The 288358-nt window shown below is 46.0% G+C and overlaps 1 long non-coding RNA gene across 6 annotated transcripts; it reads right to left on the bottom strand.

Annotated features, from left to right (window-relative positions):
• Positions 1–46660: 46660 nt before the first annotated feature.
• LOC146854927 (uncharacterized) lies at positions 46661–231047 on the bottom strand. Of its 6 annotated transcripts, none has more exons than XR_014981249.1 (6): positions 230982–231036; positions 230702–230853; positions 230518–230605; positions 193263–193348; positions 118744–119536; positions 46661–46889 (listed from the first exon to the last, which is right to left on the bottom strand). It is a non-coding gene; the product is annotated as an uncharacterized LOC146854927 (long non-coding RNA). The 6 variants fall into 6 exon arrangements; XR_014981251.1 differs by lacking the exon at positions 46661–46889 and adding an exon at positions 131218–131302 and having other exon boundaries at positions 118274–119536; XR_014981247.1 differs by lacking the exon at positions 46661–46889 and having other exon boundaries at positions 118274–119536.
• Positions 231048–288358: the final 57311 nt, after the last annotated feature.

Below are 288358 nucleotides of genomic sequence, written 5' to 3'. Positions count from 1 at the left end.
ATAGAAGTCAACGGCGATTTGCGCCTATGTTCTAACACTGCACGCGTCCCACGTGGGTCCCCTACGTCACTACCTTGGGTGGTTCCTTGGGGCCTAAACGCTTCTAAAGTCTCTAGGCCTTGTGTCTAGTTCAGTGGTAGTTTTTATACCACTTTATTGGTATATGGTTTGGTACGCCCCTAGGGCCCAAACGTGTATTTGTGCTTTTACTGTTGAATACTGACTTGTAACTTAAGTACTTCGAACTCCAGCCTCATAAAGAGACTAGAGGGGTGTGTTTTATCTTAAATACATATATTTTGAATATATACCTGGTGTGGTTGTCCTTTCATTTGGTCATTCAAGAGATTATAGACTGGTAACACGAGCTGCTTTACATTCCTTCAAGACTTAGCCTGAAGGCTGCTCTCCATAGCTACCACTAGCATAGCTTTCAATAAAGGTTGTCTTTAGCCTATCACCATAAGGGGTTGTTTGGACTGGTACAAGGTGCCCACTTTAATTAGTGGACAGCATATACCAGGCCAACTTCTCACAATTGTGTTAACAAATGTTATAAAATACAGGTTGCTCAGTATGATTAAATAACACTGTTCATTAAGAATACTACTATTCTGTGTATAACTGTGTATGATTTTCTTGGTTCTTTAACCCCTTCGCCGCGGCAGGAATTCCGCCGCGGCGCTGGGGGGGGGTTTGGGGGCAGCGCGGTGGCGCGGTGCTCGTGACGGAACCGCTCCGTCACGAGCCACGGTTGAGCTGTGCTCATGACGGAGTGGTTCCGTCACGTCTCCGCCCACTGCGCTAATCGCCCGCACAGGCGGGGAATTAGCGCCGCATGGGCGGAGCGGCCGCCAACGGCCGTAGCATGACGGAACCACTCCGTCATGAGCACAGCGCAACCGTGGCTCATGACGGAGTGGTTCCGTCATGAGCGGGGAAGGGGTTAAAACACAGTAATTCGTACACTGGGACCATTCTCCGTATGTACTGCTCTATACCCAGGTCCCAGTGACATTATTTGGGTTTTCCCTTCTAGGTAACTAGACCTCCTACCGGCAAGATTTCTCAATGCGCGCAGTTGCGGCATGTCATGATCAGGAAGTTGCCGCTCGAGTAGAATATCTACTCAAATGCCTACTCGAGCGGCAGAAAGTAGTGATGTTACAGCATGGGACAGATGTCCGATGCTAAAAATCAGTGGGAGCAGCTCGACTTAGCAGACTCCGCTGCTGGCGGAACTCCACTGAGCACGGCAGAGAGTTTACAGCACTTCACGGAGTTCCGCTTAGTAAAATTCAGCTAACTCTACCCAGGCTTAGTTCATACTTCCTTACCACAGCACCAGTGAACTGCCATAGTTTACTAATGTCCAGATACCATCCTTAAGCGCTTGTCAACAAATACCAGCCCTGGCACAAGTGGCAGATGGTGTTTCCTTTTTCCATTGCAGCTTGAAAGAAAAGCCGGTTGTGGTCTAACATTGGTCGCTTCACAAAGCAAATGCACACCCTCCCCAAGAGCTGCTGACGTCTCTTTGATGAGGAACCAAGTTACCTGTTTAATGTGGACTGCATATGTTGAATGGGTGGAGCAGAAAGAAACACTGGAGACTCACACTCAGTACCATGCATAAAACCCCCAAACAATATTATTTCACTGCGGCATCAGCGGTGTGGCACTTTTCACAAGGCAAAAGAGCAATCATTATAGCATCAGTGGAAGAAAGAGTGAGCATATCATGATGGAATTACATTAACTGAATGCGCAGAAGACATACCATGTGTAAGTCAAGAATCAAACCCAGAACTCCAGAACAGGTGTCTATCCCAAGCATTGTCATAGGCTACATGATAAAGCCTCTTCCTTTATGTGCATTAATCTAGCAAAGAAACATAAAAACAAATTCAAACAGAACTAGGAGGCCAGATGTATAAAGATTTTTACTGGTCGCAAATCCTCTGATTCACTAAATCAGAGAGTTTGTGACAGGTAAAACGCTTTGATTGTATTAAACTCATTTAGCAATTCAAAAACGTTTTTCAAAATCACTAAATAGGTTTTTACATGATTACCAATCTTGAGCTTGGAATGGGTGTGTTTGAGGCGTCCCTTTCAAATTACAAATCCATAAACTATGTCTCGATGGTTTGTAACTGGAATTATGGTTGCAAACGATTGACCAGTTATCAACTCATAAGTTAGGCTGGTGAATGATTTGTAAAACGAAAGGTGTCACTTGGGAACGCTTGACATTTGGGACTCGCAGTCTGAGTTTAAGGGGGAGTAGGAAGCGGTCCAGGGGACTGAGGCTTTTCCAAATTGTACAATTTTGCAATTTGAAGAAGCCCCTTTTCCTCTAAGATACTCAAGCTCCTTAAACAATCCATTTTGAAACCCTTTCACATGGATGGTGGTCTGCCGACCTTTGCAGCTGTGACAACGTATATTTTGACAGTATAAGATTCATATACTCCTATGTAGTAGAATGTTAGTGATTGCATACATAATCCAGAATGCCTCAGCAACTTTAATCAATATGGAAATGTTATGGTCGCTACCTTTGGCCGTGCGCCTCATGGGGTAGGCGTGCAGCCAGGCCCTGCGCGAACCCCCAGCAGGCTGCCAGCTCCCTGCCGGGACTGGAGGTTGCACCCCCTTCCTCCCCAGGCCACCATTGGCTCCGGAGACCCTATCCCCTGGGGCCAGAAATATTTATATTTATATTAGGCACAGCTTCCCACCCTGTGCCCAAATGGGCCATAGGAACTGCCCAGATATTCAAATATTTTCGATATGCATTTAAAAAAAAAAACTACTGCACAGATTGACATGAAATTACAAAAAGCATGCTTTCTGGACCAAGATCTAGCTTCCTTCCAAATGGTGTAACTCTGTCCGGCAGTTTTTGCTGTAGCACTGCCTAAAGCGTCTATGGAAAATGTATGGGGAGTTTGTTTTTTGGGACCCCCTCTTTTACTCAGCCCCCGGATGATGGATCACCCCGAAACGCACCATGCACAAACTAGGAAAAAAGACAAACGTTTTGTAATGTTGCGTTGATTCCTCAAACGGCGCCAAAGGGATTATCAAAACAAAAAAGGTATTTCCTGTGGAATTGCTCGCTTAACTCTAACTATTAGTCTTCATTGATCTTTTGCTGTGGTGCTGCTATTTTACATTCAGACTGTAGGTTTCCCAGCGTGTTGTGTTTTATTTTTAACACAGGCCACCGACACTGTGTAGTTAGCCAAACAGAGAAAGTCATGATTTGCGACCAGCCTAATGAATAATAATTAGGCAGGTCATTCTGTGACCCCCTGTGATTCCTCATTTTGTGACTTGGCCGATTAGTACATAGGTAGGTCACAAAATAAATTACGGGTTGCAAAATGTTGGTGCACGATTTGTGACCTTTTTTTTTACCAGAAGAATAGTACATATGGCACTAAGGGGCATATTTACAAGCTGGCGATAAAAAAATTTAGACGCTTTTGCGGCCGTTTTCGGCCGAAAAGCGGTGATAATTTTATCGCCTAATTAGCAAGGCCACGCTAACGCGTGAAACCTTGCTTTAGCGTGGAGATTCCTAACGCCCAGATTTGCATCTCTAATGAGATGCAAAGTGGGCGTTCCTGACCTAACATGACAGGAGAAATGTCGCTAAGCGACATTTCTCCTATCATCAAGCCCCACGCTATGAAGCATAGCGGCAGGAACAAAGGTGTCCCCAGGGACCCAATGGACATTCAAACGGTATCTACTACCAGCTGGGCTTGGAACAGACTCTCGCGCTACTTAGCTCATCCTCTGCTGTATTCCTCTTCCCTCCCGATACCCAACCCTGGGTTATTACCAGGCACGGATGAGGCACTGGTGCAACGAACGTTAACGAAATTTAACCTCACCAGAATTGGGGACTTATACCCGGGTGGGCATATTTTCTCGGTATCGGAGGACGCGCGATTCAGTGATGCTACGTTCATGGACCGGTTCGTTCTTCGCCGGCTATATTGCGCTGCGCGAGCGGAAATTAAGGGATTTCCCCTGGAGCCGGCTTCCTTGGAACCCCTCACCACCCTGATTGACAACGATACGGGGGCACATATTGTTTCCAAGCTGTACAAGGCGTGTGCAGCTCGGGTCCCATGTGCGGACGATCGGGCGCGGGAGGAGTGGGGGACAGACCTGGGTAGGCCTATCACGGACGAACAATGGACGGCATGCTGCAAAGTCACCGACACGGTATCACTGAACAGTCGTCACAAACTCCTACACTATAAATTCCTGCGCCGCTGGTATATGACCCCTGATAGACTCCACTCCATTGATCCCGCGCGACCGCACACATGCTGGAAATGCGCTGCACCACATGCCGATTTTGCACACATGTCCTGGACGTGTCCGAGACTGCAGACATTCTGGACACAGGTTTACAAGATCCTAGAAGAGATGCTAGGGCTTACACTGGTTCCCACTCCTGAGGTCGCATTGTTGGGTTATACCGTTAATTTCCCTAAGAATGTCCGTAAACTGGCCTCTCTGGGGCTTCTACTTGCCAAGAGGGAGATTGCAAGACATTGGGGGGGTAAAACGGTTCCCACGTCCAAGACGTGGCTTACGGCCATGGCTTTCTGTAGCACGAATAGCGAGATCTACTCTAGTCTCCTCCCCACGGTGGCGCGTCCTAGGGACATCTGGGGCCCTTATAAAACATATATTGCAGGCTTACCTGGCTCAACCCCGCCATCCTCGAATCCCGGAATAGCTCCCACTGGAGTGGGGTAGGTCGTGCTGCACCAATGTTACGCAGATGGAGTGGTCATGTGATGGTGCGGACACAGGGATATTTGGCTCCTGGGGTCAGGTGATGTTTACTACACAACGTTTTCCCATGACCGAGATATGAGCAGGGGAGGGGGGTGGCCTTGGTACCCTAGGGATAGATCCTTGGTCAGAGATCCCCCTGTTTCAGGTCGGACAGATGTTGATGATGGATTGGTAGATGGGGTCTTGTTGTCTGATGCATTGATGATGTGGTATTGTTTATCTAAGAACCGGAAATGTCACAATGTTGCTCCTTACTTGCTTTCTGTTGTACGCACAGCCGCAACCTTTGTCTTATTTGATTTTTCTAATCTCAATAAAACTTTATTAAATAAAAAAAAAAAAATAAAAAAAAAAAGCATAGCGGCAGGAAAAGTAGCGATAACCCTGTTATCGCTACTTTCCTTACGCCTGCTTCAGGACTGACTTAGCCATGATATCCTATGGAAGGTGGATATCATGGCTAAGTTTGTGAGTCCCTATCAGCAAGCTAACGCCACACTACGTGAGATTATCGCTGGGTTCCCAGCGATAATCTCACGTTAGGCAGTTAGCGTGAGGATTTTTATCGCTGAGGAGATAAGCGTTGCTAATAGCACGCTATCTCAGCGATAAAAATCCACGTTACCCGGCGATAATTATCTTCACGTTAAGAGCGCTGAGCGATAATTATCGCCGGGTGTTGCTGATATATTCGTTCTCCAAAAATAATGTTAACTCCATGTAAATTTGGTGGGTTACAGAGCCAAAGCAGGAAAGAGGTCTAATTTGCTGTAGGGTGCCCTGAATAATTCACTATTGATTTCCTTATGTGTAGTCTCCTGTTTCTCCTGGTTTGCAGTTTTCTATTCCTGTGCACAAATATAGTATTTATGCAGTTCTTCATATAATGTAAATCCTCTGATTGTTGCGATTTTCTCTTTCTATTTAGGCTGTGAAGTAAATTCAGAACCACATAACCTAATGCTTGCCCTATTATGTATTCACTCATAATCTGATAGTTGGCTTTGTAAATATCAAGAATAAATAATCTTAGATAGGATCCTGTAAGAAAGCATTATTAAACAGTTTGGGGAAACTATTAAAAAGTTCTAAAAACATCATTCATGTACTTCTACAGTTCTGGAAGACGTGTGCATCATTCCTTCCCCCGAAGTCGTATTTCATTGTCCAGTTTCTGACTCATCTGAAAGCAGATGCTGTTTGGCATTTTAAAAGCTCGATTTCAAGCACATTTAGAAACAGAGAGCGGTGATACGCCAGGGCCATCCATGGTCGATCATTTTGAGGGTATATTGAAAATTGAGAGGGCACCCCTGTAAAGTATGTTGAGTCCCCCCCATACAAAACAGACATACCATCATCCAAAAAGAGGAACTGGAGCCAGATGGCTTTTAAACACTAATGCAGCTGGTACATGGTACAGATGACAGGTGGTTGAAAAAGCCCCCACATTACCAGGAGCCCAGCCCCTCCCATGCTCTGTGGTTGATGCGGGCCATGTGTTAAGACTATAGATCATGTCTACCATGAATGACCGTGATTTACCATGAAGATAAAACAGGGATCCTTTCAACGGGCAAAAAACAGCTACATATTACATGGAGCAAAATGGGAAATGCTTGGCAAATTTGTGGGTCATGCTTTATTAGGAAGATGACAGAATGCATTGATCTGTGGGTACTGAGCCAAGTAATGTTTCTTCATGACACCGGGTTACAGAGCTTTAACTCAGTCACTAACTCCTTCTTCTGGGGTTTGTTGCTGAGCCAGAAAAAAAAAAATGTTGATCCAGGCGCTTTATCAGGGCAGCACACTCGGGGCCTCATTCATGAAAAGTATTGCATCGCTGCATGAAAGCCCTCCTTGCGACACGATAGATGTGCCATATTTATTGTATGGGCACACCATGTTGCAAGGAATGACAGAAACATCAGGAATCCTGACGTATCTGTCGGCGCAAAACCCACACATTGCTAGAGTTGTGTCGTAAGCATGATGCAACTCCAGCAATGCATGGGGGAGGTCTATTTCCATGGCACTGTGTCACCCTTATGCCTGCTATGAGGCAGGCGTAAGGTTGTGACGCAGTAGAGTCCTAGAAGTGGCGCAGTGAAATCTGAAAGATTTCACTATGCCACTTCTACAAGGCTTTTTCACGTGGGAACGTCCACCCTGCATACATTATAACTGATGCAGGTATAATGTAGCGCAGGCATTTACAAAGTAACGCCTCTGCTTAGATACGTCACTTGGTAAATATGGCTCAACGTGACGCATTATTTACGCTGCCACTGTGTCACAAAAAGTGAAGCAACGGCGGCGTAAAAGTGTCGCAAGCCTTCATAACTAAGGCCCTAGTTATTCAGCCATGCCAAAAGTAAATTTGCTGCACCCGGGGAGAACGTGGAGCACAGATACCCCCACCAGGCAGGTAGTAATATCTAGATAGGGCAGTTTGTCCTTTGGCGGGGGTGTAGATGAGGGTCACTTCTGACCCAGTGGATGTGTGGGTCGTCCAACAACCTCTAAATTAGGTCAGTCTTCTAATACTCATTCTAATTATGCCATCCATGATGTTTCCAGGTCAACAACAAACTAGAATCATAATCCCTTTGGTAGCGCACATTTTTCTTTACATCCATAACAGAGAGAGGAAATACTTTCCTTAGCCCAAGGTAAAAATCTACACCCCCAAGAAAGTGTTCCATGACACAAATGGGAATTAAACCTAGCATCAACTACTAGCTACAAACAGCTGATAATATAACTTGATATATATGAACACACAGGCAACAAGGATCAAAGTATCACTGCCCACATAAACAACATACGTCCATTTAGCAAAGTGACTATTTACACACGTATAGAATAGCTTCAGCTTATTACACAATAGGCCAAATATTGTGATAATTTGGACAGAAACATTACTCATATTGATTGCAGTAATTATCATAACAGGTCCACCTGATTTCCTCATATGGCATAATTTGGCAACTAAAGGCGTTCAGAGTTTGATGGAGAGGATACTCTACCAAAACAAGGCAGATGTCTCATATGATAAATTTAGTGTACTATCAACTATAATACATTTGTAATACGGGACATACACTGTACCTTGTCCGGCAAGCTCTAAAAGAAGGTCCTTACTGATATAATAGGGTCATGTCCCACCACCACGTCAACTACTGCAATCGTATACCTAGCTACTGAGACCGACACACACACAGGTACTAACAACATGTGGCTGGTGTTGCTATAAAGGACCCAGGTGCTCACACTGCATGTAAGGGAGTTAATCAATCAACTCAGATTTATAAAGCACGGCTAATCACCCACAAGGGCATCCAGGCACTAGGCTCTCACTGGGATCAATTGAAAAGCCAGGCTTGAGTTCCTTTCTGAATTCCGAGAGAGAGGATGATGTTCAGAGGTGAAGGAGAAAGTAATTCCAGGACTTGGCAACGAGGTAGGTGAAGGAGCATCCTCCACTGTAGCTCTGGCAGATGCCGGAAGTGTGTGTGCGAGGGCAAGGGAGGTGAAGTGCAGGTGTCAGGAATGTTGATGGACGTTCAGTCGGTGGTTGATGTATGTTGGCCCGTTGTTGTAGAGGGCCATGTAGGTGTGTATCAGCATGCTGAATTGGCATCTTTTCTGGATAGGGGCGCCAGTGGAATATCCTGAGGTGGGAGGTGATGTGGGCCTATTTGGGGAGGTCGAGGATGAGTCTGGCAGCTGAGTTCTGAATCGCCTGAGGTCTCTTCAGGATTTTGGTGGCGATTCCTGCGTAGAGTGCATTGCCATAGTCCAGCCAGCTGGTGACTAGGGCGTGAGTGACGGTTTTCCTGGTGCTGATGAAGAGCCATCTGAAGATCTTTTGGAGCATGCAGCAGATGTGGAAGTAGGCAGAACAGGCAGTTCTATCAAATGCCCACATATTCCCCTCTAATAGCAGTTATTTCCCTATTATTATCATAGTATCACAGTATCGTTTAAACTGCCACGATCAGCCATGTATTGTTGTCATATGCCTTTATACTCATGATCTATGCCAGGTAATGCCTTCTTACATCCAAATACTCCCTCTAATACCAGATAGTGGATTTATATTGACCATAAGGGGCCATATTACAGATGGTGCCCTGGGAGCGCAACGTGTGTTTGCGCCTGCTTTGCGCGCCCTCGGGGTACTTTGGTATTGTAGATGGGACGCAGATGCGTGTGCGTCCCCTTCTATATTACCGATAGCTCTGGTGCACTTTATGTGCCAGCGCTATCAATAGTGGGTGTTAGATTTGGCATCTTTTGGCGTGTTTCCCCTGAGTTTTTGCTTTCTGACCTCCCTGTTTTTGCTGGCGTAGTGTTTCAGTGCACTTTTCTCACTTCTGATCAGTGGTAAAGTGCAAGTGCTCCTGTGGTAAATTGTGTTATGGATTGGTGTTTCCATGATTGGATATTTGATTTACTTGTTAGTCCCCAGTAAAGTGCAGAGATCAATGCCCTACTGAAAAAACCCAAGGCGGATCCGAGCGACCTCAAGAACTTTCGGCCCATCTCCCTGCTTCCGTACCCAGCAAAGGTCATCGAAAAGATAGTGAACACCCAGCTCACCCGTCACCTCGAAGACAACAACATCCTGGACCCCTCCCAATCAGGATTCCGCAGCAACCACAGCACCGAGACCGCCCTCATCGCCGCCACAGACGACCTCAGGATCCTTCTAGACAACGGCGAGACGGCGGCCCTCATCCTCCTGGATCTCTCCGCCGCCTTCGACACCGTCTGCCACCACACACTATGCACGTGACTCCAAGACGCAGGGATCCGGGAGAAGGCCTTGGACTGGACCACCTCCTTCCTCTCCGGCAAAACTCAGAGAGTCCGCCTCTCCCCCTTCCAGTCCGAGGCCTCCGAGATCATCTGCAGTGTCCCACAAGGGTCCTCCCTCAGCCCGACGCTGTTCAACGTCTACATGGCACCACTAGCACGCATCGCCCGACAGCACAACTTGAACATAATCTCCTACGCCGATGACACGAAGCTGATCCTCTCCTTCACCAAGAACCCTCTCAACCTCCACCTGGGAATGAAGGCAGTCGCCGACTGGATGAAGGAAAGCCGACTTAAGGTGAACTCAGACAAAATGGAGATTCTCATCCTCGGGTCCAACCCCTCAGCATGGGACGAATCATGGTGGCCTGCATCACTGGGGACCCCCCCGGCCCCCACCAACCACACACGCAACCTGGGAGTCATCCTCGACTCAAAACTCACCATGACCAAACAAGTCAACGCAGTCTCCTCCACCTACTTCAACACCCTCCGCATGCTCCGCAAGATCTACAGATGGATCCCAACAAACATGAGGAAAACAGTCACCCAGGCCCTAGTCAGCAGCAGACTCGACTACGGAAATGCCCTCGACGCCGGAGCCTCGTCCAAGCTCATCAACAGACTACAAAGAATCCAGAACGCTTCTGCACGCCTGATCCTCGATGTCCCGTGTCTCGACCACATCACTCCCCACCTGAGGAACCTGCACTGGCTCCCCGTCGACAGGAGAATCTCCTTCAAGCTCCTGATCCACGCACACAAGGCACTCCACAAAACCGGCCCAGCCTATCTCAACAGTTGGCTCTCCTTCTACGTACCCAACAGGAAACTCCGCTCCACTGACCACGTCCTGGCCACGGTCCCGCGCATCCGTAGAACCACTTCCGGAGGCAGGTCCTTCTCCCACCGCGCCGCCAAGACCTGGTATACCCTCCCCCTCTACCTATGACAAACCGAAGACCTGCTGACCTTCAGGAGACAACTCAAGACCTGGCTTTTCGACCAGTAGCAGCAGCAGCCCCCCACCCCCCCCCCCAAGCGCCTTGAAACCCTTACGGGTAAGTAGTGCGCTTTACAAATTAACTGATTGATTGATTGATTGATTGAGTGTGCCAGGGCCTGTGAATCAAATGTTGCTAGTGGGCCTGCAGCACTGATTGTGCCACCCACGTGAGTAGCCCTGAAAAGAGTCTGCGTGCAGTTTGTAACTGCCATGTCGACTTGACCAGTGCACACACTTGCCTGTCCCTCACCTTCCCTTTTCTTACATGTCAGCCACCCCTAAGGTAGGCCCAAGGGACCCCTGTGTGCCGGGTGCAGAGTATGTGAAAGGTAGGACATGCCCTGGTGTGTGTGGCATGTCCTGATAGTGAATTATGGCCAATTTCATTTTTCGCTATTGCAAGGCTACCTGTTCCCCATAGGACAGAATGGGGAGTTTGTTTATAACATCTTATAAACATAACTGGCCGGGGAATTAGGTAGGAAAATACATGTTAGTATGCCTGAACTCAGAATCTAAAGATGCATCTTTTAGTGAAGGTGATTTTTACATTCTGCATTTAAAAATATCACATTTAGAAAGTAGGTATTGCTCAGTCATCCCGTGTGCCTCTGCTGGAATGTGGATTGCCTGTCTGGGTTTTGAATGACAGAAGGCTGGGGAGCAGGAGTGGCTCAAGATAGTCTAGGTAGGTTAAGAAAGGGCTGAATAGACCTGGGCTGCAATTGGGGAAGGGGGGGAGATTTCCTTGCACCTCAAAGGGCGTGGTCTGCCTCTGACCATGCCGTCTCCACCTCCTGCCAGGAAGTCACACCAGAGAAGGCAGAACTGGTTCTGGCTGGGCACAGACACTCTCTGCCTAAGATCAAAGGATCTGGGGATATAAATATTGGGGCCAAGACCCCTGACTTTTAGAAATCTTTTGGACCAAGAAGGTTGCCAAGAAGAATAGCTGGAGACGCTGTGAGGAGGAACTACCACATTGCTGTGTGCTTTGGTGTGTGGGCCTGCAGTGGCTGCCCCTGTCTTGGGCAGTGAAAGGACTGGACTGAACTTTCTGCAATCTATTTTTGCGAGTTTCTCCAAGGGCTTGAGGTAGAACTTGCCCCCTGTTCAAGAAGTCTCAGGAACAGCAAAGAAGCCCTTCTGCCCTCAGCACTGGGGACTGTGTGTTTTGTGCTGCAACAGAAGAAGAAGCAACCCGACGACGTCTATGACACCCCTGCCGACTCCGTGTCCTGAAGGCAACACAGAGGGCACCGCCACAACGCTGCACCGTGACCCTGGTCTTACCGACTACGCCTGCTGGCACCGCCACCGAGCCGCTGCTTGCACCGCGACCTGTGGGCACCGCACTCCGCACCACTTCGCTTCACGACGATGCCGTGGTATCCTCGACGCAGCCGCTCCACGCCGAAATCTATGCAGCTGCTTGCACCGTGGTTCGAGGGCACTGCTCGTAAAGTTACATGACACACCACCCGCAGCGCAGCCTTGGCCTACCAACGCCAGCGCCATCGACTCCCGTTCGTCAGCCGACGACAGCGCTTCAGCAACGAGGATGACGCTGCTTGCACCGCAACCTGCCCGCACCGCCCGAGCACCGCATTCACTTCGCACCGCGACCATGGTCTCACCGATGACGTCATCTGCTTTAAACACTGCCTCTAAGATAAGCCTGACTGCTCATGCCAAGCTATCAAGCGGGTGAGCAGGGGTTATTTTAGGAGTGTAACCCCCTTATCCTGACTAGAGTGGTGATTTCTGCCTGGCTTTGGCAGATGCCCTAGCCTACCAAAAATCCCATTTCTAACAGAGGGTGTTCCCTCATTTGCATAGGGTTGTGCCCTAAGCAAATGAGGGAATTCCTTTGACATTGCACCCACACCATATCACAGACATGGGTGCGGAGTCAAAGAAGCCCTCAGGAGTCCCACTGACAGTGCACCATTTAAAAGGTGGCTCACTGTCAGTGCGCCTCCTGACAGCAGCTCTCTGCAGGGGGTAAGAGGGGTCCCATAGACCCCCCAGACATCCCCTTGCAGGTGGGTACAGTCACCGACTGCACCAGCCTGCAAGGGGATCCCTAAACCCCTTTGAAATTGCAGGCAGGTGCCGCCTGAACTGTGAAAACACGGAGCAGCTGCTCCGTGTTTTCACATGAACGCGCTGCCCTGGGGGCATACACCATAATGAGGCGCATTATCACTGTTTGCGCCTGATGTACCTTTTGAAAGGTGCGCTAGGCGCAAAGAGTGATAATGTGTTATCCGGCCCCAGCTAGGCTTTGCTAATATATGTCCATATGGTAGTATGCATTGTAAAACTCTGTTCCATATGACTTTCATGTGCTCAAGGACTGCCATACTATGCAAAGCGCCCACCAGCCAAAAATTTACATCATATACAGTGTCGCCCAGCATGAATTGGTGTAGCAGGGCTGTGTCTGTCCCCATACAAGGAGCTGCATACCCCCGGGTAGTGAGTCTAGAGCCATGGCAGTAAAGGCAGGGACCTTGTGATCTTCAAAGGCCTCTATGAAGTCTTCCCAACTTCAAAGGCACATTTGTTTATAGGTACTGGACCTCTGACACCATGAAATCAGAACTTTCCTGGAACCAAGGACATTCTGTTTGGAAGTGGAGCTAGCTGCTATGCTGCAGGAGGGACTACTACTTTGCTAACTGCTTTGCTGTGGTGGCCTGCTGCCTGCTGCTTCTTGCCTCGGAGTGAGAAGGACTGGCTGGACCTGCTCTTTACATCCTTGCACCCACATTTCTCCAAAGGCTTGCTGACTTCTCTCCTGTTCTTGAAGTCTCAGGGTCATCAAAAAGTTCCTTTAACTCTGCTTCAGCTGCTAGACTCTGGATTGCCTGAGGTGCCAATCCCGTCCAGGGCCTCAGAAGTGGGTTCTGCAGCTGTCTCAGCTTAAAAATCAATGAAGTAAAGACTTTGCGCCGATCAGAACCAACGATGTGCCCTTTGAAGCTGATGCATCCCAGCGTGGCTTCACAACGACGCAGGTCCCAACCATGAGGTTTGAAGCCGACAACCTCGCCTCAACAACGCGGCTCAATATTGACGCAGTGCCTGCATCATAAAAGGGTTTGACGCTGAAGCCTTCATTGACTGTACAAATCTGCGCCGATGCTTCCCTTCCTTCCACAGAATCGATGACAACGTCTCCTTGATTCCTCGCATCAAGTCTTCCATGCTTGCTCCAACCAACGTACATTGTCAGCTGGACCTGTCTGAGTCCTATAGCTGACCTGCCCTCCATCGTGGTTAGCCTGAACTTTGGATTTACCCCAGTCTACCACGACCTCAAGTAACCCTTTAGCCCTTTAGCGCTGTTGACTTCTAAGCACTGTTTTTAGGGTTTAAGCTTTAAAAATTCATATCTCGAGTTCTACTTATTGGATTTTTGTCGTTTTGGTCTTGTTCTACTCAGATAAATATTCACTATAGCTCTGTGGTGTGGAGTCTTTTTGTGGTGAGTTCACAGTGTTACAGTAATTAAAGTGTACACAAATACTTTAAGCCTAACTGTTCTGTGCCAAGCTACCAGAGGGTGAGCACAGATTAATTTAGGTTGTGTATATGACTTACCCTGACTAGGACTGTGGATCCTGCTTGGACAGTGTGACCAAAATTAGGTTGCAAAACATTATTATATTACCAACTACACAAATGTAGTTGTACCCCATTCAAAATGGGAAGGGGTTCCTAAGATACCCCTTCCCCTTTGAGAATGTTGAAAAAATAGTTTTTTAAGAGTAGGCGGTGGTTGCATGGACCACTGCCTACTCTTAAAAAATGTTAGTTACACTTTATATATTTTTAGGAAAAATGGTTGCATTAAAATGTTTTCTTTGTTTTGAAAGCAGTGACTCACAAAAGGTCACTTCAGGCAGTTTGATCAGCCAACAACCACAATCGTAGGTTTAATATTGTTCAGAAAATGATTTCTTCCCCACAATAACTGATACAATATGCCCCAAACCTTAATACTATAACGCTACCTGTAAGACTCACTCAAGAGTCCTTCCCCTTTACTATAACTCTCTAACATAGGAGCTGGCAGCCCGGCTTCTCCTTGTTCTCCCCTTTCTTCTTTAGCATACAATTTGTACACATGATAAGTAAATATATACATATTTCCATGTGACATATGCATGTGCATCATATATACACACAAACTATTTTAGTTGCACAAGAAGCATACAACGAAAAAGACTTTTTAGCCCTGAACAAATCATTCATTGGTCTTCATGTTATTTACCTAACTTGTGCTAAGTTGGTCAGATATAAATCTACAATTCATTTAACCAGTAGTAGAACTACACCTAGCAACAGCAGGATTTCCACCAACTTTACCCACTGAAATGCAGTGTGGTGCTTTATAAAGATCATAAACATCCTTTTTATTTTTAGCCATACACTATTTCTGAAACCATAAGATGAATCACCAGTTAAACGCCTCCTTACCTTCTTCAAATTTAACAAGCATTGGCATAGCCAATAGATCTCGCCTTTGGGACCTTATAAGTGTTTAGCCATGCAACAGTTGATGTTGTTGCACCAAGGATATTGTGCTGCATAACTAAATACTTATAAGGTCCCAAAAGCGAGACCTAATGGCTATGCCAATGCTTGTTTAAAGGAGGCCTCGAAACGGGTTTCTATTGGGCTGTATTTTGTGCCCTGACACAGGTGGTGCATTTTTTCCCGGACTCCAGTGGCGCGTGCTCACACTGCTCACTTCTCAGTAGTGGAGAAGTTATGGCAGGAGGTCATGCCAGGCGAGCATTGTAAGAAGGAGGAAATCCTTTAAAGAGAGTCATTTTCTCTATGGATTCCCCTTCTCTTTTTGAAACGCAGGAGCAGCAACATTGTCGTGGTGTCAGCAGGGCTTTAAGTTTTTTCAATATTATATACAAGCCATAGTTGCTGTTTATTTATCTTATGCAACTAACAACCATTGACAAACCCAATAGTCCTGACTTCTTGTAGGTATGATGTTACTTGTATCATATCCGGATGCAATGACAAACAGCAAAATACAAGTTGGGGGGCACACTGTGCTAAACACATATTTTTAGTTTACGTATATTTATACCATGCCCTTAATTACATTGGCCACGCCCCTTTGAGAACCCCCCCAGTTTTTTCATCCCACTTAAAGCCCTGCCTTAAGTACCCATGTGACCGCCACTACAAGAGTCGACATATCTCTTCGAGGCCGGCAGTGGCACGGTGACATTAGCTCCACTCACTGTAATATTCATTATAACATTCACTGTAACTGACATTCATTGAGTCCCCTCCTGCCCGAAGTCATGGCTGCCTCTAGCATGTACCCCCACACTCGTACACGCCTTGACCTTTACGCTCAGGAGCGCTCAGTCCGCACAGATCTAAACCGCGTCCAACAGTCTAAAGCCCAGTGTGTCCTCGGCATTGGTCTTAACCCCTGACACCCCCCTCCCCTAACACACTCACACGGCACTCTCCAAAGATGGTGCACTAACTCGGGGGACAACCCGTGGATAGTATGGCTTTAAATAGGAAAGGATTTTTTTTTTTTTAAATCAGTGCAGGTACTCTTTAAACTATGGGTGGAGTTAGAGCTGATGCTTAGGGGCGGGGCTAAGGGAGCACGTGTAATGGGATCGAAACATTTCATATTTTTCCATTATGCACAATAGCAAATAGTGTGGGTTCTTTAATGAGAAACTTTAAAATTAAACCGCATGATAGCTCTATTTAACAGAAAGCTTTGTCTGTTAAACATCAGTAAAATGGACACTGCTCAATCACTGCGCTGTGGCGTGCAAGCACACAGTAACATTCAAGCACTCAAGCACGCGCACACGGCATTCAATACATTTGTTTTTACAAATGCTTAATTCCTTAATGTCCTCTGATGCACCTGGATTGCCTCCCGATTGGCCTCACTGTCGCCCACTTCCACCTCATCCTGACTCGATTCGAGCGCTGGCTCGCTCTGCCACACCCTCACGTAGTCTTCATGTACATTTTATGCGAGTCAAGCGGTGTGGCACTCAGCAGGCCCTGTCACGCTACTCCGTGTGATTGACTGTACAGGCCGTACTGGACCCAGTGCCATCTCGCGAAGCTGGCCGTGTTGCCCCACGAGTACCGGTATTCTCTTTGGCCAAGGAGAAGTTCCGGGACCCGAGATCAAAACAGTCAGGAGTGCCACCGGCGAGTACCGCCCATTTAAAGTGCTGCAAATCCACCTCTCTTATAACAAGAGGCAGAGCAGGGGCCTCCTCGGTGACCGGGGGAGATGTGCCTGCAAGCTACCCTCCTCCAAATGCCTTGAACTCTCAAGTTTGGTGCACGCCTGCAGGCGGACGGCTCAAAGCGTGGGCGCGGGCATCTGGAGAAATGACTGAAGGCGGGGCTGGCAGGACAAAGCCCTCTTAAAGCGGCAAGGCCCATTCAGCACAGGTAGTGGGCCCCACAAACATAATGTTAAGCTGAAAGCGGCCACGGCAGCAGCAAGAAAGGGATAGTGCTGATTGAAGTGAGGAGCACCAGAACAGCTGTTCCTTCTGACACAGCAAGGCACAACAGTGGCGCCAACTTCACTAAGGACTGCCTGGTTGCAGCAGAGGGTGGCCAGGGATTGGTAAGCACACCAGCCAGCAGCAACATGCTTTAAACAAGCACAAGCCCGCGCGGCAGGAGGGGGAGGGGGCCTGCGCGATTCCCTTGCGGTAGCCAGCGGCAAGGCGCGATAATTGCTACCATATGGCCCAAGCTGCTCGCTCCCGCAAGTGAATCTCCAGACGTGCACGCATTGCCATTGAAAGCAATGCAACTCGTGCATGATTTTGCAGGGAAGGCTGTGCTGATTACTAAAGGTCTCTTTCCTATGCAGCGCATGCGCGCTGCGTAGGCGAGACCTAAAAAGGATGTTATTTTATTTTAGACAACTCATGCACTTTTCCAAAGGTGGCCTGTAGTGCCCAATATACTACTGAATCAACAAGAAACCTGGTCCAACATCTCAGAAAAAGGATAATATTGGGTTAGATTATCCTTTGAGGTGAGAAGGTATCAAATTAAAACATATTAATACTCAGCAGAACCCACTGCTCTAGATGCTGGAGTCCTCCATGGCTTTGCTTTGTCTCATCTCCTATTCAATATATGTACGTTTCCTCTATATCCCCTCATTGTGGAGGAGGCTTCGTTGCCAGAACACACAGTCCAGGTCAACCGAATAAGTAACTCCAGAGAGATGAATGTATAGCAACAGTTTGCAATCAACAACTGAATCATACTGAATGGCCTTTGCATAAACAATGACAAAAATGAGATCTTTGTTTTGGACAAACCCCCCCGAATCCACTGGACATAGGCCGGCACTCACAATTTGGCCAGCTGTCTAATTTAGAGGAAGGACAACAGAATCTGGGTGTTCTGTTCAACTTTAATTTATTTTTGAATCCATAGATAAAATTCACTAAGGGAGAGTCACAAATTTACAACTGCATGTGTTAAGAAGACTCTTCAAGGTAAGATTTTAAGCTTTTATTCAGCTTAGAAGGATAAGCCACCAACTCCTGCTGCCGGCCCACAGTTACTCCAGAAGCAAACTGTACAACAGAATGCTACCATGGAGATAGAATAAAACTAGCGCATGCAGCTCATTTCAAAAGATCACAACAGCATGCTTGTGAGGTTCCTGGTAGAATGATACAAAGACAATACTAGTAATTTTGCTCTTACCACAGGAAGTGTATGTAATCTGTTACTCTGGGTGGAAGAGCTTCTGACGCTCCACTCTCCATATTTCTTCAACAAATGTGGACTATTTAGAACTGGAAGTTCAAACTCCCTTTTTCTTTGATAATTCATCGGAAAAACAATATTAGCTTCAGCTGTTTTGGGTTCAGTCGTTTTATTTACAGTGTCTTAACAGGAGTACTGTACCCTCTCTGGAAGCAATTATCCTATCCAGGCCTCTCGGGGGCCTTCGAGTAATCCTCAGCTTTCCATTAGAGTTTTTGCTATACCCCATTTTCATTTCATTTGAAAACTTTATTCCGCAAAGGACTGCCATAAAAGCACGTAAAAGAATAAATACAATACAATATTGTAAAACTTCTCAACAATTAATACAATCATAATAAAGATCACATAAAAACAGCATCATTCAAGTGGAGCAGTCAAAAGACCCTGGCAAAGCTAGTGAAAAATTGAGTTATAGATAAGTCTAATAAATAGGCAGACAAAAGGTTCTAACATTATCATCATAGTTGGAAAATGAGGTGTGTCACAAATACATAAATGGGCGCACATGCAACAATGTAAAATCCAATACAAATGCACTGATTTCAATCATGTCCACCAACAGCCTAAATCTTTGATCAAATCATTCCCCCTTGTGCGACTCTCAGAACATATCAGGGAAGCAGCATAAAAGGTGTGGGAAACAAGCAAAGGTGCATGACCTGGGAAAATAGACTTGGATAGTTAAAACCATTGTATAGAGTCTGAATCAGGTCAGAGTTTCATAAGCTGCAGTTTGGTTCAGGCATCGGTAGCCTTATGTGGTTGGGATAACAGTAGCTAAGAAACTCATTCTAATTCTCCACATATAATGCAAGATCTGAGAAACAGCAAATACCATGGTTTGGTTAGTGTTGGTTCTAAAAATCCGGGCTGCTGTTCTAAAGTCCTTAGTTCCCATATTTCGACAAACCGGCAATACCACTTTTGTGAGGCACAGCATTCGCACAGGTAGGGATTTCTTTCTAACTAGTTTTTTTTAAGGGTTTGTGTATCTAAATGGAGTTGGTGTTATTTGCTCATCAGTGCACAAGATTAAATACAATAGCTAGAAGTAGACTGCTGCTGACTGGAGTCTGCTATAGTGTGTTTGATAAATGATGTGTAGGTACTGGTCTTATTTCTATGAATTTCTTTGGTCTAACCTGATGATTTTGTCCTGCTTACGTTGATCAGACAAGATTGTTTTTGCTTATTTTGTGTGTGTTCGGTGAGAAACAGCTGTGTATAATTTTTCCATTCACTGAAACATTTGTGTTGCGATTGGCTGATTGACCCGAGGAGCCAACTGGATTTGGTAAGACATTACCATGGAGTTGCGCTATGCTTGTTTGGTTGCTGTCGAAGTTGCACTGTGATGGTTGACATTTGGGATAGCATCGCTGGGATTTATTGTTGTTCGCTCATTTGTTTTGTGCCATTTTCTGGATTATTTTGAGTGAGAGTAATGGGTGCTGTGTTGAAAAAGCCTAAAGCTCCTAGCATACCTGCTATGGAGGGACAGAAGATTCCTTCAGAGGGATCTGCTGGATATAAAATGTTGATGGATGTTGGGCTTTATACGTGTACCTGGATTGGTGATTGGCATGAATACACTTCTGGTGACAAGGATTTGCGGTTTCCTTTAGAGGGTATATTTAGCATTAGAAGGTTAGATTTCCTGAGACAGACCATGAATTAAAAGAAGCCACCGCCCACACCTACACATTTTGAGGCATTAAATAAATGGGATCAGATGCCTACAGAGAAAAAGAGGAGGAGCATGAAAGAGCAGGTTAAGGGTTTGTTTAGACAGTTGCTAGAAAACAAGTGGGCTAAACAGGCGAGATGCTGGAGAGAGGATATGGTGGAAGGAATGAGAGTTTTTCCTGCAATAGTTAATGAAACAACATACTAAAAGAAAACTGATGAGAGAGAAACAGAATCCCGGTACACGATTTGGATGAGGATACCTTTTTAAATGATCTTTTAAATTCCAGACCTCCTCCATACACTGATGGTATAGAGAGACAGGTATAGGTCTCCGCAGTACCTGATATGAGTGCAGCAGAAGAAATATAAAGAAAAGCCAAACAAGGAATTTTCTACTGAAAAGAAAGGTGCAGAAATGGAAAAGGAGATAAAGGGGACTGTTAGTGATTCAATACCTGAGACACTGTCTGAATTTCCATTGAGAGAAGTGCATAGAGAGAATTATGTGAATGTGCCTTGACCTAGAGGTAATCTTTATGCCTTTATGACAAATTTTCCATAATTGAAAGAGGAACCCGACAAGAGGTACAAGGAGGTTCATAGATAGGTGATGATTTTGAAAATGCTTTGTATTATTTGAGTATGTTATGTGCAATTGTTGTTCTTAGGGATCTATGGAGCGAGTGTAAAGGTGCTCTTGCTTGGCCGACAGAGGAACCAGCTAAAGTGGCACCTAATAACTCTCCAGCTGAGATGGTTGCTGACAAATATAAAGCAGTGATAGATCATTTGAAAAAGAAGGTATCAGAAAAATAAGTGAACTGGGCAAATTTCATGAGAGCTACACAAGTCGAAGGAGTCAGTACATGCTAACTATTAGAGGCTTATGCAGATTTATAGTAAGTACAACAGAATTGAATTGCCCAAGAAAAAAGGTGTTAGCAGGCATTTCAGCTTTTGTTTTGGGTCTGCGTCCTGAGCTTAGTTCAGATATTCAACAGACTGTGATGTGTTGGCAAACAAAGGGGGAAGTTATGTGATCTTGAAATAAGCCAAGTATTTCAGTGATTGTTTTGATACAAAGAAGAAAAAGATTAAGGAAAAGTTGATGATGGCCCAGACAAAGCAGATTCAGAAAAGCAGCAGAAATTAAATGATGGGTTCTGATTTCGATTGTGTGCCCCATCACACTTTTGGAATGAATGGAGCGCATCTCACGAAAGGTGTTAGAATGGGGAATGAGGTGGTGTAGATGCAGAGTCATGGTAGAACGATTGTAAATAATTCTGGGGTGAAGGAATATAATATTTGCTGAAGAAGAGCACTGCTTGTCATTTCTGTGATGAAATCAGACACTAGAAGTGTGAGTGTAGGCAGAATTCGGATCGAATCCAGAATTATTTTGTTCCCCTGATACAGGAATTTGCAAATCAGATGAAGACACAGATTGCCCCAGCCCAATTGACATCTATACAGAATGTACACAATCAATGGCAGTTCAAAAGAATGTGCCTGTAGCTCTGATTTTGCATCAAAACATGAGAAATAAGATGCCTTACAATTCAGGTTACCAGCAGAATCCTTGATTCTGAATAATGAGTTTCCTTAGTTTTCATCGGAGACTAGTTCACAATGATGGTCCCTGAGAGGGGACGAGGATGGCATGCTTGTTGCAGTCCTAGCGTTAGATCAGAGTGGTCCATATGTACATGGTGAGATGAATGGCCATCCCCTATCATTCTTAAATGATACTGGAACTACCCACTCTGCCGTTTGTTCTGTGGGAGTTCCAAACCTGCCCCTCTTCTAATTCTAAGTTGTAGGCATTAGAAATAAACAGATTGTTAATCAGGTTACTGCAGGTGTCCTAGTGAACATAGGATCAATGCAGAACTATCATCAGGTGATTCGAGTCCTGTCACTTTACTTGGCAGAGACTTGCTTTGCAAGATGAACTGTGTCGTTTATTGTACATGGGATGGTGTTGCAATTGAAACTCAGGAATAAGTCTCAGTGTTTAAAATTAACTCACATGTTCAATTGTTCCCAGTTCTTACAGAAGATGACTTACCTCAAGATTTAAGACATACTGTCAAAAAGAGGTATGGAATTTTAAAGGCAGAGACATAAGATTAATAAAAAGTGCCAAACCAATCAGGATTCAGACCAAACCAAATGCAGTCTTTCATAGACTTAAACAATACAGAATTTCAAAAGAGGCAGTAGTAGGAATAAAGCCTGTCATCAAAAACAATTGTAGACTAGTGCAGGATCTTAAGAAGATAAACCAGATCATGATTCCATGTTGTCCAGTGGCCCCGTATCCTGCTGTAATATTGCTCCAGATTTCTGTAGATGCAGAATGGTATACAGCCATTGACGTATGCCAAGCATTATTCTCCATTGCTCAGCATGAGGAAAGTGAATATCTTTTCACAGTTTAGTTCCAATATAAAGACCTTATTTGGTATCGAATCTCACATGGGTATACTGAAAGTCCCTTGATTTTTGGTTAGATCCTAACAAAAGATTTGGAGAATTTACAGTTGCCCTGTGACTCAGTCTTGATCTAGTACATTGATGACCTGCTTGAGGCATCAAGGACAAAAGAAGATTGTAAGTTAGATGTGAACATCTTGCAGACAATGGTCACAAGGTTTCACATACAAAGATTCTGTACTGTAAAAAGAAAGTGATTTATTATGGTCTTCATATTGAATAAGGAGCACATAAAGACTCAAAAGAACACTTTTCTGCAGTTCTGAAGATGAATCCTCCAACCACCCAAACGGAGGTGAGAATGTTCCTGGAAATAGTTGTCACTGGATTCCGAAAGTTTCTATGACTGTGAAGACTTTAATAAGGCTAACAAACAGTGATATAATAGGTTCGTTGCCATTTGGTGAAAAATGTATGAAGGCATTCTGGGAATTAAGAGAACATTTGGGTAGTGCACCTGCCGCAGGAATGCCTGATTAGGATAAGAAATTCCCCATGTTTTTGTCATGAGAAGAGTGTCTATATTCACCCAGAAACATGGAGACCTGTCACATATTTTTCTGCTGTGTTAGATCCAGTAGTTGTAGCTATTTCTGGTTGCTTGAAAGTGGTTTCAGCTGTTTGCATTGCAATTGAACAACGTGAAGGGATTGAAATGGGGCATATGTTCATTTAGTTTATTTCACATTCATTTGATATTTTGTTGACCTGCACTAGAACTCAGCACATAATGAACAGCAGCCTCTTGAGGTATGAGCACCATCATACTGGCAGCAGAAAACATTCCAGTCAGAAGTTGTAAATCTTTGAATCCTGCAATTCTGCTACCAGTTTCAGACATTAATGAAGATAATAATGATGAATAGGAACATCACTGTGTGAATGTCACAGAATTATCTACCACGCCAAGACCAGACATCAAAGATGTTCTTCTTGAAATGGCTGATCTGATTTTGTTTGTTGATAGTTCTTGTCTGGAAAACCATTGTGGAATACTGAAAGCTGCTTATGCAGTCTGTTATGTATCTGAAATTATTGAAACATCATACCTGCCTAACATAACTTCGAAAAGAGTGGCAGAGTTTATTGTACTGACAAGAGCACTTTGCCTTGCAGATGATGTGAATCCGACAATTTACACAGACTGCCAGAATGGATTTGGTGTGGTACATGATTTTAGAAATTTATGGTTCACAAAAGGATTTTATGACATCTTATGGTACTCCCATCATGAATGGTTCCTATATTCTTCATTTGCTGGTAACAATACAACAACAAATGGAGACTGCGGTGGTCAAGTGTGCAGCCCATACGGCTGGAGAAGATATGGTCACATTAGGGAATAAATATTAAGCCTGGGCAAAGCACTACGCTACGCTTGCGTAGTTTGCGAAGTTTGCGCTACTTCGCACTATGCGAATTGCACGTAGCACAGTGCAAACACGTGTAGCGTAGTGCAGCGGTCGTTTTTTGCTTGCTCGCGGTCCTCAACGTCAAGTTGGCGACCGCAAGCCAGCAAAATGACATCCCGGCGAGACTTTTTCCTCGTTTGCGATCAGCAACATCAAGTTGCCAATCGCGAGCGTGGAAAATAAACCTCCCGGCGAGCTTCTCAACGTGGGGAGGTCAGGTATCTCATTGCGAGTGGTCGCGTATGCTCGCGATGAGAAACTACCAGACCGCGTTGAGAAAGCTGCGGCTTGAGTAGAAATCTACTAGGGTGGCAGAAAACGACTGCTTGCACAGTGCAAGATGCAATTTGCACTGATTGCACAGTGCGGACAAGCATCCGGCACTGTGCAATCAGTGCGAACAGCATCTTGCACAGTGAACTACGCAGTTTGCGAAGCTACGCGTAGCTCGCGTAGTGCAAAGTGCACTTTGCGTAGCTACGCGTAGCGCTACTTCGCAAACTACGCCCAGGGTTAATAAATATGCTGACCAAGTGGCGAGGTATTGCAACTTGAAAATGCAACTGTAAGATTAAATTAGAAAATTTCAGTGCAAGAATCAGAACAAAATTAATCAAGTGAAAGTTCTGTTGAAAGTACAAACAATATAATATGGCCGGGTCAATCCATACTTTTGTGTTTACAGCCATGACTGTACTAAGGCTCTGTCTGGCTACTATTTGGTTAGACCACGAACCTCCTTCTGTACGTTATTGGCTTCGTAAACTCCTCGCAGTATACCGCTGGGAGATGGCACTGTACAAACGGAAGGGGCATAGGGCTATATAAAAAGGAGCTGAAATTTGGGCCTCATTAAGCAGATGGATTAATAGGGATGAGGGATCTATGGAACCCAGTTCAGGGTTGTGGAGCAATGCAATGTATATATAATCATATTGCCCTTTTAGTTTGCTGACTTACTTTTAAAAATTTTTGGGGTGTTTTGTGGTTGTACCTAAATCCAAGTGGCCTATAAAGAATGGTTAAGTTTAAATGCCTTTTAGATCAGGGGGGTGGGGGAGAGATGCGGGAAGGAAACATTGGATGGATGTAACTAATGTATTCTTTTTTGTTGTTGTTGAATTTATGTCTAAAACATCTGAATAAAGATTATTTTTTTTTTTAATGTACAAATAATGTACATTGTTTCTTGTTGAACCCCATACTAACCTCATAAAGTGAATTGAGGGATCTCCAGGAGGAAGAAATAGAAGATTAGAGTTGGAAAAGGGAAATTATGGGTTGAAAAAAGGATTTATAATCACTTCTGGATTACTTCTAAATACAAATATATTCTTCATGACTTATATGGCTCGTTATTTACATGGTCAAGCACATGTAGGAAGGGATGCAATGACCAGCACTTTTAACAAGTACTGGTTTAATACCAAATTTATAAGTGTTGAAGAAGACTGTGTTAGAGATGTGTCGTTTGTCTGAAAAAAATCAGGGGTAGAAAACTATTGTTATTATGAACCATACTGGCAAATCATAGGGTCCATTTACCAGACTTCAAGCGGACTTCATTGAGATTCCAGTTTGAAATGTCCTTAAATTATTGTCTTCTTACCCTCTAAGTGGGTCACTTCTTGGGGCTTATCCTCTGTCAACTCATTTTAAAAATACAATCCTTAAATTGATTTTTACAGCTCTTTAGATTGACCAGAAGTTTCATTGTAGTTAGTGTCCTCAATTATCTGGCATTCTGGAGAAAATGAACATGCCCATCAAAAACAAGCTGGCTAATGTGTGTACATCCACCAATTTCTTATCCTCTTTCTTCTCATAAGGATTAGAAGTACCCCTGACAAAAAGCCTGGACTCTCACCTCGGCAAGTGTTAATGGACAAAGCCATGAGGATTGCCTACATACCTTCAGCAACACTCGTGGCAATAACTGATGACATTGCATTGGATTTCTGTAATGGTCTGGCTGATGTGGTGAAATATGTCTCTCATCCAGTGAATTTGGCAACAGCACAGCCAAAACAAATTCAATGCCATCCACTGAAACCAGTAGACTGAATTTTGTAGAAAAAGCATGTCTGGAAGAGCTGCCATGAAGAACGTTGGAAAGGACCATATCAGGTCATGCTTATGACTATTACTGCTGTGAAGTGCGTGAGCAAAAATTGAGTGTATCTACCCAATGGTAATTTCCTTGCAGTAGTTATCCAGATAATTCAGTTGAATAAAAAAGAAACAACTTTATCTTATTCTTGACATGGTTCTTTTTATTTTATTATTCTTTCATTTGTCCTCAATCGCCATACATTCTGGTGTATGTTTTACGTTGTTGGCATTTCAAAACAGCCTATTTCATTTGTATGTCTTACATTGTTGGCTTTTCAGCACGTGTTTTGCCCCCTGAGAGGCTGCACAGCCTGGGGCTTTTTCAAGGCTCGTAGGATCACTGGTTAAATCCTTCAGTAACAATTTTTGCTCACAGGCTGTATCCCTCCTTCTGTCATTCCAGTACTGCTGATCAACAGTTTTAAACTAAGTTGGTATGGCATTTTATTGTGTTGTGTTTTCATTTTATTACTGTTTGTGTGCTGCATAAATACTTTACACATTGCCTCTAAGTTACGCTTGTCTGCTTTTGTGCTAAGCTTCCAGTGGGTTTAGAACAGGTTAATTTAGTTTCTTTTGTTGTTCTACCTGAGAAGGATTGTGGCTGTTGCCCAATTCCCCACATTTTTCTGCTTCCCATGACTTTGCAACAGTTCTCCACTCTGATCCTTAAATTAAAACTGCCTACTGGTACCTTCTTCAGGAACTTCACTTTCATTTTCATCAGCATCTTTACTACTTCCAAAACTTTTTTCACCCCCTCCAGATCCATGCTGTGAGCTTGAGCTTGACTTTGTGAGTTTTTGTAGTTACTATCTCTTCATCTGCCATATTCACTCTTTTCGCGTGGGCGGCATGGATCCAGTGTGGGACTCTGGCACACTTCACAGCAGTGTTGGAAGGTGTATAAAGGTCCACCACTCCTATCCTGTTAAGAAATACCCTATTGTCTGGGGGCAGTACACTGGACGTATTGTTCCTCTATCCAGTCAAGTATGTGGGCAGAAATTGAGTGTATCTAACTAATGGTAATCTCCTTGCAGTATTATCCAGATTATTCCATTGAATCAAAAATAAATAAGTTTGTCTTATTCTAGATATGGATCTTTTTATTTTATTATTCTTTCACTTGTCCTTAATCATCATACATTCCCTTGACTGTTTTACATTGTTGTCATTTCAAAAACAGCCCATTCCGTTGTATATTTGATATTGTTTGCTTTTCGACAGGTGTTTCGCCCCATACGAGGCTGTACAGCCTGGGGCTTTTTTGAGGCTGAAAAGTTGAGGAAAGCGTTTCCTCAATCCTTTTTGATTCAATGAAATTATCTGGTCTAGAACCCCTAAAGGATATCAGCAGCAAGAGGGCCATTGCATAACTATTAGTAGCGATTGTAACCGCTGCATTTTGCATATTATCAACTGGTCATATAAGCACGATTTTAATTTTTTAATGTAATCACTGTATAAGTTTTGTCAAAACCACATATAGTTTTGCACAGTGTTATAATAAGTTTGTCTGAATGTGGTCTAATGGATGTTTAAGTGTTAATAAAAAATTGCATGGAAAACCAAATAATGGGGACAATTCATTTTCTTGTGCTAGAATCTAAAGTGTTTTTCAAATAATTTCAGCTAGGGTTAGTGGTCAGATATAATTTTCTAAATGTGGAATTTTTACAATTGTGACTCTAAATCTGACTTTACCATTAAGCAGGATTTTAAATTACTATTTCTTAAACATTAAACATGACCTTTCTCCCAAACAAAAGTTACCACTTTATAAATGTAAAAAGATAACCCAATGTTATCCTATGGCAGAGATAGGCCTCACAGTAGTGAAAAATTACTTTGGGAGTGTTTCACTTTCAGCACAAGTAAAAATTAAAAGTACATGTTCAAATTTTTTATTACAATGCAACCTGGTTTAGGCTTGGTAAAGGGGTTATTTTGTTAAGTTTCATTGAAAGTTTAAAACTTCTTCCAGGCTGCAATGGCAGACTTGAGATGTGTTTAAAAAGGCTACTTAAGTGGGTGGCACAATAGGTGCTGCAGGACCACTAGTAGCATTTAATTTACAGACCCTGGGGACATGAGGTACCACTTTACTGAGGCTCAATAAGTAAATTAGAGGTGCAAGCAAATTTTACCATGTTTTATGGAGTGAGCACAAGCACTTTAGCACTGGTTAGCAGTGATAAGGTGCACAGACCCCTAAGGTCAACAAAAACAAATTCAGCAACAAAGGAGGGCTGAAGGCAAAATGTTTGGGGCTGACCCTGCAGTTCAACAGAAGAGATAGTTTCTGATCCAACTAATGAAAAACTCTAATTGAAAAAACGAGTTTCAAGGAACCCCAGGGTAAGAACGCAGTTCACATTGATACGAGTTCCTGATGCTGAACAGAGTACAAGTTTGTTTCCTATTGAAGATTCAGCAGTAGCCACAACTAAGATGCAAGAGTCCTCTCATTAAGACCGTGAAGAGAACTTGTAAGAAAAGACATTGGGAAAATGAAAAGTTAGAATTGATCAGAGAAGAACCAGAAGTAGTACAAATTGATTTGGAGAATAATGAGAGTGAATCACTTGTTTTTAAAAGGCCAACAAGAAAGAGCATCCCAAACAGAAAGTATGCTTCACTTGAATGGGTATATATAGCATCCATATCTGAATATGAAGAGATAGATACAGAGATCTGCGCTCCAATAAACTGTTGCCAATTCATTTTTGAAATTGATCTAGAAGAGCCACCTTGAGCTTTTGAAAATCTTGATTGTGGTGGAATACTTTTTGAAATAACCATTTTGATATTTGCGAAGAATCTATATGAAGAAATAAAGTCTTAATAGTATGATCGGATTAAATGAACAGAAAAAAAGGCTGATTTTGAAGTTAGATTTTGATTATTTCTTTGATAATAACAAAAGGAAGATATATTACTTCTTTTTTTTTAAACAGGTTTATTTGATTTTTGGAGTTCCACATTCTTGTAAATTTTTGAGGATCTCAATAGAAATTGCATACAGCAGACAATACAAAACTGTTAGCATGATTTTACTAATAGTGATATTAATAGTTTTTGTTTGTCTATTGTTGTGCCTAATTTCTCTGAAAGAATTTATTTCCACAAATATTGACCATTTCTACTACATTACATAATGAAATTGAGCGTAATGCACTACATATACAGAAAGATTAGTTAGTGGGTTTAGTGATAATATTGATAAGAAAATGTTGGTTGAATATGATAATAATATGGAGGTTACGAACGGCATGATTTGTACTTTTCTTCCTTCGTCTGCAGGTGTAGGAGCTACATATATACAGCTACCTATTTTCTGTAGTTTATCCTGCAATGTTTTTGTTAGTATATTTAATAAGCAGGAGATTCTATTGCCATACTTGTCAAATTTCATTCTTTCATTAGAACTTCCTGCTTATGAAAATTCTGGGGAAAAGGGTAACCTAAACTATAAAGTTCAATACAGTTGCACAAATTAATCCTAATGCTAAACAGATTTAAAGAGAGTATGTATGTATCCTGAGTAAAGAAGAGTGTGAATTTATTATATAATATAATGAGAGGAGAGTGAAGATTTTGAGAGAATGGAAGGATAAAAAGAAAATAAGAGATCAGATTAAGGCTGAAGAGGAATTTAAATTTCCAAATTTGCATCCAAGGTTGAGAATGCAGCCAGACAGAAGGGGTAAACTGTGCATGGAAAGAGTGTGAAAGGAGTTGTGTTGTCAGTGGTGATTTGTTGATTGGCGAAGAACCTATACTTAGAGGTGTCTTTTATGTATGCAGTAAGACTGCTTATTTGAATCTGCCACGTAATTGGGTGGGTTCTTGCTATCTGGCTTTAGTCTTTCCTAGAGTCTATCATGTGAGTGATGCTGTTAGTTTGTAGAGACTAAAATATGGGTTTGGGCAGATAGTATTCAATCTATGATTTCATCTTTTGGATTTGCTATGAATGATTTGAAAATTAGAAGATTATCTACACTTGTTGATCAGCTCGCTTCTAACACACCAGGTGCATTAACATGGATTAATACATGACTAATTGCTATGCGTGCTATGATTATGTAAACCACCTAGCACTAAATATCCTTCTTATGAAGGAAGGCATTAGTATAGGGTATTGAAAGTGAGAGTGCTGCACCACCATCCAGAAATCGGTTTGTCTTAATCATATTTTTGTGAAGTCCAAGCTTTAGAAGAGTATGGCTTTTGAGAAACAGTAGGTTCCTTGGTTAGTGAACCTGGAAAGGGATTTAGTAAGGTTGGTGAGTGGATTGATAGCTTGGGAAGGGATATGCGTAGAACTATACTAATATTTCTAAATTGTGGGTGCAAAGAGAAAAAAATATCATCCTGGAAGAAGTGGGACAAGACTGAGATGGAAAATGCCAAAGATCTAATGTAAGGTCAGTTGAAGCAGTTGGAGGAATCAAATGGATAGAAACTGAAAGTGATGCAGATTGTCTTACAACTAATTGTTGGTTTTAGTGATTACAAAAAAATATTAGGGGGGAGTTTGTGAAAGTTTTTTTGTATATTCATACATTTTTGTAATATTAACATTGTGCAAAATGCAAATCTACTATTGAATGTATATGTTTACACATATTTAATGATATTGCATTTGAAACAAATTGACTATGTTTTGGTAAAGTGGCTTTTCCTGGCTTATGCTAACTAGGCCTCTGTTAGGTCTCGAGGTCAAAATGGATGTCTCACCCTGCACGTTCATTGTTTATTATTTATGCCGCAAACATTCAAGAAAAGTCATGTTTGTTTATTTCCATTGATGTTGTTCTTGCTGTTCGCAAAGAAAACATTCCAAAATGGGCTCAGTAATGTTGTGATCATTCAAGGTCCATTCTGCCAGATTACTGTACTGTATTTACTCACAAGAGTTCACCACTATTCGTTTGTAACTATTTTGTCCTGCCATCTCCCGATGACATTAGAAACAGAGGGGTTGAATCAATATTCATATAGTGTGATAGTGCTTAGATGGTAAGGCAATATGACATTTACTAAAACTGTGGTCTAATTTGTTGGAATTATAACTTCATTGCTCACACAATGATGAATTTGCAGTTTTAGTGATGTTCTATGAAAAGATTCTCTATAACATTCTTGATGATTTCCCAATGCTACTAGGGATGCTGTCCGACGTCTTACTGATTTTGCTGCTCATTTGGAACTTAGCATGTTTTTAATTTTGCTTTCAATTCGGTATTGTCTAATACAGACAGCCTTCATGGCAATGATTTATGCATCTGATCTTTACAATTTCTGTGTTGTACCCTTTTGAATTTTTGTACTAAATATTTCTAAATTTCCTAATTATGTTCTAGAACTCACTTATTGAGTCTGTTCTTACTCAATTGACTATATTTGCATGTAAAATGTGCTGCCTTGTGCTGGGACACATTGCTTCATGAAATTTAGGTTTAACATCGTCCCTCAACATCTGTGGATGTCTTTTTGAGTGGTAAGAATGTTGGGCTTCCCCACACCCACAAAGGTTTGCAAAAAATATCATCAGATCAACCCAGACTATATTTATCTGGGGAAATAACGCAGCACAGCAGCCCAAAATGACAGGGAGAGAGCAGGAGAGCAACACATCTACAGAGATATGACCGGGATGTGGCTATGAAAGCCGTGATGGCGGACGTGTCTGCATAGAGCTCCGGCAGACGGCCCGCAATATTGGTAATTACTGGTGCGGGTGGATCCCAATCGAGGTAACAAGAACATTCCTGCATACAGTGGAGACCCCAACACTCGATGCCTGGTGAGGTCCGTGGGTCTGAGCCTCAGCGGCCCGGGGAAAAGAACAAGCAAGTCGGAGGGCGGTGATAAAATGGCGGCACCCGACATCTGATCACCCACCACGGGAGTGACAAGACTTGCAGGGCAAGTCCGAGACTGCATTCCGGTGCCCAGAGAGGTAGCAGACCCAATGGGAAACGCTGAGGAAGGAGGCACAGAGGGTGACCCCCGAATGGAGCGCTAGCATCGGAGGCCTTCCCCCAAGATGGTGGCGTAGCAGCGGAGCCTCACATCGGTCAGTGACAACGAGATGGTCTCCAGCAAAGACAACGCGACCAATCTGTTTAAGGTGAGTGCCAGGGATTGAACTGACAGTGGGGAGCCGGTCCCCAGTCCATACGTCGGCACTTGGACGCTGACCCGGGGGACACCGCAGAAAGATTGGCCTGCATCCGGGGAGGGGGGAAATAAACAGCATGCACCGACATCCAACCCATCAGCCATCATGGGTGAGACGCTGACTGCATGGGGCCTGGGTGAGTCCGGATAGGCCCAGAGATCTCCCACTTCCTAGCTGGGATAACTTACCGATCCGGAGTAGACCGGGGGCCAAGGTGCGGCAGCGGAGCTCAGCACCAGTGGCTTGCGCCTTCATAGCTTGCGCCAGTCAACAGACTTCGGAGACGAGCGCTGAGGGGGAGCCCGATGACGAGGGGGTCTTCATCGTGGACTTGTACTGCGACAGGGGCATCAGGGAAGCACTGCAAGGCACTAAGACAGTGACAGATCATAGCGGGGTACCAGGAGACCCTGCGCTGCCACTTAAAACCCGAGACTACGGGACGGCGAGTGGCAAGACTGACCCACAGTGCATAGAAACTGCCATAAGCACGTATCATTACAGACAATAGCAGAGTAAGCAACCATCATTTCAGCAAGCAGCAGATAGCATAAAGGAGAGTATCAATCAGCCCCTGTCCCCCTCGGCCGGCCCCCCTCCTCGCTCATACACGAACATCCATAAAAAGGAGCAAACACGTGGAGATCACTGGGGATCCTTTCATCCTTCCTCCCACTCTCCCATGCTCAACAACCCGCCAAGCAAGGTAGACCTCGAGATCGGCGCCAGGACTCGAGGCACGGGAATATAGAGGAAAGGTGTAGAGCAACAGATAAAAGGAAAAGCTGGGAGAAGGATAGGCAGACAAAGAAAGGAAGGAGAATAATAAGCCCCAAAGACTGTGGGGACCCAGACAGGGCAGCACATCATCAAAACGAATACACCAAAACGGGGGGGCACACAGATAACAGAAGCGTCGCCCACAACAGCGCCCATATCTATTCCAAGTATGGAAAGACAACGCGCAACCCGGAATTCACAAACACCAGCCCACACAAGACAATCTTCCCCCACAACTAAAAGCTCCAGAAGAGTATACCACAACAACAGCATCAATGTCAGACAAACTGGACAAAGTACTGGCGGCTATTGAACATTCAAGAATAACGATGGATGATAGATTTGGCTCGTTGGCCACAGACCTTAATCTGCTCAGAGATGATCATAGAAAATTAGCATATAAGGTGGCACAAGGAGACAAAACCCTCAAGAACTTCTATCCACTTATTGTGGAGGACTTGCGTCCTCAGACATCCTCTTGTATTACCAGGCTTCACACCTACTTGTCCTCAATGAATGGTGGTACGGAGGCAGAATAGACCCAGCATATGCGCTAGAACGACGACTCATGGGGTCCAATACACTACATACCATTTTGTATTCGGCGCCGCTGCGGAGTGGAATGCCGTCGGCCACGCGGGTGGTATTCTTAGTATGGAAGCATGGATTGGTGGAATACCCTTTGGAATAATGGGCGCCTGCCTGAACTGGCGGCCCTACAGCGATCCCGGGGATGGGACGATATTGGTATTTCGACTCTGGGAGATGTTTTGAGGGGCACAACACTTAAGTTTTTCCGGGACCTACAGAGGGAATTTCGTATGCCTCAGTCACAATTCTATAGGTACCTCCAGTTTTGCCATGCGCTGACCCCTAGACTGGAGATTTGGAATCTCTCCCTGAATTCAGTCCACTGGAGGCGAAGGTCTTTATGGGGGATCTAGAGACCAAAAAGATTTCCCGGATCTACCAGTCCCTAGTCACACATTGCTCTACCACACTCCAGAAGTTGCGCGGGGACTGGGAGAAGGATGTGGGCACACTGGAGGAGGAGGACTGGAGGGAGACCCTGGCGGCTCCACGGGGGACGGCTATAGCGATGCGCCTTCGCCTCATCCAATTTAAATACCTGCACAGGGTCTATTTTACCCGGGCTCGACTGTACCGAGCGGGATTGGTTGCCTCCCCGGAGTGTCTTAGATGTGGTCGGGAGGAAGGTACATTCATGCATACTATCTGGCAGTGCCTCTCCCTGGATCGATTTTGGAGGGGGGTGTTCTCCTGCCTATCAGAGGTCCTGGGGTGGGAGCTCCCGCGGACGCCGCGGCTGGCTCTGCTCCATGTTATGGAAGGAATAGGGGGTAACATCTACAAAAGACACCTCATGCAACTAGGCTTCACATTGGCAAAGCGAGATATTGCCAGGGCGTGGAAAGCGCTGCGGGCCCCATCGGTGGCTGCTTGGAAGAACGGGTTAGACTTTTGCATGGGGCTGGAACAGCCTGTCTTTGTGGCCAGGGGATGTCCGCGTAAACATTATAGAATATGGAAAAGGTGGGCGGATTACCGGGGTCCGTGGCTGGATCCGCCAGTGGCTGTAGAAGCTCATTAATGGGAATGATTTCTAATGTACACAGAGATGTGGTGGTGCAGGGTAGGGGGAAGGACCGGGAGGGTGTGTGTTATCGTGCTACGACTCTATTGCTGTATTTAAAGGCTGTGGTTAGGACTATGCGGACTTGGTGTGGCTTAAGGGGAGAGGGCAAGGGAGGTGGTGTTGGGGGTGGTTTGGCCGTATTATTATGTTTATTTTCATTATTTATCTTGTTGCCACTTACAAAAGGCAGTTTCTCCTGTGCCACTGTATGGTTTGATTTGGCAGTTGTCTCTGATGTACAGAGCCCTGCGATGTTTATGCAATTGACTAATAAAATATGTTTAAAAAAAAAAAACCCTCAAGAACTTAGAACCCCAAATCAGTACCCAGCAGGAAACACTAAAAGACCTTCAACACAGAGTCAAAGTCCTGGAAGAAAAAACTGATGATTTGGAAGGCCGCTCACGACAGTGCAACATTCGAGTGATAAACCTGCCAGAAGTGGAGGACCCTTATCCCATTGAATATGTAGAATCGTGGCTCAAATCGTATACCCCGGATCCGGAACGGATCCCATATTTTTCGGTAGAAAGAGCACACAGAGTACCTGCACGGAAGCCACCGCCAGGAAACCCACCCAGAGGTCTACTACTAAAACTCTTACATTTTAGAGACAGAGATGCAGTACTCAGAGTTGCCAGACAATGAGGACCTATATGAGTGGAAGACAAGTCAGTAATGCTGTTTCCTGATTACTCCCAGGCGGTGCAACAACAGCTCCCATCGTTCCTGGAAGTCAAACGTATGCTCTGGAAAAAAGGAATCCAATACTCTCTTCTCTTCCCAGCGTGGCTTAAAATAATATATGAAGGCCGCACAACTTTTTTCACAACCCCAAAAGATGCTTATGACTGGGCAGAACAGCATCTCCAAAATGTGAGACCCCAAGGTACCATGCACGAAAATCGAGGACCGAACGACAAACACCGACAACCGAAAAGACCAAGTCAAGCACAGTCCGAACCTCGAAAAGAGACACCAATAAGAGGCCCCCCGAATCTCGAACAAATCATAGCAGAACGTCCGAGAGCCCTGCAGGCGGCAGCTGAATTGGGTTCTACGCTGGGCAGCTCGGATGGAAAGAGGGGTCCTCATATCTTCTCCTCAGAAGGTGAAGTAGACAACAACAATACCTACCAGGATGGCTCGGTTACCCCGCCGGAGGTGACCCCACAGACCGCGGACACTTTCATCTGATGGAACTGAGTTGATGTAATGTGGTCTGTAACACATGACACACACCCCGTCCTCACGCAACGAGGATTTAATGTAACACACTCTCCCAAACCCACCACCAAGTGTTAACCATGACTAGAACATAAACACATGCTAATGGGACTCCATTAAAAACAGGCGGAAGCAATCACCGGCACCATGATCATATCACTGGCCAACTTGGGTCGCATAGAAAGTACATTACAAGCACTAGAATCCACGACCCCCCGCCCCCTTGGTTAAAATGACCTAACGTAATTACAGTATGTCTAGTTTGGGCATACCGCTGCGCAAAGTAGGTCCTCAAAGTTGAGACAATATCCCCTTGTTATGGTTAACCCCTTCCTCTCAAAGAATCCCACAATACTGGTTAAAAACACCATACAGGTGGGTAGCAATAAGTTATATAAACGACCTCCAACAGGGCAGGGAACTGTCGGGCACCCCTATCCAGCCATGGCATGACACACCAGACCTCATGGACACTGCAAAATGGCTACCAGAACTATGACCACAGATATTAGTCTCTTCACACTGAATGTCAAATGCCTGCATACACCAAGTAAAAGATACGCCAGATACTCCTACACCAAACGCCAAAATGCACAGATTGCTCTATTACAGGAGACACACTTAACTACACGGGAACTAGACAAGCTACGTACTAGATGGCGTGGGACTATATGTGCCACATCATATTCCGCATACGCTCGGGGAGCACTAATCTGGGTAAGACCGGGAACATCTTTTCAAGAACTCAAGAGGATGGTGGACTACGAGGGGAGATATGCACTCTTGGAGGGACTTCTAGAGGGACAAACGATACTTTTGGGCAGCATATACACCCCAAACACTGAGCAAGACCAGTTCTGGGATCACCTTACGGGAGTCTTAGCTCAATACGCATCGATACCATGGATGTTGGGAGGTGACTATAACTGCATCCTGAACTTCGCCCTAGACAGATCCCATCCCCCACCCACACATTCCCCTGCCCATAAGCAAAAGGAACAATACCAAGCATGGGTCACACACTGGGCACTCACAGACGCATGGAGAGTTTGTCACCCACAAACCAGACTGTACTCATTCCATTACATCCCAAACAACCTATGGGTAAGGCTGGATAGATTTCTCTGCTCAGCAATACTAATCCCCAAAATCCAGCATTCCGATTATCTAAACCGGGTCCTCTCTGACCACGATGCCCATATACTAAGTCTTAAATGGAAACCCCCCATCCACCAGTACCCACCTGGAGATTGCCAAAAGGAATGCCTAACTGACCAGGTATTCAAACACGAACAGGGACAAAGCATGCAGGAATACTTCTCTAATAACGCAGGAACGGCATAATCCAAATTATTGGAATGGGATGCGTTCAAGGTAGTGGCCAAGGGAGAGTGCATAAAACAAATAGTGGGGGTCAAGGGGACACTGGAACGAGCACTAACACAGTCTGAAATGAAGCTACCTGCCTTAACAAAAGAAGAAGATGTGAACAGGGCGACCATAGGTCAGGTGGCAGAGGCCAAAACAGCATACGCAGCCACTATACTAGATCTGCGTAGATACAATTTTACAGTACACACAACCAGGGCACACAGGGAGAGGGATGAAACTGGGACACTTCTGGCATGGCTGGCTAGATAGGACACAGAGATTAAACCAATTACTGAAGTGTTGGGTCCAACTGGCAAATTAATGCGATCCCGAACAGAAATACTACAGCTATTTCTACATTACTCTACTAAGGTATATAGCACTCCAATACAGATTGAGCAGGGAGCAATAGAACAATTACTAGACCCTTTGACTACACTACAAATCTCAGCAGCAGAAAAAAACTCACTAGACACAGAGATGCAGCTAGCAGACATCACCCAAGCAGTCCAAGCTCTGTCGCGCAATAAAAAGCCAGGAATGGATGGTTTCCCCTTAGAATACTATGTTACATTCTCCTCATTGTTGGTTCCCCGCCTCGTGGAAATGTTCGCAGAGGCTTTGGAGAGGGGAGAACTCCCAGGATCCCTTAGGGAATCCCTCTTGGTAACCTTCCCAAAGCCAAACCGAGACCCGAAACGACTAGACTCATACCGACCCATCACGCTGCCATCGATTGATTGCAAGATATTAGGGAACATATTGGGGGATCGATATACGCAAATTCTACAGCCGCTAATCCACCCGGATCAATGTGGGTTTGTTCCAGGGAGAAACACATCTCAAAGTTTACGCCGGCTCTTCCACGTACAAGACCAAGCAAGTGCCACATTCCCCAGAGCAGCTGTCTCATCTTAGACCTAGAGAAGGCATTCAATACTCTCACATGGCCATACCTGTTTACGATTCTACAATGAATAGGGATAGGTCCTACTCTACTAACATACACACGACTCTTGTACACTAAACTCACCTTGCGAATATGCATGGGGAGATACATATCATCCTCCTTCAGAGCGGAAAGAGGCACAAGACAGGGGTGACCACTCTCGCCCTTACTATTTGCCTTAATGTAGCACCTCTGGCAATACATTTGTGTCAGGAGGGAGAGAATTCGGTCATCCCCATAGTGATTTATTAATATATGTACAGGACACCACAACAGATCTGTCTTCAATATAGGCAACGCTCGAAGAGTTCGCAGAGGCATCAGGACTTAGAGTGAACTGTGACAAATCTACAATATATCCGCTACTCCTGAGCCTTACCCCTCAGACCATTAGTATAGGAGAACAGGGGATAACCTAGAGCGAGTGCGCCCCGATACCTAGGAGTCCGCTTGTAGCATTCCCCATCTGATATGTTTGAGGGTAATCAAGCAAAGCACTGGCAGGGATGAGATCAGTGGTGGGCTTCTGGAAGAACCTCCCTTTAGCCCCGATAGGGCGTGTGGCTCTAGCCAAAATGATAATAGTGCTGCGACTATTATACCATTTTACCAATTTCCCTGTAGTCTCACCCGAGCCTTTTTTCAGGACCTGGACTCGTTACTGAGCTCGCTAATATGGGCAGCAGGTAGACATCGAGTCGCATTAGCCAAGCTATTTATTTATTTATTTATTTATTTATTTTAGTGTTTTATAGAGCGCGAACATGACCCATGAGGGTATCAGAGCGCTTTACATGGTTAACGGGAAAAAACATCATAGAGAAACAGTGCAAACAGTAAAGTATCAAAAGCAAAGAAATATAACATATAGGTGGGGGGGGATGAGGGAGCATGGGGGCAAAGGGAGCACACATGAGAGCTAAAATTCAAGCTAGGGTTGGCAGAGACCGTGGCCCCCTTGGGTCTCGATGGAGTCCGGTTATAGGGTTGCGGAAGACGCAATAGTCATGGAATCAAGCAGCAAGTCATATCTGCTGAGAGGAGGACTTAGTACAGGAATTTACCCATGAGGAAGGTTTTGGCTTCCTTCTTGAAGCGAGCAAGAGTGGGGATTCTTCTGATAACGGGCGGGAAGGAGTTCCAAATTCTTGGTGCTGCCCCGGTGAATGCCCTATTGTAGGTTCTTTTTTTACGAAAGTGGGCGGGTCGGAGCAGGAGACTGTTAGTGGAGCGAGATTTCCTGTTTCCTCCCGATAGCACAAGCTTCTGTGAGAGGTATGCCGGGGAGTTTGCGTATAAGGCCTTGTGTGTAATGCACGCCAGTTTCAACTGTATTCTGGCCTCTAGAGGGAGCCAGTTTAGGGCTTTCAGATGTGGAGAGATGTGGTCGAATTTCCTGGTGCCGGTGAGTAGTCTGGCAGCCGCGTTGAGACAGGCTTTTAGCGGTGCCAAGGAGCGCTTGGGTAGGCCTGTGAGGGTGGAGCATCCAAATTCCAGTCTGGATATGACTAGAGCTTGGACTGCCATTTTCAAATCAGGAGCATCGATGAAGGGTTTTAGTTTCCAGAGGTAGCTCAGGTGGATCTGGCTGCCTTGGCCATTGAATTAATGTGGTCACGCATGTTCAGGTTGCAGTCAAGAAATATGCCCAGTGATTTGGCGGAGTCCACGATGGTCGGGGGACAATTTAGGGCTGTGATGGCCTTGAACCACACCTGTAGCTCCGGGTTGGCTTTGGATGGGGAGATCAGGAGAAATTCAGTTTTCTTGGCGTTGAGTTTTAGTTGGTTAGTGGCAAGCCACTGAACGGTTAGTTTCAGGGTTTCGTTCAGGGCGAGGACCTCCTTGAGTGAGGAGATATTGATGTAGATTTGGGTGTCATCCGCGTACATGTGGTAGGAGATATTGGCGGAGCGTAGAATTTCAGTGAGAGGCTCCAAGTAAAGATTAAAGAGGGTAGGAGACAGGGTTGAGCCTTGAGGGACTCCAACCGTGACCGGGGTGGGAGCGGATAGTTTGCCGTCAATGAGGAATCTTTGAGATCGGTTATGGAGGAAGGACCTGAACCATTCAAGGACAGCGCCATCCAGACCCATCCTATGTTTAAGGCGTTCAAGTAGTTTATCATGATTGACCGTGTCGAAGGCGGAAGATAGATCTAAAAGGATTAGGAGGCATGTTTTGCCTTGGTCCAGGGCTTGGAGGGCGTCGTCCACAATGTGGAGCATGGTTGTTTCAGTGCTGTGCCCTGGTCTGAATCCCGATTGGAAGTCGTCCAGCAGGTGGAAGTTGTCGATGTGTTGACTAAGCTGGTATTGTACGCATTTCTCTAACACTTTGGCTAGTAGGGGTATATTAGAGATGGGTCTGAAATTGTCTGGTGCGGCGGGATCAAGCGTTGGTTTTTTTAGAATAGGAAGGACTTGGCCGGCTTTCAGGGGGTCCGGAATCGATCCCTGCTGGAGAGAGGCGTTGATCATCGCGGTCCAGCAAGGAACAATGGCACGGGAGGCCGCAGCGAGGCAGTTGGATGGTAGCGGGTCATTGAAGTGGTTGTTTGGTTTTAATGTAGAGAGGATTTTAGCAATGGAGTCTTCGTCGTAGATTTTGAAGTCAGTCCAGCAAGCTTCGTTTTTGGGTAAGGTCGAAGATGAGGGTGCATGGGGAGGCAGTTGGTCATGAGGGGGTTGAGCGCAAGAGGCGGTACTAAGTTCGATTCCTAGGGAGGCAGTTTTTTCGGCGAAGAAGGAGGAGAATTCATCCGAAGATATAAGAGATTTCGGGGATTCTTTAGGGGTTTTGGCCAGCTTGTTTGATTGAAGTTTAACCAGTTCAAAAAGCTTGCGGGGCCTATTCGTGGCATTCCCCAGTTCGGATCTGAAGTAATCTTTTTTTGAGTTGAGGATGTGTCTGTTGTAGGAGTTTCTTGCCTGCCGGAGAAGTTTGAGGTGCTCGGTAGATGGGTACTGCCTCCATGTTCTTTCGGCTTGACGTAGGGATCTCCTCTCTGAGTTGAGGGAGGCGGAGCTACAATTACACACCGATAAGGGAGGGCTGGGAGCACCTTCCTTTGAATCGTACTTCTTGGCAGCGCGACTCCAGTGGCTATCCTATTGGACAGTGGGTCGACACAGTTCCTATGTCCCAGATGGCAATCGTCAGACGCAGACTTCCATCACATGTTTTGGACATGTCCTACAATACAAATAGATTGGAATACTATCCATGAAACACTGAGGGAACTATCGGACATGAACACATGGGAGGCCTTCGCACTTGGAGTATTCCGAAGGCGGAAACAACACAAAGTGCAAGTATGCTTTGCGTCACTAGCAATATTACCAGCTAAAAGAGGAATAGCTATGCACTGGCGGACCCCAACGGGACCCCTGATGGCAAACTGGATGGGAGCAGTAGGCAAATGAGCAACAGCGGAAGAGGGGGCAATCAGGGATGAGGAGTTGAAAGGAATACACAAACGTCACATATCCATGGACTGAACTCTGGCTCTTACCCCAATTCAAACAACAGATAGCACAAGGTGACCCGAGGACACCATCTCAAGCCCCCTCAGCTACGCAAACTCAGACCCAGATCATAGACACAAGCATCACTCCCCAAACACCCACAAGTGTGTAATAGCAAATGACAAACCAACCCTACACTAAGCTGGTCAGCCAAAAATTCAGAAACGGCTGGACGGGTCCCAAATAGAAGAACTTAAATACAACCATGGGCGTAATGCAACACGTCCCACTTAACTGTTAAGAACCTATACCGGTAGTTAGTAAGCCGATAATCAAAAGGACGGAGCTGCATTTACATGTACAAAGGCATGCACTATAATGTGATAATGTATATTGAAACAGTCATAGTGTGTAAAACGCAGAGGCCATCCCAGACAAACAACTGTGATAACAAATGCTAAAAATGTACGAAAAAAATCTAATATACATGTACTGTCATATGACATGTTACCAAAACAAAAATGTTAATAAAAACATTTGACCAAAAAAGAAATATACAAAGTTATGACACTCTCCTCTCCTCTCCTCTCCCTAGTACCGGCGCACAATCAGGCTGCTATGTACCACGCACACACCTTTGCACCATAGTGCAAGGGTGTGTGTGTGTGAGTCTAGAATAGATTTTGTACTGAAATAGTACCCTTCCAGTCAAAATACCGTTCCTTGACAACTTTCAAAACTTTTCCTACTTTCTATGTATGCTATACAGTGCAGTACTCATGACAAGTCAAACAAGCATTGGCATAGCCAATAGGTCTCGCAATGGGGACCTTATAACTGTTTAGCCATGCAACGATTAATGTTGTTGCACGAAAGGATATTGTGCTGCATAACTAAATACTTATAAGGTCCAGAAAGCGAGACCTATTGGCTATGCCAATGCTTGTTTTAATTGCTGTTCCTGCAGCTTATATGTGACGGTTGCATCATTAGTGGGCAGAGCAGTCTCCGAAAGTTAATTGCATCTGTCTTCAACGTACATGTAGTTGTTTTCTTTGACTGTCCACTTTGCTGCACGTATTGCAGTGTACTTACATAGTGTTTTGCTATCCCCACGAGTTTAGAAAGCGCTTTGTTTTAGCCGATTCAAAGAAACAAGTCCCCAGATTTTCTAAAGCTCCAATGCGTTTACATTCTGGATGGACACTTGAGTTGGTGTGGGATGTCATTTCTCGTTGTATAGTTAGGCTTGTTTCATTGTGCCTCTGTGCACAGCAGCGTAGGCAGTTGACTTAATTTTCGGAAGGCACACCTTGTACATATAAGTGTTTTTTTATCGGAGATTTGTTTGTTATTTCTTCATATTATGCATAGGCTCATGTTGAGTGCTGGAGCATACCTTAACGCAGGTATGTAACAGGTGCTGTACAACGCATGGTAATCAATGTACATTGTATTAGTTTCTAGAACATGTGAGTGAGTAAAGAGTAGAATTTACATAGGTGTCATAGAGGGAATTGGGAGTCATGGATGTTTGCTTTGGCATAATGGTGAAAGATTCTAATGCTGTAGGAGTGTTCGGCCATTTTTGCTTCACTGCGCTGTAAAGATAGCGTGCTTACACAGGAATGAAAAATGTAATGCAAAATTGAACTCGCCAATGCAAAATGTATGTTCGCGGTGCAATTCTCTATGAATGATACATATGTTCTGTGTGCGCGGCAAAAATAAAATTAAAAACAAGCAGCAGTGCGACCGCGAAAGTGATCGCGATCAAACATCAAAGCGGCCGCTAAAGTGAAAGTAATCGTGGTAAAGCGCGGCGCGCGCGCCCGCACAGATGCACTGTAGCTCTAGGCTGGCCTCGTAGCACTTTTTGGAGCCCTCTCAAAAAGTCTCGCCAGTCCAGCGCATGCACTGGGTCAGGCGAGACCTAAAAAGAAAGGAGAAAGGACAACATTTCTCCTTTTAATGCCTGCTTTCAAGTAGCGTTAATTTTTGCCGCAAAACCATGTCTACCATTGTCAGTAGATAGGGGTTTGCGTCAAACATCGTAGGTGGTAGTATGGAAACGCCCATGTGCCACCCATGGAATGCCCCCTTGATCAAGAGTGGCGCAATGATTTGTGTCACTTTTCCTACAATCCAACACAAATAGCAATTTGGGTTAGTTTGTAAACGGGCAAAAAAGATTTTGTATTGGATGTGCATTAAAAAAAATAATGCAAGCCCGATGCAAAACCTTTTCTAATTCTGGCTAACAGTATTTATTGAAACATGCTAATTTGAGTGCAGTAAGCACCTACATCCATGGTATTCCCCAAAAAACTATAATCATCTGATATTGATTTCACTTGATAAATCTGACTCTGTTACCAATTACTGGCCCGCTCCTAGAGATGGCCAAAGTTTTGATGGCAAAAAAAGAGTCAGAATCCTTAATAAGTTCAAATAAGAGGTAAAAAAAATAGTGGAAATAGGACACAACTCTGCTATTAGTACACAAGCCGCCATATTTCAATCACAAACGCACTGATGTCTTCATGCCCAGTGTAATATATGAATTTAAAGAAGCATGATCAATACATATACCCAACTCTTTCCTCCACAAGATTCCCTTGGCAAATAAAAAAAAAGAAGCTCATACATTTTTAAAGCAGTCCAGTACATGCCCTTTGTGAGGAATTTATTATTGCAATTTTTAGAGCATTTAGAAAATGCAACCTTAACCCCACCGACAAGTTAAATCCTAGTGTGTGTGGGGTGCATAATCATGGATTTTTTTTACATAAGGGCATGGAGGAAGGCTACAGGTATAAAACCTACACACTCTTTCACACAGAGTGTGTAGGGGTAGGAAAGAAGACATGTGTTCAGACTTGGCTTGGGCGAGAGTCAGTGGAACTACCAGGAGAAGGACATCATTTTTATTTCTTTGTTGGCTGGTAAGAATGGGGTTTCAGCCTCAGTTAAATGGCCAATTTGTTCCTGATTGTGGGGTATGACAAACGAAGGCTAAAAAATATTGCTCTTATTAATGAGATATACCTCGAGGTAGAAGACCTGGGTTGAATTCAAGCGAGCACCGACATCAGCTCTGCTCCGGTTTCTGCGGTATTCCGCCATAATATCAACAAAAAATATTCTGATATAGAATATCGAAGGTAAGAATATTTCTTTAGGTATATAATATCGTTTTTTAAAGATTGTTCTGTATACTATTGTTTTATTTAACATAGTTGGATGAAACATTGTTTTTAATTAATTTAATATATGAGTTACTATATTATTATTAGAGATTAGTAATATGATTAAATGATTGTATAGTCTGTAAATTTTTTATGTTATAATAATTTTTTTAAATTTAATTAGTAATTTTCAATTTAGTAGTGGTTGTTGGGTTTGTAGGGGATTAATAAATATCCTCAAAAAACACAACAATACATATAGCAAACATTCTTCATATACAGAAGCGATAAAACAAATAATTACATTTAGCCAGTAGATATCTTAATAAGTTTTGAGAACCTCGCAATACAAACAGGTAAAATTGAGTACGAGCCTCTTAATAAACAATGTTTTTGGTGTTTAGGTATCTGCAGCACAAAAGGCCTTTCTTTTGATCCAAACAGCATTATGATATGTTCCCACGTAATAACTATGCTGTCATCAGAGCATGATCTTAAAATTCGAAATTCTTCAATATGCTGCCTGACTCCTAACGAACAACAGATTGGTAAGATCCATTTCCTCTGGTGACCAATATACACATGGCAAAAGAAAAGCAGGTGTGCCACAGTTTCAGACATTTTAACATAATGGGCAGCATCGTTTTGAGGATGGCATTTGTCCCATCTTAGGCAGAACCTCTTGAATGGCAAGACTTCATACCTACATTTTGCATACAGCTGCTCAGATCAATGGCATGAGATGTTCTCTAAAAATGGCTCAAAGAAAGGTGTGCTCTTGTGGTCTAAAAATCTATTTTTGATGGTCCCATTTTTATATTTATGCAGCTCATTTTCCCAGGAAAAGTGGTAAAATCTTTCTTTAAGAGCAGAATTTGTAATAGTTGGGTACTAGCAGCTCTATGGGATAGACCAGCTGGTCTACTCCACCGAGCGGCTAGTCCCAAACTATATAATGTCTTTTTTACATATGCTAGTCATGGAATGATGAGATCGTTTTTACAATGTAACATTTCTTCCAACACAGACCTATATGGGCCAAGTTCCTCTGTGAGTGGCAACCTCTGTGAATATAAAAGAGGTCTCAATTTTACAATGTGTTCAATAGGACTATGACCAAAATCAATGTACATCAGCAGGAGAGGAGCACTCTGCGGCAAGTTCACTAGAGTCCTTAAAAATGTGTTTTCTGCTGTGGCTAGCTTTATAGTTTTCTCAAGCCCCCCACAGCTCTACCCTATATGGTGCAGAGCGTAGAGCTTTGATTCTATAGATTTCCATGGCTGGGGAAAAAGTTTGAATGTTAGATTTTTTATTCAGTTTGAATGTTAGTTCTTTTATACATTTTCAAAATAGCGGATGACTGGTGTTGAAATTTTTGGGTGCTCTTCTCAATCTAGGATTACCACTATATGTTGCTAGTCAATCTTACACCCAGAAATTAACAATTTGTGACCCGCTCTAGCCTTTCATCCTCAGTCTTTAGGCTGACCTTGTAGGATTTGTAGGGTTAAGCAACATATAGTATGTTTTGGCAAAAGTTGAAAGAGCAAGGAATAGAAATTTGCCTAGCTACGTAACGGTAAGTTTCAATTCTATTAAGGACACGGAGGCGAGTTTTATGCTTATTCTCTCTTAGCTTTATTCCTTAACAAACTTCATAGCAGCCAAAAGAGAACATTTTGAGACAAAAAACAACAACTCTCATGAACCATAGGGAGATTCCATATGATAGTCCTTTCACAGTGTCCAGTAACACCACATAGTCCTTCCATTATGCCAACTCCTCCTCTTTCTTCGAACAAAGTACACCAAGATTATCATCACTGGTCCTGTTTCCAACCGTCATTTCCTAGCAAAAAATAAAACAGCGTAAGGCACCGAAAAGAACTCGCTGTACCAATATCAACAGTTTATCTCCAACAAACGACAATTGAAACCTCATGAACGATTTACTTACCACCATACGGAGAGGGTGTGCACTGACAGTGCATCAGGTGGGATAATCCTCGCCTCCGTGCCCTTAATAGAATTTCAACTTACCGTTACGTAGCTAGGCGAATTTCTATTTTATGTCAGGAACGGAGGCTTCGGATTATGCTAGTTTAAAGCTTACTTACCACCATCTGAGCGACCTCCACTATTGGTTTGAAATAAAACCTCTTGAAGGTCGAGTCTGAGGACCAATCCGCCGCCCGCATCAAGTCCTCCAGACGAGCCCCCAAAGAAAAAGCCTTCGAGGCCATGGCCCTGCATGCAGAGTGGGCTCCAAAATGCTTCGTGTCAATGCCTGCCTCCTGCATGACCCAACGCAGCCACCTGGCTATAGTGGGGGAAGAGACCGCCTTGTGAGGCTTCTTTATGGCAATAAGTAATTGACATTCACCCGTAGGACGGAACTCTTGAGTCGTCTTCATATGCCTTGAGGCAACGCACAACACACAACTTGGGGGCGTCTGGAGACGCCGGATAAGAGACCGTGCGGGAGAGTGACTCGGTGCGACGCCCTACCGTGAAGGTAACCCCATCCGGGGAAAAAACTCTTGCAGAAATGTCTAAAGCTCTGACATCCCAAACTCTCCTCCAGGAGTACAGACACAACAGCATAGCTAGCTTGGCTGAGAGTTCTTTAAATGAAAGATACTTATTCGGTTGCCAGGAAAGATACAAATTGAAGACCAGATTGAAATCCTATAAGGCAGAATAACGCGGCTCGGGGGCAAAGAGAGGCAAATACCTCACTGCAGTCTGCAGAGGAAAGGGAGTTCCCCCACGGGAGCCCCATCTACCGGGGCATGACCTGCTCAAATCGCTGATCTCATGGCTTTAATTGAACAGTACGCCAAACCTTCAGTAACCATATCTGCCAAGGAATTCAAAACCGGAGCGACATCTGCTGCCACGGGATCCTAGTGCCTCCAAAGACACCAACGAACCCATCTTGCCCAAGCGGACCAGTAGCGTTTAGTGGTACTGTCAGCCCACGCCTTGGCCAAAAGGTGCTCAGCTGGTCGCGATAGGCCTGGGAGCAACCAGCGTTGCCTCAAAGTCGCCAGGCCGTCAACTGCAGGAAACCCTGAGCCGTGAGGTGATGCGGCATCCGATCCGGGTTTAGAAGAAGATGAGGAAACCGGGGAAGTCGTATTGGAAAATCCCAAGAAAGTTCCAGTAGAACCGGAAACCAGACTTGAGATCTCCAAAACAGAGTCACCATCACCACCTCTGCCTCATGACGACGGATCTGTGCCACTGCATTCGTGATCATTGAGAACGGAGGGAAAGCATAACCGTTCTCCAGACTCCAATCCTGGAGGAAAGCGTCCGTGGCCACGGCCAGTGGATCCGGCCTCCAGCTGAAGAAGTGTGGTGGTTGAGACACGACGCAAAGAGGTCCGTCGCAAAAGGGGACCAGAGGCCCGCGAGCTATTGGAAGACTTGCGGATCTAACTTTCAGAGGCTGGAATCGTGCAGGTGTCTCGAGTGCCAATCCGCAACCTGGTTGGTCTGGCCCAGGATATACTCTGCTGTCACTGAAACCTGATTGGCCAGGCAAAAATCCCAGAAATCCTTTGCCAGATTCGCTAGAGCTCGGGATGGGGAACCTCCCAGGTGGTTGACATAATGGACCGCGGACATGTTGTCCATCTTGAGAAGCACACAAGACTGAACCTTGTCCTTGGTCCAAAAGCGGACAACGAATGACCCTGCTAGGAGTTCCAGGCAATTTATATGCAGGGCTTGCTCGTCTAATGACAAAACTCCGCCGGTGGAGAATTCCCCATACCGAGCGCCCCAGCCTGATCTGCTGGCATCCGACCCTATGATGAGGTCTGGGAAGTAGCCGAAAATCGCCCGCCCGTTCCAAGCCGCCATATGATTTAGCCACCATGCTATTTCCTCCCTCGCGTCCAAAGTAACAGACTGCCTGGGCATAAGACTGCCCTTGACGCAAATGATACGCCTTTAGGTGCTGCAGCGCCCGATAATGCAGGCAGCCCGGGAAGATTGCCTGGATGTAGGAGGAAAGGAGCCCCCCCAGCTGGGCAATCTGCCTGAGAAACGTGCGAGAAATGGCCATAGTCTGACTTAACTCATGGCGGATTTTGGCCACCTTCCGGGACGGAAGGCTCAACGATACCTGGACTGAATCCACCACGAAGCCCAGAAAAAACACTTTCTGAGAGGGAGTGAGGACTGACTTTGACTCGTTGATGACAAAACCCAGTCCCTGTAAAAGGTCACTGTCTGGTGGAGCTGGGAGCTCAAGATTCTGGGACACTGAGCCATGAGGAGAATGTCGTCTAAGTGAACGATCATTCGAATGCCCTGTCCCCGGAGGAATTCCACCGCCGGGTGGAGCACCTTCGTAAAGCACCATGGTGCTGAGGACAGACCAAACAGAAGGGAGGTGAATTCGTAGACCAAAGACCTCCAACGAAACTGCAGAAACTGCCAATGGGGAGGATGTATTGGGACCACCAGATAAGCGTCTTTCAAATCTAGGCGAACCATCCAGTCCGACGGTAGAAGAACGTTCCGAAGGAGATGAATCCTCTCCATTTTTAAGTGGCGGTAAACCACCCATCCATTAAAATCGCAAAGATTGATGACTGGACGCCACCCCCTTCTTATTTGTCCACAAGAAATATGTTGCTCAGGAACCCGTCGCGATGCAGAACTGACCGGCAGATGGCACCTTTGTGCAAAAGCGCAGCGACCTCCCCGTCGATCAGTTCTGCGTCACGAGCTGTGAAGCAAATAGGACGAGGGTAGACCTCTTGCCAAGGCTGGTTGCAAAACTCGATATGGAAACCTTGCAAGGTTTGAAGAACCCAGGCGTCCGAGGTTATGGCCCACCAAGCATCCAGGAAGTCTACCAATCGACCCCCAATGTGGACCGAAGAAGACAGTATAATGCTTACCGGCTGAATTTCCGCCTCCAGAGTTATTCTTGAAGCCTCCTCGGCCCCTGAAACGATGACCCCGAGTGGGGTTGAAGTTGTTGTAGTTGGCGCCGGTGGTATTGTACTGACCGCACCTGGAGCCTTGTCCTTTGGGAGGATTCTTCTGGAAAACCCACTAGTTAAACACTTGCTTAATATTTGATTGCGCCTTATCCAGTGAGGTAAAGGTCGCTACAAATTTGCTGAGCTCCTTAACAAAAGGATCTCCAAAAAGACCTCCTTGGGCCACTGCTCCCGCCTCCGAGGAGGCCAAGTCCCCAAGCTTCGGATCAAGCTTGATCAACAAAGAGCGGCGATGCTCCGTTGACAGCGCGCAATTAGCGTTGCCTATGAAAATTATGGCCCAGTTAGAAAGCACCTCGGGGGAAATAACGGATCCAAACACATTGGCCTCTTCAGCCGTATCTAAAATCTTCGTCATAGGCCCAGTGGCGTCAAGAAGATAATCTTGACAAGAACGTCATGATCTATCGATACCTTTGCGTGGGTCCTTTATATATTGAGCCAAAAACATGGCCATCTTAGAGTCCAGCCCTCTAAGGTGGGCCTCGGGTACTCCGCTATGAGGCAGTCCCTGGCCTCCTTCTCAAGAGGCTTGCGGAGTCGACCCGCAACAAACTTAGAGTTAAAGTCTGTGATGATTTGTGTGTACCCCTTCAGATCAGGTGCAACCAACTCTGTGCTTTCGAATCCAACGGCACGTGGCTGTGAGGCGTTAATGACCACTGCCTCTGGCCTACACTGCGGTCAGCAGGGCTCACAATTCAGATCGAGTGGTGATTGTTTAATTACAGAATCAAGTAGGCAACTAACTACAACGTCTATTGAAATATACACAATAGCCTTTTAGTATACTTGCTTGAAGAACTTTTTGTAGATGACTTATAGGTCTAGTACAATGACCAAATTCTTCTTAGTAGTGGTAAAGAACACTGAAGAACAGTCTACACAGTGGACAGTAGAGATCGCAATTTGAATTGTGTTGATTTATTTATTGCAGAGTTTTTTGTAATGTATGTTGTTGTATTTTGTGAAGAGGAAGTGAGAAAAAGTATTCATGGATGACTGTGCTCACTACTGCCTTCAATTTACACTGCAGACAGCAGTGTTCACAATTCAGATCGAGTCGCTATTGTAGATGACGCAGTCCTGCGGGCAAAAGACATTGCTCCAGTGTGCTCTGTCCGCACCACGCATACTCATCATCACAGGGTCCGCACACGGTTTTTGTTGCTTCGCGTATGGCAAACAGGACAGCTCAAGTCAACGCCACGTGGCTGTGGGCCCTTGCTGACCGCTCTCTGGCCTACAATGCAGACAGCAGTGTTTACAATTCAGATCGAGTCGCTATTGCAGATGAGGCCGTCCTGAATATATCACTGGCTTGGTTCCGCCAAAGAGCGACGCACCACCACAAGAGCGCCATCATTTCCCGACCCTGAACCAACTCTGTAGCCTGTGAAAACGTAAAGGGAAATGCGGTGCCGCCGAAGACCGTCTTCTGTATTGGACCTGAGTCAGGCTTGAAAATGGGGCTTGACACGGGGAAACTGATTGCTGAAAGAAATAAATAACTTAAAAATTGAGTATGTTACTCGCAACAGCATGAATAAGCACTGCCCACCAGAGGGAAGAAATTATACACTGCCATATGGACCACAGACTAGGCCTGGGCGGTAAATTCCGTTCCGCTCGCGGAATTTGCGGAATTTGCGTAATTTCGCGTTCCGCGGAGAACGCGAAATTGCTCAGAAGTCTGCTTTCCGCGATTTTGCGAAATTTTTGCTTGTTCGCGTTCTCAAAATGCGTGTTCGCGAGATATTTTTCCCCGAGCACGCAAACAGCAATTGTGAACAGGAAAAAAGCATCGCGAACAAGCAATTCTGCGTGTTCGCGAAATTTCTGCGTGTTCGCGGAGATTTTTTACCGTTTCGCGGAGATTTGCGTAACGCAATTACGCAAATTCCGCCCACCCCTACCACAGACCCCACAATGCAACTAGAAAAGCTTTCCACCAGAGGATGTGCATTTGAAATGAGGACATCAGCCTGTGGAGAAAATTGGCGTGTTGTGGTGCTGGCTTACCTTTGAAAAAGTTCCAGACAGGAACGAAACGCGTCAGGACTGCGCCTCCTGCTGTTTTACCATTGAATAAATATGCAAATAACAAGTTTTTAGTGCAGCTCAACTTCTTTCCCGTGTGGGAAGAAATTGTGAATATATCATCTGCTTGATTCCGCCGAAGAGCGATGCACCACAACAAGAGCGCCATCATTTCCCGACCCTGAACCAACTCTGTAGCCCGTGAAAATTTAAAGAGAAATGCGGTGCCGCCGAAGACCGTGTTCGGTATTGGACCCAAGTCAGGCTTGAAAAGGGGGCTTGACACAGGGAAACTGATACCTGAAATAAATAAATAATTAAAAATTGAGTATGTTACTCGCAACAGCATGAATAAGCACCGCCCACCAGAGGGAAGAAATTATGCACTGCCAATTGGACCACAGACCCCACAATGCAACTAGAAAAACTTTCCACCAGAGGATGTGCATTTGAAATTAGGACATTAGCCTGTGGAGAAAATTGGCGTGTTGGGTGCTGGCTTACCTTTGAACAAAACGCATCAGGACTGCGCCTCATGCTGTTTTACTATTGAATAAATATGCAAATCAAACGTTTCGAGTGCAGCTCAACTTCTTTCCCGTGTGGGAAGAAATTGTGAATATATCATCGGCTTGGTTCCACCGGAGAGCGACTCACCACCACAAGAGCGCCATCATTTCACGACCCTGAACCAACTCTGTAGCCCCTGAAAACGTAAAGGGAAATGCAGTGCCGCAAAAGACTGTCTTAGGTATTGGACCCGAGTCAGGCTTAAAAAGGGGGCTTGACACGGGCAAACTGATTGCTGAAATAATTAAATAATTTTAATTTGAGTATGTTACTCCCAACAGCATGAATATGCACTGTCCACCAGAGGGAAGAAATTATACACTGCCAATTGGACCACAGAGCCCACAATGCAACTAGAAAAGCTTTCCACCAGAGGATGTGCATTTGAAATGAGGACATCAGCCTGTGGAGAAAATTGGCGTGTTGTGGTACGGGCTTACTTTTGAAAAAGTTCCAGACAGGAACGAAACACATCAGGACTGCGCCTCATGCTGTTTTACCATTGAATAAATATGCAAATCAAAAGTTTTGAGTGCGGCTCAACTTCTTTCCCATGTGGGAAGAAATTGTGAATATATCATCGGCTTGATTCCGCCGAAGAGTGACGCACCACCACAAGAGCGCCATCATTTTCCGACCCTGAACTAACTCTGTAGCCCGTGAAAACGTAAAGGGAAATGCGATGCCGCCGAAGACCGTCTTCGGTATTGGACCCAAGTCAGGCTTGAAAAGGGGGCTTGACACAGGGAAACTGATTGCTGAAATAAATAAATAATTTAAAATTGAGTATGTTACTCGCAACAGCATGAATAAGTACCGCCCACCAGAGGGAAGAAATTATACACTGCCAATTGGACCACAGACCCCACAATGCAACTAGAAAAGCTTTCCACCAGAGGATGTGCATTTGAAATGAGGACATCAGCCTGTGGAGAAAACTGGCTTGTTGTGGGGCTGAAGCAGTACAAAAGGGGGTGGTGATGGACGGAGCATCAGAACCAATCAGACACTCACACCCAGTCAACAGATCTGGGTTTGATCCATCACCGTTCTTTAGCCCACTCTGCCACCCCAGTTCAGAAATGGCCATATGCAAATCAGTCTGACCCTGTGCCTCAAGCACAGGGTCAGCCTGATTTGCATATGGCCATGTCTGAACTGGGGTGGCAGAGTGGGCTAAAGAACGGTGATGGATCAAACCCAGATCTGTTGACTGGGTGTGAGTGTTTGATTGGTTCTGATGCTCCGTCCATCACCACCCCCTTTTGTACCGCTTTGTTCGCCATAAGTTGGCAGGGTATGCTCAGACGTGAGTCCCTTGCTCACTTTGCCACTGGATTCAAGCAAGCCTGGCTGAAGACGGCTGAAATGCCAGAAACCGGTCCTAGGAAGCTTGTTTCCGGTCCAGGGAAGGCATGGCTTGGCAGTTCGGGCTGGACTGTTCCCATGAGGCACAGGGTCAAACTGATTTGCATATGGCCATGTCTGAACTGGGGTGGCAGAGTGGGCTAAAGAACGGTGATGGATCAAACCCAGATCTGTTGACTGGGTGTGAGTGTTTGATTGTTCTGATGCTCCGTCCATCACCACCCCCTTTTGTACCGCTTTGTTCGCCATAAGTTGGCAGGGTATGCTCAGACGTGAGTCCCTTGCTCACTTTGCCACTGGATTCAAGCAAGCCTGGCTGAAGACGGCTGAAATGCCAGAAACTGGTCCTAGGAAGCTTGTTTCCGGTCCAGGGAAGGCATGGCTTGGCAGTTCGGGCTGGACTGTTTCCATGAGGCACAGGGTCAGACTGATTTGCATATGGCCATGTCTGAACTGGGGTGGCAGAGTGGGCTAAAGAACGGTGATGGATCAAACCCAGATCTGTTGACTGGGTGTGAGTGTTTGATTGGTTCTGATGCTCCGTCCATCACCACCCCCTTTTGTACCGCTTTGTTCGCCATAAGTTGGCAGGGTATGCTCAGACGTGGGTCCCTTGCTCACTTTGCCACTGGATTCAAGCAAGCCTGGCTGAAGACGGCTGAAATGCCAGAAACCGGTCCTAGGAAGCTTGTTTCCGGTCCAGGGAAGGCATGGCTTGGCAGTTCGGGCTGGACTGTTCCCATGAGGCACAGGGTCAGACTGATTTGCATATGGCCATGTCTGAACTGGGGTGGCAGAGTGGGCTAAAGAACGGTGATGGATCAAACCCAGATCTGTTGACTGGGTGTGAGTGTTTGATTGGTTCTGATGCTCCGTCCATCACCACCCCCTTTTGTACCGCTTTGTTCGCCATAAGTTGGCAGGGTATGCTCAGACGTGAGTCCCTTGCTCACTTTGCCACTGGATTCAAGCAAGCCTGGCTGAAGACGGCTGAAATGCCAGAAACCGGTCCTAGGAAGCTTGTTTCCGGTCCAGGGAAGGCATGGCTTGGCAGTTCGGGCTGGACTGTTCCCATGAGGCACAGGGTCAGACTGATTTGCATATGGCCATGTCTGAACTGGGGTGGCAGAGTGGGCTAAAGAACGGTGATGGATCAAACCCAGATCTGTTGACTGGGTGTGAGTGTTTGATTGGTTCTGATGCTCCGTCCATCACCACCCCCTTTTGTACCGCTTTGTTCGCCATAAGTTGGCAGGGTATGCTCAGACATGAGTCCCTTGCTCACTTTGCCACTGGATTCAAGCAAGCCTGGCTGAAGACGGCTGAAATGCCAGAAACCGGTCCTAGGAAGCTTGTTTCCGGTCCAGGGAAGGCATGGCTTGGCAGTTCGGGCTGGACTGTTTCCATGAGGCACAGGGTCAGACTGATTTGCATATGGCCATGTCTGAACTGAGGTGGCAGAGTGGGCTAAAGAACGGTGATGGATCAAACCCAGATCTGTTGACTGGGTGTGAGTGTTTGATTGGTTCTGATGCTCCGTCCATCACCACCCCCTTTTGTACCCCTTTGTTCGCCATAAGTTGGCAGGGTATGCTCAGACGTGAGTCCCTTGCTCACTTTGCCACTGGATTCAAGCAAGCCTGGCTGAAGACGGCTGAAATGCCAGAAACCAGTCCTAGGAAGCTTGTTTCCGGTCCAGGGAAGGCATGGCTTGGCAGTTTGGGCTGGACTGTTCCCATAAGGCACAGGGTCAGACTGATTTGCATATGGCCATGTCTGAACTGGGGTGGCAGAGTGGGCTAAAGAACGGTGATGGATCAAACCCAGATCTGTTGACTGGGTGTGAGTGTTTGATTGGTTCTGATGGTCCGTCCATCACCACCCCCTTTTGTACCGCTTTTTTCACCATAAGTTGGCAGGATATGCTCAGACGTGAGTCCCTTGCTCACTTTGCCACTGGATTCAAGCAAGCCTGGCTGAAGACGGCTGAAATGCCAGAAACCGGTCCTAGGAAGCTTGTTTCCGGTCCAGGGAAGGCATGGCTTGGCAGTTCGGGCTAGGCTGTTCCCAGGAGGCACAGGGTCAGACTGATTTGCATATGGCCATGTCTGAACTGGGGTGGCAGAGTGGGCTAAAGAACGGTGATGGATCAAACCCAGATCTGTTGACTGGGTGTGAGTGTTTGATTGTTCTGATGCTCCGTCCATCACCACCCCCTTTTGTACCGCTTTGTTCGCCATAAGTTGGCAGGGTATGCTCAGACGTGAGTCCCTTGCTCACTTTGCCACTGGATTCAAGCAAGCCTTGCTGAAGACGGCTGAAATGCCAGAAACCGGTCCTAGGAAGCTTGTTTCCGGTCCAGGGAAGGCATGGCTTGGCAGTTCGGGCTGGACTGTTCCCATGAGGCACAGGGTCAGACTGATTTGCATATGACCATGTCTGAACTGGGGTGGCAGAGTGGGCTAAAGAACGGTGATGGATCAAACCCAGATCTGTTGACTGGGTGTGAGTGTTTGATTGGTTCTGATGCTCCGTCCATCACCACCCCCTTTTGTACTGCTTTGTTCGCCATAAGTTGGCAGGGTATGCTCAGACGTGAGTCCCTTGCTCACTTTGCCACTGGATTCAAGCAAGCCTGGCTGAAGACGGCTGAAATGCCAGAAACCGGTCCTAGGAAGCTTGTTTCCGGTCCAGGGAAGGCATGGCTTGGCAGTTCGGGCTGGACTGTTCCCATGAGGCACAGGGTCAGACTGATTTGCATATGGCCATGTCTGAACTGGGGTGGCAGAGTGGGCTAAAGAACGGTGATGGATCAAACCCAGATCTGTTGACTGGGTGTGAGTGTTTGATTGGTTCTGATGCTCCGTCCATCACCACCCCCTTTTGTACCGCTTTGTTCGCCATAAGTTGGCAGGGTATGCTCAGACGTGAGTCCCTTGCTCACTTTGCTACTGGATTCAAGCAAGCCTGGCTGAAGACGGCTGGAATGCCAGAAACCAGTCCTAGGAAGCTTGTTTCCGGTCCAGGGAAGGCATGGCTTGGCAGTTTGGGCTGGACTGTTCCCATGAGGCACAGGGTCAGACTGATTTGCATATGGCCATGTCTGAACTGGGGTGGCAGAGTGGGCTAAAGAACGGTGATGGATCAAACCCAGATCTGTTGACTGGGTGTGAGTGTTTGATTGGTTCTGATGCTCCGTCCATCACCACCCCCTTTTGTACCGCTTTGTTGTGGGGCTGGCTTACCTTTGAAAAAGTTCCAGACAGGAACGAAACGCGTCAGGACTGCGCCTCATGCTGTTTTACCATTGAATAAATATGCAAATCAAAAGTTTTGAGTGCGGCTGAACTTCTTTCCCGTGTGGGAAGAAATTGTGAATATATATCTATATATATCTATATATATCTATCTATACATATATATTTATATATATATATATCTCACAGCAACTCGCGATATTCACCCGCTTGCGCGCGGAAATCACCAGCGTAGACCAACTTTTTGCAGCATTATTTTTATTTTGTTTCCTCTTGTGTCAGGACGCGTTTCGGCCGTCCAAGCGGCCTTGATCACCTGATCATACGTCACAGAATAGCCCATTTTAAAGTGCAAGTGCAACGTCATCATTAATAAACATAGAAGGCATACTGTGATAAGTACATAGTATAACATACTTAAAAACATTATTATTTAAAAAAAAAACCCTTGTGTTTCTCTCATATTAAATTCCCAAGTATTTAAGGAAATTTAAAGCATAGAATGAAGGCATAAATGCCATGTATACCTCATATATATATATATATATATATATATATATATATATATCTTGGTATTATGCAATTTAATAATAATTTCATCAGTACGTCTGAATTTCCCATAGATTAATTTGTTGCATGATGTACTAATAATATTCAGTGCTCACCAGATAAAGTGCTATAGTGTTGTCTTGTCAAATTATACATAATATTAAAAAGCTTAATAGACTAACATACATGTAAGGCTATTACATACATGCTGTTGCATAGATGCCAGGGACATAAATTTGAAGAGTACAATAGATTAGAAGATAAGAGGTAAAAAGTGTAATTCATCATTGTAGAGTTTGTATAATACTAAAACAATACAAATATTAATTTATTTTAAAGACAGTAGCCCAGTGACATGTTTAAAACAATCAATAAAAAGACACATAGATAAAAACTACCCATGAAAATCTTAAAACTAATTGTAAAAAAGCAATGCCCCCAGGACTACAGCCCCCGTAATGGACTAATCTCACTTTATTTTACAGTACCATGAACTTCCTGATAGTTTTTATAGAAGGGTGTGTAAATCTTCTGTTGTATTCAAGCCACCCGGCCACTTGCAGTTAAACTCTAGTATATAGTTAGTCTCAAGCCTGCGTAGGGTGGCTTCCCTATCCCCTCCTCTCTTTGTAATAGGGATGGACTCAATGGCGAAGTAGTGGAGAAATCGAGGATCGCTGTTATGTGTGGTTTCAAAATGCCTAGCGACAGGATAGTTCTGGTCTTTGTTGGTTATTGCCCTCAAGTGTTGTAGAATTCGCTTGTGGACTGCCAACTTGGTGCTGCCCACATATTTGAGATGGCAGTCGCACTCAAGGACATACACACAGTATTCAGTTTTGCATGTTAGGTGTTGTTTGATTTCTCTGTCAATATCAGAGAAAAATGTCCTATAAATTTTAGTGTTGGTACCAAATTGGCACGCCCTACAACTTAAGCATTTATAAAATCCTTTCCTAGCCAGTAGCCAGCTCTCCCTTTTGCAAAGCTCTTGGCTATTTTTAGCCAAGGCATTGCCCATACTTGTGGACTTACGGAAAGTTATGGCTGGATTGCAGGGCATTAGTCCACCTATCACAGCGTCATCTCTAACAAAGTGCCAGTTACGCCTAACAATATCTCTCAATTCCTTTTCCTGTCTTGAATAGGTAAGAATTAGGCGGACTGGCTCCACTTTATCAATTGCCATCCATCTTTTGTATTGGAGAAGTTCTTCCGTGGGCTTGAGCTGTGACTTAGTTATAGCTGCTTTAACTACTCTGGGGCTGTATCCTCTATCTAAAAACCGAACCTGGCTTTCAGTTTGTTTTGCTTTCATGTCAGCTGGATCGCTGCAGATGCGTTTAATTCGCAGCATCTCCCCATATGGAATACTATTTATTAAATGTTTGGGGTGTGCACTTGTGGCATGCAGCAGTGTGTTACCAGCGGTTGGTTTTCTAAAAAGGGTAGTTACCAGCGTATTATTGCACACTAAAACCTTAACATCTAAAAATGTCACCGAGCTGTTACTGATGTTGGAAGTAAAATTTAGATTAAGTTCATTGTGATTAATACTTTCTACAAAATGTAAAACACTCTCCTCAGTACCTCGCCAAACAATAAACAAGTCGTCAATAAAACGCATCCAGGAGACTATATTGTTGTTACAGGTTTGTTCATAGTCACGTTTGAGGACCAGCTCCTCCCACCAGCCCATAAATAGACAGGCATAGCTGGGGGAGAAGCTGGCCCCCATAGCCACACCTTGTACCTGTTGATAGAATTGGTCATTGAAGAGGAAGTAATTGTTTTCTAAACAGAAAGATAACATACTAAGCAGCATTCGTGTATGTTCCGTATGTTCCAAGGATATTCTGCTCAGAAAGTACTCCACTGCTCTTAGGCCATCCATATGCCTGATGCATGTACATAAGGAAGTCACATCCAATGTCACTAACAATAGTTCAGAATTCCATACTAGATCTTTAATTTTATTCAAGAAATCACAGGTGTCTTGTATGTAGGAATCTAGTTTTTTCATATGAGTCTGTAGAAAGTAATCTATGTATTGAGAAAGGTTTTCAAGGGGTCCATTGCACGCTGCAATGATGGGTCTCCCTGGAGGGACCGTTAGGCTTTTATGAACTTTTGGTATGAAATAGATATATGGTACAAGTGGATGTTCCTTTTTGATGAACTTGTACTCGTCCCAGCTCAACAGTCCCAAACCCTTCCATGCCAACAGGCTTTGAAATAGTTTATCCTGCATAGCTTTATATTTTGATAGATTACTTTTCTTGTAGCATTGGATGTCATTTAACTGTCTGTATGCTTCCTTTAAGTAATCCGTTACTGGCCATAGGACAATGTTGCCACCTTTGTCCGAATTCCTTATTATCAGGTCCCCTTTCTGTAATTTCTCCATCAATTGTTGGTACTTTCTTTCTTCATTGGAGTATTTTTTCTTTTGTTTATTGACGGTAAGGGTCAGTCTCTTAATCTGCGTAACCACATGTTCGTTGAATGCATCCAGCCCATCACTTGACGAGATCGGAGTGAATTTGGATTTAGGTTTGAAGGGGGTTTCCAATTTTTTCTGACCTATAAAAGCTGATGCTTCCTGTGTATTGTCGTTATCTCCTGAAGCGAGTTGGCAGTGGCACATGTCATGCAAGAGACCTAGATCTGAAATTCTCAAGCCAGGAGTTTCAATTTCATTCGTTATCTTTATTCCCTGGTCTGTATTGGCTCTTTGTAGATGGTATTTCTTGAGCTTGAGCTTACGAATGAATTGGTATACATCGGCTCTTGTTTTAGTATATTGAAAATTCGATTCTGGACAAAAGTTAAGCCCTAGGCATAGTAGTTGTTTTTCTGCTACCGACAGTTCGATTGTACTTAAGTTGATAATGGATTTGATTTTCTCTTCTTCTGAAGTCATGTCGGTGCTTGTTGCCTGCTTATCATTCGTCCCTAATATCTGCGACCTCTGCCTCGCCCCCGCTTCTTTTGTTCGACACTGTTTGCGGGCCTTGCGTCTCCCCCTTCTCCTCTCACTGCTTGTTTTGCCTGTGTTTCTTGCGGGCGAGGTCTCAGAGTGTCCCTTCTGCTTTGCTTCAGGACGTCCAATTCTTCCCCCAACGTCAGTTTCACTCCGGTTGTTCTGTTGGCGCATTCATTGTCAGATTCACTCTCTGGCGCTGAGCTAGAAACTGGAGACACTTCGTTCTGCTGTTGTTGATGGGGCCCCCCTTTGTTTGCTTGAGTGCGTTTTCTTGCTGTTGCTGCTCTGAGTGAATCATATCGGCGCGCAAAAGTAAAGATTTGACCATGTAAATAGTCGTCCCGATCTCTTTTAAATTTATACGTTTTTCGTATTTTGATTTTATCCTCTTCTTTGGTTAATCTGGTAGTCATGTCCTTCCTCAGTTTTGTGATCTGATCTAGGTGGGACTCGTCACTCTGTTGTTTAATTTTTGCTTCCAAGGCATCAATTTTGACCTGTAAATCTGCCCCATCTATCTCCGCATATTTGACCAAGATTTGGATGAGACGTTTGGATGACTCCAGATTGCATTGTCCCCACTCCGCCATCATCAGAGGATTAGGCGTCTCATAGCTGGGGGCCAGCATGATGCGTAGCCCTCTAGGGACTCGTCCCACATCTAAATACCTTTTAAGTGAGCGCGCTTCCCACCATTTTGCCTGCTCTTGCTTTTTATATTTTTCCAAGAGCCTGAAGGATTCCCTTAAACCATAAGGTTCTGTCCCGGCATTTGTGCAAGCATCATTGTTATCTTTTGTAGCCTCATTTTCTAGGGCGTCAGAAAATATATCATCCGCGGCAAGCTCACGGGCTCTTCGTGCGTCGTCAGACATTTCATGTTTTACGAGGAAAGTTTTCGAAAATATACTTGGCTTAAACAAAGGCTGCCTCTGTACGTTGTGGGTTGATACTACGCCTGTTTGACCAGCCGGTCCTTAAGGTATAGTCACCCACTCTCTTCCGGCCTCCTCTGTAAGCTATAACCACCCGACCCACATAGCCGCTATATTGGTGCGCGTTGTTACCTTAGCCAGGGAGTCTCAAGTATTGCCTCCGTCTTCTGTCTACTCGTCCGAGCGACTTTGATGACAGTTGCAGAAAGTCTTGGCTCCCTCCGCGCTGCTTCTTCGACAACACTGGCAATGTCGCAAAGGCATATGGGGGGCTTTCACCGTATCCGTAGTCGAAACTCCACTGAGTGCCCCCGGGGTCCACGCCAGATCAGCACCACGAGCCCGCAGTGTAGATCGCCGAGAGACGCCTTTAGGACAAGTAGACTGCCAATGGTGAAGCCTTCTTTCTTCGGGGGGGGTCTACGAACCGGCGGCAATCCAAGCCGGTAATACTTCACAGGGATCTCTGACATATTATCGACAGACACATTATCGAACTACACAAATATCGCATCAAATATATCGACATCAAAAATATCGACATTGTATACTTATTTAAAAAAAGACACTAATATTGACACTACAATATCGAAATACAATTATATCGATCACACAAAAATCGCACACATAAATATCGCAATACTAAATATCGACATGAGTAAATAAATATGACACATGTCACAAATATCGATAACCAAAATATAGACATCAATAATATCGTTTTTTTTAAATATATCGACAATTCTAACACTAATAAAACCAATATTTTAAACAACATAAAGACAATATTTTCCCAAAACATACATTTTTCTAATGAGATTCTACTTAAACATAAACATAACATTTATAGCGATCTCAATATTTAACAACATAATAAAAAAACACTGAAATTATTATCACATTGGCATTTCGAACACATTTAAAAAACATTCACTACACATTATAAACAATCTTTTTATATATAATGATTTAAAACTCTCCTCCTTTAAAACTAAATATACTCTTACTTAGCATTTTCCATAAAAGGAAACCAATTAACTAAAAACAATTCAAACCATCCAATAGAAAGGCCACATACAGAAAACAACCAATAACATTCAAGAAACAATTTAAAACCACTATATAAACCAATTAAATCAAGTCTTCTACTGTGCCTTAAACCAAAGCATTGAACGAAGAAGAAACTCTGCTAAACAGAAGAAACCTCCATCCTACTACTATTCTAAAAACGTAAGTAAATATTATTTTCTAACTAAACTGCCAAATGAAACTAAAACACTAATTTATCTTTACTCAAATAAATAACTAACGTATATATTCCATCTCTTTCTGTTTCCACTACAGATATTACTCCAAACACCTAAAGAAAATATTGTACCTAATGTATTTCGTGTTTCTATGGGTGATGTGGTTAAGCAAAACATACGTTCTGATAATTGGGATGTTCACACCATTGAAGCACTATTTTCAGATTTGAAATATTATGCCACTTTTGATGCTGAAGATTTATATGAAAAAGCGGCTAATTATGCGGGACAATATTGTTCTCAACATTATGGCAATCACTTTCTGCATAAAGCAAACACTTTTCGTAATTTTGTAAATTTTACCCAATGGGAACACTGTCCCACTCCCTCTTTCGGCAGTTCACCTACATTAGTTGATAAGTATACTTATTTTACTGATTTCAGTGTTTCCAACCCGGCTTCCTTTTATTTTAAGGTTATGCCTGAGTCTGCCACAAAGGTTAGACTCACACACACCAAGTTACTTTATTCTAAGTCCTTTATGGACGAGTTGTCAATCAAAGGTTATGATCTATGGAAGGCTACTATTGATCTTAAATCGGTTTGGGGTTCCAAACCATGGCAGGTTCAGGGAACTGAAGCTTTGCATCGTGCCTATCTTGTACCAAATCATATGTTGTTTTTAAATTCAACCATCTTCCGAACCACCTGTTTCGGATTGGACACTTCTAAACAACAAAAGTCACCTTCTGTGCCGGATCTGGGTGCTTACCCCAATTGGGATAACCACACAGATCTCTCCCTTCCTGCTTTGCAGTCATTGATTTCTAATACATCTTTCAATATTTCGAAATTTAGTAGTGATGGATGGTTAGTTTGGCTAAGCAGTTCAGATACATGTCAACGTCGTTTTCTAGGTCTGAAACCGGGGTATACTCAGCAACGAGTGGACCCTCGGTTTGATTCGTCACATACCGTAACTACATACTCTGTAGGAAAGTTATGTCAATCCTGGCTGCGACATTCCACCTTGGCATCTGTCAAAGTTCATTTATCAAGATTACATGACAAAATAGATTTGAATGATTTTGTTAAAGGTCCTGTGGGTGGCAGATCCAAAAGGTGGGCGTATGCTATTTACAACGAAGTATGGAAACTGTCACAAATAGAGGCAGCGTCACGATTGAGAGCTATTGATCAGGCTAATATGGAAAAGGTATTAGCAGTTATTGATAACAGCATTAGCACTCTTTCTTCCCGTATTTATACATTCGACAATATTGTTTCTTCAATTGTTGATATTGTGCATGATGATGTGTCTGTATTGTATCATGATCAAAACCAGTTGCGTTCTGTTATGCAGTTTGCATGGACATTACAAATGTTAAAGGCAGGGAATGTCCCCAGGGACTATTTGAAAACAACATCTTTATTTCTTCCCTTTAACCTTACTGAAAAACAGCAGTTCATGTCCATGAAAGATGCTACATATTCATTGTTACATATTGAAAAATTAGAACCTTTACCTTTCTCTGTAGCGGAATTGGATACAGGCATGTGGTTATTACATGGGTTGATCACTCTCCCGTTCGCGCTTTTCAAGTTTACGTCCTGTATGAAACACTATGCTCTGTGTAGATATGAACAGCTGGGCACCGCTTTCATACATGAGGTTTGGTCCCTCCCTTTTATGTATAGATGTACAAGGGACGGTACTGAGGTTTATCTGACGGGTGAGGAATGTACAACGACACCTGATCACTCTGTAGTATGTAGGCACATTCAGTTACACGGTGCATGCAATGTACAAGCTCCAAATTTGGCATGCGTCCTGAAAGGTACCCCAGTGCCAGTGATTACGCCATCTTTCACGCTGCTTGCAAACGGTAGTTATTTAATTTTGAACAATGAAGCTTGCTGCGGGATGTTAGTGGGAATCCCTTACATAGTGACTGTATCGCAGAGAGTTGTCTGCTGCAATAATGTTCTATTTCCACCCCCGCATGGGCGGCTGGATGTTTCCATCTGGCCTTTGATTCCGACCTTGAAGGCAGAGTTCAACAAGATGAGCAGAATAAGGGCGCTATTGTCCCAAAAGGAGGTGCCATTGACTTCCTCCCGTGAAACATTTGTCCTTCACGTTGCAAATACGCGTACTGAGGTACAGACACTTTTGAATACTGACCTCCCCCTACATTTCGGTGCTTTGATCCAAACAATTTTCAATGCCTCGTCCACGACCGGCCTGGCTAATTTTTTTAAGCTTGTGGGCTCGGGCCTCGTGACCTCTTTCCAAACTATTTTTGGTGTGATTCCGGCATTTTTTCATTCTATTTTCTCGAGCATCTTTGGAGGTGTCCCGCAGATTCTGGCGCTTGTGGCAGGAGTGCTGCTTTTACTTTTCATACTGCGAAATGGCTGCTCTTTCTGTGCCACACGACAACCTGTCCCGTCTGCATCTTCTCCGTGACAGGATGCTTGAATATTATGGTACGCTGCCATTGGCGACTTTGAGCCTGGCGTATGGATTATCCTTCCGGTATTCCTACTTCACCTGCGTACAGCCAGTCTTTCACTGCCTAGATTGTCCCTTTGAATGGCCTTTGGATTTGTGCTTAACCAACACGGTGTCTCCGGTGCCGGATTATGATCGACTGATGAGGCCCTTAGTGTCTCACGAGTTTGCCTGTTCTGGTGTTCGGATTATGGCCTGTGGTGCGGCGCATGGTATCCTGGGTAATTGGGACATCGGAAGAGCAGCCTATGATTTCTTGAATATGAGCTATCTGGAGGAACAATTCGGTTGCCCTCTGATTGTGCTAGAGGCTCCGCTCATTGAAGAACATGTATGTTCCTTTTCTTTGATTAATTGGATGGCTGAAACTTTTCGTGGCTCTGCAAACGATTTCTTGTTGGAAGCAGTGGCCACGTATGCTGCATATACGTTCATGGATTGAGTGAACTGTGGTCCTCTAGGTTTTTTCTCCAGTGCCTTTGGACTGCTGTCCACAGCAACATATTTTAATTTTTCCCATCACACGTTTGTGGTTTTTTGGTTTTTTCTCCCCTTTTCGGTTTTCATGTTTTCGGCTTTTGCCTGAACTATAAATTGTTTATTAATTGAATACGCCTTGTTCTGCTGTGTCGAAACTGAACTTTGCATTCTCTTTTTTCTTGCCTACTATATAGTGCTTCGATCAAGGGGGCATGTAGTGAGGACTCCCTTAATACGTACATACATTGTAAAGTTAGCATAACCGCGTTAGATGTTAGAAAGCCATCTTGCCGCTTTTGCGCACGACACTGCGTTTACATGTTATTGCTTAAACAAACAGCTGACTCGAGCTTTGCCTCACACGGAAGCAATCTGTTGTTACCATCCTGAGCTCTGCGCAGCGACCTTGGTCTGTACATGGCGTGACAAAACAGTCTGGTTTGTTAGACAATGCATGTTTTCTACTCTAGGTTGATCGACCCACTATTTAGACATAACACACAGGCAGCTGTAAATACCTGAAAGTTGGTGCTTTTAATAACACAGACATCATGTTTATTATTCAGACCGAAGACGAGCCTTCCTGCGAGAAGACTCCTGATGTTCCTGTGATGTGATTTCACTAAGCTGATCTTTGAGGTATGGGGTCCCCTATTCAAGCCTAAGAGACCTTCTATTAGCATAATAATAATATTAGATTCTTAGTAAAGGGAAGGTGGTATTATCCACTGTCATTATAATATGATCACCCCTTTTATATTCTATGGTATTGTAAAGATGCTGATGGTTTTGATTTTAATCATTTGTCTGCTTGTATTAGCCAAAGTACTGCATCTTAAGACACGTGGTCTATAAAAATAAACTATTTTTATTTTCACCGTGTCTCTGTTGATTCTTGTTGTGGACTGATGTGAGAATAATATACGAACAGGTATTTCCGATTCCCACCATTCCTGAGAGTATACTGAGTTGCTTGTTCTGGGTTGTCTTTTCATTGGGATCTCTGAGCCTAATCTCGGATAACGAATGGGACACTAATACTAGCCGGATACTGGGTTCTGGGTTCTGAGGTGAGTTTCTGGTACACCACAATTCACTGAGTTGGCAGTATGTGCTGGACACAGAACTTAATTAATTTACTATTCCCACTCCAACGTATATTTAATTAAGATAAATGCTGGACACAGAACTTAATTAATTTACTATTCCCACTCCAATCTATATTAAATGAAGATAAGTGCTGGACACTGAACTTAATAAATTTACTATTCTCACTCCAACCTATATTTAATTAGAGTATGTGCTGGACACTGAACTGAATTAATTTACTATTCCCACTCCAGTCTATATTTAATTAAGATAAGTGCTGGACACTCAACTTAATTAATTTACTATTCTCACTCCAACCTATATTACATTAGAGTAGGTGCTGGACACTGAACTTAATTAATTAACTATTCCCACTCCAGTCTATATTACATTAGAGTAGGTGCTGGACACAGAACTTAATTAATTAACTATTCCCACTCCAGTCTATATTTAATTAAGATGAGTGCTGGACACTGAACTTAATTAATTTACTATTCACACTCCAACCTATATGTTCTTAGAGTATGTGCTGGACACAGAACTTAATTAATTTACTATTCCCACTCCAATCTATATTTAATTAAGATAAGCACTGGACACTGAACTTAATTAATTTACTATTCTCACTCCAATCTATATTTAATTAGGGTAGATGCTGGACACTGAACTTAATTAATTTACTATTCCCACTCTAGTCTATATTTAATTAAGATAAGTACTGGACACTGAACATAATTAATTTACTATTCTCACTCCAACCTATATTAAATTAGAGTAGGTGCTGGACACTGAACTTAATTAATTTACTATTCCCACTCCAGTCTATATTAAATGAAGATAAGTGCTGGACACTGAACTTAATAAATTTACTATTCTCACTCCAACCTATATTTAATTACAGTATGTGCTGGACACTGAACTGAATTAATTTACTATTCCCACTCCAGTCTATATTTAATTAAGATAAGTGCTGGACACTGAACTTAATTAATTTACTATTCTCACTCCAACCTATATTACATTAGAGTAGGTGCTGGACACTGAACTTAATTAATTTACTATTCCCACTCCAGTCTATATTTAATTAAGATAAGTGCTGGACACTGAACTTAATTAATTTACTATTCTCACTCCAACCTATATTTAATTACAGTATGTGCTGGACACTGAACTGAATTAATTTACTATTCCCACTCCAGTCTATATTTAATTAAGATAAGTGCTGGACACTGAACTTAATTAATTTACTATTCTCACTCCAACCTATATTACATTAGAGTAGGTGCTGGACACTGAACTTAATTAATTAACTATTCCCACTCCAGTCTATATTTAATTAAGATAAGTGCTGGACACTGAACTTAATTAATTTACTATTCTCACTGCAACCTATATTTAATTACAGTATGTGCTGGACACTGAACTGAATTAATTTACTATTCCCACTCCAGTCTATATTTAATTAAGATAAGTGCTGGACACTGAACTTAATTAATTTACTATTCTCACTCCAACCTATATTACATTAGAGTAGGTGCTCGACACTGAACTTAATTAATTAACTATTCCCACTCCAGTCTATATTTAATTAAGATAAGTGCTGGACACTGAACTTAATTAATTTACTATTCTCACTGCAACCTATATTTTATTAGAGTATGTGCTGGACACAGAACTTAATTAATTTACTATTCCCACTCCAATCTATATTTAATTAAGATAATTGCTGGACACTGAACTTAATTAATTTACTATTCTCACTCCAATCTATATTTAATTAGGGTAGATGCTGGACACTGAAGTTAATTAATTTACTATTCTCACTCCAACCTATATTAAATTAGAGTAGGTGCTGGACACTGAACTTAATTAATTTACTATTCCCACTCCACTCTATATTTAATTAAGATAAGTGCTGGACACTGAACTTAATTAATTTACTATTCTGACTGAAATCTATATTTAATTATGGGATTAGTAAAATTCTAAATTATATTTAAATTTTCTAAATAATGGTTTTTTTAAATTTAAAAATATATAAACATTTTAAATAAACTTCCCAACCTTATCCCCTATAACCCAACCTTCCGCTCCTAAAATAATTTGTAAAATTCTAAATGTAATTTACAATTTCAAAATAATTTTTATTCTAAATTTACAAATATATAAAAAAAATTAAAACACTTCCCACCCTTATCCCCTATCAACCAACATCCAGCTCCTAAAATTATTTGTAAAATTAGAAATTTAATTTACAATTTCTAAATAATTTTTTTTTTAAATTAAACATTATATAAAACATTTTAAAACACTTCCCACTCTTATCCCCTATAAACCAACATCCCGCTCCTAATAATATTTGTAAAATTCGAAATTTAATTTACAATTTCTAAATAAATTAATAAAAAAATTAAACAATATATCAACATTTTTAAAACACTTCCCACCCTTATCCCCTATAAACCAACATCTCGCTCCTAAAAATATTTGTAAAATTCGAAATTTAATTTTCAATTTCTAAATAATTTTAATACAAAATTAACAAATATATAAACATTTTTAAAACACTTCCCACCCTTATCCCCTCTAAACCAACATACCGCTCCTAAAATTATTTGTAAAAATCGAAATTTAATTTACAATTTATAAATAAATTTATAAAAAAATTAAACAATATAAACATTTTTAAAACACTTCCCACCCTTATCCCCTATAAACCAACATCCTGCTCCTAAAAATATTTGTAAAATTCGAAATTTACTTTCCAATTTATAAAATTTTTTTTAAAATTTTTAAAAATATATAAACATTTTTAAAACACTTCCCACCCTTATCCCCTATGAACCAACATCCCGCTCCTAAATTTTTTTTTACAAATCTAAATTTAATTTACAATTTCTAAATATTTTTTTTTTTAAATTAACAAATATATAAAAAAATTTAAAACACTTCCCACCCTTATCCCCTATAAACCAACATCCCGCTCCTAAAATTAAATATACATTTCACATTTTAAATAAAATTTTCGAATAAAATTTTACAATATATTAAAAAAATTAATTAACTTTTTTAAAACACTCCCCACCCTTATCCCCTATAACCCAACATCCCGCCCCTAAAACAATATAAATATTTCTCATATTATATACATTTTAACTATTTATACAAACAACTTCAAAATATTTACTAAACATACAATGACGATATTTTCACATGTCGATATTATTACTAACGATATTACTTACATCGACATATATGTAAAAAAAAAAAAACGATATTTTTCACATCGATATTATCTATTTCGATATTTTGTACATTCGATATTTTTGACTCGATATTTCTGTCCCTCGATATTAAAAAGTCGATATATAGACTGCTCACCACTTCACAGCAACTCGCGATATTCACCCGCTTGCGCGTGGAAATCACCAGCGTAGACCAACTTTTTGCAGCATTATTTTTATTTTGTTTCCTCTTGTGTCAGGACGCGTTTCGGCCGTCCAAGCGGCCTTGATCACCTGATCATACGTCATATATATATATATATGTATATATATACACACACATTACCTACTGGCGGTCGCCAGTAGGTAGTTATAGTTAGGACCCTGTTTCCATAGGAAAACCGCAACATTCTATTTGGAATAACTTTGGCGCCGGTCGACGAATCCTCGCGAAATTTTCAAAACTAATGGGGCGCTACGCTCCGCTCCTACCCTGAAAGTTTCGGGGGGATTCGTCAAGCAGGGGCTGAGATAAAAGGGGGGTCCCAAAACGCGTTTTTCCCATGCATTTTTCCATAGGACCTTTAGTCCGAGCTACAGCCCGAACGGCTGAAAAGAATAACTTGAAATTTGGCAGAGAGGTAGTCCTCAGGTCAAGGAAGTGCCTTTTGTAGGTTTGGTGTAAATATGTTCAGTAGATTCTGAGAAAATAGCCTTTAAATCAATATATATATCTGAGCCAGCTTACGGTGCGCTTACGGTGCGCTTACCGTACGCGTACGGTGACGTGCGCGAGCGCGATTCTGATTGGCTGTTAGATCGTAGTAAACATTCGAATCGGTCGAAACCAGGAAGCGGCGGCCGCCATATTGTGTGTTTCACTCAGAAAAAAAAGGGTGATAACTTGAAAAGGGGGCAAGGAAGAGAGTTACAGACCCCCTAACATTTGAAAGGGGGTCAAAGAAGGACAGAAAAGTACAAAAAAAACATTTATTAATTTAAAAAAAAAACGCGGGGTACGCGTACGGTAAGCTCACCATACGCGTACGGTAAAAAAAAAAAAAAAATGAAATTAAATGCAGATTTAAGTGTTTAGATATTAGGGGGCTCTAAAAAGAGCCGTTGTGTTTATTGTGATTTTTTAGTGGTACCTACAAGTAAGTACCGATGCAGAGTCTAAGGTTCAAGAGGAAGACTCTGTTCCCTTCATCATTGAAGTGTACACCATCTCCTCTATAAATGTCTTGCATGTCGTAACGCAAGTTGTTGTGGTAAATGGAACCCATACCATAGTCACGGAGGAAAGCAGAAACAGATTTGTTGACGTGCTTTCTTGCTTTGTCAATTTGTGGACAAAAATGATTGGACCAGTTCCATTTTTGCCTTTGGCATATGTTAGAAAACACAAAGGCAGTTTTAGGGAAAAGAGAAAACAGTTGTGCAAAGGTCTCCTTCATAAGCATTTCCAGACCTACCCCAGTCAAAGTGCCTAGGTCATTGCCACCACAGTGCACTATTATGAGGTCAGGGTGTTGGATTTGCATGAAGGATTTCACCAATGGCATCAATTGGTGCCACTTTAACCCTCTCTGACCAATCTATTTAATGTCTACATTTGGCAAAGCAAGGTCTCTCACCATACCTGTTTTCTCTGCATACTTTTCACTCCAGAAGACATAGCTGTGACCTACAATCCACACTGTGAACATCTTCAAAGGAGATCTGGATGCACTCAGGAGGTATCTTTCAGAAGAATGGCAAAAAGAAATGAAAGACAGTTTGGAAATGGAGGCATACATATTTTTTTTAAAATAAAATGAACTCATTGGCTGTTTCATACCATTCTACACTAAAAACTAGGCTGTACGTGTAAATTTATAGAAGCATGATTTGTATTGGTACAGAAAAATGTGTTACCAAAGAACATTAGTATGGATTTGCTGTTAGGTTAGAAAAGTCAAGCACTCTTGCTCATTGAAAATGAAACATTGTGTGGCGAACTTCTGACCTGACTGTAGACAGCAGTGTTCCATGAGCTGTTGCTATGGTAGCAGGCAGAAGACAAGTTGGGGGAAGGGTACTAGGCTGAAGTCAAGTTGGGGGAAGGGTACTTTTTGAAAAGGGTTGGTTTTCAACCAATAGAAATGTGTGAATACATTTGAAAAAAAGGGGGAAGCACTGAGATTTGAACCTAACATGTATATGTGTGGAAAAAGAGAGGGAAACTTTGCCATTATCTGGTTCTGCTGAGAGGAGAGAGGTGTACAGAACAGAGATCCTGGCTCTGATAATCTGCTGTTTGAGTGCCACATTTCTATCACAACTAACTAATTTTAAAGGTGAGTTAAGAGTTTGAGAGGGGATGTATATGGTAAATTAAGAAATTAATAATAGCATTGGAATTCCTTTTGTTGAAGTTGTGTTTATCATTTTGTGTTTTGGGAGAAATTTAAATGTGAGGAACATGTAAAATAATATGGACTATGTTTTCACCATAAATTAAGGTGTACTGGTATAAATAAGGAATACTTTTAGGGTTTGAGGTTCCAGTCAGTAATGCAAATACATTCAGCATCACTAAGGCTGGTTGCCCTTGCTGGAGTGTAGTCAGTCACCTAGGTTACACATGTTGCTGGTCTCAGAAAGCTGTTTGGTATTGCTCTGGTGATTTTACATTTGCATTAGATGGAAAGGGGGAGCTATTTTACTGCAGAAGCAGACTCTTAGCACACAGCCAGCTGCTTATCCTGTGGAATCATGCACAGTATTCACAACCGAGTGGGGTTTGAGGTTGCAGTCAGTAATGCAAATACATTCAGCATCACTAAGGCTGGTTGCCCTTGCTGGAGTGTAGTCAGTCACCCAGGTTACACATGTTGCTGGTCTCAAAAAGCTGTTTGGACATGTGCTTTTTTGAGAATCTGAAAAGTGGATTAGAAATGTGTCACACTGTAAAAGTACTTATCACTTGCCAAAAAAAAGAGTAGTAAGTGTGCTTTCAAATTGGCAAAGAAATTTCGTTTTCTGTCTAATATGAAAACATGACTCTGTGTGCAAAGAGGAATTACAGGCAGAGATTTATTGCGTATTGCTCTGGTAATTTTACACTAGCATTAGTAGGAAAGGGGGAACTATTTTTTTGGTGCAGAAGCAGACTCTTAGCACACAGCCAGCTGCTTATCCTGTGGAAGCATGCACAGTATTCACAACCGAGTGGGGTTTGAGGTTGCAGTCAGTAATGCAAATACATTCAGCATCACTAAGGCTGGTTGCCCTTGCTGGAGTGTAGTCAGTCACCCAGGTTACACATGTTGCTGGTCTGAAAAAGCAGTTTTGACATGTGTTTTTTTCAGAATCTGAAAAGTGGATTTAAAATGTGTCAGACTGTAAAAGTATTTATCACTTGCCAAAAAAAGAGTAGTAAGTGTGCTTTCAAATTGGCAAAGAAATTTAGTTTTCTGTCTAATATGAAAACATGGCTCTGTGTGCAAAGAGGAATTAGAGGCAGAGATTTATTGCGTATTGCTCTAGTAATTTTACAGTTGCATTAGTAGGAAAGGGGGAACTATTTTTTTGGTGCAGAAGCAGACTCTTAGCACACAGCCAGCTGCTTATCCTGTGGAATCATGCACAGTATTCACAACCGAGTGGGGTTTGAGGTTGCAGTCAGTAATGCAAATACATTCAGCATCACTAAGGCTGGTTGCCCTTGCTGGAGTGTAGTCAGTCACCCAGGTTACACATGTTGCTGGTCTCAAAAAGCTGTTTGGACATGTGCTTTTTTGAGAATCTGAAAAGTGGATTAGAAATGTGTCACACTGTAAAAGTACTTATCACTTGCCAAAAAAAAGAGTAGTAAGTGTGCTTTCAAATTGGCAAAGAAATTTCGTTTTCTGTCTAATATGAAAACATGACTCTGTGTGCAAAGAGGAATTAGAGGCAGAGATTTATTGCGTATTGCTCTAGTAATTTTACAGTTGCATTAGTAGGAAAGGGGGAACTATTTTTTTGGTGCAGAAGCAGACTCTTAGCACACAGCCAGCTGCTTATCCTGTGGAATCATGCACAGTATTCACAACCGAGTGGGGTTTGAGGTTGCAGTCAGTAATGCAAATACATTCAGCATCACTAAGGCTGGTTGCCCTTGCTGGAGTGTAGTCAGTCACCCAGGTTACACATGTTGCTGGTCTCAAAAAGCTGTTTGGACATGTGCTTTTTTGAGAATCTGAAAAGTGGATTAGAAATGTGTCACACTGTAAAAGTACTTATCACTTGCCAAAAAAAAGAGTAGTAAGTGTGCTTTCAAATTGGCAAAGAAATTTCGTTTTCTGTCTAATATGAAAACATGACTCTGTGTGCAAAGAGGAATTACAGGCAGAGATTTATTGCGTATTGCTCTGGTAATTTTACACTAGCATTAGTAGGAAAGGGGGAACTAGTTTTTTGGTACAGAAGCAGACTCTTAGCACACAGCCAGCTGCTTATCCTGTGGAAGCATGCACAGTATTCACAACCGAGTGGGGTTTGAGGTTGCAGTCAGTAATGCAAATACATTCAGCATCACTAAGGCTGGTTGCCCTTGCTGGAGTGTAGTCAGTCACCCAGGTTACACATGTTGCTGGTCTGAAAAAGCAGTTTTGACATGTGTTTTTTTCAGAATCTGAAAAGTGGATTTAAAATGTGTCAGACTGTAAAAGTATTTATCACTTGCCAAAAAAAAGAGTAGTAAGTGTGCTTTCAAATTGGCAAAGAAATTTAGTTTTCTGTCTAATATGAAAACATGGCTCTGTGTGCAAAGAGGAATTAGAGGCAGAGATTTATTGCGTATTGCTCTAGTAATTTTACAGTTGCATTAGTAGGAAAGGGGGAACTATTTTTTTGGTGCAGAAGCAGACTCTTAGCACACAGCCAGCTGCTTATCCTGTGGAATCATGCACAGTATTCACAACCGAGTGGGGTTTGAGGTTGCAGTCAGTAATGCAAATACATTCAGCATCACTAAGGCTGGTTGCCCTTGCTGGAGTGTAGTCAGTCACCCAGGTTACACATGTTGCTGGTCTCAAAAAGCTGTTTGGACATGTGCTTTTTTGAGAATCTGAAAAGTGGATTAGAAATGTGTCACACTGTAAAAGTACTTATCACTTGCCAAAAAAAAGAGTAGTAAGTGTGCTTTCAAATTGGCAAAGAAATTTCGTTTTCTGTCTAATATGAAAACATGACTCTGTGTGCAAAGAGGAATTACAGGCAGAGATTTATTGCGTATTGCTCTGGTAATTTTACACTAGCATTAGTAGGAAAGGGGGAACTATTTTTTTGGTGCAGAAGCAAGTCAAGTCAAGTCAAGTCATAGAATTTATACAGCGCACTACATACCCAGAGGGTTTCAAGGCGCTTAGGAAGGGGAGGAGGATTACTTGTCAAATATCCACGTTTTAAGTTGCTTTCTGAATGCTAGGTGGTTCTGGGTAAGGCGAAGGTAAGCGGGGAGTGAGTTCCATGTTCTAGCAGCTAGGTAAGAAAAGGATCTGCCTCCCATGGTGGTCTTGTTGATGCGAGGTACAGTAGCGAGGGCTTGGCTGGAGGAACGTAGTTGGCGGGAGGGGGTGTAGAAGGACAGTCGTGAGTTGAAGCATTCTGGTCCGATTTCGTAGAGTGATTTGTGTGCGTGGGTAAGCAGTCGGAAAGTGATCCTCTTATTGACGGGTAGCCAGTGGAGGTCTTTAAGGTGACCAGAGATGTGTTCGTTGCGTGGGATGTCTAATATGAGCCTGGCTGAGGCGTTTTGGATTCGTTGGAGTTTCTTCTGGAGTTTTGCGGTAGCACCTGCGTAGAGGGTGTTTCCGTAGTCCAGTCGGCTCGTGACCAGAGCATGGGTGACTGTTTTCCTTGTTTCGGAGGGGATCCAGCGAAATGTTTTTCTGAGCATGCGAAGAATGTTGAAGCAGGAAGAGGATACGGCGCTGACTTGTCTGTTCATTGAGAGTGAAGAATCCAGGATGACGCCTAGGTTCCGTGCGTGGTCTGTCGGGATGGGTGCTTTTCCGAGGGCTTCCGGCCACCAGGAGTCGTCCCATGCAGAGGGGGATGTACCTAAGATGAGGACTTCTGTTTTGTCTGAGTTCAGTTTCAGACGGCTTTGTTTCATCCATTCGGCAACTTCTTTCATTCCTTCGTGTAGGTTGGTTTTGGCGGTGCTGGGGTCATTGGTGAGAGAAAGGATCAGTTGAGTGTCATCCGCGTAAGAGATGATGTTGAGGTTGTGTTGGCGTGCGATGGCCGCGAGGGGGCTCATGTATACGTTGAAGAGGGTGGGACTGAGTGAGGATCCTTGTGGTACGCCGCAGATGACTTCAGAGGCCTCGGACTTGAATGGTGGAAGGCGGACTCTCTGGGTTCTTCCGGTGAGGAACGAGGTGATCCATTCAAGTGCTTTTCCTTGGATTCCGATGTTATTGAGGCGTTGTAAAAGGGTGCTGTGGCAGACTGTGTCGAATGCTGCAGAGAGGTCAAGGAGGATGAGAGCGACTGTGTCCCCATTGTCCAGTAGAGTTCGAATGTCGTCTGTTGCTGCGATGAGGGCGGTCTCAGTGCTGTGTTTTGCTCGGAAGCCAGATTGTGAGGGGTCGAGGGATTTGTTGGCTTCGAGGAAGGCGGCGAGCTGGTTGTTGACAGCTTTCTCGATGACTTTGGCCGGGAATGGAAGAAGCGAGATGGGGCGGTAATTTTTGAGTTCGGTGGGGTCCGCTGTGGGTTTTTTCAGAAGGGCGGTGAGTTCAGCGTGTTTCCAGTCTTCCGGGAAGGTGGCGGAGTTGAAGGAGCAGTTGATGACGTCTCGGAGGTGCGGTGCTATGACGGAGTCTGCTTTGTTGAAGATGTGGTGAGGACATGGGTCTGTGGGGGATCCTGAGTGGATGGAGTTCATCAGGCGGATGGTGTCCTCAGTGGAGATTGGGTTCCAGTCGTTAAGGGTGTTCACGGGGGGAAGATGATCAGCAAATGGTAGGGTGGGTTGGTTACCGGGTTGGTTGTCAAAGCTGTTGTGGATGTCAGCAATCTTGTTGTGGAAAAATGAGGCTAGGGAGTCGCAGAGGGTTTGAGAGGGGGTGATGTCGTTGGAGTTGGCCGAGGGATTGGAAAATTCCTTGACGATGTTGAAAAGTTCCTTGCTGTTGTGGGCGTTGTTGTCAAGTCGATCCTTGAATGCTGTTTTCTTGGCTTTTCGGATTAGTTGGTGGTGAGTGCGGGTGGCGTTTTTGAAGGCGTCCTTGGTGCTAGTGGTTGGGTCTTTTTTCCAGGCCTTTTCAAGGGAGCGGCAGAGTTTCTTGGACTTCTTGAGATCATCGTTGAACCATGAGGCCTTCTTGCTGCCAGGTTTGTTTTGACGTTTTTTCAGTGGTGCTAAGGTGTCAGCGGTGTTGGATAACCATAGGGTGAGGTTGGCGGCGGCTTCGTTAGCGTTAGAAGAGAGGGCTGGGGTGTTTCGAAGGAGCGATGCGGAGATTTGGTCCGTGGTGATTTTGTTCTAGTCTAAGCAGACTCTTAGCACACAGCCAGCTGCTTATCCTGTGGAAGCATGCACAGTATTCACAACCGAGTGGGGTTTGAGGTTGCAGTCAGTAATGCAAATACATTCAGCATCACTAAGGCTGGTTGCCCTTGCTGGAGTGTAGTTAGTCACCCAGGTTACACATGTTGCTGGTGTGAAAAAGCTGTTTGGACATGTGCTTTGTTGAGAATCTGAAAAGTGGATTAGAAATGTGTCAGATTGTAAAAGTACTTATCACTTGCCAAAAAAAAGAGTAGTAAGTGTGCTTTCAAATTGGCAAAGAAATTTCGTTTTCTGTCTAATATGAAAACATGACTCTGTGTGCAAAGAGGAATTAGAGGCAGAGATTTATTGCATATTGCTCTAGTAATTTTACAGTTGCATTAGTAGGAAAGGGGGAACTATTTTTTTGGTGCAGAAGCAGACTCTTAGCACAGAGCCAGCTGCTTATCCTGTGGAATCATGCACAGTATTCACAACCGAGTGGGGTTTGAGGTTGCAGTCAGTAATGCAAATACATTCAGCATCACTAAGGCTGGTTGCCCTTGCTGGAGTGTAGTCAGTCACCCAGGTTACACATGTTGCTGGTCTCAAAAAGCTGTTTGGACATGTGCTTTTTTGAGAATCTAAAAAGTGGATTAGAAATGTGTCACACTGTAAAAGTACTTATCACTTGCCAAAAAAAAGAGTAGTAAGTGTGCTTTCAAATTGGCAAAGAAATTTCGTTTTCTGTCTAATATGAAAACATGACTCTGTGTGCAAAGAGGAATTACAGGCAGAGATTTATTGCGTATTGCTCTGGTAATTTTACACTAGCATTAGTAGGAAAGGGGGAACTATTTTTTTGGTGCAGAAGCAGACTCTTAGCACACAGCCAGCTGCTTATCCTGTGGAAGCATGCACAGTATTCACAACCGAGTGGGGTTTGAGGTTGCAGTCAGTAATGCAAATACATTCAGCATCACTAAGGCTGGTTGCCCTTGCTGGAGTGTAGTCAGTCACCCAGGTTACACATGTTGCTGGTCTGAAAAAGCAGTTTTGACATGTGTTTTTTTCAGAATCTGAAAAGTGGATTTAAAATGTGTCAGACTGTAAAAGTATTTATCACTTGCCAAAAAAAAGAGTAGTAAGTGTGGTTTCAAATTGGCAAAGAAATTACGTTTTCAGACTAATATGAAAACATGACTCTGTGTGCAAATAGGAATTACAGGCAGAGATTTATTGCGTATTGCTCTGGTGATTTTACAGTTGCATTAGTAGGAAAGGGGGAACTATTTTTTTGGTGCAGAAGCAGACTCTTAGCACACAGCCAGTTGCTTATCCTGTGGAATCATGCACAGTATTCACAACCGAGTGGAGTTTGAGGTTGCAGTCAGTAATGCAAATACATTCAGCATCACTAAGGCTGGTTGCCCTTGCTGGAGTGTAGTCAGTCACCCAGGTTACACATGTTGCTGGTCTCAAAAAGCTGTTTGGACATGTGCTTTTTTGAGAATCTGAAAAGTGGATTAGAAATGTGTCAGATTGTAAAAGTACTTATTACTTGCCAAAAAAAAGAGTAGTAAGTGTGCTTTCAAATTGGCAAAGAAATTTCGTTTTCTGCCTAATATCAAATCATGACTCTGGTGCCGATCACGATCCTGCAAAAACCGGGTACGAACCGTCGGACGGAGCACAATCTCCGCCCGACGCGTACCCGGTCGTCAATTTTCACAAACAAGGAATTACGATTCGCACGGGTACACCATTACCGTACGAATCGTAAAAAAGCCCGACCGAACAAAAAAACACCTACCAATGCGATCCGGGAAAGCGCCGACCTGACGTCGGGACGCTCGCAGCCAGCCATTCACGACCCAGGAATCACGATTCGCACCGACGTCACCCCGCACGGCGAATATTTTGCGGCAGCCAAAAACTGCCGGGAAATCAGGACGACGCGAACAAGGACCACCAGTACGCGACGGACAGACGACGACGCGAACAAGGAGGACCAGTACGTGACAGACACACAGGACGACGCCACCAAGGAGGACCCGTATGCGACAGGACGACGCGATCAAGGAGGACCCGTACGCGACAGGACGACGCGAGCAAGGAGTACCAGTACGCGACGGACAGACATGGACCCGAACCTACGAGTCATCCCTGCCCTCATAGCAGTACACCTCCTCTACAGGTTACGACGCAGACGCCGCAGAAGGTCAGAATAACTAAGGGAGGGGGGAAAGTGGGGTGGGGTGGGGGTGGCACGACCAGGGCAGGCCACAAAACAACCACATAAGTCACACACCACACATGGCCTGGACATACCTGACTCCCATGCCCTGGTCACCACGAGGGGGTGGGGGCGTGTCCTGATAAGCCAGCGACCGCCACAACGGAAGTCCGTCACCACGCGAACCGGCAACACAACCAGACAGGTACGTCCCGTACCCACGCCTGAAGAGCGTGGGTACGAGTCGGACCACGCCCACACACGTCACCCCAACAATGGCGGGACGGATCGCACCCATGTGGCAAAGGCCTGGGTACGGGCCGCACAAACATCACATAGCGTGGGGACGGATATGTACGGACCCTACCCCCACCCCATATGCAAGGAGCGTACCCCCCACCCCAACAGTGTTAGTACGACCCGTACCCCCACCCGCGGACGTACGGAGCGTACCCCCACCCCAACAGTGTAAGTTCGACCCGTACCCTCACCCGCGTATGCATGGAGCGTACCCCCCATGCCAACAGTGTAAGTACGACTCGAACCCCCACCCGCGGACTCACGGACCGTACCCCCACCCCAACAGTGTAAGTTCGACCCGTACCCTCACCCGCGAATGCAAGGAGCGTACCCCCCAGCCCAACAGTGTAAGTACGACCCGTACCCCCACCCGCGAATGCAAGGAGCGTACCCCCCAGCCCAACAGTGTAAGTACGACCCGTACCCCCACCCGCGAATGCAAGGAGCGTACCCCCCAGCCCAACAGCGTAAGTACGACCCGTACCCCCACCCGTGAATGCACGGACCGTACCCCCACCCCAACAGTGTAAGTACGACCCGTACCCCCACCCGCGAATGCACGGACCGTACCCCCACCCCAACAGTGTAAGTACGACCCGTACCCCCACCCGCAAATGCAAGGAGCGTACCCCCCAGCCCAACAGCGTAAGTTCGACCCGTACCCTCACCCGCGAATGCACGGACCGTACCCCCACCCCAACAGTGTAAGTACGACCCCCACCCGCGAATGCAAGGAGCGTACCCCCCAGCCCAACAGCGTAAGTACGACCCGTACCCCCACCCGCGAATGCACGGACCGTACCCCCACCCCAACAGTGTAAGTACGACCCGTACCCCCACCCGCGAATGCAAGGAGCGTACCCCCCAGCCCAACAGCGTAAGTTCGACCCGTACCCTCACCCGCGAATGCAAGGAGCGTACCCCCCAGCCCAACAGTGTAAGTACGACCCGTACCCCCACCCGCGAATGCAAGGAGCATACCCCCCATGCCAACAGTGTAAGTACGACCCGTACCCCCTCCCGCGGACGTACGGAGCGTACCCCCACCCCAACAGTGTAAGTTCGACCCGTACCCTCACCCGCGTATGCATGGAGTGTACCCCCACCACACCAGTGTAAGTAGACTCTCACCCTCACCTCGAATGCATTGAGCGTACCCCCACCGTGTATGTGCCAAGCGTACATATCCTGAAATCGGAGGTGTGTGTGCAGAGTCCACCCAGCAGTGCCCTGAGACAGGAGGGGTGGGTGTGGAGTCCTCCCAGCAGTGCCCTGAGACAGGAGGGGTGGGTGCCTATCACTCCCAGCAGTGCCCTGAGACAGGAGGGGTGGGTGTGGAGTCCTCCCAGCAGTGCCCTGAGACAGGAGGGGTGTGTGCAGAGTCCTCCCAGCAGTGCCCTGAGACAGGAGGGGTGGGTGCCTATCACTCCCAGCAGTGCCCCGAGACAGGAGGGGTGGGTGTGGAGTCCTCCCACCAGTGCCCTGAGACAGGAGGGGTGTAACACATGTGTGTGAGGCCAGAATTTTCCACATGCATACTGGCTACAAGGGAACATGTCCCCATGAACTCATGTCAACAGACTCCACACACAAGTACAGTGATCATCAAGGATGCCACGATTGTTGCAGGTGGAGACATGGCCCTGCATGCATGGCCAAAGTAGAAGGGCTCCGTCACACACACAGCTCATGTAGACACAGCTCTGCGCTAAACATTGGGAACACCCTGCAGGGAAGAAAGCTGGGTACACAGAGGAAGGAATACACCCTGGGACAAGTGCACCATGCAGTAACTGCTTACATGAACAAAGAAAGTTAGCCAACACCTTGTGATGGCACACAGATCCCAGGGTCCCACCAATGAGCAGTACACTACTACATATCCCACACACCCAAACCCTTACACACCACCAAAAACCATGTAGCAGCCCCACCAACACCAATACCAGCATAGCAGTAGTGTGATAATGAAAACAAAATTAAGCTTTATTCAGCATGAGCACAATGTCCGTGGATCGCAGGCAGTTCAATCTTCACAAAGCCCATAGGGCAGTCAATGATTCTCAGCTGGATGGGGGACACAGTGGGATGCGTGTCCCCTACCTTGCCTGCACAGTCAAATGGCATCGTCTTCCACACTGGTGAGGGCATCAGGGGGGGGGGGGAAGCAACAGGCACCGCAGGGACATCAGGGCAAAGGGGCGGCGTTGTGGGTGCAGGGATGGAGGACTCCACCACAGGGGGTGGGTCAGTGCCAAAGGCGGAGGCCAGGATGGCACTACACACCTTTGCAAGGTCCTCCAGGGAGTCCCCTGCACCCGAAGGGACCTCAGGCCCCAAGGAGGGGGGTGGGTCAGAGGGATGGGTCGCAGCGCCACCGGGGGAGGGTGGAGACAGGGGGGGGAGACTCAACCACCCTGACCGGGGACCTCCTTGACCGCTTGCGTGGTGGTGTAACTGTGGGGCTCAGGGACAGAGCGGCCATGAAGGAGTCCTTGGGGGAGATGTGGCCAGGAGAGCTGAGGGGAGGGGATTTGGAGGGAGTGGACTGGGTGGAATGCGGACTCCCACTATGGCTGCGTGTCACACGTTTGCCCCCCGACCCAGTGGGTGTGCCTACCTCACCCTGTGTGTGCGTGTCAGGAGGAGTGCGGTGGACCTTCCCTGCAGGTGTGGTGCCCGTGTCCGTTGATGTGGGTGCATGCCGACGTCTGGGTGTACGTGGGACAGGCATGGGAGTGGGAAGTGTGGATGGGGCAGGGGTAGGTGGGGGGAGGTCGCGCTGCAGGAGACCCACTGCTGCAGTCAGTGTGGAGTCGATGGACCTCAGCAAGTTGTGTTGGTCAGCCTGCGATGAATGAATGCCCTCCAAGAAAGCCTCGATGTTGGTGAGGGTTTTGCCGTGGGCATGGAGGACATTAAGGATCGCAGCCTGACCAACCTGCAGTTGCCGCTGGATGTCCACAGACTCTGCATTGGCGGCAGCAGTGGAGACAGGGGCAGGGGGTGCGGTGCCTGGCAGGAAGGAGACATGCTGTGACCGGGCACGCTGGGAAGGGACACGAGCAAGTGGGAGGTGGCTGGTGGGAACTGAGGGGGCGGTGCGAGGTGTTGTTCCGCTGTCAGCTGCTGGTGCAGCCACCGCCCACTCGGAGACATCCTCCTCGGACCTGTCAGCTTCGTATTCTGACGTGCCAGTCGACAGGTCCTCGGCCGCACTATCCTCCACCTCTGTCCCACTCGATGTGCCAGCCCCGATGTCACGGCTGGCACTGGTGCTCGGTCCCTCCGCCTTGCCTGTGTCCATGTCTCCGTCTGTGTCCCCCGACGATGCTGTGGGCAGGGTGGAGAGACAGAAATTAATCAGACAGCTGTACACATCAGTCACATGAGTACAATCGACATAGGTAACACTGCATAGCCTGAAAAGGAAGATCCCTAACATCTACTAAACAAGGTACCGATGTAGGGCATGAAACACACAGTTGGTTGAGCCACCATGCCACTGAAATACCATGGAGAGCATGAGACAATAGCAAATGACAGGAAACGGAGTCTGACATAGCACCCAGGCCCTGGGGACAATCCAGCACTGCATCTGCACCACACAGCGTTGGCGAAAATACCGATGACCAGGGACCATATCCATGAACTTGAGACACATGCTGCATAGGTAATGCTGAAAACATGGCCAACATGACTCGGTCACTGCACATTGCGTGTGTGTCCAGACACATCACACACTGCCCAGACCCAGCAAGTAGAAATCAGGATTTGACACATAGGCATTGCCCGCACCAACAAGACCCTACACGAGGCAAATTGTTGAGACACAGGTGGCACCAACATCTCATAGTCTGGCTGATACACACAGGGGCAGGCAAAAAGCAAGAGTGTACGCCAAACAGCCAAGGTGCGCCTGTACAAATAATGAGGTACCAGTGCCCATCCTCAGATGAGTATAACAAGACACACAGGCACTGGCAACTGTGAGTATGTAGAAGGACAATCAGGTCAGGCTGCACAGTGGACACCTGTACAAAATAGCACGTCTATATACATGGTGACAGGGGACAATGGCACAGAGCACAACCTACGCTGTAGACACTGAGATTGTCCACGTTTATGATGACACATACACCACTGAGGAAAAGGTGCCCCAGGGGACAGTAGTGGGCACGCAACTACATGCTACTGAATGGTAATGACTGCAACACACGTCACCATCCCTGCACTATGTGTATCGCACACTCATGCACATCATGTCACAGGCCACTACATAGGACATGCGCGCTGTAAGGCATGACACATGAGAGACCAACTCCCATGTCTGGAGTCAGCATCAGTGCCAACTGACATGGAACCCACATGCAGTGAACTTGACAGTGCACAGGCAAGGTCCCACAACCTGTTACACACCACCCCCACACATGATGCTACAGTCATTGTTCTCGTGGACAAAGCGCCAGCCTACATCACCTTGTGAAGGAGTGACTACACACAGACCAGGGAACACATTGCAAGGAGGGGAAGGGTGGCAGGGGCACAGCGCTATACTGGGGCAAACAGGATCTGCACAGCACCTTTAAACCCTGCCAGTTAATTCATGCTACTGTGCCCTTACAAATGCCGGTGACACACAACAAACACACATGTACCTACCCCCTTCCGGCTGCTGCATCGCCTGTAAGCGCCTCTCCAGGTCTGGAAAGACCACCGGCAGCACACGCCTGTGGAGGTGGCTCAGACGGCGGCGGCCGCGGTTCTTGTGGCTCTCAGGTGAGTCCCCCAGCAGGAGCCGTGCAATCCTCCGCGTCCAGCACCGGATATCCTGCCAGCGTTTTCTCACCTGGGGCAGGCTCCGCCTCCGACCATCCACACCCCTCACGGCACTGACGGCGGTCAGCCAGATCTGCTCCTTGGCAGTGGCGCCTACCTGTGAGGAGGAACAAGTGACACCACATCAATACACCAGCCACATGTCACAGAGAGACATATGGGTACAAATTAGCTGGTTACAACAAGGCATGTCATGCAGCCAACGCATTGCACCTTTGTCATAGGGACATCATCCCCTGGTGAGGGAAAAAGCAGTACGTGCCACAGTGGGTACACAGGTGGAATGATGGCAATGTCACAATCAATGATCAAGGCTCACACTGTGCATCACACCCACCCCTCCTGTCTCAGGGCACTGCTGTGAGTGATAGGCCCCCACCCCTCCTGTCTCAGGGCACTGCTGTGAGTGATAGGCCCCCACCCCTCCTGTCTCAGGGCACTGCTGTGAGTGATAGGCCCCCACCCCTCCTGTCTCAGGGCACTGCTGTGAGTGATAGGCCCCCACCCCTCCTGTCTCAGGGCACCGCTGGGAGACATCAGGCAGTACATGGCATGTGTGTTACACCTGGACGCAATGGCAGAAGTCACAGTCACAACATAGGGACAGTCTGTGGCAGTGGCCTATGCACTCACCTGATACCCTGGTCGCCCATACAGCATGGAGTACTGTGGGAGGATCACATCCAGCAGAGCCATGTTCTCCTCCAGGGTGAATGGCTGTGTCCTCTCCACAGCCCTTGACATGGTTCCAGGGAATCAGTAGCAGCAGCTGGGTCGACGAATGCAAAGATGTGCAGGCAAGTGCTCCCTCATGGGACCTGGCTGCCTTATATGTGCCCTTCTGCCCAGTCTCATGCACAGGAGTACAGAGTGATTGGTCACTCACATTTGCATCCTATGTTTCCACCAACCCCTTCAAACCTAGCAGTCTGTGGGTTCTCTATCGGTTTCATTCTCCTGCATGATGTCAGCCCCACAAACACATTGCAACAAAGTAGAAGAATTCCAACTGACTTCTGCTGTGCACCTTCCAGAACAATTTCGAATTTTGAACTTGGTCTCCATGACAACCAGCATGCATGTAGGCCTTAATACTTGTCCCCTATGTAATTTGGAGCATCACACACAGGTAGGTACGGTGCGTTTCGGGGCCCTAGGGCACCCCAAATGCATGGCAACGGCCCGTACATGCATGCCTACGCTCTCCATCACTATGGGTCTGCACGCGTATGCGTACCCGTAGTGTTACGGACCGTACACACGCATGTACGCTCTCTATCACTATGGGTCTGCACGCGTATGCGTACCCGTAGTGTTACGGACCGTACACACGCATGTACGCTCTATATCACTATGGGTCTGCACTCGTAGTGATAGTGAGCATACATGTGTGTGTACGTTCCGTAGCACTACGGGTACGCATACGCGTGCAGACCCATAGTGATAGTGAGCGTAGATGCGTGTGTACGTTCCGTACCACTACGGGTACGCATACGCGTGCAGACCCATAGTGATAGTGAGCGTAGATGCGTGTGTACGGTCCGTACCACTACGGGTACGCATACGCGTGCAGACCCATAGTGATAGTGAGCGTACATGCGTGTGTACGGTCCGTAGCACTACGGGTACGCATACGCGTGCAGACCCATAGTGATAGTGAGCGTAGATGCGTGTGTACGTTCCGTACCACTACAGGTACGCATACGCGTGCAGACCCATAGTGATAGTGAGCGTAGATGCGTGTGTACGGTCCGTACCACTACGGGTACGCATACGCGTGCAGACCCATAGTGATAGGGCCGTACACACGCATCTACGCTCACTATCACTATGGGTCTGCACGCGTATGCGTACCCGTAGTGGTACGGAACGTACACACGCATCTACGCTCACTATCACTATGGGTCTGCACGCGTATGCGTACCCGTAGTGCTACGGACCGTACAAATGCCAGTACGCTCGCCATCACGATGGGTACACATACGGCAGCACTCCCACAGTGATTTGGGAACATGCACAGGCCCTCTCAGCAGCAGTACGGCGGTTTTTACACATCACTGTGGTGATAGGCGACACACATGTAGGAATAGGGCGGACATACTTGTCCATGGATGGACATACTTGTCCAGGAATGGACATCAAGGCATCGTCTGTGCATTACTACATGTGTGGGGCACAGGTGTCACAGGCTGTGATGTGGAACATGCCTCCTGAGTGGAGAAGGCACCAGATGTATGATGAGATGTGTACATGTGTACTGTGTGAGGGTGCAATGTGTGCCAGGCATGCCCTTGACTCCTTTGACATGTGTGCATGTGGGACTGCGCACTTGGGGTGAGCGTCACTGGCATGGCACGGACACCAACACACGGAAGTGTCCCATGATGCCCGGTACAGGGGTCATGACACATGACTTGTCACTACCCACAGTGCACAATGTGACTATGTCATATATGTGTCCGGGATTTACATCAGGTTGATGTTGTAGCACCCTCAAAAGCTGCAGCCGTTGCAGCAACCAACATGTGGCTGTGTGTAGATTGTCATTGCACACTGTTCCCAACACCATGCCACATGTGTTATCGGATGTGAGGTGCACATGTATGCATGGGACACGGAGTAGCGTGACAAGGCCATGTCAGCAAACTCACAAGGAATGTGTGGTGAGTCATGACATGTGCACCTTCATGGCAAGGTGTGTGGGCTGGACTAGTGTAATGTCATGTGACCTGTGGCTCCAGTGTTCCGCTACCAGTCTCTGCAATCGGCATCACACTTCTGCTGATGTGTGGGTGTATGTCACTCCTGTCTTGCGTCGGGCAGTGCACTTGCACTGGGACACAGCTATTTCCATGGTGTGGCATGGGGAGGTTCTCAATCACCGTGTGTAGCTGGGTCTTGGGAGGAGTGTCACCTTGCATCCATACGTGTCCTGGCCATGTAGCACATGCCTGACTCCCTATGTGGCATGTGTGTATTGCCAGATTTACATGTGCTCAGTAGACATGAGTTGTTCTCGTAGTGCACTCACTCTTCCTTGTCACTTCCAAATTACTGCAGAGCGCCTCCTGTTGCCCGAAGAATTCCAGACTTGGCTACCATGCAGGAGAATGACAGGATCCGGCTCTACCGCTTCACCCAACCGTTGATTCGGTATCTGACGGCGAGACTGGCACCACACCTGCAACCGCAGCACAGGTATCCTACGGCACTGACACCCCAGCTGAAGGTAATGGCTGCCCTACATTTTCTTGCCACGGGTACCTTCCAAAATACCATAGCTCATGTTGGTGGCATGTCCCAGAGCATGTTCAGCGGTGTGCTGCATGATTTCTTGGAGGCCATGTTGATTCACCTGGATGACTTCATCAAGTTCCCAACCCCTGAACAGATGACTGAGGTCAAGCGTGGATTCTATGCCCTGGGAGGGATGCCCCATGTCATTGGGTCCATAGATGGGACACATGTAGGTTTGGTACCACCCCACGCACGGGAAGTGGCGTACCGCAATCGGAAGCACTACCACTCCATCAATGCCCTTGTGGTGTGTCTGTCCAATATGGTGATTTCACATGTCTGTGCTCGTTTCCCAGGATCAGCACACGATGCCTACATCATGAGGCGTAGCGGGATGCCTGATATGATGATGCAGCTGCGCAACGAACGGGCATGTGTTGTTGGTGGGTACAGTCTGTCTGTCCTGTATTCTGTATAGCCGACCAGCACGACCGCTACACCAGTTCTAACGATGTCCATGTGCTTCCCATGTAGGGGACGCTGGCTATCCCAACATGCCTTGGCTGCTGACACCTCTCCGCAACCCCATCACGCCGGCCCAGCTCCGCTATAACACCGCCCATGGCCGGACAAGGCGAGTGATAGAGAGGACGTTTGGCATGCTGAAGAGCCGATTCCGGTGCCTCCACAAGACCGGCGGTGCACTCCCTTATGCCCCGGCGAAGGTCTGCAAGATCTTCATGGTCTGCTGCATGCTGCACAACATGGCAGTTGAAAGAGCTGTGCCACTCATCCTGAATCAACATGACGAGGACCATCCACCCGTGGAGGACGAAGGGCTTGGCAATGGGGCTAGTGATGTGGAGGATGTGGAGCCGCAAGAGGACATCCGGACTCGGCTCATACGCGACTTCTTTGCTTAGTGGTGAGTACCAGGGTCTGAGTGTGCACGCATTGGTCCCCGTGTGACATGCGTTGTGATGTGTGTCTCCACCTGCATGTATGACACGTGGGTCAGAGGTGTGTGTGGGTGTGTCACAGGAGTGATGGTGGCAGTGATGGTAGTATTTCCCCAGTCATAATTGTGACCTAGCATGTTGTCATCCATACATGTGTCGAGTAACTGCACATGCAAGTGGCTGTGCTTTTTGTGGCTGACTTCTTGTGTGTCTCTCTTCCCAAGGTACCTGCGCATGCCGTTTGCTGGTTGCATTGTTGTGGCACTGCTATTCCTCATGGACATGACATCGTGGGCTGACTCAGCGTTACAGGCACGGACACGTTTGGAAGTCTCCATGGGGTAAGGGATGCATCTGGGGTGTATTGGGTGTGGCAGTTGTTCACGATGTCTGCACACTGCCCCGGTCGGGGTTTGGTTCCTCTGCAGACATGTGGCATCCCCATGGGACACGACATGCAGCTGGGTACACCTGAATAGATGGGCTGCCTGGTTGTCAGTCATCAGTGATGGGATAGTGGATTGTGATGATGGCATCAATGTGTGTGACACTGCCCTCGGACACATACGGTTAACATTGTCTTGACATGGCGTGGGACTTCCACATCAGCGGATCTATGGTGTATGGCAGGCTCTCCGTGAGCAGCTGTGGGTGTTTAGCTGTTAGCCGACGCTTGTGTGCCAGTTCCATGGCTATCACGCATTTGTGCTGCAGAAGGGGGGTGCCAGTGTTGGAGCCACATGTTACTCCACATGATGTGTTCATGTGTACTTCAAGTTGCCTCTGCAATCCCAAAAACATGACTAATAAAGGTGTCCCTATGCCTCCAAGGTGCCTCTTCTCAGTCAATGCTGGTGTGTTGGCACGGTGCATCCTGCATGTCTGGCATGGTATTCCCTGATTGTGGCTATGTGTCAATGTGTCGAGTGGCAAGATGCAAGCTGTGTGTGTGTGCTGAGACTGTGTATTGGGCATGATGTCCATGACTGTGTGGGTATTGTGACATGTGCCATCCCCATGCATCCAACGTTGTCCATGACCCCATTCTCTGCATCCACCGGACTCAAGCTTGCAGGACATGGTTCTGCCACCTGTCTACACATACCTGGGTGCCCCCCAGGACACGGGCCAGAATCCCTGACCTCTGCGCATGACTGTTGCTGTACTCAATGTGTCTGTCAGCACGGTTGTTCGGCCACCCCCTCAGCTGGTTCTGACCATCACGGGTGTGTATGGTGCTCCATGTCTGTCTTGCCTAATAAACTGTGACCCATGTGTCCTGTGCCAGACTCAGGCCCCAGGGTGTGGATGGTTGAAGTGAACAGATGACTCAGGCATGTTTAGACTGTACAAGACACATGTTAGGTAATAATGCTACCAGCAGGCATCTACTCTTAATAGTGTGATTTATTATTGGGGGGGGGGGACAAAGTGAGGGGCTTTCCGGGATTAGGGAATCCAAAGTTCAGTAGGGGAGTTGGTGTCCTTGCCATTGGAAATCCTCAGAGTCCATGCCACAGTCTTTGTCAACATTGGTCAGCCAGTGACCAGCAGGGCCATGTGGCAGAGAATGGCTCTTGATGCTGTGATGCTGTTGCTCCAGTGGGCCAGGTGCCAGGCCAGGTGTCCTGGGAGATGGTGATGTAGCAGCCACCCTCACGGTCCTTTCCGTGGACGACCCGGCTTCCTGCGGGGAACCTCAGCAGCAGGCCGTGACGACGTCTGGGATGCTCCGTCGGATGTTTCCTCCTCCTCCTCCTGATCCCTCCCTGTGGGTGGTGATGTTCTCCGCCTTCTGGCACAGGGAGGGTCGGCCATGGTGTCGGCCATCCGACGGAGTGCAGCGTGAATCCCCTGGGACGCCGTCACTTGCTCAGCCTGTCTGTCCTCCATCCTCCGTTGGTGTACCTGTAGACAGGCTATTAGCTCCGCATGTTGCTGGGCCTGCTGGACCTTGATCCCCTCGAGGACGGACACAACCTGGGCCATGCCCGTGGTGTCCTGCCGGTATGAGTCCAGGATGTTACGGACATGGGAAAATACCGGATCCCCAGCCAACTGGTCAGGCTCGCGCCTCCGCCGTCCTCCACTCCCACCACCCCTGCCCACTTGCGTCTGGCCTGCACTTGTGGGAACATCGGGTCTCCGGGACCCCTGAGGGGTGGCATTGGCGTTGTCGCCTGCCTCCTCCTGGGTGCCCGGGACACCGTGTCCCTCCTGGCGAGCCTGGCTGCATTGTGGTGTTGGGGCAGGGATCCTGGGTGTCTCCTGGGATGTGGCAGGAGTGGGGGTGGTGGTTGGCACGGTTGTACCTGACGCAGGTGCTGCAGGTGGTTGGACACCAGAGGGGCCAGGTCGGTCGGGGTCGTCCGCAGAGTGGTGAGAGTGGTCGCTGCCGGTGGGATCGGTCTCCTGCAGATCCGGGTCCTGTGAGTGTTCCCCCCAGTGTTGGGGGGTGCAGCACGACGTTGACCTGTGTGTGAGAGAGAAAATGTTAATTTTGATCCATGCAACATCCATGTTTCATCCGTTACAAAGTTGGCACATTTCCTCTTGGAATTAGGATCTGTCTTGCATTCCACTCACAGTGCACTTGTGCATGGGTGTGTCCCTTGGGTACCAATTTGGCCCCTTTAACTATGTGTGGCACAGTCTTACTTGCTGCGTCAAGTGTGACTGCAGTCAGCAGTGGAGTGTGCATGTGTGGCGAGCCATGCATTTGCGCCTTCCTTGTAGCACTGTACATGTGCACATGGAGTGGATCCACACACTTATATGATGCAGGTGGCTGTCCTTGTGCTCGTGTACAGGTTGTGACATGGCCCTGCGTTTTGCCATGATGAAGAGGGGGGGTTCTGGCACTGGCCACCCTTGTCTACATGCACGCAGTCCACCTGCTGACGAGCAGACATTCCCACACACCAAAGGACTGATTTGCTCTCCCTGTGTCTCCCTCCTTCTCTGTCCCCCTCTCCCTCCCTCTCTGTCCCCCTCTCCCTCCCTCTCTGTCCCCCTCTCCCTCCCTCTCTGTCCCCCTCTCCCTCCCTCTGTGTGTCAGCCTCCTCCCTCTGTCCATCTTCCTGTGTCTCCCTCCCTCTCTGTCCCCCTCTCCCTCCCTCTCTGTCCCCCTCTCCCTCCCTCTGTGTGTCAGCCTCCTCCCTCCCTCCGTGTGTCAGCCTCCTCCCTCTGTCCGTCTCCCTCCCTCTCAGTCCCCCTCTCCCTCCCTCTGTGTCCCCCTCTCCCTCCCTCCGTGTGTCACCCTCTGTCACCTTGGCCCAGCTTCCTGGGCACACACTGTTAGCAGATCTTTGAGTGGCCCTTGGCCTGTTGATGTGAGTTTGTTTCTGATCTCCAGGCACCCATTTTGTCTGCTGTGTGTCTGTGCGCTGCTGCTGTGGTGGTGTGTGCTGCCACTCTTTCACAATGTTGGCTGTTCATTAGCTGCTGTCATGTGCAAAACAGTGCCTTCACCCCCATGTGTTGATGCAAGGCGTCCGCCATTTGCTGGCAAGTCATTCCTGTGTTGGGACACAGTGTTTGTCTGGCTGTGACCTAGGCCATATGGGCAGAGGGCATTGTTGTCTGCTTTGGAGTCGCACTATGTGATTTTTGGTGCCCAGCCTCCCGCCATCCGGGTTACCGTGTCATGTGTTGTTGTCTTCTGTGGCCTGTGACTTGACATTGTCCAGCTGGGTGCATGGGGCATGGTGGCAGCAGTGGCATGTGCCTGCTCATGGAGTGTGGTTGAGTCATGCGATGGCTTGTGGTGGTTGCGTGCCTGTTATTAATTTTGGTTGTGGTTGCAGTTCCCCCCATGTGAGGTGCGTTGTTTGTGTACTCACCCGGGTCTCGGAGTCCTTCTACTCCTTCAACTGCCTCCACCGGCAGTATGGCCATCACCCTCTCCTCCCAGGGATGGTACTGTACGGCTCTGCAGGAGGGCCCTCCTCCGGTGGCGTTGGCCTGGTCGTGTTCCTCCTGCCTCTTGGCTCTGACCCTCCTCCGCAGATCGTACCACCTGTTCTGGCAATCCTGCTTGGTCCTCCTGGTGTCCGCAACAGCATTCACAGCATCGACGATGGTCTGCCACATGGCTGTTTTGGCTGCCTGGCTGGTGCTTCTGACCAATGTTCCAAAGATCTGTGGCTCGACTCTGAGGATTTGATCAACAAGGACCTCCAACTCTCGGTGACTGAACTTTGGATTCTTGGTAGTGGGCATGGTGAGGGGTGTGGGTGGGGATGGTGTGGGTGTGGGGGGTGTGTGGATGTTGGGGGGGGGGTGTGGATGGTTGTGTGTGTGTGTGAATGTGATGAGAGGGTGTTTGTGAGGGTGGTCGTGTGAAGGTGTGCAAGTGTAAGATGTGGTGTAGCTTGTAGTCTGGTTCTGTGGTGTCTGGCAGCAGTGAGTCTGTTGCAAAGGCTCATGGTTTGTGTGTGTGGGCCCTTTTCATTGGTCCATGGGTGGGTGTGGCAGTGTTTGAATTTTGGGTGGGTGTGTTATAAGGAGTGGTGGTGTATTGGGCCTCTGTTTGTTTTTGACAGTTGCAGGTCAGTGATTGTGTTATTTTAGTGGTTGTTGGCCATGTTTAGTGGCTGTGTGCCTTTCGAATGGTGTATTCTTGTGTTGTTTTGTTTTGTCCTTGTTGTGTACGTGCGTTTTGAGCGTGTGTACGGTGTGTACATGGGCCATTTGGTTGTACGATTATGTCCTTGTGTGTGGCTTTGTACGACTCGTACATGCGGTTGTGATGTTGGGGCATGGGGTGCGCTCCGTACTTAGGAGGTTGTGTTGGGGGTGCGGCAGGAACTACTGGGGTGTACATGGACGGTGGTACGACACGTACAGGGGTGGGGGGGTGTACATTGACGTTGGTACGACACGTACAGGGGTGGGGGGTTGTACATTGACGGTGGTACGACACGTACTGGGGTGGGGGTGGGGCTCGAACGTACTGGGGTGTAGGTTCACGGTGGTACGACACGTACTGGGGTGGGGGTACGACTGGAACGTACTGGGGTGTACATGGATGGTGGTACGACACGTACAGCAGTGGGGGGGTGTACATTGACGTTGGTACGACACGTACAGGGGTGGGGGGGTGTACATTGACGGTGGTACGACACGTACTGGGGTGGGGGTGGGGCTCGAACGTACTGGGGTGTAGGTTCACGGTGGTACGACACGTACTGGGGTGGGGGTACGACTGGAACGTACTGGGGTGTACATGGACGGTGGTACGACACATACAGCAGTGGGGGGGTGTACATTGACGTTGGTACGACACGTACAGGGGTGGGGGGGTGTACATTGACGGTGGTACGACACGTACTGGGGTGGGGGTGGGGCTCGAACGTACTGGGGTGTAGGTTCACGGTGGTACGACATGTACTGGGGTGGGGGTACGACTGGAACGTACTGGGGTGTACATGGACGGTGGTACGACACGTACAGGGGTGGGGGGGTGTACATTGACGGTGGTACGACAAGTACAGGGGTGGGGGGGTGTACATTGACGTTGGTACGACACGTACAGGGGTGGGGGGGTGTACATTGACGGTGGTCCGACACGTACTGGGGTGGGGTGGTGTACATTGACGGTGGTACGACACGTACTGGGGTGGGGGGGTGTACATTGACGGTGGTACGACACGTACTGGGGTGGGGGGGTGTACATTGACGGTGGTACGACACGTACTGGGGTAGGGGTACGACTGGAACGTACTGGGGTGTACATGGACGGTGGTACGACACGTACAGGGGTGGGGGGGTGTACATTGACGTTGGTACGACACGTACAGGGGTGGGGGGGTGTACATTGACGGTGGTACGACACGTACTGGGGTGGGGGTGGGGCTCGAACGTACTGGGGTGTAGGTTCACGGTGGTACGACACGTACTGGGGTGGGGGTACGACTGGAACGTACTGGGGTGTACATGGACTGTGGTACGACACGTACAGGGGTGGGGGGGTGTACATTGACGGTGGTACGACAAGTACAGGGGTGGGGGGGTGTACATTGACGGTGGTACGACACGTACTGGGGTGGGGGTGGGGCTCGAACGTACTGGGGTGTAGGTTCACGGTGGTACGACACGTACAGGGGTGGGGGGGTGTACATTGACGGTGGTACGACACGTACTGGGGTGGGGGTACGACTGGAACGTACTGGGGTGTACATGGACGGTGGTACGACACGTACAGGGGTGGGGGGGTGTACATTGACGGTGGTACGACACGTACAGGGGTGGGGGGGTGTACATTGACAGTGGTACGACACGTACTGGGGTGGGGGTACGACTGGAACGTACTGGGGTGTAGGTACACGGTGGTACGACACGTACTGGGGTGGGGGTACGACTGGAACGTACTGGGGTGTGGGTAGACGGGGCTATGACACGTACTGGGGTGGGGGTGTGGCTCGAACGTACTGGGGTGTAGGTACACGGGGGGTACGACACGTACTGGGGTGGGGGTAGAACTGGAACGTACTGGGGTGTACCTAGGCGGGTGGGGGTATACATATACGGGGGGTGCGTGTCGGACGTACGGGGGCTGGGGGGAGTGTTGGGCGCGTATGCGGGCACATGTCTCCATGGTTGCTGTAGGAGTTCGGTGCGGACGGTGTTTTTTCCATACGGTTGTAACCTCGGACGCACGGGATGGATCGTGATTCCTCGGTCGGACTTGGATTTTCACGTTTGTAAGGTAAATCGTCCGAGGACGTGTCGGACACATTTTCCGACCTGAGGACGTGTGGGGAATGATTCCCAGTGCGGGTCGTATGGACTTTTTACCATGCGAATCGTGATTGCCAGTTCGTACGGCACTTGTACGATTCGTACGGTAAAAAGACCCGATACGAGTCGCACGGGGGAATTTTTTACCGGATCGTGATCGGCACCTCTGTGTGTACACAGGAATTGTTAGATATTTAATTTGTGATGGTGTTATTGTGATTTTCACTTGTAGGAAAGGGGTACTTAGTATTTTAAGATTTGAAAAGATCATAAAAAATGTAGTAATATATTTAAATAAAATAAATGATTTTTTTTTTTAGTTTCTTTCAGGTATTGCTGAAGAGCAGTGAACAAAATTTAAGATGCCTACAAAATGCAGACTAAGGAAAAACCAGAAAAAAAATGTATATTTCAAGACAACTGGAGGACCTAAGTTAGTTGGAGATGCTCATGTTGGGAAAAAAAGAAAGTCTTCTGGTCAGCAGACAAAAGATTTTTTAAAGAACATCTTCAAAAAAAGGAAAAATGAACACAATGTCTGTACTGGAAAGAATGTTTTAAATAGGAAAGAACAGGAAAAAATTGAGCATTTAGTTAATGCAAATATACCTTCAGAAACAATAAAGATTAATTTAAACAGAAAAACAGCGTTTAAAGAGATACGTAGAAAAATGTTTCAGAGAAGAGTTATGTCCAATTTGATAAAGGATGTGAAGAAATATAAGCAAAAGGCTAAATTTTATAAGAGAAAAAAAGAAATTGAAGCCATTGCAGCTAAGGCATTAGAATTAAAAAGGAAACTATTCATTTTAATTTTGAATAGGATGCGTACATTAGATAAAATGGTCAATGTACTGAAATCACAAAGCAAAAGGAAAAGAGAAGTGAAAAGAACAAACTTTTGTAAAGTGTTTTTAGGAGAATGGATGCATAGTTCAAGTAGTGAACCTTTTTTTAATGAAGAGAGTTATTTTCAAAGTAATAGTTTGCTGCATGCAGTTGACACCAGAGGTCGTGCTTACGAAGTGAAAAATGGTTGTATAATGGAGAAGGAGAAAATGGTTCCAAGAGATGAGGTACAAGTGATGGCGGATGAGGCTATGGGGAGACGTCCTAAAGCCCCAGTGTACACTTGGAATTGTAGTAGTATTTGCACTGTGCATCAGGAATCTATTGATAAATTTCGTGAGTTTCTAAGAGAATATAGTAAAAAAAGTGTAAAACAGAAGATTAAGGTGCTTCAAAGTCTAGATCCATGCAGAGTGAGAGAGAATACTGGTTTGCAGGGTCATTCTCTGGCTTGTCTATCTAAAAAAGTGTGTAAAAGTGTTTTTCATCATTTTAGGATGCTGGCTGTTCATCATACTGAAATGAGAAAGTTTGTGAGACGGTTGTATTTTGCTAAAAGTCCAGCCATAAAGTTAGATGAATTGAATAGGGCTCTGTTCCGTGGGTCAGTATCAGATGTAGAGAAGGTTATTGATGAAATTCAGTTTTGTTACTTTGGTCCTGAACAAGACAGTGCAGAAAAGGACACAGTAAATGAGGAAGAAGTGGAAGAGAATGTAGAACCCTCTGTAAGTAAGACATTTAATGATCACATAACAAAATTTGAAATAATCTCTAATGAAAGACCAAATATTACTTGTATTTGTTGCCGCAGAACTCATTATAGAAAACAAACCAGGTATGTTGATCTCTACAGAAAAAGTGAAAATGAAGATAATTATAAGTGGAAGGATTTTGCCACATATATATTTCTTGAAAATTGTTTTGAATTGGGTGAAGTTCAGCGTATTTGTAAATACTGTTACAACAAATTAGAAGAAAATAGAATGCCGACCAGAGCTGTACATAATAATTTAGAATTGGATGCTATTCCTGCCGAACTTTCTGAATTAAATACATATGAGTCTATACTTATTCAATGTGTTCATCCGTTCCAGACCATAGTACGTATGGAGCCCAAAACTGGTAAATTACCTCCTTCAGATTTACTGAGAGGTTTAAAAGGAAGAGTGGTGTATTTGCCCTTGGATTTGAAAAAAAATATGGAAACTATTGATGCAGATACTTTGGAAAGTGAACCATTAGTTATTCTGGTTAATGGTGTACCTACAAAGAATAAGAAGATTTGGCAAGAGCTGGTGGATGTACGAAAAGTACAAAGAGCAAATTTGTATTTGAAAAAAAAAAAAAAATGGTATGAATCAATTTATATAGAAGAAGAAGAAGAAGAAGATTTACAAGAAGACACAGAAACACCAACTGGTCAAATTGAAAAAGTGGACAAGTCAAAGGAAGAAGAAATTTATGAACATTTTAGCATACATCCTCTTCATTCAAAAGAAGTTATGGGAGACACTATTGATCTGTTTCAGATGAAGAAAGCAAAAGGAACTCCCGTGAGTGTATGGGAGGAGAGCTTGGAAGCTCGATGTTTTCCCCAGCTGTTTCCTACAGGAAAAGGAGGACGATACGATGAACGTCCAGAACCGATTCCAGCTTCTGAGTATCGAACTACAAGACTATATGCAGAAGATCCCAGATTTCGACAAAGTATTCCTTATTTGTTCCATCTTTTATTTGAAAGCGACTTGTCTGCATTGTCTTATGCAGTAAATCACATTTTAAAAAGTGGAGTACATTTACAAAATGTGTCTGCTAAGGATTTTATGGAGAAAGTGCAGCACCGAGATGATCATTTGGAAACACAACTGATCAATATGATGGCTTGTCAGCGTGGGACAAATGAATATTGGTACCGACGCCATGGTGAATTAAAATGCATGTTACGGAATTTAGGAACACCAACATGGTTCCTTACCCTAAGCTGTGCTGAGTACGCTTGGGATGATTTACTGGATTTTCTACGAGAGGCAAATTCAAACATTAAAAACATCAAATACAAGACAGCTGGAGAACTGTGCTCATTGGATCCGGTTAATGTTTGCAGATATTTCAATCATAGATTTGAGGCTATGATGTCCTTCATCTGCAATAAAAAAAATCCACCTCTTGGAGAAGTAGAGGATTTCTTTTGGAGAAAAGAGTACCAGGCAAGAGGTGCTCCTCATATTCATAGGCTGTTGTGGATCAAGGATGCCCCAAAGTTTGGAACAGATACTGATGAAGCAGTGTTATCTTTCATTGAAGAATATGCAACATGTGCTATACCAAAAAGCACAGAAGAGAAAAAGTTAAAGGAGCAAGTTTTACGTTTCCAAAGTCATCGGTGTGGAAAATACTGTCGACGGAAATACAAGAGCAAAGATAAATACTACACTAAATGTCGATTTGGATTTCCTAGACCTGTTCTTTCAAATGGAAGAGTAAACAGTTTTATGTCATCTGTGAGACATACTATTACAAGAAAATCACCTAAGAATACCTACAACCTTAAAAGAAAAGAAGAATCAAAAAATATAAATGACTACAACCCAGTCATTTTATCCATGTGGAATGCTAACATGGATATACAGTATGTAGCTGACAATTCCATTGCTGTTGCTCGATATGTAACGTCTTACATTACTAAATCAGAAAAAACGGAATTGAAGGAAATGTGGGAAGAGATTTCTCACGAGAAGACTGTCAGTAAGAAGCTGTACAGTTTCAGTTTAAAGATGTTATCGCATCGAGAAATTGGATCCTACGAATGTTCAGATAGGTTATCTTCTGCAAGTCTCTACTCGAAATCAAGAAGAATAATTTGGGGAAGTTTAGGCCTTGCAGCAATGAGAAATCGGGTACTGAAATCTGTTGGAGAAATTGAATATTTGGCCGAGAATGACCCAGAAAGTACAGATATTTTGAAATCAAACATGTTGGACACATATTATCCCAAGAGAAGTCATCATCTGGAGAACATGTGTCTCTATGAAGTGCTGCAGAACTACATTTATTCACGGAAAGCCGCAGAAGACATCAACAATGGAAAATATAAAGTCATTGGTGAGGAAGGATGTTTGGTGAAGCAAACAAAAGGAAGTTTGATAAATCACAGGAGGCTCAGTTGTGACACTACTGAGAAAAAGGAATTTTACTACTTGGCTCTTTTACAGCTGTTTAAACCATGGCGTACAGAGGATGAACTACTGGGAGAATTTCAAAGCTATGAAGATTCCTTTAATGCTTGCAAAGACAGCATACAATGCAGTACATTCACAACTTATGTGCAAATGTTAAATGAAGAAATTGAACAGGAAACTACAATTGCAGCTGAAGTAGCTAGAGACAGTTCTCAAGACAGCCAAAGTTCAGGAACACTCAGTCAAGATCCCCTAGGACAACCAATCGTTGAAAATGAAGCTGCAATAGCCATGAATGAAGTGGAAACGGCTATGAATCAAGCTCAAGAAGAATTTATAGACTTACCAAATTTGGAAAGACAACTGAATGAAGAGCAGCAACAAATTTATGAAGAGATCAGAAACAAAATTGATCACGGATTACTACATGAAAAAAAAGAGTGCTCATGCACATCATTTCATCCAATCAGGATGTATGTAAGCGGACAAGCTGGAACTGGAAAAAGTTTCTTAATAAAAGTCATCAGAAGCTACCTACAGCAAAAAACGGATTCAACTTTGTCTTGTGTGGTTACTGCTCCAACTGGGTTAGCAGCATATAACATAAAAGGAATCACCTTACATCGTTTGCTAATGTTACCAGTGGAGCATGAGAACAAAATACAATACCACTGTCAAGAATTCCTGTCATGCGAGGGGAGGAAAACGGTAAACCAGCGAAAACGGACTACATCTCCCAGGATGCTTAGCGGTTGAGAGGTTATGTAAACAGGAGAGCTGTTACATAACTCAAGGAAAACACGCCCTTATGTAAACAGGAGAGCTGTTACATAACTCAAGGAAAACACGCCCTTATGTAAACAGGAGAGCTGTTACATAACTCAAGGAAAACACGCCCTATAAAGGGAGGAACCGGGAGGTACAACGCTGTCGGATATTGTGTTTACACCGACGTACCTGCTTAGTGAAGAGCAGTGTTCCGGAGTGGTGCTCCAGTAAGGCAAGAACGGAGGTAGGTCGAGTCGTTACTCCCTGGGCCGTGTCTTGCCCCATCGTCGCCTGTGAAGGACCCGGAAGCTCTACCGGATAACCATTGAGCTTCGCTCTTTGACTCGGCTGAGTCAAAGCGCAGTGGCGCTTTTGCTGGTTGGAGTCGTAACTCCCAGCCCGACCAGAGACACAGGGACTGCCAGCTGTAACGCACACCAGGAGGTGTTTGCCGCGTTACAGACTCGGAAGTCCACGGGATCGATCGAGCGGCTGCTCTCGGTTCAGTCTTCTTAGCTTGTGATTGGGGTATCGGTGACGCATCACCAGGAGGTGACTCCGCGTCCCGGTGCAGTCTGAGGAAGAGGTTGAGCGGCTGCTCCCTTCAGGTAGAGACCCCGGCTGGGTGTTTCCCTGACTCCTCGATTCTCCCCAACACTCTTCGTGCCCCTCACAGCCTACCGATTGGCATTGTCGGCCATTTCATTTCTGCCCTCTGTTGGCATACGCCGGGATCGGCGTATATGCAGAGGACGGTTAGGACCATCCGTGCTGTGGGCTGGTAACGTACTTAGCCTGGAGGATTCCAGTGACTATAACCTTTGTTTATTCCTTGTATTATTTTTGCCTTCATTAAAATAACTAAACCTTCACAAGTGGTTGCGTTCTCATTATCATGTCTGTTAAACGATCCTGAGACGTTCTGGGCGTTACAAAATATCCGACCTTAATAACACTAACTGTCTCCCGGTCGATAACAGACATGGCAACACTTGATGATGTGCTGGCTGCTTTAGCGACCGTGCAAATTGAATTGGCTGCCTCCAGGCAAGAAACAGCCGATGTAAAAGCCAGACTGGATGCTATCCAATTGGACCCGCTCACGCCCAGCACCTCTCTCACGAACCAGACCCCTGCGGTAGTAGTGGAAATGCCGGTAGCCGTCCCCTTGGCAACACCAGAGAGGTACAGTGGGGATCCTAACACAGTGCAGGTATTCCTCACACAAGTGGCGCTACATTTATCGTGCAAACCAAGGGCGTTCCCCACGAGTCAGGCTCGTGTGGCTTTCCTTATATCCTATTTGGCTGGAAACGCGGCACAATGGGCCGCACCTCTGGTGAGCAGGGACGACCCCATCTTATGTGATTGGGGTGCTTTTCGTGAGGAATTCCTGAAGGTCTTCGACAGAAGGGCTGACTCGTACACGGTGGACCGTGAAATGCTTGAGTTGAGACAGGGATCCAACGACCTGGTGCAGTATCTCAACGCGTTCCGAAGGCTGGTTGCGGAAACCAAGTGGCCTGTTGCTAAACAGACGGCGCTCTTCCATCACGGGCTGTGCGATGAGCTCAAGGACGCCGTGGCTCATATTGACCCACAACCCAAGACATGTGAGGGCCTTATCAACCTGGTATTACGGCTGGAACATAGGCTAAGTGAAAGAAAGGGGGATCATGGGAGAAAAGGAAAATCCCTTCCATCCTATGTGACGGTGGGAAGTCCTGAAACTTCCACCGCATCCAAGGGAGAACCCATGGACATCGGCGCAATACGAGCGAGCCTCACAGCCACGGAGAAAGAGTCACGCCGTAAACAAGGATTGTGCCTATATTGTGGCAAAAAAGGCCACTACGTACGTGAATGCCCTGCCAAACCGAAGACGTCACGTTATCGGGCCAACCGGTCGGTAACAGCCGTGGTGGACGTACCGGCGGAAAACTAGAGGACTCCCAGACCAAAGAAGGGGCATCTCGGAGTCACTCATCCATCCCTTCACTTTCCAACTCGGTCACTGAGGGACAACGACACCTGTTTCTCACGGTGCACGTGGGAGTGCATGACCAGTGGATACCCGTTGTGGCCATGGTGGATTCAGGGGCCACTGGCACGTTTATGGACCACAACGAGGCATGCAGGCTAGGGCTAGTGCTTCTTCCCAAAGCTGTACCCGAAGACGTCTATGCTGTAGACGGAAGGCGATTGGTGACGGGGCCCATCGGGCAGCACACGGGGGTCCTTCCGATGAGATGTGGGAGGAACCATTTGGAACAAATCGATTTTAACATCATCCGAGCGCCCCAATATGGCGTCATATTGGGATTGCCGTGGCTACAGAAACACAACCCCTCTGTGGATTGGCCAACACATCGCATCGAACTGACGTCACCGTATTGCATCCTGCATTGTGGAATAAGAACGGAATCCTTTGACGCAGATGAGAGCGGGAGTCAGACAGTGGCTACAGCGGCAGAAAAAGATGTGGCTCTCCCCAGGCTTATCACAGTTTTGAGGATGTATTTGATGAGGTGAAGGCGGAAGTGCTACCACCACATAGACAGTTTGACTGCCAGATCGACCTGGTGCCAGGGGCCAGCGTTCCCAGCGGCAGGCTGTATGCCCTGACGGAGCCTGAAAACGTGCATCTCCGGGGGTACCTGGATAAACTCCTCAAGCTAGGATTCATCCGCCCGTCCAAGTCTCCGGCCGCCTCGCCACTCTTCTTCATCCCGAAGGCTAATGGGGAGCTGAGAGCCTGTGTGGACTTTAGGGCATTCAATGCGATAACCGTAAAGAATCGGTACCCCTTGCCTCTCATCAGTGTACTTCTGGAACAGGTCAAGAAAGCTCGTATCTACACCAAGTTGGATTTGAAAGGGGCATACCATCTGGTGCGCATGAGGGACGGAGATGAGTGGAAGACCGCCTTTAAGACCAGGTTCGGCCTTTTTGAGTACCTCGTCATGCCGTTCGGTCTGTGCAACGCCCCGGCAGCCTTTCAGTACTTTTTGAATGAGGTATTCAGAGAGGAGTTGGATATCTACGTGGTCGTATATATCGACGACATCCTCATCTATTCGTCCAGTGTGGAGGAGCACGTACACCACGTCAAAGCTGTGCTCCAAAAGCTGAGGGAAAACATGCTGTTTTGTAAACTCAGCAAGTGTGACTTCCACGTCACATCCGTGGAATTCCTCGGAGTGATGCTGAGTCCAGAGGGACAGGAGATGGCAGAACGAAAGATCAAGGCGGTGAAAGAATGGCCGGTGCCCCAAAGCGTGAAGGACGTCCAAAGTTTCATTGGCTTCGCCAACTTTTACAGGCGGTTTATAGATGGATTTTCAGGATTGGTGGCCCCAATCACACAGCTACTGAGGAAGTCCAAGGAGTTTGTCTGGTCCCCTGAAGCGAACACAGCCTTTGAGGCCCTGAAAAGCGCCTTTGGTAAGGCGCCGGTGTTGGCTCACCCCGATCCGGATCTCCCCTACGTGGTGGAAGCGGACGCATTGGATGTGGCGCTGGGGGCTATCTTGTCCCAACGCAACCACGACACAGGGGTGCTTCATCCCGTTGCGTACATGTCCCGCAAACTCAACGACGCCGAACGCAACTACCATATTGCGGAGAAGGAGCTTCTCGCAATCAAGGACGCCTTCACCGAATGGAGGCATTGGTTGATGGGGGCAAGACATGTGGTATCGGTGTACACGGACCATCGGAACCTACAGTTCATGACGGCCACAAGACACCTTTCTCCCAGACAGCTGCGGTGGATGATCTTCTTTGCGGGGTTCAACTTCCGCATCACATATCGGCCGGGGACGGAAAACCGGAAGGCGGACACCCTGTCCCGTCAATCTGCAGTTAAGGAACCATTGCCTGCGACCGAGCATTCCATCATTTCCCCGAGGATGGTATTGGGGGTTATCCAACCGGATACTTTCCTGAGGGGAATAAAGAGAGGGATCAGGTCATTCGCATGGCGGAGGTGGCTCCTCAGTCACAGAGAATGGCAGCTGAAGGACGGGATACCCCTGAAGGGCAGGTGCCTATTGATACCCACGCCTAGGCTAAGGAAACAAGCATTCATCTGGTGCCATGACTCTCCATGCGCAGGTCATTTGGGCTTTGAAAAAACGGTGGCTAGCATGGGACGGCATTTCTGGTGGCCAACCATGAGAGTGGATGTCAGGAGGTGGGGACAGGAGTGTCCTACGTGTGCTACCATGAAGGCCGACCATGGCCGAACCCAAGGGCTCTTACATCCACTTCCGACCCCGGATAGACCATGGGATAGCATATCACTGGACTTCGTGGTGGGCCTACCGGTAGACCAGGGGATGACGGCAATACTGGTGGTGGTGGATTACTTGACGAAAATGGGGCACTTCATCCCCTGCAAGAGAGTCCCTACGGCCGGGGAATTGGCGTCACTACTCCTAAAGAATGTGGTACGACTGCATGGATTACCTGGGGTGATCGTGTCGGACCGGGGGTCGCAGTTTACTGCGCAATTCTGGAAGACTTGGTGCACTGCGCTGCATGTTAAGACCGCCCTGTCCACCAGCTACCACCCTCAAACGGACGGCCAAACCGAGCGCCTGAACCAAACGCTCAAACAGTATCTGCGATGTTTTGTGGACCAGGGCAGGGAAGAATGGGTCAACTTGCTATGGGTTGCAGAGATAGCCTATAACAACGCCACTCACAGCTCCACACAGTCATCTCCGTTCTATAGCAACTATGGCCAACATCCCAGGTTCTTGCCATTTCTACATCCGTTCAGAGAGGACAGGATTCCCGCCACAGCGGACAGGGTGGCACACATAAAAGACACGTTGATGCGCTCAAGGGCTGTCCTAATAGAGGCCAAGAGAAGATACAAGGCTGCGGCAGACAGGAAGAGAAGGCCCGGGCCACTGTACCGCACTGGAGACTACGTCTGGATATCCACAAGAAACATGAGGTTTCGAAAGAACAGTGTGTTCCATCCCAAGTACATGGGCCCCTATCGAATTACCAAGTGTATGGGTCCCGTGAACGTGAAGGTGTGCTTGCCCCAGTCATTGCGGATACAACCTGTCTTTCATGTATCATTGCTCAAGCCAGCACCCTCCAAGCCGTCTGGGACACCTAGGCCGGTATGCGTGGAGTCGGAGGTGGAGTATGAAGTGTCGGGCATACGGGCGTCCAAATGGCGCAGGGGGAAGCTGTGGTACCTGGTTGCGTGGAAAGGCTATGGCCCGGAGGAGGAGTCATGGGAACCGGCTGAAGGGGTTCATGCTCCGCGCTTGGTCTCCTTGTTCCATCGGCGTTTTCCTGCCAGCGCTGGACCCGTGGGGAGCCGCTGAGAGGGAGGATGTACTGTCAAGAATTCCTGTCATGCGAGGGGAGGAAAACGGTAAACCAGCGAAAACGGACTACATCTCCCAGGATGCTTAGCGGTTGAGAGGTTATGTAAACAGGAGAGCTGTTACATAACTCAAGGAAAACACGCCCTTATGTAAACAGGAGAGCTGTTACATAACTCAAGGAAAACACGCCCTTATGTAAACAGGAGAGCTGTTACATAACTCAAGGAAAACACGCCCTATAAAGGGAGGAACCGGGAGGTACAACGCTGTCGGATATTGTGTTTACACCGACGTACCTGCTTAGTGAAGAGCAGTGTTCCGGAGTGGTGCTCCAGTAAGGCAAGAACGGAGGTAGGTCGAGTCGTTACTCCCTGGGCCGTGTCTTGCCCCATCGTCGCCTGTGAAGGACCCGGAAGCTCTACCGGATAACCATTGAGCTTCGCTCTTTGACTCGGCTGAGTCAAAGCGCAGTGGAGCTTTTGCTGGTTGGAGTCGTAACTCCCAGCCCGACCAGAGATACAGGGACTGCCAGCTGTAACGCACACCAGGAGGTGTTTGCCGCGTTACAGACTCGGAAGTCCACGGGATCGATCGAGCGGCTGCTCTCGGTTCAGTCTTCTTAGCTTGTGATTGGGGTATCGGTGACGCATCACCAGGAGGTGACTCCGCGTCCCGGTGCAGTCTGAGGAAGAGGTTGAGCGGCTGCTCCCTTCAGGTAGAGACCCCAGCTGGGTGTTTCCCTGACTCCTCGATTCTCCCCAACACTCTTCGTGCCCCTCACAGCCTACCGATTGGCATTGTCGGCCATTTCATTTCTGCCCTCTGTTGGCATACGCCGGGATCGGCGTATATGCAGAGGACGGTTAGGACCATCCGTGCTGTGGGCTGGTAACGTACTTAGCCTGGAGGATTCCAGTGACTATAACCTTTGTTTATTCCTTGTATTATTTTTGCCTTCATTAAAATAACTAAACCTTCACAAGTGGTTGCGTTCTCATTATCATGTCTGTTAAACGATCCTGAGACGTTCAGGGCGTTACAACCACAAGCTAACTGGAGAAGCATGCTTGGAAGTTTCAAGAGTATTGAAGAAGATGCAAGTTCTCATTATTGATGAGGTGAGCATGGTATCAAACTTAATGCTTGCCTTTGTGCATTTAAGAATGCAGCAAACTCTAAGGACAGACTATGACGTGTTATTTGGTGGAAAACATGTCATAGTTTTTGGGGATCTTCTACAGCTTACTCCAGTTAAAGGACAACCAGTGTTTAATACTGTGACACATGAAGACACAAAGAAGTCATTGGGAAGCATCGGTAATGCAAATATTTGGTCCTTCTTTGAGTACAAGGAACTTACTACTAATATGAGACAAGCAAACGATGAAGAATATGGAAGTATTCTGAAAGATATCAGAATTGGACTACTCACTGAAGCTGGCACAAAAGCATTACAGAGTCGGTTGCTACATAATTTATTTCCAAAGGAAGAAATAGTTGCAGAGAAGATATACAAGAACATTGCAGAAAAGAAAAGTGTCATCTGCTTAATGCCAACTCTACGTGAATGCTCAATATTCAATGAGGAGCTTTTGAAATTGGAAAAGGAAGATATCAGGAAATTGGAAGCAGTGGACAAAATTCAGGATGGAAGAATTACTATCACATTAACAGGCAAACTGAAAAATAAATTGGATTCACTAGAGAAGAACATTTCCAAAACTGCTGGATTAGACCAAAAATCTATATGTTTGCATGAACTGTAGAGTATTTTTAAGGAGAAATTTGGATGTTGAAAAAGGTTTAGTTAATGGAGCTATGGGAAGAGTTGTGGGTTTTATTAATTATCAGAAAAAAGATGGAATTGAATGTTTAAAAATAAAATTTGATCAGATAGAAGAAGTTATAGACATTTGTCGTTGTACAGTTCGTTTTATGCTTGTGAAAGACTTATTTGTACAAAGGAAACAGTTTCCGTTTTCTCTAGCATATGCTGTAACTATTCACAAGTCTCAAGGATTGACTGTAGATTGTGCATTTGTAAACATTGGTTCAACTGTGTTCAAAGAAGGTATGGCTTATGTAGCTTTGTCACAAGTGAAAACATTATCTGGCTTATTCATGATAGACTTTGATGATTCAAAAGTTAGTGCAGATACAAACTGTGTAAAGGAGTATAATAGATTAAGAAGAACCTATGCTCCTCATTTAGGTCAGTATCCTGTGTTAGAGAAACGTGTAGTTTCTCGTAAAAGGAGAAATGAGAATATCTGTAATGAGGATGTAGAGAGGAGGAAAAAAAAGAGGAGTGATGTAATTGCAAGCAAAAAGAAAAAGGAAAATGAAGAAGAGGTTGTAGGATGTCATTTTGAAAATAGCTCTGGTGTCAACTGCTACGCTAATGTAGTGCTGAATGTTGCATTTTATCTGGAAAGTTTGCAAGAGCAGATAATAGTAAATCAGAGAAAAAGATTCTGTTCTGAGTTGAGTCTCCTTTTTCAAAAGCTGAGTAATGATAAAACTCAAATAGAAAGTGCTACTGAAATTAGAAAACTTTTAGATGTATGTTCAGGATGTACACAGTTTTCTCAAAATGTACAGCAAGACGCACAGGAATTCTTGTTGTATTTTCTTCAGGTACTGGAAGAAGAAGGGGTTCCCATTGAAAATATGTTTGGTCTGTCTTATAAATGGGAACATAGTTGTGAAAACTGTTTCAATACATGTGGCTCTAATGTTGATTCTGAAAGGTTTATTTATTTAACATTGCCAGAGAGTAAAACAGTCACTTTTGCTAAATTAGTTAAAGATGCTAATCATACCATGGAATGCAGTGAGTGTAAATCTGACATGTTTTCAACGTTAATTTTAAAGAAATACGGACAGTATGTAATTTTAATGATGCAACGATGTAGAGCTGATGGTTCAAAATTGGATACTTTAATAAAGAAGTTTACAGGACAGCAATTATCAATTTCAGGAAAAACTTTTGTAACAGTTGCAATAATTTTCCATGAAGGACCTACTGTTACTTCTGGACATTACACAGTTTATCTTAAATGTGAAAAAGGCTGGACAATGTGTAATGATTCCCAATTGATTTTCAAGCAATGTTTGCCTTTTGATTTAGCAAATTCCTATCTAATCTTCCTGAAACCTAAATTTTAGAGAGACTTGGCAAGATCTGTAAAAAATAATTTTACCATTTTATTGGATTACTATTGGAATTTTCAAATTTAAAGATTTTTAAAATTATCATTTGGCCTAAAGGAAAGGTAACCAATTGTATTGTGGACTTATATAATTCTTAATTAATGTTTCGGAAAACAACATTTTAGAGAGAATCGGTTACTTCTGTACAATTTAAATTTTTGTATTTTATTGGATTACCATTGGAAATTTAATCAAAAAAGATTTTTAAAATTACCATTTGGCCTAAAGGAAAGGTATCCAATTGTATTGTGGACTTAATTAAATCCTAAATAATCTTTCGGAAACCAAAATTTTAGAGAGAATCGGTAACATCTGTACAATTTAAATTTTGGAATTTTATTGGATTATCGTTGGAAATTTAATCAAAAATTAATTTCAAAAATTAACATTTGGCCTAAAAAAAAGGAAACTAGATGTATTGTGGATTTATTTGAGATATATTATTTTTGAGATTATGCTTCTGTAAGAAAATTGTCAGACGGTATTTTTTAGAAATAGTTTTTGTTATTAGATGATATTTTTAATGAATAATATTTTGCATTTCGATAATGTTATGTTTAACTGAGAAGAGATTCTGGGCTTTTTTTAAACAATCTTTGAGATTGTTATTTTTTTTTTGCCCGCTGTTAAGTGATGAATGCAATTGCTTTCACGATTTATAGTGAAATGCAATATATTCTGAAAACAGCAAAAAAAAGGCAAAAAATTGTTTTTGGAAAATATGTAAATATGTGTACAGTATTATAAAATGTTTTATTAAATATTAATACTTTTTTCTTTTTTTTCAGATTGAGATAGAAAATTTTCGAAAACTTGAACCATTTTTAAAGCAATTAAAATTAAATTTTATTTAATAAATAATTTTTTGAGTGGGTATGGTAAGTCAAAAATTTCATGGTCCCTTTTTTCCGCTTCTCCACAATCACATTTTCAGTTTTTCATTGTAGTCTCTCAAGGACCTTGTAATGTGATAATTGATTTTAAGTGTTTTTTTAAAAAAAATAAAAAAAATTACGCGTACGGTAAAAAAAAAAAAAAAAAAAGTTTAAAAAAAATATAAAAAAAAGTTAAAAGGTAAGGTTGGCTCTTAAAAGAGCCGTTGTGTTCATGCAGGGACAGAGGAAAGAAAGAATGGGAATATTAGTCGGTACGACAAATGTGCTGATCTATTTTAATGTTCACTAGGGCAACACTGGTCTCCCTATGACAAATTAGATCATGACAAGTGGCGCACCGAATTAAAACCCTCGCAAACCGATGGTTGGTTTCCAGAGGACCAGAAAAAGGAGATGCTCCCCCCACAGATGAAGGGCTCAGCTGACCTGCCGAAGATGGACTCGGCCCTGCAGATGATGGACCAGGCTGAGCTGCTGTGGATGTGCTTGGTTGACTTACTGAAGGGTTACCTTCAGTATGTCGAGCATATGTCCTATCGTGTACATCATGAAGGTGTCTCAACATGATGTGATTCCCGAAGGAATACTTCTTGTTGGGATTCCCTCTTGAAAGTACACGGTCACAAAGCTTACAAGTCACTAAGGGTGCATTTACCTTTTTCTTGCCCTCTGGAAAAGAAAAATACTCCCATATGAAAGAGCTCTTTTGTTTCCTCCTTCTCTGCCTCAAGGTAGTGCTGCTAGCCTCACTCTCAGAAGAGGTCTGCTGTTCTGCCATCGTATCACAAAGACAACTCAGCTCCTTCTCCTAAGGGATCACAAGCAGAAATGAGGGGAATGGGTGTGGTGTAGGAGAGTTCTAGAACTGAAAGTACTTTAAACCAATCAAAAGTTTTGTTTCTTGATCACATGACCTACCGTGCGCGTACGTTACGCTTACGGTGCGCTTACGGAGCGCTTACGGCAAAAGTACGCATGCGCGCAAAACAGGCACGCCCCTTCACTTCCGCGTAACATGCGCGTGCAGCGTACGCGTTACGCGCTACGCACGCGTGACGTACGTCTACGCAAATTGCGTAAATGAACGCAAACAGCGTAGAAATCTAACGTAATAAAAGCAAGACGTGCGCTTACCGTACGCGCACGTTAAAAAAATACTAAAAAAAAAAAAAAGGGGAAAAAAAACCCACTATGTTATACTAATAAATCTTACCTGTTTACTTTAAAAAAATGGTAAAAATAAAAAATATATTGTAGAATTTTTAAAATTTAACCATAGTCTTTAAAAAAGGATAGAAAATTAAAATAAAAATATGTAAAAAAAATTGAAAAAAAAAAAAAAAAAGGTAAATATAAGAATTAGCATTTAAAAAACCTTGCAAATTCACTGAAAAAACCATGGGTTTCACACACGTTATAGTTAGGAATTGGCATTTAAAAAACCTTAGAAATTCAATGAAAAAACCAAAGGTTTCACACACGTTATAGTTAGGAATTAGCATTTAAAAAACCTTAGAAATTAAATGAAAAAACCAAAGGTTTCACACATGTTATAGTTAGCTGGAAATTTCACTCGTAAAAAACCAATGAAATTCCCCCGTTATAGTTAGTTCAGCTAACTATAACTCGCGCGCCTGCAATGCACTACTGATGACGTCACATATTACATCACTCATGACATGGTCACTGACATCACTCATGACATCACTGATGACATCTCAAATGACATCACTGATGACATCACTGATGACATCATCCTTGTGATAGAGTGGCAGACCTCCTCTTCCCCTAATATAACCTTTGATACACACATTCAAAAATAGAGACTAAAATTTTCAAAACAATGGACATACCAATACCAGTTACAACAACCTCTTCAGTAATTCTAAGAACCACATACACATCCACTCATTCACCAACAGTCCTATACAGTCACTCATACATGTACTCACTCATCATATGTACTCATACACCTATACATCCTGTTACACAACGCCACTCATCCATAGAGTTACTCACACATACTCACTCATGCTAATAAAGAAACAAACATACATTTATTTGCATATACAGTTATACACACACCACCACACTTATTTATTTATTTTATGTAGTTTGTAGAGCGCACAGCTACCCCCGAAGGGGTGTCCCGGCGCTAGAACCTAAACCTCCAAAGGAGAGGAGAGGAGCAAGAAGGGGAAGTAGCGTAGTAAATCAGAGTCCAGAGAAGAGCCAAGTTTTGAGTCTGGCCCGAAAGATGGATTCGGAGGGACAGAATCTAAGATCGACTGGCAGCGCGTTCCATAGTTTTGCCGCAATGACACTGAACCCTCTACCACCCATTCTGGATAGTCTGAAACGGGGAGAAATCAGAAGGCGTAGGTCGTTGGATCTCAAAGATCTGATGGAACGGGATATTGAGACACGTTTTTTCAAGTAGTTTGGTCCGCGATCGTTGATGGCTCGGTGAGTCAGAGTGAGGATCTTGAACTGGATACGGCTGGCCACAGGTAGCCAGTGCAGTTCCTTACGATATGCGGTTACTGATTGATGGTAGGGAATATTGCCAATCAGTCTGGCCGCCGCATTCTGAACAATCTGCAACCGGTCAATCAGGTATTGGGGAGCACCAGCATAGAGGCTATTAGCATAGTCCAGGTGGGACGTGATGAGGGCATGGGTAACTGTACGGCGGGAGTCCAGAGGGAGATAGGGAAGTATTTTTCTAATCATGCGCAACTTCAGGAAGCAGGCAGAGGTCACTTTATTAATCTGAGTCTTGCATGAGAAGGAATCGTCAAACTGGAAACCCAGGTTGCGGGCCGAGTGGACGGGAGAGGGAGCGGGATCAAGTGCCGCGGGCCACCACCAGGAGGATGGGATGGAGTTTTTCTGGTTAAAAAACAGCACCTCTGTCTTGTCTGCATTGAGTCTTAGATGGTTTTCAGACATCCAACCACTGATGTTGTTGAGGCACAGGCGGAAGTTGGAGAACGCGGAGTCAGAGTGGTCTCTGAAGGAAAACACTAGCTGGGTATCATCAGCATAGGAGACCACCCTGACTCCGTAGGACTCCACCAGGCCGGCCAGTGGGGCAAGATAGATGTTAAAAAACAGAGGGCTGAGGGCAGAGCCCTGTGGCACACCGCAAGACAGGGGTTTTTCCTCCGATTTAAAAGGCCGCAACAATACCCTCTGACTTCTTCCTGAGAGGAAGGACTCGATCCAGCTAAAGGCAGTGCCGCCAATGCCAATCTGTTTTAGTCGGTCAAGGAGGATGGGGTGAGAGACCGTATCGAATGCAGCGGACAGGTCGAGGAGGACTAGCATGGCCTCCTCGCCCCTGTCCACGCACTCCCGGATTGTCTCCGATACTTCCAGCAGAGCCGTCTCTGTGCTGTATCCCGCCCGAAATCCAGATTGTGAGTCGTGCAGTAGTGAATTGCTTTCCAAGTACTCCGTGAGTTGCAACTGCACGGCTTTTTCCAAGACCTTTGCGGGTTTGGGGAGAAGGGAAATGGGGCGGTAGTTGGAGAAGACAGTGGGATCAGCATCTGCCTTTTTTAGAATGGGGATCACCAAGGCTTCCTTCCAAGTGGTAGGGAAAAAGCCATGGTGCAGGGAGGCGTTCCAGATGGTGAGGAAAGAATCGGCTAACGAGGGGGCCAGCACACCCATGAGTTTGGCAGGGACAGGGTCAGTGGGTGCACCAGACTTGCAATGAATGAGTAGTCTGATGGCATCCTCCTGGGTGAGTTTATTAAAAGCGAGAAAGGACGGTAAAGCAGGGGGACTTGTGGACGGAGGCCGGGATATTGGCCCTTTAGGGAAGGGGATGCATAGCTTGTTGATTTTTTCAAGGAAGAAGTCCGATAGTCCTTCGCACAGGGTCTGACTAGCTGAGTTCTGAGTGGCCCTGGCCGGAGGATTGATGAAATCTTTAACGATGGTGAAGAGGGTTTTTGAAGAGTTTTTGGCCTTGGCAATTTGAAGCGAGAAATAATCTTTCATGGTGATTTTTTTATGTTTGAGAAATTTTTTCAGGGCAGCTTTGTAGGCAAGCTTAGCTTCAGGGTCGTAATTTAGTCTCCACTTCCGTTCGAGTGCTTTGCATCTGCTTTTTTCCTCACGGAGAGAGGTGGAGAACCAAGGAGCAGAGGGGCGAGATCTAGTAGAGGCAATGATTTTCTGGGAAGCAATGTGGTCGATAGCATTGATGAGGGCGGTATTAAGCCTGGCGATATTTCCGTCGATATCAGAGGATAGATGATCCGTCTGGAAGTGGAATACCGGGTCCAGGGTGGCGCATGTTACTTTGTGCCACTTCCTTCCCAGCTCCTTCCTGGGTGCAGGAGGAACAGATTTCCGGTCTAAGGCCCAAGAAAAGGGGATGAGGTAGTGGTCGGACCACGTAAGGGGGAGGGGAGGGGAGACAGTGATAGTGGAGAAATTGGCGAAAATAAGATCTAAGGTGTGACCAGCCACATGAGTAGGACCGGTGACTAGTTGAGTGAGGTTAAGACTACCCATGATTTCCAGCAGATTATTCGCTTTCGCGCGGAGAGGGTTGTCAACGTGGAGGTTAAAATCACCTAAAACTAGAAAGCATTGATGTTTAAGGGATAGATCGGCCAGCTGGTGGGTGAGAGCGGTAAGAGAAAGGGAAGCAGCAGTGGGGGGGTTATAGATTAGTGAACCAGCCAGTATAACTGCCACAGAATCGGATACAGAGAAGTATAGGGCTTCAATTATACCAATGTTGGTAAGTTTGGTGGTGGTCAGCTGAAGATGAGATTTGAAAATGACTGCTAGTCCGCCTCCCGATTTACCCCCAGCCCGGTTAATACATTTTATGTCATAGCCTGGTGGGATGGCCAGATAGATGTCCGGAGAGGAGGAATCAGTTATCCAGGACTCAGTGAGAAATAAAATATCCCACTCGTCGGAGGAAATCGACAGCCAGATGTCGTTGGCATGACGGGGGAGAGACCGGCAGTTGACCAAGCCTGCTTTCAGCATCCGGTGGTTAGATGCGGGGAGCTGCGGCGTGGGATGAGAAGGAAAATGAAAAGGATAGGGCGGGAGAGTAAAGTTGCATTGAGGGCAATGAAAAGGAGCGGATTCTAAGTGGTTAGGGTTGCAGGGGGTAGTGGCCGCGCAGTGGGAGGGATTGAGTGAATGAAGTTGGGAATTGGTCCAGCACGTGCGAGCGGAATCAGCGGAACAGACAGGGGGACTGGCCCTGGGCCCGGTCCAGGCCCGGACGGGCCCAGACGGGCTTGCCTTTGGCGCGCCTTCGGCGCGCTGACGGCGCGCCCGCTGCGCCCGTCCGCTGCGCTTCCTAGCGAGGCACATAGTTTATGCCTGAGGGGGGGGGCGTCACGGGGGCGTGGCCAGCTGAGGTGGGCGTGTCTAAGGACGCGCCTCGCCCTCGGTAATGGCGATGATAGGAATCGTTGCAGCGCTGAAGACGCTGTTCGTGACCAGGAGGTGAGTAGGTATTTTTAAAAACAAAGTAATGCACAGACAATTTTAAAAGAATTAGGCTCACTCCCGGCTTCCGCCTCAGGAGACTCGTGGTTCTGTTGTGTCGCGCTATCAGCTGCGCGCACTTTTATAGCCGGTATCAGGGGGCGTGGCCAGCTGAGGTGGGCGTGTCTAAGGACGCGCCTCGCCCTCGGTAATGGCGATGATAGGAATTGTTGCAGCGCTGAAGACGCTGTTCGTGACCAGGAGGTGAGTAGGTATTTTTAAAAACAAAGTAATGCACAGACAATTTTAAAAGAATTAGGCTCACTCCCGGCTTCCGCCTCAGGAGACTCGTGGTTCTGTTGTGTCGCGCTATCAGCTGCGCGCACTTACAACAGAACCACGAGTCTCCTGAGGCGGAAGCCGGGAGTGAGCCTAATTCTTTTAAAATTGTCTGTGCATTGCTTTGTTTTTAAAAATACCTACTCACCTCCTGGTCACGAACAGCGTCTTCAGCGCTGCAACAATTCCTATCATCGCCATTACCGAGGGCGAGGCGCGTCCTTAGACACGCCCACCTCAGCTGGCCACGCCCCCTGATACCGGCTATAAAAGTGCGCGCAGCTGATAGCGCGACACAACAGAACCACGAGTCTCCTGAGGCGGAAGCCGGGAGTGAGCCTAATTCTTTTAAAATTGTCTGTGCATTACTTTGTTTTTAAAAATACCTACTCACCTCCTGGTCACGAACAGCGTCTTCAGCGCTGCAACGATTCCTATCATTGCCATTACCGAGGGCGAGGCGCGTCCTTAGACACGCCCACCTCAGCTGGCCACGCCCCCTGATACCGGCTATAAAAGTGCGCGCAGCTGATAGCGCGACACAACAGAACCACGAGTCTCCTGAGGCGGAAGCCGGGAGTGAGCCTAATTCTTTTAAAATTGTCTGTGCATTACTTTGTTTTTAAAAATACCTACTCATCTCCTGGTCACGAACAGCGTCTTCAGCGCTGCAACAATTCCTATCATCGCCATTACCGAGGGCGAGGCGCGTCCTTAGACACGCCCACCTCAGCTGGCCACGCCCCCTGATACCGGCTATAAAAGTGCGCGCAGCTGATAGCGCGACACAACAGAACCACGAGTCTCCTGAGGCGGAAGCCGGGAGTGAGCCTAATTCTTTTAAAATTGTCTGTGCATTACTTTGTTTTTAAAAATACCTACTCACCTCCTGGTCACGAACAGCGTCTTCAGCGCTGCAACAATTCCTATCATCGCCATTACCGAGGGCGAGGCGCGTCCTTAGACACGCCCACCTCAGCTGGCCACGCCCCCTGATACCGGCACTTACTTCTACGGAAACTTACACATACTTAGTCTTATAAACAGTCACTTATAGAAACACATACTTATTCATACAGGAACTCTTTCAATCTCTCACTCTCACATATACTCACTTATATACACCAATAGTCACATATACTAGTTTAATAGATATGTAGTTACTCATAAAGGCACTATTGAGACAGTCATTCACTCACTAACACACCCATACACACACTCATCCACCCATACAGTCCTGCACACATGCTGTCTTCAACACATACAAACAGTGAGTCACTCATTCATGCACCTATGCACTACGTAATACCCCCCACCAAACCATGCAGACATTCAGACTGATACTCAAAAAAACAACTAATAACCTATATAGACACCCATGAAGGTAATCACCAACCCATGCAGCCACTTATACACAAAGTGAGAGACTGATACAGATATTTTCATATTTAAACATTACTCAGTAAGCCATGTATTCACTATGATACACTTAATCAGTCAGTTACACAATAAATTTTTCAAAAACAAAGCATCCATTTAGACACTTATATACCCATTTATTCTTCCATTGACCTTGAGATATACATATATAAAACATATTTAATTTTCAGAAAAACACACATTCACTGGATGATGTCATCAGTGATGTCATCAGTGATGTCATTTGAGATGTCATCAGTGATGCCATGAGTGATGTCAGTGACCATGTCATGAGTGATGTAATATGTGACGTCATCAGTAGTGCATTGCGGGCGCGCGAGTTATAGTTAGCTGAACTAACTATAACGGGGGAATTTCATTGGTTTTTTACGAGTGAAATTTCCAGCTAACTATAACATGTGTGAAACCTTTGGTTTTTTCATTTAATTTCTAAGGTTTTTTAAATGCTAATTCCCAACTATAACGTGTGTGAAACCTTTGGTTTTTTCATTGAATATATATATATATATATATATATATATATATATATATATATGACATACAGATATATATAAGACAAACCAATGTCCCAAGGACGAGACAAAGCACTCGCGGGGTAATCCTTAATTCATTTATTCTCAAGTGAAGCGTTTCGGGATTCTGCCTTTTTCAAACTTGCTTAAAACCAAAGAACACAGTGATTGTGGCATTTTTAATCTCCATTTATTCTCCCATTGGACAATAGTCAATAGCGAAGCAGAGAGGACTGGTACTCTAATGCTCGTAGTGTGTTATCCGTGTCGGCCATAGCTGCATGATACACATTTTGCCTTAGTCCAAATGGTAACCTACACGCTGCACTGATTGTACTGATTGTAGTATGTGACGACAAATTCCATCATTGCACCTTGCATAGGTACACAGTGCTGTGATGTTAATACTTCCCCATCACGGATATGGCTTTCCCACAGTCTATCTCCCCTCAGCATGTGTTGTTTATATTGACCTTTCACTGTGCAGCTTAACTGATGACTAATCAGGGCATGCCCCTCACCACAGCCGTGTTATGGGTTTTTCAGGTACATACCCATAGGAGTCAGTCCTGTATGGCCGTACTTCCAACAGTGGCACTGGGATTTCTTGTCCACGACTGGTGGCCCTCTAGATGTAAGCCATTGATCCTTTGTCCCACCTGAACGTGTGTATTTCAGATGTCTCTTGTTCTGTGGGATGCAATAGGAGGGCCAGAGTGAATTATGAGGTTGGACTGAAATGAATACCAAGGAGAAAATAAATCACCATCTTAAATGGGTGAATTGGATAGTTTTGTTTGCCACACAGTGTGTTTACATGATAGGAAATGCATCACACTGTAGAAAAACTGGGAGTGGCCAGCCTGGGAATTTTAATGGGGATAGCTAGGGACCATTGCTATAGCTGCCTGGTTTATCCTATGAAATACCTTTTATTACCTGCTCCGAGTAAAGAATATGCATTGAGAGAAGACTTTCCTGTCTGCTGTTCCACTGAAACATTCCTGACTTGTATAGTATAGAGATGTGTCTATACCTCTCTTCAACCTATGCTTCAGTATTTCTCCTGGAGTTCGGCCCAGCTGGCCAACAGGTTCAAATGGTCACATCCTTGCTAGTGATGCTTGCTTGTCCCATCTGTGGCTCTAAGGTGCAGAAGGTCCTGTGAGAGAGGATGCCATCACCTGCCTTGAAGAAATCCAGAGGAATGTTGCTCCTGAAAGTCATCCTTCTTATCCCTGTGGAACTTCCCTTCTGTGGCTGGAGGGTAGAGAGGATTCACAAAAAGAGGAAGCGATGCTTGCCTGGAAGAATTCAAATGGATGAGTTGGACATTTTCATGTGGACCTGAAAGCAGAGATGTGTAAAGAGTAAGAGGCACATTGAGTCTGATGAGTCAGTCCTGCAGAAAAGGGCCTGTTCTTCAGGGTAGCAACACTACCAGAACATGCACTAAACGGTTAAACATAGAAATAGTTTAACTCCTGCAGTAGCGGAACTTCCTGCCAACACTTTCTGAATCAGACACGATCAAACTTCCTGAATTAGACACAATCTTAGCTGCTAAACATTTGTCACTATCTCTGCTCGGAGACATTTAGTGTGACATTCACGGCTATAGAGGAACTGCTTACCTGATGTATACTTGGAGTCTGCTCCAGCTGCCACTTCCAGACAAACCCACTCTTTACACATACAGAAAGGTTTCGAGGTCTGTAGACTAAACATTGAGGTGGATAAAGCATCAGCCTTTACCAATCCACCGTCAATCATGGGTCAGCCACAAATACAGCCTAGGTCCCAGTCAACCACACAGAAGACACTATGACGTTTTCTTGCCATGTTTTGCATTTCCCATATGAAAACATTCAACACCTTTTTTCAGCACTTTCATGTGGAACAGTGTTTGTTTTCTTTATAACTTCTGATTATTTTATCAATTTTCGATAATTTCTGGGATTTTTTTCTGATACATCTTGTCTTTTCAACTAACTCGTTAGCTCTTTTCTTTCTTCATATATTGTTTTTGGATACCTGTGGCAGATATAACGTGTTGATCTTGCTGCTTTGAGCCAAGCTAACAAAGGTAAGCCAGGAATTCTCCCAGAAACCATTTTACCCTGGTGAGTCAGATTGCGCGGGTCTTGTGAGAGCTACATCAAGACTGTCGTCTCTCTCTGCCATAGCCTAACACTCTGATGCCCTACAACCTACTTTTGCCAGGAGAAACAGTCATGCTTCTACACTGACAGGCACGCAGAGCATGTTTACAGGGGATAACAAAACTGCCCCATCATTGCTAAACAAATTGTCCCCGGTCTCCTTACTAGGTCAATATGTTAGTGAGAGTTTATGAGTGTAGTAAGCTGCGCCCCATCATCAGAATTCATAGGAATGCACGTCAGAGGTTATGAGAGCGCATTTCTGCCTGACATTTGGGATCACATATCCATTTTCCTACGGATTCCAGTTTCTCAGATGACGTTGCTTGAGCCTTTGATAATACCGGCGACAAGCATTCCCTCTCAATAAGGTGAAATTAGCCCCTCTTAGCAAGGGAAAAAAAGAGCCTGGCATGCGGGTCACATGTGCCAGCCTTGGATAAGACACATGCCAAAGTCTACAGGGCTCTGGCACACTGCTGCTGTTTCTTCCAGCTGAGGAGTCATAATTTGACACCTCTGAAGAGGCAGGACCTCAGGCCCCGACAACTGCAGCCTTGTTCTACATCCCTAAGCCATTCAAATACATTACAAAAAACACAGTCAGCAACATCCACTGAGGATTTTTTCCCACCTTAGCAGTTCTTTTACCTCTCTGATGTGGGCTCGAAGATATACTCTGTGGTATCGCTGTTAAGTTTTTCATTTATTTTTCCACGCTTACCTACACAAAAGCAAAACACTCCCTTTTAGACCCAGCTCCAAATTATTCGAGAATAATTTTGACAGCTGCCAAGTCATTTAGAACGATACCTTCTTAACACCTTCTGAAAACAGACTTGACAACTCGGAGGAGAAAGGCATCTTTTTTGTAACCCTTCTATAAACGCTGTATTCTACTGAGGATATTCAGTTCCAAGAAGGTTTTTGCCAGAGCTCACACAAGGACTTCATGTTGCTGTCGGATGCGAGCAGAGAGGCAATATTCACAAAGACTGTCAATCAAACTCTACCACAAAAACTGCTGATGACGAGATCTGCGGGGATTTTTTTGGGCCAGTTCTATTTCCTTGCATCGTTTACTTCCGTGTGGGACCCAAGCATAACGTGTGCCTTTCAGCGATACACTTCCGGTTGGATGTCATTGCCTAATGGCATTTCGCAACTGGCGTGGTAGTGTTTTTCTCTAATGCCGCATTATAATGTGTTGCACTTGCATTTAATTAGGAGGTTATTTACAAGTCATTTTTAATCACAGGCCCTGAGAAAAGCGAGCAATGTCTTTGTAATGCATCCTGGCTGTTAAAGGTACAACTTTGAATCGGACGCCACCATAGTTAATGTACTGCTTGGTCAGGTAGTGTACAAAAAACAGTAAACCTTCTGTCTCGTAAACATTATGTCAATCCACAGACTAACCTTTCACGTAAAGTAACCAAAGAGGAAGACATATACAGGTTGAAGCGCGGCGGGCCTGGAGACCATAGGAAAATAAAGGTACGCCACACGAGTTTACTGGCATTGGCCGGAAAATCCAGAGCGGCCTCCTGCCGTTTATTTATCCCCTCGGGTCAAGCCCGCCCGAAGGGGTGTATGCATGCATGTATGTAAGATACATTCTAGTAGAGAGTCCGGATGGCTCTCTACATCCCTCCTCACTTTTAGTGACAGACCATCAGGTTCTTAAGGTTCACGGGGAGGTGCACACAAAGTCTTTCAGTCTTTGGCTTCGTGCACAGTTCGGCCAGAGTCCATACTTCTGGCTCTGGGAGAAAGAACTGACCACTGCATCCGATTGTGTATCTGGGGTTGGCCTAGTCACCACTTCCTGATTGAGCCTGCCAGCAACGGGGACAGCCTCTTCATTCCCCGGTGGAGAGACCATCAGCCCTGGCGAGCCGGGTGGGGTGAGACTTGGGGTATCGTCCGGACTCTCCGACTGTTCTTGGCCAGAGTTCTGATCATAAATTCTCTTGAAGCTGGGCATATTCCTTGTGACAACCTACGACCCTCGCTGTGCGGTGACCATGGTTCCTTGTATCTTTACAACAGTCCACCCTTCTGGCTCAAAGGGTGTCCTGAACTTCCAGCCAGGGTGTCTGTCCTTGACCACAACGCTGTCCCCCACCGTCAGCTGTGGTTCTCTTGCCCTGCAGGCTTCACTCGCTTTCTGGTTAATGGATGTCCTTCTCGCTTGGACGGCTGCATTGTCCCAATCTGGTGGCTTCCACGTTGGATCTGTCGGGATGCTATCCCGCGGGGGCCTTCTGAAGAGTAAGTGTGAGGGTGCACACTTGGTCATGCTGTGTGGCGTCTGTCTGTAGGCATCAAGGAATTGATCTAGTGCATACTCCACATCTTCCAGTTGAGCCACAGCAATGCGCAGGGCCCGGTTGAGTGTTTGCATGAGACACTCCACCTCCCCAGTGGCTTTGGGCCACGGAGGGGTGATCTTCCTGTGGTGGATCGCTTTTCTCTCCAAGTACTCTTGGAATTCCTGGCCTTGGAACAGGGGCCCGTTGTCTAAATGAATTTCATCCGGAAAACCCATGAGTGCAAATGTGTTGTCAAAGACTCTCCTGACATGCGTGAATGCCGTCGACGCCACAACTTACACGATGGAAAATTTTGAGAAGGAGTCGACCATCACCAACATGGTGCGCCCATCTGGGAAGCTTTCAAAGTCGAGGCTGACTTTGGCCCATGGCGCTTCACTGGGATCTTCAGTGATGACCAGCGCTGGATCTCCCCCAGTGATGGTGCAAGCGTGACACTGTCTCACCATGTCTTCCACCATGGAGTCCATAGCTGGGAACCATACCTTGTTCCGTAGTTTGACTTTTGACTTTTGTCTTTGCCATCCCTTGGTGTCCACATGTGTCATCTGGACGATCCGGCATTACAGTCTCTTCGGGACTATAATGACATGTCCCCGTAGAACAACTCCTTGTTCTCCTACACTCAGTTCGTGGCGTATCTGCCAGATCTGTTGCGGAGCATGGCTGTCTTTGGCCGTTAGTTCCTGAGCCCCGTCCAGGAAGTGGGCCCAGCAGGGTGGATTTCACTCCTTCGAGATCATCTTCACAAACGCTTCGGAGTATGCGACTTCCGCCGGTGAACTTTGAGAGACCAGGGCCTCCGGGTGTCTGGAGAGGGAGTCCGCTGCGTTGTGTGCTCCGGGACGGAACACAACTTTGAAGTTGTATGCCTGTAGCTGTACGGCTCATCTCTCGATCCTCGGAGGTGCGAGTCTTGACGACCCTGCAAAGAGTGGGAGCAGTGGCTTGTGGTCAGTTACCACTTGACATTCTTGTCCGTAGAAGTACAGGTGGAAATGCTGGGATGCCCATTTTATTGCCAGCTCCTCCCTTTCGATTTGGGCGTACCTTGTCCCAGTGTCCGATAGTGCCCTGCTGGCGTACACCATTGGCCTCCAGATGTCTTGAGTATGTTCCTGGAGGAGGACCACTCCAAGGCCTACTGGGCTAGCATCGACGGCCAGCTCGGTGCGGTGCCCCGGGTGAAAGTAGGCCATCACCGTCTTTTCCATTAGCGCAGCCTTTATGTTGTTGAATGCATTGTTGGCGGCCACAGTCCATTACCAACAAGGAGGGTATTCCTGCTGTTCCTTAATATATGAAAGAAGAAGAAGAAGAAGAGTCAAGTGAGAGGCTGGATCCAACTACATCCAATACATGTTTAGAGTTGGTAATCCATTTGTTGGATAATAATGCCCTCACACACCCTTTCAGGTGTCATGCTTCATCATATGGGCTGCTCCTCGTCGGGCCGGCGGTGCAATGCCTAACGGACTCCCTTAATAAGGGGCACTTTATCAGAGATCTTCAATCCAACTGCCGTATGGTGAAGTGCGGGTGTGGGGGCCTGGGTGATGTCGAAGTAACTAAGTGATTTAAAACAGGGTTGAGAGTGCCAGCTAGGGATTAGTTTTATTCTGGGGGCCTCCTTCCCTGATTAAAAACGTGAAGGTGTAGCACTCAACAGAGCATAATGTCTCATGTGAGAGTAACCTATGTTATAATGGTCAACATGTTTCTCGCTTAGAGTTATTACACTCGCGATTCTTCAGGACCTAGGAAAAAAGCTATCTACAAAAACGGGAATGTAATACTAATAGTATTCTCAATTGGATGGTGTGAAGCGAGTAAGTATCGCCTAGTAAAATACCTGTTGATGTCTGGTATTACCTGTAGAAGGGAAAAGGTAGGTGATGCCAGTTAGAAGGAATACCATAAACAGGAAATTTAAAAAACAGCCATAGCCACAGTCCATTCCCATTTGTGGTCACTGCAGGTGAGGGTGCGAAGGGGTTCTGACAAAGAGGCCAGGTTTGGAATGAATCTGCTACAGTATGTAGCCATGCCAAGAAAATTGCGAACTTATGTGGAGGTCTTTGGAGTGCTGGCTGCTCGTATGGCCACGGCCTTCTTGGGGTCCACCTGTAGTCCTTCCCTGGTGAAGACGTACCCAAAGAAGTCAACCGACTCCTGGTAGAACAAATATTTTGCTTTGTGAAGGGTCAGCCTGCAGTCTTCGAGTCGCTTAAGGGTGGCCTGGTGGTGAGTGTGATGTTTCTCCAGGGTGTTCGAGAACACCAGGATGTCGTCGCTCAGGTTGATGACACCCTGCAGACCCGACAGTGCTTCCCTGATGGCATTCTGGAAGACTTTGGCTGCCGACGACACCCTAAAACTCAGTCTTTTATACCCCCTGGAGGCCAACGTGGGTTGAGAACGTGGTGATGTACCTGCTCTCGGGTTCTAGCTCCAACTGGTGGTATCCCGCTTTTAGGTCCAGTTTAGAAAACCACTTGGCTCCATTCAAATCGTCACGATGTCATCCACGGTTGCGTGAGGTGGCATTCCCTCTTGACCGCCAGGTTCGGGAGCCTCATGTCCACACAGAGCCGGATGGCTCCGGGCTGCTTTGGCTTGGGAGCCACGACCAACGGGGACACCCACGGGGTCAGGCCGGACACCTTCTCAATGACATTGAGATCTTCTAGCTTCTTCAACTCTTCTTCCACTTGCGGGCGAAGACTGAACGGCACTCTTCAGTGTCTCAGAGCGGTAGGCCTCACAGTGGGGTCTATGTGGAGCTTGAACCGTTTCCCCTTTAGCTTGCCGAGTCCAGTGAACAGTGCCGGGAACTTCCTTAGGATGTCTTCGGCGTGGGAGTTGTGGACCTGGTTCGCAAAGAAGACCAGGCTTCCGCCGTGTGGCAGCTGAGCAGCGTGCCTTTTCTCCCTTTCGTGACGTGGAACCGAGCTACTGTGACATGCTTCCCACTGGCAATCTTGGCCTCGATGACTCCTCGAAGAGGGAGTGGGTCTGTTCCTCCATAGGTGTAGATTCGAGCCTTGGTGGGTGCGAGCAGAGGCTGTGGCGACAAACGGTTCATACTGCTCCGAATCCATGACGTTGACCGATGCACCCGTGTCTATGAGCACCAGGACAGTGGACCCTTCTATTAGGACAGAGCACATCGGCAGCGGCATCCGGTGGTCGTCCGACCTGCTGACAAATGACACGACAAACACTTCGTCATCATCGTCTTCGAGGGTGAGGCAGCGCTCCAGTGGGGTCGCGGTCATGCGACTGTGCGTCTTGGAGCGAGACCTGGCACAGGCGTTGTGACATTCCTCGTGACCTTTGAGGGGCGTACCGGGACCGGCTACTTTGACACACCCTAGCGAAGTGGTTCATTTTTCCACAGTGTGAGCACGTCTTCCCCCTTGCTCCACACACTGCAGTCGCCGGGTAATCCTCTCTGCAGTTGCCACATGGCCCTCCGGTCGTCATCCTCAAAGCCTGGTGAGCCATGGTGGGGTGTCATTGGATTGCCTCCACCCTTTCCTCTTTGACAGGTGCATATCTTGATGCGGGCGGCACCGCGGCAGTCTTGTGCAGAGCAGACTCCATTTCGCCAGCCCGGACGTCCGACAGTTCATGAGACCGGGCCAGGATGAGAATCTCATCCAGAGAGATCCCTAGTAGTCAAAGGATCAGCTTCCACAACAGTGTTAAGCAGCACCCCTGGATGACTTGGCTGCGTATCACTTCCCTTTGGTCCAGGAAGGCGCACGTGCTGGCCAGCCGGCGCAGCCGTGCGTAGATCATGTCCACGGACTCTGCGTCCAACTGCAACGCCTGTCTAAACTTGAACCTCTCGAAGTCGGGGGTTAAGTTGAGGGTCAAAATGCCTGTTGAGCGCGGCGACTGCCACCTCATAGTCGTCGTCGTTGCCTGTGTTGGGTAGAGTTTCAAAAAGATCATTGATCTCTGCGCCTCCGTAATAGATAAGCACCAACCGTTTCACTGTACCATCAGTCTCTCTGGTGCCCTTGAAGTAGTGGTTCAGCCGTCTGATCCACGCTTTCCACCATGGGGCAGCCGTGGCTGGGTTTGCCGTTTCGCTGAAGGGTGGCAGTGGGGAGATAACCGTGTGGCTGTGACCTGGAGGTGGTGCGTTGGCACCCCTGGGTGGATTGTCCACTTTGGCCTGCTGACTGGCAGCGCCTGCTGGGGCCCGGTTGCTCATGGTGCCGGTGCGTACGCTCACGGGTGCGGTGGTGCGGTCTTGACGCTAGTGTCTTGTGTGCTACGAGCGCGCTGGCACGTGGCCACATGTGAAGGACCGGTCTGCTGGGCCTTGTCTCGTGGGTGAGGTGGCTCTGTCCCCCTGCGTGCTCTATGGTGGGTGGAGCATTTCCTGGCATCGTGGGAAGCGCACAGTAACTGTTCAGCGTCCGTGCTTGGTATTGGGCCTGGCTGACCTCCCTCTCAAATGTGCAGACAGAGATGCAGGGCTGCTCTGGCTGCCTGGGGCCTGCTGGCTTGGCAGTTATTACAGGCCTGATTAGTGTCTTTAGGCCTCTGTGGTGACCCTGGGCAAACACAGCATCTGGGAGCTGGCTGGCAAGAGGAAGAAAAACACAGGCCACATGGGGGACTCCCTCGCCCCTTAATGTCCAGGAGGCTTGCAATGCCACTGCGCGTCACAGCGGTGCTCCCTACCTGGCAGAGCACTCACTGGTGGCGTCTTAACAGCTCTGGGCTCACCACCGGCTTGAGCACGCTCCCGCTGCTCTGGGGAGGCGTGTGGACGGGTGCAGGGCACCTTGGCTGAGGTCAGCAGTGCTGAACGAGGCAAGGGGACATCAGCGGCAGCAGCGCAGGGCGTCAGAGGCAGGTCCGGGCTGCGGACTGCAGTGCACGTGCGCACAGGTGAAATCCCTTGCCGTTGAGATGACGGAGTGTCGCTGGTGGGCTCCGCGCGCTCCGAGCCTGGTGAAAGTTCTGGAGGTGGTGCACGGGGGGTTGCGATCGGCCTCGTCACCAATGTGGCGCGGCGGGGCCTGGAGACCATTGGCCGTAGCAGCGGTGGAAAATAAAGGTACGCCACACAAGTTTACTGGCATTGGCCAGAAGACCCCGAGCGGTCTCCTGCCCTTTATTTATCCCCTCAGGTCAAGCCCGCCCCGAGGGGTGTATACATTGTAGTGGAGAGCCCGGATGGCTCTCTACACAGGTGATTCACAAAAGTCTATACATTTATTTTACACACTATAGTGTGATGTGTGCGTGAGGCATGGAAAGCCTGAATAGATTATACACACATAACTTCCTCCCGGAACCCATGTGCAGATCCCGATTACTGGCCTATCCATCATTTGTGGAATTCCTGCATTATCTACTTTAATTCCCCGCACCCCAAAATCTACTCTGACACAATAAATTCCTTGTTTGAAAAAGTCTGCTTTAATGGAGTAGGTGTGCGTTACAATGAACGCTTAGCTGTGCGCACTACCTGAACGGCTCACCACTGTGCATTGGTGTAACCTGCAACCTCCAATGACCATTCCCCTAAAAGACTACCCAAAAAGATGCTTAACTGAAGTCCATCTGACCTTCCCAACCCCTGAATCCATAACTTTCTTCAACTCTTAATGATTTAATCTTCAAGCTTATGGTGACTTACTCAACCCCCTTCTTTTACACTCTCCCTTCCAAACTGCTTTGCTCACCCCAAAACACAATGAAACTTTTTAATGTTGTAAAACATCCTAGAAACCCATCCCAAACTTACACTTGCCCATCTACAACCTTAGATAAAATGTGCCTTTTTTGCGCACCTGCCCCGTGCCAGACTAAGCCCAATCACCATATCACCTCCCCACCCTCAGTCAATGAGGAGCACGGAAGAGACTCCACAAAACTGCCCTAAGGTCCAGCCACTGTGTCTCCCCGTCCCAAAGGTGAGCCCAGAGCACCAAACCAATCTATTTACCTCCTTACGCCTGCCCCCCTGTTTGCACTGGTGGAACTAAACTTGAAGGGCCCCCCCTGCAAAGTACGTTGAGGGGGGCCACCAGGCTTTGGACCCAGCCTGGTGCTCTCAGACACCCCCGTGCACAGTGCCGGAGGTGACCTTCTGAAGCTGGTGTCCCCCCGCACAACGGGGCGATTGTTACACACACAGCTCATTTGCCCTATCAATTGATGTCCTTGCAGTCCCTTAGACTGCATCCACTGCCCAACAAGTCTGTGGGCCACAGTCGGTTACTCCCGCATTCCTCCACTGGGTGGGACGGGCACCTCAAAAACTACTCTAACATAATAAATCTTTTGTGTGAAAAAGGCAACTTTAATGAAGCAGGTGCGCATTACAACATATCAACCCTGGGGAGGTAGTTGTACCTGAATGCCTAACTACACAACAATGAAACCTGCAACCTCCCTCACCTCCTCTACTAAAATTCCACCTAAAAACATGCCCAACTCAAGTTCATCTCAGTTTTCTAACCCCTGCATCCATGGCTTTATTCAACTCTTGACTATGTAACTTTCAAGCTCCTGGTGACTGAAACATCAATTATCCCATGCCTTCTTTCTTCTTTTAAACAGAAGAGGCTGCTACGAGGTAGTAGTGGTAGGGCAGGTAGGGAGGGGGGTTGAAAAAACAGTAATAAAGGGGAAAAAAGAAAATTCCCAGCGGCCGCCTCTCCTCCATACTTCTGTCCACAACGCAGGAAATAGGAAGCACTCAGGCTCCCAAACTCCCCTAGCCAATCATGACACTGCTGTCACCAGCATGACAGTAGTGTCAGGATTGGTCTGAGCGCCATGGTTTGGCACTCAGACAGGGTCGTGGGCCATGCATGTTCTTCACCTATGCAGTGCAATACAGAAGGTGGAGAACATGCTAAGTGCCCATGAGGGTCTGACTGGTCTGAGATGGTAGGACAAACTGGAATGCACGCTTAGAAAGAGCCCACCACTCTTTCCCCTGCTCTGTGGGCAGACCAGCCTCTCCCGCATCTACAGAGCCACTAGCGAAAAATAAAATGATAATAACATGGTGTTACCATTTTATTTTTCCTGTGGGATGACACTCCTCCACCTTAGCGGAGGAGCTGCTGCTGCTTTTAAAACATACTGGAAATCAAGCTTTAAAAGCTTTTGCTAACACTTTACATATCTGCAGTAAGCATAAATCCACATCTAACACTTCTCTAACAAAGTGCCTTTTTTCATACTTAAGATCCGGATGCGTTATTCTACCCATTCCACACTTCCCTATAAAATGTCGCCATCTCCCTATCAATCACCCAATGAATTTTTCACGTGGTGCAGTCTGTGGCCGCAGGTTTTTTTCGCCCTTCTCCATTCCTATGTAGAAATTAGTTCTGTGCATAACTCAAAAGTGCCTGACTTGCTTTTTACCTTTAAATCCATTTTCATTGTTTGAGCACCACCAAGCCTTTCATCTTCACCAGTTACGTTCAATTTACTCATATGCTGACATTTTGTAAGCATCTCAAGACTTGACTGTTTTGTCTTTACTTCTGCACTATTGTCTTTTTGCATTATATTGCGCACTGGGAGGCCCCTTGTGGGGCAGCAATGCTATTACAAATCCCAATAATAAAACATAATAGATCATTCTAACTAAGACGAATGAGCAAAATATCCAGACACCCATTCTGCATAGCATCCGTTCAAATGTGGGTGGCAACTCATGGCATGTTAGCCATCCTTTACCACACCACTTCACCCATATTTGTGTTTCATTGAAACTTAATTGCCTCCCATGTCCCCTTACTGTTGCCTGATTCTCCACCCACTTTACAATTTAATGTCTGTATAGCCATATAGTCATGTACCCATCCAAGGTGCCAGAAACTGAAACTATAAAAAACACCAAAACAACATTTTACAAAAATATATCTACACACCCATTATCTGTTGCACATGTATTGCCTATAGGAATCCGAAGACCATCTACCTAAATTCTGTATCCTTTCTTTAGACCACCCCTTCCACCCAGCCTCAGTGGCAACCTTAATCCTAAAAGAATGTGGCACATATTCCTCACCCGGTACTACGAGGCTCCTTATTCCTTCCCTCAAGTCCATGAGCAGCTGGAAAGCAATTACTTGGGACCTATCCCCCTGTGTAAAAATGTATCCACTCTGGGCTATGCCCTCCTTACCGTAACGTTAACATCAATATACCCGGCACAGACGCACCACTAGATAGGCCTTCAGCAACACCGATTTCCCCTTAGTTCTGTCTTAAATCTCTGCAAGATTATTACCCTCTTTTCTTCTGTCCATTAGAGATTCTCCCTAAAAACACTTCTCTGGCCCCTCAATCTCAGCAACTCAGACACTCTAAACACCTGACAGAAAATACTGTCATGTGCCTGAGTTAGGCCTGATAGGAAATGGTGCCAATTTACATGTACATAGTTATTTCTTTAAGTTGCCTTCCTTTGACATTTTGACTCTTGACACACACTTGCATTTACAATACTTGGGTTAAGTGTCTAGGAAACACCGACCTTGCTGACACAGAGGAACTTTGTGAGAACATACGGCCTTGGCATTATGTGCAAGGTCTTCATGTCCATATGGTGATGCAGCTATCTGTGGAATACAAACAATAGACAGCATGATCAAATCATGGCCCAAGGCAAGGATGCCCTTTTCTAAATATATCTTTTTGTTCACAAATACACTCCTGCTGACTTTGAAGGTTCCCTGCATGCTGAAGCTTTCGCCTTGCGGCTGACTGACATAGCTGTGAGGGGTGTCTAGTTTGTGACAAAGACTGGGTCCAACATTCTTACCCATCCAGAAGGTTTTTTTTTGGCAGACCATGCATTAACACCCTAGACACGTAGGTTAGGGCTTGCATTGTAGGAGTACACTAGAATGTTATAACTACTGAATATGTATGCATATATAAGCAGTTTTAGCAAGATAGTGGAACTCTTTGTTTTATTCACTGTTTTTACACTCGTTATAACTTTTGTCTGCTTTTAATCATTACAGCTCATATCTTCTATACAAGAATCACTATGGTTCAATAATTATTGAAAAACATCCCTTCATGTATTCTTTGTACATTTTTCTGAGCGAAAGAGAGCATGAGTGACTGAGTTCTAGGTCTGTCCTGAGGGAACGGGTTTGTCATGTTCAGTTGTTGCCAGAACTGTTCGCTCCATGCCTAAGGTTAGGGGGGGATAACTGTGGCAGTGTGGGCTAGCTGGTCCAAGGGACAATATGTTCTGCAGGGGTGCATGGAACAAGTTCGGGACTATCCTAAGTTTATGTCATCTGCAAATGTGCAGTTCCTACTGATTAGTGGAAACTACACGACAATACAGTACAGAAAAAAGGACCAGCTCACCAGTGTCAGCTCAAATTCTAGGCAGTAACACCATTATCGTCCACAACACCAGCCATAACAATGGTCGCCATAATTGATCCCCCACTCTCCACATGCCTAGCCCACCCCTTCAGGATCCTATGGCCCAACGCGCCTATGGATGGGGCATGTCCTCATAACATCTTACTGTAAAACGCTACACAAGCTAACTTACCCGCCATCGTCACTCTTGACAAAACTTTTTCAATCATTGACATAATTGGCATAATGAATTGCACCACTTCCACTATTCTCTTCCACCAGTTTAATTCTCCTCTGTGCGCCAGACTGCCTTCTATGTCCCTGTGTATGCCTTTTGGGTCGACCTTGTCAACAAACCCTGTATCAAATGCAGCATTCTCACGTGCCTTTGAGGCATTCGACTTTCCTCCTCATCTGCTGCCAGTGCTAGCCCAGGGAATCTCTTGCAATGTGAATGAGATAAAGTATCTGCATTTCATTGTCAATTCCTATGACGTGCCTGGCTTTAAAAAAATGTTATGCCTCAAACAACCCAAGACAAACACTCTCAGTAGCTGCAACACATTAACATCCAATGGAAACTGCCTCTTGGCAACGTTCATCACCAGATGTCCTCCATGTTTAAAAGGACTCTCTTTCTCCCACAGTGCTAACGTCACCACCAGCAAAAACAAAAAAAGCAATACTTCTACTTCCCAACCCTCTGGCTATTACTCTGAATACCACTTGCCTTGCCAGAAGATGCCATAACCTGCTCCTCCTGCTGCATCTGAGAAACCTGAATGTTCCACTCGGTTTTCTCACCCAACCCTTGCTGAGATATGCTTTTAAATTGTTCCAAAAAAGTTCTCCACATCCTCCATTAAGCCTGATCTGGGGATGTGCAAGCGACTCAAACTTCTACCAAATGTCCTCCATGCTCTTATCTCTCTACACCCAAAATTCAAGTAGCCTAGATGTACCTGAACATCTCTGACCTGCAACTTTTTCCTTGCCAGCATTGCATCCAATAAACACAGCATCACATGTCTTTTGTCTTCCGGTAGCGTGTCTTCCATCTTAACCAAGTCAAACTCAATACCCAATAAGGATAACACTGTTTTAGGCTCTATTATCTTTTCCCCCACTAGGGGAACCCCAAGTCAGCCATTAGATCTTTAAAATTTACCAGCATTTGCGGGCATTCCGTTAAGCAGACCGCTCCAACAAAGAAGAAATCATTCAAATAAATGGGTAACTGTCTTCACTCCTGTGGCAAATGTGAACACCCATTGCAGGAAGGAGCTAAATATTTCAAACAACACAAGATATTGAGCGTTTCATGGGCAGTGATTTATTCTCAAGCCACTGTCCTTCAGATTGCATTTCCAGCAGCTCTGAGTCAATCCGGGTGCACCGGGAAAAGTGAGAAAGCTGCCTTAATGTCCCTCTTGGCCATTTAAGCACCTGTACCAAACTCTTGCACTATTTCAATTGCCATATCCACTGATGAGTACTTCAGTGATGTCAACTATTCCCCATATGAAATCATTCACAGACTGACTCTCGGGCCATGACAAATGCTGTATTAAGCAGAACTCCCCCACACTCTCTCTTGGATACCACTCCGATTGGCCAACCTGTCCATAGACCAGTCCATTAAAAAGGACATGGCATCCTGCCCTCACCAACCTCCTTCGTTAGATTCGACTTTGACCTCACTAACTCCTGTTGCTCTTTAGTGGACCTCAAATTTACCAATCACCTTCTGTGCCTTGAGCCCAAAAGAAAGCCCCCTTGAAATCCTACTGCAACTGTACATCCCATCTGTTAAAATACGTTTGCAGCCATTGCGCCAGTACCCCAAACTGTCCAGTTTAAAGGATGTATGAGCTCTTTCCCAAAGACCCATATGCCCCCCTTCCTTCATCCCTTTGGCACTGCTGCAGCAACTGCCCCCACCGTGGTCCTTGGCCTTCCCCTGAGGTAACTCCATATTGTATAAGTGGATGCTTGGCCCCACATTTTGAGCATATGCGCCGAGATTTGCACCGAGATTTCCAATGCAGTAGCTCCTGCTGAAAGCCCAATACGCGCTGCCCTGTCCTTGCTGCCCCTTCTACCAACTGCACCCACCCACCACCCCTCCCTGGGTGGAATGCCCTTCAAAGACACAATATATCACTGGCAGACCACTGGCTGCAAAGACCGTGGTTGCTGGCCTAGTAGGTGCCATTTTATTTATCCAGAGATTGTCATGGTAGTGAAATCCTCCTAAAGTCGTTTTTCACTACTCCAAGGCCTACCTCTCCTATAGGATAACATTGGGGCTACCACTTTATATTTAATAAGCTGTAACTTCCAATTGGGAACAGGTAGACAAGTCAAGTTTGATGTACACAATATTGTAATTAAAACCTCTCTTTAATTGTAAAGTCGGATATTTATTCACAATTCTGAAAATGCTACTTTTAGAAAGTTGGCATTTTCTTGTCCTAACCATTTGGTGCCTGCAGCCTGTTTCTGGGTCATATAACTAGGTTCATCTGGCAGTTGTTTTTTGTGTATTGTTCCCAAATAGTGAGACAAAGGAAAGATATATGTTGTCAGGATGGGGCACAGTTAATGAGGAGGAGGAGGTGTCACCTTCCTTTTTAATACAATTAAGTCACCCCTATATTAGGCCATTGGCAGCCGAGAGGGCAAGGTGCAGTGTATTTAAAAAGTAGGACATGTACTTTTAAGTTTTACATGTCCTGATAGTGAACAACTCTTAAATTAATTTTTCACTACCTACCTACCTCTCCCTTAGGATAACATTGGAATTACCTGAATACATTTAATATGCTGTTACTTCCAAATGGGAACAGGTAAACAGTTTATGTATGGTATCTCTTATAATGAGATCAGACTTTTTATTACAATTTTGAAAATGGCACTTTTCTAAAGTTGCCATTTTCCTGCCTTTGGCATTTAGTGCCTACAGCCTATCACTGAGTCACATTACTTGAATGAATGAATGAAGAAAGTATTTGATTAAGCGCACTGTGGCCAAGCGGCTTCCTGGCGCTGGTATTGAGACCAACTGTCACTGAGGCAACCCGAAGGGATTAACAGGAGTACGCCTGGGAGAACAGAAAAGTTTTCAAGGCTTTACGAAAATGGGAGTAAATGGGGATGGATCGCATGGAAAGGGGAAGACTCTTCCAGAAACGGGGGGCCAGAACTGAAAAGCGTGTGCCTCCAGTTCTGGATTTACGGAAGCGGGGGACATTCAGAAGGGCCAAAGTAGAAGAGCGGAGAGTGCGGGCAGGAATATGAGAAGAAATGAGGGAACATATGAATGTAGGAGCTGAACGGGCAAGAGCCAAGAAAACAAGACAACCCATTTTAAAGAGAGAGCGCTGAAAAACAGGGAGCCAATGAAGAGACTTGAGCACAGGAGTGATGTGATGAGTTTTAGAAAGGTGAAAGATGAGACGAGCAGCCTGGTTCTGAATAGCTTGCAGACGTCGAGTTTCGTAGGCTGGAATGCCCACGTACAAGCTATTCCCGTAATCAAGACGGGAGGTAATCAGAGCCATAATGATGATTTTAAGTGCATCTGAGGAAAAGAAACGGGAAATCTTTCGAATAAGCCGGAGGGATAGAAAGCAGGAAGAAACTACAGAACTAATTTGTGCATGCATGGAAAGATCATGACTGACCTGAATGCCCAAAGTTCTGACAGAAGGAACCGGAGTAGGGAGGGAGCCAAAGGAAGGGGGCCAAAAAGCGGAAGACCAAGGACTGGATGGGCCGCCCGTCAAGACCAGCTCGGTCTTGTCCGGGTTGAGCTTAAGATGGTTAGAGCTCATCCAATCCGAGATAAAGACCAGAGTAGAGCGAAATTTAGAGAGAGACAGAGATGAGGAGGAAAGATCAAAGACAAGCTGGAGGTCATCGGCGTAATTGTACACGGAGACCCCCAGAGCAAGAAGAGCAGAAATAAGAGGATAGATGTAAAGATTAAAGAGCAGAGGGGAAAGAGAGGAACCTTGGGGAGCACCACAGGGAACCAAGCGGGAAGGGGCAGAGAAACCAGATAAATGAACTGCCTGAGAGCGGCCAGAAAGAAAGGAGGCAAGCCAGGAGAATGCAAGGCCCCGGATGCCCGCCGCGCTGACACGGTCCAGAAGGATGGAATGATCAACCGTGTCAAACGCAGCGGACAAATCAAGGAGAACCAAGGCTTGAGGGAGAGAAGAATCAGCTTTAGATTTCAGCTCATCGAGGACTGCCAGAACCACTGACTCAGTGGAGTGGCCTCGACGGAAGCCTGCCTGATGTGAGGCCAGGACGTGGTTCTCCTCAATATGAGCAGAGAGGCAAGAGGTAACATAACTTTCTAAAATCTTGCCAAGATAGGGAAGAAGAGAAATAGGCCTAAAATTAGAAGGGAGTGAAGGGTCAAGGCCAGGTTTTTTTAGAATAGGCAAAACAATAGCAGATTTAAAGAATGACGGGACTAAGCCCAGGGCAAGAGAGGCATTGAGAAAAGAAAGAGGGGGAGAAGGACAACTAGTAAATAAAGCTCTTAAAATCCGGGCCGGAGCACAGTCAGCTGGCGAGCCTGACTTGATCTTGGTAAGCAAAGTGAGAAATGTGTCTGCAGAAATAGGGGGGAAAGAGTCGAAAGAAGAAGAAAGAGCCGACAGAGAAGGAGTGGGGAGAGGGGGAGGAAGCAGGGGAATATTAGCTTTGATCTTGACGATCTTCTCAATGAAGAAATCATTGAGAGAAGAGCAGAGATCTTGAGAGGGAATGAGAGTAGGATTGGTACGAGCCGAAAATGCCAGATCATTGACCAGAGAGAAAATCTCCTTGGATTTGTTCTCAGAAAAATATTGTGTTTTGGCTAGAAGGACGGCTTGCTTATATTCATAGAGAAGATGTTTGTATTGGACCCGAAGAGCGGGGCAGTAATTTCGTCTCCAATGACGCTCAGAGCGTCTCAGGTCCAATTTCAGAGCTTTAAGCTCGGTATTAAACCACTTATGAGCGTCATAGGGACGAACAGCCTTAGTTTTCCTAAGCGGGGCAACCTGATCACAAGAGGAAGACAGCCAGGTGTTAAGCGCTTCAGCTTGAGAATCCAGAGGGAGTTCAGAAAGATCAGGAGTAGAAGAAGCAAGGGAGAGAGAAAGAGAGTTTAAGTCAACCCGATTCCAGTTTCGAGCGACAAGATTTTTAGGTAAGGAGGGTCTGTCAGGGACACCAAGAGAGATGGAAAAGGAGATCAGAAAATGATCAGACCAAGTGCAGGGAGAAATGCTAGGAGGAAAAAGCGTACAACTTAAAGACCAAATCTGGTCAAGTGTATGACCCTGGACATGGGTCGGGCCAGAGACATGAGCATGAAAATTGAGGCACTGAAGAGTAGCCGAGAAATCCTTGGAAGACAAATCCTCCTTAGGGTCACCTGGCCAAAAATTAAAATCACCCAGCAGGAGAACCGAAGAATTCAACTTGTTTAGTTGGCAGTTGGACCTTGTGTATTCCTCCTAGAAAGAAGCCACACATAATAGAGGGCTTAAGTGTGCATGAATGGGCCATGATTGGTAGGATGGGGGTGAAGAACAGCCCTTCTTACACTTGAATGGATTGTGTCCTGCCTCTACACAAAGGGCTGAATACCCTCTGTAGTTAGTCTAGAGCCAGGACAGGGGAGGCAGGAAACCTGTGTATTTGAAAGGGGAAGCTCTACAAGCTTCTCCCACTACAAAGGATCCACCTGGTACAAATATTAAACATCAGATACCAATCCTTCAGTATACTTCCGGACCTGAGAGGCTGTGCCAGGAAGGAGGACTGCTGTGCTGCTGAAAGAACTGCCACTCTTCTGGACTGCTGGCCTGCTGGTTAAATGTCTTGCTGGACAACTGCCTTGCTGGAGTGCTGCCCTGCTGCCCTCCTGCCTGAGTCAGTGGGATTGGACCTGCATCCAGGACTCCCAGAATGACTCCGAGGACTAGTCTGAGGACTCTTGTTAATAGCCACATGGACATAACAGGATCCCAGCCACCTGAATCAGCACTTATTTGCAGGTGGAATAAGCCTCTGACCCCCAAGTGGTGCCCTTCAGATCCTGGACTCATTGTGTGGCCTCTGTGGAGCTGAATTGAAGATTTTGGCTTCTTCGCAAACACGAACAGGCCCATTGGTGAAAAAAACCCTTGTCAGTTGCACAACCCGCCTAGCTGCAGTTCTGTCAACCCGACCCTTGGCATTACAGCGTGGAAGGCTTGCGGGAGGCAGCACCGCAAAGCTGCAGCCTGACCGTTCCTGACAACAACAGGATCTTTGCACAACATTGATGTCCACCTGATAAGCCAGGCCTTCCCTTTGCTCTACATCGACGACAGTCCGCAAGGCTGCTCTGCCCCTCGCCCGCCCCCTCCACCATGCACTGGACTTTTTGCCCTGGACTAAGAAGGCAACTTTTCAGCTGGGTTAGCCTGGTCCCTGTATCCAACCTACACTCCGTCGTGGTCAACCTGCACTTGAGATTTTCTCATGATCTTGCATGACCAGATAGCAGCAAGTGGCACTTTGGGGTTTTTGGCGCTATTGTTACTTAAATCTTCAAAATTGCACAGCTGCGTTTCTACTGATTGGATTATCATCATTTTGGTCTTTATTTATTAATTACATTTTGCATTATTTTTCTAAAGTCGTGCGGGATTCTTCTTGTTTTGTATTTTCGCTTTATTACTGTTTGAAGTGCAGCATAAATACTTTACACATTTCCTCTAAGTTAAGCCTGACTGCTCTGTGCAAAGTTACTAGTGGGTTGAGCACAAGTTAATTTGGGTTTGCTTGTGACTTCACCCAGACGAGAATTCTGGTTGCTGTTTGAGATGGGTTTCACTCCCTTCAACCAGTAGCCCAATTTCTTACACTCCAACATTGCCCTCTGTGTTTTATGCTTCTAGCAAAAGAGCCTGCTCTAAAACTTCCCTATCTAGTTTAACCAAGTTGGTTGCCTCCAACCGTGCCTTCCCTTTATCTTTCTGTAAATGCATGGACGGCTCTAGGGCGATGTGACCGGTGCCCCCGCACCGGGTGCTGACTTCGGGTGGGGGCGCCCTATTTGCAAGTATATTATTATTTTACAATCACCTGCTGCCGTGTTCCTGGCCTCCAGACATTTTCAGGCAACTATATAAATGTCAAGATAACTTCTGTGATTAATGTTCTTCCTGGAGCGAGATGGGTTTTGTCTAGTGGAAGTGTTGACTCATCCAAAGGTAGAGCAGAGGGTTATTCCTGCTGCAAAGTACGTATACCATTCAGATCACGTAATTTAAATAGGCCAGTGGGTTACTGCTTTTGTCTGGCTTTGAGAGATCCTTTTGTTACTTGCAGTTTATACATCATAATCCTAACATAGAACAGTGAGCTATTAACTGCCATCAAAGAGCTGCATGCAAACTGGAAGGTATAATTTAGAGCGTTATGACTTTTTCCCCAGTCTTTCATTAGCCTAATGTTGCAAAAAGGGTTCATTTGGATAGAAATCAATTCTGATGATTAAAGAGAACCCCCAATCATGGTGTTAAGTTTTAAATTCCGAGTCTGTACTTCTCCAGACCAAGCACTCAAACTATACTGCCTACCAGTATGGATGACATGGGACTCCTACACCTTGTAGTCCTCTGTTTTATGTAACGTTTCCCATACATTTATTTACACATGTATGATTGATTGTCTCTGTGTAGTGTGTGTGATGTAAAGTGCGCTGACACCCTACACTGGTATGAGTGGCAGCAGTGCTATAAAACTAATTAAACGTATCTGAGAGAGAGTGGTTATGGAGACTGAAGAGGCACTGGTAATGGGTGGTAGAGAGGGAGTCCATGGTGGAGGTGGTCATTGGGGCGCACCAACAACATTGTCGCACTGGGAGCCACCAGCGCTAAAGCCGGCCCTAGGTTAATGAACCACACCAAACTTACCTGAGTCATGCCACGTGACTGTTCTAGTTTCTTACTGTTCAACTTTACGAAGGCCTAGTTTGTTACATTTATTTTATATTTGTGATTTTATATAGCATGGACATTTGAGTGCTTTACAATAAAGCAGAACATATCCATGACAAATAGAAAATATACATGTAACATTAAAGGCAGAGAGAACACCGGGTTAGCCTCTTCGTGGGGTAGATCGCTTCACATGTATTCATGAGAAGATGAGAATAAATCTTTTCGCTGGGTTTAGTATGAGGTGGTCGCTAGCTATCTAAGTTTTAATTCTATTCGGGCAGTTGGATAAATAGGTGCAGTCTTCTGAGTATGAAACCTCCGGGTAGGTTTGGGGGTCATCAGCGTATAGGTGGAAGAGAACTCCTGAGTTCATGAGGATTATACAGAGGGGTTCTAGGTGGATGATGGAAAGGGTTGGTGAGATAAGTGAACCTTGTGGGGCCCTTTTTTGCAGGCTGTATGAGCTAAACTGCCTGTCCTATCTTGTGTTGTGTTTATCAGGGATCCACACACCTGTGCTCATGCCTCGTCCCATCAGCTCTGTATCATCCACCTTCCATGCAACAGCTGATTCAATCTTATTGTCCTTTCCCACAAACCCCCACGCTCTGGTGTTTGCTTTTGCTGTGGAGCCTTATTTTTTCCTTGTGTATACCTTTAATTGCTTGCACTTTTCACTGCCTTCAAAAGTGCCTCTCTCTTTCTCAGCTCCTGCTACCTCCTCCTCCTCCATCTTTCACCTGCCACTCCACGTGAACATTGCAGCTATTAAAGCTGATACTCTCTCAGATTCCAAAAAACATAAGAAGAGGAGACAGCAAAAATGTCATTCACACACAGGACATGCAGACACACCAAAAGCTGGCCAACACCTACACACTGAGGGGCATATTTACAGTGAAGTGACGGAGTGCGAAGTTAGCCTTCCTAGCTTAACACCATGCAGGAAGGGGGACCTTCCTGCACATAAACAATCATTGGCGTTTTGCTGTTTCTATTTGTGCTGCCCAAGGCAGCACACAAGGAAACAGCAAAAACGAGGAGAAATAAAGCGTTTCTCCTCATTTCACCTGTTTAAGACCAGATTTCCCTGGCCTTAATTTTGGCGCTAATTGTAAATAGGGAACAGCGTCAAAATCAATGGGTGTTGCGGTGGAACGCCCACCGCAACACCCATTGCCCTCCCCTTTAATGCTAAACACAGCGTGAAAGGGTGCCTTGTAAATGAGGCAAAGCACCTATCGCCATTGCAACGTCACTGAAAGTGACTATGTGGTGGCGATAAGGGCTTGTATATATGCCCCAGGGTGCCTAAACATAGCTATTGGTCTCTAACTCCATTTTTAAGAGATGCAAAAAGCTGAACTAACAAAGAAAAAAAAGAAGAGATGTCTAAAAGGGAATACAATTCTTGGTCAGGGAAAAAAAGAATGCCAATGCTATACTGGGAGCCAGTCACTAAAGAGATACATTAAAGCAACGCAACAGGATTTACTATAGAAGAATCTGTGCAGTTTACAGCTATAGTGAAAGGCAATGTTGCAATGTGGAATAGGCAGGTTGGGGGAGGTGTTGCTTGACTTTCAAAATAATGCTAGAGTAAGACCAGAGACTTAGGGCCCGATTCACAAAGGTAAAGTTAGACGAAAGTCTAACTTTACGACTTTCAGTATTCGCAAAAGGCATTTACTACTTGTAAATGCCTTTTGTGAATATCGAAAGTCGAACTTTACGACTTTCATTATTTACAAAGGGCATTTATGAGTAGTAAATGCCTTTTGTGAATACCAAAAGTCGTAAAGTGTGAATCGGGCCCTTACATTTAAAAATAAATTAAGTCACATGTCCTTAATATCTGAGAAGACACTTGCCAAATTGCAGAGGAACCAGATCCATGCCACTCAACTCATTTAGCTTAAGAAGAAATGACCAACTTGCACCCGCCCTCAGGTAAATCCATTGGATCTTGGTTAAGGAGATAATTGAATGCAAGACCGTTGCAAGGCCATTTCCATCATCCACAGTCACTCCAGTCATGCCCAGGTACCTAACCAAACACCTTTGGTCTTCCAACCTCCAATGCAGGATCTGCCTCCCTGAACCTACGAGCTACCTCCTCGCATAGGCACAGTGTTCGACAGATCACTCCATGTGCATTATTATACTGTATGGAATGCCCCCTCGCTTCTCAGCTGCCCTCCACCCCACAGCCCCATTTTCTGAACACTCCCTTCTTCTTCTGATTGTTGAGAGAATATATTTGGACTCAATATTTATAACTCACTAATATTAATAAGTTCTGGATCTTAAAAAATAAAAATCTTTGAAATGTGTGTAACTTTTGATTTTTGTTAATTGTGTCAAGTATCTGCTTTTTCTGTACCAGAAAGATAAGAATATAAAAAAAAACCTGTCAAACATAATGGAAAATAAGCTCATGAAATAAGAAAATTAGATAAATACTCAAACACATTAGATTAACGTGTATATTGTGTTTTTTCACGTTATGTTTATCAATGGCTGGGTGGGCTTTCATATAGATTTTGCATTGTGACATTGATCCTTCCCCATGCAGTAAGCCTTACTGGATAACACCCCTTGATGTATATTTAAGAAAAAGGTAGCAAAGAGCTGTCAAAAGATGTTTTGAGCCTGCTGAAGATTTCACACTCTCCAAAAGCTTTTTAAAATTTTTGCATAGATTCTGTCCCTCCTAACATTACTCTCTTTTGCTTGCCATTATATGTGGGCAAGCTACTGAAAACATGGGCCAGAGGCCTGGATCGGCTCAGTCCAAGATCCTCTTGGAACCTCGAGCCCAAAATGAGCCGAGCTTTCACAGCAGGTGGCTACAGCTGCCCACCATGCATCAGAGGGGAGCCAGGCTTCAATCCGGGTCGTGGCTTAGCATCCTGTGAATCCAGACAAATCTCTGTGCTGAAACAAAATGACTGTAGTGTGTGTCTGTTTTGAAGCGCTCTTATGTCCATGGCCAACATTTGTCCTATGTAAAACTGCCAAAGATACAATGTGGACCCTGCCTGTCACCAAGACTCTAGTCTCATGCTCGAAGAATTAAAGATGAAGAGTTAACCTTTAATGCCATTAAGAGATACCATGTAGTGGCCGAATTGCACAATGAGAAACTAGGAAATCTAGGATCAATCCTGGCTTTCCTGCTTGACCAAATGATGTGATCCTCGGCAAATGTCTTATTTCACCATCCTCCATTTTGTTCATTATCAGAGCACAATCAAATATGTGCAGTCTTGGTGTTTGTTGTCGTACAACACCTCTTGTGTTTGATGCAATAGACTATAATTTTGTTACATGTTTACTAAGACTGTAGCCCACATATAGGGTGCACATGAACGCTGAAATGCCTCTTAGCCAGGGCCACTGGAATTATTATATTCTACAGTTGCTGCATTTTCCACATAATTATGGATTTGCTGCATAAGCCATCTGCTGCATAATCTGCATCTTTTAGTAAAAAATAATGTTGTTTCTAGCTCTAACGGATAAAATGTTTGCTAAAAACGCAGCAACACTTGATGCTGCACAGTGGAAAGGCCTTTGTAAAGGTTAACTGGCATTTTATTTTATTTTTATTTTATTTTATTTAATGCGATTTTATATAGCGCGAACATTACCCGAAGATGTCAGAGCGCTTTACAAAAGAACCAGTTGCTTTACATACGGACTTTGAATTACATTACTTACATAAACGATATAAACAGGAAGAATTTTTTTAGTGCAAATGTACAAGTGGAGCGAAAGGAGGGAAAAATTGCAAATGTACAAGTTGTAAAGTCACTCAAGGAAGAGATACAAACAGATAAACTCTAGAATCACATAGGAATGGTAGTAGGTACAAAGGTCTAGTACATATTCTAGTGGTTAGAATATATATACAAATGGAGTGAAAGGAGGGAAAAAATTGCAAATGCACAAGTTGTAAAGTCACTCAAGGAAGATGTACAAACAGATAAACTCTAAAATCACATAGGAATGGTAGTAAGTACAAAGGTCTACTACATATACTAGTGGTTAGAGATAGAAATATATACAAACTGCAAATTCACTCAGGATTGCATTTTAACAGCGATTAGGCTAGGAGAATTATATATTACATATTTACAGAGCAGGAAATTCTTGCCATCGTTCAGCCAGGTGTTCAGGTGGTGTTGCATTCAAGGGTGGTGGTCTTGGGTCTGGAAGGATCCACCGAGTTGGAGATGTCCATAGGGGTAGAAGGCCGGATGGTGGTGAGGGAAGAAGCATGCGGGATACAGGTTTTGCTGGCCCACACCAAGTAGGCAGAGTCAGCAAAGGTGAACAAGGGGGCGGCCGATGCTCTCTCCCCTCCGATCCCTGCTGTTTTAGATAATATCCCCACCAATTGCTTCAGGGAGGGGAGGCTTCCAGTGCGCAGAATGAACGAGGGCATGCAGCCGCCAATTTAAGGCATTCTTTCTGTTGCTTATTGCTGTATTTGGTGAATAATATAAAGCGTGACTTATCACCCCTGAGTGTATCCAGGCGCTATGCTGCGTGCATTAGTCACTTAGTTAGGTCTTGAGTCCCTTACTCAATTCTGTCAACGGCGGTGACGTGCGAAGGTGAAGGCGAAGGGTGTTCCAGGACTTGGTGGTGAGGAAAGAGAAGGAATGTCCTCTGGTGCAGCAATGGCAGATTTGCCGTATCTGCATGAGGGTGAGGTGAGTGGAGCAGAGGTTCCTAGGCGGTAGGCAAAAGATTCAGGTCGTGGTTCATGTAGGCGGGTCCTTGGTAATTGGAGGGCTTTGTAGGCGTGGGACAGTTGCTTGAATTGGCATCTGTTATGGATGGGGAGCCAGTGGCTGTCTTTCAGGCGTGGGGTGATGTGGGTTCTCTTTGGTAGGTTGAGGACCAGGGTGGCTGCTGTGTTCTGGACCATCTTGAGCCTTTTTATGAGGTCAGTGGTGGTGCCTTCATAGTGTGTGTTGCTATAGCAAAGTCAGCTGATGATGAGGGCCTTTGTCACAGTTTTCCTGGTGTGGGTGGGCAGCCACTTGAAAATTTTGAGGAACATGCAGAGAGAGTGTGAAAGCAGACTGAAGAGACATCATTGACCTGACGTTTCATGGAGAGTTGGCTGACCAGGTTAATGCCGAGGTTGCGGGTGTGGTCTTTCAGATTGGGGGTGGGTTCAAGTTCCGATGGCCACCGGGAGTCATTCCAGAGGGAGGTTTGACTGCCGCAGATCAGTATTTTGGTTTTGTCCTTGTTGAGTTTCAGCATTTGCTCTTTATCCAATCTGAGATATTTTTCATACAGTTGTGGAAATTGGTCTTTGTTCTGGTGGGGTCCACTAAGAGCGAGAAGACCACCTGGGTGCCATTGGCGTAGGAGATGATGCTGATGTTGTGGATTCTGACAATGTCTTTGAGTGGGATCGTGTAGATGTTCAATGATGTACTATCACAAAATGTGATACATTATGCCACATACTTTGCCTTTTTTTGCTGTGTAAGTTAGTTAACCCTGCCACCTAATTTGGTCCTTTCTTGCTACATAATTACAGAGGCCCAGGTCTTAGTTCACTAATACATTGATCATTAGGGCATGGGCAGCAATATTTCTCAGTTCATGTTATAAAACTCTCACTATTACTAAATACATCTCAATCCAGTGATATATTCCCATGTACTAAGGTAAAACACTTCTGTGTGTTAAAGAAATGTGCTTTTTTTTTATTTTGATGACACCTGTTCCCTTACCTTCATCCTAGGTGATAGAGATTATTCTTTCTTTTGTTGTGAGCCCTGCAGGACACCCTGCTTTACATTCACGCTGGGGCAGGGCTTAATTCACACCTAACGGCACTTCAAGTACCCATCTATTCACTATTATACAGATGCAGCGATTAGATGTCTGAAGCCCTTTCAGCCCATGTCTTCAAGCCCTTGTGCCACTGCTGCTCCTCGGGCCTCGTAACACTAAAGATTCTGAAAGATCGTGTTTTGGTGTGGGGCCTCTTAGTTGTGAGCAGGGGCGGGGCTCTGGGCAGTTGCCCACACTGTCCATGCCTCGAGCTGGCCCTGTATGTAGGGACGGAGCACAGAAGCTCCTCCAGCGACTGCCTCATCCAGCACCTCCTCTCACCCAACCACCATCACCACAGACAGAGCCCCAGTTAATCATTCGTACCTCATCTTGGACTACCCGCATGGCCGAACCCTACCTTCCCTGGAGCACTGAACCTCACCAGCAGACAGCCTAGGTGAGTTTCCGTGCCCTTAACACACCCTACATCTACTACTTGCTAAAATACATGCAGCACCTATGAAGAGTGCCTGCTTTCCATCCTGGTTGTGTTGTCCCTGCACTCCCCAGTCCCACCTGCATATTTTTTCTGCACCTTTGGTGGTGGCTGTGAGAAAGCCAGCTCGGCCGCCGCCCCCCTGTTTACCAACCGGCATGACAGGCACACTTGGCCTGTTCCACCGCCTGGCAGCAGGTTCTCCCTGCCTGCCTCCCTGAAAATCCTCAGCGCCTCCACCAACCCTTCATCGCCATTCACGTTTAATATTAGTCTGGCCTACCTCAACAAAACTGCCCTAAGGTCCAGCCCCTCTGTCACCCTTTTCGCAAACCAAGCTACTTAACCTCTTAAGCCCCACCCTGCCCTATGGCATGCCAATTGGTTTCCTTGTAATCCCTAGGACTGCACCATCGGCCCAACGAGCCCAAGGAGTACAACTCCACAGTCGGCTGCCTCCGACACCCCCATTGCAAGAAGAACCGTTTGCTGATAGAAATGGATGTGCTATTTTCTTATCAGTTAACTTTCAAAACAATTTTCCATGCAAGCTTGGAACTGGTTGTTTCTTGCAATACTTTTTAAGCATTTTAAATGGGATCGAAAAGTCCTGAATTTAAAATGAAACCAATCATTCAGAAGACTTCGCAAACTATGAGTACCAATCGTATTCTCAAGAATTAAATGCAGTTGGTAGTGAACATAATCTTTTTCCCCAAAGGTAACTAACGCTACAAGACACACTTATGGATTGCATCAGAAAAGAAAGAGAAAATAAAAATAAACTTTAAAATTATCATCATAGTGATGAGCGTGAAAACCAAAATGCCAAATATTGGAGACAAGTGTGTTTGTAAAAACAGCAACATTTATGGGTCAGTAATTTGGCCATAACCAAACCTTAGGCAAAGAATTTACTTTCTGACGCTTTCTAGGAACCCTCCCCAACCCAACTCATTGTCCTTTGTGTTACCTGACTTCCAATTCAGAATGACTGTGCCAGTTCTTAAATCCAAAAATTAAATCAAATCCTTAAAAAAACTGTTGCAGATTTTATTTGAGAATTCAACTTTTTTATTGTGTGGTTGCGAAATCAATTGAACACAGCTTAGCTGCCTACATCAGACTGCCGGCAGAGCACAAAGCAAGGAGAATGACACAGCGTGAAGGTCTACATCCCGGAGGACGACCCCGCGTTTAATCAAGCAAAGGCAACATACGGAGGCCTCTAGCGAAGAGACCACTTTTAGAAACACAAAAACAACAACAACAAAAAAAACACCCCCTCTCCCCCAACCCACCCGCCCTCCGCATCAGTTTGAGCCCGGCCACCAATTACACATCAAGGCCCTCAAGGAATGGACCATCAACTAGCTATTCCAGCGCCGGCTGCTCCAGGAGGCTCCAAGGGAATGAGCTGTAAGATTTTCAAATATTTCGGGCAAGTTACCTCCCTAATGTCCCTAGTGAGAATCTGCAAAAACGGAGCCCAGAGTTTAGCAATTTCCCTGCCTTTCCCATCTGCACTAAGCGACAGACGCTACATGGCCAGCTGCTGCCAAAGTCTGAGGATCCAATCACGGGGATTCGGGGATATCAGGGACCCTCAGTGCGCTAAAAGCACCTGTCGGGCCGCCAACAAAGCCATGGCTATCTGTTTACCCCGCAAAGACTTCAGTGGGAAAAACTTAGGATGGGGAAGACCCAATAGTGTATATTCAGGAGCGCGGGGTAACTTGATCTGAAAGGCCGCGTCCACATCATCTAGGACTGCTGTCCAGTAACGCACCAGCTTCGGGCAGCACCATAGCAAATGAACTAGAGTGCCAGGCAGACCACACCCCCGCCAGCAGAGGTCCGATCTGGATCGATCCCAAGTCTTAATGCACACCGTGGTATGATACAAATAAGTAACCACTTTGTAAGCAGATTCCGCCCCTGCCACGTTGGAGGCAGTGTGGTGCGCCTGATAAAAAATGTGCTCCCACTCTTTGTGCGTCAAGGGCCTCCCCAGCTCCATTTCCCATCTGACTTGCGCTCTCGTGCGACGTGTCAGCGCGTGTGAGGCAATCATGGAATAAAGTTCAGATATGAGCTTACGATCCCCTTTTTTACACACCAGCCACTTTTCAAAGGCTGTGAGGGGCCGAGACAAAAGAGCCAAATTCTCTGCACGCGTAAACCAATGCACAACCTGCGACTAGTAGAAAGCATCCGAAGCCGGTAAATATTCGCGCAGCTGGGAAAAAGGAATCACGCCCTCTAGATCAAAAAGGGAGCCTACACGTTTACAACCCTCCTCCCTCCAACTCTGAAAAATCGGGGAAGCACAGCCCGGCTGGAAGTCAGGATTATTTACGATGGGGGACATAGGGGAAGGAAACGTGGTCCAACCTCTCAGACCCGCAAGTCGAGCCCACACTCTTAGGGTCGGGGAGGTAATCGGCGAGGAGTACAGCCCCCACGCTCTGTGTCTGAGCGGAAGCCACAGTTCTCGCCATATGTTTCGGCCGGCCACCGTTTGATCCATAAAATTCCAGTGTTTACTGGAGAGAGGTCGGTTCCATTCTACAATGTAGTGGAGGCACGCCATCTGGTAGTAAGCGCCCACCAAAGGAAAACCCAACCCTCCCTGCGCCTTTGGCGAGGATACAAGCGCCAGTGCGAGATGTGGCTTCTTATTATCCCACAAGAAACCTATTTAAAAGTCCCTGCAGTTTTCGAAGCACCCCCTGGAGGACTCAAGGGGAGCATTTGGAATATGTACAAAATGCGAGGAAGCACCGTCATCTAGACTGCCGCCATCCAACCGTACAACGACAACTTGAGCCGCGCCCAAGCCGCCAATGCTTTGGTCGTCTGCTCCATCAACGAGGCATAGTTAAGAGTGGCTGTTCTAGCCGTGGACGCCGCCAGACGAATGCCTAGGTACATGACGTCCGAGTGCGACCATTGGAAGGCAAAATCCTGCTGCAGAATCCAAACCTCAGCTGCCGGCACGGAGAGATTCAGAATTTGCGACTTTAAACCCCGCCACCGCCCCAAATGCAGATAACTCCTTGGTCAGATACCGGAGCATGGACCGGGGCTGTGTAAGCGAAAGAATGACATCGTTGGCGTACATGGTGATTTTATGCGTATCAGCTCCGAATTTAAGGCCCACGATGTCAGAATTTGACCGAATACGCTGGGCAAAAGATTCCATGTAGAGCGCAAATAGGAGTGGGGATAGGGGACAGCCCTGCCTTGTGCCCCGGGCAATGGGGAAAGGCGCCGACTTACACCCATTCACGCTCACCGCCACCATGGGGGAGGCATATAAGCAACTTACCCATCGAATAAAGTTATCCCCAAACCCGAAGCCGCTCAGCACCGCAAATAAGTACTCCCAATCAACGCGGTCAAATGCCTTCTCCGCATCAATCGAGAGTAGGAAGGCCTGCGTTCGCGATCGGTGGACAAGATCAAGGAGGTGCAAAATGCGCTTCGAGTTATCCCCGCCCTGTCACGTCAGAATGAAACCGGACAGATCCGGATCGATAATATCATCCATAAGGGGGCTAAGTCGAGCGGCCAGCACACCCGCGAAAAGTTTCGCGTCGATATTAAGGAGTGATATCGGCCTGTACGACCCACACTCCGTGGGATCCTTTCCAGGCTTAAGTATCACAGTACCGCAGCCTCAGACATCGAGGGCGTCACCGCCCAGGATGTGAGGAAGGAGTTAAAAAGCCTTGTTAAAAGGGGAGCCAGCTCCATACAAAACGTTTTATAAAACAAGGCCGTGAAGCCATCCGGACCCAGAGACTTAGCAATTTTTAGGCACGAAATCACCGAGACCACCTCGTCAACGCGAATAGCGGAGTCAAGGGTGGCTTCCGATGATGCAATTAAAGGGGTGATATCACACGCCCGCAAGTAGTTCTGCGCGTCCTGCATAGGAGCATCCTCCTTCGCATAAAGGCGCTGATAAAACCGGTGAAAGGTCTCGACGATAAGGGCATCCGTGGTATGCTCAACTGCGTGCAGGTCTCGAATGGAGTCAATTGCAGACATCTGCGTCTGCGCCTGCAGCTTATGAGCGAGCATCCTCACACACCATACCCGCTGAGGTGGAATTTGTGACGCAGACGCAAAAGAGCATGCTCAGCCCTATCTAAATCCAAATGCTTTAGCATGCGCCGCCGTTTCTCTAACTCTCTCCACACCCTTCGCGCACCGGTACGCTTATGGACTGCCTTCAAATCTCCCACTTCCCGCTCTAACTCCGCACGCTTCTCCCTGCGCAGCTTCGCATAAGACGCAGCAATCGCAAGCAATTTACCCCGCGTTACAAGTTTCAACGCTTCCCACACCGATGCTAAGGCCGTACCCTCCCTCTCATTCTCACAGATGTAGTGCACTATGGTATCCCGGATTCGCTTAGTGACTTCCTCGGAATGAAGAAGGGAATCTCGAAGACGCAAGCCCGGAGGTTTTGACTGCACACAGCGCGCAGGGAGGAGGAGCGAGATAAGAGCATGATCCGAAAGGGAGCGGGGGGTAATGTCCACTGAGTGCAAAAGAGGGAGAAGAGACGAAGAGGCTTAAAAGTGGTCAAGGCGCGCATATGTTTTGTGTGCTGCTAAGAAATAAGTGTAATCACGCGCATTCGGATGCTGATCTCGCCACACATCACAAAGCCCGCAGTCAGACAACCACTGCTTACCATCCTGCGAGAGCACACCAGCCTGAGTAGACCTCTGTTCTGACCTATCTAAGAGAGGGTCCATTACCACATTGAGATCCCCTCCTACCAAGAGTGCCGAATCAGGGGAGGCAAGCACCTCGGACAGGGCCCGGCGCAAAAATGGCTCCTGACGTTCATTCGGGGAATATAACGACTCCACTGTCAAGCAAGCATCCCCCCACTGGATCCTGCAAGCCAACAGCCACATCCGTGTGTCCGCCACTGTGAAAACAACTTTACACTGCGATTTTTCACTAAGAAGAATCGCCGCCCCGCTTTTCTTAGACGGTCCCGAGGACCAGAAATGTTGCGGGAACCACCTATCCCTCATGCGCTTAGTTATACGCAGCCAGCAGGTGGGTTTCCTAGAGTAAACATACATCGCCCCCAGCATTCTCTAAGAGGGAGAGGATGGCCGCTCGTTTTACAGGATTATTCAGCCCCCTTACGTTTAAACTAACAATTTTCAGGTCCTTACCCAGTACAGTAATCGGGAAGCACCGGGCTAGTTATCCGCTCTAGATCACCCCCCCAGAGACAACGGGGGCAAGCATGACGCAAACCAGCGAACTGCCGTGGCATCCCGTGAACTGATGCAGAGCCCCATAGTAAAACCCAAGCTCACCCTGTTCAACAACCAAATAAAACCCCTGCAAAAGTGAAAACAGTGAGCAAACTAAAGAACATGACAATAGTTCGTCTCAAAGTTCAGTGTTTGGGGAACGTGGCACAGGTCCAAACTGCCACAGGTCATCCGCAGTTGTTAACTCAACAACCCAGTCACGGGAGAAATCACTAACTGGCAAACCATCTCCTCCCTTCGGCGCCAGAGAAAGAGCCCAAGTGGATGCCATAGGGAAGAACTCAAGGCTTCGCGTGGTGTCCGTGGCTTGCGATACAGAGGAGAGCACCGCTTCCCGTTCCATCCTGCTAGCAGCCATGTCAGGAGCGGGACTCACCCGCGCAGCTCCGACGCGCCGCCACCCCGAGGAGCGGTGGCGCCGGCGGGGAGGCGACCCTCCGGCTCCCGCTCCATCAGCAGGCTTCTCAATGCGCAGTAAGTCATACGCTTCCTCCCAAAGATCGAAGCTGGTGCAATGTGCCTTTGTACGTGAAAATGAGACGAAACGGGTGGCCCCAGGAGTAGGGGATTTGTTGCTCGCGGAGGTGACTGGTAATGGGCTTAAAGGCTCTGTGTTTACTAAGAGTGGAGGTGGCCAAATCCTGGAAGAACATGGGTCGGTGACCTCGAAACTGCACCGGATTCAAATCCCGCGCTCTACGCAGGATACGCTCCTTCAATTGAAAGTTATGAACACACACCAGGATATCTGGAGGGGGAGCTTTGGGACCACGCGGCAGTCCAACACGATGAACCCGGTCCAACTGTATCTCCGATAACTCCTTGTCCCCGAGAATCTGCAGAAACAAAGCACTGACGTACGCCCGCAGGTCATTGCCCTCACCCTTCCAAGCAACCGCACGAATCCGAATGTTGTTACGTCTGGAGCGGTTCTCCAAATCCTCCATGTGCGCCTGGAGCTCCACGCTCTGGTCCCTCAGACTCAACATTTCCTGCTGAAGCTGATGCAGATCGTCCTCCCTGCTGAGATCGTGCTCCTCCAGTGTCACAACCCGCTCCCCAATGTCGTCGACGTCCCGCCGCACCTCGCGCAAGTCAGTGGATAGTTGCGACCGAAGGTCCTGAATGTCCTCCTTGATAGCAGAAAAGAGTTCGAGCATAAAGGCCTTAGTCGCTGGCGTGTCTTCCTCATCCAACGCTGGAGCCCCAACTGCAGGTGGCAGCGCCGATGACCCCGCCGTTTTCTGCATAAGGTCTTTCAGAGACTTCTCCCTCTGTCCTCGGGCCGACGACATGTTGATTCCGGAGTGCCTCACCGCCTCCGCAGCGGCCACCAAGCCTATGGAAAGCGCCTGACCTCCCAACTGCACCTGAACCGGCCGGACAGGACAGAGCGCGCCCGGCGATAGATCCCTGTGACAGCGAGAACACCGCGCCAGCCGCTCCTGCCGTCGCGCCCCTGCAGTTGTATAAGCGCCCGCGGGTCAAGCTAGGCCCATCGCCGAGTCCAACCGCCTCTCGCAGGGCGGGCCAGACCAGGACCCACGAAGACTAAGAGGGCCAGGAAGACCAAGACCACCACCTCTCGCCGACTCAGGGATGAGGCCAGCTCCGGCGGGGCACCAGGACAGCAGACCCAACAGCCCTCCTCCATAGGCCGCCTCCCAGGAGCGTGGTTGAGGTATAGGCGCTACTCACAGAATCCGCCAGGCGTCAGCACTAAGTCTAGCAGGGCAGCCCCCGCCACACAGGTATCAGCAGCCACCCCAGCTGTAGCACGATGGACGGAGCAACCAGGCCTCAGCACGTCAGAACCTGCAATCTAAGTTTGGCAGGCCCATCTTCCCAACCACAGCCCGGGCCCCTGCTCGCTCCTCCACTGTCTCTGGGCCCAGCGCCGGGCCAGCCACCTCACCGTAGCCACTGGTCAGGCCCCACAGCTGGGCCAAGCGCCGCCCATCACCGCCGCACACCTCCTCTCAAAGCACAGCTCCGTCCGCCGATGCGCGGACCGACGCCCCCCAGAGCCTGCAGCAGGCCCCGCACCCGGCCGATCCGCCTCACCTCCTGCTCCGCAGGGGAGCCGTCGTCACCCGCAGGCTGCCTTCCAGATGCGGGGCTTAAGTAGGGAGCATAGCCGTTGCACTCCTCCAGCTCCGTTAGGCCTCCGGAGCCTCAGCCGCCATTTCTATATCTCCGTCCAGGCTGTCACCTCCCCACATATAATGGCCACCTTGCCAAACCTCCTCCGGGGTTGCTGCACCACTCGTAGGGCACCAGGCAGCAATAGAGGTGCGCTGCCACCACGCACCACAGACGCAGGCCCACTGCCGGCCCCCCGCCGGGCCGCAGCAAAGCCGGGTTGGGAGAGAAGAGCTGCGCGGGAGCAGCCCCCGGTACCGTAGATCCCAGCAGACACCGCCACCAGCTCCGGAGCAGTTACTGGTCAGCAAGGCACCCACCAGAGAGCAGGGATGGATGCCAGAAGGGGAGATAGCACAAGGCTGAGAGACGGCGGCGCCGGAGGGATAGAGACTCGCATCCTATCTCGCCGCCATCTTGGCCACGCACCTACAGATTTTATTTTAAACATACAGTACAACAAAGGAAAATATATGTGTCAGAAGATTGTTCTGAAGGCTAGGTACAGGGTAACCAAACAAATCTTAAAAGAACGTTTTTAACTATAATGTAGAATTAAGTCTGTAGCTTTTACAAAGATAATTAAATCTCTTATTCACTGAGTAACTTATCTTATGTCTTTTCAGAGGAATTTCAAAGGCCAAGTGCAGTCCAGTACCAAGTCATGTAGGTCTTTTAAGTCATAGTGCATGTATACTTTGCCATTGTATCTATGCAGGTATCTGTTGGTAAATTATTTTGGTACTTTTTGTCGTGCAGGTTCCTCCAGTAGCAGGGTTTTCAATGCAGGTGGTGGTCGTGCCGCAAGAAGGCCTCATCGCAGATAGGATTAAGATGATGGAGCCAGTGTCAGTTGCAGAGCAGGAATTCCAATCTGAAGGCAGGAAAACTGGCACTGGTAGATGTCTTCTCCAATTCGTAATATGTAACTGAAGAAAATAACAGGCACTGTTGTTAGGGCAGACCCAGCTTTGGAAAATAACCACATCTCGAAATGTCTGCCTTATCTCGCGAGAGCTGGACCTCTCGAGAGAATGTGATCTCCCGTTTTGGTGTCTCAAGGGACTGGACGTGCTCTTGCGCATCAGCCTGGATCTGCCTCCAGTGCGTTGGAATGCTCTTTACAGGGTCTGGTGCATCAGGTGCATCAGCGCCATCCGTGGGCAGCAGAGAGCAGCCCTGGCATGGGCTAAATGTTACCAGCATACATGTGCAGCTGACTAAAAACACAAAGGTGCCGATTCCGATCCGTTAAAAATATTCCCCGTACGAATCGTATCATGGGGGGGGCTGTGGGTACGGTGCGGACAGGTAGGGATGGGGGTACGGTGCGTACCGGGCCCCCTTTTCGTCGTGCATCGCGGCGTACTTAGGTTTTCCGGTACTTTTTGGGTCCCGTAAAAATGTTGCCGTGCGAAGTGCTGTGGGTATGAATCGTACTTGCTGATCCATAAAACACTGCCTGACTCTGTGCGAATGTCGCGTACGCGGTGTCCCGGATCCGATTTGTGGGTATCTTTTAGCCGGTCGGTGTTTTTTACGATTCGTACGGAAATGGTGTTTCTGTACGAATCGTACTTGCGTGTTTGTAAGGTGTTTTTCCCGGGTACGAGTCGGACGGAGAAAACGCTCCGTCCAACGGTTCGTACCCAGGTTTTACAGGATCGGAATCGGCACCAAAATGTATTGAAGGTGTCAAACACAACATTCAACACTTGGCAACTTTATTGTATTTTATGAAATGTTTCTGTATTCTGGGTCCACCCGAAGTCCCATTCGTTTGGATGCTGGCACCCTAAATGAACTCATATTCAACCCTTGTACGTTGTCCAAAACAAATTACACTGTTCCTTTCAAGGTGCTCCTCCTGCGTGGGGTGGGAGAAAGTGGCTAAGTTGAACAGAAGAGTTGGTTTGAAGAATGGCTTCTTTTTTAAGATATTCCTCTGCATCACTGACAATTACAAAGTGGTAGGAGAAGTATCCACGGCCATGGAGGTGGATGGATGGAGGGGATGGAATGATTGTGACCATTTCTTTCTTAATGTAGCCCGTTGTACAACTGTGCAGATCTGCATCACACTAAAGGGTATATTTCCGCACCATTGGTCAGGCATGCAGATGTGTATGATGTCCTTGTGTCTGTAGTATGTGACATCTGATTGGGGACAAAAGCTGATGATGAGTGGGAGAATATTATATTCACAGATTGTCTCTTACATCCTATCAATAGTGAAAGTGAGTGATGGGGAAGAACCTGATTTTTGTGTTTTGCAGTGTCTGTATTAATTATAACATTTGCAAACATGGTGTTGTTCTGTTACAAAGCATAACCGTCTATATAAGAAAAAGCTAATATAGATGTCAGGGGATGTGAGATTTAAGTCAGCTAGGGCATGTGCTTCAAATACGCTGACCGTAGGTGTAGGTACTGTTCTATGTTTACAAACATTGAAATAATGCAAAGCAAAACATTTAGGGGTCTAGTCACAAAGGTAAATCTAGACATGTTGGTTTACTATAAGTAAATTTACTTTTACACATTTGAGTAACTTTTCAACTTTTGGTTATTCACCATTGAGGAGTGTGAAGTTACTCAAATGTATAGACTTCCATGTCCCCATTAACCCTGGGCAGTTAACTCTGCTCCGCTTGCTGAGATGGTGGAGTTTTTTTCCTCGCTTGCGCTCATCAACGTCAGGTTGGCGAGCGCAAGTGAGGAAAATACACCTCCGGCGAGAATTTTCCTCACTCACGCTTGTCAATGTCTAGTTAGTGAGCACAAACAAGTAAAATCAAACTCCTGGCGGGATTTCTCAACGCGGGCGGTCAGATTTCTGAATGTGAGTAGTCGCGTATGCTCATGACTGCGCGCGTTGAGAAACCTTCCGTTAGCATTGAGAAAACTGCTGCTCTGGTAGAAAATCTACCCGAGCGGCAGAAAAGAAGAAGAGCCTTCTTGCACTGCGCATGGTGCAGTTTGTGATGATTTTCCAGCACGAGACAAACACCTGGCTCTGAAAATCCCAGCTAATGGCATGAGACTAAAACACTCTGCAGCTTGCAGAACTCTGCGCAGCACGGCTGAGTTTTTTGTAACTTCGCAGAGTAACTCCGCAAACTCAGCCCAGGCTTAGCCCTCACCAGCTGAGATAGGTGGTGGAGCCGGGAAAAAGATCAAATAAGACCTGAGATTGCTGCAAGTAGTGACTTTACTGACGTATTTTACATTCTACACACTTAGCGGAGGTCCTCCACAATCACACTATTAGTTTACTTTTAAATGAAATTATTTTGACTATATTAACTTAAAATTGTTTTTCTGAAGTTTAAATTGAAAAAAATAATTTCCCTTCTAAAGTAAAAAAATAACTTTTTGTATTATGCATAAAAACATTATGAATGATGCCTAGGATTAAATATATAAATAATGTCATTATTTTTAATATAAGCCAAAAAAATCGTTTAAAATAAAATGCACAGTTATAATAATATATTTTATTTATAGACACTTTTTATATTAAATACACTATTGATAATTTAAATAGTTTAATAATTTAATGTAGCATTAGTTCCTTTGAGATTTAATTTTAAGTACGTACCTCCATTATTTTCTATGATTTGGTGTTGCACTATAGATGGTTGGCCATGTGTGATGCTTGAGTTACTCCAGCTCTGAGCTGGAGTACATTTACAACTGTGGTGGGTCCTTTTTGGCTGTAGTTACTATAGAATACAGTGTGTGAATGACTTAGGGCCTGATTACGAGGTTGGCGAAGGATTTGCTGAAGCCAATTCACGGGTACACGACAGCGTTTTTTTTGCTTCTTACATGGCTGCAAGAGTCTCTCCTTACGCATTTCGGCTTTCACGCCTTGATCACAGGAATAGAGGTATTCACTCCCAAGAAACAGGTGTATTAAATACGTTTCATCAAGTGACCAAACCGCATTACTCTAAGTCCCAAAATGCATCTGTCTTATTATTATTATAAAATCAGTCCTGTAGTGTATATTAAATCATTGTTTAATAGGGTTTGGTCACCACATGCAATTCATGATTTATCATTGTAAACTGCATTCTGTTAAATAAAGTGGCCACGTGCATCCTGGGACTTGAAGTAATGTGGTTTGGTCACGTGATGAAACGTATGTAATACACCTGTGTCTTGGGATTGAATACCACTATTCCTGTGATCAAAGTGATATATTCAGAGATAGAACACCACTCAAGAATGGCCGCCATTGCACTGCAGCAACACCCAGGGATCGCGATCCCTGGTGGTGACGCAGTGGTCTAAGCGCTGAAGTATGCTTGCCGGTGCCCTGGGGGCACCGCCAAGCATATTAGAACTTTACTCACCTCCAACGGTCTCATTGAGGTTCTTCCTCCATGAAACTGCTGGCGGAGAGGAAAGAAAGGAGGGCCATACAGGGAACCCTCTTGCCCCTGTGCATTGGAGTGCATGCAGGGGGGCACATGTTGTGGCCATCTATTTTTGTGGACCCCCAGTTCCTGCATGGGAAGAAATGCACAACTTGGTGCATTGCTTCCCATGCAGGAACGTGCACTGGTGTTCCCGCAGTGGTTCAGTTTAAGGTTCACTATGGGCAAAGAGGAGATCCTTCACTGCACTAGACAATTTGTGGACCATCCACCATAGTGTAAATGATCCTGTGGCTCCTACAAAAGTACAGACTGGATATTGTCTGATGACTATAATGCGGCATACTATTCCTTTAGTATCACTGCCATTTTGAGTGTCTTGCATCTGTTTTTTTGAATAAATGGTTGAGATGTGAGATGTTGCTTCCTTATATTTAGGATATTTTGCTAGCTGTCAGCCTGCCTTTTTCAGTTATCATAGTATACCGTTGTGCATGGTATACTATTACAGGAATCTGTTTAACATTGAGCTGGTTTTGAATTGGTTTTGAAGGTTCTCTAAGGGGTTTATTAGCATGGCGATCCGCCCGCCAAAACACCCCTCCTGGCGGCCTGTTACCCCCCGCCACATTAGCATGGCGGGGGTACCGCAGCGGACGAAAAGTCCGTCCGCCGCTTTTCCGCCGTCCCGATTGCCTACCGGGCGGAAAAGGCACATGATATGGTGGCAGGCACCGCCATCCATATTATGATGTGGCATTTTCAATGCCTTTCCATGGCGGAGACTCCGCCATGGAAATGCATGCAAAGTTCTCTTTGGGGGCCTGTTGCGGGGCCCGGGGGGGGGGTCGGACTTGGGGAGTTCCCATGGTACCCCCCAGCATTGGCCTGCACAAGATGTCACGCTGTGCATGCCAATGCAAAACAGCACCACCCGCCACAATGCAATATATGCAGATGTCACCGCCACCGTGGCGGTGGCATCCTAATTGCCACTGCGGGACCACCGCACCACTGGTGGCCAGTCCCAGCACCACTAGGCTGGCGGGCGGACTTCAGTCCGCCCGCCATCCTAATGGGCACCTAAGTCTTTTATCTCTATTTTACTTTCTGAACAACTTCATTGTTGCATTTTTGTTACAACGGTTAAGTCCAACCATTGTGGCTCAGTGTAGCTTTGACCTGTGAAGATAACCATTTGTTTCTTTATTCTGATTAGAAAGGATTTATTGTATTCCTGATTTTTGGGAGAAATTAGAGGTCTCATTCACTCTCTAAATTGGATGACTGACATAATATCGACAGAACAAATATCGACATTCCAAAATATCGGCACTAAAATACCGATAACACTATTATCGACGAGTAATACTTATTTAAAAAAATACACAAATATCGACACGATATTATCGTCAATAAAAAATATAATTTTAAACATTATCAAACACACAAATATCATACAATAAAATATCGACATTTCTTTAAAGATATACAAAATGTCATAAATATCGATATTAAAAATATAGACAGCAAAAGTATCATTTTTAAACAAATATCGACTAATTAAAAATTACTAAAATGAACATATCTTTACCCCAAAATGTATTTTTACACTATAAACATTCACTACACACATTATAAATATAATACGATCTTTTTATAATATATAAACATATAAAAGCATAACATATTAGCAAAACGCACTAATAAATAAGAAGTAAAATAGTATGAAATAAAATACATACAGCATTTAACATTAAAAGCAATGTAACACACACTTAACTAACAAAATAGGTAAAAAAAAAATTTGCACTAACAACTTCTTAATTAGCATTTGCCATATAGGGAAACCAACTGTCAAAACAAAAAAAAAAAATTAATAACAACGAATGAAAACCTCACACTAATAAAATACACTAATAACATAAAACTATATTAAATCAACACTATGGTGCCGATTCCGATCCGTTAAAAAAAAATTACCGTACGACTCATATCCGTATTTTTTTACGCATGAATCGTACAAGTCCCGTACAAACGGTGAAGTGCGATTCGTACGTTAAAAAATACATACGAATCGTATCGGGAAAAGGTCTACGAGACGTCCCCGGACAGTTTTCCGTACGAGTCATAAAACTGAAGTCCGAGAGCACAAGTCTGATCGTACCGGCATTCCGAATACACAAGCGTATGGAAAACGTCCCGTATGGAGTGAACTTTGTTCGACCCCTACCCCGGATACACTTGTGCCCGGGGTACGAGTCGTACGCCCCTCCCAGCCTCCCCCCACCCGCGTATGTCTGCACCGTACCCCCCACCCACGTATGTCCGCACCGTACCCACCCACTGGCGTATGTCCGCACCGTACCCCAGGCGTACCCCAATCCTCGCGTATGTACGGACCGTACATACGCGAGGATTGGGGTACGCCTGGGGTACGGTGCGGACATACACGGGTGTGGGGTACGGTGCGGACATACGCACCATACATACGCATTGTTGGCCTACGTATGGTGCGTACCCCAACAGCGCGTATGTACGCACCGTACATATGCAATGTTGGGGTACGCACGTACATGATGACACGTACGATGTGGTTGATGGCGTGTACTTCGCGTACCGGGCCCCCTTTTCGTCGTGCATCGCAGCTAACTTCGCTTTTCCAGCACTTTTTGGCTCCCGTAAAAAAATAGCCGTGCGGAGTGCTGTAGGTTCGAATCGTACTTGCTGGTCCGTAAAACGCTGCCTGACTCCGTGCGAACGTCGCGTATGCACTGTCCAGGATCAGAATAGTAAGTATTTTTTATCCGTACGGTGTTTTTTACGATTCGTACAGAAATGGTATTTCTGTACGAATCGTACTTGCTGGTTTGTAAGGTGGATTTCCCGGGTACGAGTCGTACGGAGAATACGCTCTGTACGACTATTCGTACCCGGGTTTTACAGGATCGGAATCGGCACCTATATAGACCACAAAAAATGTAAAACCTGCAAGAAAAAAGAAGGGGAAACTGCCGGATTGCTTCCAGAACACAGATTTTCATTACAGAAAAAAGCTTTGGAACTGCACTAAGTAAGTAAATCTACATTTAAAATATAACACAATCTTCACCCAAAAATATATATAAAACATAATTCCCCAATATCTCTCTCTTAAATTTATATCCTCTCTACAGATATCTTTTAAAGCAGCCAAAAAATACTACAGCAGCGTCAACAATAAGGTTACAAAGAAATTAAGTATATAATATTTTGTGTATTAAACCACTCCCTAAAATACCCACCTAAAGACCCACTTTCTCACAATTTCCCCACCACCTACAACACAATACAACAAATATATTAAAATGATATATTTTCCTACCAACAGAATCATCTTCAACAAATCGAAAGCACAAGCTTGAAATAATTGCAGCATCATTTTTATTTACATCAATATTGTAAGTATACATATATATATATATAACTATACTGTACTATTTTTATTAATTTTTATATATATTTTCCTTAGCACTATAAAGACCACCCTGGCTGAAGGTAAACAATTTATTATGTCTCAAAAAGGGAAGATGTTATTATGTTCCATGGGGTATGTATATACACAAGAAAAACAAACTGGTTTAAAAGTGTTTTGGAAATGTAGCAAATATTACTTGAATAAATGTTATGGAAGAGCTATAACACAAGAAACCACTGTTGTATCTGTAAAAGAACATAACCACCACCCAAATGTAACTGAGATTGAAGTAAGAGAGGCTCTTGAATAAATAAAAGAAGCTAGCACTAGTACAGATAGACCTACCACAGAAATACTATAACAGTTACTAACAGCAACCCAACATGAATATAGCCAATTACCCTCTATTGATTAATTAAAAAGAACAATAGCTAGACAAAAGAAAGCCATTACAACTACCACACATGCCCCTAAAACCTTTCAAGAGGTAGATTCCCCCTGAACTCAGTATAACCCACAATAATGAACCATTTGTAAATGCAAAGAGAAACGAATCATTATGTTTGCTACTGCAAACAATTTACTCAAATTACAACAATGCGACACATGGATGATGTATGGGACTTTCAAAATTTGTCCCAAACCATTTTATCAGTTGTACACAGTCCATGGTCTGTATCCAAATACTAATATTCCCTTTATCTATACCCTACTCCCCAATAAACAACATTCTACCTACCTTGATATCCTAAACAAAATATAAAAACAAGAAACAAATAATTATTTTCCTCAGAAAATAATTATTGATTTTGAACAAGCCATGATTAATTCTATACTTAAATGCTACCCACATACAGCAATTCAGGGTTGCTATTATAATTTTAACCAATGTCTATAGAGACACCTGCAAAAGTCAACCCTCAGGGGTCAATTCTGATCTCGCTCAGAGAGCACTCCGAGGGTTTAACTTACGACCGGCTCGTCCCGGGAGCCGGTCTGTCCGAACGATGAAGTACGATGCACAAATGTGTCCAAATCCCGAGTGCCACGTACGCTCCGATTCCAGCTACATTTCCCGTACGAACCAGATCGGCAAATGCTGAACAGAGTCGCCCGGAAGCAATTTTCACAGCAGTTTCCGGTCGACAAAGTACGATGCGTACGTCCTACGCGCCAAACAGGTCGCCACCTCCAGCACATCACAGCATCCGGAAGAGCAGTACATCAGGTCTGAATCGTGCCAAAACACGATCTACGCCTACGAGACGAACCAGCCATCTACGCCTACGAGACGAACCAATGATCTATGTCTTCGAGACGAACCATCGATCTACGCCTACGAGACAAACCAAACATGAATCCGCTCGAGCAGGTCATCCCTGTACTGTACATCTATGACCGGATCAACAACAGGAACTGACACGTATGTCGCAGATGGTAAGTCATACACCCACTACACAAACAAACGTCATGAACCACCGCAATGCAAAACACACATAGGGGGTGGATATCCCACTCCACCAGCATTGCACAACCCATAGGGGGGTGGATGGCTATCACTACCAGCAGTTCCCACCCATAGGAGGTGGATGGCTACCTCTACCAGCAGTCCCAACTCATAGGGGGAGATGGCTACCACTACCAGCAGTCCGAACTCATAGGGGGTGGCTATCACTACCAGCAGTCCCTACTCATAGGTGGGGGATGGTTATCACTTCCAACAGTCCCTACTCATAGGGGGGGGTGGCTACCACGACCAGCAGTCCCAACTCATAGGGGTGATGGCTATCACTACCAGTAGTCCCCACCCATAGGGGTGGATGGCTTCCACTACCAGCAGTCCCGACATCATATGTGGGGGGATGGCTACCACTAGCAGCAGTCCCAACTCAAGGGGGGATGGGTATCACTATCAGCAGTCCCTACACATGGGGGGGGGGGGTGGCTACCACTACCAGCAGTCCCAACTCATGGGGGGGATGGCTATCACTACCAGCAGTCCCTACTCATAGGTGGGGGATGGCTATCACTCCCAGCAGTCCCTACTCGTAGGGGGGGGGTGGCTAACACTACCAGTAGTCCTCACCCCTAGGGGGTGGATGGCTATCACTACCAGCAGACCCTACTCTTAGGGGGGATGGCTATCACTACTAGCTGTCCCTACTCATAGGTGGGGGGATGGCCATCACTACCAGCAGTCCCTGCTCATAGGTGGGGGATGGCTACCACTACCAGCAGTCCCAACTTATAGGGGGGGATGGCTAACACCACTGGCATTCCCACCCATAGAGCTTGTAGGCCAAACATACCCCCTACCACCATGGCACAATTGTGCATTGTGTGGAAACTGCCTGCAACAGTGACACTGAATGGAAACACATACTGTAACTCACATCTCAGTTGTGAATGTGGGGCCCAAACCCCAAGCATTTGGAGGAACATTGTGGGAATGGGGTTAAACTGCCCCACTCACAACAGTGAAAAAAAGGTGAGTGTGGGGTCCAAAACACCAGCATATTTGGAACATTGTGGTAATGGGGTTAAACCCCCCTCACCACAGTGACCAAAAGGTGAGTGTGGGGTCTAAAACCCCAGCATATCTTGAACATTGTGGTAATGGGGTTAACCCCCCCCCCCTCACCACAGTGACCAAAAGGTGAGTGTGGGTTCAAAAACCCCAGCATATCTTGAACATTGTGGTAATGGTGTTTAACCCCCCCCCCTCACCACAGTGACCAAAAGGTGAGTGCGGGATTAAAATTACCAGCATCTGCAAACCAGCATGTATGATTCCTGGTCCTAACACCAAAAGCAATGTAGAGACAAAGTAGTGGTTGTGTAGCAAACAAACATAGAACTTTTGAATGAACACATTTTTTGTGTCGTATAAAAAACACTCTGCCATGTGCAGAAACTAATCGCACACGGGGGCTGACAATGCCTCCAATGTCCAATTAGACAATGTAAGAAGTGACCAACTTAATGCATACACACATATGTGCACTAACAGACACACATACTAAGGAATCCCATGTAGACTGTAGCTTTTAGGTGATCTAGTCCCACACCATGGCAGGGACACACTAACCATGATGAATGTGCAGACTGATGAGGTAGGAGTCCAAGGGACAGTAGTAAAAAGCTAATACCAACATCCAGCCAATGGCCCACAAAAGCTATACCAATGCATGGGTGCAGATGCACAAACACAACCAGCCAGCCTCACACTGCATATCGAACCCAACATGTGTGTGTGTGTCTCAGTGTACCCAGGCCAGTACGACACACGTGATGTGGGGCTGAACTCCAATGAGACAAATGTGTACATAGTGCAATCCAAAAGTATCACATGAATTGGGTACCTCTTTGTGGGCAATCAGGCATTGCAAGATGAGTGGGTTCGCAACAGACGCATGTGACATAAGCTGTGCGTAACAGCAACCAACACAGCAAGAGACAGACCCACTCCATCAGTACCCACAAGGACCCTACATTGTGATGACAGTAGCCTGCATGATGATCCCTCTGTGATGTCAAATTTGGATGTTGCCCATTCTGTGGAGCACAGTCACATGTGCGCACTGTGTCAGGTCATGACAGACCAATTTCCATCACACTCACACACAGAAAACTCAGGCATGGCCTGTAATTTAATGCCACAATGTAGGTAGGGGCCCAGACATGAGATAACTCACATTCTCCCACCCTCAATACCACACACCCTCAATGCAACAATGTGGATCAGCTAAAGCCACATGGACTGGTGACATTGCACATGCACTTATGACAATCCCAGGGGTGGAGGGGGGGTCTAAGGTGTAAAAACCCATCACACATGGCCAGTCAACAACACTTGCGAATGTCTGCCAGACTGCATAGCATGAGGTACATGTGCATGTCGTGAAATGAATCAGACACATTGGGATCACAGTCCCAAACCAATGAAGAGCCATGGGAGACCCACAAAGAACACATGTTGACATCATCCAACATTGGAGGCTAGGATCTGATGAGTGTGAGCAGTCACACACACATACAAGTGACCCAGTCACAGAAAGACACCACATAGTCAAAACAACCTGATGTTGGAAACAGAAAAGTACATTGGGCAATCCTGAATATGTCCCATGTGTGTTTGCCCACATTCCAGGCCCTTACATCAAACACACCCATGGATGACACCCGAATGACTAGTGGTTTTCCATGCACCTACATCCCAGAAACACAGGTCAATGATGCTGGATAAACAAGGGACAACTCAGCAAGCATCACAAACAGAAAAATCTGCAGGGAATACAGGCTGTGTAGTAAAAGTGAAGGGAACACACAGAGACATGCTCACAGAACACACAACATGGGCTCAGTCAATGTCACGGAATAGCACAGTGCCATGATGTGACTCCACGCATGTGTAAGGTCAGCTGTGCCAAATGTTGTCTGTGCAGGGCTCTGTCATGTCAGCGTAAAACTTGGTCAGTGAGCCTCCAATTACAACACCCTGAAAGCTCTGGTCACATCAGCCTGTGTACAGGAGTGACTCTTAAGTCGTCTGCACAACATCAAAACACACCTCTGGGACACTGCTTCCACAGACAGTGAGTGGAAACATACATATGCGATGGCTGCATGTGTGATCGTGTTTGGGTGGGCCAGTGTCTAGGTGTGACTTGCAGCCAATTCATGCATCAGGGCCATGTGTCAGCCCTCTTGCCAAGGCATTTACTTTCATGGTGACTAGTCCCAAGGGTGCTATTTGTTCTGGCTGAGAAGGTGTGTGTTGATCCAGACTTCATAGTATTTTGAGTCATTGCAGGTTCTCCTTCACCCACAGAGCCCAGTTAATCCCCCCTAGCATGCCTCCATTGTAGGGAGTCAAAGTTGACGTTCGGGATGACAGGCAGTGGTGTCCTGTTGTTTGTTGGTGCACAACCCCCACCAGAGCCTAGTGCTCCCCACAGCAGAGCCCAGTGTCAGCCATCTTGGGAGTCTCTTTCCACTCCTTGTGAGGTGAGCATGGTTCAGGGTGGGCTTGATGGGCCATGTGGGAGGAGGACTGCTGGCTGTGACTATGAATCCCATCATGCTATTGGCTACACCCACCTTCCCAAAATAGCAAGACTTCCTTCCTGTGACTCAGCTTCCCTGCGAGGTGGTGTAACAGTGCTGGCAAGATGGCTGACAGTGGTGTCCTCTTGCTTGTTTGAGCAGTACTCTCACCAGGACCTAGAGCTCCCCACAGCAGAGCCCAGTGTCAGCCATCTTGTCAGTCTCTTTCCACTACCTGTGGGTTGAGCATGGTTCAGGGTGGGCTCGATGGGCCATGTGGGAGGAGGACTGTTGACTGTGACTACGACTCCCATCATGCTTTTGACTACACCCACCTTCCCAGCATACCCAACCTTCCTTCTTGTGACTCAGCTTCCCTCTGAGGTGGTGTAACAGTGCTGGCAGGATGGCTGACAGTGGTGGCCTGGTGTTTGTTTGTGCACAGTTCCCAGCAAGGCCTTGTGACCCCACAGCAGAGCCCAGTGACATACATCTTGGAAGTGGGTTTGGACTCACTCTCTTGGAGAGCATATTCCCAGGTGTGTTGTTTGGTGCTGGTGGGAGCTGTGTGTGTGTGTCAGGGCCTGCTGGTAGATGTAGTCAGAGCTAGCACTCCTGCTCCCCCCCGCCAGATGGGCCACCATGAAGCATGCTTCCATTGCAGGGAGTCACAGTTGACGTTCAGGATGTCAGGCAGTGTTGTCCTCTTGTTTATTTGAGCAGTACTCCCACCAGGGCCTTGTGCTCCCCACACAAAGCCCAGTGTCAGCCATCTTGGGAGTCTCTTTCCACTCCCTGTGAGGTGAGCATGGTTCAGGGTGGGCTTGATGGGCCATGTGGGAGGAGGTCTGTTGGCTGTGACTACGACTCCCATCATGCTTTAGGCTACACCCACCTTCCCAGCATACCCAACCTTCCTTCCTTTTGACTCTGCTTCCCTGTGAGTGGGTGAAATAGTGCTGAAAAAATGGCTGACAGTGTTTGTTGGTGTTTTGGGACAATGCCTTGCTGTATTTGTTAGTAGGTTTGTACATGTTATGACATAGTTCCATATTACTCAGTTATTGCAGGTATTGTGTTTATCTAAGTGGCATACACATTGCATGAAAATTAGCTTTTGGTTGATATGGCTATGCTAACAGTGATTGCTTTCACTGTCCCCTTGACAGTGATGTCTGTGTGTGTATTGCCTCACAATATTAGCTAGTTGGTTATGTACTCACCAGGCTCTGGTATTCCTGTTAATCCATGGATGCCCTGCGGTGGTAGGATTAACCCTGGGCGTAGTTCGCGAAGTAGCGCTACGTGTAGCTACGCAAAGTGCACTTCGCACTACTCGAACTACGCGTAGCACTTCGCGAACTGCGTAGTGCCCTGTTCGCACTGTGAAAGATGAAGTTTTCAATGATTGCACAGTGCGGACAAGCATCTGGCACTGTGCAATCATTGAAAACAGCATCTTGCACAGTGCGAGCTGTAGTTTTCTGCCGCTCAAGAAGATTTTTACTTGAGCGGCAGCTTTCTCAACGCGGACTGGTAGTTTCTCATCGCAAGCGGTCGCGAGCATACGCGACCACTCGCAATGAGAAACCGCGTTGAGAATCTCGCCGGAAGGTTTATTTTCCACGCTCGCGATCATCAACTTGATGTTGCTGATCGCGAACGAGAAAAAAGTCTCGCCGGGATGTCATTTTGCTTGCTCGCGGTCGCCAACTTGACGTTGAGGAGTGCGAGCAAGCAAAAAATGACCGCTGCACTACGCAACGCTACGCGTGTTTGCACTGTGCTACGTGCAATTCGCGTAGTGGGAAGTAGCGCAAACTTCACAAACTACGCGAGCGTAGCGTAGTGCTTTGCCCAGGCTTAGGTAGGATGTCCCGCACCTTCTCCTCCCAGGCAGTGAAGTGCGTTGCTTTTGAAGGAGGGCAACCACCGGTCCGCTGGCTCAGGGCATGGTCTCTGGCAATCAGCTTCTTGATCCTCCTTTGCACATTGTAGTGCCTGTTATTGATATCCTCCATTGTGCACATGCAAGGTGGTTGTGCGTTCACCTTGTTGACAATCCTCTCCCACATCTTTGTTTTCCGTGACATGGGGGTCTGTTGGACCAATATGCCAAATAAATGTGGCTCTACTCTGAGGATTTCATCAACCAAGACTTCCAACTCCGTATCTGGGAACTTTGGATTTTTCTTTGGGGGCATGGTGATGTATGGTTGTGGAGATTGATGTGTGTGTGAGGGTGTAAGTGAGGGTGAGTGGGTGTCAGTTTATCTGGGTGTTTGTGAGAGTGTGTTAGAAAGGTGCAAATGGTGTGAAGGATGTGTGGTTGGTGAGTTGTGTGTCTCTGAGTGCAAGGTGGTGGTGTTCTCTGCTGTCATATATGTGGAAATTGCAAAGGATCATGGTAGGCTGTTTGGCCCTTTATGAAGGTGGAGTTGTGGGTGTGTCTTTGTTCCAGATTTTTTAAAAATATTTATTGACATTGACACTGCATTGACACTGCTTGTTTGGTCTTTTTCAGTTTGTTTCTATGTCTTTTTGGTGAGCATGACGGAGACGTTCAGTTGTCCGGGACGGACGCTTACAGCGCCAATTGCGGACTCATCTGCGTCTGTCACACTCACATTATGCTATGTTGCAGCGTTCGCGTACGCGTTGATCGCGACGGGCTCTTTTACGTGGCAGTCAGTATGTCCCGTACGTTTCTGTCTTGCTGAATGTGCTCCGTGCGAGTAGTTGTTATTTCACATGCATTGCATCGTACTTGCCCGGACGTACAGCGCGTGTACGTGTCGGTCGGACACATTTCCGGTCTGTGTCATTCAGAATGGTTGCCGTTCAGTTTCCGACCGAATCACGATTTTCCTTATGTTTAGATCGTGTGAATTGTGCTCCGTGCGAGTTGTTCGAACTTCACTGGAATCGCATCGTACTCGGACAGTCGTACGGTGCGTGTACGTGTCGGTTGTTACGGTTTCCAACCAGGATCGGAATTGGGCCCTAAGTGTTGAATATTCAACTGACAGTACTTTTGCATACCAAGTAAAAAAACGTATAGCACTGGCCTATGTCCCAGTAACTGAGGTAGCAGAACACTATAACCTCCTAATAGAAAGCCGCTACTACAAAAGAAATGAAGAAAAACTAAGCCCACTTTTAGATTACTTCAAAGATACCTGGGTGAGAAGACTCCATAGATCAGGGCACAGAAGACTACCTAAATTCCACATTCCATGGTGGAATGTGTACCTCAGCACACTAAACCAAAAAGCCAAAACCAACAATGCTGTTGAAGTATGGCATAATGCCTTCCAAGCAACAACAGGCAGAGGTACACCTACCCTACATAATCTACTCCAAGCTCTCCAAAAAGAACAAAGCTATTAGCAACTCAGAATGGACCCAAATAGGCCTAAAACTCACCAAACAAACAAATGTTTGAATTACTACAAAGTCAGGTAACACTATACCCAAGCACTAGAGCCCTAGAATACCTATCACTAATAGCTAAAACCATACTTTAAAATATGAATCTACAGTAATTAAAAATATTTTTCTGCAAAACACAAGCTATAAAATATACATTTAGGGGTTGATTCCAATCCTGTATTTTTTTTTTCCGTATCCGTAATTTTTCCCGTACGAATCGTACCGTAAAATACATACGGATCTGCCCGATCCGTACGAATTGGATCGGGAAAAGTTGTACGAGTTGGACCCGGACACTTTTCCGAACGAATCCTAAAAATACAGTCCGACCGTACAAGTACGATCCGGACCGGCTTTCCGATTTAGGATTCGTACGGAAAACGTCCCGTACACGGGAAATGACTTTACTCGCTACAAAGCAAACTTTGTACGACTCGTATCCCGGGAAAAGTTGTTCCCAGGGTGCAAGTCGTACAGGGGTACGAGTCGTACAGGCCCCCACCCATGCATATGTACGCACCTTACAACAACATCGCTTATGTATGGTGTGTACCCCAACATCACGTATGTACGCACCTTACAACAACATCGCGTATGTACGCACCTTACAACAACATCGCGCATGTACGGTGCTACGCCAACATCGCGCATTTACGCCCCTTACAACAACATCGCGCATGTACGGTGCTACGCCAACATCGCGTATGTACGCACCTTACAACAACATCGCGTATGTACGCACCTTACAACAACATCGCGCATGTACGGTGCTACGCCAACATCGCGTATTTACGCCCCTTACAACAACATCGCGCATGTACGGTGCGTACGCCAACATCGCGTATGTACGCACCTTACAACAACAACGCGTATGTACGGTGCGTACGCCAACTTCGCGTATGTATGGTGCGTATGCCAACATCGCATATGTACGCACTTTACATCAACATCGCGTATGTACGGTGCGTACCCCAACATCGCGTGTGTACGCACCTTACAACAACATCGCGTATGTACGCACCGTACATAGGCAATGTAAAACAGAACAAGGAGGGTCTATTTGACTCGCACAACACCACAAAACACGTCTACAGTGCACAAAACATGGAAATGACTGACCTGGCCACATCCAAACAGGCAAACAGCGGGGCAAACTCACAACCACCCCTTATAACACACCCACCAAAAATTCAAACTGACGCCCACCCACAAATGGACCAATAAAAAGGGCCCACACACACAAACCATGAGCCTTTGCAACAGACTCACTGCAGCTAGAGAGCACACACCAACAACTGCACCCATCCACCTTAACATATACACCTTCACACAACCTCCTTCCCACATACCCCGTATTCACATTCAGACTCACAACTTCACATTCAGACCCACACACCCACAACCATCCACACCCTCACCCCACACCATGCCCACAGACAAGAATCCAAAGTTCACAAGGGAGGAGCTGGAGAGCCTTGTCAATGAAGTCATCAGAGTCGAGCCACAGCTGTGTGGAACATTGGTCAGACAGACCAGCATAGCTGAAAAATCACGGCTGTGGCAGAGGATCGTCCATAGGGTGAATGCTGTTGCACCCATCAGAAGGACCAGGACTGAATGCCAAGCCAGGTGGTACGATCTGCAGAGGTCAGTCAAGCGAAAAATGAATGACGACTACGCCCAGAGAAACATCACTGGAGGTGGTGGGCCCCGCAGACCAGTACATTTCCATCCCTGGGAGGAGAAGGTGATGGTCCTGCTTCCGCCGGTGGGAGTACATGGACTTCAAGGAGTTCCAGAGCCTGGTGAGTACACAAACAACTTATGTAACATGGGGGTAATGGCATCCACACCACAACTACATAAAATGCACGCAACTACCCCCAAACACTCACTGGCCAGAACCACAGTCAAAAACAACGCCAATGCCACTAACATGTGTATGCCCCATTGACAAAGCAAGGCCATGCTTTGTCCCATGCTACACGAAGCACTAACCCAAGAATGGATGTCCTGTATGCTGGGAGGGTGGGTGTCACAAAACGCATTGTTGAACTCCAAATCAGACACAATTGCCCTCATCCCATATGGCCCAGGTACATACCCATGCACCATGCTCAATGCACAGGGACTGTGAAAGTACTGACAAGATATCTCACACTGGGCCCTGGTGTAGGCAGCACAAGGCCCTCCTGTGACCAGTGCAAACACAAACACCAAGACAACAAGGTCAGATATTTAGGACAGGAACTCAAACTCACTGTCATGGCAGCATGCTCCATGGGGGGACAGCTACATCACCTGGGAGCCCCAGTGCCAAATCACACTACACCCACCAGCAGGCCCTGTCACACGCACCCCTTACACAAGCAGACAACCCCGGGACAGGCAATGGATTTACCCACTGTCACAATGGACATGTAACACAACAAGACCAATACATAGCCGAAGAAGCATCCAAGCCAAAAATCAACAAATCAAAGACTCAGGAACACATAACAATCTGTCCCCCGCAACATATCCATCCACAAGTGAACATTGAGGAGAATGCTAGGCACATACAACTACCTGGAGGAACAGTGCCAACTAGAATGTGTATGAAACATGGATGTTGCATGAAACAGCATTAACATTGTCTGTCTCTCAAACACAGGGCAACGTGATGAATCTCCCCCCAACAATGGGAGTGAACAATCACAGTCCCAGGCTCGGGAGGAACCTGATCCCACCGGCAGCGACGCCTCTCAACATTCCGCGGAGGACGCCGACCGACCTGGACCCTCTGCTGTCCAAGCCCCTGCAGCACCTGGTTCAGGAACATCTGTGCCAACCACCACCCCCATTCCTGCCACATCCCAGGAGACACCGAGGAGCCCTGCCCGCAGTGAACAACTGAGCCAGTCTGACCAGGAGGGACAAGGTTCGCCGGGCAACCAGGAGGAGGCAGACAACACCACCACTGCCATCCCTCAGGGGTCTCGTAGACCTGATGTGCCCACAACGGCAGGCCAGGCTCGTGTGGGCAGGGGTTGTGGGAGTGGAGGCAGGCGGAGGCGAGAACCTGACCAGCCAGCTGAAGGGACCGGTATGTCACACATACACAACATCATGGAGGCAGACCGGCGTGACACCAGGCAGATCAGCCAGGTAGTGGGGACACTCACAGAGATAAAGGGGACCATCACAGAGATGAAGAACCAGCAGGCCGAGCAACACGCCAGTCAACAAGAACACCAAGGACGGATGGAGGCAAGACTGGCTGAGCTCCTGGCGGTGCAAAGGGACATAAGCCATTCACTCCGTCAGATCGCAGACAACATGGGCAACCCTCTCTGTGCCACCAGGCGAAGACCACCACCAGCCACAGGGAGGAAGGAGGAGGAGGATTTGTCCGACGGAGCGTCCCAAGAATCGTCAAGGCCTGCATCTGAGGGTCCCCCGAGGAAGGTGGGTCATCCACGAAAAAGACAGTGAGAGGCAGCGGCCCATCCACATCTCCGTGGTCACCTGGCCTGGCACCTGGCCTTCATGTGCAACAGCATCACCTCATTGACTGACATTCTCTGCCACATGGACTTTCTGGTCACAGTCTGACCAATGATGCCAAACACTGTGGTCTGGACTCTGCTGCTTTCAAATGCCAAGAATCCCATCTCCCCCTGGGAACTTAGGATTCTATGGTCCCTGTATTGCACCTTTTTTATTCCACAAATCACGCCCCAGACCTATAATAAAAAAATAATAATTAAATTTGATGTTGCAGTCATTTAGCATGAGTCCACAACATACGTGTGGGGATATGTCAAAGTATGCCTGAGTGTGGAACTAACTCCAGCCATCCATACACTGGGCTCTGAGTCCGGTCGAGGACACACATGGGTCACAATGTATCATCAAATACAGACATGGAGCCAATACTCACCCATAATGTCCTCAAGCTGCTGAGGGGGGGCTTGCAATACTACTCGGACAGACCAATTTGGAAGAGTATCATGAAGGCGTAGAGGTCATGGGTCATGTGGAGGTGCCCGGGGAGGAAGTCCCAGGACTGTTTTGCGAGGTGGGAGAACTATCTCCTGCATGCAGTCGTTCTGTGGATGTGATGAATGGTGGCCAAGGCAAGGTTGTCTACACGGAGTTGGGCCAACGGGGTGTTGGATGACAGATGTCCAAGGTCGGTTTTGGGTCTGGGGTTGTGGACTGCCTCCTGAGTGTGGTTGAGGAGTCTGAAGGTGATCCTGCAGCAGACAGTGAGCCATTGTAGCTATCTCAGGTGGACGGTGATGTGGCTGAGGCGGGGGATGTTGAAGATGAGGTATGCGGATGCAACCTGGATGTGGACAAGTTCTCCTGCAGTTTTGCTGTTGTTCCTCCGTAGAGGGCGGTTCTGTAGTTGACCCGGCTGGTGTCGTGTACATGGGGGACGGTCTGTCTTGCCTTGGAGTGGATCTATCTGTGGATCATTTGCAGCATGCGGAGGGTGTTGCAGCATGAGGTACAGATGGTGTTGAGTTGCATGGTAATTGTGAGCGATGAGTCCATGATGAACACCAGCTTGCGTGCGTGGCCACTGGGTGCTGGTGTGGTGCCCAGGCCGGTGGGACACAAGGAGTTGACCCAGCCATAAGGGGACAATCCTCAGATGATGACCTCAGTCCTGTTCAAGCCCAGCCTCAGGTGGTTGATGTTCAGCCATTCGTCAATGGATATCATGCCTTCTTGAAGGTTGGATCTGGCAATGGCTGGGTCTTTGGTGAGGGTGAGGAGCAGCTGGGTGTCAATGGCATACGAGATGATGATGAGGACGTGTGCGCATGTGATGGTGGAGAGGGGGGTCATGGAGACATTGAAGATCATCACGCTGAGAGATGAGCCCTGGGGCATGGGCCAGATGACCCTAGTGTACTACATGCTGAAGGGTGGAGGCCGACTCCCTGGGCCTTGCTGGTGAGCTACTTGGTGATTTAATCCTGGGCCCTCCTCTGGATACCAGTGTTGGAGATGTGTGAGCTGACAGTGTGGTAGCACATGGTGTAGAATGCCGTTGAGAGGTCAAGGGGGTGGTCTCACCTTTGTTGAGCAGGGCAAAGTTGTCGTTGGTGGTGGCAATTATGAAGGTTGCAGTGGTGTGATTACTGTGGAAGATGGTCTGGTGCCGGTTGCCTGGAGCTGTTTGCTTGGAGGAAGTTTGTCAGTTGCTCGTTGAGTGTCTTCCTGATGACATTTGCTGGGTAGGGAAGCAGGGTGATGTTCCAGGAGATCCTGCGGTACTGCCGACCATTGTTTAAGAAGGGCCTGGGTCTCTGCATGCCTCCAGCTCCCATGGAATGTGGCAAACTCAAAGGAGACTTTCATGACGTGCTGGACGTGGGCTTCAAGGATGGAGAATGATGTGGTTGAGATGTTGTGTGGGAAGGGGCCTGATGAAGAGCCAAAGTGGATGGTGCACATGAGCCAGGTGGTGTATTTGCTGCTGACGGGAGTCCAAAACCTGAGGAGGGTTTGTCCCGCGGATAATAGTGCTGTCTGCCTCTGTGTGCCAAGGCTGTCGTGTATGTCCATGAGCTTGCAGTGGTAGAAAGTTGCAAGGGATTTGATCTGCCTTGCAAGGGTGGGGTGTCTTTTGGATGGAGAGCTGCTGTCAGTTCACTCACAATGCTGATGATCTCCTTGATGTCGTGTGTTTTGGTGCCTCTGCCCTATCTGAAGGATCTCCACTTGTCCTTGCTGATGATATGGTATTGGCTGTCTGTGGCGTTTTCCAGGGCTGTAAGGTAACTGATGGTTCTTTGTGTTGCAAGGTTTGCACAAGAGCCCGGCTAGATCTGTATGAGTCCAGTAGGTCTGCCTTGTCCCAGGTGGCTTAACTGTTGTTGTGCTTCACAGGAAAGTCTGTCAATGTGGCAAGATTGTTGGATCAGTCGCTGATCCAGTGTGTGAGGTTGGAGGGTGTGGCGGGGGTGTTGGTTTGAGTGTCCCACACAGCTTGTCTGTGGTGACTTACATCAAGCATCTTTGGGGGATCGGTAGCAGGGTGTGGGTCAGTGTGTTGCTTGTCGGAGACGTGGATGCAAATGTTGATGGACCAATGATGGATGGTGGTGTGGTTCTCCTCCAGCAAGAAGTTACTGGCCCCCAGCCACATGTAGCCTGTGGAGGTGAGGGCGTGCGTGCAGATGTATGTGTTGATGGCTTTGCAGAATTGTGGATGTAGGCCTGGAGATCTGTAGATGAGTGTTACTCTGAGGGTTGCCAGGGGGTTGGTGCGAAACCGGATTTGTGACTCTGAGGGTGTACTTGTGAATAAATTGCAATACATCCTCCGGGATTGTTGGTGCCGTCCCTGCGGGTGATCTTGTATCCGTCAGAGAGGGCAATGAAGAACTTGTGTGCTGAGGATGCTTTTATCCAGGTTAGTGTCATGAAGGTGATGTGTGGGGCTGTTGTGTTGAGGAGGTAACAGAGTCCAATGGCGTGCTGGTGGAAGGAGCGGGTGTGGAGTAGGAGGCACATGACCTGGTTGTTCTGACAGGGTCTGGTAGGCGGGGCAGCGCTGTGTAGGCAGTTGGAGTTGCACACTCAGCATGCGAAGGTGTCGTGTGTGCGCTTAGGGGTTGCCTGATAGCAGGCGGTTGATTGTCTGGTGGACATTGCTTGGAGGGTGGCTGCAGCATGAGCCTGTTGTGTGACGTGGGTCATGTAAGGACCAGAGGGTCGTGCACTGTGCACGTTGCAGGCGCAGGCGGTCCTGCCTTTGGCACGGCGTTGGCGCAACAGTGGCACAGACAAGCTGTTGGCTGCATTAAGAATGGGTGGAGGGGGGGAGGGAGGAGCATTTTGGAGGCGTGTGGGTTGCAGAATCAGGGCACTCGGTGGGGTGGTCCCGCAGGTGAGGCAGCAGCAGGCGGAAGGGGTGAGAAACTAGGAAAAAAGTAGCACACAAAGACAAGGAGGTCAGAAAGGCACAGTGCAACAGGTGTATGTAAAGGAAGGAGTGTCAGGTTACTCATGGGTCACTCCGAGAAAATGTATGAACAATCACCAAAAATGACGGCCACAGGATCAGGCAACAAAATGCGGAGCTGCGCACAGGAGACACACCGTCAGCAGGCGTTGACGTCCCGTTGTGGGGAGCAACCTGCACAAATATATACACAACCAGGTACTTCATGCACAATAGAGATTATTAGCCATGAAGAACTGCATGCATGTTGCCGAAGTATACATACACTCATTTTGCTCAATCTTTGACAATGATGCCATAGATGACGCATGCAAACTGGCAAGAGATCTACAGTGACAGAGATGAGGCACTTTGGATTGTGCTGAACACCTTTATTACACAAACTCACACAAAGGGAAATGCATCCATACGAACAGGCTCACAGGTCAGTTGACAGAACATGTGGGACATATGCTGGACCCCCACTTCACAACACGGATGTTGTAAATCCCAATGAACTAGCACACAAGTTAAGGGGATGAGCCAAACACATCCTGCTGCACACGGAGAGGCTGCAATTCACCATAGAGCCTGTTGTTGTGATGTCCCACACTATGTCCACCCGTAGCATCCACAATGTTTCAGAGGCAAGCTTTACGCACATTGATGCCTTCATCAGACTCCACACTCCACTACAAATGACTGTCAAGAAGGGTGACTATCATGTCATGGGAGTGATGCTACATGTCATATGCTCCATGGTGAGAAGACATGTATGCATGGTACCACAACATGCATAGAAGCAGTCCCCACACATTCCCAACCCGTACCACCACCAAAAAGCTTTGCTGCAATCCTTACCCAAACTGACATTTCCACATGTCCGTGCATGGAATGCTGATTCAGCGCACGTTGCAATCCTCATGAGGAATAGCAGGAGGACAAAGATGACACGAGCAGACAACAGGCGCAAAAACCTGGGAATGACAAACACACAAGAAGTCACCTAAAACAAATCTCGCCGCACACATGGTCAGTTACGAAACATGAACAATGTTGGACACATGCAAATTTCAAAGAAAGTCTCTCCGCAAAACTGTGTGGCATGACATCATCACTCGGGTGACACATCAGTACACACATCAAAGTCACTTTGCATTCAGTCAGCTGGACACACACATTGCAACACATGCCACTCAATGCTACACGGTTGCACACTCATACCCAGTGACTCACCATTATGAGAAGAAGTTGCGTATGAGCTGACTCCGGATATCATCCTCCTCCTCCTCATCACTTGCCTCGTGACCAAGCCCTGGATCCTCCATGGGTGGATATTGCTGCTCATCAGGATCAAGGATGAGTGGCACTGCCTTCTCAACGGCCATGTTGTGCAGCATGCAGCACACAATGAAGATTTTGCAGACTTTCTCTGGTGCATATGGGAGGGACCCGCCTGTCTTGTCAAGGCACCGGAATCGGCTCTTCAGGAGGCCAACCGTCCTCTCAATCACTCGCCTGGTCTGCCCGTGTGCATTGTTGTACCGGTGATCTGCAGCTGTTCTTGGGTTGCGGAGAGGTGTCATTAGCCGTGGCATGTTGGGATATCCAGAGTCCCCTACATGGAAACATCATGTAAATAAGTGGGTCAGGAGATGCCGTAAGAGCCAAAGATACCGCAACACACAGGACAAACAGAGTATACCCACCAACAAGACATGCTCGTTAGTTGTGCAGCCGCAGCATCATTTGTGGCACCCTGCTACGCCTCATAATGTAGGCATCATGTGCTGATCCTGGAAAACGTGCACAGATATTGGAAATCAGCATGTTAGCAAGACACACCACAGGGCATTTATTGAGTGGTAATGTTTACGGTTGCGATAGGCTTGCTCCTGTGCCTGTGGTGATACCAAAGCCACATGTGTCCCATCAATGGACCCAATGACATGGGACATCCCTCCCAGGGCATATAAATCACCCTTGACATCTGTCAACTCCTCAGGAGTAGGAAATTTGATGAATTCATCAAGGTGCTCCAACATGGCTGCCAAAACATCACGCAGTACACGGCTGAACATTGTCTGTGACATTCCACCAACATCAGCTATGGTCAATTGAAACGTACCTGTGGCAAAAAAATGTAGGGCTGCCATCACCTTCATCTTGGGGGTCAGCGCAGTAGGATACCTGTGTTGCGGTTGGAGGTGTGGTGCCAGCTTGTCGGTCAAGTCCTCAATCAACTGTCGAGTCAATCTGTAACGTCGGATGCAGGCACGTTCCCTCATGGCAGCCAAGTCTGGCATTGGTCTTGGGACAGGCAGTGCCCTGCAGGACATCGTTAGGAATAATGAAGATTGAGAGTCTGCCAACATCAATGTCAATGAACATAGCACATGCTAAACTGCTACTAAACATCAGGTAACTATGGAGTCTGGTGTGTGCAATACATCCAGGACACATATGCCAGCTTGCTGGCACTCCTACGAAAAGCCAGAGACACCTGTTGATTGTCAAGTCTACATGACATGCCCTGAAATTCATCGAGAAGACCGTCAACAAGCAGCTGGCCGCCTTCCTCGAGACGAACGGATCCCTCGACCCCTCGCAGTCTGGCTTCCGGGCCAACCACAGCACCGAGACCGCCCTGATCGCAGCCACGGATGACATCCGAGCGCTACTCGACAACGGAGAAACAGCGGCCCTCATCCTCCTCGACCTCTCCGCGGCCTTCGACACTGTCTGCCACCGTACCCTAGTACAACGCCTCAGCAACGTCAGAGTCCAAGAAAAGGCACTGGAGTGGATCATCTTCTTCCTCGCCGGAAGGACACAGAGAGTCCGCCTCCCTCCGTTCAGATCTGAAGCCACCGAAGTCATCTGTGGCGTCCCTCAAGGCTCCTCGCTCAGTCCTACTCTCTTCAACGTCTACATGAGCCCCCTCGCTGACATCGCACGCCAGCACAACCTCAACATCATCTCCTACGCCGACGACACCCAGCTGATCCTCTCCCTCACCAACGACCCCGCCACCGCCAGAGCCAACCTTCACGAAGGGATGAAAGAGGTAGCCGAATGGATGAAGAACAGCCGCCTGAAACTGAACTCGGACAAGACGGAAGTCCTCATCCTGGGATCCTCACCCGCCGCTTGGGACGACTCCTGGTGGCCCCCCGCCCTAGGCAGCGCACCCAAACCAACAGACCACGCACGCAACCTGGGCTTCATCCTGGACTCCTCCCTCTCCATGACCAGACAAGTCAACGCTGTCTCCTCTTCGTGCTTCAACATCCTGCGTATGCTACGCAAGATCTTCCGGTGGATCCCCACCGAGACCAGGAAGACGGTCACCCAGGCCCTCGTCACCAGCCGTCTGGACTACGGCAACTCCCTCTACGCTGGAACCACCGCCAAACTCCAGAAGAGACTCCAGCGGATCCAGAACGCCTCCGCACGACTCATCCTGGACATCCCCCGTCGCAGCCACATCTCCAGACACTTGAGAGACCTGCACTGGCTCCCGGTCAACAAGAGAATCACCTTCCGTCTCCTCACCCACGCACACAAAGCCCTACACAACCAAGGCCCAGGATACCTCAACAGCCGCCTCAACTTCTACGCTCCCAAACGCCAGCTTCGATCGACCAGCCACGCCCTCGCCACCGTCCCTCGCATCCGAAGAGCCACCACAGGGGGACGATCCTTCTCCTACCTCGCCGCCAAGACATGGAACTCCCTCCCCACCCACCTCCGCCAGACCCAGGACCACTTCGCCTTCAGGAAGCAACTCAAGACTTGGCTGTTCGAGCAGTAGCGGACCCCCCAGCGCCTTGAGACCCTCTGGGTGAGTAGTGCGCTATATAAATGCGATGATTGATTGATTGATTGAAATGAGCTGGGGGCAAGTCTGAGTGAACAGCCAGAGATATCACCGGAGTGACACACATCCACATAGCTGCATTGGAAGGATGTCATCTCATCCAGACATTTGACTGCAAGGCACATGCACAGGTCCCATGGAATGTCAAATGTATATATGAAACACATTGCGATGAAGGGGTACACGTGACAACAATAAAACAAAGCCATTGAGACGACGCAGACATGTATGCCTGGGAAAATATGATGTCCGATGTACACAGACCCTACAGCCGTGGGAATCCACATGTGGCATGGTGTGCATAGATGTGTGCCATGCCCATCTCCACACAGACCCATGTTGGATGCACCAACAGCAGATTAGGCCTGGGCGGCAAATTCCGTTCCGTTCGAGGAATTTGCGGAATTTGGGCAATTTCGCGTTCCGCGGAGAACGCGAAATTGCCCAAAATTCCGCTTTCCGCGACTTCGCGAAATTTTTGCTTGTTCGCGTTGTCAAAATGCGTGTTCGCGAGATATTTCTCCCCGAGCACGCAAATAGCAATTGTGAACAGGAAAAAAGCATCGCGAACAAGCAATTCCGCGTGTTCGCGGAATTTCTGCGTGTTCACGGAGATTTTTTACCGTTTCGCGGAGATTTGCGTAACGCGATTACGCAAATTCCGCCCACCCCTACAGCAGATGCAGTTGACGGAACACTAACAGCAAGCTCATTAGAACACATGACACACACCTGACATAGTCACATAGGGGCACGCTGATCGTGACATGTCAGTTGATAGAGTGTCCCTGTCCCTGACATCAGGAGACAGGTGCGGGTATTGATGACTGTGCCATCCCACTGCTGCTGTGCATAACACAGTTGGACTACAGACACACATGTGGCAAGTGGCAAGGTGATGTGTGCCACATAGTGCCCCATCACACATGACATGTGTACACAGGTTATCACACATCAAGTGTGCAACTAGATGAGATGACCTGTGCAATATCACTGGCTGACACACCTAGGGCCTGCACATGAAAGTATGCAATGACAAGTACTTGATGGACATCCTTGTGCGACTCGTAGCCCTCCATTCCTGGCATGTGTACGCTTTGTATCACTATTATACTGGTGCCGTTGGGGTACGTGTGAAACGCACCGTACCCCCGCATTCATTGCGTTTGTACGGTCCGTATCACTATTCTACTGGTGCTGTAGGGGTATGTGTGAAACGCACTGTACCCACGCATTCATTGCGTGTGTACAGTCCATATCACTATTCTACTGGTGCCCTAGGGGTACGTGTGAAAGGCACTGTACCCACGCATTCATTGCGTGTGTACGGTCCGTATCACTATTCTACTGGTGCCGTAGGGGTACATGTGAAACGCACCGTACCCCCGCATTCATTGCGTGTGTATGCATCGTATCACTATTGTACTGGTGCCGTAGGGGTACGTGTGAAACGCACCCTACCCACGCATTAATTGTGTGTGTACGATCCGTATCACTGTTCTACTGGTGCCGTAGGGGTACGTGTGAAACGCACCGTACGCACGCATTCATTGCGTGTGTACGGTCCGTATCACTGTTCTACTGGTGCCATAAGGGTACGTGTGAAACGCACCGTACCCATGCATTCATTTCGTGTGTACGGTCCGTATCACTGTTCTAACGGTGCCATAGGGGTACGTGTGAATCGCACCGTACCCACGCATTCATTGCGTGTGTACGGTCCGTATTACTATTCTACTGGTTCCGTAGGGGTACGTGTGAAAACCACGGTACCCCCGCATTCATTGCGTGTGTACGGTCCGTATTACTATTCTACTGGTTCCGTAGGGGTACGTGTGAAAAGCACGGTACCCCCGCATTCATTGAGTGTGTACGCATCGTATCACTTTTCTACTGGTGCCGTAGGGGTACGTGTGAAACGCACCGTACCCACGCCATCATTGCGTGTGTACGGTCCATATCACTGTTCTACTGGTGCCGTAGGGGTACGTGTGAAACGCACCGTACCCACGCATTTATTGCGTGTGTACGGTCCGTATCACTATTCTACTGGTGCCGTAGGGGTACGTGTGAAATGCACCGTACCCACACATTCATTGCGTGTGTACGCATCGTATCACTATTCTACTGGTGCCGTAGGGGTACGAGTAAAATGCACCGTACATGTGTGTGGATTTCAAAATTACATAGGGGACACATAGGGGACAAGTATTAGGCCCAAAATGCATGCTGGTTGTAATGGATACAGAGTTTTCAGTTGCAATGTGTCCATCAGGTGTCCTGGAACAGTCAGTTGGCCAAATAATACAATGTTGCAAAGTGGTTGTTGACTTGACATGATGCTCAAAATTTGAACAATGTGAATGCGTGTCATTGGTGTATGTTTAAAGGGATTGGAGTAAACGTATGATGCGAATGAGTCTGACCAATCACTATGTACTCCTCTAAATGAATGCCCCTCAGCAAGACAGATATGAGGCAGCCAGAACCCATGAGAGGGCACTTGCCTGCACAACTTTCGAGTCGACCACACTGCTGCTGTCTCTGCTTCCTCTGGACCATGTCGCGTACTGTGGAGAGGGCCCAGCCATTCACCCTAGAGGAGAATGAGATGTTGCTGGACTGCCTCCTCCCACAGTACCCCAAGCTGTATGGGAGACCAGGGGAGCAGGTGAGTGCTGACTCCACTACCTTTGCCTATGCACCTGTTGTGTGACTGTCAATATTGTGTCAAGGTGGGACAGACATACTATGTGAAACGAAGCGTACACCTGCATTCATTGCGTGTGTAAGCATCGTACCCATGGTGTAGCTTAGAATTGTATCACTATGTTGCCATAAGCGGTGTAAAACACTACCTTTGACTGTGCACCAGTTGTGTGACTGTCACTTCTGGCATTGTGTCCAGGTGTGACAGACATACAATGTCGTTTAGAGTGGGTCCCGGGGGGGGACATGCTTATGTCTCTCATGCAGAGCATGAGGTAGTTCCTGTGTGCACGCCTCACTTGCATTGTGCTTACTGTGACATTCACTGCATAGTGCATGACACATTCAGCCTGGCAAATCCTTGGTCGCTTTTTTTCCTATTGTCCTGAGGTGATTCAGTGTTCCCCCCGGTGTGACAGGTGACTGTACCCACAGATGTGTATGAGTTGAGTGGACCTGTGGTGAGAGTGTCCAAATGATGTGTACGACCTCATGGACATTGATGTGTGTGAATGTTCCTTGTCATGTGGGTGAGTGTCTATGTGAAGTGTTGCACCACAGCTGCATGGAGGAGGCAACAGCTCTACCCATCTGATGTGACAAGTAAGCCGTGCTGTGTGTCTGACTTGCAGAGCTAGCACGACACCTGTGACACCCCACAGGCAAGTGGCACATGTGCAGAGTGAGGGTTGTATCCGCTGTTGTGACTGACAGGCGAGTGATCTGTGCCTGGGTGTGTCTGTCTAGTCTGCTGAGGGTGCGTCAGTGGAGTGGGACATGTGACTGCTTGGCACGTGCTGTCCATCAGCCTGCTGTTGCATGTGCTGCACAGTGTGTGCCATGATCAGTGAGTGTGTCGCTCCCCTTATGCCACCTGTTGACTTTCAATGCCATGTAGTGCATTGGGGCTTGCACACAGGCCAATTTTTCATTGAGAATGATGCATCATATGCCCTGTTCAACATATCAAAGATGTTCAAATGTGTGTCTCTGGGACATGGAGCAATTGTATTGATGTTGTCTCACTTTGTCATCCTGACAGGTAACTGCCCACGAGAAGATGGTGATCTGGCAGGACATCGTCAGGGCCGTGAGATCGGCGGGGGATCGGAGTCGGGGCCTACCACAGGTCAGAAAATGGTGGCAGGATATCCGGTGCTGGACCCGGCAGATCGCCCGGGTCCAGCTGGGGATGGACCCTCCTCGCCCCCACGGCGGGCCTGACCGCCCACATGATCCGTGTCCTGGCGGTGGTCTTCCCTGTCCTCGATAGGCAGTTACAGGAGAGACTGCAGCAAGGAGGGAGTAGGTACATGGCTGTTTGTTATGTTATGTGTCACCAGCTTTTGGAAGTGCTCTGTAGCCTGGATACACTCCCAGAGTTTATATGTGCAGTGCATTTCCTGTTCCCCAATGTCACCTGGTGCTCTTTTTCATCCCTTCCACTCCTTGACATGTGTCCCCTGGTCTGTGTGTAATCACATTTGCACATGGTCATCTAGGGTGCCAGAAAATCAAAGTGCACATTGCTTTCCGCATCATGTGGGAGGGTGGTCTGTGACATGTGTTGGTACCTTGCCTGTGCCATGACTTGTTCACTATGTTGGGGGTCCATATTTGTTGGCACTGATGATGAGTCTCAACATAGGAGTGTGAGGTTTCAACTGAACACCCTTGCACCATGCATGACCAATGTTGTGGCCTCAGACATGATGGGCATGAGTGGGAGATATGCATAGTGCCATGACGGTTGCTCATGGTACAGTCAGCTCATTCCAGGAACACGGAGCAGTGTGCCCACTACAATCCCCTGAGACACCCTGGCCTCCTAATCACGTGTGTCATCCAACACTGTGCACATTCTATGTGGGTTCAGCATAGGTCTGCCTCTGTGGCATTGTTCCCTGGCCTAGTTTGTATTTTCCAATGTGTGCTACATGTGTCCACTGGACAGGGATACACCATTTGGCTTGTGCATACTCACACTGGGCAGTGCCTGTGTGGCTATTCACAACAATCTGTTGATGGTTGTTTGTCACAAATATGTGTTGCCAGCCCCACGAGGTGATGTTGTGTCAATTTAGCAATTGTTGCTGCACAGTTTTTGAAACCCTGATTAAGAGGTGTCACTTCTTGATCTGTATCAATCACATTGACTCAGGTATGGGAGGGTTGTGCGGGAGAGGCCTACATGGGCACCCCTGATTTCTCCTTGCCAGGTCTGACCTGTGTGTGAGAATTGGCTGTACAAAGAATCACCGTGCAGTGCCCCTGTGATGGTGGCCAGTGCTTAATGTTCGTGCTTTGCAGCCTGTGTCATTTTTTTAAAAACATGATTACTGCTCATACATTTTTGGCACATGTGTGTGGTTCAGATGCAACGCTGTTTGGTCTTTGTGTGCTGACATCTGTGTGGACATTCTGGCTTACCATGAGGGTGTCTCCACAGTACAGCTATGTTTTATTACAACACAATTGCAGGCCCATTAGCTTATGCATTGTCCTGGGTTTGGACATGTGTGCCACTCTACATGACAGGCAGTGGGTCATATGTGTAGCCAACTGTGTCATCAGGTAACAGATGGCCATGTGACATCTGACATAATTCAAGTTGTTAGTCAAAAATGTTTGTACCTTGGCACTCACAGCACTTGTCGACAGTTCTTCATGTTTTAAATGTGGCAATTTGATGATTTGTGTTAAGAATACTAATGTGCCTGCATGAAAGATGTCTCCCAAAGAAGTGCACACCAAACGACAATTCCACTTTCATGGAACACGCTGGCACCTTTTCAAAGAAGCCACTGTTAGAATTAAATGGTTTTGCAGATTCTCCGTATACATGTTCCCACAGTGGTCTTGATTTTTTGAACCTCCTTTGTTGTTGGTGATACAAACTAACGTGTGTCAAGACATCAAGACCTCCGTGGGCCCATGTATATGTACTTTCTGTAACACCATTTATTTCTAACAGTGGCTTCTTTGAAAAAGGTGCCAGCTTCTTCAATGACAGTCTAAATGTAGTTTTGTGTGCACTTCCTTGGGAGACATCTTTCATGCAGGCACATGAGTGTTCTTTTCACGAAATGGCGAATTGCCACATTCAATACATGTCGATTGTGTAAAGTATTGTGAGTCCCAAGGTAACAAAATTTTTTCGTTTTGTGTTACAAAGAACTTACAAGTCTCTGAGTGTGGTGACACCTTGAGTAGTGAGGTGTGTTAGTTTACCTTGGGTGCACCACTACTGTTTCTTTCAGGGTAAACAAGAGGTGGCATGACTTCATTGTATTGCTGTGCTCACCTGTTCACAGACACTAGCTTCTCAGTGTATTTCTCATTCAAGTTGAGGCCTGGTGTGTTCTTTTTTTCCTTGTGTCCAAGTGGCATAGTGGGTCTACCAACTGGGCAGTACAGGGCTTGAATATGTGCGGAGTAATCTAGCTGTTGCTCATGATGCATTGCCTGATATGCACTGTGACCTATTGTTTTTGTGCTCATGTGTCAGATGTATACAGGTGACTGATGCATTTCTGTTTCTTCTCCTTGCCCACAGCATCATCATCCGAAACAGAAGGAGACACCTGCACAGACCTCGAGGAGGGACCCAGCGACAGTGCCACCATTGCTGGCGAGTCCGAGGGAGCCAGTGGCACGGAGGGCGAGGGGAGTCAGTCCGAGGACCTGTCTGGAGGCGATACCACCTACGACGCCGACGGGTCCGACGCTGACTTCCTCGAGGAGCCGGAGGCTGCTACACCACCTGGCAGCATCCCCACATCTGTCCCCGCCTCCTCCGTTACCATCTCCGCCCTCCCAGTTGCTCACGTCCCTTCTGTCCGTGCAGAGGCCCACCATGTCTCCTTCGTCCCAGGCACCGCACCCCCTGCCCCTGTCACCCCTGCTGCCCTCAGTGAAGAGTCTGTGGACATACTGCGGCAGTTGCAGGTTGGGCAGGCATCGGTGCTGAATGTCCTCCATGGCCACACTAAACTGCTCACACAGATGGTGTCGTTCATGGAGGGCATGTCAGCAGCGATGTGTGACCAACGCAAGATTTTGCGGTCCATGGACTCTTCCCTGACGGCAGCAGTTACTCTCCTGCAGCGTTCTGTCCCACTCCCTACCCCAGACCCATCCACACTTCCCTCTCCCATACCTGTCCAACGCACACCCAGACAGTCACGAGCACGCACCCCACCAGACACAGGCAGCACACCCCCAAGTAAGGCAAAGCGCACACCTTCTGGCACGCACACTCAGGGGGATTTAGGCACACCCACAGAGTCTGGGGACAGACGACATACACGCAGCCACAGTCGCAGTCCGCAGTCCTCACAACCCTGTGCCTCCAAAACCACTCCCCTTGGCTCCCCTTGGCTCCCCTGCCAAACGCTCACCCAAGCAGCTCTTTCTGGGTGGGCTGGACCTCGCCCCGCTGAGCCACCACCCCACAAGCGGGCGAGGAAGTCCCCGGGCACGGGAGTTGAGTCCCCCACCACGTCAACCCCCTCCCCCAGGAGCGCTGCACCCCATCCCTCGCCCACCACACCCTCCCTTGACCCTGGGGAATCCTCAGGTGCAGGGGTTCAGATGGACGTACTAGCAGCGGTGTGCAGCGCCGAGCTCGTCTCCACCTTCGGCGCTGCCCCATCCCCTGTGGTGGAGACGTCCACCCCTGCACTCACCACACCTACCCTTCCCCCTCCTGTCCCTGCGGTGCCTGGTACTGCCACAGATGATGCCCCACCCCCGTCCGACGAACCTGGAGGTTCATTTGTGCAGGCAAGCTAGGGGTAGACGCGGTCCCCTACGCCCCCCCTTGGACTTTACGTATGGACTGGCCATTGGCCTGTGTAAATAGTCTATTTTTTGGAGAAAAAAAATTGTGCTGAATAAAGACTTTATTTTTACTTTCAACACTATTGCATTTCAGGTACTTGACGTTGGTGATAAGGCTCCTGGAGTTGGTGTTCTGGTAATGTGTTAGGGTTCTGAGAAATGTTTTTGTATGATGGTCATGAGGTGGACCATGGTATCTGTGTGCCATCACAATGTCTCTGCAAAGAATCATTGGTAGTGTGTGTTCATTTTGTTTTGAGACATTGTCCCAAGGAGTGTTCCTTCCTCTGTGGCACCTGACATCTTCCCTGCAAACAGTTGCACAATTGTTGTGCTGACCTGTGTCAACATTTCCTTTGTTAGTGACGGATCCCTTCAACAATGGCCATCCCTGCTCACCGATGTCTCCTGCTGAATCGTCTGTGCCATCCTTGCTAGTCACTGTACTTGTGTTTTGAGTATGTCGAAATGCCTTCAAGGACAAATTCACCCTTTTCACCATTATGCATGTGTGTAATCACAGCCTACCACACAAATGGCACTTGTTATGCAGGGTATTTGGGCACCTAACTCACAATTGTGGGCATTGTATCTATGGGGAATTCCACCCTATTCCTTCCATGAGAGACAACATCTTGGTGGCTGGACCAGCACCTGGACATTCCTATCAGTCCTGGGATGTGCGTGACAGTGTGTGTTCCCTTTGGCTATCTTAGTTTTGTAGGCAGTTACATGACTATACAGTCTTGTGGCATGATATCAGAGTGTGCATTGTGCTGCATCCGCCATGGGTGGGTATGCATGTGTTATTTGTCCTCACACCCACATGTGGTGTGTCATGCAGTGGGTAAAAGACATCCATCCTCCTTGGAGTGGGACACTGCTGTCAGTGATGTCTTGTTATAGCACTGTCATCATAGTCCAAAGTTAGGGATGCGTACATACCACCATGTAGGTGTGGTCATCTGATAATGATGTACACCTCCCCATATCTCTGTCCACTGCTGGGAGTCCTCTGCACCCACCCCCATGTCTCTGTCCACTGCTGGGAGTCCTCTGCACCCACCCCCATATGTCTGGACACTGCTGGTATTCATCTGCACACACCCCTCATATTGCAGGCCACTGCTGGTAGTCCTCTGCACCCACCCCCATATCTCTGTCCACTGCTGGGAGTCCTCTGCACTCACCCCCATGTCTCAGTCCACTGCTGGCAGTCCTCTGCACTCACCCCTCATATTGCAGGCCACTGCTGGTAGTCCTCTGCACCCACCCCCATGTCTCTGTCCACTGCTGGGAGTCCTCTGCACCCACCCCTCATATTGCAGGCCACTGCTGGTAATCCTCTGCACCCACACCCATGTCTCTGTCCACTGCTGGGAGTCCTCTACACCCACCCCTCATATTGCAGGCCACTGCTGGTAGTCATCTGCACACACCCCATGTCTCAGTCCACTGCTGGGAGTCCTCTGCACCCACCCCTCATATTGCAGGCCACTGCTGGTAGTCCTCTGCACCCACACCCATGTCTCTGTCCACTGCTGGGAGTCCTCTGCACCCACCCCCATATGTCTGAACACTGCTGATATTCATCTGCACACACCCCTCATATTGCAGGCCACTGCTGGTAGTCCTCTACACCCACCCCCATATCTCAGGCCACTGCTGGGAGTCCTCTGCACCCACCCCTCATATTGCAGGCCACTGCTGGGAGTCCTCTGCACCCACCCCCATGTCTCTGTCCACTGCTGGGAGTCCTCAGCACCCACCCCTCATATTGCAGGCCACTGCTGGTAGTCCTCTGCACCCACACCCATGTCTCTGTCCACTGCTGGGAGTCCTCTGCACCCACCCCTCATGTCTCTGTCCTCTGCTGGCAGTCCTCTGTACCCACCCCCATGTCTCAGTCCACTGCTGGGAGTCCTCTGCACCCACCCCTCATATTGCAGGCCACTGCTGGTAGTCCTCTGCACCCACCCCCATGTCTCTGTCCACTGCTGGGAGTCATGTGCACCCACCCCCATATGTCTGGACACTGCTGGTAGTCATCTGCACCCAACCCTATATGTTGTCCACTGCTGGTATTCATCTACAGCCACCCCTATATGGCTGAACACTGCTGGGAGTCCTCTACAGCCACCCCTACATGTCTGGACACTGCTGGTATTGATCTGCAGCCACCCCATATGGCTGGCCACTGCTGGGAATCCTCTGCACCCACCCACCCACCCCCTTGTAGCAGTACACTGCTGGCCTGGACCTACACACACACCAATATGAAGGTAACATGCAGGGCCAGACCGTAACCCCACATTTGTGGCGTGTGTACGCCTCGTATCCCAAATGTACTGGTGCCCTATGGGTACATGTGAAACGCACCGTACCCCCACATTCATTGCGTGTGTACGTTCCGTATCACTGTTTTCTGGTGCCGTAGGTGTACGTGTGAAACGCACCGTATCCATGCATTTATTGCGTGTGTACGGTCCGTATCACTATTGTATTGGTGCCGTAGGGGTGCATGTAAAACGCACCGTACCCACGCATTCATTGCGTGTGTACGGTCCGTATCACTTTTCTACTGGTGCCGTAGGGGTATGTGTGAAACGCACCGTACCCATGCATTCATTGCGTGTGTACGGTCCGTATCACTATTGTACTGGTGCCGTAGGGTACGTGTGAAACGCACCATACCCACGCATTCATTGCGTGTGTACGGTCCATATCACTATTGTACTGGTGCCGTAGGGGTATGTGTGAAACGCACCGTACCCACACATTCATTGCGTGTGCACTGTCCGTATCACTATTCTACTGGTGCCGTAGGGGTACGTGTGCAACGCACTGTACACGTCCACCTCCGTTGTTGCGGTACGCAGGGGTTGCTGGACACGCCCCCCAAGTGACCAGACCCTGGTGGTAATGTATGGGCTCCATATTATAGGTTTGGATTTGGGTATGGGGTATGTTTCCTGCCCCTCACCCCCACCCTGGCCCCTGGGTGTTGTTCTCACCTTCTGCGGTGTGTGCGTCCGGTACACCAGGTCGTAGGCTAAGAGGACCGGGATGACACGTACGATGGGGTTCATGGCGTGTACGTCGCGTACCGGGGCTCCGTTGTGTAGCGGTTCACGTAGGACTCAGCTTTTCCGGCTGTGTTTGGCTCCTGTAAGAAAAGAGCCGTACGGATTGACGTAGGGACGATTCGTACTTGCTGGGCCAGAAACCGCTGCTTAAATACATCCGGACGTCGCGTGCAAGCTGCTCCGGATCAGAATCGTTGTTTTTTTTACCCGTACGGTCTTTTGTACGATTCGTACGGAAAAAGGCTTTCCGTACGAATCGTACTTCCTAGGTTGTAAGAAAAGTTTACCGCGTATGGAGAAAACGCTCCGTACAACAATTCGTACAGCCTTTTTCCAGGATCGGAATCGACCCCATAATATTTCAACATTTTTGTAAAATATAAATAATTTGTCATATATATTTAATTTAATAATATAAATATATATTTACATCTTAATAAAATTGTACAAAATATAACACATATTTACAATATTTTTCACAGCATTTCCCTCCCACATTAAATAAATAAATTACTTACGGTTTGTATAGCTAAAGGAAAGATATTCCAAATATCGTTAAACCATCCAGGTATCTCTCAATCCAAATTAATGTAAAAATTAAGCAAAAAAAAAATGCAAAACTTCAACTGTTTAAAAAATAATCCAAGGTTGATAAATCCAACTCGATTAAACCATAAAAAAAACAAAAATATATTTTTTTTAAAGAAACGCTCCCTAAAAACCCGAAAACTTAAGAAAGTGTTAAATAAATATTAGTTTAAAATACTAATACACACTTCTTAATTGAAAAAAACCCTATCTTCTCCAAAATGCGACTTTGAAAACGGAAAACACGGTAAAAAGTAAAGAAACATACCCACCCACACAAACATACACATACACTATAATTAAATACATTAACAAACACTTTTAACCCCAAAGGAACACATTTCTGTACATATTCTAACCTCTCTACACTAGCCCTCAAACAGTAACTATCAATATCTCGCGAAAATATACCTAACACCTTAAACACACCAAAAACACAACCACCTAACACTAGACACGCTACCTACAACCTAACTACATTCAAATTCAAATAAAATCTTAGGGGTCTATTACGATGGCGGATCAGCAAAAGGGACCGCCCGCCATATGTGCAACAATGGCGGGCGCATCCCATATTTGTTAAATTGCGGCGTGCAGTGCTGCAAGCAGCACCCACCGCAAGGTAAAAAATACATGTTGTGCATTTGAATGCACAACGTGACAGGCACCGCGCGGTGCCTGCCACATTGTGCAAGCAAATGCAGGGGGGTACCTATCGCCCCATGTGCACCCCACAACCCCCCAACACACCGGGGGCCCGCAAAGGGCCCCCAGATACAGACACCGCATGCCTTTCCATGGGGGCAACGCTGCCATGGAAGGGCACATTTCCGCCTGCATGATAATATAGATGGCGGTGTCTTGCAGACACCGCCACCAAATCCAGCCCCTTTTCCGCTCAGTCGACTCATCGACGGGCGGAAAACTGGCGGACGGTCTTTCCATCCGCCGGGGTACCCCCCCTGCCATTGTAATTGGGCGGGGGGTAAATTGCTGGCGGGCGGTGGGAAATGGAATCGATATACTAATAGACCCCCAAGTTTAATTAAAGAAAATTACACTTACCTTCCTCGACCTGACACAACTTCTAACCGCAAGCTTGTCCCCTCAGAAATAACCCAAAACAACGGTAAGCTGTTACAAAATAGTACCTGTAAAACAAATATGGCTGGTTAAATAATAAAAAAGATAGAAATTAATTTAAAAAAAATTTAATACAGTAATAAATAAATTATCTATATGTTTTCTAAAAATATCAGAATATTTTACTTATATGTTAAAAATAATGTAACATTGTTTCTAAATTGTAAAATTATAATAATAATTAATATAAAATATATAAATTATTATTATAATTACTTATTTATTTGTATTATTTACAATGCTTTTGAATTTTTTTTTTTTTTCAAATGTTAAATAAAAACTTACCTCTTCAAAAACATGTGTATATAAAATGTAACAATGTAATAATTAATATTATTAATATTTCATACATTAATAATATTAATTAAAAATATATATTACATTTACAAAAATTGTTAACCACTTAAAATGTTAATATTTTTTGAATAAATCTGTATTATGTTATATTGTTTAATTTTAACAAAATATGTATTTAATTATTAACTGTTAAACATGCAAAAATAAACTGTAAAATCATCTTGCAAATTTAATCTATGTTACAAAAAATGTCTAAAACAAAATACCCAAAAATGTTTTCTGTTACAAAAGATGTATATAAACATATAAACAAAATACTTTGGGGCCTATAAGGATGGCGGGAGGATCCCCACCACCGGGCCAGCAGTGGCTACCGCCGGCCCGGCAGTGGCGATCGGCCCGCCAAATGTTCCTGGTAGTATGGTAGGGGCACTGCGGCAAACGTAAAGACCGTCTGCCGCTTTTCCGCCAGTCGAATTGTCGACCGGGTGGAAAGGGGACACAATATGGTGGCAGTGTCTCCACTCTAGGGGCCCACAACGGGACCCCAAAGAAAAATACACATGCCTTTCCATGGCGGAGTCTCCGCCATGGAAAGGCAATTCCCCGCCGTGATACTAATATGGCTAGGCTTTTCCACCCGGTAGGCATTCGGTGTCTTCCCGTCTGCCGGGGTCCCCCCGCCATCGTAATGTGGCGGGGGGAAAAGTCATGCGGGCGGTGACTTTTGGCGGGCAGATCGCCACCGCCATACGGGTGATGGCGATACGCCCGCTATCATAATAGACCCCTAAGTCAAAATATTACTAATAATATATAATAAATAAATATTATAAAACAAACAACTTCGATTTTTTGTTTTTTATTATATAAATGATAATAAATTAAATATTTTAATCTATTAATAAACTGAAATATATTCCCTAAATATAGTTAATAAATACACATTTAAATCAATTATTTTCACCAATATTTTTACTATTCATATTACTTAAAAATTCCATACATCCATACATTTTACACACATTAATTATTAAAATTTAGAGTGCGGAAAGGTACACTTCAGATCTCACTGTCACATTATAACAGGGATCACTTGGAGGGTGAATGAGTAACCCACGGTTGTATATGGACTGAAAGCGGGGGGGGGTGTTATCCCTGGTTGCTACTAGAATGAAGGACTGAGGACACGTGTGCATGTAGATGGGCGGGAGGATGAGACAGCTAGCGTGCCGTGGGTGGGGTGGGTGGTTGGGGTTAGTGATAAGATTGGAACGTACAGGGACTGAGCCAGGTTTACAGTCGCAGGTGGATAATTTTATACTTATAAATCATAAACATATGGCGAAAACATAGACTGGGGACTAGTGAAGCCTCCAACCGAAGTTGCGAACATGATTGGGTAACCGTATATGATGTTTTATTGAGACGCCGCCGGTCCTCCGGGATGTCGGCTAAATGGCTGTGTAAGAGGCAACTTAACTGCCCGGCTGGACGGCAGAGTCCTCCTACCGCTACGTGGATAGTAGGCTGTCTAATCTGTATAATTCCTATAAGTAAATAAAGGTTTTTGAAAAGTTAAAAAAAAAAATATATATTAAAATTTAAATTAATTAATTATTTGTAAATTGTTTGATTTTTAAAAAAAATATATACATTTAATACAATATACATTAGATTTTAATACACTCCTCAGCCCTCTTCCCTATAAACACAGTTTTGCACTCATAACTTAAATATTTCAAATAAAAAATTTCAATTTAGTTTTAAAATTTAACATTCCAATACTAAAGAATGTTTTAATTTCAATTAATTCATTTTTAAATTTCCAAATATTATTTATTACATTTTTTAAAACACTTCCCACCCTTATCCCCTACAAACCCAACATCCTGCTCCTAAAACAATATTTTATTATACAATAATACTATAGCGATATTTTAAAAAAACGATATTTTATACATTGTCGATATTTTACACAACACTCAAAACAATATTTTTTTATTACGATATGTTTGATGCGATATTTTATATTTAAAAAAAGGGAAAAAACATATTTTTTACATGGATATATATAACATCGATATTTTAGTATTGTCGATATACTAAACTCGATATGATAGTATATCGATATTACAAATTCGATATTAGGATTAGTTACCCTCTAAATTCTAATGCTGGGAGAGGTTCACCAAGTGGACGTGATGGAGGCACAGGTATGATCTGAAAGAATCATTGGTTCTGTTTGATGATCATCACTTTGAGAGATGTGCACTCCTGCCAGGATTTAATCATCCATGGAGGAGCTTTAGTGGGAAAGAATAAAAGGTTACATGTTCTCACACTTCAGGTGTATACCTGTAATTAGGAGGTTATGATGATTGGAACCTAAGATTTGAATCTCTAGCCCATTCAAAGGGATACCTATTCACACCATTCGTACCATGTCTGTAGGTGGTAGAGCTATACTTTGTCCAGAGAAATCCAAAAGAGCGGATCATCAGTCTTTATGCCATATATGTTCATGGCATACAGGACTTGTTAATCTTTTTAGTTTGATTAGTAACAATCTGCTTTCTGCATCTGATTCACAAATTATTTTTCACACTTTCTTTAAGTGTTTTTTTTTTTTACTCTTTACTAGGTTATTTAGACCTTTCAGACGTCACTAAAAGAAGTGGCCGCTTACTTCCAATGAGGCAGCAATTACCAATCTCATCAGAATTATAAGATCCACAGAATTTCTGCAGGTCTGATGATTTTCATATAAAGTTTCAGCTTCTGAAAATCTTTGAGGAAATGAGGCATTAATAGGGGTATCAGACCTGAAATTACTACTTCCCCCAGAAATTTCTCTTTTCTAATGGAATCCAAAGGATACAACTTGTAATAGCCTGGATTTCCAATGTTTTAGTGGTATGGGATAAAATCTTTAATGGATTAATGTAACTTTTGAGCTGAGATATTAGTACCCATATGGCAATAATGACATAAAATTAACCTTCTCTTAACATGTCTGTTTTTGACATATTAATCAAGAAGTTTTTGAAATCTTTAGGGTCATGAAAAAAGTGAGTTTGGTCCTTGTGCGTGACCCTCAATAGAGATGGTGCAACAAAGATGGCGGCAAGCCTCATGTCTCCCTATCTCTTGCTTAATACCATAATGTCATGAAGACTTTTCTGATCTGGACTGTTTCTTTTACAAAATCCAACAAAACTATATATTTTTTATAATGCTAAAGTCACTTACTGATTCCTTCTCTTACACTGTAGTAACATTTCAGAGTTCTAGAAATCGCAGAAGATAAGAATGCATGGGCGTTTAGAGTAATTTTGTTTTGCTGTGGGACTCTGTGATATCTTTCTATTTCAAAATCTATTTGGAATGCAATACCCAATGTTTTTAGTATTGATGCCTCTAAGAATTCCATCCATCTATTTGCTTCCTTTCAGGAGGCCAAGATGAAGAGGTTGTTTCTTTGATTCGTTCTGCCAACTCGATGACTTCTATTTCAAAGTCTTGAGGAATATTAATTATCATCTTGCTTTCCTTTTGTAGTGAATCTCAGTTTCCTCCAACTGACCTCTTCATGAATTTGCATCTGAAGCACAGATAGATAGTTCTTTTAAATTCTTTCCTATGACTGCTTGCAGTAAGTCAGTGTTTGTTTTGGTTCTGTAAATAAAGTAAGGCATGGTAGATAATTTCTTCATTGCGTTTTCCATATAGAGTTGAGGTGGGTTTTTTTCTTGAAGGCGGTTGATGGAGTTAGTGGTTTGGTGAATGTATTGGGCTTGGCATTCTGGTCAGAAGCTGCTAAGATGGGTGGTTAGAGAGGAATAAGCCCAAAGAGCAGCAGTGTTCAGCATCTCTCTCTTTTTTGGGAATGTGCCACTGTGAATAATGGAAAGGAAAAGATTCACAACAGAAATGTGCCATTTTGACAAGAAAGTAATGCAACTTTGCCTTAAAAGATATGCAAGGATAAAAAGTTCCTCTACATGGCACATAACTCGCCAGCTCCAACGTGATCACTGTGACGGTGTCCATGATATAGTAAGTCAAAGTTGCTTCAGTGCCTTCACACTACTTATCCATTCACATAATGTCTAAGTACTTCAACCTACTGTGGGTAGAAGGACAGCCTCCTAGGATGTAACTATGCCCAATCCCCTGGATTCCGTCTAGTAGCAGACAAAGGAGCCAACCCAGAAAGGCAAGTCAGGAATAAATGAAGTAGTGCTCCTGCACCCCTACTTCAGGCACTGTTAAATGGGTTCATGGAATGGCACCAAAATATATATTAAAAAGAGAACAAAATGAGAATATTCATATACAATTAGGACAAGTAGAAATGGTTGTGCGCTCTTTGTGCTTTTACATTTTACTAAGAGGGATATTGACTTTTCGGGTCAATTCACAAAGGCATTTATGAGTACATGAGGTAGTACTTCTGTGTACTACTTCATTCAAAACAAATATTTAAAATAAATGTGTAAAATAAATAAAAATAAACTATCAAATAAATGCCGTTGTTATTTATCCCCTAATATTTTCTGCATTGTTCATTTAGTGATATCTTTCCTTTATTCGATTTGCATACATGGGGTAAACATGTGATGGGTCTAGTTATATCCTGGCACATTCTTATTTTCTTCGAACAGAGTGCATCTTTAAATCATAGTGAGTCATACGGAGATACCATTGACGTCATCTCAAGGAGCTCCATATTTACTCAAATCAATTATTTGTCACCATGGTTGCGTTGCCCAATTCAACTGTGAAGCACCTAACCTTTTCTTTATTTTGTTTAATGTATTTTTGTAAAACGCTGCATTGATGCACAACGTGTTCAGAGTGACTGCAAAAACGTGTCTATAAAATTCTAGAGTGTAGCTTGGAAGGTGCTTGTCACAAATGACAGGTCTCATTGCGGATTAGAAACATGTTCCAGGATTTTTGGAAGCTATGTTTGAGCCTCTTCGGCAATATTCAAATAAACATACAAAGCCTTTCCAGTATTATTTGCAGCTCACGTCATTAAGTTCCTCTCTGTAAACTTCTTTCTCATAAATCGTGCTTTGCAGAATGTCAACACCGCCTTTGTTTGCTGGTTCGATAGTGGTATTTTCAGTGAAATATAATCTGGGGAAAGTTCCATTTCACATTCACTGAAGTTAGAATCTCTAGGCCTGTAATGATGGAGTAAAACGTCTAAGTATCTGAAACCCATGTTGGCAAAATATGCCAAGTGTAAATTGACCTATCTAAGGATTAAACTTGCTATAAGAAGACGTTTTTTTCACATCCAAACAAAACAGCATTGAAGCATTCTCAAAACTGAATTCAAGTTCCTGCATTTGCTTGCTTGCCCAGTTGGCAAATTAGATTGTCCAAACCATAATAAAATATTCTCAAAATCCATTAGATTAATCTCTTTTTCTTATTAATAGTTAGAGCTTGTTTCCAACATGTTCCTCTTCCAGATGTTCCTGGTGTTACTTTGTATTTGTCTATAAATACTGATGTTGGAATTGTGATAACATACCTGGTCGATTTTGGACTTCATAATGTGGCCCCTGTTAATCCTGCTTTGGCGGTAAAGTCTCCGGGTGAAATACTAGTGGAATCACAGAAGTACCGGGGTAATATAACGAATTACTGATTCGTCCAGTAATTCCTCATTTATAAAACCCAGTTGCCCAGTGATAGGGTCCGCAGGTTAATTCCTTCACTCTTCAAGTTGATGTAACTGAATGAACTCTCACTATCTATCACTGTGTGCGAGGGCGCCATCTTTGTTGCTTCATACAATGGAGCAGATTTACCAATCCCAATTGCTGCTCTGAATTCCGCAAGGGTGAGCCAGCAGTGCAGAGCAGTGTTTACTGAAAAAGGCCTGCTGCTGGTCTTATCGCAGGTGCACAAAGAGGCTGCCTAGAGCCATGCACACACCTTTGCACCATGGTGCAAAGGTGTGAGCATGGAGTACACCTGCCCAGTACACAATCCCATGCATAGACATTTCTGTAACATAGCACACTTTGGATGTGTGCTGTACAGTCCAGCACATATGCAGTGTTTGGAATATTTGGAGATATGAAAGCTTTCTATAACTTTCCACCTGATTCAAGGAAGCATTCTTTTTTTACCTGAAGCCTGGTCTATCAATCTTAGTACATCAGGTTTGCATCAAACACTATGCGTGCTTGTGCCTATCCCCCCAAGTACTACTCATAACAACCCCATGATGCAAACCGGCACATTGAAGTGCAAAGCTCATTTTGTGCTGAGAAAATGACACCTTTGTGGAGCAAAATAACTTTTGGGCTCCAACGTAAATAGCCTTCCCAGACGTTGCGCCCCTTTGCATCACGTTGTGCTGGCATAAGATCTTGATAATTCTAACCACTGTGTTTGAGTCAACAGATTTATAATCCTAAGAAACCTTCTTGAACATAAAAGGTATCCACCACCCAGTGGTTATTTTGTGCTGGTGGGCATGGCAATACATATTTATTAAGACCAGCACTTTTTCGCCTCTTGCAGGTGGTGTTCCTAATAAACAATCCCCGTCTTGTACCTCCATAGGGCCACCAAGGCCCAGGCTTTTCTCACAAATTACATTAATGGTGCTCTCCATTACATACGGTCACAATAGAATGTTGGTTCCTGGATGGAAGAATACGGGTGATGGTCAGTGCAGTGGCACAATGAAACTTGAGGGGGCCCCCCTGCTAAGTACAAGGAGGGCCCCCCTCCAGAGTCAGTCAGGAACTCTCAGGCCATGGTACTGTGCTGAGGGAGCCCCCTGGAGCTCACGGGCCTCCCTAAACGTGGGGGCAGCGGGGTCTATGTTACGCCACTGGGTCAGTGCAGGAGAAAGCCTACCTCACCCCGAAGCCTGGGTGGCCCTGTGGAGGAGCTGGGCAGGACATGACTGTTTTTTTTCTACTAGCTATCCATGCATACCAGCGTTGGCTGATCTGACCTGTGCTAGGGCAAGGCAGGGCATGCTGCCTGCAATGGCTGCATCTGGAGTGAACTTGATTTTGCCTGAACTCAGCCTGAACTCATGGATCCATTGCTGGCAGCAGCAGACATACATGGCAGCCACAGCAGCCACCCAAAAAAAGCTAACTGGTGACACACTGGCCTCACTACTGGGAAATGGAGAAATGTGGGCTTCCGCCTTTTATTGGTGAGATAGTGGTTACGTGGAGGGCCAGGTGCGGTCAGGGCCCCATCTGTAACTGTCCTGCCTCCGCCATCGTGCCCCTCCACCAGTGACAGCTGCAGCCACCAAAAACAGACAGCTCCCTCTCAGACTGGGAACAGCAATGTGGTTCCTGTTTACATTTCACTTTATACTTACTCTTGCATTCCTTAAGAGTATTTGATTTTCCAGGCTGGTGTGTATCTGTATTTTTATTTCATGCACCATAATACTCATTTGTAGTGCGTACTATGAACACCTGTATGAGTTCAGGATGTAGGTAGGTGTTTCTAACGAGTCATGATTGAGAGCTCTGGAGTTGAGGCTGAAGGCTGTGTAAATTTCCCATAGTGACTGACAGTGGGTGATAAAAGGGTTCAACAATACATGCTCATTCAACCCTTGGCCTCTCTGCAGAACACACAGAGTAAGGTAATTGTAATAGTGATGTAATTGTAAATGAGAGACAGCAGAAGAGCGGTAGCGAGAGAATGGGAGTGGAAGAGTAATCCCCTTCCTAATCACAAACTTCCCTGCTATAGTTGCTACAGCCAAAAAAAACTACAAAATAGTAGTACATGTACTCTGTTTGAGAGCTGGAGCATGCCCAGCACCATCTATGGCCACTCACAGGTACTGCAATACTCTCCAATAGAAACTAATAGGGTAGAGACTAAAAATATAAAACTCCATAGGAATGAATGCTAAAATAAATGAAATTATGTAAACTGTTTAAAAATATATTGAAATTTTATGTAATGGTAAAAATATTCTAAACATGAAACAATTATTAATTTAAAAATCTTTTAACCTTTTTAAATATTAAAATGAATGTATAATTGAAATCTATGAAAAAATAATTCAATTACCGTTAATTACATGCATCACTTTAAATAATTTTCAATATATTTTCTTTAAATGTATATTTTTTAAATAATAAATATATAATAAAAAAATGGTATACTTTAGGTTGAATTTTTACAATATTTTAAATTTGAGATCTATATGTGAGTAAATCTACATATGTATGTTTACTGTTACACTTTTGAGTAACTTCACAACTTTAGGCTATTCGCGGCTATTAAAATGAGTTTTCTTAAGGTTTACAAAAAAATCCCACTTAAAGTATGAAATGTATATCTATTATTATATTGAAAACGTTATTTAACGTTATGTATTAAAGTAATTTAGAATAATCTATGGGGCCTATTAGGATGGCGGGTGGACTTACGTCTGTCCGCCACCCTAGCGGTGCTGGGACCGGCCGCCAGTAGTGCGGCAGTCCAGCACCAGCAATCAGGATGCCACAGCCACTGTGGCGTTGGCATCCCCCATCCACATCATTTTGGCGGGCGGTGCACATAGCACCGTTCGCCACAACGCTGTGGCTGCACCTCGCGGTCCGTACCACGTTGTTCATGCAAATGCAGGTGGGTACCATAGGTACCCCCCATGAGCACCCCTCAACTCCCTGGGTGCCCACAACGGGCCCCCACAGTCATGCACCACATGCCTTTCCATGGTGGCAACGCTGCCATGGAAAGGCACTAATCTGCCTGTATGCTAATATACCGCCACCATATCCAGCCCCTTTTCGCCCGGTCGACTGGTCGACCGGTGGAAAACCGGCGGACGGTTTTTCCGTCCGCCGGGGTCCCCCCCGCCATAGTAATATGGCGGGGGAAATGTGTGGCGGGCGGTGTATAATGTCGGGCGAATCGCCACCGCCAAACGGGTGGTGGCCATCCGCCCGACATTATAATAGACCCCTTCGTATTAAAAAAATAATGTTGCATTAATGTGTACATTGAAAAAGGCAATTAATGTATTTGCTAATCTACTCAGTTTTAGGGTATATTTATGTATACATTTTATAACATTAAATTACATTTTTTTACATTTTTAATAACTTTGAGGTATCTTAGTTTAACATTACTTCCTATGGTTTTTTATTTTAAGTCTCTCTCATTATTTTCTATGGGAGTGTGTTGCAGTATTAGTACTTAGTCTTGTATGATACTGGCCTTTCACCAGCTGCTAGATGGAGTACATTAATGATGGGTTTGGGTATTTTCTGGATGTAGTAACTATAGGAATGTAGTTTGTGAATAGCACAGAGCTTACTCGTTTGTGGGTGGGTGTGCATCCTTCCCTAAACCACACTCTAGCCCTCCCTTAACCCCATCTTACTCCTCCCTACAACCTTCCTATTTATTTGAAAATATTCCGTTTCACAGCCATAATCCTATGCATTTTCATGGGGAAATTCAGGAAATGCATCACATCTCTCCAAACATCAGGAGAACATCATGCAAACCTCTGAAAAAAATATTATACCACTTTCATTGAGATGGGTGTGAGTGCAATTTGCAAACCCATTAAGGTGTGTTAAAACATATGGTAATCATCAAATGTTGTGTGCAGATGCTTCTGATTCATATTAAGGAATAAGTAAAAGCTTTACTGTTCCACTTTCATGGTGAACAAAATGCTTATATTTGTAGTAGTAGTCCACAAGCAGCCAATGGCCTTTTGCAGGTGGCACATGCCAGCTTCCTTAGAAGCCTATGCAGCATGCCGGCTACGCCCCAGTATACGCCTGAGATACGATTGGACTCCCTCCAGCATTTTAAAGATCGAATTGGGAGGAATGGCTGGGAGATGTGGGAGGCGGCTGGCGTTGGGACTCTGGGTGCCTTGTTCCGGGATGGAGCGCCTTTTGAACAACTGTAGCTTGATAATGCCCTCCTGGTGGGCCACTTTTATTTTTTACGGAGTTTTATATAGCACGATCTTGACCCGGTATCAGAGCGCTGTACATAGCACCAGTTGCGTTACATGAGGACACATTCATAATTTTTGTTAGGCACGGGGAGATTAAGTGATTTGCCCAGAATCACAGTATGTTCAGCGTCATTGCCGAGACTCGAACCCGGTTTCTTAGATGCGAGGTCGACCGCCCTAGCCGTTAGGCCAACTCCTTTCCCCACTTTCTCGCTTATAGGCGATTGGTGGCTGACTTAGGCCATCTGTGGCATATCACTGATACCTAAGCTGAGGAGCACTTCTGCTGCTTATGTTGCACACCACAGGTGGCTGTGATCCCTTGATCACGTGGCTCGCACGAGCATTGTTGCACACTTTGCAGGACGCCTTACTGCCTCTTCGCAGGACCTGGGAGAGAGACATAGGTTTTGAATTGACACAGAAGGAGTGGGACAGGGCACTTCTTCACCCATGCAGTTTCTCATAATGCAACATTTCAATATTTTCAACACAACATATTACACAGGGCTTATCTCACCCCGACCAGACTTCACCACATGTTTGGTTCTCACTCCAACTGTCTCAGGTGTCGGGCCCCAGATGCTGACATGGCACATATGTTCTGGCTGTGCCCTTTAGCAGTGGAATTATGGCGTAAGGTAATACACCCATTAGCTGGCATCACAGGGAGAACTGACCTTCACTCTATTGCAAGAGGTCTCTTGAAACGGCAGCACTGCTTCGTGAGGATGTCTAGGGTTTGTGTTGGACGCCCATCGCAGCAGATTGGGAGGGCCTCCTAATCATGAGTGATATTTCCAGTTGGATATTTGCAGGGTGGCACCCTGTGTCGCATCGTCTATCCTCTCCTCCCACTGATACAACGGGACTGGCAGTCCAAATCGATGGCTAAGGGGATGTTGCCGGGGGGCAGGATCGAGCTCCTTTTAGTTACAGATCAATGACTATGGGGCAGGAGCCCGGGTATGCAGGTGGTTGAAATGGGAAGTACTACTTTCTATTGTGATGGCCCATCAATGTATAGATGTACTAGGCATAGCTTGTTGTTACTATGTGTATCTAATTTTGATTCCTTTCTTAATGAGCCTGTTCATCTTTTATTTTTTTATTTTTTTTTATTGAGCAGAATAGAGCAGAATAGTAAGAAAGACAATTTTTAAAGCGATTTTACAATTTCTTTCTGTTACATGTAGACATCTGGAACAACACATCCTGACAAACCAATCTAAAATCAGGCAATGAGAAAGTGTAGAGCAGCTAAAGTGCAATATGCAGTGCAATTGGGCCCTCGACAGTTCAAAAAATCAATTGTGCCAAAATACCTAAAATAGCCAAATAAATAATCTAAAGAAGTATAGAACTACTAAAGTGCAATGTACAGGACTGTGAGGCTTACTACAAGACTTCATTTTTATATTGATAACAGTTTATCTACTAGCCTGCAGTCCATAATATGAAAATTATCTACTTTTCATCGCCCGTCAATATCAACGTATTTAATCTTTACATCAAATCAGAAGTAAATTGTGCAAAAATACAAATTTTCTTAAAGTGCAATATGCATAAGTGCCGTGTATTAAAGTGCAACAGTTTATCTGATGGCCTCTGCTCCACAATAAGAGAAACTTTTACTTTATCCTCTTCTTTTTTTTCCCGGCATGTTTTGATCTGTTTCATCAGATCTACAATAAATTGTGCAAAAAGGCAAATTATCCTAAAGTGCAACATGCTAAGGTATTTAGAGCTAAAGTGCTGTGCCACTACCATACTATAATTTTTTTTATTTTTTATATGGCCTGATACTTATCTAAAAATGTCCAAACCAAAAAAAAATCTTTTACTGCCCCAATCCGCTTGGCATATGCTTCTTCAAATCTCCTAGTCCTCCACATTTTAATTAACCATTCCGAGTAGGTAGGAATCTGTTCTGTTCGCCACTTTTGTAAAATCAATGAACGTGCTATTGCAGCGCCAATAGCCACGAACGTTGCTTCTGCTTTATTTAGGTCAGCTCCTATTCTGGTGATCCCAAACAGCGCTACCTCTGTTTCAGGATCGATATTTTTATCCATTGCATTGCTTATAGTTGAAAAAAATGTATTCCAAAAAATCTGAAGTTTTGGGCATGTAAAACAGATATGTAGCCAGTCTCCCTCTCCCAAGGCCTGGCACCGAAAGCAATTATTAACAACCCCGGCATGACGCTTATTTAATACTGCCGGAGTATAATATGCCATCCACCTTGAAAGAAAGGCCATCCTTTTGAAATTGGCCACTCTCAATGCTTTATTACCCATTAATGCAATCTGCTGCAACTCTAGCTGGGAAAATTTGCAATTAGTTTCTTGAATGATTTTTCCCAAAAAAGTTTCAACTAAAGGAGCTGACCTCTGTTTTAAAAGTAGAGAGTACCAATTACCTACGCCTTTCAGTCTCATCTTGTAGAGTGCGTTCACAAGTCCTCCTACTACCTGGTCTGGGCAGATATCATATTTTTTAATCAGGTGCGAGATCTGTAAATATTCCAAGAATCCAGGTTTCTCCATATTCCCACATCTGGCTATAACCTGTTCCCAGGACATAAAGGTTTGAGCTATAAAAAAGCTACCTAACTCAAAAAAACCATTGTCCTTCCATTTTGTTAACAGGCGAGAATGCATCTGCAGCCCGAGAGTTCTAATTTCTTCGAGATTTAAAAAAATGTAGCCGGAAGAGTTAGTTTGTTTAAAGAAGCATAAAAGGCGCCTGGAGAAGTCTCGTATTGTCTTATAGCGGGATTTCTTAGGTAGTTTGGTTGTTTTAAGAAAGGCTGATAATTGTGTTCTAGACTCACAAAGCATTTTTTCATAGTAATAAATTTCTGTCAAATCTTTACAATCAAGTAGACGGGCAGTTATGTCCAGAAGGGCAGCCTCGTAATAGATTTGGATATTAGGTAGAGCCAATCCCCCCTGGTCTATTCCTAATTGTAGTGTGGAAAGTTTAACTCTGGAGATCTTGTTGTTCCAAATAAATTCTCTAAACAGTGAATCGATTTCTTTAAAAAATTCTACATTTATCTTAAGAGGAATATTAATAAATAAGAAATTTAATAAGGGTAGAATAGACATCTTTAAAAGCCCGACCCGGCCTATCAAAGTCAAAGGTAGTATAGACCACTTGTCCAATAAACTTTTGATCTTACATTTCATTGTCAAGTAATTCAAGCTATAAAGTAGATCAAATTGGCTGGAGACATAAATACCCAGATACCTTATTGGGTCTCTTTTCATCGCCTGGGGTTTTAAATTCGGGGGTAGAAAATTATAGTCATTATTTAATATTAACATTTCTGTTTTATTTTGATTTATTTTGTATCCCCCAATTTGTTCAAACCTTCTAAACTCCGCTAATACCTCGCTCCAGTTCATTTCATCCGGATATAGGTACAAGATTATGTCGTCTGCAAATAATTTCATTTTTGGCATCGCATCACTGGGAGCTCTAATTAAAAGATTGTTCCTTATTCTACAAGCCAATGGCTCTATAAAAAATGTAAACAAGTCAGGTGAAAGGGGGCAGCCCTGCCTTGTCCCTCGTTTTATTTCTACTTCCCCAATTGATTCACCATTTATAATTAGTTTGGCATGAGCTCCTTGATATATATTTTTTAACATTTTAATAGTTTGGCTAGGAAACCCAAACTTGGATAAACCGATAAAAAGAGCTTCCCAATTCACTAGATCGAAAGCTTTTTCGGCATCGACCATTGTGATAAAAATGGGTAGTTTATTTACAGAGGCAAAGTCTAAAGTCTGAATTAAAAACCGGGTATTTGTTGACATATGTCTACCTGAGGTAAACCCAGTCTGATCTGGATGAATTAAAACTGGGGCTATGGGTGTAAAGCGCTGGAGCCTGTTCATCTTGATGTTACTTGATGCACGCAGGATCGAATTACAATGAAATGTATAAATTAACCTGTGCTGAGCTGTAATAGAACTTTTTAAAAAGGTTCCAAAAAAAGTGGCCCTGTTTTGCAGGTGTTGCTGGAGCTCTCCGGTGGTGCATTCCTCAATTGCGGCAGAGCCTTGCCGCTAACTATTCCCACATTTTACCAATGCGGTAAAGATGAGTCGCACTCATGTGTGATTCTTTAAAAATGTAATTATTTCAACATATGGCTGAAATTACAGTAGGAACAATGCCCCTACACGTTTCAGCCCCGCAGGGACCTTGATCACGGGATACAGAATCTTTCCGGCCATTCTTCATTTTTGAACATTTTTTGGTCACTTTCACTCGAACGTATATAGCGATCATGGGAAGTGTAGTTTTTTCAAGTGCACATGTGAAATTAAATGTGATAAAATAAGTGCAACTTTCTATACCTAAAATCAATACTGTATAAATGGTTATTTGTTATATCTATAAATAATCCTTTGTCATTTTCTAACCACGCAGTTGCCTATAACATTCATCAATATTCTATTCATTCCAGTTCCATTCTGGGATTCATAGGTTTTTTTCCCTCCTGATGCATGTATTAGTATCCTTCATTATCCATAAATACTTATAAAAAAATTTATAATGAATTCCACTTAAAATATACATCATCATTTATGCCCTCCACTGGACTTATCATCAATATATTCTCTTTATCGTGTCATCATTGATTCCCATATGTCTGGCAACTGATCTCAATTGTATCACTTTTGATGACAGTATGCTTGATCAATTTCATCAATCTAACCAACTTGGATCCAAACCAAACTTAAAGTGCTGAGTGTTTGTGCAAAACGTACAATTTTCGAGTGTGGTTCATCGTCACCACATTGGTAAAATTTGGGAATAGTTAGCAGCGAGGCTCTACTGCCATTGATGAATGCACCACTGGAGAGCGCCAGCAACACCCACGAAACTGGGCCAAGAGGGAAGACATAATTAGCGGGAGCAGGCGACCTCCGGCCAGAGAGAGAACAATACCCGACTTCCCCGCAGTATACCGAAAGGGAAGAACGTGGCGGTCGGCAAGCGGAGGGTAGCGGACATCTCAGAACTGCTCAGTAGGTAAGAGGGGGAAGGGGTAACACTCACATAACGATTGTGTGAGATTGCGAATGCTGGTTAGGTCCATACTTCACAAACAGAGGAGAAAGTTGGAAATTCAATTTTTAAAACCAAAAAGGATGGGAAAATAAAGAAAGTAGTGAAGTGGAAACGGGTGACATTGGAGTTAAAGTGAAGTCTGAACTAATTAAAGAACTATAATACAATATAAACAATAGACAGTCAAAAAGCAAAACGAAATGCAATTATTGCAACAATATTTGAACTAACAATCCCATCCCAACAAAAGGACCGGATAAAGGACAAACAGAGAAAGTGACAGACATTGGAGGCAAATTACGACTTTGGGAAAACTTTTGGGAAAAACTATCAAGCAAAGAAATAAATAAATGGCGGGAAGTGCTGACTCGTGAGTGCTGAGGCCTGAGAATTTCCATAATGCCAAGCCATCAAGATAGATGTAGTGAACTACTACAGGAATGGGGGGCACATATCTTAAAGGTCTCATTAGGTTTAATTATAATTTTGGCGAAACATACAGAAGTAGTATTACAATCTATCCAAGTACTATTAAAAGAATTGGAGAAAGAATTAGAACAATTGGGATTGACAGGAGAAATGAAAAAATGTAAAGAAGAATTGGAAAGGAAGATGGAAAAACATGAGGAGGAGGTACAATTACGTAAACAGACGAGATTCCAGAGAGATAAGGAAGACTATGAGGAAGGTCGTATCTTCACATTTGCCAGGAAATGTAATAGTTTAAAACAACAAGACCAGTTGGATATGGTAACCAGTACCTCTGGAAGTATGTCCTCTTTAACTGATACAGATATGAGTGAACGTGAAGGTTGGACCAATGCAGCAACTGTAGGAAGTAAACAGACTTTTTATAAATGAGATGAGGCTGGCCCTTCAACAACAACAATGGGAGAAAAACAGGGGAGCCCCCACAAGCTACTCAAGGGGAAGAGGAAGAGATTGGAATCGAGGATGGAGCGTCAGATGAGAAAAGGAAATAGAGGCAAAAGTAATAGAGAGACAATGAGTCAAAACGAAGAGCACGACACAGAAGAAACTCTAAATCATGTGCAACAAGAACTTAATGTAATAAACCTATCTAAGAGGAAAATGAAGGAATCTGAAATCTCACTTCTAAAAAGAGGACTCAATTTTTGTCCAGTGACTCGCATGGACTTGGCACGGACACGAATCGATCTGTATAAGTATATTAGGAAGATTAAATTGGCTAAACCATTTGCAGAAAATAAAAAAAAACGAATGCAAAGAAAAGACTTGAGAGACCCATAATAGAATTAAAAGTTGTGGACATATCTGGCGTACAAACTTTAATTGATCTTGAAGATGAAAGTGGAGTTCAAGGAACCTCCAATATTGATGAACAAAATCTCCCAATAGGAACAGGTATGAGTGGGAAAAAAACAAAAATCACGCAGTTATCCACAATCACCATTTGGTAATAAGATTGATGTGTTTCACGAAGCAGTAGTACAAGATCTATACAAACAAGATGAAACAACTGAGAAAAAACAGCTGATAAAGTGGGAAACATAATAATATTGGGAAAAGAAGAGTATATGAAAGAAGCACATTCTCAATTGGAGAACAGGAAATAATATGTTAAATTAAAAAAAAATCCAACATCACATTTAAAAAAGGAATTCCGTTCCAGGATCATTGCTAGCTGACACTATAGCGCTGGGACGCCCTCGGGTAGCTATGCGCTTTACATAACCAAATCCAAATCCAATTCCAAACTAGCTAATTGGGTAAGATTGAATCTATTAGATGAAGAAGAACAAAAATACTTAACAACTAATCATCCAGTAGTGGATACAATGTATTTCTTACCCAACATTCAAAAACATCTTACGAAACCATGCACCCGATATTAGTAAAAATGATGGGGAGTCATCCAAATATTACTTTTCAAAGAGCAAGGAATTTAAAAGACTCTTTAATGCACAGTCATTTTAAAAAGAAAAAGCAACTAATTGGCTTTCACATGTTGGATTCCACAAATGCAACAAATGTAAAGTGTTCAAAATTGCAGTGGAAAAACAATAACAATTTTTGGCAACTAAGAACAAATAGAAAATTAAACAACATATCACCTGCAATTTGTGATATATGTAATTCAATGCCCATGCAATCTCAAATATGTGGGAAGTACTATTTGTGAATTGAAGAAACGAATACTAGAACATCTAAGAGGTACCACAAATAATGATCGTAGTACAGTGGCAAAACATATGGAGATATATCATCAAAGTGACTGGAAGAAATTAAAATTCTATGCACTTGAACAAATTGAACGAAATGAACGAGGAGAACGGGAACAAAAGCTATGACGAAGAGAATCTTGCCACATACTGAACTTAAGAACATTAGCACCTTATGGATTGAATCAGGATGAGGAACTGTATATACATGTATAGATGAGTAATATCTTATTTGCTTCAATCAACTAATATTTCGTATTTGTTGTAGGATTTTGATAAATTTCGGATTTTAATGGAAACATTTTACATTTTGCACAAACACTGAGCACTTTACGTTTGGTTTGGATCCAAGGTGGTTAGATTGATGAAACTGATCAAGCATACTGTAAGATAATCTAATCGTGATACAATTGAGATCCTTTGCCAGACCTATGAGTATCAATGTTGAAACGAATAAGAGAATATATTGATGATAAGCCCACTGGAGGGCATAAATGATGATATATATTCTAAGTGGCACTCTTTATAAATTTGTTTATAAATATTTATGGATAATGAAGGTAAAATTTGGGTATATATATATATATATATATATTATCTACTGGCGATCGCCAGTAGATAGTTATAGTTAGGACCGTGTTTCCATAGGAAATCTGAAAATTCTATTTTGAATAACTTTGGTGCCGGTTTACGGATCCTCGCGAAATGTTCAAAACTAATGGAGCGCTCCGCTCAGCTCCTACACTGGAAGTCTCGGGGTGATTCGTCAAGCGGGGGCTGAGAAAAAAGGGGGGTCCCAAAAGGCGTTTTCCCCATGCATTTTCCCATAGGACCTTTAGTCGAAGGTACAGCCCGAACGGCTGAACAGAATTACTTGAAATTTGGCAAAGAGGTAGTCCTCAGGTAAGGGATGTGCCTTTTGCATATATGTGTCAATCTGTTCAGTAGTTCCTGAGAAAATTGCAGTTAAAAGTACATAAATATCTATATGCGCGCACCGTGCGCGCACCGTGCCGTGCGCGAGCGTAATTCTGATTGGTGGTTACATGTCAGTCAACATTCGAATCGGTCGAAATCAGGAAGTGTTGTCCGCCATTTTGTGTGTGACAGTGAAAAAGAAAGGTGGAGAACGTGAAAAGGGGGCAGGGTACAGAGTTCCTGACCCCCTAGCTTTTGTCAGGGGGTCCCTGAAGTACCATGAAGGGTGAAAAAACATATATATTTTTTTTTTTTAAATCGCGGGGTGCGCTCACTGAAGAAATATGAATTTTTATGATCAATTGTGTCCCCTATCTAGACCCCAACGGCTCCATGTACACGCTACAAGTACATGTATGTTCCCTCCACTTCAAGCTATGAAGACGCAAATACAATTGTGTCCAACGTTAATATGTCATCTTTCAGATCTGCCATGAATGGGTCAGATATTCCATTCCTAAGTATGCCTTGCCACCGTCTTTATATGGTATACTTTTCATGTTTTCCAGCTCTGGCAAGGTAGGCCCTGAATTCTGCCATTGAGCTTTTCCTGCTCCTGCCTCTGAATGCTCCAGCCTGGACCTGCATCTGTATCCATGAACTTTGTCTTACTTCCTGCGCGGCTAACGGTGCTTAGCCCGGCCTGTTGCCTGCCAAAACTGTATTCAGCCCTCAAAGTTATCTGCTCTGCTCCTCGAGAAATGCATTCCTGTCTAGTAGCTTAGGTAAATATCCCTCCAGCTGCAAAGCAAAGGGCCCGGCCTCACTGTCTCCGTGCAAGTAATTCATGACTTTCGTTACCATGGTAGGCCCATGCCCCCTCGCATCTCATGTAGACACTTAGACGCTTATACACGTACTAGCAGTCAGTATAGAATAGGCTCTGTCCGAAAGACCTTTCCTTCCAGATAATATAGTTCCTTAAACACAAGATATTAGATACGATTTGGGATTAGGTTGTCCTGACATCCCAGACTTCTGTCTCCTCATGTAGGGCTAAATGTCAAGTCCCCTTCACCCTCTAGTTACACGTCAATCACACGTCATGCAGCTGTGCGCGCATCTCTGCCATGTATTTCTGCTGACTTTGCAGGATTCTCTTATGGATCCACCCACTTGTGTCATCATCATAATGACGTTTCTAGTATACGCCTTTATGCACGCCTATTGTAACGCCTTTTCATTACGTATGTGTATTCTTATCTCTCTTCTCAACTGTAACGCCTTCTGCATATGTCTTTACTGTAATGCATTTTACTATAAATATGATAACCTGTCAATAATGTATTGCTGATCCCTTCCTGAACCTTCGTGGTGACGGAACTCGATTGCCTGGTTCGAACCATCATTCCTTTGTAAGGAATAAATTCCCTTTTATAACCTCAAATACCACGGATTCTGCCTCTTATTTTTACTGAGTTATTCTTATTGAATTTTACCGCATAAATTAAGTCTAGGTAATTTAAATTTACCACAGCACGGTAGATGTTAGGTGGCTCTAAAAAGAGGCGTTGTGTTAATTGAGAAACAGAGGAACAAAAAAATGACAAAAATTATAGGGTGCCGCATGTGTGCTGCTGTATCTTGCTCTCTATTAGGGGAATGCTGGTGTCCCCAGAAGAGAGAAGAGCATTGCACGCATAGCACCGTATATGCACCCTCTTAAACAGAGGGTGTATATCCAGAGGAACAGAAGCAGGTGAAGCTGCCGCCGCAGATGAAGTGCTCGGCTGAGCTGCCGATGATGTGCTCGGCTGAGCTGCTGCGGATGTGCTCGGCTGAGCTGCTGGAGGGTTTTCTCTAGCAGCTCGAGCATAAGCCACAGGATGTACATCTCTAACGTGCCTGATCATAGTGAAGATACTAAAAGAGTATTTCTTTTTAGGATCTTCTCTTGATAAGACACCACCACAAATAGTGCAGGTGACTTTTGGAGCATTCACCTTCTTCTGCCCCTCTGGAAAAGTGAAAAATTGCCATATAAAAGAGTTTTTCTGTTTCCTCTGTCTCTGTGGCACAAGCGTCTCCTGCTCACTCCCAGAAGATGACTGCTGCTCTGCCATTCTCAAGTACTAGAGTACTGGAAAAGCTGCTCAGCTCCTTCTCCCAGGGAATCAGAAGTAATAATGAGGGGAGTGGGTGTGGTGTGTTGGAAGTTTCTGGAACTGAAACTACTATAAACCAATGAAAAGTGTTGTTTCTTAATCACATGACCTGAAACTACTATAAACCTATGAAAAGTGTTGTTTCTAAATCACATGACTTGCCGTGCGCGCACCGTGCATGCACGGTGCGCGCACAGAGCACGCGCGCGTGCGCGTACGGAGCACGCGCGTACGGAGCACGCATGCGCACGTGAAGCACGTACGCATGCACACACGGAGCACGTACGCGTGCGTGCACCATGCGCGCACGGTCAAATACACTTAAAAAAAAAAAAGAAAAAATTAAAAGTGTTTATAAGTTTATAGAAGATATTAACTATGCTGTTCAACTCTATCCAAATTTAAAAAAAAAAAAATAACATTCCATATTACAGGATAAAGTTAATCTATAACTATATATATAGGTAGCTTATTGTAAAATAAATATTTAAAAAATATAATAATACATTCATAAATTAGCATTTAAAAAACCTTGCAAATTCACTTAAAAAACCATAGGTTTCACACACGTTATAGTTAGGAATTAGCATTTAAAAAACCTGGTAATTTCACTGAAAAAACCATAGGTTTCACACATGTTATAGGTAGCTGGACATTTCACTTGTAAAAAACCAATGAAATTCCCCCGTTATAGTTAGTTCAGCTAACTATGACTCGCGCGCCCGCAATCCACTGCTGATGACGTCACATATTACATCACTCATGACATGGTCAGTGACATCACTCATGACATCACTGATGACATCTCAAATGACATCACTGATGACGTCATCCATGTGATAAATTACCACATTTTCTCACACCCTAATATAATCTTTGATACACCGACTCAAAATTTAAGAGTTCCATTCTCAAAACCATACATACTGCAATACCAATAACTACATACCCACTTAATAACTCTTAGGTCTACATACACCTCCACTCATTCCCCTGTACAGTCACTCATACTTACAGTCACTCCATACAAAACTATCATATGCATTTATACACCTATATAGACACTCACACACTACCAATCATCCATAGAGGTACTCTCACACCTACTCAGTCATGCAAATAATCACACTCCCATTTACTCACCTATGCGGTTATACACACTCAAGTTCACTTACTCATAAAAATAGTATCACATTCTTACGCTCTTATAGAATCATTGATACAAGCACACACTCATCCATACAGTCACTCTCAAAATCACACACTCTCACATCTACCCACTTATATACTCTTACACGCATATATACTGCCTTTCACATATGTAGTTAGTCACAAATGTACCACTGAGATATACATTCAATCCCTAACACTCCCATACATACACTCACTCAACCATACAGTCCATCACAGATGCACTCTTAAAACCATACACCCATAGAATCACCCACTCACACATCTATGCATAGAGTCACACACACCCTACCCACACAAACACTCAGGAACACATACAGATACTGAGACAAGCAATCAATAACTCATATAGACACTTATATAGGTATTCACAAAACCATGCCGACACGTATACACCAACATACAGACACATACAAACATTTACACAGTTTAGTCACTAGTCTGCAGTAAGATACATTTAATGACTCACTTATAGAGTCAGTTACGCACCACAGAAAATCATCCATTTACACACTTAAACACCCACTCATTCTTCAACAGGCCTTTCCCTATATATATTAAACATATTAAAATTGTTCAGAAACACATACTCAATGGATGATGTCATCAGTGATGCCATCAGTGATGTCATTTGAGATGTCATCAGTTATGTCATGAGTGATGTCACTGACCATGTCATGAGTGATGTAATATGTGACATCATCAGCAGTGGATTGCGGGCGCGCGAGTTATAGTTAGCTGAACTAACTATAACGGGGAAATTTCATTGGTTATTTACAAGTGAAATGTCCAGCTAACTATAACATGTGTGAAACCTATGGTTTTTTCAGTGAATATATATATATATATTCACTGAAAAAACCATAGGTTTCACACACGTTATAGTTACGAATTAGCATTTAAAAAACCTTGCAAATTCGCTTAAAAAACCATAGGTTTCACACATGTTATAGTTAGCTGGACATTTATTTACCCATGTCTTCTTCCATTAATCTTTAGCTATACATATATTACAAATATTTATTTTTCAGAAAGACACATATGTCATCAGTGATGTAATATCTGACGTCATCAGCAGAGGATTGCGGTCGCGTGAGTTATAGTTGCCAGCACTAACTATAACGGGGGAATTTCATTGTTTTTTTACGAGTGAAATGTCCAGCTAACTATAACATGTGTGAAACCTATGGTTTTTTAAGTCAATTTGCAAGGTTTTTTAAATGCTAATTCATAACTATAACGTGTGTGAAACCTATGGTTTTTTCAATGAATTTCAAAGGTTTTTTAAATGCTAATTTATGTATGTATTTTTTTAATGGAATTTTCAGCTTGCGCGCACCGTGGAATTTGTTTCCGTTTCTATCGTGCGCGCAGGGTGCGCGCACTCCTCGATTTTTCAAAAAAAAAGTTTTGGCCCTTGGGGGTCCTTCTGGGACCCCCTGACAAAGGCTAGGGGATCAGGAACTGTCCACCCTGCCCCCTTTTCACGTTCTCCACCTTTGTTTTTCACCCCCTAGACTGCGAGAGACAAAATGGCGGCCGACACTTCCTGGTTTCGACCGATTCGAATGTTTACCGACATCTAACAACCAATCAGAATTGCGCTCGCGCACGGCAGGGTGCGCGCACGGTGCGCGCGTATAGATATTGATATGGTTTTAAATGCTATTTTCTCAGAAAATACTGAACAGATTTACACCAGACCTGCAAAAGGCACTTCCTTGACCTTATGGCTACCTCTCTGCCAAATTTCACGTAATTCTGTTCAGCCGTTCGGGAAAAATGCATGGGGAAAATGCGTTTTGGGACCCCCCTTTTTCTCGGCCCCCGCTTGACGAATCCCCCCGAGACTTTCAGGGTACAAGCGGAGCGGAGCGCCCCACCTATTTTGAAAATTTTGCGAGAATAGGTCAATCGGCGCCAAAGTTATTCCAAATAGAATTTTTCAGATTTCCTATGGAAAATAGGTTGTAACTATAACTATCTACTGGCGACCGCCAGTAGATCATTTCTATATATATATATATATATGTACAATTCTTAAACTGTTTAGAAACACTCAGTCACTGGATGATGCCATCAGTGATGTCATTTGAGATGTCATCAGTGATGTCACTGACCATGTCATGAGTGATGTAATATGTGACGTCATCAGCAGTGCATTGCGGGGGCTTAAGTTATAGTTAGCTGAGCTAACTGTAATGGCTGAATTTCTCTGGTTTTATACGAGTGAAATGTCAGCCTAACTCTAACGTTATTGTAACCTGTGGTTTTTTCAGTAAATATCTAATGTTTTTTAAATGTTAATTGCTAACTATAACGTCCCTGAAACCTGTGGTTTTTTCAGTGAATATATATATATATATATATATATATCCACACCAAGTGCTCGCCTTAAGAGTTCAGCAAGCGGGACACAGCTCCGGGCGCAAACAAGGAATTTTATTAAAGAGAATTCAAAGCGCAGTCCTTGCAATGCGTGAAATGTTCAGGCAGACGCGTTTCTGGCCTCCTTGGCCGTCATCAGTGCCGGTCTCACGAATGATGAGACTGTCCTGGGTTTGACTCGGGAACCATTCCCTAAGAGGCAGTCTCTTGACTCCTCCCCCATGTTGCAGGTGTGTTATATCCGCTTGTGAATTTGGGTGAACTGCATGGTGGTTACTGTAGTCCATCGTGATGCCTCATTGAGTAATGAGAAACTCCAAACATCTAGTGATGCTCCATTTTGCTGGCGTTGGACTGTGTTTCACCTCAGAACTCCCAGGTAGATTATGCCCCTCTTAGTTTTTACCTTGTTTGTGCCCTTATCAGGCAGCCGCTATGCTGCCTCCTCTCTCCCCTCGCTGAAAATACACACCAATTGGCGATGGCTTCGCTCGGGGGGGCGCCGCGTTTGTACTCCTCGTACTGAACCTGTCTGCTGATAAGCGCGGAGCTCCAGACCGAGAGGGCGTGTCCCAAAGTCGGTTTCAGCGTTCCCGATTATTAATCCACACCAAGTGCTCGCCTTAAGAGTTCAGCAAGCGGGACACAGCTCCGGGCGCAAACAAGGAATTTTATTAAAGAGAATTCAAAGCGCAGTCCTTGCAATGCGTGAAATGTTCAGGCAGACGCGTTTCTGGCCTCCTTGGCCGTCATCAGTGCCGGTCTCACGAATGATGAGATTGTCCTGGGTTTGACTCGGGAACCATTCCCTAAGAGGCAGTCTCTTGACTCCTCCCCCATGTTGCAGGTGTGTTATATCCGCTTGTGAATTTGGGTGAACTGCATGGTGGTTACTGTAGTCCATCGTGATGCCTCATTGAGTAATGAGAAACTCCAAACATCTAGTGATGCTCCATTTTGCTGGCGTTGGACTGTGTTTCACCTCAGAACTCCCAGGTAGATTATGCCCCTCTTAGTTTTTACCTTGTTTGTGCCCTTATCAGGCAGCCGCTATGCTGCCTCCTCTCTCCCCTCGCTGAAAATACACACCAATTGGCGATGGCTTCGCTCGGGGGGGCGCCGCGTTTGTACTCCTCGTACTGAACCTGTCTGCTGATAAGCGCGGAGCTCCAGACCGAGAGGGCGTGTCCCAAAGTCGGTTTCAGCGTTCCCGATTATTAATCCACACCAAGTGCTCGCCTTAAGAGTTCAGCAAGCGGGACACAGCTCCGGGCGCAAACAAGGAATTTTATTAAAGAGAATTCAAAGCGCAGTCCTTGCAATGCGTGAAATGTTCAGGCAGACGCGTTTCTGGCCTCCTTGGCCGTCATCAGTGCCGGTCTCACGAATGATGAGATTGTCCTGGGTTTGACTCGGGAACCATTCCCTAAGAGGCAGTCTCTTGACTCCTCCCCCATGTTGCAGGTGTGTTATATCCGCTTGTGAATTTGGGTGAACTGCATGGTGGTTACTGTAGTCCATCGTGATGCCTCATTGAGTAATGAGAAACTCCAAACATCTAGTGATGCTCCATTTTGCTGGCGTTGGACTGTGTTTCACCTCAGAACTCCCAGGTAGATTATGCCCCTCTTAGTTTTTACCTTGTTTGTGCCCTTATCAGGCAGCCGCTATGCTGCCTCCTCTCTCCCCTCGCTGAAAATACACACCAATTGGCGATGGCTTCGCTCGGGGGGGCGCCGCGTTTGTACTCCTCGTACTGAACCTGTCTGCTGATAAGCGCGGAGCTCCAGACCGAGAGGGCGTGTCCCAAAGTCGGTTTCAGCGTTCCCGATTATTAATCCACACCAAGTGCTCGCCTTAAGAGTTCAGCAAGCGGGACACAGCTCCGGGCGCAAACAAGGAATTTTATTAAAGAGAATTCAAAGCGCAGTCCTTGCAATGCGTGAAATGTTCAGGCAGACGCGTTTCTGGCCTCCTTGGCCGTCATCAGTGCCGGTCTCACGAATGATGAGATTGTCCTGGGTTTGACTCGGGAACCATTCCCTAAGAGGCAGTCTCTTGACTCCTCCCCCATGTTGCAGGTGTGTTATATCCGCTTGTGAATTTGGGTGAACTGCATGGTGGTTACTGTAGTCCATCGTGATGCCTCATTGAGTAATGAGAAACTCCAAACATCTAGTGATGCTCCATTTTGCTGGCGTTGGACTGTGTTTCACCTCAGAACTCCCAGGTAGATTATGCCCCTCTTAGTTTTTACCTTGTTTGTGCCCTTATCAGGCAGCCGCTATGCTGCCTCCTCTCTCCAGCTAACTATAACATGTGTGAAACCTATGGTATTTTAAGTGAATTTGCAAGGTTTTTTAAATGCTAATTCGTAACTATAACGTGTGTGAAACCTATGGTTTTTTCAGTGAATATATATATATATATATATTCACTGAAAAAACCATAGCTTTCAAGCACGTTATAGTTAGGAATTAGCATTTAAAAAACCTTAGAAATTCACTGAAAAAACCATAGGTTTCAGGGGCGTTATAGTTAGCTGTACTTTTCACTCGTACAAAACCATTGAAATTTCCCCATTATAGTTAGTTCAGCTAACTATAACTCGCGCGCCCGCAATGCACTGCTGATGACATCACATATTACATCACTCATGACATGGTCAGTGACATCACTCATGACATCACTGATGACATATCAAATGACATCACTGATGACATCATCCAGTGAATGTGTGTTTTTCTGAAAATTACATATGTTTTATATATGTATATCTCAAGGTCAATGGAAGAATAAATGGGTATATAAGAGTCTAAATGGATGATTTGTTTTTGAAAAATTGATTGTATAACTGACTGATTAAGTGTATCTTAGTGAATACATGGCTTAGTGAGTAATGTTTAAATATGTAAATATCTGTATCAGTCTCTCACTTTGTGTATAATTGGCTGCATGGGTTGGCGAGTAGCTGCATGAGTGTCTATATAGGTTATTAGCTGGTTATTTGAGTATCAGTATGAGTGTCTGAGTGTCTGTATGGTTCGGTGGGGGGTATTACGTAGTGCATAGGTGCATGAATGAGTGACTCACTGTTTGTATGTGTTGAAGACAGCATGTGTGCACAACTGTATGGGTGGATGAGTGTGTGCATGGGTGTGTTAGTGAGTGAATGACTGTCTCAATAGTGTCTTTATGAGTAACTACATATGTTTTAAACTAGTATATGTGACTATTGGTGTATATAAGTGAGTATATGTGAGAGTTCGAGATTGAAAGAGTTCCTATATGAATAAATATGTGTTTCTATAAGTGATTGTTTAAAAGACTAAGTATGTGTAAGTTTCTGTAGAAGTAAGTGTGGTGGTGTGTGTATAACTGTATATGCAAGTAAATGGATGTTTGATTCTTTATTAGCATGAGTGACTATGTGTGTGAGTAACTCTATGGATGAGTGGTGTTGTGTAACAGGATGTATAGGTGTATGAGTACATATGATGAGTGAGTACATGTATGAGTGAATGTATAGGACTGTTGGTGAATGAGTGGATGTGTATGTGGAGCTTAGAATTACTGAATAGGTTGTAGTAACTGGTATTGGTATGTCCATTGTTTTGAAAATGTTAGTTTCTATTTTTGAATGTGTGTATCAAAGGTTATATTAGGGGGAGAGGAGGTCTGCCACTCTATCACAAGGATGATGTCATCAGTGATGTCATCAGTGATGTCACTGACCATGTCATGAGTGATGTAATATGTGACGTCATCAGCAGTGCATTGCGGGCACGCGAGTTACAGTTAGCTGAATTAACTATAACAGGGGAATTTCAATGGTTTTATACGAGTGAAAAGTCCAGCTAACTATAACGCCCCTGAAACCTATGGTTTTTTCAGTGAATATATATATATATATACACACATATATATATATTCCATAAGAAGTTGCTCACGCATGTAAAGACTCCACACCCAACTAGTTTAACCCGTCTTTATTCCGGCAGGCTGCAGCTAACTGGAGACAGTTCTCCCAGCTAATCTCATGACATGTCGCCATACGCGTTTCGGGGATACATTCCCCTTGATCACCGGCTTGGCTATAAGGAAGGAACAGCTTAACTGTTCTGTGCAGGTAATTATAGTTCTCAGTCCCGCCCACCTGGGTGTGTCTGCGCTTGAGCATTATGGTACCCGTAGTTTTTGATAACTCCGTAGTGGATGCTGCTGTTCATTTTCCTCTGCAAATAATAATTCCAGTCAGGTTGCCGGTAAAATCTGGGCCAGTTCGCTGCACACTTGCGCCACACCAGAACAGGTACATTGCTCCTCGTGTGTGTCTCATGGCTCAGAGACACACAGACCCGCTTTTCGAGCGGTGGGGTGTCTTCATGGCCAGAGCAGGCCACATATATTCCATATGAAGTTGCTCACGCATGTAAAGACTCCACACTCAACTGTTTATTTTTTATTTTGTTTATTGAGATTTTCCATGCCATCAAACATTCCAAATCTGCACAGTTATTTCATACAGTAATGTAATCATTGAAAGTGAGATTACGTGTGCAGAAGTACTATGATTCCGTGTCATTAATACTAACAAGAACTAAAACAGAAACAACTTCCGCCTTACATTTACATCTGCCATACATATACATACTCAATTGCTCACTATACAGGCTAATATATCTGTAACAGAACCTGGGTTGCATGTATCCTGTCCACAATAGTACACACCTAAGCATTGTTGTACATAGTAGCCCCCGTGTTTCATGGCTAACTCTATACCTGAACACATATGTGTACCTTTACAGTACTGTTATCTTATCAGCTGTTACCTATCGCGAGCTTCCCTTCCACTTGTGCCCAACCAGGCCATAAATGGTTCCCAGATATCCTTTGGGAGCGACCTGCTAGGCATTAACTCCCAATAGTGTGACAATTATTCTTTACAGTAGGTAGCATCCTTCACCCATTCTGCTACGGTTGGGGGCGCCTGTTTTCTCCAATGGATCGCCACCTGTCTCTTGGCTGGGAGCAACAGAAGTGCTACGAGTTTTCTTTTTCCCTTAAGTGTGTTGAGAACATAGCCCAGCAGTGCTATCAACGGAGAACATACCATAGGATAGCTCATCATTTGTCCAATATGGTTAAATACTGCTAGCCAGAATTGTGCTATCGGTCTGCACTCCCAGGCTAAGTGAATAAAGGTGGCCCTCTGAGAGCCACATCTCCAGCAGCCCCATGCGGTGTAACTGTGTTGGTGTACGATATAAGTGATGCAAATAATTAAAATGAATCAGCCGAAGTCTGTAATTCGGCGATAAATGTTGTAGTTGAGTACAGCAGAATGCCCATTGCTTATCTGTTATGTTAATGGCTGCATCCTCCTCCCAGTATGTTTTGGAATGGGCTACGGTAATAGGAGACTCGCATTGGGTAATTCTATAAAGGCGTGTAATCAGTTTACGGGCTGATGGTACAGATATAATATTTTCCAGTGCCGGTAGCACGTGGGGCAAGTCCTCATATCTGGCCTTACAAGCTGCTCTGATCTGGTAGTAGACGAACATGTCTAATGCTGTGGGCGGTGCCGCCATGCACATCTGTTGTAGTGTAATGAATGTGCCTTCTAGGTACAGATCTTTGCCTTTTAAGAGCTCATGGGATGCCGCCCTCTGTTTGGTAGCACTATCTAATAATGGTGTAATGAGTGGGTTACCGCCTATCGGCATAGATGGCACAAACAGAACCGTTTGGTGTGCCCTCTTTGCCAGCCCATGCCACGCCCATCTCAGTGTTTCAACAGTGTCTATCTCTTGGTGAGGGTGTTTGTATTGTTGATAGAGTGCTGTGTTCAGTGGGAGGGGGGCAACTTTGTCCAGTTCAATCGCCACATCTGGCTGGTATGGTGTGGGATGCTGCCAGTAGTGGAGGAATTGCGCTTGTGCGCAGTATGCGTACAATTCGAAGTCTGGGGCACTGAGTCCTCCTTCTGTAAAGGGCAACGTTAGGATGTTCCAGGAGATACGTGGTTGTTTACCAGCCCTTATCAATTCTAATATGCTAGATCGTAGTCTTTTAAAAAAGTGTGCGTTTAAGGGCGTTGGTATATTCCCGAAGAGGTACAACAGCTTTGTGAGTATTACCATCTTCGTGATTGCTATATGGCCCGCTAGGGACAATGGCAGATTCCTCCATCTTTGTACCTTCCCCTCCAACCAGTCAATCGCCCTTCCATAATTGGCCGACCATACCTCCTGCAGATTTCTACTAATCCATATCGCCAAATATCTGATCGGGCCATAAGCCCATTGAATTGGGAATTCTGTATCAAAAGAAGTGGTGCCATCTGTCAGTGGTAGTATTGTAGATTTGGTCCAGTTTATCTGGATACCCGTTAGGCCCTCATAGTGCACCAATTCCCTCATCACTGGTGCGAAATTTGTTTCTGAGTTCATTAGACATATCGTCATATCATCTCCATAAATTGATATTAGCAATCCCCTAGAAGTGAACCCGATACTGCGCTGGGTATAATGCTGCTTAAGGCGGGCTGCCAGGGGTTCCATGGCAATCGCAAAAAGGAGCGGCGAGAGCAGACAGCCTTGTCTCGTTCCTCTCGTTATATTGATTGGGTCTGAGATTTGGCTGTTCACCCTAACTCTCGCTGTGGGAGTGTTATATAATAGTTGGATTTGTTTCAGAAAAATGGGACTTAGTGCCATGCGTGTCAGGGGCGTGAAAAGGAATTTCCACTCAAGGGAATCGAACGCCTATGTGGCATCTAGTAAGGCTGCAATGGCCTGCACGTGAGGAGCCAAATAGTGCAAAAGAGCGAATATGGTGCACAAGTTGTGCGCCGTCGATCGGCCTGGTATGAATCCCGATTGGTCAGGGAGTGCTATTACTGGGAGAAGGGGCTGCAGCCTATTTGCCAATAGTTTTGCATAAATCTTGGCGTCCAGGTTTATTAAGGATAATGGGGGGTACGAGTCTGGCTGGGTTGGGTCTTTATCTGGCTTGAGCAGGGTAATTATTGTGGCTTCTCGCAGGGTCTGTGGTAGCAGTCCAGTTTCTAGTGCTTCCTGATAAACCTGCAAAAGTCGTGGTGCAAGAATATCCACATATTCCTTATAAAAGGCTGCAGTTAATCCATCTGCTCCTGGGGCCTTGTCTGCCGGCATGCTATTTATTACTTGTCTGATGTCTTCTGCTGTAAAAGGCAGTTCCATATTTTCTCGGTGCCAGCGGTTAAACCATACTAATGCTATCGTATCCAGGTATTCTGTTATATCGGTCTCTGATGGGTCTGTCTGGGAGGTGTATAGAGTCTTGTAAAATTGAGTCATAGTTCGTAATATTTCAGGTGGTGTGCGTGAAGGCGGTGCAGCTTGACTTTGGAGTTCAGTAACATATGCCGAGCCCCTTGGCGTGCGTAGGAGGCCTGCTAGTGTTTTCCCTGTCCTGTCTCCCTCCCCAAATCTACGCGCTCGTGTGTATTAATGCATATACTTAGTTTTCCTGTCCGCCTCTTCCTGAAACGCTGCTAGTTTGCTTCTAATGTGAGCTAACGTGGTAGAAGAGGGGGTGTGTAATATTAGCACTCTAGATCTCTAATCTCTCCCTCCAAACGTACAATAGTGTTTTGTATATCTCGAAGCACTCCTGCTGGGCATTAACTCCCAATAGTGTGACAATTGGTCTTTACAGTAGGTAGCATCCTTCACCCATTCTGCTACGGTTGGGGGCGCCTGTTTTTTCCAATGGATCGTCACCTGTCTCTTGGCTGGGAGCAACAGAATGCTATGAGTTTCCTTTTTCCCTGTTTTCAATGCTATGCATTCTCCTCGGGTTACCACTTTAAAGGCCTCCCAGAGGGTCCCCAGAGAGTCCACCGTGCCTTCGTTTATTTCAAAATAGTTTGTGATTTTGTTATGGAGTTCTTCTCTGAATACCTGATCTAATAAAGCACCTGATGGGAATCTCCAGCCGAAAGGCTTAATCTATGGTTTGGGTATATTTAGTTTGAGTTGTACAGGTGCATGATCTGATAATGTAAGTGGATGGTGTACTGTGTTGGCGACCCAAGTATGTAAATCTTTTGTGGTGAGCCAATAGTCCAGTTCGGACCAGGCGTTTCGATGGTGTGTTATGCAAGTCCCCTCCCTGTCAGTCGGGTGTAATGCCCTCCAGGAATCAATTAGCTGTAGTTCTTCAATGATATCTTTGAACATGGAAGCTGCCTGCGGATGGTGCGTTCTGTAAGTTCCTATTCTGTCTGTTTCTATGGAGAGGACCACGTTGAAATCACCCTCTCACAGTATTGCTGCATCCCCTAGTGTTTGGATCTCCCGCCAGATTTGCTGAAAGAATTCGGGGCAGTCTGAATTAGGACCGTATGTATTAACAATTACTATTGGGCTATTATATAGTTCTCCTTTTACCAGAACGTACCTCCCTTCCATATCTGTTATTGTTTGGTGTGTCTTCCAAGGAAGGCCTTTGCGAATTAATACCGCTACCCCCCGGGAGTAACTTGAGTAGCCGGAGCTGAATATCTCTCCCCACCTGTTGTTTTTCAGTGTGGCCGCCGAATTGCTTGTCAGGTGTGTCTCTTGCAATAGACAAATATCCACTGCATGCCTGGTGAGGTAGGAGTGCACCAATCTGGTTTTTCTACGGTCATTCAATCCCTGTATGTTCCAGGTAAGGCATTTAAGGGCTGTCATGGCGTTGCTACACATTGTGGAGGACGTTGCATGAGGGTATCAGCCATGCGTCTGGTCTGTTACTTTGCATGTCTGTGGTGTATAGTATAACCTGTAGTTCTGACCATCTATTACTGTCGATCTTTGTGAGCATGTGTGTGTGCGTGATATCCTCCCCCTTGTACCTACTGCAAGAGCGGTTGACGGCAGTAACATATAACTTCCTTCCCCCTCCCCCTCCCACACCAACCCCCTAATCAGGTTGTGTTCTCCCCTTCGTTCCCCCAGACAACTTCAACAGATCTCCTGTACATCGGGAGTTTTTGGGAATCATCCCTCGGGGATGCGTGGGGTCGCTGGCAAACACTCCTGCCAGGTTCCGCAGGGTGGCCGAGCACTCAATGTAGGACTTGGGGTCTATGTTCACATTGGGTTCTGTATCTCATCATTCATGTGACCTCGTAACTTACTACCCCAGGTTCCCGGCTCCCAGTTCATCAATTTGTTTCTACCTTGGTGAATCCAGAGTTTTTTTTATCTGTTTCAAAATGTAAATCACATATCGGCCCACTTCTCTGCATGTTCATGAGACCATGCAGATTTTCTTGTACTCAGTCATTGTCGCTGAGGTTGTTCTCTGTACGATCGTCTGTGTCCGAGGTTCACTGCTTCTGGTCTTTCGCCATCTGTTTAGCATATTTCAAAGATGCCTTTGCGTCCGTAAAGAAGGTGGATCGTCCACTGCCATGAATTTTGAGTTTAGCGGGGTAAATCAGGGCATATTTGGGACCAAGCTGTTGGAGTATCTTTTCGGCCGGTAGGAACTCCCTGCGTGCAGCCTGCACTTGTAATGTAAAGTCTGGATATAATGACACTCCATTGCCCTGATATTGGAGGGAGCCCCGTTCCCTGGCTAGTCATAAAATCGTGTCCCGATCTCGATAATTTAAAACTCGTGCCAAGATTGGTAGTGCTGGTGCGCCTGGCGGAGGTTTAGGACCCAGAGTACGATGTGCTCTTTCTATTACAAACATTTTGGAAAGCTCGGACCCAAACAGCTCATTTAACATAGTCTCTATGTATTTCTCCATATTTGGTATATCCGTAGATTCAGGAATTCCCGTAATGCGTATATTGTTCCTGCGCGATCTGGCCTCTAAATCTTTGTCTTGGTTTTAATGAGGTTTAGTACTGCTTCCATTTGCAGCATTTTGTCGCGTTCCTCCGTTTGGTTGTCCTCTGCTTCCGAGAATCTCCTCTCAAGGGCGTCCAGACGATTTTCATGCTTATCTACTCGCTGTGTTATTCTGTCCATACGCTCAGCTAGAGTGTCTATTTTAGATCCTATCACTTGTATGCTTATTTTTAGGTCTTTAAACATGGCGTGCATGGGCCAGCAGCTGCGTCTTCCGCATTTTTCGGTGCGATGTTGTCTCCTTCGGTTTGTTTGCTAAGTTTTTTTTCAAAGCTAAGCCGACGTTGTCAAGTGTCTGGTTTCCCCATTGTCTCTCTAGTTAGAAATGGACTGTTTGGAAGAGTTTCCGCCAGTCTCCCCACACGTCACCTGTTCTTTGCGCCGGTGTTATCCAAGGTGTTTGCTGGTAATGGCCCGGCTCGTTCACATCCAACACGCGCATCTACCAGTCTAGTGGTGCTCCTCTTATTTCCGCCCCGAGTGTGAGCTATGTCCACGATCATGCTGGAGGCGTCTGTCGGTCTCCAAATCCGCTTGGAGGAGTCTTAGCCTTGAACACACCTCCTGTGCACATATACACGCTCCCCACCTCAAATGCTCTTGCGTTGCACTTCTGTTTCCGACCCCGTCCTCTACACGGCTTGCCGCAGTGTGCCTTTGACCGAGTTGTGCTGTTCTGTGTGTTTGAGATCTTCAAATTGCAGCAGCCTTTGTTTGTGTCGACTCACCGATACCAGTGTCACTGCTCAGCCCAGTTCAGTGCGACGTTGCTGCTTTTTTGGCCCGGTATGCAGTTTCGTAGATTGTCCCTCTGTTAGACACCAGATGTAGCAGCATCCCCAATGGCCCACTTCAATCTCGACGCTGCGCTACTTTCCGACAAGATGGCGGCTTGTCTACCACCTAACTACTCTCTTCGGCTCTGCGCCTCTCGTGCTCTGTGGGCGGCCTCACTCCGATCGGTCAAGGCCCATTCAGCTCCACGTCTCCACACCTCTCTACTGGACGTCTGTCTCACCGGGGATCATATGTGAAAGGTTCTGCATCTTGGAGCGCATCTCCCCTGCCGAGCAGCCCAGCTCCCGTCAGTGCCGTTTATAACATCGCCGCTGCCAGCTTCAGTGGTGTCCTGAATTGGGGGAGCTGATATGTATTATATTCCCTAACAGTTGGCAGACCGCCGAAATGTGAGGCAGCCCCCCGGAGTGCCATTCTTCCTGCTCTGTCTGTCCGTTCGATGCTCTGTGGCAGCCCCCGTGTTTTAAGGTAGAGCACTCACCGCTATTTCCTGAGCCAATGACTGGCCGCCACTATCATATGGTTGCGGGCCGCAGTGATCAACTCGCAATGCGCCACGCCTCCTCGGCGATCAGCTGTTGGTTCCCGGCACCTTCCGCCACCTCCGTGGGCTTGGCACCTACTTGAGCCCCTGGCTTCTACTTCACAGCCGTGTGACCAGGCCATTTTCGGGCCTGGGACACGTTGCAGCTATCAGTGCCGCAGTGGAGGCGCGCGGGGCTTTGTCACCTTAGCGCTTGGACCCCGATCGGTTCTTCTCCGCTTTCTGAATGATTTTGGCAAGTTTCCCCCATCCTGTGCGCGGATAAGTGACGGATTTTGGACTCAGCCGGCGGAGTCGCTTTACAGTGCGGCCATCTCGCTGCTCAGCGGAGCCACGCCCCCCCTCCACACCCAACTTTAGCTTAACACTTCTTTATTTCGGCAGGCTGCAGCTAACTGGAGACAGCTTTCCCAGCGAATCTTATGCAATGTTGGCATACGCATTTCGGTGATACGTTCCCCTTGATCACCGGCTTGGCTATGGGGAAGGAACAGCTTAGCAGTTCTGTGCAGTTGATTATAGTTATCGGTCCCGCCCACCTGGACGTGTCTGCGCTTGGGCATTATGGTACTCGTAGTTTGTGATAACTCCGTAGTGGATGCTGCTGTTCAATTTTCCTCTGCAAATAATAATGCCAGTCAGGTCGCTGGAACAAGCTGGGCCAGTTCGCTGCACACTTGCGCCGCACCAGAACAGGTACGTTGCTCCTCATCTGTGTCTCATTGCTCAGAGACACACGGATCCGCTTTTGGAGTGGTGGGGTGTCTTCCTGGCCAGAGCAGGCCACATATATTCCATAAGATGCTACTCATGTATATAAAGACTCCAGAACCAACTTTAGTTTAACCCTTCTTTATTCCGGCAGGCTGCAGCTAACTGGAGACAGCTCTCCCAGCGAATCTTATGCCATGTCGCCATACGCATTTCGGGGATACGTTCCCCTTGATCATCGGCTTGGCTATGGGTAAAGAACAGCTTAGCAGTTCTGTGCAGGTGATTATAGTTAGGACAATCCTGCGCATACATACAGTTTATCAAATCAATGTTGACATGGGTAAGTACAGAAATGACAAAAGAAGCATCCGCATATAAACTGGTAGTTCTGTTTAATAGGCGTAACCAGCCGACACGTGTTTCGTCATGGAAAGAGTAGACCACGACTCTTCAGGGCTGGGAAAGATACAAAACATTTCATGCTAAAACATATGCCACAAAAGCAATAGTTACGAGATCGTAAAAAAGACAAAAACGTAGAATAACTCGCCTATCCTTGAAGAAAGGAAAAGAGAACACAACTAATTCAAGAGGGTGCTAAGTGACGTGCTGATAGGAGCAAAGGTGTTGAGTCAACCTACACCACCGCTCGGTGAAAAGAAACGAAAAAAAAGGGAAGAAGAAAAGGAAAAAATTATTTCAAATGCGCAACAGAAATGCAAAAGAACACGAAGTCAAGGGAAAAAGTCTAGTAAGAGTGCAAAGACGATTCGGGGAAAGTGCCCAGGATCTCTATAAGTGAAGAACCAAAGTTGCGTCAATACCTGTAGATTTAGCCAAAACGACAGTGGATGCTAGAAAAAATGTATACACGGAAAATGATTTAAAAAAACTACGTATAAAAAAGGCTTAAACAGTTACCCCAACCTAGTGTCAGTACACAAGGATTACAAAAGGATCTTACCCCTCAACCGGTGATAATTCCAACCCGGCTGGGTAAAGCACTAAGTGAGAATGGTAGGTCAATCAGGCCAGACAAATCGGTATAATCTCTGTAAAAATGGAAGAACATCACCTAGTGTGAGTGGCCAGAAAGTTCATGTGTCATAAGTAGGCAACACTTCATGGTGCATGAAAACAAGTCATACCTTCAAGTTCGAGCAAAAGTAGTCATCAAGATGCCAGCCGCCAGTAACGTAAAATCAAGTATTTAAAGTGCAACGTATTCAACATGTATTGACTCTAGCCCGTGAGTATAGGGCAAAAGTTTCAGCACGAGAAAGTCTATGCGACCATAAACCTGAAATAAAACAGAACGGAGCCCAAGTCAGGCAACGCAAATACATCCAAGAATACTCGTATTGAAAAACAAAGACACTGTGCCAGTGTCGGTACCTGTACAGAGGAAACTATAAAAACGGGACTTACATGGTGGAAGGTATGTCAAGACGTCCTGGCGGCATCAATTTGGTGTACGAGTGATTCCGAGACAAGTAACCCGGAAGTGCTTAAGTATCCAGAAAGTGCCCAAACACTAGAACGTAAGTGTACGGATCCTGAGTGAAACCGGAAGGGGGAAGACCGAAACACACTATAACTCCTCAAAATTGTGGAGCAAGACAGGTGAATACAAAACCTAATCGTTATTATCTGTGAAAATAAGTAAATAAAAACCAAAGATCGAAACACCACCATTGTTGTATTAACTGCTACAGCACAACCGCCATCTGTCATATGGTTAATCAGAGGATAATCGCTACAGGAAAGCAGCAGCAGAAACACGTGGTGCATTGCAGTCCCGTGATTGAGACAAGTAACACCAAAGCGGTATTAGTAGCCAATATTTAAGCCATTGTCAATACTATAAAGAGAGGGTATGGTGTATACCAACAAGAAAAGGCTAATCCAAAACAATGTAGATATCAACTGAGCGCCAATCGAGTACTAAATCTAGAACAAGTGCTGAATTCCCCTAGAGTAAAGGGATAGAGGACAGGAAGGTTTAAGTAAGAGGCAGGAAGGTGTAAGCAAGAGGCAGGAAGGTGTAAGCAAGAGGCATGAACGCACAGAGAGTGGTGATACAGAAATCATTCAAAAAACGGAGCCGCTGGTTATATACATCTGAAGGTATGACAAAAGTGAACTAAGCATGGGTAGTGTGCAACATAAAGCGCACTGACAAATCTCAGGCAACTGGTCAAACCAGTAATAAGACAGAACATAAGTCTACGATGAGACTTGTACATAATGTGGAACAATAAAAAAACATGCTGAACAATGGGCACTACACATGAGTAGAGAACATAGAAGGGTTTGTAAAAATGCACCAAGCACTTTAAGCGTCATAGTGTAGTGTTGTACAGAGTAAGGTGGAAATCACATCCAATCGTGGTGTAATAAAATTGCGAGTGGTACATGTGTCACAACAAAAGTTACAGATGGCGAAGGAGCAACAAACAGGCAGGAAGATTGGCAAATGTAACTTAGTAGGGACATGACATAAGTGTAGAATACAGTAAAAGTCACGATACCAAGTAGCCGACATGGAAAAGCTAAATGGCGTATTCCACACCAACATGTGTATTGCAAATCTCAAACCAGAAAGTGTTGCATTTCAGAATCAAAAGTTACAGAAGGCGAAGGAGCTACCCACAGGAAGAAAAAGTGGCAAATGTAACATAATAGCGACATGACATAAGTGTAAATTACAGTAGAAGTCAAAATACCAAGTAGCAGACATGGAATGGCTGAATGGCTAAATCAACATCAACATGTATATTTCCAATCTCAACCCAGAAAGTATTGCATTTCAGAATCATAATTGAGACCATGCTCCACCGTCTGGAGGCGCATTATCCACATTGCCTCGCACTGTCTCAAGCGAAGTTCTCTATTGCCGCCTCGAACCCCGACATCTACTGTTTCTATCCCAAAGAATTGAAAACCTTTGCGGGTGTTCTGTGTGGAACAGCTAGCAGTGTGTAAAGCTACTGGATATCTAGCATCGCCCTGGTGAATTGCCCTAGTATGTTCCCCAATTCTTTCCTTGAGCGCCCTGATGGTGCTGCCCACATATTGTTTACCACAAGTGCACTCTATAATATAGACCACGAATTTGGTAGTGCAGTTGATGTTAGATTTAATGACATATTTGTTGCCATTGTGTCTAGCAAAAGATAAGGTCTTGTGTTTAGCCCATCTGCACACACCGCAGCAGCCGCATTTGTGAAAGCCTAATGTCAGAGGTGTGAACCAAGATTGATTCTTTTGATCTCTTGGTACAGTGGGACTCAGTCTACTGCGTAGATTGTTGCCTCGTCTGTACATGATCTGTGGGTGACTGGTAAGGAACTCTCTAAGAGAGGTGTCAGTTTGTAGAATACCCCAATGTTTATTGAGGCTTTTCCTCATGATGTGACTTAAAGCATTGTACTCTGTTATCATACGTATATTACGCTCCGTGGTCGCCTTTTTAATGGTTCTAGGAAGTAGGGTATTTGTGCGTTGCACTCTAGCTATTCTGTTATTAAGATTTGATGGAGAATAGCCCCTCTTTTGAAATCTCTGTTTCATATCTCTGATGCAATCTGCAAATTCCCAGTCATCACTGCAGTTGCATCTGGCTCTTAAAAATTCACCATAGGGAATTGCGTGCACCTGGTGGAAAGGGTGATTGCTGTGCGCATGTAATATGGAATTACATGAAGTACTCTTGCGAAATAAACGACTATTCAATCTGTCATCCTTGATAAAAAGTTCTACATCGAGGAATGTTACACTTGTGGTGCTGTAATCCATAGTGAATTGCATCCCAAAACTATTGGTGTTGAGATAAGAGCAGAACCTCAACAGCTCACTCTCACTACCGGACCAAATTAAGAGACAATCATCTATATAACGGCCCCAAAAAATTATGGAATTGCTCCATTCCGTTCCATTAGGGCCCCAAATCCATTCCTTCTCAAGACAACCCATGAATAAATTCGCAAACGATGGTGAAAAACGTGAACCCATTGCTACTCCTTTCACCTGTTTGTACCATTTGTTCTCAAACAGGAAGAAGTTGTTGTGTAGTATGAGCTGCATCATGGTGATTAACATGTCATTGTGAAGCCAGAGTGTTGCTGACCTATTTTCAAGGGTTTTAGTGACTGCTCTAAGACCTATTTCAGGATCAATACTAGTGTACAATGACACTACGTCCAAGGTGGCCAAAATCATGCCAGGTTGCCACTGAAAATCTGACAAGATACTCAAAATATGTTTAGTATCTTGAATATAGGATGCAAGATTCCGTACCATTGGGCCCAAGAACAAATCAACATACTCAGACAGTCTCTCCGTAGACCCTCCAATGCCAGAGACAATAGGTCTCCCAGGCGGGAATGGAAGATGTTTGTGTATTTTTGGCAATGTGTATAATACAGGAAAAGTGGGTCTAAAAACTTTCAGATAGGCTACCTCATCTTCATCTAGAAGGCCTGCAGCGTGCCACTCTGAAAGGTGTTTGTTGATCAATGTAGTAAGAGGTCCCATAGGGTTGTAAGCAACAGTATGATAGCAAGTGTGGCCACTGAGCTGGGATAGGATCTCATTATTATAGTCAACCCGATTCATGATAACGACATTCCCACCCTTGTCAGCCTCCCTGATGAGGATGTCCTTGTCGTCGACCAATGTCTTAAGTGCCTGACGTTCACCTTGTGTGAGATTATCATTGAATAGACTTTTATTCTTGTTCCTTCTAGATTCATGAAAATTTAGATCTTCTATCACCCTTTTGTAAAAGATGTCAATCACATTCTCCCCTGAAAGTGTAGGTATCCATTTGGACTTGTTTTTTAGACCACTACCGGGAGTACTGGAAGTGTCTATATTAAGCTCATCAAGAAGTTGAACCATGGTGTAAGGAGACTCTTCAATGTATGTCAAGGACAGAAGCAATTTGGTAGCCTGTATATCACAAATAGTGGAAACACCAAAAGCATCTTCACAATAGTTTTTAGTAGCTCTTTTATTAGCATTAGGATTGTCAGAAAATATTTTTTTCAATTTCAATGCTCTAACAAATTTGAACAAGTCTATTTTAAGTCTACAAAAATCCCCAGAAACCGTGGGATTGAAATTGAGGCCCTTACTAAGCAGTGACTTCAAGTCTGGAGTGAGTGTCATGGACGATAAGTTGACAACCTGAACATCAGAAATTGAATCTATTGTAGGTTCCGCTCGTTGCCAGATCGCAGTTTTCTCCTGTATTCTCCCTTTTCCGCCTCTCCCCCCTCTACGGGTTTTGTGTCCTGTGTAGTGCGTGTGTTAAGGGCTCTGTTTCCTCTCCGAATGGTCCTCACTTCCCTTAAAAAAGATGATTCATTCCTTTTAGTATTAGGATCAGTATCATGATCACTATCACTAGATACTGGGACACTCAAAGATGTTGAACTACAAGCTGGAGAGATTATGTCAGTTCTCACTGTTTTGTCTAGTGGAGTGCTGATTGGTAACAGTGTATCATACTTACGGGCATAAGTAAAAATCCTGCCCACTTTATAATCTATCTCGTCACGTTTGAGCTGTCTCGCTTTTCTATCTTTGATCTCATTCTGGTGTAGTGACAATATATCTCTCAGGGTTGCATAGTTTTTCTCAGTCGCTTGGCTATGGGTAAAGAACAGCTTAGCAGTTCTGTGCAGGGGATTATAGTTCTAAGTCCCGCCCACCTGGGCGTGTCTGCCCTTGAGCATTATGGTATTCGTAGTTTGTGATAACTCCGTTGTGGATGCTGCTGTTCATTTTCCCCCACAAATAACAATTACAGTCAGGTCGACGGTAAAAGCTGGGCTAGTTTGCTGCACACTTGCCCCTCACCAGAACAGGTATGTTGCTCCTCGTGTGTGTCTCATGGCTCAGAGACACACATATCCACTTTTGGAGCGGTAGGGTGTCTTCCTGGCCAGACCAAGCCACATATATTCCATAAGAAGTTGCTCACGCATGTAGAGACTCCACAACCAACTTTAGTTTAACCCTTCTTTATTCTGGCAGGCTGCAGCTAACTGGAGACAGCTGTCCCAGCGAATCTTATGCCATGTCGCCATACGCATTTCAGGGATACGTTCCCCTTGATCACCGGCTTGGCTATGGGGAAGGAACAGCTTAGCAGTTCTGTGCAGGTGATTATAGTTCTCAGTCCCGCCCACCTGGGCGTGTCTGCGCTTGAGCATTATGGTACTCGTAGTTTGTGATAACTCCGTTGTGGATGCTGCTGTTCATTTTCCTCCACAAATAATAATTCCAGTCAGGTCACCGGTACAAACTGGGTCAGTGTGAGAAGTTGGCCTGATATATGATGTCACTAGTTCTAGTGTACATCTTGTATCAGTCCAAACAACCCTTATGGTGATTGGTTGTAAAGTCAACCTTATAGACCAGCTATCCTAGTGGTAGCTAGGACAAGAGCAGTCTTAGGCTAAACTCTGTATGGCATGTGAAGCCAGCTGTTATACCATTACAATCCCTTGAATACCAAATGAAAGAACACCACACCAGATATATATAAAATTAGAATGTATTTATTCTAACATATACCCTCAGCACTCTTTATGAGTTCAGAGGTCTAAGCACAACAATTTCTTAAGTAGCATATGTTAAGTTACACAGGGAAAATACAGTTAGGCCCAGGGGCCACGCAAACCATATACTAAGAAAGTGGTATAAGTACCACGTCACGAACAGGGAGTAGGCCTAGGGCCTAGGGAATCGTTGGGGCTACACCATCCTACCAATAGTTAGGAAGTGGGAGGCCCACGGGAAGCGTGTGCAGTGTGGAAACACACACACGGGTTACATTAAAGTCAATGGGAATGTAGCAATTCGAAATAGGAAGAATAAGGACACTTCCGAAGTAACTAGGAGGAAGCAACTAGAGACTTAGACATTTGGATAGCCAATATCCACTGGAGCACCGAAGTACTTGCGTTACCTCACACACAGGAGACGGGTGCATAGGTGTGAAGATGTGTCGGGTGTCGTTGCTGGATCCTATGGATGCCTGAAGAACAGATGCTGGCAGGCGGCCAGGAGGAAGATGTCCGGTGGATCCAAGGATGGATCTTGAAGGAAGAACACCTGCAAGCAGAGGGGACAAAGTCTGGGTCACTAGCCAGTGACCGTGTGGAACCAGGAAGGAACCAGGCGATGTCGTGCAGAACACAGGTGATGTCTTGAAGCTTGTCTCTGCAGCTGCGTGGACCAGGAGGTGTCGAGGATGACCAGAACCAGGATATGAGCTGTCCCACAAAGGATCTTGCTGCTGGCGGAGTCGACGTCCCGATTGGAGTCAACAAGCCTTGGCAAAGGCAACCCACGCAGAAAGGGAAATTCGCTTCAGATGCAGACCAGGAAGGTCTGAGGTGCTTCTCTTTCACAGGGAAGCAAGGGCCAGTCTGGAGGAGCCAAACGAGCAGTAGAAAGTCAAGGGTTCGTCGTCACTGAGGCTACTAGCCAACAGGCAAGCAACCGGACAGACGCGTCGAGCAGGAAAATGCAGAAGGGCCCCACGCAGAACTCGTGGAGTGTGGAGGGCTGATCTTCGGTGCAGATGGTGCTCCAGGTTGGGGCTTCTCAATCCCCAGAGCACAACTTCGAGGATGCCTCAGAAGCTGCCAGTCTGGAAGCTACTCGCCAATTTTCCCAGGTAGCCGGTCCCACATCTCTCGTCGCCTCCACGGATCTCAGCTTGGCTGTGGATGTGGATCAGGGTCAGAGAAGTCTGGTGGTCAAGGCGCTGGTCGGGCTCTGCAGTCGGTTCCTCGTATAACTTGGGCAAAGCAAACGGCAGATCGCTTGTTGGTGCCTGTTTGCACAGGGTGGCCACTCCTTGGCCACAAGGGAGATTCTTCAGTCTTCTTGTCGTCGAATGTCGAAGGTCCAGAGTTTCCTGTCTTGTCGGGATTGTTCAGGATAATCCAAAGTCCTAGGGACTCAGCTCCCACTCTTATACTAATCTGGGGGGCTGGGTTACCTGCTAGGTCCCTCCTATGGGTGGGACCAGGGAGGGGTGTGGTTACACCCCCTTCCCTTTGTCCAGTTTCGCGCCAGGACTGGGGCTGGAGTGCACCAGCACCGGTTTGAACCGGACTATGCATGGAACACCTTGTGTGCCCCAGGCAGTGTCTCGTTTCTTTCATCCCTCCCTGCCCCAATACACTAAGCCCTGTCTAGGGTGGTGCTAGCACCTCCCAAGGCAGGAAACCTATTGTCCAAGCCTCCCTCGCTGGAAGGACTCCCAGGAGCAGGAGGTCAGACTTGTGTCTGTGGCAGCAGCATCCATTTTGTGATGCAGGGGCTCTGGTTAACTTTAACCGTGTAGTAGGTCTTCAACAAGTCTTCTCCCTCTAGAAGGGGGGAATACTATCCTCATCACTAGAAATAGGGTGGGGGTAGTATTCCAAAGCGTTAGACACCTTACACAACATGTTTTGATAAAGCCAAACCATAGTTACCATAACCGCAAGGATTATAAGGCACTTTAAGAGTATATGGTAGGCAATATCATAGAACAGGACATGGTTCCGAAAGCTGCAGACAGGCTCAGCTCATGCTAGAGCACCATCTCACATGTTACCAAGCACTCTGCCTTCAGGATTGTTAAGGCCTGCCATAGGAGTGACTGAAAGGTTACCCATGTGTCTATATATAAGGTAGGTATAGGGATACTATACCTAAGCAAGGGGTGATTACACGACCTTGCCCCAGCTGAGTGATCAGCCAGTTGTGTCATGATGGGAGGCCAGCCAGGGGTGGCATAATACATGCTGCAGCCCCTGGTAGGCCTAGGGTACACCCATGCCCTGGGTACCTAAGGTACACTGTACAGGGCCCTATAAGGTGATCCTTACCAATTGGGTTATGTACCTAAAGTACATTGTGTGAATTTAGAGAGAGAACAGCTGGGCTGTGGGTCTGATTAGCAGGCCCACAGCCACATCTAAGTCGAAAACCAGTGAAGCAAAAGCAAAAACTGGGGGTGACCATAGGAAGCAGACCCTACTCTCCTACACAACCCCCCCCCCCAAACTTAGGGACATTAAACTAACCTTGACCAGTTGAGTCTTCATGTTCTAAGTGGAAATATCTGGAGAGTCCATCTGCATTGGCATGGTCAGTCCCAGGTCTATGTTCCACTGTGAAGTCCATCCCCTGTAGGGAAATGGACCACCTAAGAAGTTTGGGATTTTCACCCTTCATCTGATTTAGCCACAAGAGGGGCTTATGGTCTGTCTGAATCTTGAAGTGAGTGCCAAACAGGTATGGCCTCAGCTTCTTCAGGGCCCAAACAACAGCAAAGGCCTCCCTCTCAATAGCTGACCAACGTTTCTCTCTAGGAGTCAGCCTTCTACTAATAAAAGCAATGGGCTGGTCTTGACCATCTATATTCAGTTTTGAAAGAACAGCTACCACACCCAACTCAGAAGCATCTGTTTGGACAATGAATTCTTTGGAGTAATCTGGACTTTTCAGAATAGGTGCAGTGCACATGGCCTGCTTCAGGTCATCAAATGCCTTCTGACAGCTGACTGTCCACTGAACTTTCTTTGGCATTTTCTTGGAGGTTAAGTCATTAAGTGGTGTCACAATGGACCCATAGTTCTTAACAAACTTTCTGTAGTACCCAGACAGGCCCAAGAAAGCTCTGACCTGTGTCTGGGTAGTTGGAGGAGTCCAGTCCTTTATGGTCTGGATCTTGCTCTCCAGTGGTTGAACCTGACCCCCACCTACTAGGTGGCCCAGGTACACAACCTTGCTCTGCCCTATCTGGCACTTGGTGGCCTTGATAGTGAGGCCTGCCTTTTGCAGGGCCTCTAAAACATTCCTCAGGTGGACCAGGTGATGCTCCCAGGTGGAGCTAAATACAGCAATATCATCAAGATAAGCTGCACAAGAGTCATCCAGGCCTGTAAGTACTTGATTCACCAACCTTTTGAAAGTGGCAGGTGCATTCCTCAAGCCAAAGGGCATTACCACAAATTGATAATGTCCTCCTGAGGTTGAGAAAGCAGTTTTGGCCTTTGCACTCTCAGCTAGTCTGATTTGCCAGTAGCCTGCTGTCAGGTCAAATGTACTCAAAAACTTGGCAGCTGCCAATCTGTCAATGAGCTCATCTGCCCTAGGTATTGGGTGGGCATCTGTCCTAGTGACAGCATTGAGACCTCTGTAATCCACGCAAAACCTCATCTCTCTCTTACCATCTTGGGTGTGAGGTTTTGGCACAAGAACTACAGGACTAGCCCAAGGGCTCTCTGAAGGTTCAATGACTCCCAGCTCCAACATCTTTTGTACCTCAATCTTTATGCAGTCCCTGACATGGTCAGGTTGCCTGTAGATTTTACTCTTCACAGGCAGACTGTCACCAGTGTCCACCTCATGGGTGCACGAGTTTGTCTGACTTGGGGTCAGAGAGAACATATGTCTACAGGCCTGTAGAACTTGTCTGCAGTCCTGTTGCGGATGGTTAGTGAGGCTGTCAGAAAAGACCACACCATCAACTGAACCATCATCAGGGTTCTGAGTCAGCAGGTCTGGGAGAGGGTCACTCTCTTCCTCCTGCCCCTCATCTGTAGCCATGAGTAAGCCCATGTCTGCCCTGTGAATATATGCCTTTAACCTGTTGACATGAAGCACCCTATGGGGGCTTCTGGGAGTCCCAAGGTCCACCAAGTAGGTGACTTCTCCCTTTTGTGCAACAATAGTGTGGGGTCCAGACCATTTGTCCTGGAGTGCTGCTGGGGCCACTGGCTCCAACACCCACACTTTCTGTCCTGGCTGGTACACAGTCAGCACAGCCTTTTGGTCATGCCAAGCTTTTTGGAGTTCTTGGCTTGCCTCAAGGTTTTTGGAAGCCTTCTTCATGTACTCTGCCATCCTTGAGCGGAGGCCAAGCACATAATCCACTATATCAAGCTTGGGTTGTCTGAGAGGTCTCTCCCATCCTTCCCTTACTAGACATATGGGTTCCCTCAGAGGATGCCCAAACAAAAGTTCAAAAGGGCTGTAGCCAACCCCCTTTTGTAGGACCTCTCTGTAAGCAAACAGAAGGCTGGGTAAAAGGATGTCCCATCTTCGCCTAAGCTTGTCTGGTAAACCTTTTATCATCCCTTTTAGGGTCTTGTTGAACCTTTCCACAAGCCCATTGCACTGTGGGTGATAGGGGTAGTGAATTTGTAGTTAACACCACACTCCTTCCACATTGCAGTTAAATATCCTGACATGAAGTTGGCACCTCTGTCGGAGACAACCTCCTTTGGAAACCCCACTCTGGAGAATACTCCCAGTAGGGCCCTTGCCACAACAGGAGCTGTTTTGGTCCTCAGGGGTATAGCTTCTGGGTACCTGGTGGCATGGTTTACTATCACCAGTATGAATCTGTGCCCAGATGCTGTTTGGGGGTCCATTGGTCCAACAATGTCTATCCCCACTCTCTCAAAGGGAACCCCCACCACTGGTAGTGGTATTAGGGGGGCCTTTGAAGTGCCACCTGATTTGCCACTGGCTTGGCAGGTGACACAGGAGCGACAAAACTCATTGGTATCTTCTGACATGTGAGGCCAGTGAAAGTGAGGGACAAGTCTGTCCCAAGTCCTATTCTGGCCTAAGTGTCCTGCAAGGGGAATATCATGGGCCAAGGTAAGAAGGAAGCCTCTGAAACTCAATGGTATGACCAACCTCCTGGACGCACCAGGCTTGGGGTCTCTAGCCTCTGAGTACAGCAGCCCTTCATCCCAGTACACTTTATGGGTACCTTGAGCATTCCCTGCAGCCTCAGCAGCAGCCTGCTGTCTGAGGGGTTCAAGAGAAGGACAGTCTAATTGTGCCTGCCTCAGATCTGCCCTTGAAGGTCCCCTTGTCCTAAGAAACTCAACCTGGTCAGGTTCCAGTTCTCCGAGAACAGTTCCTTCAGGGCTCTCAGAATCATCCTCCTGTGAGGGCTGATTCTCTACCTGAGGCAGGGGGGAAGGCACAGCCTTAACCCTACTGCTTTTTCTCTTGGGTTGTGTCTGGTCCATTGTCCCAGGATCCAGCACTTGTTCAGTGTTGCATTTTTTTGCCTGTGACCAGCAAGGACATGTGCATCTATTCCCAGCATTTCTGCATGGGTCCTATACTCCACTTCAGCCCAAACTGAAGTTTCAAGGTCTTTTCCCAACAGACACTCTACAGGAAGGTCTGAACTTCCCACAACTTTCTTGAGGCCAGTTACCCCTCCCCAGGAGAAGTTAACAATTGCCACATTATGGGAGGTAGTGGCATTGCTAGCGTTGGTCACTAGGTAATTCTCACCTAGCATGATCTGTCCAGAGTCCACAAAGACAGGTGTCACCATTGTGACACTAGCACCTGTGTCCCTGTAGGCCTGAGCCATTCTATGGTTGATTAAAGGAGTCTGTCTGTATTTGCCCAGGTTACTGGGGCTCACAGTAGAGGACAAAGCTAGGTCCCCATCACAGATCAGAACAGCCTGAGTTGGTATTCTGACTAGGCCAGAATCCACTTCAGTTCCCAGGGTTAACCCTATTACACCCTTTTGCTGGGAACCACCACTTACAGCTGGACTAGGGGGTACAGTTGCATTAGGGGCAATGGTGGCTGGGGGCTTGTCCTTTTTGGTGCATTCACTATACCAATGGGAACAATAGTTACACCAAGGTTTCTTTTGGCCATCTTTCTTTTTATCCTTTTTGGGACCACCCTCCCCCTGAGCCTTTTGGGGGCCTGGTGAAGACTTCTGGTCTTTTGCTTTCTGCTCATTACTCTTCTGGTCTGCCTTTTTCTGATCACCGCCCTGGTTCTGGTTTTTCTGCGTAACTCTAGTCCTGACCCACTTATCTGCCTTCTTTCCCAATTCTTGGGGAGAAGTTGGGTCAGAGTCAATCAAGTGTTGATGCAGCAGCTGGTTTTGACAGTTGTTAAGGATTTGTTCTCTCATGATCAAATTATACAACCCTGTATAGTCCGTAACCTTACTACCCAATAACCAGCCTTCCAAAGCCTTAGTGGCACAATCTACAAAGTCAGTCCAGTCCTGAGTCTGTGTCTTCTGGGTATCTGTGAGAAGTTGGCCTGGTATATGATGTTCACTAGTTAAAGTGACCACCTTGTACCATGCCAAGCAACCCTTATGGTGTGGTTGTAAGTCAACCTTTTCGGACTAGCTGCCCTAGTGGTAGCGTAGGCTAAGCAGTCTTTGAGGCTAAACTCGTGAAACGTGTTAAGCAAGCTGTTTTACCAAATGCAACCCCCTTTTATACCAATGAAAGGACACCACACAGATATATATTCAAAATATATATGTATTTATTTCTCAAAGTAACCCCTAGTCTCTTTATGAGCACAGGAGCACAAATCGTCAAACAAGATTACAGTAGAATACACAGAAGTTGCACTTTATATGGATAGGCCCTGGTGGCCGCTCAAACCATATACTAAAATAGTGGTATAAGTACCACGAACAGAAAAGGGAAAAGGCCTAGGGCCTCTAGAATCGCTGGGCCTACGAGGAGCTAACTTCAGTTAGTGACCAGGAGGTCCACGGGTTGCGTGTGCAGAGCAAATAGTCACACGCGAGCTCCCATAGGTTTTCAATGGGTGCATAAAAAGTACAAAGTTACTGCAAAGAGGATCTTCCGGATGGACTAGGAACTTAAGATTGGAAACACAGACACTAGAGATGATTCTCTACACTTGGGCACCGGAGTGCCAGCTTTACCTCACCCACAGGAAGCGGGTGCATAGGCGTCGAAGTGTGTCGGGTTTCTTCTATCTGTTCAATGGAGCCTGTGGACAAAGATGCTGCAGGCGGCCGGTCCGGAAGAGATGCGGTGGATCCAAGAGTGGATCGGAGATGTTGAAGACCTGTAAGCAGAGGGGACAGTGTTCACAGTCACTAGCCAGTGACCAGCGTGGCACCAGGTGGGTACCAGGCGATGTCGGGTGCAAACAGGAAGGAAGGTGTAGCTTGTCTCTGCAGCCACGTGGTCCCTGGAGGTCGACGATGTCCAGGAGTCGGTTCACGAGCTGTCCCACGCAGGCTCTCGCTGTCGGCGGTGTCGGCGACTTGATCGAAGCAAACAAGCCTTGGCAAAAGCAATTGTAGTGGAAAACGAAATAAGCTGATGGTTCTGACCAGCAAGGTCAGAGGGATTGCTCCTTTGGAGGGGAGCAAGGGCCAGTCTGGAGCAACCAGACCAGCGGTGTATTTCTTGAAGTTCGTCGCCAAGATGGCCACTGGCCAGCGGGCCAGCAACCGGTTGGGCGCGTCAAGTGGCAAAATGCAGAAGGGCCCCACGCAGATCGTGGAGATGCTGGAGGGCTCACCTTTGGTGCAGATGCTGCTCGGGTGTTGGGCTTCTCAGATCCCAAAGCACAACTTGGAGGGAGCCTCGGTTGTTGCGCTTGCAGCTTGTCATGGTCTTTTCAAGATGGCTGGCTCCACGTGTCTCGGTGCCTCCACGGGTCTCCTCTTCTCAGGGACTGTGGATCGGGCGGTGAGAGGTCTGGAGGTCCAGGTCTTGTCAGTCTCTGGGCTCGGGCTCCGGCGGGAGGCGGCGGCAAAGCAGACGTTGATTCGCTGGATGGTGCTTGCGTTAGCAAGGTGATCACTCCCTGACCACAGGGGAGATTGGCTTCAGTCCTCTGTGCGGCAGAGCGTCGAAGTTCCCGTCTTCTTCTTAGTTTCAAGTTGATTCCAGGATGTCTGAAGTCTTAGGACACAGCTCCTACCTTTAAGCGGATTCTAGGGGCCGGACTACCTGCTAGGTCCCTCCCTAAGGGTGGGACCAGGAAGGGGGGGTGGTTACACCCCCAATCCTTTGTTCAGCTCGCCCCAGGCCCGGGACTGGTGTGCCCCAGGACCGGATTGAACTGGCATATGCACCGAGGCTCCTTGTGAGCCTCAGGCATGTCTGGTTTCTTTCAAGCCCTACCTGACCAATACACAAAATCCTGTCTGGGGTGGTGCACGCACCTCCCCTGGCAGGAAACCCTTTGTCCACACCTCCCAAGCTGGAAGGACTCCCAGCAGCAGGAGGGCAGACTTGTGTCTGTGGTGGCAGCATCCATTTTGTGGAGCTGAGGCTATGTCTGATTTTACCCGGGTTTCAGGTACTGTACATGTCGTGTCCCTCTAGAAGGGTGGAATGCTAACCCCGTCGCCAGAATTGGCGAGGGGTTAGTATTCCAATTCGTATGACACCTTACTCGACATGTTTTGATAAAGCCAAACCAAAGATAGCATTTAACCGCGAGGTTCATAATGCACTTAAGAGTATATGGTATGACGATATCTGGAAACAGTAGAAGGAAGTTGTTCCGACCACTGCAGACAGGCTCAGCTCATGCCAGAGCACCATCTCACATGGAACCAAGCACTCTGCCTTCAGGATTGTTAAGGCCTGCCATAGTAGTGACTTATAGGTTAACATGTGTCCCATTTAAGGTTAGGTATAGGTATACTACACCTAAGTAAGAGGTGGTTACACCAACTTACCCCAGCTGAGTGATCAGCCAGTTGTGTCAAATTTGTTAGGCCAAGCCTGGGGTGGCATAATACATGCTTCAGCCCCTGGCAGGCCTTAGATACACCAATGCCCTGGGTACCTAGTGTACACTGGTACAGGGGCTCACAGGGTGATCCAACCAATTGGGTATGTACCTAGGGTACATGGAGTCCATTTTAAAGAGAGAGCAGATGGGCTGAGGTCCTGAATGGCAGGATCTCAGGCCAACTAAGTCGAAAAACCAGCTAGACACTAGGCAAAAATTTGGGGGTAACCATAGTCAGATATCCACCTTCCTACACAACCCCCCCCCCCAAACGAAGGGAGATAAGGCTGACCTTGACCAGGTAAGCCTATATTGCCCAAGTGGCCATATAAGGAGGAACCAGCACTGGCATGGTTACCCCCTGTCTCATGGTCCACCAAGCAATCCCTCACCCTAAGGGTATCAGAGGGTCTCCACCATAGGGAATCTCTACCTTTGGTGTGTCTTTGCAAAGTAAAAGGCTGGTGTGGAGATGGAGTACTGAAGTGAGTGTCCTCAAAGTGAGGTTTCAGCTTCCTCCAATCATCCTCCACCATGGATGCCTTTCTTTCTTTAGCTGAGTTGCACTGTGCTCTCAGGGTCAGCCTCTGGCTACCTAAAGCTGGAGGCTGGGTCCCTTTTGTGGGCTTACTGGAGGGACAGGTCAGGTTTGGGGCCCTAAGGTCCCATGTTTTCCTGTGCCCAACAGAATCCCTCTGGGGGAGGTCCCGAACTACCTGTAAAGGAGATCCCTCAGGAATGATTTTACCCATCACCTGGCTAGGGCTACTAGCCAGGCAATCCTCATTCTTTTGATGGGGGGGTTCTTGTGGACAGGGGCCCTGTTGGGGTCCACTGGCCTCCCTGACCTCTGCAGCCCTGGGCTGACTGAGGCAGGGTAGAGAGAGGCAGGCTACCTGCACCAGACTGGGTCCCACCTTGGAAGGGGCCACTGACATCAGAGGCTCTGCCAGACCAGGCCTGGCTACCTCTGGGGCAGTTCCTTCACAAGGGGTGAGGTCAGATCCCTGAGGATGCTGACCTTTTCCTAATGTCTGGGGAGAGGGAGACTTTTCTTCCTCCCCACTACTCTCTGTTTGTGTGGAGTGATCCATAGTTTCAGGCTTCACTACACCTATGTCAGTCTGAGTATAGGCTGAGACCATTACAGCCTTGCCAACCATTTCAAGGGGGCACTCAGTTTGTGTTTGAGCTGTGACTGTCACAGCTCTGCCAGTCTCTACAGGGAAGTCTGTCTGTGCCTGGGCTGTGGCTACCACTGCCCTTCCAACCTTTCCAGGGAGGAAATCTATTTGGACAGGGGTTGTGAATGGCACAACCCCACTACCCTTTTGTGAAAGGCCTACCATTTTAGAATGGGTGTCTTGTTCAACTCCAGCCCAAGCTGAGAGTTCTAAGTCATTCCCCAGTAAGCAGTCTACAGGCAAGGTTGGGGACACTGCCCCCCTTTTAGGGCCAGTGACACCTCCCCAGCTGAGACATACCTCTGCCATGGGATGACTATTTTGTTTGCCATCAATGTTAGTTACCTGGTAGGAGAAACCAGGCAAAAGCTGCTCAGAGGGAACTAGCCAATGGGCCACCATCGTGATGCTAGCTCCAGTGTCTCTGTAGGCCTCAGCTTTTGTACCATTGATGTAGGGCTCCTGTCTGTACCTACCCAAAGTGTTGGGACAGGCAGTGAAGTTGGCAAACCCCATGCCACCATCACAGACAAGAGTAGTTGCTGTAGGGGAATTGGCTAAGTCAGGGTCCCCCTGTGTTCCCCAAGTAAACCCACCCAAATTTCTGGGGGCACTCCCACCACCTGGGGGATTACTGCTGACAGTAATAGGGGGTGTGACAGGAGTAATTGGATGAACAGTTTTGTTTTTAGCCTTTGGGCAACTGCTGTCAGTTTTCCAATGCCCAGGAATTTTACATTCATGGCAGTAAGGCTTTTTAGCTGTGGTAGAGGAGGGAGCTTGGGACCCACCACCCTGTGTGGAGTTTTGGGGCCCTGAGGAAGATTTCTCTTTTGCTTTATCCCCACCCTTCTCTTGAGGCTTGGTGGTATCTTTCTTTTGGTCACCACCCTGGTTTTTAGGCCTGATCCTGGTCCTGACCCATTTATCTGCCCTCTTTCCCAATTCTTGGGGAGAGGTCAAATCTGAGTCTACCAGGTGTTGATGGAGAAGCTGTTTTTGACAATTACTTAAAATCTGCTCTCTCATCATCAAATTGTACAATCCTGTATAATCAGACACCTTACTTCCCAGCAACCAACCCTCCAACGCCTTAGTGGCACATTCCACATATTCAGACCAGTCCTGAGTCTGTGTCTTCTGGGTATCTCTGAACATTAACCTGTACTGCTCAGTGGTTAAGCCTAACCCATCAACCAGGACACTCTTCAGGGCTCTGTAGTTTCTGACATCCTCCTCTCTAACAGTGAGGAGTCTATCTCTGCCTCTACCCTCAAAGGAGAGCCATAAGATTGCTGCCCACTGGTCTTCAGGAACCTGCTGTACTTTGCAGGCTCTCTCAAGAGCAGTCATCCACTTGTGGATATCATCCCCACTTTTGTAGGGGGGCACAATCTTGGACAGGTTCCTATTGTCAAAGACCCTATCTTTGTCCCTAGGGACATTGCTGCCACCAGTGGGTATAGACCCACTCTCTCTAGGTTGCCTAGCCTTGTTCAGTTTCTCTTCCATCAGGGCTACCTCTAGCTCCTGCTTCCTGATCCTCAGCTGGGCTTCCTGCATTCTGGCCTCATGCTCCCTCCTCTGAGGGGTGGTCATCCTTCTCCTGGAGTGACCTTGAGAGCCTCTAGAGGTATGAGAAGCATTAGATTCACTTGAGTGATTCCTTTGCCTCCCAGACCTCTGGTTAAGTCCACTGGGGAGATCCAATGGGATGATCCCATTGTCAGTCCCCAATAGCCTTAATTTAGCTGGGCCACGTATAACACTTGGCACTGGGCTAGTTCTCCCTTCATCCTCACTACCTTCTGTATCCCCACCACTTTCTTCCTCTGTAGTATGATTCTCCTCTAAGGGAGGACCATTGGAAAGGGGTACCTCAGTAGCATCTTCAGAAGGGGGGCCTCCTGTTCCTGTCCCTAAGGGGGCTAACTGGGAAGCTTTCTCGAGCTCTTTCTGATTTTCATCAGCCTGTAAAAGCTCTCTGAGTTCAGCAGAAGTAGGATTCTTGGGCTGTTTAAGGCCCCTGATATTTGCCAAATGCCTGAGCTCATTCTGATTTAGGGTAGCAAAGATGGATGGTGCCCTCTTGGGGTCACTCTCAACAGAGATGGGTACATTGGACCCCTCTGCCCCAGCCATTGCTTTTAAGTGTGGGTGGATGTGTTGCAATCTACCTACACTTGGGTTTACCTACTAAACCTATCTAGTAGTTGTAGTCAGGGTGTGCTACTCCCTTTGCTCTACAACAACTAAGTTCAGTAGAACTTAAGTATATCTAATCTTGTTTTATATGTACCTATAGGTACCTATGTGATCTTTCAATTGGTAACCAAGAGATTACAATGGTAAAACACAGCAAGCTCAAATCCAACCGCTGCTCACCAATGTGAGAAGTTGGCCTGGTATATGATGTTCACTAGTTAAAGTGTTATATATTCATCACAAAAGAGCTGCTCCTAGTGTGATAACCCAAACGAGTTACAAGAACGTCGTGAGTGTGGGCATCTCACAAAAAGATACGGACTGGTCTCACACACCACCTGGTGTCATGCTTCATCATTGACCAGTCCTCGCCCTCCAAAACCTTCGTTTGATGGAGGGCGGGCATACACTTGACGACAAGGATGCACTTCTAAGTGATGGAGTGGGGGCCTGTGACTATGTGAGTGAAGTTAAAAATCATTATAGTAGTCAGTAGCAGTTCTTTAATGTGAGATGAAAACTATATGATATTAAAATATAAGTGCGACGGTGATTGGGATATTTATTGTTCCCAACCGTCTAGTGAATGATCTCGTGGATGGTCGACATGTTTCTGCCTGGGTGGCCCCGAAGGGTCCGTGGCATTCATCAGGACCTAAATAAAAAGAATAATGGGCTCCGTTCTTACCACATATGGTAATGTGTCACCACTGCGGGAGTGTGGCATAGGTCACACTTCACCGTCTAAGAGCTGCTTCCAATAGTGAAGCCTGAAATAGAGTTTTTGAAAAACAATGTAACTCGCTGGGTCATTTGTACCTGTAAAGAAAAAAAGGAAGGAAAAGAGACAAAACAATGCATGCATTGGGTGTCGTGCGTGACACAAGTTTGTGCGTGACTTGGTGGCACTCTATTTGTGTACACTAGTGCGAAAATGTGGTGGCAGACGGTGCTGCCACCAGGCTTACCCTAATAGTTTGGACAATTTGCCCCATGGGGGAAGGGGCGGAGAAGAAAACCACAGTTGTGTTTCCTCTGTAAGAGAAAACATGACAAAACAGTTCTTTAGTAAAAGCGTTTAGTTAAAAAAGGGAAACCACAGAACGAGATATGTCGTCATGTTTAGCCAGACTCGTAAGGTGAGTCAGCATTGTTCCACCTTTTCACATACCCATATTATCTTGCTCACTCTATCATCAATCACTTCAGACACACTCTTACTGTGACTCGTAATCCGCGCGCCCCGCAACCTTTACGTCCGCTCCCGGTCCTCCCGAATGTGAGAATGTCAGGGAGCGGGCGGAGTATATAAAGGTTATTTCCCGGTGCTTAATTGGGGAGGGCGGAACAATTAGCGTGAGTTGACAGCGCGTGAATGATTCCCGGTGTCCCCGCCTGCTGCTGCCTGGAGCAAGGATGTCGGTCAGAGGCGTGTGAGAGTCTCAAGGAGACGCGCTTGATTCGCTGAGAGGAGGCTGGGTGTTAACGGCCAATGGTTGGTGCCGAGAGACCTGTGCATGTGATAGTGCGCTGAACAATTGGGAGTGAGGAGGGTTACTCTCATTGGATGCACTGTAGAAGAAATTCTAAAACCCGCTCTGATAGGTGGAACCGCGGCGGGGGGGGGGGGGTGGGGCGTGGTCGAATATCGGATGCGATGTAGCCATGGATGAATCGTTGGCATGGAAACGCACATGTAGTGAGTGCTCATGGGGTGGTGGCGCGATCCTCCGGGTGTTGGACTCGGAGTGGAGGTAACTCCGTGCTGGGTATGTGATATATTAATACAGACAATGATTGTGAGGGTCTCATGCTTGACACGTGAGATGGAGATTCTATACCATGCGGTTGAGTGATGCCTACAATTCATGAAGGGTCATAAGTGGTAAGCGCAACTCTTGGGTCCCTGGGTGTTTATATGATCATAAACAGGTGCGACCTCCCGTGCAATGAACTTCTATGGTTTTAGAGGAACGCTCCCATACATACAGCAGTCAAGAGGCGCTGTGATGAATAAAGCCTTAAAAATGGTATCTCAGTAGTTTCAGTGTGGACGGTCACTCACCATAAGGTTAAGCCAGAGTGTATGCGTCCCATACATATTAATGCTCACACCAAGTGTTAGGTATGGGAGGAGGGGCTAGAGTGTGGTGTATGAGTCCAGACCATGATGTAGCATGAGTTTTTTATGAAAACACGTATACATCGTTGGAGAACGATAGTGTATTTTAAGTACATTGATCCTTCTATCGTGTCAGTTGTAGCCATGGAATATCATCATTGAGACCCTTCTCATGGGTACGGAGGCGGTAAACCCATCGTTGCTCTCTAAAAAGAAGGTTTGTTGTAAGGTCAGATTTCTCTTTTCTCATGACTTCAAGTATAGTCCAACTGAGGTCTGTTTCTTTGTGGTTTGCTTCGGAGAAATGGCGAGTCAACTTAGTATTGTTTTTTTTGCACCTGATAGTGCTACGATGTTCGTTGATACGAGTTCTTATCTTCCTAGTCGTCATACCTACATATTGGAGCATGCAGGGACAAGTTAGGAGATAGACAACATTCTCCGTATTACAATTGCTGAATGTTTTGAGTTTCCAGGGTTTTCCAGTGCCTATGTCTACCTCTTTGGTGTTCTTTGTGAGGTTACAAGAGTTGCACATACCACAGGCAAAATGACCCACTACACGTGGTTGGTCCCAGAGTCTGGGTTGTTCAGTGTCCTCCAATGTGGTCATCTGGGCGTGTACCAGTTCATCCCTTAGATTTCTGTTGCGTTTGAATGCAAAAAGGGGTGTTTCCCATTGTTTCCCTGCGCTGTTCAGTGTATGCCATCTTTTTCTGATGATTTTCTGTATAGAGTTTGATGCTGGTGTAAATGTAGTGACACATACTTGTCTGTTCATTTTTACTTGCTCGGTGTCTTCCAATAGGGCTTCTCTGGGGTTATTGCTTGCTCTTTTATAGTTGTTCCGACCACTGCAGACAGGCTCAGCTCATGCCAGAGCACCATCTCACATGGAACCAAGCACTCTGCCTTCAGGATTGTTAAGGCCTGCCATAGGAGTGACTTATAGGTTAACATGTGTCCCATTTAAGGTTAGGTATATGTATACTACACCTAAGTAAGAGGTGGTTACACCAACTTACCCGAGCTGAGTGATCAGCCAGTTGTGTCAAATTTGTTAGGCCAAGCCTGGGGTGGCATAATGCATGCTTCAGCCCCTGGCAGGCCTTAGATACACCAATGCCCTGGGTACCTAGTGTACACTGGTACAGGGGCTCACAGGGTGATCCAACCAATTGGGTATGTACCTAGGGTACATGGAGTCCATTTTAAAGAGAGAGCAGATGGGCTGAGGTCCTGAATGGCAGGATCTCAGGCCAACTAAGTTGAAAAACCAGCTAGACACTAGGCAAAAATTTGGGGGTAACCATAGTCAGATATCCACCTTCCTACAGTATCCCTAAACAACAACCTGTATTGTTCAGTGGTTAGGCCAAACCCATCAATCAGAGCACTCTTCAGGACAGTGTAATTGTCAGCATCCTCATCACTAACTGTGAGGAGCTTGTCTCTACCTTTCTCAGAGAAGGAGAGCCACAAGATAGCTGCCCACTGACTTTGGGGTACCTGCTGTACTTTGCAAGCCCTCTCCAAAGCAGTTATCCATTTGTGGATGTCATCCCCACACTTGTAGGGAGGGACAATCTTGCTCAGGTTTCTATTGTCATAGGTCCTGTCTCTATCCTTAGGGATAGTGCTGCCACCAGTGGGTTCTAACCCACTTAACTTTTGCTCTCTGGCCAGAGCAAGTCTCTCTTTGGCAAGGGCAAGTTCTTCCCTTTCAATCCTCAGATTGACTTCCCTCATTCTGGCCTGATGCTCTTTTCTCTGTGGAGAAGTCATTCCCCTGTGAGAAGAAGTATTGGAGCTATTCGAGACATGGGAGTGGATAGATTCCCTGGAAGGGGATCTTCCTCTCCTACTTCTCTGGTTAAGTCCACTTGAGGGTCTGAATGGGGGGACCCCATTCTGTCTCCCATGTAGGCTTAAGTTAGCCTGGCTAAGTCTCCTAACTTGGACCTGGCTGTCTACCTCATCTCCTGGAGTCCCTTCTGACTCATCTAGATCAGTATTGTGAGGGGAGTCTTCTGTAGAGGTCAGACCCTCATTTGTACCTAAGGTACCATCCTGGGAGGCTCTCTGTGCATCATAGTCTTCTAAGATCTCCACTAGACAAATGAGGGTAGGTTTGGAACCCTGTTTTAACTTTCTGGAGGTACACAATTGTCTCATCTCCTGGAAAGTTAGGGTATCATATCTAGAGGGTATCTTTCTAGGATATCCCCCTCCTGAGAGAGAATCATCTTGATCTCCTCTCAGAGACATGATCTAGTGAGGGTGTGGTGTGTGCACCTACCTACACTAGTTGTATCTACTAAAACCTCTCTAGTAGTTGTAGTCAGGGTGTGCTAGGCCCTTCAACCTACAACAACTAAGTTCAGTAGAACTTAAGTATTATAAGATTTTGCTTTATATGTACCTTACAGTACCTAATGTGATCTTTCAATTTGATATCTCAAGATTATAATGGTATCACAACAGCAAGCTCAGATCCCAACCGCTGCTCACCAATGTGAGAAGTTGGCCTGATATATGATGTCACTAGTTCTAGTGTACATCTTGTATCAGTCCAAACAACCCTTATGGTGATTGGTTGTAAAGTCAACCTTATAGACCAGCTATCCTAGTGGTAGCATGGACAAGAGCAGTCTTAGGCTAAACTCTGTATGGCATGTGAAGCCAGCTGTTATATCATTACAATCCCTTGAATACCAAATGAAAGGACACCACACCATATATATATAAAATTAGAATGTATTTATTCTAACATATACCCTCAGCACTCTTTATGAGTTCAGAGGTCTAAGCACAACAATTTCTTAAGTAGCATACGTTAAGTTACACAGGGAAAATACAGTTAGGCCCAGGGGCCACGCAAACCATATACTAAGAAATTGGTATAAGTACCACGTCACGAACAGGGAGTAGGCCTAGGGCCTAGGGAATCGCTGGGGCTACACTACCCTACCAATAGTTAGGAAGTGGGAGGCCCACGGGAAGCGTGAGCAGTGTGGAAACACACACGCGGGTTACATTAAAGTCAATGGGAATGTAGCAATTAGAAATAGGAAGAATAAGGACACTTCCGAAGTAACTAGGAGGAAGCAACTAGAGACTTAGACACTTGGATAGTCAATATCCAGTGGAGCACCGGAGTACTTGCGTTACCTCACCCAGAGGAGACGGGTGCATAGGTGTGAAGATGTGTCGGGTTTCGTCGCTGGATCCTATGGATGCCTGAAGAACAGATGCTGGCAGGCGGCCAGGAGGAAGATGTCCGGTGGATCCAAGGATGGATCTTGAAGGAAGAACACCTGCAAGCAGAGGGGACAAAGTCTGGGTCACTAGCCAGTGACCGTGTGGAACCAGGAAGGAACCAGGCGATGTCGTGCAGAACACAGGTGATGTCTTGAAGCTTGTCTCTGCAGCTGCGTGGACCAGGAGGTGTCGAGGACAACCAGAACCAGGATACGAGCTGTCCCACAAAGGATCTTGCTGCTGGCATAGTCGACGTCCCGATTGGAGTCAACAAGCCTTGGGTGTGGCCAGGCGCCGTAAGAAATGGCCGCCTGATTCCGGAGCTCCGCCGGGACCGTTGGTGTCCTCCTAAATCCGATACACATCCGCGCTGAGGGGATCGCCCGTGAGAGCCCCCCAGCTCCCCCAGGCCAAGTGCCCTACTGGAGCGGCTTCGCGGACTCCAGAGACCTGCGGACGGCTCAACACAGCGGCCGCGACGTGCGGCGGCGGCTCGGCGCTCCGCCCCTGGATCTCCGCGGCCGCTCCCTGCACCACTTTAGGCCCTGGCTTTCGGCCTGCGGCGCGACGCGCCCGGAGTGGCACCAGCGGAGAGGGGCGCCGCCTCACCTGCAACGCTGAGGTACTGCTGGACTCCGGCTCCCGGACGACGCTGGCTTCGAGACCCTGACGCCCAGAGGGCAGGCGGGCTGCCACGACCACTGCGGCCAGGCGACGACCCTACCGGGGGAAAGGGGCGGCCATTTCTCGATCTGCTGCCACCGGAGCGAGGGGAGAGGACCGACTGCGGCTGCCGCAGCGGGGTGTCCTGCATTGCCTGCCAGGTGGGGGGCCCGCGTTCGCAGCTGCTGGGCGGACTGGACACCGGAGAGCCGGCGGCGTGGGGTGGCTGAGGTCGCTGACCCCGGATCGTGACTGCCTGGGCTCACTCGGGGGCCCCCCGCTCTGAGCTGATACTTGGAGAGTGCCGGTGGGGCTACGGCTGCGCCCAGACTTCACGTGGAGGATCGGAGCTGGCGCGGACCCGCGGGTGCTCAAGCGCAGAGGCGGGCGGAGGAACACTTGGCCCCAGAGGCACCGGAGCAACCATGCGGCCTAAAGGGGGCACCACGACCCAGACCAATAAGCTGGATCACTACACGATAGCCAAGACGACGCTGCAGCCGGGAGGGACGACGAAGGAGGCCGCAAGTCAGGCGGAACCCTCCCTGACGTCCATAATGGCCGCAATCCAAACCCTTGGCACCAGCCTGGAGACGAAAATAGACAAGATCACGATAGAGGTGAACCTGCTCCGTGCCGACTTGGGGAAAACCACGGACCGGTCCAAAACCAATGAAGTTGACATCAAAGCCTTGCAGGAATCGGAGAAGCGGCTCGAGGGCAGGGTTAATGAGCTTGTGCACCAACACCGGCTGATGGCCCTGCGGCTCGAAGACCAGGAAGGTAGGGGCCAGGAGGAGCAACATACGCGTGGTAGGTGTGGCGGAAGGATTTGAGGGGGACTGTATGGAGCTCTTTCTTAAGGACTTGATCCTCCGCCACCTGAAACCCAAGAGACTATCTAAGCTCTTCACGGTCGAGCGGGCTCACAGGGCCCCGATCCCAAAACCCAAACCAGGGGCCCTACCACGAACAATTATTGCTAAAATACTGAACTACCGTGACCGCGATGCAATTCTCCAGGCTGCTAGACAACACGGTGATCTACAGTACGAGGGGGCCACGGTTCGCTTCTTCTCGGACTTCACGCTCCAGGTCCAACATGAAAGGCGCTCCTTTCAGGGGGTCAAGGCGACATTACGAGATCGTGGGATTCGGTACATGATCTTCTTTCCCGCCAAACTGAAGATCATAACTGGCGGTAAATCGCTCTTCTTCACCTCGCCGGCGGCGGTGCAGGAGTGGCTAGATGCGGCTGGGACGGCGGAGGCCCCCCGGCGGGACGGCGCACAATGGCGAGGCGCAGGACACCCCTCCCCGGGGTCAGCGGCAGGACGAGCGGAAGGTGGTGGGCAGAGCCAGCGGTCCTGGCGTTCGAGATCGAATAGTCCCCGCTGGGACTCACCCAGAGATGACGCAGCGAGATGAGGCCACTAGCGCTTGACTTAGAAGCCGTCGGACAGTAAAGTATAAAAGTTTTTGACTGTAAGACTTGCTTGCTCCACGGGGCAGTGTGACTGCCTGCCCAATGTTTCTGAGCCAGGCTCACTGTCTAGATGATGCACCGCCGTCCTGAGGGGCTGAACGAACTGGGGCACCACGGACGGGCGGCCAGGAAGGGGCTGGCCCACAAACTTCCCACGTAGTGTTCCTCGGTGGGATCTCACCGGGGCAGGGTTGGGCAACAGGCGCTCTGCTAATTGGGGTGGTGGGTAGTTTAGAACCCACGGAGCAGGGGGCAGGGAGGGGGGGTTTGTTTTTGCAAGGGGGGGCAGGGATGTTGGGGACAGACGGGGGGAGGGGGTGGAGTGAATGGTTGCCCAGTTCTTTGATCATTTGCACTAAATGCACTTGCGGGGTGGGAACCAGGGAGGGGTGGGGAGTTGGGGATCCTCTACGGTCACACGAATTAAGTTGTCATGTAGTCAGACGGAATACCGGGGTGGTGGGACGAAGCACCCTACGAAGCAACAGCTATGGCTAGGAGATGGGAAAAAAGTTTGAAGGTCCTCAGCTGGAATGTTAACGGATTAGGAGACAGACTCAAGCGCACTATAGTCCTACAATTCCTCAAGCGCCACCAGCCAGACGTAGTGCTAATGCAAGAAACTCATTTGATGGGGAATGTCTGTCAGGCCCTCAATAGATGTGGCTACACTCTAGCAGCTCATTCTGGCTTCACCTCCAGCTCGAGGGGGGTGGGGATACTCCTTCGTCGCTCGCTGCCCCTCCATATAGACCTAATCAAAACTGACCCACAGGGCCGCTTCACGGCTGTGTCTGGACGCTGGGAGGGCCGCACGCTTAACCTACTATCTGTCTACATCCCGCCTGGCCTCCAAACCCGGGCCTTCGCGGACCTGGACACATTTCTCCTTTCCCTTCCCGAGGGTCAGTTGGTGCTGGGCGGGGACTTTAACGCAGTGGTGTCAGGAACCCGGGATAGGCAGACCCCCAGAGCCCTGCGCCAGGGGCAGGGGTGGTTGGCAGACTTTCTTGAGGCCTTCGGGCTTACGGACGTCTGGCGCCTGCTCCACCCTACAGACAGCCAATTTACCTTCTTTTCGGGGTCGCATCATTCCTTTTCATGATTAGACTACATCCTTACCCTGCTGCAACAAGACATGATAGTACTTGAGGCAGCGCTTCTGCCTAGAGGCATATCTGACCACTCACCGGTCCGTACGCACATTACATTTGGAAATAGCCGTGGGGGCTGCATAGCACCAATAAACGCCTGGCACTTAAAACATGAGGACACCAGAAAGCAGATATCCAACTCAATCTCACAGTACTTCGAAGAGAATGTTGGCTCGGTAGACTCCCCCGTTACCTTGTGGGAGGCATTTAAACCCGTGATTAGGGGGGAGGCGCTCTCGGCCATATCGGCTAGACGGCGGGAGCAATGCAGGCAGGTCACAACACTGGAGGCGGATTTGGAGGTCCTGGAGAGGGAGGCGCCGGCAGGTGGGGACAGGGATGTCAGGCACAAACTGCAGTTGAAGGCGGCGGAGTATAGAGCACTGGTGACCCAAGAGGCTCAGACCGTGGCTCGTCACAAGCTTGGTAGAATATATGATCAGGGCGATAAAGCCGGGAAACTTATAGCCTGGCTCGAGAAAAAACAACAGGCCAGTAAGGTGGTGCCAGAAATACGCACCGAGTCCGGGACTGTAGTTACAGAGCCCCGGGAAATAGTGGAACAGTTCGCAAGACACTACCAGCAGGTCTACAGGCGTGAGTCGGACCGCCCGGAGGAGGATTCCATGGACCTCCTAACCGACATTCGCATGCCCTCTCTATCGGATGAAGATCGGGAGGCTATGGACAGCCCGATCACTGAGGCCGAACTGCAGCATGCAATAGGAGAACTCCGTCCTGGTAAGGCGCTCGGTCCCAACGGCCTCCCAATAGAGATTTACAAGCTCTAGCCTGACGCCACTAGTAAGTATTTGAAACTCATGTTCGAACAGAGCAGGGAAATGGGGGTGCGGCCCCGTGATCAGCGTATCGCGACCATAGTGGCAATACCGAAAGAGGGGAAACCCAAAGACTCATGTGCGTCATACAGACCAATTTCGCTCCTAAACGCAGAGCCCAAAATACTGGCGACGACGCTGGCCAATAGGCTCAAATCGGTGCTTCCTTCGTTGGTCCACCCTGACCAGTCGGGGTTCATGCCCCACCGCAACACGGCCCTCAACATTAGAAGGTTAAATGGCGTACTGGGGCAGCGCCACAGACTACAGGAGGATGCAGTGGTGGTCTTTCTGGACGCCACCATGGCCTTCGACACCTTAGAGTGGCCATATATGTTCGCAGTCCTGCGCAAACTGGGCTTTGGACCTCACTTCATAGCTTGGGTGCGTCTATTATATGCCGAACCCCTGGCGCAGGTGCTGGTGAACAATAAGATGTCCGAGGTTTTCACGCTTGAAAGAGGGACTAGGCAGGGCTGCCCCCTCTCTCCCCTTCTTTTCGGCCTCTCCCTAGAACCGCTCGCGGCCTGGATAAGGCAGGATGTCGACTTAAAAGGTATAGCATGGGCGGAAGGGTGGGAGGATAGAATATCCCTCTATGCCGACGACATACTCCTGTACCTTTGTAGGCCGCGCAGGTCGATAATTGTGGCACTCGATATACTTGCAAGTTTCGGTCGTAACTCTGGCTTCCTGGGTCAACTGGGCCAAATCACATCTTTACGTCCTACGTGGTGACCCTCCGAGGCTCCCAGACACGTGCCCTATCGCGGTGGCAGAGGACGGGTTTAAGTACCTGGGAGTGTACATCACCACTAACAAGGCCCTGTCATATGAGCACAACCTCAAGCCGCCGCTAGTTCGGCTCCAAAGGGAGGCCAAATCCTGGCAGCACCTACCACTGGCTTTGCTGGGCCGGGCAGCCTTATTTAAGATGCTAGCGCTACCACGGTTTCTCTATGCGCTACAAAACTATCCAGACTTAGTCCCCAACGCCTACTTTGTAGCGATCGAGGCTGCACTGCGCGACCTCCTCTGGGCCGGGTCGCCCCAAATCTCATTGACCAAACTCACACTGGGGTGGTATGACGGCGGTATAGCCCTTCCTGACATTCGCAAATATTACTGGGCAGCCCATTTATCCGCGATCAACCAGGGGACGTATGGAGACGGGAATGATCCCGCCTACGGTATGGACAGATGGCTGCTTCCCGGCGGGAACTATGAGATAGCACTCTACTCTAAACGGGGTATACGTCAACTCACCGGACCTACACTTCACTCGGTACAGATATGGCACATTGCTCAGAGGAAGCTCGGATGGTCAGGAGTCCTTACAATGGCCACGCCACTTTGGGCATCCGAAAAATTAGGAAATCTAGGACGCACCAAGGGATTCCGCAACTGGGACTTGATCGGCATCTCCCAAATCAAGGATATCTGGGGCCCTACAGGGATCCGCACGTTCGCCCAAATGCGAGACACATATGAGCTGGCGCACACCGAATACTTTAGATACTTACAGGTGCGACACTCCCTACAGGCTAATATCCCAACGGAGACCAAACTACCACAAACCTCCCCGCTTGAAGATAGGTTGCTGGATGGACACCTCACAGAGCACGCCATATCACTCACGTACAAAAAACTAATCAATAACCCCCCCGATATGCTCCTACCCCTTAGAGAAAAATGGGTCGCCGATGCTCTGGAGATAGACGACAAAGAATGGCTATATGCTTTGGCTTCCCCACGTGAGGTCGCGATATCAGCCCGAATGCGACTTATCCAACTAAAGATCTTACATAGAGTATATATCTCCTGCACTAGGCTACACACGATGGGGAGGGCGGACACAGTACTCTGTAGGAGGGGATGTGGTGGCACGGGTACCTTCTTCCATGTGTTGTGGGATTGCCCGAAGATTCAACGGTACTGGAGAAGGGTGGTGCAGTGTATGGAGGAGGTATGGGAGGTGGAAATTCGCCAGGAGGCGAAGAGGTGCCTCCTCAATATATGGGAGCCAACGGACCTGCCACCGAAAGGGAGGCTCTGGGTGACGCTCGGACAAATGGTAGCAAAAAGGAACATTGCCAGGCTCTGGGGAAGCCCTATTCCACCCAAACTGTCGGACTGGCACAGCGATATGGACTGGTGTATGCTGCAGGAAAAGACTGTGTATGTAGCGAGAGGGTGCCCCCGGAAGTGGGCGGAAGTGTGGTCCAACTGGAATGACTTCAGGGGAGGCATCTGCGAGCCTCCTTCCGTCGCGCAGGAAGGCTCAGGAGATATGTAAAATCCCAACGCTCTTGTTGTTCCGAGTGCTATAGAGTGGGACGCGGAGGTCGCATCACCGGTACGTAGGTGATTTACGGTGCTTAACGTGATGACCCTGTTTAGTTAGTGGGGGGGGGGGGCAGTTCGACTGTTAGGCGCCTTTACGCCATTTTGGCAATATGCCTATGTTATATAGCTGTAATAAAGAGAAAAATGAGTTCTGCACTATCCTCCTCTAAACTGTGAGACACTCGCACCTTATAACGCCGCCGTACCCCCGGGTTGACGGCACAGGGCTGTGTGCTTTACGACGAAATGCTTGTGTACATCCTCCGCGGCCGGCCCGAGGGGTTGTAGGCTGAAAGCTGTGTAATGTGGAATTCTGCAATAAAGGTCTTAAAAAAAAAAAAAAAAAAGCCTTGGCAAAGGCAACCCACGCGGAAAGGGAAATTCGCTTCAGGTGCAGACCAGGAAGGTCTGAGGTGCTTCTCTTTCACAGGGAAGCAAGGGCCAGTCTGGAGGAGCCAAACCAGCAGTGGAAAGTCAAGGGTTCGTCGTCACTGAGGCTACTAGCCATCGGACAAGCAACCGGACAGACGTGTCGAGCAGAAAAATGCAGAAGGGCCCCACGCAAAACTCGTGGAGTGTGGAGGGCTGAACTTCGGTGCGGATGGTGCTCGGGGTTGGGGCTTCTCAATCCCGAGAGCACAACTTCGACGATGCCTCAGAAGCTGCGCTGGAAGCTACTCGCCAATTTTCCCAGGTAGCCGGTCCCACGTCTCTCGTCGCCTCCACGGATCTCAGCTTGGCTGTGGATGTGGATCAGGGTCAGAGAAGTCTGAAGGTCAAGGCGCTGGTTGGGCTCTGCAGTCGGTTCCTCGTAGAACTTGGGGAAAGCAAACGGCAGATCGCTTGTTGGTGCCTGTTTGCACAGGGTGGCCACTCCTTGGCCACAAAGGAGATTCTTCAGTCTTCTTGTCGTCGAATGTTAAAGGTCCAGAGTTTTGTGTCTTGTTTCAGTTCAGGATAATCCAAAGTCCTAGGGACTCAGCTCCCACTCTTATACTAATGTGGGGGGCTGGGTTACCTGCTAGGTCCCTCCTATGGGTGGGACCAGGGAGGGGGGTGGTTACACCCTCTTCCCTTTGTCCAGTTTCGCACCAGGACTGGGGCTGGAGTGCCCCAGCACCGGTTTGAACCGGACTATGCATGGGACACCTTGTGTGCCCCAGGCAGTGTCTCGTTTCTTTCATCCCTCCCTGCCCCAATACACTAAGCCCTGTCTAGGGTGGTGCTAGCACCTCCCAATGCAGGAACACTATTGTCCAAGCCTCCCTCACCGGAAGGACTCCCAGCAGCAGGAGGTCAGACTTGTGTCTGTGGCAGCAGCATCCATTTTGTGATGCTGGGGCTCTGGTTAACTTTAACTGGGTAATAGGTCTTCAACATGTCTTCTCCCTCTAGAAGGGGGGAATACTATCCTCATCGCCAGAAATGGGGTGGGGGTAGTATTCCAAAGCGTTAGACACTTTACACGACATGTTTTGATAAAGCCAAACCATAGTTACCATAACCCCGAGGATTATAAGGCACTTTAGGAGTATATGGTAGGCGATATCATAGAACAGTTATAAGGACATGGTTCCGAAAGCTGCAGACAGGCTCAGCTCATGCTAGAGCACCATCTCACATGTTACCAAGCACTCTGCCTTCAGGATTGTTAAGGCCTGCCATAGGAGTGACTGAAAGGTTACCCATGTGTCTATATATAAAGTAGGTATAGGGATGCTATACCTAAGCAAGGGGTGATTACACGACCTTGCCCCAGCTGAGTGATCAGCCAGTTGTGTCATGATGAGAAGCCAGCCAGGGGTGGCATAATACATGCTGCAGCCCCTGGTCGGTCTAGGGTACACCCATGCCCTGGGTACCTAAGGTACACTGTATAGGGCCCTATAAGGTGATCCTTACCAACTGGGTTATGTACCTAAAGTACATAGTGTGAATTTAGAGAGAGAACAGCTGGGCTGTGGGTCTGATTAGCAGGCCCACAGCCACATCTAAGTCGAAAACCAGTGAAGCAAAAGCAAAAAGTGGGGGTGACCATAGGAAGCAGACCCTACTCTCCTACACAGCCAGTTCGCTGCATACTTGCGCCACACCAGAACAGGTACGTTGCTCTTTGTGTGTGTCTCATGGCTCAGAGACACCCGGACACGCTTTTCAAGCGGTGGGGTGTCTTCGTGGCCAGAGCAGGCCACATATATTCCATAAGAAGTTGCTCATGCATATAAAGACTCCACATCCAATTTTAGTTTAACCCTTCTTTATTCCGGCAGGCTGCAGCTAACTGGAGACAGCTCTCCCGAGTGAATCTTATGCCATAACGCCATACGTGTTTCGGGGATACGTTCCCCTTGATCACCAGCTTGGCTATGGGGAAGGAACAGCTTAGCAGTTCTGTGCAGGTGATTATAGTTCTTAGTCCCGCCCACCTGGGCATGTCTGTGCTTGGGCATTATGGTACCTGTAGTTTGTGATAACTCCGTAGTGGATGCTGCTGTTCATTTTCCTACGCAAATAATAATTCCAGTCACGTCGCCGGTACAAGCTGGGCCAGTTCGCTGCACACTTGCCCCACACCAGAACAGGTACGTTGTTCCTCGTGTGTGTCTCATGGCTCAGAGACACACGGACCCGCTTTTCAAGCGGTGGGGTGTCTTCGTGGCCAGAGCAGGCCACATATATTCCATAAGAAGTTGCTCACGCATGTAAAGACTCCACATCCAATTTTAGTTTAACCCTTCTTTATTCCGGCAGGCTGCAGCTAACTGGAGACAGCTCTCCCAGCGAATCTTATGCCATGTCGCCATTCGCATTTCGGGGATACGTTCCCCTTGATCACCGGCTTGGCTATGGGGAAGGAACAGCTTAGCAGTTCTGTGCAGGTGATTATAGTTCTCAGTCCAGCCCACCTGGGCGTGTCTGAGCTTGGTCATTATGGTACCCGTAGTTTGTGATAACTCCGTAGTGGATGCTGGTGTTCATTTTCCTCCGCAAATAATAACTTCTTATGGAATATATATATATTACCTACTGGCGGTCGCCAGTAGGTAGTTATAGTTAGGACCCCTTTTCCATAGGAAATCCGCAACATTCTATTTGGAATAACTTTGGCGCCGGTCGACGAATGTTCGCGAATTTCTCAAAATAGGTGGGGCGCTACGCTCCGCTCCTACCCTGAAAGTCTCGGGGGGATTCGTCAAGCGGGGGCTGAGATAAAAGGGGGGTCCCAAAACGCTTTTTTCCCATGCATTTTTCCATAGGACCTTTAGACAGGGCTACAGCCCGAACGGCTGAACAGAATTACTAGAAATTTGGCAGAGAGGTAGTCCCCAGGTCAAGAAAGTGCCTTTTGTAGGTTTGGTGTAAATCTGTTCAGTAGATTCTGAGAAAATAGCCTTTAAATCAATATATATATATATAAGCGCGCTCCGTGCGCGCTGGGTGCGCGCACCTCGCCGTGCGCGAGCGCAATTCTGATTGGTTGTTAGATCTTAGTAAACATTCGAATCGGTGGAAATCAGGAAGCGGCGGCCGCCATTTTGTCAATCGCATAAAGAGGGGGTGATAAACAAAGGGGGAGAACTTGAAAAGGGGGCAGAGTGGGTAGAAATAGACCCAGTAAGGGGGTTAAAGTAGGACCTTGAAGGGCAAAAAAAAAGGTTAATATTTTGTAAAAAAATATCGCCGAGTGCGCGCACCCTGCGCGCACCCGAAAAAAAACTTAATAAAACAAAATAAAAAAAAAACGCATTTAAGTGTTTAGATATAAGGTGGCTCTAAAAAGAGCCCTTGTGTTTATTGTATGTTTTTTGGTACCTACAAGTAAGTACCGATGCAGAGTCTGAGGTTCAAGAGGAAGACTCTGTTGCCTTCATCAGTGAAGTGCACTCCATCTCTTCTATAAATGTCTTGCATGTCGTAACGCAAGTTGTTGTGGTAAATGGAACCCATACCATAGTCTCTGAGGAAAGCAGAAATAGATTTGTTGACGTGCTTCCTTGCTTTGTCAATCTGCGGACAAAATTGGTTGGACCAGTTCCACTTTTGCCTTTGGCATATGTTAGAATATACAAAGGCAGTTTGTGGAAAAAGCGCCATCAATTGCACAAAGGTGTCCTTCATAAGCATTTCCAGACCTACCCCAGTTAAAATGCCTAGGTCATTACCACCACAGTGCACAATAATAAGGTTAGGCTGTGGGAGATGTAGAAAGGTTTTCACCAAAGGCATTAATTGGTGGCACTTTAACCCTCTCTGACCAATCCATTTAATGTCTACATTTGGCAAAGCAAGGTCTCTCACCATACCTCTTTTCTCTGCAAATTTTTCACTCCAGAAGACATAGCTGTGTCCTACAATCCACACTGTGAACATCTTCAAAGGAGATCTGGATGCACTCAGGAGGTGTAATTCAGTAGAATGGTAAAAAGAAATGAAAGACAGTTTGGAAATGGAGGCATACATATTTTTTTAGAAAAAAAAAGAACTGATTGGCTGTTTCATACCATTCTACACTAAAAACTAGGCTGTATGTGTAAAATAATAGAAGCATGTTTTGTATTGGTACAGAAAAATGTGTTACCAAAGAACAGTACTATGGATTTGCTGTAAGGTTTGAAAAGTCAAGCACTCTTGCTCTGTGGAATTGAAACATTGTGTGGCGAACTTCTGACCTAACTCCACACAGTAGTGTACCATGAGCTGTTGCTATGGTAGCAGGCAGAAGTCAAGTTGGGGTAAGGGTACTAGGCAGAAGTCAAGTAGGGGGAAGGGTACTTTTGGAAAAGGGTTGGTTTTCAACCAATAGAAATGTGTGATTACATTTGAAAAAAAGGGGGAAGCAGTGAGATTTGAAATTAACATGTATATGTGTGGAAAAAGAGAGGGAAAGTTTGCCATTATCTGGTTCTGCTGAGAGGAGAGAGGTGTAGAGAACAGAGGTCCTGGCTCTGATAATCTGCTGTTTGAGTGCCACATTTCTATCACAACTAACTAATTTTAAAGGTGAGGTTAGAGTTTGAGAGGAGATGTATATGGTAAATTAAGAAATGAATAATAGAAATGTAATTCTTTTTGTTGAAGTTGTGTTTATTATTTTCTGTTTTGGGAGAAATTTAAATGTGAGGAACATGTAAAATAATATGGACTATGTTTTCACGATAAATTAAGGTGTATTGGTCTGGACATGGGCTTTTAAAAAAATCTGAAAAGTGGATTCATAATGTGTCAGTCTGTAAAAGTGATTTTCACTTGCCAACAAAAAAGAGCAGTAAGTGTGCATTCAAATTGGCAAAGAAATTTCGTTTTGTGACTAATGTGAAAACATGACTCTGTGTGGAAATAGGAATTACAGGCAGAGATTTGTTGCGTTTTTCTCTGGTGATTTCACAGTTGCATTAGTAGGAAAAAGGGGGAGCGATTTTTTTGGTGCAGAAGCAGACTCTTAGCACACACCCACCTCCTTTCCATGTATAATCATGCACAGTATTTACAAGCAAGTGGGGTTTTGAGGTTTCAGTCTGTAATGCAAATACATTCAGCATCACTAAGGCTGGTTGCCCTTGCTGGAGTGTAGGCAGTCACCCAGCATACACATGGTGGTGGTCTGAAAAAGCAGTCTGGACATGTGCATTTCAAAAAATCTGAAAAGTGGATTCATAATGTGTCAGTCTGTAAAAGTGATTTTCACTTGCCAACAAAAAAGAGCAGTAAGTGTGCATTCAAATTGGCAAAGAAATTTCGTTTTGTGACTAATGTGAAAACATGACTCTGTGTGGAAATAGGAATTACAGGCAGAGATTTGTTGCGTTTTTCTCTGGTGATTTCACAGTTGCATTAGTAGGAAAAAGGGGGAGCGATTTTTTTGGTGCAGAAGCAGACTCTTAGCACACACCCACCTCCTTGCCATGTATAATCATGCACAGTATTTACAAGCGAGTGGGGTTTTGAGGTTTGTACTTCTGTACAATCACATTTTCAATTTTTAATTGTAGTCTCTCAAAAAAAAAAAAAAAATTTTAAAAAACATGGGTGCGCGCAGGGTGCGCGCACCTCAAAAAAATTTCAAAAAAAAATTCTAAAAACAAAATTTGTTTGATTACGTTTATAAGTGGCTCTTAAAAGAGCCCTTGAGTTAATGGAGGGAAACAGGAAGAGAAAAACGCAAAAAAAGAAAAAACATCTATGGCCTAGTGCACGTATGCGCATCAAATTTTCTCTGAAGGAGATCAAGACTGGTCTCCCCCACAGAAATAAGAGAACCGCAATCAGTGCACCGTGTAGACAACCTCGCCAAACAAGGTGGACCAACAAGAGGTAAAGAAACAGGTGAAGGCACCATCGCAGCTGAAGTGCTCCCCTGAGCTGCCGAAGATGTGCTCGGCTGAGCTGCTGCTGATGTCGTCGGCTGAGCAGGTGGAGGGTTTTCTCCAGAAGCTCGACGATAAGATACTGGATGCATTTTGTAAACATGTCTCAACATAGTGTGAATGCTAAAAGAATATTTCTTGTTAGGATTCCCACGAGATAAGACTTTTTTACAAAGTACACATGTAACTTTCGGTGCATTTACCTTTTTCTCATTCTCTGGAAAAGTGAAAAACTGCCATATAAAGCTGTCTTTCTGCTTCCTGTTCCTCTGCCTCTCAAGAGTGTCCTGGTCACTGTCTGAAGTAGGTTGCTGTTCAGCCATTGTCTCTCAACAACAGAATAGCTCCTTCTCCAAAGGAATCAGAACTAATAATGAGGGGAGTAGGTGTGGTTTGGGAAGAATCTGGAACAGAAAGTACTTCAAACCAATCAAAAGTGAAGATTCTTGATCACATGACTTGCCATGAGGGGATTGGGTGTGGTATTGAAACAATTAGAAACTGAAAGTAATGATAACCAATAGGAAATATTGTTTTATTATGTATAAACCCGAGGTGCGCGCACTGCGCAAGCTCCGTGCGCGCACCCCGCGATGACGTATGCACGAACGCGTAAACGCGAAGGTGCATACGTCATATACGCGTACCTAGCGCGCATACGTTTAACACGCGTATACGCGACCGGTATTGCGCATAATTTTAGCGTATGCGGAAGTAAACCGCGTCGAGGGCGTAGGACGCATGCGTACGTACGTACGCATACGTACTGGGTGCGCGCTCCCAGCGCGCACCATTAAGTATATTTGCGTACGTAAATAACGTACGCCGGAATTCATAAAAAACTTACGAAATAGTACTAGGTGCGCGCTCAGAGCGCGCACCCCAAGAATTTATAAAAAAAAAAAAAAAAGTGGACATAAAATAATTTAAAAAATTAAATAAAAAAAAATATCCAAATTGAATTTTTAAAAAAAATAATTTATAAAAAAATACAGATAATATATAAATGAATATAAAGTAATTTTATTTAAATAAAAAAAAATATCTTTAATTAAAAATACATAACTTAGCATATAAAAAACCATACAAATTCTCTGAAAAAACCAAAGGTTTCAAAAACGATATAGTTAGGGATTAGCATTTAAAAAACCTTGCAAATTCACTGAAAAAACCATAGGTTTCACACACGTTATAGTTAGGAATTAGCATTTAAAAAACCTTGCAAATTCACTGAAAAAACCATGGGTTTCACACACGTTATAGTTAGGAATTAGCATTTAAAAAACCTTAGAAATTCAGTGAAAAAACCATAGGTTTAACACGTTATAGTTAGCTGGACATTTTACTCGTAAAAAACCAATGAAATTCCCCCGTTATAGTTAGTTCAGCTAACTATAACTCGCGCGCCCGCAATGCACTGCTGATGACGTCACATATTACATCACTCATGACATGGTCAGTGACATCACTCATGACATCACTGATGACATCTCAAATGACATCACTGATGACATCACTGATGACATCATCCTTGAGATAGAGTGGCAGAGCTCCTCTTCCCCTAATATAACCTTTGATACACACACTCAAAAATACAAACTAACATTTTCAAAACAATGCACATACCAATACCAATTACAACAACCTCTTCAGTAATTCTAAGATTCACATACACATCCACTCATTCACCAACAGTCCTATACAGTCACTCATACATGTACTCACTCATCATATGTACTCATACACCTATACACCCTGTTACACAATGCCACTCATCCATGGAGTTACTCACACACATAGTCACTCATGCTAATAAAGAATCAAACATCCATTTACTTGCATATACAGTTATACACACACCACCACACTTACTTTTACGGAAACTTACACATACTTACTCTTTTAAACAATCACTTATAGACCCACATACTTATTCATTCAGGAACTCTTTCAATCTCTCACTCTCACATATACTCACTTATATACACCAATAGTCACATATACTAGTTTAAAACATATGTAGTTACTCATAAAGACACTATAGAGACAGTCAATCACTCACTAACACACCCATACACACACTCATGCACCCATAGAGTCCTGCACACATGCTGACTTCAACACATACAAAGACTGAGTCATTCATTCATGCACCTATGCACTACGTAATACCCCCCACCAAACCATACAGACATCAGACACTGATACTCAAAAAAACAACAAATAACCTATATAGACACTCATGTAGCTACTCACCAACCCATGCAGCCACTTATACACAAAGAGAGAGACTGATACAGATATTTAAATATTTAAACATTACTCACTAAGCCATGTATTCACTATGATACACTTAATCAGTCAGTTACACAATCAATTTTTATATACCCATTTATTCTTCCATCGACCTTGAGATATACATATATAAAACATATTTAATTTTCAGAAAAACACACATTCACTGGATGATGTCATCAGTGATGTCATTTGAGATGTCATCAGTGATGTCATGAGTGATGTCACTGACCATGTCATGAGTGATGTAATATGTGACGTCATCAGCAGTGCATTGCGGGCGCGCGAGTTATAGTTAGCTGAACTAACTATAACGGGGGAATTTCATTGGTTTTTTACGAGTAAAATGTCCAGCTAACTATAACATGTGTTAAACCTATGGTTTTTTCACTGAATTTCTAAGGTTTTTTAAATGCTAATTCCTAACTATAACGTGTGTGAAACCCATGGTTTTTTCAGTGAATGTATATATATATATGTATGTCTATATTTATATGTATATATATATATACACATACATATATACATATATATATATATATATATACATATATATATATATATTATCTAGTTATAGTTAGGACCGTGTTTCCATAGGAAATCTGCAACATTCTATTTGGAATAACTTTGGCGCCGATTGATGAATCCTCGCAAAATTTTCAAAATAGGTGGGGCGCTCCGCTCCGCTCCTTCCCTGAAAGTCTCAGGGGGATTCGTCAAGTGGGGGCTGAGAAAAAGGGGGGGTACCAAATCGCGTTTTCCCCATGCATTTTTCCATAGGACCTTTAGTCCAAGCTACAGCCTGAACGGCTGAACAGAATTACTTGAAATTTGGCGTACGGTGTGCGCACGGTGAAAAACCTTAAAAATAAATAAATACATAACTTAGCATTTAAAAAAACATACAAATTCACTGAAAAAACCATAGGTTTCACACACGTTATAGTTAGGAATTAGCATTTAAAAAACCTTGCAAATTCACTTAAAAAACCATAGGTTTCACACATGTTATAGTTAGCTGGACATTTCACTGGTGAAAAACCATTGAAATTCCCCCGTTATAGTTAGTGCAGGCAACTATAACTCACGCGACCGCAATCCTCTGCTGATGACATCAGATATTACATCACTGATGACATATGTGTCTTTCTGAAAAAAAAATATTTGTAATATATGTATAGCTAAATATTAATGGAAGAAGACATGGGTAAATAAGTGTCTAAATACAGTGATGTAATATCTGACGTCATCAGCAGAGGATTGCAGTCGCGTGAGTTATAGTTGCCTGCACTAACTATAACGGGGGAATTTCAATGGTTTTTCACGAGTGAAATGTCCAGTTAACTATAACATGTGTGAAACCTATGGTTTTTTAAGTGAATATATATATATGTATATATATATATATATATATATATATATAATCGCTACCAAATTGCACCAGAAGCCAAGGCACTCATAGGCGGGTGCTGTAACGCGGTGGTGCCCGCGTTTAAATCCACGCTACCAACGATGTCCACGCTCACGGACAAAGCACAGCACTCCGGGAGAATTCCGTATATGAAAATTGAAGCACAAATCTAGGCACAAAGTAACAGATGTCTTAACAGCTCAAGATCTGGATACAATCGAATTGTTGGAAGAATTACGGGCTGAAGAATCGATTACAACCACAGAAAATGAGGATCTGGCCCGGAGAGCACATCGGGCAGGAATAGACCAAGAAACACCCTCAACCACTTTTAAGCCCCCTTCCATTTTCAATCCCCAAATGCCATACGACGCTATAGACTCATTCTCTGATGCCGTGCTTCACGATCTTCAGAAATTCAGAATCAATGCTTCCTCAAATCCACCAAAACAACAGAGGAACCTAACCCAAGAACAAGAAGTGATCCTTAAAAACCTGGCAATGGATGACAATATAATTTGTAAACCTTCGGACAAAGGGGGTAACGTGGTGTTACTTACTAGAGAACAATACTGTCGAGAATCTTATCGTCAGTTGAACGACACTAAGTTCTATGAAAGGACTAACAAAGATGTGTATCAAACCAGTATTACGAAGTATCATGCAATGATTACCAAATGGCACAACTTGGGTTTGCTTGACATCAATGAATTTCTCTTTTTAAGGAACAATGAACCTGTTACACCAACGTTCTATCAATTACCGAAGATACACAAAGATAAAACTGACCCACCTGGGAGACCGATAGTCTCTTCACAGGGCAGCTTAGCAGAGAATATGTCCATCTATATAGACAGTTTTCTCCATCCTTTTGTGATACAACTGAAGTCATACGTTAAGGACACCAAAGACTTTATTCTTCATTTGATGGACTTGCATTGGGAACCTACCTTCAAACTAATTGCTATGGACATTACTAGCCTATACACCTGCATAGATCATCATCAGGATATAATGGCAATGCAATACTTCCTGAATAAAAGGCCCCTTAAGTTTGCAGAGCACAGCAGTATATTGTTGGAATTCATTGAATTTTGCCTCCATAACAACATCTTCTTATTTCAGGGGCAGTTATTTAAACAAATCTCTGGTACAGCTATGGGCACCTGCTTCGCCCCCAGCTATGCGAATCTTTTCGTAGGCTGGTGGGAGGAGCAGGTGGCCCTTAGTGATGAAAGACAGAAATGGGCAGAACACATAGTTGTGTGGTATCGTTATATTGACGATCTCTTTTTAATCTGGAGGGGTTCAATTGAACAAGCGGAAAATTTCATCTCTGAACTTAATAACAATAATCTTAACATTGGGTTCACACATGAGATTAGCACTACTGAAGTTAACTATCTTGATCTAAAGGTGCAGGTGAGGGATGGTAATCTCGGTACAGATCTATATCGAAAACCAACTGCCGGTAATTCAATTTTACACGGTAGTAGCAACCACCCGCCCAAGCTGATAAATAGCATACCCTATGGGGAACTTCTCCGGCTCAAAAGAAACTGCACCAGAGAAAATGATTTTGTATCTGCTGCAGCTAACTGTTTTACAAGATTTCTTAATAGGGGCTACAGTCAGGAAGTTCTAAATACAGCATTAGTGAGAGTCAATAAGATTAAAAGGAAGGACTTGTTGACCCCTAATGATACCCAACCAAACAGCGCAAAAAGAAGTAATTTTGAAGGTAGCAAATTGCGGATGATAACAACTTTCTCGGATGATGCAAACATCTTGAGGAACATAATGAAAAGGAATTGGCATATATTGCAAACCGATTCCGTAATGGGGAAGGAAATCCCAACAGTGCCACTGATCACCTTCCGAAAATCACGGTCTCTGAGGGATAAACTAGTTCAGAGCTACCTATCACCTATCAGTCAACCAAAAGGCGTTCTGAGAGAAATGAAAGGTTTTTTCCCTTGTGGGAAGTGCAAAGCTTGCTGTAACAGCAAAAGAACTTTGAGCTACACAATTGATGGGATAAAAAAACCTAAACCCATAGACAAATTTATCACTTGCACTACCACACATGTAGTTTACTGTTTATTGTGTCCCTGTGGACTTAAATACATTGGCAGCACTATCCACAGTGTAAAGATGCGCATCTTGGAACACCAACGCGCAATCATGAACAAAGACAGTAATTACCCTGTAGCTAGACATTTCGCCCTCAAACACAATAGTAACAGGGAACTACTACAGTATTTTGGTTTAGACTGTGTATATATCAATCCAAGAGGTGGAGATAGAGTGCAACGGCTGCGGAGACTTGAGTCCCGCTACATTATTGATTTGCACACCAAGACACCCTTTGGGTTGAATAGCGGAGAGGAATTAGCTGTGCACCTGGGGAGGTAATTTGGTAGACTCTGTGGACGTAACTGTAATCTCTTTCTCTTTACCGTTCTATACTTGCAACTCAGGAAATATTAGGGGTAAGGACGTTTGCTGTCCCCTATATAGGTTTCCGTTAAGAATAATTTTGACTCCTTTTTTTACATGTGTTGGGAACTTAGTCTTATGAATTTCAGCGGATTTCCACACTATAAGAAGTTTAGGCCGATTCACGGCCTTATTGTTTGAACCATTGAATGAATTATTTAAATACATTGAGGTTCAGAATGCACTTTATGAGACTTGCTACAATATACATGCCGATCCACGGCTCAATTGTTTAAGATGTGTAGCTTTCTCTGTCACACAATTGCTTAATGACATGCACAAATGGATTAATATTTGCTTTCAATCATGATCAGTAATTATTATGTTTAAATGATGTTGATGCAACTCTTAATTGTCGAGAGTAATATCAGAAATCGTGCATAACTCTATAGGCTGGTACGTTATCTTCACCCTGTTAAGATGGCCGCCATGCGATAGACTGTATTGCATTGGCCATAGGGGGGAGGAAGTGACGTCATGAGTCTTTTGATTTCAAAATCGTTCTCGCGGGGCTAGCGTAATTAGACACTGACGAAGGATACCCTGAAACGCGTCTGTCTTTTTGCTTGTTGCTGAATAAACTGATATACGGAATTCTCCCGGAGTGCTGTGCTTTGTCCGTGAGCGTGGACATCGTTGGTAGCGTGGATATATATATATATATATATTTTCAAACCTCATTCAGCTCCTCCTGGGATATCCGCCCATAGTCTGGTGGCGCACGGGGCCGGTAGAGCCACAGCCGGCACAAATTATAAATCCAATTCCAAAGTAAAGCGCGCTCTCAGTTTAGGGTATAATAACGATCTTTTATTCCGACGTTACGCGTTTCGAGAGTAAACTCTCTTGCTCACACGTCGAATGCCAGTGACCCAGTGCATTACATAGAGTTCGACAGCTCAACATAGAAAACAGACTCATAGTGAGGTAATGTTTCAAGGTACACATGGTCGCCATCTTGGAACATGTCATATTCTATACATACAACTATTCAGTGCCGTTATACCCACAGATATTAATGTTACATTGTAAAATCAAATTGGTGCATACACAATTGATGCCAAGTGGCATTTCGTTTCTGCTGATACAGTTCCTGTTCACTGTGACAACATTGAATTTTATTCGTGCACCTTTTGGTACGTATCTCGCATGGTATGCAGAGCTCATATGCTACAGACCGCTGTCTCCTAATGCGCGTCATAGCTGGGAGTTACTACAGACATCAGTATTTCTGATTGCATCAACGCCGAGTGGCGTGCAGTAAGGTGAATAGTGCGCAGTGACCGCCTTAATCACGGTAGTCTACTTCTAACGTCCTATTGTAGCACCTATGCTATTGTTATCGCTCTAGTGGCTAATTGATTTGCGCCGTGTGGTTTGCGATAATTGAAGTGTGTGGCGCGCACAAATAGCCTTAATCGTACTAGTCTAATTTGAACGTCCTGTTGTGGCACAATTACTATTGCTGGCGCTCTAGTGGCTAAATAAACAATAAGGCATGGTACCGATAAGTGAGTAGCAGTCGAACAGTGAAAATTATAGTGACAAAATAAATGTGAAAGTCCTTATCTAGTTTCTTCTTCGGTGCTCTCCCTGGAGTATTGAAGAAAAGGGTAGGTGGCCCGTGAATGTGCTCGTGTTGCTGTGATGGGCCCCTTCCTTTCTTCCTGCATAGAAAGAGAAAATACAAATTAAAATACATTAGAGCACAAAGTGTTCTCAGTCATAAAATCAAAACATGGTAATTGCATACGTAGGTACATTTACATACTCATCATGAATTTAACACAAGCGATCAAAAGCCAATCCACACTTATTCTTCTATCAGGTGAGTCGCCATCTCCTCATCCTGATTGTGTCCCTTAGGCTGCCTAGTTTCGAGGTCTAAGATCCATTTTGATTCCTTCCTTCTAAGGGCCAGCTCCCTGTTACCCCCTCTCTGTTTGGCAGGTATCTGTTCTATGACAAAATATTTGAGCAATCTACTGTTGGATAGATGAAATTCCGCAAAGTGGCGTGCCACTGGGTATTGGGGGTCCTTATTTGTGATGGCTCTGAGGTGTTCCAGGACCCTCTTTTTTGCCGTCAACGTGGTGCTCCCGACATATCTTTTGTTGCAGGGACACTCAAGTATGTAAATGGCATATGTTGTGGTGCATGTGAGGAACTGCATAATTTTAAATTTGGTTGTTTTGTATGGTATGCTGAATTCCTGCACCATACCGCTGTTCCTACAGGCCTTGCAGTGGCCACATGGATAGAACCCCCTAAGGTCATGTTGGCTCTTACTTGTCTGTTCTGTTATGTCTCCCTTCATGAGTATATCTCTGAGGCTTCTACTCTTCCGGTACGTGACTCTGGGTCGGTCCCAAATCTGTTTGCCTATTATGGGGTCACTTTGTAGGATGTTCCAGTTCTCATTAAGTATCTTGTATACTTTCTGGGAGTCTCCATTGTACGTGAGAATGACTCTACTTCCTGAGTCTTCATCCTGATTCTCTTTAGGTTTATCCTCCATGGTTTTTTCTCTTGTTATGTTTTCCATTTTGCTCACTGCTCTATTTAGAACCCACTCCGGGTAACCTCTTTCCCTGAATCTTTGTAACATGAATCCTTTTTCCTCTTGGTAGTGGGTGGTGTCACTGCAGTTCCTTCTTGCTCTCAGCAGCTCGCCATATGGAATACTCCATTTGAGAGTGTCAGGGTGGCTGCTGTGAGCATGAAGGAGACTGTTGCCCGCAGTCTCTTTTCTAAAAAGTTTAGTCTGCAGAGTGTTGGCAGTAGCCATAACTTTAACATCGAGAAATTCTATCTCGTCCTTACTTATCTTGTGGGTTAACACGATGTTATATGTGTTTTTGTTAAGTAGGTTCACAAAGTCTTCTGCCTCTTGTTCGTTACCCTTCCATATTACAAAGAGGTCGTCTATGTACCTGAGCCATGTGATAACCTTTTTGAAGTGGGCATTGTACAAGACATCACTGTGTATTTCCTCCTCCCAGATCCCCAGGAAGAGATTCGCGAAGCTCGGCGCGAAGCTCGTACCCATCGATGTACCCGTGGTCTGTTTGTACAGGTCTCCATTAAACATAAATATGTTATTCTGGAGACATATAGTCATCATTTCCGTAAGCATTTTCGTATGTTCCAGATACCTGATATCTCTTTTCTTAAGGTAGTGATTACAGGCTCTTATCCCTTGGTCGTGTTTTATGATCGTGTACAGTGAGCACACATCCATAGTGAGAAAATGGTACCCCTCTTCCCATTGCAAGTTATCAATTTTACACAAGAAATCTTTGGTATCACGTACATGGGACGGAAGTTCAGACACATATTCCTGCAAGAAAAAATCCACATATCGAGATATGTTCTCAAAGGTACTACCAATGGATGAGACAATAGGTCTACCTGGGGGGGCCAGGGGGTTTTTATGCACCTTTGTCACTATAATTTTCACTGTTCGACTGCTACTCACTTATCGGTACCATGCCTTATTGTTTATTTAGCCACTAGAGCGCCAGCAATAGTAATTGTGCCACAACAGGACGTTCAAATTAGACTAGTACGATTAAGGCTATTTGTGCGCGCCACACACTTCAATTATCGCAAACCACACGGCGCAAATCAATTAGCCACTAGAGCGATAACAATAGCATAGGTGCTACAATAGGACGTTAGAAGTAGACTACCGTGATTAAGGCGGTCACTGCGCACTATTCACCTTACTGCACGCCACTCGGCGTTGATGCAATCAGAAATACTGATGTCTGTAGTAACTCCCAGCTATGACGCGCATTAGGAGACAGCGGTCTGTAGCATATGAGCTCTGCATACCATGCGAGATACGTACCAAAAGGTGCACGAATAAAATTCAATGTTGTCACAGTGAACAGGAACTGTATCAGCAGAAACGAAATGCCACTTGGCATCAATTGTGTATGCACCAATTTGATTTTACAATGTAACATTAATATCTGTGGGTATAACGGCACTGAATAGTTGTATGTATAGAATATGACATGTTCCAAGATGGCGACCATGTGTACCTTGAAACATTACCTCACTATGAGTCTGTTTTCTATGTTGAGCTGTCGAACTCTATGTAATGCACTGGGTCACTGGCATTCGACGTGTGAGCAAGAGAGTTTACTCTCGAAACGCGTAACGTCGGAATAAAAGATCGTTATTATACCCTAAACTGAGAGCGCGCTTTACTTTGGAATTGGATTTATAATTTGTGCCGGCTGTGGCTCTACCGGCCCCGTGCGCCACCAGACTATGGGCGGATATCCCAGGAGGAGCTGAATGAGGTTTGAAAATTCACGGAGGGATTTCTGCCGGCCGCCCTACATCAAAACCACGTGGAGGAAGGAACGCTTTGAACGTGTGGCGAAAGACGAGCCCCAGGACAGCACACCAGAGGTAAGCCCGGACCCGAGGGAGTATTCTGGGGTTGACGTGGACACACGCGCCAACCCGCCGGGGTGCGGCTTTTCGGGGAGGGGCGCCTCTGAAGGGCTGGGGGCAGAAACTGTATGTGGGATCATTGATGGGACGTAGACCACGAACAGTGAGTGTTACACGCACCTTAGCGGGGAAGAAGCAGGTCTTTTCCCTCCAAAAAACGGAGCGAGTCCCTCAGTGCAATACAGAAACTTTTCGCCACCAAGACGAGGCGGCATCTGGAACTTCCAATTTGGAGGGGTTTAGGGTTAATTAACAGCTTGACATCACGCATATGAGTGACAATCTGATGCATTACTTTAACACACATTCAGGAATTGCTCTGAATTTGTGAAACTTGACGAAAGGAACAGTTGCTCATACGTAGGTACAGTCTATCACATCATGGAAGAGGAAGCACAGCGCAGATTGGCAGCACAAACCCTGCTGGCACGGGCCCCGGGAAAAGGGCACACAACCATGGCCAAACAAGACACGGACACAACACTAATTGGGAAACTGAGGAAATATGAAAAACTAAAAAAATCTGAGACGTCAAAATGGTGGGAGGCCATCTCCCTCCAAGACTACATAGACAAAAATATGGTCCCACGCGGGTTGAGAATATATACCACCCCGTCCTACGAATCCCCTAACCCACGCATGTTAGAAGAATGGTCAGAGAATTCAGCCAACAGCTCCAGAACTATGCTGTGCATATTAGTGAAATATGCCTGGGAGGATAGGGAGACCATAATGAAAGAACTAAAAGACATGGATGAAGAACTTAAAGCGCACAGTGACCAAACCACAATAAAGAAGTTCAAAGAAGACCTTAAACTTAGACTCACACAACACGAAGAAGATATTAAAATGAGAAAACAAAGAAAGCTACACCGTGATTGCACTGACTATGAGTCTGGCCGCATATTAACGTACAGCAAAAAATACGACCGTATGTACTGTACCCAATCATTTGAACCCCCTACAAGCCAGGATGGAACTGTGCAAACCACTACAACAACATCCATGACTACAGACGACTCAGATACCGATATATCCTTAAAATCTACAAGCACTTCTTCAGAATTAGAAATCATTACCAAACGTGCAACTTTTTTGGACGAGTTCCGGGTGCTGAAGAGGGGGCGGCAGTCGGGACGGGTATCCCCCCCACCAGCACCACCGCAGAGAGGAAGAGGAAGCAGAGGAAGAGGAAGAGGCCGAGGAAGAGGGAGGGGCGGAGCAAACAGAGGAGACAAAGACGCAAACAAAGAAACAAGAAAAGAACGAGAAACAGAGCCAATGGGTATATGTCTCCAGAATAACATATTTATGTTTAATGGAGACCTGTACAAACAGACCACGGGTACATCGATGGGTACGAGCTTCGCGCCGAGCTTCGCGAATCTCTTCCTGGGGATCTGGGAGGAGGAAATACACAGTGATGTCTTGTACAATGCCCACTTCAAAAAGGTTATCACATGGCTCAGGTACATAGACGACCTCTTTGTAATATGGAAGGGTAACGAACAAGAGGCAGAAGACTTTGTGAACCTACTTAACAAAAACACATATAACATCGTGTTAACCCACAAGATAAGTAAGGACGAGATAGAATTTCTCGATGTTAAAGTTATGGCTACTGCCAACACTCTGCAGACTAAACTTTTTAGAAAAGAGACTGCGGGCAACAGTCTCCTTCATGCTCACAGCAGCCACCCTGACACTCTCAAATGGAGTATTCCATATGGCGAGCTGCTGAGAGCAAGAAGGAACTGCAGTGACACCACCCACTACCAAGAGGAAAAAGGATTCATGTTACAAAGATTCAGGGAAAGAGGTTACCCGGAGTGGGTTCTAAATAGAGCAGTGAGCAAAATGGAAAACATAACAAGAGAAAAAACCATGGAGGATAAACCTAAAGAGAATCAGGATGAAGACTCAGGAAGTAGAGTCATTCTCACGTACAATGGAGACTCCCAGAAAGTATACAAGATACTTAATGAGAACTGGAACATCCTACAAAGTGACCCCATAATAGGCAAACAGATTTGGGACCGACCCAGAGTCACGTACCGGAAGAGTAGAAGCCTCAGAGATATACTCATGAAGGGAGACATAACAGAACAGACAAGTAAGAGCCAACATGACCTTAGGGGGTTCTATCCATGTGGCCACTGCAAGGCCTGTAGGAACAGCGGTATGGTGCAGGAATTCAGCATACCATACAAAACAACCAAATTTAAAATTATGCAGTTCCTCACATGCACCACAACATATGCCATTTACATACTTGAGTGTCCCTGCAACAAAAGATATGTCGGGAGCACCACGTTGACGGCAAAAAAGAGGGTCCTGGAACACCTCAGAGCCATCACAAATAAGGACCCCCAATACCCAGTGGCACGCCACTTTGCGGAATTTCATCTATCCAACAGTAGATTGCTCAAATATTTTGTCATAGAACAGATACCTGCCAAACAGAGAGGGGGTAACAGGGAGCTGGCCCTTAGAAGGAAGGAATCAAAATGGATCTTAGACCTCGAAACTAGGCAGCCTAAGGGACACAATCAGGATGAGGAGATGGCGACTCACCTGATAGAAGAATAAGTGTGGATTGGCTTTTGATCGCTTGTGTTAAATTCATGATGAGTATGTAAATGTACCTACGTATGCAATTACCATGTTTTGATTTTATGACTGAGAACACTTTGTGCTCTAATGTATTTTAATTTGTATTTTCTCTTTCTATGCAGGAAGAAAGGAAGGGGCCCATCACAGCAACACGAGCACATTCACGGGCCACCTACCCTTTTCTTCAATACTCCAGGGAGAGCACCGAAGAAGAAACTAGATAAGGACTTTCACATTTATTTTGTCACTATAATTTTCACTGTTCGACTGCTACTCACTTATCGGTACCATGCCTTATTGTTTATTTAGCCACTAGAGCGCCAGCAATAGTAATTGTGCCACAACAGGACGTTCAAATTAGACTAGTACGATTAAGGCTATTTGTGCGCGCCACACACTTCAATTATCGCAAACCACACGGCGCAAATCAATTAGCCACTAGAGCGATAACAATAGCATAGGTGCTACAATAGGACGTTAGAAGTAGACTACCGTGATTAAGGCGGTCACTGCGCACTATTCACCTTACTGCACGCCACTCGGCGTTGATGCAAGCAGAAATACTGATGTCTGTAGTAACTCCCAGCTATGACGCGCATTAGGAGACAGCGGTCTGTAGCATATGAGCTCTGCATACCATGCGAGATACGTACCAAAAGGTGCACGAATAAAATTCAATGTTGTCACAGTGAACAGGAACTGTATCAGCAGAAACGAAATGCCACTTGGCATCAATTGTGTATGCACCAATTTGATTTTACAATGTAACATTAATATCTGTGGGTATAACGGCACTGAATAGTTGTATGTATAGAATATGACATGTTCCAAGATGGCGACCATGTGTACCTTGAAACATTACCTCACTATGAGTCTGTTTTCTATGTTGAGCTGTCGAACTCTATGTAATGCACTGGGTCACTGGCATTCGACGTGTGAGCAAGAGAGTTTACTCTCGAAACGCGTAACGTCGGAATAAAAGATCGTTATTATACCCTAAACTGAGAGCGCGCTTTACTTTGGAATTGGATTTATAATTTGTGCCGGCTGTGGCTCTACCGGCCCCGTGCGCCACCAGACTATGGGCGGATATCCCAGGAGGAGCTGAATGAGGTTTGAAAATTCACGGAGGGATTTCTGCCGGCCGCCCTACATCAAAACCACGTGGAGGAAGGAACGCTTTGAACGTGTGGCGAAAGACGAGCCCCAGGACAGCACACCAGAGGTAAGCCCGGACCCGAGGGAGTATTCTGGGGTTGACGTGGACACACGCGCCAACCCGCCGGGGTGTGGCTTTTCGGGGAGGGGCGCCTCTGAAGGGCTGGGGGCAGAAACTGTATGTGGGATCATTGATGGGACGTAGACCACGAACAGTGAGTGTTACACGCACCTTAGCGGGGAAGAAGCAGGTCTTTTCCCTCCAAAAAACGGAGCGAGTCCCTCAGTGCAATACAGAAACTTTTCGCCACCAAGACGAGGCGGCATCTGGAACTTCCAATTTGGAGGGGTTTAGGGTTAATTAACAGCTTGACATCACGCATATGAGTGACAATCTGATGCATTACTTTAACACACATTCAGGAATTGCTCTGAATTTGTGAAACTTGACGAAAGGAACAGTTGCTCATACGTAGGTACAGTCTATCACATCATGGAAGAGGAAGCACAGCGCAGATTGGCAGCACAAACCCTGCTGGCACGGGCCCCGGGAAAAGGGCACACAACCATGGCCAAACAAGACACGGACACAACACTAATTGGGAAACTGAGGAAATATGAAAAACTAAAAAAATCTGAGACGTCAAAATGGTGGGAGGCCATCTCCCTCCAAGACTACATAGACAAAAATATGGTCCCACGCGGGTTGAGAATATATACCACCCCGTCCTACGAATCCCCTAACCCACGCATGTTAGAAGAATGGTCAGAGAATTCAGCCAACAGCTCCAGAACTATGCTGTGCATATTAGTGAAATATGCCTGGGAGGATAGGAAGACCATAATGAAAGAACTAAAAGACATGGATGAAGAACTTAAAGCGCACAGTGACCAAACCACAATAAAGAAGTTCAAAGAAGACCTTAAACTTAGACTCACACAACACGAAGAAGATATTAAAATGAGAAAACAAAGAAAGCTACACCGTGATTGCACTGACTATGAGTCTGGCCGCATATTAACGTACAGCAAAAAATACGACCATATGTACTGTACCCAATCATTTGAACCCCCTACAAGCCAGGATGGAACTGTGCAAACCACTACAACAACATCCATGACTACAGACGACTCAGATACCGATATATCCTTAAAATCTACAAGCACTTCTTCAGAATTAGAAATCATTACCAAACGTGCAACTTTTTTGGACGAGTTCCGGGTGCTGAAGAGGGGGCGGCAGTCGGGACGGGTATCCCCCCCACCAGCACCACCGCAGAGAGGAAGCAGAGGAAGAGGAAGAGGCCGAGGAAGAGGGAGGGGCGGAGCAAACAGAGGAGACAAAGACGCAAACAAAGAAACAAGAAAAGAACGAGAAACAGAGCCAATGGGAACCAGACGTGGGGGCTATCGAAATCAACCATAATGGATAACACAGAAATGGTAAATAAAACAATTGTTAACCTTTCTAGCAGACAACTCTCATTTCTTGAAAAGAGAACACTCTGTCTCGGATTATCATTCTGTCCCACAGGAACCTTTAATTACTCAGAAACACGCATCGATATGTTCAAATATATCAGAAAACTTAAGCTTAAAAAGTGGCATATCCTGAAGAATAGCAATAAGAGGAATGATACCCAAATGGATGCAACCCACCCAGAACCCGCCCTTACTGTAGGGGATGCCAACATACTTAGAACCATGCAGGATCTAGCTATGAATATCGGAACCCCTGAGAATGAGGATACTTCCGATTCACCTGAATGTTGGGACATTACCACAGATAAAGCAGCAAACACTAAATTCAGGCCCAAATCTGTATTTTATCCTCTCCTACCACATGACAATCTGGACACTTTACAGGACGTGGTGACGAATTCTCTCTTAGAACATAAACATCAACAGCCTAAGAGTAGATTCAAACAATCCAACCTAACTGTGAAACAAAAAAACATAATCGCATCCCTCGCGGATGATAAAAACATCATAATCCGCCCAGCAGACAAAGGGGGGAACATTGTGATACAGGACAAGGAACTTTACATTAAAGAGGCACTAAGACAGCTTACCAATGAAGCTTTTTATTGCAAAAGTAACACGAAGACATACAACGAAAGCATAACGACAACTTGGAGTTGTCTATCTGCATGGCAAGAACAAGGGATAATATCGTGGTACGAATATCTCTTTCTGAAGAAAGACTATCCAAAGCTTCCCATAATATACTTTCTCCCTAAGGTGCATAAAAAAAACCCCCTGGCCCCCCCAGGTAGACCTATTGTTTCATCCATTGGTAGTACCTTTGAGAACATATCTCGATATGTGGATTTTTTCTTGCAGGAATATGTGTCTGAACTTCCGTCCCATGTACGTGATACCAAAGATTTCTTGTGTAAAATTGATAACTTGCAATGGGAAGAGGGGTACCATTTTCTCACTATGGATGTGTGCTCACTGTACACGATCATAAAACACGACCAAGGGATAAGAGCCTGTAATCACTACCTTAAGAAAAGAGATATCAGGTATCTGGAACATACGAAAATGCTTACGGAAATGATGACTATATGTCTCCAGAATAACATATTTATGTTTAATGGAGACCTGTACAAACAGACCACGGGTACATCGATGGGTACGAGCTTCGCGCCGAGCTTCGCGAATCTCTTCCTGGGGATCTGGGAGGAGGAAATACACAGTGATGTCTTGTACAATGCCCACTTCAAAAAGGTTATCACATGGCTCAGGTACATAGACGACCTCTTTGTAATATGGAAGGGTAACGAACAAGAGGCAGAAGACTTTGTGAACCTACTTAACAAAAAAACATATAACATCGTGTTAACCCACAAGATAAGTAAGGACGAGATAGAATTTCTCGATGTTAAAGTTATGGCTACTGCCAACACTCTGCAGACTAAACTTTTTAGAAAAGAGACTGCGGGCAACAGTCTCCTTCATGCTCACAGCAGCCACCCTGACACTCTCAAATGGAGTATTCCATATGGCGAGCTGCTGAGAGCAAGAAGGAACTGCAGTGACACCACCCACTACCAAGAGGAAAAAGGATTCATGTTACAAAGATTCAGGGAAAGAGGTTACCCGGAGTGGGTTCTAAATAGAGCAGTGAGCAAAATGGAAAACATAACAAGAGAAAAAACCATGGAGGATAAACCTAAAGAGAATCAGGATGAAGACTCAGGAAGTAGAGTCATTCTCACGTACAATGGAGACTCCCAGAAAGTATACAAGATACTTAATGAGAACTGGAACATCCTACAAAGTGACCCCATAATAGGCAAACAGATTTGGGACCGACCCAGAGTCACGTACCGGAAGAGTAGAAGCCTCAGAGATATACTCATGAAGGGAGACATAACAGAACAGACAAGTAAGAGCCAACATGACCTTAGGGGGTTCTATCCATGTGGCCACTGCAAGGCCTGTAGGAACAGCGGTATGGTGCAGGAATTCAGCATACCATACAAAACAACCAAATTTAAAATTATGCAGTTCCTCACATGCACCACAACATATGCCATTTACATACTTGAGTGTCCCTGCAACAAAAGATATGTCGGGAGCACCACGTTGACGGCAAAAAAGAGGGTCCTGGAACACCTCAGAGCCATCACAAATAAGGACCCCCAATACCCAGTGGCACGCCACTTTGCGGAATTTCATCTATCCAACAGTAGATTGCTCAAATATTTTGTCATAGAACAGATACCTGCCAAACAGAGAGGGGGTAACAGGGAGCTGGCCCTTAGAAGGAAGGAATCAAAATGGATCTTAGACCTCGAAACTAGGCAGCCTAAGGGACACAATCAGGATGAGGAGATGGCGACTCACCTGATAGAAGAATAAGTGTGGATTGGCTTTTGATCGCTTGTGTTAAATTCATGATGAGTATGTAAATGTACCTACGTATGCAATTACCATGTTTTGATTTTATGACTGAGAACACTTTGTGCTCTAATGTATTTTAATTTGTATTTTCTCTTTCTATGCAGGAAGAAAGGAAGGGGCCCATCACAGCAACACGAGCACATTCACGGGCCACCTACCCTTTTCTTCAATACTCCAGGGAGAGCACCGAAGAAGAAACTAGATAAGGACTTTCACATTTATTTTGTCACTATAATTTTCACTGTTCGACTGCTACTCACTTATCGGTACCATGCCTTATTGTTTATTTAGCCACTAGAGCGCCAGCAATAGTAATTGTGCCACAACAGGACGTTCAAATTAGACTAGTACGATTAAGGCTATTTGTGCGCGCCACACACTTCAATTATCGCAAACCACACGGCGCAAATCAATTAGCCACTAGAGCGATAACAATAGCATAGGTGCTACAATAGGACGTTAGAAGTAGACTACCGTGATTAAGGCGGTCACTGCGCACTATTCACCTTACTGCACGCCACTCGGCGTTGATGCAATCAGAAATACTGATGTCTGTAGTAACTCCCAGCTATGACGCGCATTAGGAGACAGCGGTCTGTAGCATATGAGCTCTGCATACCATGCGAGATACGTACCAAAAGGTGCACGAATAAAATTCAATGTTGTCACAGTGAACAGGAACTGTATCAGCAGAAACGAAATGCCACTTGGCATCAATTGTGTATGCACCAATTTGATTTTACAATGTAACATTAATATCTGTGGGTATAACGGCACTGAATAGTTGTATGTATAGAATATGACATGTTCCAAGATGGCGACCATGTGTACCTTGAAACATTACCTCACTATGAGTCTGTTTTCTATGTTGAGCTGTCGAACTCTATGTAATGCACTGGGTCACTGGCATTCGACGTGTGAGCAAGAGAGTTTACTCTCGAAACGCGTAACGTCGGAATAAAAGATCGTTATTATACCCTAAACTGAGAGCGCGCTTTACTTTGGAATTGGATTTATATATATATATATATATATATATATATATATATATATATATATATATATATACACATATATATATATATACCTACTGGCAGTCGCCAGTAGGTAGTTATAGTTAGGACCTATTTTCCATAGGAAATCCGCAACATTCTATTTGGAATATCTTTGGCACCGATTGACGAATCTTCGCGAAATTTTCCAAACTTTTGGCCAGCTCCGGTCCGCTCCTATCCTGAAAATTTCACAGTGATTCGTCGGGCGGGGGCCGAGAAAAAGGGGGGTCCTAAAACGCGTTTTCCCCATGCATTTTCCCATAGGACCTGTTGACGCAGCTACAGCCCGAAGTGCTGAACAGAATTACACCAAATTTGGCAAAGAGGTAGTCCTCAGTTCAGACCTGTGCCTTTTGCTTAAATGGTGTAAATCCGTTCAGTAGTTCCTGAGAAAATTTGAGTTAAAAAGATAGATATATCTGGGAGGAGCCTAACCACACATCTCATTGTGAGATCTGATTGGCTGTCAGTACTTCATCCAAGATGTGTTGGCAGCCATCTTTGGACCAATATACATGATAGCACCTCATTAAAAAGCATTGCAGTTAATAGAAGGTTTTAAGACTTTAGTTACATTATAAATCATTTGTTGATGGTACCATACTCATTTCAGGAATTGTGGTGTGTTCTAAGGTGATTTTACCATGTGAAAAAGCCTTCTGCTGTGATATCATGAATCATGTTTGAGAGAAAACTATTTTCTCATGCTTTTCCCACAGAGGTTTGCAAGGTGATCTATAAGCTAAACTGAGAGCATATTTTCTGTAAATTCACATTATCTTTCTCAGTCATGTGAGAATGAAGTCTGACATTCTCAGTAAAACATGTACATCCAACAAGGGCAGAGACTGTCAGTGGTAACTCTTAAAACATTTAATTTAAAAAGGAACAAAATTAGTGGTTCATTTTGCCATAGAAAATATGATTAGTGCTGCAGAAAGAAAAATTAGGGCACATTTTGAGTGACTTCTTAAATCCTCTTCTATTTCATAAACAAATTCTAACATGCAGACTGAAACATGCACTTTGAATACCAGCAGCAGACTTCCCTGGTGAGCATTAGCTTTACTTCAGTGATCTACTGAGCAACTAGAGTGCTAGCATTCAGAATTTATGGCAAATGTGTGACACATCTGAATGCCTTCTTTCTGGAACCAAAGTAAAAAACTGAAAGTATTTCCTACTGAGGAGACTGTAGTAAATGAGGAAATTAGGAAACTTCATAACAAATAAATCTCCCAAGATGGCCACCAGAGACAGAAGAGCCCAAATGTAGCCCAAAAATCACCCAGATGTAACCCAAGTATAGCCCAATGACAGAATGTCCCAGAGTGTTCTTAAGAACAACTAGAGCGCTTACTGTCTTACTTATGACAAAAGTATGGCACATCTGAAGCCATCTTGATTGGAATAAACTGGTAACACTTAAAACATTTAATTTAAAAAGGAACACAATGAGGGGGTTCATTTTGCCATAGAAATTATGACTAGTGCTGAAGAAAGAAAAATTAGGGCACATTTTGAGTGACTTCTCAAATCCTCTTCTATTTCATTAAAAAATTCTGATATGCAGACTGAAACATGCACTTTTAATACCAGCAGCAGACTTCCGTGGTGAGCAGTAGCTTTACTACAGTGATCTAATGAGCAACTAGAGTGCTAACATTCAGAATTTATGGCAAATGTGTGACATATCTGAATACCTTCTTGATGGAATCAAAGTAAAAAACTGAAAGCATTTCCTACTGAGGAAACTGCAGTAAATGAGGAAATTAGGAAACTTCATAACAAATAAATCTCCCAAGATGGCCACCAGAGACAAAAGTGCCCAAATGCAGCACAAATATCACCCAGATGTAGCCCACATGTAGCCCAATGACAGAAGTGTGCAAAACACTTATTTTTTGTGTATTTGCAGTTTTGTATAGTGCAGACATGTCAGGTATTGGAGTGCTTTACATGAGCATTGCTTACATCACACAAGATCAAATTCATTTTGGTTGTAGACATGGGGAGATTAAGTGATTTGACCAGAATCACAGAATGTTGAGCTGAAGCAGAAACTCCAACCTGGTTCCCCAGTTGCAAAGTCTGCAGCTCTGGAAGTAACACCACATCCTCTCCCCTAAGTGCAACATTTAATCAAGTGGTCAACTGGATAAAAAAACAT

This window comes from Triturus cristatus, chromosome 4_1 (genome assembly GCF_964204655.1).
Source record: "Triturus cristatus chromosome 4_1, aTriCri1.1, whole genome shotgun sequence".
Lineage (NCBI taxonomy): Eukaryota > Metazoa > Chordata > Amphibia > Caudata > Salamandridae > Triturus > Triturus cristatus.
The sequence above is the reverse complement of the archived record's forward strand: the minus strand, read 5'-3'. Positions and strand labels throughout refer to the sequence as shown.